General features: G+C 33.2%; 6 protein-coding genes and 1 long non-coding RNA gene across 7 annotated transcripts; 3 read left to right on the top strand and 4 right to left on the bottom strand.

Moving 5' to 3' along the window:
* Positions 1 to 8,257: 8,257 nt before the first annotated feature.
* Positions 8,258 to 15,874, bottom strand: LOC130641109 (protein Dr1-like). Its single transcript, XM_057447774.1, has 7 exons — positions 15,716 to 15,874; positions 10,982 to 11,068; positions 10,374 to 10,468; positions 10,224 to 10,292; positions 9,990 to 10,022; positions 9,596 to 9,667; positions 8,258 to 8,745 (listed from the first exon to the last, which is right to left on the bottom strand). The coding sequence occupies exons 1-7, from the start codon at positions 15,765 to 15,767 to the stop codon at positions 8,383 to 8,385; spliced, it is 771 nt and encodes a 256-aa protein (XP_057303757.1). The 5' UTR covers positions 15,768 to 15,874; the 3' UTR covers positions 8,258 to 8,382.
* On the top strand, positions 8,846 to 9,224 carry LOC130641110 (uncharacterized). Its single transcript, XR_008982428.1, has 2 exons — positions 8,846 to 8,935; positions 9,037 to 9,224. It is a non-coding gene; the product is annotated as an uncharacterized LOC130641110 (long non-coding RNA).
* Positions 15,875 to 15,900: 26 nt separating the features above from the next.
* On the top strand, positions 15,901 to 32,011 carry LOC130641108 (uncharacterized). Its single transcript, XM_057447773.1, has 8 exons — positions 15,901 to 15,973; positions 27,114 to 27,270; positions 27,667 to 27,797; positions 28,695 to 28,781; positions 29,360 to 29,487; positions 30,174 to 30,412; positions 30,561 to 30,649; positions 30,832 to 32,011. Exons 2-8 carry the CDS (start codon positions 27,166 to 27,168, stop codon positions 31,154 to 31,156), a joined length of 1,104 nt encoding a protein of 367 aa, XP_057303756.1. The 5' UTR covers positions 15,901 to 15,973; positions 27,114 to 27,165; the 3' UTR covers positions 31,157 to 32,011.
* Positions 32,012 to 34,733: 2,722 nt separating this feature from the next.
* On the bottom strand, positions 34,734 to 150,737 carry LOC130641104 (uncharacterized). Its single transcript, XM_057447768.1, has 180 exons — positions 149,930 to 150,737; positions 147,465 to 147,728; positions 146,444 to 146,727; positions 145,818 to 146,166; positions 145,522 to 145,728; positions 145,225 to 145,437; positions 143,496 to 144,065; positions 142,772 to 142,981; positions 142,320 to 142,559; positions 141,766 to 142,086; positions 140,991 to 141,542; positions 140,522 to 140,731; positions 139,747 to 140,100; positions 139,064 to 139,273; positions 138,252 to 138,797; positions 137,664 to 137,870; positions 136,822 to 137,385; positions 135,980 to 136,513; positions 135,538 to 135,744; positions 132,934 to 133,491; positions 132,257 to 132,808; positions 131,900 to 132,106; positions 131,114 to 131,680; positions 130,316 to 130,852; positions 130,007 to 130,216; positions 129,172 to 129,735; positions 128,328 to 128,876; positions 127,950 to 128,162; positions 127,195 to 127,761; positions 126,510 to 127,046; positions 126,090 to 126,296; positions 125,436 to 125,996; positions 124,795 to 125,328; positions 124,382 to 124,588; positions 123,340 to 123,891; positions 122,550 to 123,092; positions 122,069 to 122,275; positions 121,376 to 121,774; positions 120,955 to 121,113; positions 120,615 to 120,835; positions 120,241 to 120,541; positions 119,924 to 120,130; positions 119,277 to 119,843; positions 118,502 to 119,041; positions 118,123 to 118,329; positions 117,477 to 118,034; positions 116,765 to 117,328; positions 116,262 to 116,471; positions 115,636 to 116,160; positions 114,999 to 115,538; positions 114,457 to 114,666; positions 113,656 to 114,273; positions 112,917 to 113,453; positions 112,113 to 112,319; positions 111,036 to 111,602; positions 110,160 to 110,702; positions 109,793 to 109,999; positions 109,100 to 109,672; positions 107,989 to 108,552; positions 107,652 to 107,858; positions 106,982 to 107,533; positions 106,292 to 106,852; positions 105,921 to 106,127; positions 105,267 to 105,827; positions 104,621 to 105,193; positions 104,223 to 104,429; positions 103,522 to 104,115; positions 102,745 to 103,317; positions 102,049 to 102,255; positions 101,352 to 101,915; positions 100,703 to 101,269; positions 100,412 to 100,615; positions 99,577 to 100,134; positions 98,877 to 99,440; positions 98,545 to 98,751; positions 97,858 to 98,385; positions 97,143 to 97,712; positions 96,738 to 96,944; positions 95,910 to 96,467; positions 95,248 to 95,823; positions 94,867 to 95,073; positions 94,191 to 94,751; positions 93,385 to 93,927; positions 92,976 to 93,182; positions 92,304 to 92,864; positions 91,657 to 92,181; positions 91,067 to 91,276; positions 90,381 to 90,941; positions 89,747 to 90,292; positions 89,319 to 89,525; positions 88,705 to 89,232; positions 87,842 to 88,408; positions 87,496 to 87,705; positions 86,822 to 87,382; positions 86,160 to 86,702; positions 85,802 to 86,011; positions 85,149 to 85,706; positions 84,260 to 85,030; positions 83,658 to 84,185; positions 82,898 to 83,440; positions 82,586 to 82,795; positions 81,926 to 82,486; positions 81,060 to 81,602; positions 80,714 to 80,923; positions 79,965 to 80,528; positions 79,281 to 79,838; positions 78,990 to 79,202; positions 78,368 to 78,898; positions 76,973 to 77,524; positions 76,674 to 76,883; positions 75,948 to 76,511; positions 75,303 to 75,833; positions 74,968 to 75,177; positions 74,290 to 74,850; positions 73,602 to 74,159; positions 73,236 to 73,448; positions 72,599 to 73,129; positions 71,916 to 72,467; positions 71,600 to 71,809; positions 70,749 to 71,309; positions 70,117 to 70,653; positions 69,814 to 70,023; positions 69,113 to 69,676; positions 68,360 to 68,917; positions 67,907 to 68,119; positions 67,288 to 67,818; positions 66,651 to 67,202; positions 66,281 to 66,490; positions 65,552 to 66,112; positions 64,925 to 65,467; positions 64,373 to 64,582; positions 63,697 to 64,260; positions 63,059 to 63,616; positions 62,744 to 62,956; positions 62,042 to 62,572; positions 61,385 to 61,918; positions 60,996 to 61,205; positions 60,340 to 60,900; positions 59,618 to 60,157; positions 59,308 to 59,517; positions 58,537 to 59,100; positions 57,737 to 58,294; positions 57,441 to 57,653; positions 56,801 to 57,331; positions 56,024 to 56,569; positions 55,516 to 55,725; positions 54,841 to 55,401; positions 54,213 to 54,755; positions 53,907 to 54,116; positions 53,234 to 53,797; positions 52,588 to 53,145; positions 52,030 to 52,242; positions 51,311 to 51,841; positions 50,629 to 51,174; positions 50,287 to 50,496; positions 49,649 to 50,209; positions 48,995 to 49,531; positions 48,692 to 48,901; positions 47,983 to 48,546; positions 47,151 to 47,702; positions 46,805 to 47,017; positions 46,033 to 46,581; positions 45,219 to 45,773; positions 44,893 to 45,105; positions 44,054 to 44,623; positions 43,359 to 43,922; positions 42,347 to 43,129; positions 41,654 to 42,205; positions 41,065 to 41,271; positions 40,370 to 40,933; positions 40,086 to 40,280; positions 39,176 to 39,661; positions 38,758 to 38,976; positions 38,413 to 38,605; positions 38,034 to 38,249; positions 37,667 to 37,920; positions 37,035 to 37,242; positions 36,170 to 36,388; positions 35,618 to 35,745; positions 34,734 to 35,461 (listed from the first exon to the last, which is right to left on the bottom strand). Exons 1-180 carry the CDS (start codon positions 150,297 to 150,299, stop codon positions 34,911 to 34,913), a joined length of 75,474 nt encoding a protein of 25,157 aa, XP_057303751.1. The 5' UTR covers positions 150,300 to 150,737; the 3' UTR covers positions 34,734 to 34,910.
* Positions 150,738 to 154,033: 3,296 nt separating this feature from the next.
* On the bottom strand, positions 154,034 to 173,235 carry LOC130641107 (pre-mRNA-splicing factor SPF27-like). Its single transcript, XM_057447772.1, has 9 exons — positions 173,124 to 173,235; positions 165,202 to 165,294; positions 159,885 to 159,955; positions 159,501 to 159,602; positions 158,956 to 159,066; positions 157,209 to 157,251; positions 156,228 to 156,265; positions 154,813 to 154,907; positions 154,034 to 154,248 (listed from the first exon to the last, which is right to left on the bottom strand). Exons 1-8 carry the CDS (start codon positions 173,214 to 173,216, stop codon positions 154,814 to 154,816), a joined length of 645 nt encoding a protein of 214 aa, XP_057303755.1. The 5' UTR covers positions 173,217 to 173,235; the 3' UTR covers positions 154,034 to 154,248; position 154,813.
* A 1,988-nt stretch (positions 173,236 to 175,223) lies between these two features.
* LOC130641105 (uncharacterized) lies at positions 175,224 to 188,228 on the top strand. Its single transcript, XM_057447769.1, has 11 exons — positions 175,224 to 175,446; positions 177,231 to 177,407; positions 177,759 to 177,889; positions 178,643 to 178,774; positions 179,541 to 179,739; positions 180,404 to 180,715; positions 181,638 to 181,896; positions 182,308 to 182,553; positions 184,171 to 184,191; positions 184,623 to 184,682; positions 186,576 to 188,228. Exons 1-11 carry the CDS (start codon positions 175,300 to 175,302, stop codon positions 186,827 to 186,829), a joined length of 1,938 nt encoding a protein of 645 aa, XP_057303752.1. The 5' UTR covers positions 175,224 to 175,299; the 3' UTR covers positions 186,830 to 188,228.
* An 8,890-nt stretch (positions 188,229 to 197,118) lies between these two features.
* LOC130641106 (uncharacterized) lies at positions 197,119 to 198,675 on the bottom strand. The gene is made up of 2 exons (XM_057447770.1): positions 198,268 to 198,675; positions 197,119 to 197,932 (listed from the first exon to the last, which is right to left on the bottom strand). Exons 1-2 carry the CDS (start codon positions 198,482 to 198,484, stop codon positions 197,319 to 197,321), a joined length of 831 nt encoding a protein of 276 aa, XP_057303753.1. The 5' UTR covers positions 198,485 to 198,675; the 3' UTR covers positions 197,119 to 197,318.
* Between the last annotated feature and the right edge of the window lie 67,506 nt (positions 198,676 to 266,181).

Genomic DNA, 266,181 nt, shown 5'->3' with positions numbered 1-266,181 from the left:
ATAACAGAAATAATTAATTCTACAACTTGTATACACGGACCATGCAAGACCTTCAATTGCGATGTTGGCGCTCTGGTTTCACTAACATCTGGTCCTTTTTTTATCATAATCTGAACAATGTAAAATTTAGTCCGCAAGTTGGACATATAGTCATCTTTTGACTTAGATTTATAAATTTCATATTTGATCCATCGTAAAATATCATCCTAGTTCGCACGTTATATATCTGCTTTTTATAACACGTTAATCTGTAAATTAGTCATTCTGGTTCTTGTCTGGTCCTTATTTCGTCATATGCTAAAAAACTCTTGTTTTTATACATCACTTTTCCATCATGGTCTTAAAATTGTGCCACTAGACCCTGGAAACGAGGTTGATCGAAGGCAATAAAATATACAAAAACCATAAATAATTACTTTAAAAATTGATTACTTTTTGGCGAAAAAAGTTTGTGGTTTTCTGACTAAAGTCTGACTTAACGTATGACAGGTTTATTCATGGAGAATAAGACCAAATGTGTAATTTGCGGACCGAAATGCGTATTCACGGAACAAATATTTTATTTATTGTTCATAATAAACTGGGAACCCGATGAGTAATTTGTAAATAAAAAGACGTATTTTTTAGATCAGATATTTTATTCATTCTTTTTATATTAAGAATAGCCCAAAATAAAGAACTTTGGAGCCAGAATGTGCATTTTAAATTATTTTTTTTGATTCCTGACTTGATAGGATTGGAGAGAAAAAAACTTTATTTATCAAATTATATTTATATTTATTGTTACATTTCTACAATCCTATGTATAAGCCGGCTCAAACTATATTAAGATTATAATAGAAAGATTTTCAGGCAAGAATTTGCCGTTGTCTAAAGGTGCTTGAAAATTCACCTTCTTCATTACAAGTAAAAAATATTAGAACTAATAATTAAAATTATATCACTTGTCCTTACATATGAGCTTGTACAAATGGCTATTGACGAAAAATTTGTCTAACATGCTATCCTGTTGAAATAGAACAAACTTATCAACGGGGAGGTTAAAAGATGTTATACCTAAATTTTAGTGTGCTTACTCAGTAAAGCACAGCTTAATGCGACGCCAAACTGTTGAGAGAGAAAAAATTATATCTGAACTTTAATCAAATACGGTAATGTGGCATTCTCAACCCCAGAGCTCTCTTAAAGAACTCTGGGGACGAGAATGGTGATGTAACTAAGCATAACTTTTCTTTTCCAGGCTTTTTTTTCATTTCCAATACTTCACATGGCGTATTGGGTAGGGACAGTTCAGCATAATTTTATTGATTTATTGGTGCGCAGCATTTAAATCCAGCAACAGGACATTTCCCTTCAACATGCTGATGCCCAGGTAAACAGTCACTCGCCTCAGCAAAACAATATGACAAATGACCATGGCAAGCCGTGCGACAGCATCTTTTATTTCCTTCTATGCAATGCCCGGAAGGAGCTTCCTCGTGACCAGGGTTACACGATTTTTCGAACGGTCCACAATACGATAAAGCGTTGGTCAGATCACATTCAACCTTCGTACATCCTAAGATGAAGAATATCACCATGGGATTTAACTGACACATCTCTATAATAATAGCCGTCGTCTGTCTCTGTGCGAGTTAGAAAATGATGTTACGGAAACACGAATATCAAATGCGATATATTTTTATCTACTTTGCTGCGACGGGTAATTTTAAAGGACAGGTGAAACCGTGGATTTTTCCACGGCCTAACGACTATTTGTATTATATCATATCTATCTGCTTGTCACGCAAAATGGTACTGCAAGTAGCGAGACGCACGCAATGTAGTGTAAAAAGAACGGGCAAACCCGTGGATTTTTTAGATTGGACTAGTATGTATACATTTTCTATGCACAGACTTTTTATATCTATTTGTATTGCATTTTTTTTCCTCTATGCCAAAATGGCAAGAATCCCTGGGAACGAGGTTGAGACTGAAGATAAAAAACTAGCAAATTGTTTCAAATATTAACTTTGTAATGATAACTTCTTTATGTCTCAGGGAAGTCAACTATCTTACAGTTTCCATCAAAAATTAAACAACAACAACAAAAAACTTGAAAACTGTGAAAAATGCGCCATTTTGAATAATTGCATTTTCAGGGCTTCTTTACGCTTTCAAATAAATGGTTGGCAGACATCTGCAACAAGTACTTTTTTCGTTTTATTTTAATGTTGATAAAAATTTTTTTTCCTTTACTTTCTAAAGTATAACTTTTATGCAATTCGGAAAAAAGCGAGAGATTACTAAAATGAAAATCACTTCTTGAAAAAAAACAAACGAGCAGTTTATAAAAATGGTTATACGTTATCAATCAACCTCGTCCCCAGGGCATCTTGTATCTTTTCTGACCCCGGGACGGCGATACGAACATGGCCCTGGAGGAGGCCTTGTCACGTGACCCTCCAATACACAGTATTTCTGTGTGTAATATTTAATGAGATTTGTCTCAATGTACCAAAGTTTTAATATAACCTTGCAGAGCTAAGCGAGATCGGCCTTTTACGTCACAGATGCGTGCGGCGAGTTTGTTTTGATTCCTCTCATCGCAACACACAAACTTCTCGCATATTGCCCTTGATTGTTTTGTGTAAATGTATAAATATACAATAATGTTATTTAGGCTGCTGTTTACTTGAAGAAATTCAAGCAATTTAGTTATGTGTATTTCACTGAATTGGTTGACTAGCAAGCACTGGGTTGCAAAACTTGTAGCTAGGGGAAACTTGGAAATTAGTAAATGATTTGCCCATCTGAACATAGCACTTCGTTGGTTCTCTAAGGTGCAGATATGGCTACATAATTTTCAAATGTTCGTATCATTCTAGGTGCCCGACTGAAAGTAGCTAGGCAGAAATTTAACCTCATATTAACATTTACATTTTTTATTCATTTTGGCTGAACTTTAGAATTCTCATTTACCGTGAGTTCATATCTGTGTCTGCATTACTGCTTTTATATGATGACAAAGATTTTGCTGTATTTAAACAATACTTAGCTGAAACTGAATTCAACTATGGTGGACTCACTGCTTGCAGTTATATTGGGTGAAAAAGGCTTCAGAAGAGTATTTACTTTAGAAGTATTTTTTTCTTTTACATTTGTGGCCTTAACATTTCCAAAAAGCCACCCATTACTGATAAATTCTGCTTTTTCTTTTCTTAATGACATGTTTTAAAACGCCTTGCAGCTTTTTTATTTTTTACTCAGCAAGCTCACATTTATTTTGTATATACACTTAATTTGCATCTAATTTATACAAAAACAAGGTTTTTTTCTGTTTAAAACATAAATAATTCAAAAATTTTATCAAAAGCATTATGCTGGTTTGAAAATCGAGAACGACAAGTCTGCGTGTGATCTGTTTTCTCGATTTAATGTATCACTGCCTTAATAGTTTAGAAAGAATTGATATACGACTTTACGAACAGCAAAGTATTGCTACCTTGAGAAAAAAATGTTTCGGGAATAATTTTTTGAGGAAATTATTTTGGGGATTTTGGACCAAAATTAGTTTCATAAATTCGCACTTTTTAGAGCTCATCAAAATTCTGCTGCTGTTCAAAAATCGATTTTTATTGATATATACATCTATTTATTGTTATCATTCTGCTTGGAAAATATTTAAAATGCCAAACTAGCTAACCGTGAAGATTAATTCAGTATTCTCATAAGAGCATCCTATCACAAAAAGATGTCAGCAAAGAGACATTCCTTGCAACTAAATTTTTTGTTTACTAGCATAATTTTAGGTTGAATCTTATCTGACATTTCTGAGGTTAGAATAGCTTTTAAAATTTTCTGAATCTGTATCTTGGTCAAAATTGATATGCTGTCAAAACGGCTTATCGGCGTCTTTGAAAAGGGCTAAATTCTGAAACTCAGAATGTATGATGATAATAGAACTATTTTTTGGCTCAATTTCATCAAACCAATCTAAAACCATATCATACCAAATCTCAAGTCAATATTTTAATTTTTACTGAAGTTATGGGACGCTTTATAAACTATATACTCGGTTTAGACTTTTTTTGTGATTTTTTATGTTCACTTCTTTGTAATTTGTATTAAAACTCTTGAGATAATATATCACAGTGGTGAGCTGTTAAATATCTACCACCATCTTCAATACATCCTGGATTTAACCATATGCCTAATTGAGCGCTCAATAAAATTTGATTGAGTTCGATTTTTCTGAAATTTCTTCATAGCGTGTTAAAAAAGGCCTAGCAAGAATCAGTTTAAGAAAATCTTCCTACCTTTTTCTCTTCCTCAAAATGGCTTTTTAAATTTTTCATGCCTGGTGTAATTTTATATTTTATCAGATAGGTTTAAAGGTACTCCTTAACAAGTTTCAAGTCAATAACTTTATTTTTTTACTGAAGCTTTTGCAATTTGAATTTTCTTGAATTAGGCCGGATAAATGTGCATTCAATGATAAAATGGCTCCGACGGTTAACCTATTGGCTTTTTATATCTTTTATAGTAACCAAAGCATATAAGGTAATAAAACATGCCCACTAATAACAACCTGATATAATTTAAAACGTAATGTATATATATTTTGTAAAAAAAAAACATTTTCGATACTTTGTGCAAAATTATTTCGTCTATAAAGGACATGGGCGGCAATTTTATGCAACGTCAGTCTTTGCAAAAAGCTGCAAATCAAACCTGGCCACTTGGAAACAAATTGAGTTTCTTTCTTTTGTTCTTACCTTGATAGTGTGTTAGGTATAGTGTGCTAGCTAACAACTTTTCTAGCTTTATTAAACATTCCCAGCTATTGAAATATTGTCATGTAAGCAGTATTACTTTATGATGTCTTATTTTATACTCTCATTGCTTAGTAATGCTTTTTATTAAATTTTTCACTTTAAAAAAAACTTGATACTGCTGATACACCTTTTTTTTTTGGCCAGAACATTTACATATATTTGCCACAAATAAATAAATAAACTTACAACAACACCAAAATAAAATAAAAAGTTATTAACAATTTATACACCTCCGCCATTTTAAAACGAACAGCTTCCTCCTGTTGGTCACAGACTCGCCGCCTCGCCAAAATGTTTTGTATGACTCAATAATTATTTGACATATCCGCGCCAATCAGGTTTCATATCGGACCAGCCTCCTCCAGGGCCATGTTCGTATCGCCGTCCCGGGGTCAGAAAAGATACAAGATGCCCTGGGGACGAGGTTGGTTATCAATAATCATATCAAAACCATAAAGCTATTTAAGGATTTTAAATGAGTTGCTAAAACCCGCGTTTACTGAAGAATATTCAAGGTTATAGTATAATCTGCAACCTCGATCCCAGGGCTTTTTCCTTTTTCTAATACAAGAGACGCCGTCCCGTTATAAAATAGAGACAATGAGCCCGGGGGTCAAGGTTGGTTTTGTTGTAGTCTTTTTATAAACTAAACTTACTTAAACTGCGATGTAAATGCTTTTCTGTATCGATACGAGCACCGTCTAGAAAGAAGATAAAACTTAAAGCAAAATAATATTTATGTTGGAATATAATTACATGTTTTGTGAGAAATAGTTGACATCCGTAGAAAAATTTAGCGTTTTTAAGTCTCCAGGTTGTCAAAAAATTGTTTCTCCAGCTTACTTCCTTTGTTTTTCGTCACTTCTTTGATAAACTAAACTTTAAAGTATTGGATGAGCATAAAAAGATGGAAAATGTCTTATGACCGGCCACCTTCCCTTTACGTCAAGTGACCCTTTGAAATAAGTAAACAAGAAAAACTTTTTATTAAAGTTTTAAATCATAATACCATATGCCACAAACATGCTTGCTTCTATTATCAAAATATACGTGTTTTTCACTTATGGTTATAAACTTTTATTAATCTCAGTTATGTAGATTTTTGACAACTTTGAACCCTCTTCGGCTTTTATAAGGTATAAATTTTTTTTTGCAGGATAGGATCAATGCTTTTTTTAAAAAATCATCCATTTGAGCCTTAGATGTGTTTTAAGTTCTTATGATACGCCCATGTTAACCTTCTTTCTTTTTTTTATTTAATAAGCTTTCTACCTTTTTGTTTGACTAGGTTACATTTGTTTTTATTTTTATGGCATTCTCCCTTTTTTGAAATCTCGTATCATTTTCTGAAAAGTTTATGTTTTCTACTATTACGCTAGCCATGGTAAGGCTTTGGCATTTCGAGCCTCACGATTTTTTAAAAAAGTGTGTTTTGCAAAATTGTTTATGGCGATATTCACTGCCTTAAAAAATGTTTTAATTGCACAAGTGAGAAAATTCGAAACAGTCACGTACAGGGACTTTCTTTTGTAAGTTTTTGATGTATTTTTAACATTAACTCAAAGGAAAAAACAAATACAGAGGAATCTCTCTATCTCGAACTCGCAAGGGACCAAAAAAATTGTTCGAGATAGAGAAAGTTCGAGATAAAGAAAAGAAAAATACGTTAGGCGGACCACAAATGGACCGAGACTTTAGTTCGAGATAGAGAAAAGTTCAAGATAGGGAGTAGTTGAGATAGAGAGATTCCACTGTGTTAAATAACGATGTGTATTTTCCAGTGGAATCAATGCTAACAAAATTTCGGTGAACTTCCCAGCCCTAAAATTTAAAATTAAAAACTGTCCGAATCTTCCAAGGGATTTTTAAAAAAATCTTCTATTAAGATTATCACCTCGCTTTGTTTTTCTCCAAGTTGTATATGAGCTTTGTTAAATATACTTACCTAAAAATATGAATAACTGTACGAAAACGACCAATGGCAACATGTTGACCTCTTGTAAGGAAGATAATCCTCGTCTTATTTACTCGTAATGGTTCGGTATAGTTGAACGAACGACAATATTCGGCATAGTATTTTGATCTTATTCGGTAAAAATCGGTATGATTTAAGCTGTCGCCCACTGAGCGAGTAGAACGGCTTTTTTCGAAGACGAGCTGGGATGCATGCATCAGCTACCAGGGGTAAGCGAAGTAAATTTCTCTCATAATTCGGACAAAATATGCGGTGATGATAAGTAGGAATTCGAGATGAAGAAAATACTAGTGTGTTGTACAGGGAATTTTGTACAAACATGGGCTTCTACAGTTCGGATTCTAGTAGGACAAAACAAGAATAAACAAGATGAAACTCTGGAACCAATGTTGTAACGAAGCTGTTTTTTTTTGTTCCTCTAGGATACACGAAGCCTATTTCTAATCATCCACGTATTGCAAGCCAATAAAAAACTAAGCCTCGCTTAGGTGATGCTAGACTAATTAACAAAAAATCGTTTTTTTTTTATTACTTACTGAAATAAAACAAGACGTATAATATACGTAAACAACCTCGCGAATAAAGTTTACAAAAACCTGTCTATTAAATTGTGATTTCTGTTACGAAGTTAGACACGACATATTTTGCTATTCAGATGGGCAATAACATTTGTTGTGGACTACGCAGTTATTTTTCGAAATTGATTTGTGAGATCTTCTTGAACGGAAAATTCCTCGAAATTTCAATTTTCGTTGGGTCAGTCTGGGGTAAACTGACTGACAGAAAGAAGAAAGCGAGAACGAAATTCTTTTCGTAGCGAAAAGAATTTCGTTCTCGTAATTATTTATACATGGCGGAGCGTCTTCGTTTCTCTCTTACGTATTGTTGTGGAAATTTTATTTTTCCAGGCATTTGGGGAGACCTTAATTCTGCCTATATTCACTTTTGAAAACTTTGGTGGAAACACCTTTACTTTACCAGTTAGTTAAATAAAGCTTGTGAACACTAAATTTCCATTCTTGTGGGACACATTTGCGTTTTAATACAAGCTCACGAGCTTGTATTAAAATTTTAATGCAAATTTTAAATTGGCTGATTAAACGTTAATTAACTAACCGCGTCCGAGATACGCACATCTTCATTTAAATCCCAGAAGGTCAGGATTTTGTGCGAGCTTTTTCAGCTGAAACTAGGAGCTGTGTGTTCTACAGTTAGTGTATAGTTGACAGAAATTGTCAATTCGGTCGTGAAAATTACGTGAAACTTAATCTTAAATGTTTTGCGCTGAAGGCAGTTTTGTTTGATTTGTTGAATTTTTTAAGTGCATCATACCGAAATATCGCAGGACGGTTGGAAAACTTACAGGGTGGTTTCAAGTTTTCGGAATGTGGTTATTTTAAGGATAATATAACTCTCAGATTTGAAGTTCCTAATACCTGGCTTTATGCGACTAAAAACTCGTACATTCCAAACTCGTTTTTTTTTCTTTGAAAACGTAAATAATGGCTATGAACATGACACAAAAGTTGAAAGAAATACAATATGAAAAAGATTTGTGGTAACTAAAAATATATATACATCCTAACTGTACTACGTGTTTCCCGATTCCCCGGAAGTGTTTTGTTGTATGTTATTAGTGTGCGTAATTGTATTTGCGGCGTTACTTACGCCCCAAGCTGGCGTATTGTTCATAGTGTTTGGTTGTGGCGGTTTAACCTCAAACGATTTTGAATTGATTATATTACTCTGTGCGATTGGCGGTAACGCTCCCTGCGTCGAGACTTGAGATGAAGCGATTGGTTGTGATATAGACGGTTGCTGCATCAGAGCTTGCGGATTTAACGCATGTACGTCAGGTGTAGCAAAACCAGTTGCTATCGGCTGCATACCAGTTGTACCAGGTTGTTGTTGTTGTTGAAGCAAGCCTTGTTGCTGCATATGTAACCATTCCTCCTATGCCAGAAAAAACAAAAAAAAAACAGTGAAATAACGACAATATAACAACTAATGCGATAAAAAGAATTGTTTAGACGACTTTTTGCATGATTTTTTAAATTACTCCTTCCTTTAGAAGTGCCTCAAATAAGCTTGTTCCTTAAATCCATAAAATACTTAAAAAAGGAGAACCAGTGTTTCGCGATAGGTAATTTTTTTAAGAGCGTCGATTTGCGAAAATTTATGTTCGTAAAATCTTATTACTGTTTATTCGCGAAGGTTTATGTTCCTACCAGTGTTTCGCGATAGGTAATTTTTTCAAGAGCGTCGATTTGCGAAAATTTATGTTCGCAAAATCTTATATTACTGCTTATTCGCGAAAGTTTATGTTCCTACCAGTGTTTCGCGATAGGTAATTTTTTCAAGAGCGTCGATTTGTGAAAATTTATGTTCGCAAAATCTTTTATTACTGCTTATTCGCGAAAGTTTATGTTCCTACCAGTGTTTCGCGATAGGTAATTTTTTCAAGAGCGTCGATTTGTGAAAATTTATGTTCGCAAAATCTTTTATTACTGCTTATTCGCGAAAGTTTATGTTCCTGAAATAAAAAAAATTGGCGAATCTTCCCATTCTTGAATGTATCTGCACTTTTCTTTCACAGATTCATTTTCGTGTTGAAAAACCATTTGATTAACGCATTCGTGATTGAACAAATGATAGAAAATTTGGAATCGAAAACAGAGAAGCAATCAATAAACCGTGACCGACAACAGGTCTGAGTTTTAGTACTTATACCTTTTCGCAGGACAGACTTTATTTATTATAAATATACTAAAATAAATGAACAAAGCATATAAAATATACGCACGTGAGCTTGCTCTGCACGAGCTTGTGCAAACAAAGCTTGTTGCTGCCGCAGAAGTTCATCCTCTGATACACCCTATACACAAAAAATCAGATAGATATAACAACGCACACAAACGGTCAGTAGCTGTGTAATCCCAATCTACTACGCTTATTTTACGTGTGAAATGCTGTTGTTGTGGCAACAGTCGTAAAACTAAACATAACATATGCTAAGTACTTCTGTGAGTATGCTTATAATATGCTTATTTTTTTCTGACACTTCCTCCGTTATATGCTTTTAACGTGTAACTACACAAGTGGAATAAAATATTGCGCGAAAAGAGTATGTCGGTTTTGCTTTTTAAAAAACTGTAAAAATATATATGATGAAAAAGGAAGACTGGTGGAATATATACCTGGTTTTTCATTTTATTGTTCTTCTTTCTTGTCTACAAAAAAAAAAAACAATAAAGGTTACACAGTTCGTTCAGTTCGATAAATTAATACTCTTTTACTTTATTTTAACTTGTTAAAGTGAACAGTCAACAAGTTAGAATACAGCATCTTTCATGTTATCCATATTAATAGCATTTCAACCATAGCAACTACACGAGTGAAATAAAATGTTGCGCTGAAAGAGTATGTCTCACTTGGTTTTGCTTTTTAAACTGTTGATAAACATCCTCCACATCTTTAATATAATCTTGAAATCCAAGGCTCTGAAATCAACGAATAGGTATAAGGTTAAAGAGGGAATACTTCAGGTAACACATAAAAGACTTCCTAAGAAATAAATTTACCTCTAAAGCCAAGATGACATGCTCTGGAGAGATGGTCTTCTTTGTTTGTTTGTTGCATATCTCATTTGCTTCTGATGCTATTAAATGAATAAATTCTAGAAAAAAAGAAGGACATTCAATTTAAACAAATACTTTTTTAAAAATCAGATCATCAACACAGGAGCACTACGACGGGCTCAGAACACATAAAACCTACTCAAAGCATTGAGTGCAGTAAATGTTGTCCCTAAGACCTAACTTTATCGCATTCCCCTAAACCATTAAACAAATTTTCAACTTCTGTTTTAGGTTTTATGTGTGAAGAAGACCCCAACTGTAACAAAAAAGAACTAATCTACCATGTCCTGTTTCTTTGTATAAACATGATTACACTAGTCAGTGACCCATGGATAAATGCACTGGCTTGCACGTCCTTTACTTACAACATTTCATGTGTCTTGCTACTTCGGTTACTATTTTGCATGACAGACATATACAGGTATTATAAAATAGATGAGCCCAACACTTAATACTTATGTTAATATAATGATTGGCCTTAATTAAAATAGAATTTTACAAACTAGAGAAGATAAAATGATGTGGCTTATTTAAAGGTGAACATGACTAACCTGTACAACAGTTAAGAACAAGCTCCCTTGCGTCATTAGACACACGGATCATGGGAATCATTTCTTTAATCATCTTATTAACTGCAGCTAAAATAAAAATACACATTAGCAGTTGTTGTCAACACATCAGACTGCACATTATTAAATTCTTTTACCTCTTTTAAGTAGGTTCCTCTATGTTTTTATCATGAAATTTGTAAGTCAGAAATAGACACTTCTTGTTTAATTTGTATACAATTTAAACAAACTTTACCCTATTCCTTCCAGGGTATTTCGAACATATTATGACCTCCCTCCATAACTTTGGACAGGCTTGTTTAAATTGAATCACACTTGGCACACTTATAGTACGTCATGAAAGAAACAAAATGGCAGCAATAAAGTTTTGCTTATATCAGCACTTTTTTGTGACGTCATTAAAAGCTTAAAATTTGTCTAATATACCACTGTGTGCTTAAATTTCACTTACTTTCGTTCTAGAACAATTTTAGACATTCTGTTCAAAGTTTCTGACAGCCAAAGAAATTTTTTTAACATAATTTTTCAGTTTTTATATAGTTTTCATAAATAAAGGTCAAATATTGCCCCAAAAAATGATTTTCCCTGATTTTCGGGTAAAATCCGAAAAATGTGACCAAAATTATCAGAAACACCGGTTTAGCAATTTAGTCAGGTACTTGATTCTTGAACATCCACTGGATCTGCAACTATCCCTTGCTTATGATCAAACCATACTTTACACCAGGACTTGGAATAGAAGGGGAGTGTTTAAGCGCCAATTCACTATGTCAGTCACACAGTTCACTCAAAACTTCTTGTAGTGTGCACGGTTGGTATCGGTCTTACAAACCATAAAGTTGACAAACAAAACGTTTGATGCTTGGAAACAAGTCGACTTTGAATACATCATGTTCACCAATTGCTTTAATTGTTTTAGTGATTCTTTTGAGTTTCTAATTATTTGAAGACTTTCTTTATCCCCTTTCCGTGAAATGCATGGTTATACACTATGGCCAGTGAATGCATGGAGTGCTGAAAGAGCCGAAATGAAATCGTATCCAATTTTGATGACAAAATTTTTGATGTCCAAAACTTTTTGTAACCAATCTGAACAAACATCTTTATGGCAGTCTTGAAGGAGAAGTACAAAGCATAAACAAAGGTATATCTGTATCAACAGTACAGATACAAACAGACGGAATTCCAGATAAAGCAGCATGGTATGAACACAAAAAACTTTAGTGTCAGCCTCTTCTTGATCCGTTTGCAGTGAGTTTTCTTTAGTCAATTGTACTAAACCACCTTTGAAAGTTAATTTGAAAAACGTTGACCCACTGTTGACGTGAAGAATAGTGTCAGAGGAAAACAGGTCTGCATAACATCAAGGATGTGACCATTCGTGAAGAAAATCCACTAGCTCGGTCTTGTTATTGTCATTTTTCATAAAATTAGATCATTGTGTTGGCCGCTTTTGATCTGTCCACTCAATTCTGTTATTATGCATACTGTAGTTTTCCTTCATGTGCGCTCGAATGATTAAATAGACCCATCTTTTTATTAATCGGTGACAAAATATACTTACTTTCATTGCAAAATTCTTTTTAAGATGAACTTTGCCACATCACCGATGTTGTTATTTGCAGTGTTTCAATTTGCTGCATTTGTTTCACTGTAGGGGGCTTCAGCGTAAGAGATTCCGAGTCTGAACTTGTACAGCCAATCAGCTATACGTCTAGAGCCGGTTCGTCGCTTTGTTCATAAAGAAAGCAAAGTATGCTTGGGTCTGATGATACAAAGTTGTTCGATTAGTGATTCACTTGACTCAAGAAGAGAGAACATGTTTTAAAAAAAGTGTTGGTAATTCAGGAACTTGTGTTTTGCATTGGAAAAGTTCTGATGCTGTAGGTGGTCAACTATGGTACGTCTTTGATGAGTTTGTGATTTCATTTTTCCAGCAGCAAACACAATTACCCTTTCATTTTTAATTTTGTAAATAAAGAGACGGGAGTCAATTGTATCGTATAAAAGAATTGTAAAAAAATTATATAGCTGTTTCTTTAAACAATAACAAAGAAATTATACATATAGAGATTTTATAAGATTCATTCTTTTTTAGTTAATTGAATTTCAAAACTAGCAACTGCCTTTTTTTCAAAGGGTCTATAATATACATCCCCTATAAAAATATTCTGTATTTTATAAACGTTTTGTATAAGATTTCAATTGGCTAGAACAAATCTTGTGTTAAAAATAAAGTAATTTCATTAGATGGTAATTTTATTGCATGCTAAATTAAATTTACTGTGATGAGTGCTTTGTTATAAGTTATTGTACAGGCAAAGTCACAGGCAATTACCGTTGTTATTATTGCGGAGCAAAGCGGAGCCCATTTCCTCATTAAATAAGCCAGGATTCTTTTTGCTTTAGGAGTGTAAAAACAGGTTTTAAACTGTGTTTTTATTTTTAAATGTTACAAAAACTTTTCCTCAAAATAAAATTGCTGAATGATTGTTTTAGCTGTGTAGGATAACAACAGGGTGTTTACTGTCTGTTTAGTTGAACCGAAGTTAGGATAGTTTTTCAGAAAGGGGTATTATGTCGAAACGTATATGTGCGCAACAGTATATCTGTACTAATCACTCAGCCTAGTGTTAATGACAAGCTATTACCTGTGTTTCTATTTAACAGAAGTTGTGCTAAAGTTTTTTTAAAAGGGTTTGTTTACCTATACTAATGGCGCACCACAGATTAAAGTACATATATATTTTAAGTTTCACTGGAAACATTTTGTCAAAAATAAGAAAAGGTTTGCTGAGTGTTTTCGCTATGACATGGCACAATATTTAAATTGTGTTTTTATTCCAGCTAAAGTTGAAGGAAATATATTTTCTGAATCTGAAAAATATAATTACACCAGAAAAACCATAAATGTTGTGTGTTTCACTCGATTTAGGATATACTGCACACCTGTACTAAGGTGCTCCACCTGAATGTGTGGCACAGTTTACAATTTGTATTAACTGTTCCACCAAGGGTTTTGCGCCAGGTAACACAGTTATACTTATGGCTTAACCAGCATTTCTCAAAAGGTTAATTAACTAGGATGTGTGGTGTACATTACTAAGTGTATATAATATTCACCTGTACAGTTTTGTATATATATATAATTATGCCCTGCTGGTCTAATGGCTATGACACTCATGCAAATGAGAGATCCAGGTTCAAATCCTGGACAGGGCTAGGAATAACATAATTATCTTGCACCTACAACAACCAGGTTGTTATAAGTATATGATATTAGCTATATTGAGTATTTATAATAGGTAATCTTTGAGATTTGGAGGGGGGAGTTGCATACATTTATCACTTTCATTTATAGAGCCAAAACATGCTTTTTGGAATAGATCTATCACTTTATGGTAAAAAGTTTTGTGTTGATAAACCTGGTAGGCACAAGAAACCAAAAAAGGCGTTTTTTAATAAATGTTTTTGCCTTTCTCGTGGACTTCTCTGATTATTTCACGAGGGTGCCGATAAGCCGCATATGCCGTAAAAAGTGCGGACGTTTTTGGGCGAGTTCAGCGTTTTAAAAAAAAAAGTATTTGCCCGAAAACCCCCGAATAGACCCGAACAATGCTCGAAGAAGAAAAGAAAAACAGACACTAATGATTCCAAAAACTATAAAAATTAAAATAAACTTATGTGGTAGCGAAGTTCTTAAAAGAACTGTTTTTGATAGTTTAAAATAAGATTTACTTGATAAATAACTTATATATAAACTTTATTAACTCCTTTATCTTTAAGCGCTTTCTTCTAACTATCGTCCGCATGGTATGTTTACACGGAATTGCATTTCGGGAATGTTCCGGGCGAGTTCGGGAAAATGCGGGCGGTTTTTCCGGGCGACAACCGCCTATTTAATTCGAAAAGTCGCCCGAACTCGCCCTTATATATGCGGGCGTTTGCGCCCTCTTATTATTTCTATATCTTGACTTTTTAATGTTGTTGTCATTGGAAACAAGTAAATATCAGAAAAATGATATGACATTATGACCGATTGTTTAAATACTTGTATTGGCACATAATTAACATGATTCGCTGTATATTGACCTTGATAAATTTGAGACTTTTTTTTGAGATATTGAATTTGAAATATTTGCACCTCAATATTTTCTATACTTCTGGACTAATATGATACTTATCTCAGATATACTGAATATACGCAATTTTAAGTTGTAGGGGGAGATTTTCTATTAAAGTCAGGCACCCCTGCCTTGCCGTTCCATTGCCTTGCCAGCACTGACCGTGCCTGTGCCTACCCTTCCTATGCCTTTTCTGGTGCCTGCCTACTACGTCCTTGCCTCCCATGCCTTGCCTACCCCTGCCTTCCTGATTCCTCTTTCTGTTTCCTTGCCTGCTTTTGCTGTGCCCTTTCCTTGCTGTGCTTAATGCCTTTGCCTTGGCAACCTCTCCGCAACACTTTCTATATTGATTTGTTTCCATTTCGTTCAAAAGTTTTAATTGATTGTTTGTGTCTTTTAAATGAAATTGACAACAAATCATTTTGTGATAAGAAGCATACAAAACAATTTAAATGCTTTTGAGTGGATTCCTCAACCGGATTTTGTTTAAAATGATTTTTTCAGCGTTCTTAATTTTAAAACTTCAAATTTAGATTAACTGTCATTCGAATTGTTAAAATTAAAACATATGTACAGACAAAATATAATTTACCTCGTGGCAAGCTCAAGTCATCTTCTTGTGACGGTGCAGCATTGTCCGCCATTTTGGTTTTGGGTCGAAGAAATATGTCTCAATTACTACTCGTATTTATAATAAACTACAGGTAAAAACCGGAGATAATCAAGCCCTGGTTAATTCCCTAAATGTTGACGGCTGCCGAAGACGCTCAGTTCACTACGATGTCATTCACTGTACGAAGTTGGGCTTTTTAGATTGTCTTGTGGTCCAGTACACTGTAGGACGTGTCAGGTCGATATTCTTTAATTTCTTTCCTCTTTATTTTTGTTGTCGTGACTTGTCATATTTAAGTTTGTGTTTAGTTGGTTAGCTTGTTCATACCTCAACAACTTTTTAGCCCTTCTTATTCAGTCAGTTAAGGACAACTGCAAATTAGACTATTCCGCATAAATAGGCTATGATAGACAAATTAGGCGAAATTTATCTCCTAACTACTCTATCAACATTAAATTTGCTTATTACAGCCTTCTGGTCCATGGTCGCACCGATCTTTAAGGTTAAATATGATCTAACAAACCTCCCTTTGATGTAGAAGTATTATTTTCCTAAATGTTATGGTGCATTTTGAAGATATTGCTTTTAATTTGTTTTGCTGCTAAGCCGCATGCGCACAGCATTTTTTCTGGCGTGTTTTAAAAAACCACCGAAATAGACTATTTTGATTTAAAAAAAGATGGCACATGGTTAGGCTATGATATCCTACAGTACAATCTGAATGTAATCTACCGCGGATGCGAAACTCGCATGAATAGTTACACAGAACAATAACTTTTGTGTTTTTGAGAAAATAATTGCCTCACTGATAAACAATGACCCCACGCGATCAATTGTTTAATCACAATAGGTTGCAAGATCAATTTTAGCAATCTATTTTGCGCGAACTCTTTTGAAAATTTTAATTGCAGTAATTAAGCGTTTTTTTAGATCGCATTTTAAAAGTTTAAAAACTAATAGCAGCGATAGAAATGTTTTTTTAGATCGCTTTTTAAAACTTTAAAATCGAAAAGCGGCGATAGATATGTTTTATTAGATCACATTTTAAAGTTAAAAAACAAAAAGCAGCATTTAAAAGTTGTGAACAATGCATGTCGTATGTTTCTTAGATTAAACGCACTGGAATTTTTTTAAGTAATTAAATCAACAATACATTCTCGCGCAATGTATTATAAAACTTCGCGAAAGATTTCTATTATTTAATTACTTCACGCTAATACTTAAGGGAATAGCTTATCAATACATTTAAACAATGCATTTTGCTATTAGAAAAAATAAAATTGCTCCAATATTTCTTCCCGAGCGCATTGTTTTTTAACACACAAATATAAACTCGCAAAACGCTCAGGGGATTTAATTATAACAAAAGACAAACGACTGCCGTCCTCCACGCAAAGGTGTGATATTAGCGTGTACGCTGTAGATTACATTCAGACTGTACTGTGATTATGCTATCATAGACAAAATAAGCTACTTGGACAATCTCGCCCCGGGCCTTGTTCTAGTCGATTGAAAACGAGTTTGGTTGGTGGGCATGTTCACATGTAAAACTTTTATATCCGCCATGCAAATTCTATGAAATTTGACCTAAGCAAAGCTGACTAGATCAGCAAGTAGTACAGGAAAAAAAGTAGCGCGACCAACAAAGATTGTGAAGATATCGTTGATTAAAATTTTCCATCTCCTAAATAGACTATTCTTTCCAAGTTAAGCTATTAAAAATCTCCTAATTTAGCTACTAGCGTATTTAATAATAATAATAATAATAATAATAATAATAATAATAATAATAATAATAATAATAATAATAATAATAATAATAATAATAAATATTTAAAGTAGCTAGTTAGTAAGTAGCTAGTTAGTGGATTGTTTCCACTGGGGGCCACTAGAACAAAAAAGAAACAAAAAATGATAAACCTTAGACTGCCTCAGCTCAATCAAACATAGTAACATTTATAATCTGTGAAAATTGAAAAGAAAAAGAATAAAAAACAAAAATTAAAAAGTTAAAAAGTGATCTCCATTAGAATTTGCCAAATACATTAGAGATGGAAGTCTTAAACGAAAGCAGACTTCCATCACAGGTCACTTGGTCTGGAAGATTATTCCACACTTTTGCAGCTCTAAATGGGAAGGCTTTTTTGCCAAATTCCGTGTTGACCAAGGGAAGTGTGAACCTGTTTTTTGAGGCTCCTCTTGTTTGATGATTATGACAGTTTTTTGTCAAAAGGAATTTTGAGCGCATGTAATCAGGAGCAATGTGATTCATGGCTTTGAAAACTAATATGGCATCGTTTTTGATGAGTAAATTATTCATTGAATATTCCCTCTCTTTCCCAAGAAAGGTACGGACACATTTTAATCGTTTTTCTAGTTTTCCCAATCTACCTTGGGTGGCACAAGCCCATGCCGAGGAGCAGTAGTTGAAATATGGCATGACAAGTGCATTAATTAAAAGGTTTTTTGTGTGAGGTATTAAACAGGATGCAATGGTTCTAATTTTAGAATATTTAATTAGTATTTTTCTATTTATGTCATTAATGTGCTTTTCCCATTGCATTTTTTGATCAAATGTTACCCCAAGATATTTAACTTTTTCGCTCCTCTTCAAAGGAATACCCATATAGTTGATAGTTTTGTTCTCAACTTTTTTTAACTGGCTGTGGTTGCCGAAAAAGATTGTTTCAGGTATGTCCGTATTAATAGTCATTTTGTTATTATTCAGCCAGAGGTCGACTTGCGAAAGTTCTAACTCGACCTGGGAGACAAGGGTATCCAAGTTTTTATGAGATGAAATAATTATTGTATATATCATCTGCATATAGATGGTGGTAGTTTGAATTGATGACAGATTTTAAGTCATCAATATACAAAAGAAAGAGCAGGGGCCCCAACACAGATCCCTGCGGCACCCCAAAAGCGTCTTCATGAAGCAGATCTGATCCTGTGTCGTTTACAAGAGTCAGCTGCATTCGGCCCATTAAGTAGGACTCGAACGAGTCAAAGGCAGCATCTCTGATGCCAAAACACCATAGTTTTTTTAACAAAATTTTATGATCAACAGTGTCAAAAGCTTTTTTAAGGTCAATGAGCACAGCACAAACAAAGTTAGGTTTGTCGAGCTCAGTAAGAATAAAATCAGAGACATCGACTACTGCAGTTTCTGTGGAAAAGAGTTTTCGAAATCCGGACTGTCTGTCATTCAGGAAGTTGTGCTCAGAAATAAAATGAGACATTTGCTCATGCACTACCTTTTCAAAAATTTTCATAGGAATTGGCACAATGGAGATAGGCCGATAATTAGTAGGATCTGTTTTATTGCCACTTTTAAAAATAGGCGAGACCCTTTTAGTCTTCCAACATTTAGGTACATAACCAGTAAATAAAGATTTGTTGAAAAGACTTGATAAATAAATACTTAAAACTGACGAACCTGCTTTTAGCAGTCGTGAACCAATTCCGTCCAAGCCTGTAGCTTTATTAAGTTTTAGTGAACTAATTATTTTTTCGACACTTTTGGTCTCGATACGAGCCCACCGAAAATCGTGTCCGCTAACAGGTGGATTAACATTAGTAGTGTCAGAAGAAAATTTAGAGGCTAGTTTGGCACCAACACTGACAAAAAATGAATTGAATGTGTTGGAAATTTCTTTTGGGTGAGAAGTTTCTGTACCATCGTTTTGGACTACTCGTTTTATCGAGGTAGTATTGCCTGACTTATCAGGAACCAGTTTTTTTAGGGTTTTCCAAAGTTGTTTTGGCTGTTTTTGAAAGTCCTGCAAAACGTCATTATAGTACTCGTTTTTAAGTCGATTTTTGAGACCTATTACCTGGTTCCTTTTTTGTTTGAAAGCTTCCCAGTCTATGATGGATTTTGTTTTTGATGCTTTCCGTTTCAAGAAGTCTCTTTCTTTGATGGCTATTATTAATTCATCAGTGACCCATGCCTCAACACGGCCAGAAAATCTATGTGTTTTGAAAGGGGCATGTTTGTCAGCCACTGTTTTAACATTTTTATTCAGTGTCTCACATGCTTCATCAAGGTCATCATAATTATTAAAATATGACCAGTCTAAATTCCTGAGGTCCTTCAGAAAAGCCTCTTCACTGAAGTTCTTGTAGCTACGAACCTTGCATGTTTTAGGTTCAAATTTTGGCCTTTTGAATTTTCTGATCACATAAACTAAATTGTGATCACTGATGCCTAAATCCATGACACCAGTTTTAGAAATACAAGAACTGTTAGAAAGTATCAAGTCTATAAGAGTGCTACTATTTTCAGTAACATGAGTTGGCTCCGTAATATGTTGTTTTAGGAAAAGAGTGGAGCATAATTCCTTTATTTTGTAGGAAAGAGCATATTTTGAAAGCATGTTACAGTTAAAATCTCCCAAGATAAAAACTTCTTTTTCTTTTGGGAGCTTGTTAAAACACTGTTTAAAATGAGTACACAGGTTTTCAGTACTCTGCAAATCACTACCTCCAGGTGGCCTGTAAACCCCACACACGTAAATAGGTTTAGTTTTTTTCAGGCACACTTTCACCCATAGTGATTCAACATTTTCGAAGTAAAGGTGTTTCAAAAGGTGGCTATCCAAGTTTTCATTAACAAAAATTAGAACACCCCCACCTCGTCTATTCTGATCATTCCTATAACAAACATAGCCATCAATTTTAACGTCATTGTCAGTGATGGTGTCATCAATTTTGGTTTCACAGATGGAGAATACATCAAGTTTTGTTTGATGTAGCAGAAGTTTAACATAGTCTAGTTTGGATGACAGACTATTAATGTTGAGATGGGCCATTTTTAAGCCCTTCCCATTTCTGATTGCCTCAAAATCAAAGTTTTCATCAATAGTAATATTGATGTTGTCCGGAATTTCGTCACCAAATGACTCCTCATTAGCAAAGGGCAAATTACGAGAAAGACAGGGACTGCAAACGAAAACAGTTTATCTTCAGGAGTCTTCATAAATTGTTGATATTTTTTATCAGAATTTCGCTCACATTTTTTATGAGCCCATAATCCACACTTGTCACAAGAAAGTGCTTTGTGTGTTTTTGCCACAGGTTTTAAGCATGAAGAACAGGGATACCTAACAGGACCAGGCAGATGTCCCCTGACAAGAGGATTAAAAAATAAAAATACTTGTGCCTGCTTGGCTTAAGTTTTGATAAAGCCATTAATTTTAATTGGAGAGTGAGCTGGCTTTCAGAAACTCTATTGCAGGCATCAAGTGAAGAGATAGTTGTTGTTGGGTGAGCTACTTTTGAACGAAGGTTTTGTATTGCTCAAAAATACAACGAACACAAAAATCAGTTTTAGCGTAAATGTGGGGTTTCCTACCTGAGTAAAGTTATTTTTAAGTCGTAGAGAGATCATTCTACGGTTATGTGCTCTTCCAAAACTATGTTTGAAGGATCTGAGGCAAGCCCATTTCCTTACGATGTTACACAGAAGGAGCAGCAGGAACCCACAACACAGCAAAGCTACCATATTAGATGATAGATGGATAAAAAACTGACTGGGATAAAAACAATTTATTAACATAAACAATAATTTAAAAACTTACAAAACAACAAATTAAAGAAATGAAAAGATATAAATGAAGTAAAGAAAGCAGTACAATATATAATAAATCAAAAAGGACTTAGCTGTCAAAGCAGGAGCTCTTCAAGCTTTAGTCTTCTTTTAGGAGAAATAGTCTAATTTGCAGTTGTCCCTAACTGTCAGTGCGAAACCAGTTATTGTCCACTTTTTCAACTTGTTTAGTTGGTTAGCTCAACAACTTTTTAGCCCTTCTTAGAAAAAATCAGAAAAACAATAGGCAAAAAAATGCAGACCTTAGTCAAGTTATGGTTAAAAACTTTTTTGCTGTGATGCAAGCTTTATTCTAATTTCAAGTACCAAAGACGCCTCTAACTGAAAATGAAGTTTGGAATGGGACTGGTCCACGACTTACCACCTGCATTATTTTGCTTGTCGATTGGCGTAAGAGGTCTGGGGATTATAGACAACATGCGTCACGATGAAAGTCATCTATAGACAACTTTCATCATGACGCAGGTGGAACAGTGCATTTCAAACTTGATTTTTGGTTAGACGTATCTTTTGATCTTAAAATTAGAATATATAGCTTCCATGTAGTTGAGATTTAGATCATATATATATCACTGAAAAGATGCTAGTGGCCACAGTTTTTAACCATAATTTGACTTTCTTTACCTAAGGTCTGCATTATTTTGCCTGTTCGATTTTTCTTATTTTTTCTCGTAAAGTAAATGAAGAAAGTTATCTATTGAAAACATTTCTTGTTGTTGTTTCTGAAGACAGCTTCGCCTCGCTAGCTGTCTTACTTTTTGATTATTTTTCTTTCTTCAAACAGTTGGTCATTTCCTTATGGAGACATTATCAGATCTAGACAATTAGAATACGTAAATTTTAAGAATTTCCCCTTTCATGCTCTAAATTTGATTATCTCCATAGTGCTTCAACTATCTTAAACTATCGCAATGAGCATTCTCCCCTGTTGGGTTTTTTAGCTTATAATATGCAGTAATCCCGGTCATGCTAATAAAAAAAGAATGAGCGTGATAAGCATAATTATCATAATTAATAACCACGAGGCAATGCTGTGATTTTATTGAACTCCATCTCAGAGCTCATTTAAAGTTAAGTTTGTTTACCTACGGTTTCACACGAACATTTTGCAACGGCTCGCTTATTAGACAGGAATAAGAGATCAACAAGATCGTTTAATATGGCGGCTGGAAAACAAAAACAATAAATTTAAGATATTAAAGTACCATTATTTCCATTTCTAGTATGTTTTACATGCTCAATTTTTCAGGAAAGTCATATTTCCGTCTGAACTTTGAAATAAATAGATAAAATGTATATGTTAATTTTTTTGATAAGGGTGATTACGTGCCTTAAAGGATTTTGAAATCCTTATCATAAATATTATTTGTGATAAAATGTGAAGGTGTTATTGAAACTTATTTGTTTGTTTTTTTAATATGAACGTTATTGATGTATTTTTGAAATAAATTTCTGTTGTGAGTTTCAAGTTATTAGGCTAATCGTAATAAAAGTAATTAAATTTTCTTGATTTATATTAAGGATTAAGCTGTGCTAATTCTCAGCACGTCCTTTTTCCATATTCTGGCACCTAACATGGATGAATCGTATTTATGGCATATTGAACATACAACCACGGAATTCTACATGTTGTTTAGCATGCCTGGGCATATGCAGAGGTTGCACTTTTGCACCCTGCAGGCTGCAGATTACTGTTGAGTTAATGGTTTTTGCTAATTTAAAAAAGTGCCCAAAACACTGACCCGGTGTTTTGAGCACCAAAATTTTTTTGCCAATTTTTTTGTCATTTTTTTGCTTACAATTAAAATAAAGTTCAGGGTAAGCGTCCATACTAACTACAAACTTCCATAATTACGAGAAACATCAATTTGACATCTGTAATTAGGTAGGTTTTTAATGCTTACTTCCTACTTTAAAACAAGTTATGAAAGAGCTATAGGAATCTCTTTATATTTTTAAAAATCTTTATTGGTTCTCAAAATTTTAGACTTAAAAGTTCCACTAATTATGTAAAATCATAACATCTCCCTGTTGCTGAAAGGCAATTGATGTTATCAATGATAATTGTAATGATTAAATATTAATATTGATCTCAATCTAAATGTCTGAAAGCATAATGCATTATCATATCTTCATAAAACTGTTAAATACAACACCTCATTTTGGTCCAGGAGATGATGTCATGCATAATTAGTGAAATTTTAAGTCAAATATTTTGAGAACCAATGAAAAATTTTCAAAATGATAAAAGATTCCTAGACAACTTTCCTAACTCTTTCATATGAAATCAATTTGTTTTCAAGTGGGAGGTAAATATTTAATTTGATGTTTTATCTGTAGCAATGGGAGGTAAATATTTAATTTGATGTTTTATCTGTAGCAATTTAATTTTAAGAACTTATTTTAAGATGTTTTCGATGACATCAGCATATAATAAATTACTGCTCCATGCAAAAATCAAAATATAATTTGTTCAATTATATATATAGCTTTCGTTGCATAGAACGTGAAATGCTTATTGTCTTGATCTGATGGAGAAAGTTTAAATTATAACAATTCAGGCAGGCAGACAGTCTTGGTATTTTAGTGTGTGTGTGATGACACACATGCGTCCATACATGCCTGTAACAAAATTGGGTTTGCTGCTTACAGGTCTTAATTGTATGTGTAAAACCAATATCATGCATGCACAAGTTTATTTTCTGTTGACAGACTAATTTAAAAATTAAAAATCTGGTGCCTAGACACCAAACAATTTTGACACCAGCCTTCCATTTATTAAGAAATACAAAGTGATTCAAGAAAAAAATGAAAACATTCCAGTGATAATAGAAAGCAAGTTAACTTTCTTGCGTTGGGTAGCCGAAATATATATTGTTCAATCATTTGATCTGATGCTATAAAACAATATTGAATTGTATTTCGTAAACTAACTGTTTTACCATGAAAAAATAGTAGTTTTAGTTACACATAAACATTAAATCATGCATCTCCCATAGACGGTCAGCAGGTGTAACGCCCACAAAAATATCAAATGTGAAACAATATAGTTATTGCTAGAATCAACTAACTTTTATATGTTTTAATATTGCACTTGTATATCTTGTTTGGGTAGTATTAAATGTACTCGCCCTTTAAAAGGCATGCATCCTTCGTCAATAGGCAGGTTTTGACGTGGTAGCCAAAATTCTCCAAACGTGTTACATATTCAAAGCCATAACCTGGCTGTTCTTGCTAACATAAATCATTATCACACAAGTAAAGGGGATGAAATATGAAGAAATAACTTTCCAGATAGAAAAAAGTCATGTTAGGATAAATAATTTAAAAAGTTTTGACAAAATTTTAGGTGTGTGGCCACCCTATTCCAAATGGATCCACCTCCGCATGATGAATCTTAGGTTTTAAAATGCGTCACTATTGTGTCAACTTGCAATGAATTGTACAAAATAACTGTATGAAGTAACAAAATAACTGTGTTTTATGTACAATTTACTATTTATTAGGCCTGGTTTGGAACTGAATCCCTTCCATCTGTTATCTGCAAAATCACACTAAGATTAAAAAGAGTTATTTTTTTGTGTAGAAAATCAAACATAATAACACCCTCTTTGTAATTTTCATCAGGGATGGATGTGTCAGTAGGTTAAGGTATATGGCCTGTGGAAAATAACAGATTTTAATCCTGCATTGAGAATTTATAGATGTATTTTTATTACCTTATAGGATGGCAGATACAAAGAGTGAGCCAATCAGGAAAGAATCCCCATTTAAGAAATTATACTTAGTTGCATATAACAGTGCTCTGGTTATTGCCTGGAGTTTAGTCCTTTTAAAGTCAGCCATATTCTTATCAGAAAGAAAGGATGTGGGTGGATTATATAATGAAGTTGAATATTGGCTGAAAGTAGCCCAGACGGCTGCAGTTATGGAAATAATTCATGCTTTAGTTGGGCTAGTAAAGTCTTCTGTCTTTACAACTTTTCCCCAAGTACTATCACGTTTGGGTGTGCTGTGGGTTATTCTTGAGAGTATCGTAATGAAGAATCATTCAACCCATGACACCATAGGCTTCCCTTTGTTATTATTTGCATGGACGATAACAGAAATAGTTCGCTACACCTTTTACACCAATACCTTGTTAGACAACCTCAGTTACACTCTGAAATGGTGTCGGTATTCACTGTTTATCGCTTTATATCCAATGGGTGTTGCAGGAGAAATTGTTTGCATCCTTTCAGCAATGTCAGTTGCAAGAAAATCTGGTCAGTTTTCAGTTACATTGCCGAACAAGTTCAATTTTAGTTTTGATTTTGTCACGTCATGTTACTTTGTATTGTTGCTGTACCCACCTGGTTTCTATTTTCTTTATTCACATATGTTACGTCAAAGAAAGAAAGTCCTTGGCACAAAGGATAAGAACTTGTAAGAATTATAGCAGTTATGTTAGTAACACAAATTTAAAAAATAAGGCATGTAAAGAGTTTATATCAAATCTTCATTAAGTATTTTATCTGGGTTAATTCTAATTTGATTTTCGTGTGGTTTCAGCAAAGTAAATTTGATTTTAAAAATTGATTAAAAAACAACATAACTAATGTTCAGACACCAGGAAGTGTGATAAAGATCTTATAACTAGTTTCTTTTAGTAAAAATATGATTAGCTGTTTTGTTTCCAATATTATATACCTTAGATTTTTTCATGTTTTATGTTTCATTTTTATTTTCAGTGTCAACACTGAGTTGTTTTAGTTTTATACTTATTTTTTATATGAACTTTGTTACGATCACTTGATGTAATGTTTTTAATATATTATACACTTGTAACATTCGGCTGTTTCCTGCATGGTGTTATTATCATTGTTATTTTTGGATTTCCAACTAATAAACAACAACAAAAGTTTAAACTTTTTTTTTCTACACTAAAAGTAAATGCTGGTATGTGGTGTCTAATTCTTTCTGAATTTTGTTCCCTTACAATTTTTGTACTTGCAAATATTGTTTTAGGTATATTTTTTATTTGCATTTAGGTAGAAATTGGTGTAATATTTCTCAAATTTTCAGCGTTTTTATATAAGTCCTTTCCTAAAGAGGTTGTTGTTGCTTCATTATAATTTTTTTTTGAATTTCATTAGATGTATGGGTTTACTTAATAACTCATGCTAAAGTCGATATCCATTGTGTTGTTGGTTTTACTGTATTTGAAAACAAAAGTGTAACATCTGAAATTGAGATCGCTAAAAGCATGTTGAGAATAAGTGAGAAAGCACAAAAGCTCCTCTGTACTGCTTATTTACCTTGCAACCAAACAAGACTACGTTTCTTTCACTTTTTGTTGGTATATGTTGCGGGGAAATGATTTTCTTTGTAAATATGTGCTACTACTTTCGAAAACGAATTTGGCAATAAATAAGTTTCCATAACCCATTTAATACAAACATTCCAGGATGTTTTGCTCCTAGTATTAAAAATGATACTTGATACGGCAACTAGATGACATTTTTAGGACATTGTAGTTAATTTGAATTTGTGACCATTTCATGAAAAAAATTGATATCCATGTGGAATTTAAAAATTAGTATGCTAATGATTATTTTCAGTTACCGTGATAATTTTAAAGGTAAAAATAATGTCAGCATTTTTTTTATTTTTTATGAATATTCTAAATGATTGATGAGATGAATTTAATCAAAAGAGATCTAATACGCCGTTATATAAGTTTTCCGAAATGAAGGATGACTGTAAGAATAACCAAATTTTTTCATTTAGACATAAACATGTTCAGTCGTAGTCATATCTATATACACGAAAACTTGTAAGCATGACTTCATCAGAATGGGTGAACCTTATCTTGGACTTTGCACCTGGTATATTTGCAGCTTTATTTTATGGTATTGTATCAGGATCAATGTCATTTATGAATAAGGTATATTATATTTACTTGTGTTAATTTGTATTAGAATATGTATGCCTGTTTCCATCTTATGGTTAACTTGGTTTAGTTAATCTATATTATAATACCCGTATGCGTCTGTCTGTCACGCAAAATGGTACCACAAGTAGCAAGACATACAAATAGTGATGAATACAGGGCGGGTGAAACCGTGGATTTTTCCACAGGCCACCGACTAGTTCATTAGATTTCATTTGTTTCGGAATATTTTAGGGGAATTCTTCCGGACACTTTTACAGAGGTTTCTACTTCTACCACCATGTTGAGTTGAATCCTTAAACAACAAAATATTTTACCTCTTTTTTCTTGCATTAAGAACTAAAATTCGTATATATATTCACATACACTGTACTGTTGTTTGTTTTTTAGACTGTTTTAACAGGTTATAGCTATCACTATCCTGACATTGTAATGCTGTCGCAAATTGTTGCAACATCAATAGCGTTAGAAGTGTGTAGAAGGATTAACATGTGTGATATACAACCATGGACTTTAAAGAGGTGGGTTGTTGACCAAAAGCTTTATAAATCAATGTTCACATTTGTTGTCTTTTTTTGTAGGATACCACTTTATTATAGTTAGAATTTTGTTTTAAAGGCCTTACGAAAAGTCTATCTGCTCCAAAATCATCAATTTTATACTCTTTCTCCGTTGTGCACTTTAATGCAGTTTTGAATTACCCCTCCCATGAGCATATATATATTGTTTACGTCATACCCCACTCAACAACAATTGACTTTATCTTCGTGTAATTTAACAAATACCTTCAAATATTTGTTCAAATATTTTTCCTGCCTTTTTACTTAAAAAAAATTATGAGGAATTAAAGTTTATTAAAAAAGTATTAAAAAAGTAATTTTTTTTCATAAAAGACGTGTAAAAACGCACATAACAATTTTTTTAAAGGTATTCATACGCGCCTTCCTTTCCTGAACCCACCTCCCCTTCGAAGTTCCTCCCTCCCCTTCAATGATCCTCCCTCCGCTTGCATGCTTTATGGTTTTTGGATAGCCCTTACCTTTGTAACCTTTACTATTGGATTATTTATACGTATGACTAAGAGTGTGTTGCTAATATTTGGAGGGAAAACATTTTTCTACACATTAAATTTTTGAAGTTCATCTTGAAGATATCATTTAAGAGTAAACCAGTGTTATAAATGAGAAAAAGTGAAACTTACACTGCTTCACGTCACTTGGTTAACTTTCTCGAAAATAAGCAAAAATTTAAAACTCAATTAAGGCACTCATACTTTTGTAATTGTATTAGATTTTCTACTTTTTATGTCACTGGCTTTTTTAACAATCTTTCCTTCTCTGTGTTTAACTAATGGACTACGGTATTTCAGGTAACTTAATTATAAAGTTGGTTTAGAGGGTGTATTGTTCTTGTTGCAGAGGTAAAGACTTTGCTATCCCGAGTTTCTGTTTCGCTCTGCATACGACCTTAGCACTGGCAGCTCTAGATGACTTGTCCATACCCATGTGAGTATTAACTGATGTTGTATTTCTCAACATGTGTAAGATGTTAGTGAAATCGAAATCGAATGTTTAGAAAACGGATTGATTACAGACCTTAAAGTTTTAAAGGCCTTTTAGACGGTAAACTATATGATAAATCATACATTAAGTTTACTAAAAATAGAATACTTAACAGAATAGTTAATAGTGTATTGTACCGAAACTTACTCAGCATTAGTTCAGCAAATATCAAAGAATACCGACACTCGATAATACATGTGGCTCCAAATTTAGCAACTCTACAGAATCATGAAGTTTCACTTTCGAACAGAATGAGTGAGAATGAATAAAGCTTTGACGTGAAAAAACTCAACAGATAAGAAATATATTTTTAAATAAATTACTATATTATATAATTGTATTTCAATTAATTTATTACAATATTTTTCTGTTACTATATTAAGGCGAATAATTTATCGTCTAAACGGGCCTTAATAGTGAAAAGTATATACTGAATTAAATATTACTAACCAGAGGCAAAACTTGCACTTGATTACTCATACTTTAACACCGAGCATCAATTTTCTTATTATCCTGTTTAGATATAATGTGTTGCGTCGCATGCTTCCTCTCGCCAGCCTAATCATGAGTGTGATTGTGTTGCAGAAATATCCATCCAGAGGAACCGTGGCTTCAGTTTCTCTCATTGTGACTGGAACTTTATTTGCAGGTATTTTAATGTATTATGCTTTTAAAATGCAAAAAGAGTTTTCCATCTTCTTGAATGCAAACTTCGTCACCTTTTTGAGGTCGAAGTTGTTTGTTCATTTGACTGGCCATTAACAGGATTGCAAAGGATTCTGTATGACAACTATAAAGTATTGTTATGCGTATATCTTGTGGTTAATTGAACGTACAGTCATGGAAACATGAAAAACCATCCTGTGAAATATAGATGTCTCCTAAAAGTATTACCAGTGTTTTCAACTCGCTTATCTAAGTTACTAAATTGCATAGCCTGTGGAGGTATTTTCTGTGATTTTAATTTTTGCGCGATTAAATTCCGCGAAATTCAAAGTTTTGTTTATGACGATTTCTGGTACTATATATATACCATGTTTGAAAAATGCCAGAACGATATAAAAATAACGAAAATCATTTCATTGTCTTTCTCTATATATTTATGAAAACTTAAAATCGAGAAATTAATTTCATGAAATTTAAAAAGAGATAGTGTATCGCAAAATTAGATTCTGAAAAAAAAATCTTGAGCGCGAATTTAAATTCCGCGAAAATTGCTTTCCTTAAAGTATCCTTAGATTTTTGTTACAAGAGCTCCTGTAAAATTTCAGAAATTTATCTAAAAATTTTACCCTACAGTGTTGAAGTTGTGTTTGAAGTTTTGTAATTTGTTAGGGATTGGAGATTTAAGTTTTCAAGTTATTGGATACAGCAATGCCATCCTGAGTGTACTGGCACAGAGTGTTTACCTCACGTATGTGCAGAAGACTGGGCTAGAGAAAGGAGGTTCTGCTTTGTCTGTTCTTCATTTAAATAGTATCAACTGCATACCGATGTTGTTGTTGTTCACTGCTTTGAATGGACATTTAGTAAAAGGCTTCCAGTTTCCAGGATTCTCTCAAATCGGATTTCTGGTAAGTTAATGCTGCCATCTTTTGTCATATGTCATATTTGCAAGGATTACAACAGGTCGTTATTGACAAGGTTATTTTTTATTATAGATTTATTATAGACGTGGTCTCCTCACTTTCAAATTTCTGCATATTTCTCAACTTTTTTTAGGTGTACTTCACCCTAAACATATTTCTTGGTTGTATTCTCAATTACTCTTTATTCTTATGTGCTACTAAAAACTCAGCTTTGACTACCAGGTAAGTTTATATAAATACCTTTTAAAAATTAATACTTGGACTGTCCACTCGTGGAAAACGTAGGTACGAAGAAAAGTGATCAATATTTTACCTGATCTCAGGAGAGCTAAATATCATAGAAATATTTGGTCTTGTGAATTTAAATATAGTATGTTATGAATTAATATTGTTTCCCCTTTTAGTTTTGTGGGTGTTATCAAAGGCGTTATCACTACCATCATTGGATTCTTTACCTTCGGTGGTGTCCACTTCACCTTCCTCGCTGTTGGTGGAGTAACGTTAAACGCAATAGGAGGTGTTTTATACACGTATGTGAAATATAAGGAAAAGAAAAGCCAAATTCATCTCCTATTAAACACGCCTTTAAGGTCTCCATTAAGAAGAAGTGATTCGAAAACCGGTGAGACTGCAAACGGTATGATTACAAGACATAGACTTGACTCGGGTTGCGACACTGACGAATCGATGAAACCGAATGGGCACGTAACTATCGATTTCTCTAGGTAGCATTTTGTTAAATTTTTTATTAGGTTGTAGGGGGTTGGTAATTATAAACTTATTGCACCACAATTTATCCTGCATTTTACATACAGCTGGCTGTGCTAGGGTGGTGGGTAAATTACTAAACAAGGTACAGAGCAACGAGGGAACCGTTTATCCGCGAAAATTTCTACCGTAAGTATAGTCACGGGCAGAACCATATTTTGGCCACATATATCTTTGTGCATATGGGGACTACTCATCCGCAAAAAGAATTTCCACAAAGATTTCTTTCGCAAATATTTTGTAACCTTTTTGACCTTCTCGGCTTTGTCTGACAAAGTTGACAATTTTTATCTTAAACATTTACTCAGGTTGATTCTACTATACGCCATTTATTACATCGCATTACTAATTGTACTTTTCTTTTAAAAGAATGACACTAAATAATTTATATTTATTAGATATTTAAATATTACTATTGGATGGGTATATTTTTATGTAGTTTAACATTTTTACTGATATGCCACAGTTTTTAGTGCCCCGAACTTTTCGTTATTTCGAATAAAAAATTGCAAAATGTCTTGTCCATTCGTCTAAGAAAAAGCTGTGGCTTGAGATGTCAAGACTTCTTCAACTGCTTTTACAGCAATCCGGTTTCAGGAATACTGCTGAGAATATGAATTTCTGTAAAAAAAAGATCTGTTGTGATTTCTACGGTTAAGAATTTCTTTTGTCGAGTTTTATTTTCAAATACTTCACTCAGAGATGTGGATAATTTTTATTAATATATTTACTTAATGTATTTTTATATTGTTCGTATTTTTTTTGTTAGTTGCTGCATACTTTTTCTTTCTTCTAATATATAATTCTTTCTTATTCTTTCTGTTGTATGTTTATAGTAACGGCGAAGCATTGAGTATTGATACCCGTAAAATATGCGTTACGAGAAGTGTTTTTGCATGAAGTGCACCGTATGAACATACAGGATATAGTAGAATGGTAAATATTTGAAGATTTGCTATATCATTCCCATCGCAGTCATTTCGCTGCCTCGTGATTTGGTAACTAAAGAAATTTCAGTCGCGCGGTTTAAAATTATAGCATTTAGCTGTCACGTGGTGTGTGTTACCAAGCGGCCAAAAAATTGGACATGCGCCCTTCTCGTCGAAGATTACTATCTACGTTTACTAAACTTTCATGTGTATGAAATCGAAGATAAGTCTGAGAGATAGCGAAACGTTATCTCGTACAGGATATCTTGTCTTTTCTAGTATTCATATTTAAATATTAGCATGATATTTCCACTCCTTCTTGACATTTATCAAGTACCATTCTTTCTCTTTTTTCGCTTCTTTTTGCTGTGTTTTCGTTTGATTCGTTGATACTCGTATCTCATATCAAAATATCGTTCACGTATATCTTCCAACACAATTTCTAAGATGTTGATTCTTTCCTTGTAGTTGAGGGAATTTCTAAATTTCACTTTATATTTGCCGCCCCTAGTCGAGACTAATTTCCAATTATTTTCTGCAAGCAACGTTGATAATGCCGAGTTAAAATTTGTTTCGTCTTCCGTAATAATTTCTGATGTGGTCTGTTTTGTGTCTTGATCTTCATCATGTGTAGTCGATCTCATTAAATGTTTTTGTTTTTTTCTATATTCTTCTATTTTCAGATGAACTTTTTCCATTTTTTTGTATATATTTCTCTTGGCCTTTTTTTAAAACTTTTTTATTTTGCTCGATACAATATATTGAACGAGTCAAGTTACCATGACAATATTTATCACACTTGACCCAACTTTCTTTAAAATATTTTTAGATGTTTTATTACTTTCTGAATGGAAGGGTGAGGGAGATTAGGAACTAAGTTGGATTAATATCTTTATTTTCTGTATGATTTTAGTGGTGTTCACAAACTTTTCACAGATGAGTAGTCTGATCAATAACACTTTGTTAATTCAAAAACTCGAATATGTATAATAACAGTATACATGCTGTTCCTTCTCTGCAAATTTGTTTTATTATTGTTGTGTTCGCTAGACTCTTGTTAAAAGGTAATGGTAGAATAAGTGTTTATTTTTTTATCGCAGGAGGTCATGATTTAACCTAGGTCAAATCATACCAAAGGATTGTAAGACGGATGTTCAGTTATGCGTTTGTTACTAGCGTGCCTTTATAGCTCAAAATGTAGTACTAACACGGTTCAATCCTCTAAATCAATTCGCACCACTTAAATTTGATTTATGTTAGCGATTTAAGGCGATTTTTACCATTCGAAATATGGAAATATAATATAACCTAAAAGGTTTCTGAACGTAATATTTAAATTATACAAGGTTTTAGTTTGACACTTCAATGTTATTATTCATTTAGATTTCAGCCTTAATTGATTAAATTTTCGCGAGTTTTTGTCAATTTCGCGAAAATTATTGAAAAATTCGCTATTCGCGAAATCCGCCTAAAGTAATTCCCGTGAAATTAATATTACTAATTTTATATTTAAGGCCGGTTTCCATACAACTGCATTTTGCGCCCAGTCGTAAAAAGCGCCGTGACTTTTGATCTACGCATGCGCATTATCAGAATAATGCCGCTGACCTCGCGCTTTTGCATGCGCTGGGGCGATTTAAAAAAAGTTGAACAGGCTCTACTTTTTGCGAGCTACATTTTGCGCTTCAGCTTGACAGCCAATCAAAAGGTAGCAATCTACATGAATTACGAAAGAATTTTTAATTAGATCATTTCAAGATGGCTAGCAACATCTCGTTTCTGTGTAAAACTTTTGTCAAAGCCAAATGAATGTAGAGAATCAGAATATATATCAATCAAGTGTAGTAGATGAAAAACAAAATAACATTAATGAGTCTGTGAAGGCACAAAGAAACAACATTGTAAACAAACTTAAAAAGACTACTCGTGATCTGGCGACATTAAATCCATAAGCAAAACGTTGTATAGTCCTTTGATTCTTCTTTCTATGGAAAGTCGTCTCATCCACATGTTTTTCTTACGTATTCTACAACGTTGTTTATTTCTACTCCATAAAAATATTCCTAGGACTACTCTCAAATTTTGCAGCAACAAATATCGTCTGTTTACATCAGCCATGTTTTGCAAAAAAACACGTGAGCAAAAATCGCCAAATGGAAATGGTTCGGTGTGATGTGATAAAAGTCGCGGCGCATTTTACGACTGGGCGCAAAATGTAGCTGTATGGAAACCGGCCTTTAGACTGTCTTTATTTAATGTCTCCTACGCCCTTGAAAAACAATATAAATTGAGAAACAAATTTTTGTGTTAATTTTCGCGAAATATTAGACAACCCAGCTTCACGAAAATTAGTTCCTGCGAAGGAAAATTTCCTTAAGGTAATTCTCCAAATTTCAATCTGGTAAGTTGCTTAGCGGTTTCTTAGTTTTTTAGCCAAATATTAGCTTCCCTTCCTCACCAACGTGGTTGATTATGAGAAACGTGTATACTAAATAACTCCTGTTTTTCTTTCAGAAAGTTCAACCAGATCTAAATTCGTTTCAGAACTGAAATTTTAGATTGTAAGCAGAATTAAAGTTATGAAGGCATCTCCCCCAAAAGACGGCAAAATAGTTTATAGGATATTTGAGACTAAAATTACAAAGAGCTTTCTTAATAAAAACATGTATTAAATCAATTTACAAATACAAAAGATATAAAATAGTCTATCAAAAATTAATATAAAATATTTGTTAAAAAAATGTTTTTCTACTGGTCATATTTTCTAAAGTAAAATAAGTCGAATTTCAACTTGATAATTTGCATAAATTCTTCCGCAGTTCAATCACGTATCCTATAATATCATCGTAGCTTGCTGCAATATAAATGTTCCCATCGCTAGATACGGGGGTCATCTTTCCGAGAGTGACGTCATTTCCAACACCAACAACAAAAACTTTCGACCCACTATCCTCCAACTTTTTCTTGATGACAGAGATCTCCTGACTTTCGGCGAATGTTTGCGGGTCAGCTGCAGTTATTAACACAACATACTTCGACTTTGCTTGAACATTACCAAATTGCGCATGCGCTAGTTTCAGTCCTTCTGACATTCGATGACCTACTTCGTTACGGAACGTCAAAGCGCTCACAAGTGCGCTCATTTCTTCTACGTTGCCAGCACGGTTAAAAGGAATTTGTAGTTTTGCTGTGTTTGCAAAATCGATAACTGAAAATTTTGTTGTGTCGTAATATCGAATGACGGCGTCAACAAATTGTTTGGTTTTGTCAAAACCATCGGAACCGACAAATGAGGATGTATCGATCACAAATGATATAGCAATGTCTTGGTAGCACTCTGAAAAAAAAGTGGTACATAAAAAAATTGTAAAGAAAATTTTTTCTTTTAGGATTTCTTGTGACTGAGATAACTAATTGTTTTTTAAAAAGTTTATGTCTGACAATTTTTTGACAAATTCTCATGACGCCGGATTAATGACGTAAATTTTCTTACCGGCACACGAAGACACGTCAGCACTTTTTAGAAGATATTTATCAGGTTGTCTAAATTTCAGCTCTAAATCATCAACTTGTAGTTTCCTGATACATCCTTTGAATGGTTTGTAGACAGAGGAATGGTGTCTAGGAAAAAAAAGCAACAATAGTTAGGCCATTTCAGTCAATGTTGGACAAAATATTTTTACTTTTATTTTTGAAGTAACAAAAATAAGGACGGGGCTTTTCCACAGAGAAATGTAAAATTGAATTAAAAACCAGTACGAAATAATTGGTCAACGTCTCTAAGTTTTCACAAAACAATTGCAAAGAAATGCTCGTGGAAGCCATCATATTAACATCGTAAAGAAAACACCTATTCGTTACGAAAAAATTAAGTGCAATCTATATCTCGCACGACTTTTTTTGATGTGAAAATATTTTTAAAAAATTGAGTAAACATTTCCCGACATTTTAAGTAGAACATATGGGAATATCGAAGAACGAAAACATCTAACGCCTACCTTGCAATGCACCGTGTTTTAAAACACAAAATATATAAAAAACTTACTTTTTTCCAGTAATCAGTTTATCTGCTTTCCCGATGTACATCACGGTGTGAAGGTTCGAGATTCGACTATCACCGGGGGTAATTCCGTACGCAACACGTCTTTGATTGAAGAAAAGTTCAGTGCGTTTATCATGACGTGAGATTCTTAAATTCGTCCACGAGTCTAACTTGAATCGTTTCTGACTGGTAAGAGTCGTGTTTCCACTTCCCAGGTCAAAACTAAAAGAAATTATATATTAAGCTCTTGGGTTCAAACCCTGGCGGAGTCATGCCAGAGACTATAAAAGTTTGAATCGATCACTTCTGCCTAACGTTCAGCATGAGAATAGGATGGATATCTTAGGCGGTTGTCTAGTTGGGCGGTTGTTGTGCTTAAACCCCTTCCGTGGCTCAAATGGGAGCTTTAAATGCACTAGGTCCCCCTCGCAGGACCCTCGTTGATAACAATTCCTATAGAAACTGAAAAGGCTATCCTGGGTTAATAATAGTAATAATAATAATATTAATAAAATATGTTTAGTTTATTTATATTTTAAAACACATTGCGGCACTTTAAAAGTTGAAAAATGTTAGAATCTGGAATTAATGGCGTAAGAACTTGTTGAACCGCTGTAAGATAATGCTGTTAGAATTACTTTTTTGTAAGGTATAGGATTAAGTAGCAGAGACGTATTTTCTCAAAAAACGTACAACAATTCCTGAGAATATTTATTCCATTTTATATTTACGTCAAAACTAATGCAGAAACCAAACGCAATCCATTCTTAAATCGGTTGTAATTTTTTCAACACTCATTTTCTTTTGTATCAGAGAGATATCAGGAGGCAAAAGAATAAAATAAATATAAACCAAATCGTCCACTAACCTGCAAACGACTCTTCTATTTTGTAAAGACACAGCAAAATAATCTCGTACACCAGCCGGACCTTGAGCGTATAAAAGTAAACCGTCAGCTTGTTCACTTCTGAACTGAATGACGATGTCATGTTTATGTTTAGTATCAAGTAATTGCCGGTAGCCGATGAATGATGACTGGCCATTAAAGTAAGCAGGAATTTGTGGAAGGATGTAAACTAAAACAGGACGAACATAAGAGTATTTAAAACACGAATATTTTAAATAAGAAATTCTGTTTTGATTTAGGGGCTTTGGGTCATGCCAGGTCCTCCCCTTGTATATTTTCGACTCTCAATCTGAGCACCATTTAAACTCTCACAGCTTTGATTGATTTTGTTAATTATTCTCCCCGTTGTACTAAAAATTTTATTTTGACAGTAGAAATTTCGACAGCAGAGAAATATAAATGATCTTATTTTCTCTTCTGAAAGAAATCAAAACAACTTATCAACTATGCAAAAAAGCTTTCAGGAATTTGCAAATTGACAGAGCATATCACATGTTACCGGAAGAGTAACATTTACCGTCCCCCATTTCCCCTCCTCCTGACTACTACAACATTACAATAAAAAGTACATAACACCGTATATTTTAATGTACCTCTTGTTTCACAATGGGTGCCTCTGAAACCAACCGGACAGCGACATTGATAAGATTTTGCACTAGTAGCAAAACAAGATGCACCATTGAAACATGGTTTCTTTACACATGGACTTGTCCCGCAAGATGGTAGCACGTTCATTTGTGCCTTTACGCTCGGCCCAGGGAAGCGAAGATTTACTTCGTTGTTGTTGACAGAAAGCTTTTTAATGCAGCCTTGATATCCCATTGATGATTCAGCGTATTTGATGTCGCTACATGGAGAAGCAATAATTATTGTGGGGGTCAGTAAAGTAATGGAATAATTTTTTTAAAAACTTGTTGAAAGAAATAAAATAAATGTAAAAAATGTGGTATTGTTATTTACCTTTCTCGTGGATTGGGGCCCAAACCTCCAAGGTATCCAATCGTATCAACGTTTAATTGCGTGAGTGGTCCTGGTGAACTTTTACTTTTCGGCGCTCCACCATTGACGATAAGCATTCCATTTTGTCCAGTTCGTGATGCAATTACTGTATTCCATTGGTTGCGAGATAGCCTTTCGTTCGATCGAATATGCGCATGACCTTTACCATTGTCGAATCTGAAAAGATAAAAATAACAAAATAAGAGGATGCACCAATCAAATCTTTCGTCTGTTGACAAACAATACAAGAACCGTCAAATCACGTATCAGATCAACGAATAGTCAAATCACAGAACAGATCAAAGAAAACTCCAATCACAGATCGAAGAAATATACGTACTTAAAGTCGACATATCCATCAGCTAGTGATACAGAAAGGAAATCAAAAGAGCTTGCACGTGATCTGTCCGCACTGTAAAACAGGATGCCGTTGTCATTCTCGGGACGGATAGTAAATTCTAATCGCGTTTGCAACCGGAAATCGGGATTTTGGATGGCTTGATAGGATTTTCCACCAAAGAATAAGTTATATTCTGTAAGAAAAAGAAAGTTGTGTTAACATATAAACAGGTGTGTCACTGAATACACAAACAAACAAACAAACAAACAAACAAACAAACAAACAAACAAAAAACAAACAAACAAACAAACAAACAACCACGGATAACTTCTCATGAAACCTTACCGCATTCTCCGTCGTACGACTTGGTAATTAACCGTTTATTTTCACACGATATTTTTCTCATGAAACATTCATTTCGGTACGTTTGACCATCGTTTCCACAAATACTTTGCTTGGGTACTTTTTCGCAAGCTGATGGGCACACGCACTTGGGAGTACCTCGACCTTTTACTTGACAATCAGCATAAAACTCGCACTTGACAGAAGCACAAGCAGTAGGTTCTAATTGATAAACAGAATAGAATATTTACAAAAAGTTTAAATCAAAATAAAAGTTGTATCTTGTTCTTCCTTGCTACACCGGCGTAAATTAAAAATCAACAAGTACGTTTACAAACGTCTTTGGTCAAACTCTCTAGATCTGTGGATGGCGTAATAAGACTTTAAACTAAAAGAAAATAATTTTGACAATTGGACCTACTTTCTTGACAGGTCTTATCCATCAGGCTGCTTACTTGCTGAGGAGCTAGCGCGCAAGGGTAAAGATAGTACTCGTCCAATCGACCACGTAAATACCGCACACGGTTGGTTGTGTAAAGAAATTTCCCAGTAGTGGTAGCTTCACTCCAGTCTTGACTTAAAATTTCAGACCGTCTTCTATCTACGCGCGTAAATGACGTCACTTCTTTTCCATTTGTATACAAGTGAACTACATCACTTTGCAGGTCGTACGTCGCTGCAATGTGTGTCCAAACTTGTGGTTTAATGACGGGGGTTGTTCGTCTTCCGAATACATTTCTATGCGAAAATTGTATGGCGCCGCCGTCAGCTATGGCGAAATCATAAACAGACTTGTATCGTGGATTTGTCCAACCTGGATCAATGGTGACAAATAGTTGATGAGTAGGCTCATTGATATCTTCTAACCACACCCAAGTTGCGATTGTAAGTCCTTGCGTTGGCTTTCCTGTAAATGACGACACATTTATTCATATAACAGTTGTTTGGTTTAACATTTTAAAATATGATGGAATCAGAAATATATGGTAAAACTTTAAAAATGAGCAATATTGACAATTTTTTACTCGTTAATTGAGGACAATGAAAAAAGACAAAAGAACTATAAAGTCGGGTGATGGAACATCTCTATAATAATAGCCGTCGTCTGTTTGTCTCTGCACGGACCCCCCGCTGAGTTAGAAAATGATGTTACGGAAACACGAATATCAAATGCGATATATTTTTATTCACTTTGTTGCGACGGATAAATATAAAGGACGGGCGAACCGTGGATTTTTACACGGGCAACGACTAGTATATTCAAATAACTTAATGTCTATTGCACCAGTTGAATTAAAATTTAAAAATGGTGTTAGGTAAGCGAGACATACCTTTAAAGTTCTTTCCATCAATTTTTATATGTCCATTTGTGAATTCAGCACCTCTTCCACATTGGAAATTCTCAATTACTCGTACTGCATCTTGCAAACTGCCATGATTCTCTGAACCAGATTCATCCGGTACAAAGCCATTGGACGCGTTAGCAAAGTTGTAATAAAGTGATGGATTGCAAAGACCAGCACGTTCTGCAAAAAAAAACATGTTAAAATATTAAAAAATTTAATGTATTAAGCAAATTTAGATCAACAAAGGGAATGAGAAAACAGCAACATACCTTGCTTAGATACGGCAAGAACTAAAATATTATGAATGAAATCGGGTAGGTAATACCAAGAAATGGCATGGAATAAATTGGACGGTTGCGTGACAATACTTTGCAGTTGTGGCAAATCAACGTCATTCCCAATAGCAACAACAGCAATTTCAACACCATTTGATGTCATTGATTCGGCAGCTTGTTGGAGCATTTGTGAGCCAGCTATATTATTGGGGCCAGTGGTAAAAAGAACGACCACCTTTCCTGCCTTATCATCTCTGCTGTTTGAGGAATCAAACATTTGCTTTTGTACCGCATCTAATGCCATTCCCATCCGTCGTATACCACCAACTGGGTTAACATTGTTCATTGCTGAAAGTAGGTTGTTTTGATACGGTGTCAGTGACTGCGCAATTTTAAAATCACCTCCATATATTGCAAGACCAACTCGAGTTGTTGAAGGGGAAAGATTATATCCCTTTATAGCGGCTGTAGCGTAATGCTGCATTTGATCTAGCATTCTCGAGGTAACTGATCTGGAACCATCGAATAAGAAGACAACGTCCATTGCACCAGAAACATCTGAATCGGAAAACAAAATATAGATAAATAAAACAAAAGAAAAGACAAAAGAAAACAAGATCACCTCATTGTGACATAGATCATCTCACCTGCACCATTCAAGAACATAATTTTTTTTTACTCAAACTTACCACAAGCTTTTTTGTCAACAATCTTAGATGGTGTCCCATGCAAACAGATGTTACTTTCCAATCGACACTTCGACGGGTAGGTCTTCAAATCGTCAGCACAAAGCAGGTCGTAATTATTATCGCATGTTTTGCAAATACATTCTGTTCTTCGGTCTGGCAAATTGATGCATATACTGTATGGTTTACATTGCGTCGTGAGGCACAAATCTGAAGATAAAAGGGAAGTCATATTCATCTAAATATTATGTTTGTAAAAAACAATGAAAGGTTAGAATACAACATAGTTTTTGATTCAAAAATAGTTGGTATTAACATCTCAATAATGCTTGGATTACCTTGAAATTCAATACCTTATTGTAAAAATTGAAAAAGTTCTGCATGGCCATATAAACATAAAACTTCTGATATTTTCATGACATGTAAATAAATTCTTAATATTCCTGACTGTTTCCTGATATATTTTAAAAGTCCTTGACAATTCTTGACTTACATGACTGAGTGGACCACCTTATCAGTTTTATTAACAATTATGTGACTTTTAATTTATCTTATTGCAACGTAAGCAACACAAACAAACTTATTTACTAACCGGGTAGGACAGCCTGAATGACTGGATATATGATTCGATTCATTGATGGTAAATCTTCCGGGAAGAAATAAACATCCACAATATCTTCATAATCAGTTGGATTAACATCTTCACCAGTTCCAATCAACACTATTTTCACTCCTTGTTCTTGCAAAGCTCTAGCTTCCTGCCCCAAATCTACAACATCTCCAGTAATTTTGTTATCCACAAACACAAGCAAAGTTTTTGGTACGTCCTTTCTTGCACCGTTGTCTTCTGAAAACATCGATGTTCTAGCAATTTGGAAAGAACTGTCTAGGTTATTGCCATTAGCAGGATTGTTCAGACCTTTCAACAGCCCAATAAAGTAATTGTATGTTACGGCGTCTCCAAATTTGATAGGTAAGCTGGGGTTATTTCCATTTAATATTGCTCCAACTAAAGTGGATTTTGTTGAGATGGTGTATGATTTTAGCATTTCAGTAATGAAATCAATTTGCTGCATGTAGTTTGTGCTTGCCTTTCGACCAGAAGCACCAATAATAAAACCAAGATCGAGTTTCTCGGGAGTAGCTAAAAAACATTATATATTAAAGGAAGATTAAAATGAAATGGACACAACTTATTACACCTCACTTAGGACATGCCCTTTTCCTGTGCAAAATAATCATAAGCTCTCACAATTTACACTAAATACTTTTACATTCTCTTTACCTTGACTGGTTCCTATATGTTTTTCGAGGTCTCCTAATACTCCTGGTACCATAGTAATCCCATCATCCACAAAGATAACATCCTGAGCACTGGAGCTGATTTTCTTTGCATCGTCTAAGAAAGACTCCTCGCCAATAACAACGGTTATGATTCGTACTTGTTTTGCTTTTAAAGCCTTCGCTGCAGGGTATCTTGAATCTACATCATTGGATTGATTGTCACCAGTTGTGAACAACACAAGGAACGGTTGACCAGAAGTAGTTGAACGTATCGTTGTGAATATATTAGCATTTATGTATTGCAATACAGCATTGATATTTCGGGGGCCACCAATCGGCTGTGCGTTTTGCAATGCATTTTGGAAATTCTCATAACTGATACCATTTTGAAATTCTAGATACCGCTTCACGTTATTGCTAAAAACAATAAGTCCAATTCTTGCTTTGCTTTCACTTAAAGTATAGCTTCGCCCAGACGCTTCAGCGAATGCTTTCAACTTGTTGAATGTATCTGCGGAAACACCGGTTGATCCATCAATAGCAAAAAGGATATCGACCCTCCCATCGACTCCACATGCAGTAGGCTTAGCAATCTTTATATGTCCTTGCTGAAAACAGGAGTCTCGATTCATCCAGCACGTATTCGCATATGTTTTACCATTATCTCCACATATTGGTGAATATGCTGTTTCGTCAGCACATAAGGGACATACACATTTCGTTGTCATTCCACCAGTGTTAAAGCATTTCGAATGGAATAAGCAATTCGTTTTAACACATGCATCTAAAAACAAACCATATGTTTTACAATTCACTACAGCTCCTTTTCAACGAAATATGTTTATCTGGTTTCACATCTTACAAAATTTAAGGTAGGTAGGTAGTTCAAGGCATTTGGGAAAATCTTATATTTTTTAAAGTATCCTGCAGGGAAATAGAAGTTTGTAGTTTGCTTTTTTAAACATTCACAATTCATAAATGAAAAAAAACAAAACAATATATTGTCCCCTAACCTGGTTGAAGTTCTTTTGCTACAAGGTCAAAGAATGGCTTTTCCTTTCCTGGTAAATCGTCTACAAAGAAAAACGAATCATCAGTAGTACTAATTCCTTTTAATTCTTTCTTATCAACGAGTGATCCAATTCCAATGACCGTGATTTTAACTCCTTGTTCTTTCAATCTGTCCAGCTCCCTATTGTAATCATCCGCGAGTGTATCAGTTTTCTCAGTACTGAATATCAACAAAGACTTCGGAACGCCATTCCTAGCACCATATTGTTTACTAAACAGATCGCGTCTGGCTTCAGTTAATGCCATGAGCATGTTGTTTCCAGGAGTTCCAAGACTCAAGTTTTCGATGGCGGATTTAGTTTGTTGCAAGCTTGTAAGATCACCAATTCTGTATTGAAGTTTGGACACTCTTCCGTATTGTATAATACCAGGCAGTGTGTTTTGAGGGGATATGGTGAAACTGTTCAATAACTTCATTACGAATTGTTTTTCTGCATTGTAGATTTCTGCAGGGTTGGAACCAGTCATGGAGAAAATGATACCAAGATCAAGAAGAACTGGTGGCGCTAAAAAAACACAAGGGAAACGTTATTTATTAAAACAACTTTCACTATAAATGCACTCCTTCGAACCCAATGATTAGTTTGTAAGGTACGGAAATAAAGTGCAAATTTAAATGTTAAACGTGGAAACTAACCTATTGCGTCAGATACTGCCTTTTCAACAGTACCAAATGTATTTGGAAGGTCAGATGTTTTACCAAACGGTACTAGGTTCTTGCTATTTCCACTTATCAATTCAAATGTCTTTCTATCAGTATCTGCAAGATTCAACGCAACAACAATGACCTTTACACCTTTAGTGTGCATTGCGTTGGCGAGTGAAGTAATATCATTTACTTTACCAAATGGTTTTCCAGTTGTAAAAAGAACCAGCACTTTTCCAGCATTCGCTCGATGTCCTCCCGCGTTAGTAAATGCAACAGAATCAACATATGTTAAGAAGGTATCTAATTTTCTATTCCCATTAAAACGTGGCAGTGTTTGCAATGCTGACTTTACTTTGACAATATCGTCTCCGTTTCTGAAGTTGAGTTGATTTAAAACGTTATCGCCGAAGCTTAGCAATGATACGTGTACTTGGTTTAATTTGATTGGGTAGCTGTTGAACATTCCAGTTGCGTATGATTTCATTTCTTGGAAATACGGGCCAGTAATGTCATTGGAGGTATCAAATGCAAACGCGATATCAAATACACCTTCAACTCCTAAAAATATTTAACGTAGGGACGATTGATTATCAAGCAACAGAACAATAACAATAATCTTCGAATAAAAAACCCGATGTACTGGTAAAATATTACCTTCATAGTGATGTCTAGTTTCGGTAAATATCCCCCAGAATTCAAAAAAATTATGCACAAGCGATAGTCTGCTTAATTTCATAATATTTAGGAAAGCTATCGCTAGTGGTTCCCACAAAGAGCAAACGAATATAAAGTTGTTTCTAGTTAAATTGAAGTATCGATATATTTACCACAAGCCTTGTTCTTGACAGGTTTCAAGACCTTTTGCAGTTCGCATGAATGTTTTTTCATTCTACATAAGTTAGCATAACTGAAACCATTATCAGCACAGACTGGTTTATATTGCTTCTTATCATCACATATGGGACATGTGCATATGCCCTTGCCAACAGTTCGCGATATGCAGCTGGAGTAATAATTGCATTTGACATCCTCACATGAATCTGAAAATACGGTTGATTAGAGGTTATAATTATTCAGAAGGAAACGCATTTAATAACAATTAGAAAGGTGAATTAGAATCTTTTACAATTGTAATAAGTTTCAAGCCACTTACCTTTCTTCGTACTTTGAACAATAGGTTTGATGATACGATCAATATAACCAAGATCTTCCGGAAAGAAATAAATATCACCAAATGCATCTTTAATAGATTTATCATCGAAATTATCACCCACTCCAATAACAATGATTTTAATACCAGCATCTTTAATTTTTTTAGCCTGAACACCTAAATCAGCTGGATTTCCAGAGAAAGGTTTATCCAAAAAGATTATGGCGCGCTTAGTCACGCCAGCTCTTGCACCATTTGCAACATTAAAAGCAGAATCCTTTAAGAACTTCAGTGCTTTGTTTAGATTGTTACCATCATTGGGATTTCTCAGCCGTGAAAATTCTTGCACAACAACTTGTTTTTTTAGACCAGACTTTAATCGAAGGTCGAGGATAGGATCTTGACCGTATGTTACAATTCCAACGCGTGTTTTATCTTCCGAGATGATATAACTTGGTAGAAGAGCTTTCGCTGATTCGATTTGTTTGGTGAAGAGTTTATCGGCATCGTTTCCGTTGGAACCGAGCAAAAATACAAGATCGAGTGGTTCAGAATCAGCTAAACAAAATGGAGTAAAGCGTTTCAGTAAAATAAATAATTGAACAAAACTCATTAAACATTCTTAGATGTAATTCTAAGAAGGTGCAGGGGTGTCACTGAGTGGACTATTCATTAGGTTTAACTATCCAGTAGATTCTATGCTTCCAGTTCTAGGTATGCAAAAACGTTTTAAATCATAAAAAATATAGTCAGTATCACAAGTTTACCAACTTATCGAGATAGGATTATAAGCAATAATACGATTTAAAGGGCTTACCAACAGCATCACCAGAAAATTGTTCAACATCTGGATAAACTTTGGGAAGTTCTTTGATATCATCAACGAATGTTACTTGATTGTCAATCAGCGTCTTTAACTCATCAGGTAAATTATTTCCAATAGAAACAATTGCAAACTTCACGCCTTTAGATTTAAGAGGCGTCAGTTGAGATGTCATATCTGTCAGTTTGTCACCCCTAATAATTTCTTTCGTGAATATAACTACGAGTCTCTTATTGCTTGCGCTACTGCTGAGGAATATATTACGATCAACAAATTGCAACATTTCTTCTGTATTAGAGTTGCCATTAATATTTGGAACGTAGTCAAAGGCAGATTTAATATCTGATCCCTTTGTATCTTTCAGTTTTAAGACATACTCAGTCTGCTTTCCATAACTTACAATGCCTATTCTCGTCTTTTGTTGTTCTAAGTTATAAAACTGAAGTGTGGCTTTTGCAAATCTGGCCATTCTCTCAATATCTTGAGACGAAACGTTGTCTGATGTATCAAATGCAAATACGATGTCAAGCTTGTCGATTGTTCCTGAGAGTAGAAGAATAATAGGTTTAAAAAATTACCTGAAAATACCTGCTAAGATCGTATAGTAATCACAAAAATTAGTAAAAGTATAAATGCATAAGATAAAGATATCTTAATAAATTTTACTAAGAGACCAAGAGAAAAAAACAAAAAAACAGAGAAAAAAATATTGTGTTTATAATTTCAATGGAAAAAAGACAAAAAAATTGATGATTTTAAACCTTACCACAAGTTCCTTCTTTAGCAAGTTTGATCTCCTTTCTAATTTCACACGATTCTTGAATCATTCTACATTTCGTTGCATATGATCGTCCATCATTTCCGCATACAGGTTTGTATGTTTCATCAAGAGGACAGACTGGACATGTACACTGCGTGGATCTGTCAGGCCGCGTCACACATTTACCATTATAGGGACATGTTACTTTCTCACATGGATCTAGAAAGGTATTAGCAATAAGAGAGGTGATGTGTTGAACGTTGACAGCGTAAAATTGGAAACAAGGATTGTAAAAGATAAAACTAAAAACAGGTAAAAATAGGTACAAAAACAGTGATGTTCCAACGGGTACCTGAGAATAATGAATTAGTGATTGGTTTAATTTTTCTTCTCATATCTTCCAAATCTTCAGGGAAGAACCAAGCATCCACATTTGGCATCACATTCTTTGTTTTATCTTTATCAATTCCTTTTCCTTGCGTGACAACAGTAATTCGAACATTCAAATCTTTAAGTTGCTTCAAAGTATCAAGTAACAAAGGTTTCGATTGTCCATTGATGAAAAGTAGAACAGATTTGGGTACATCTGTTCGAGCACCGTTTTCTTTCTTGAATAAAGTATCCTTAACCTCAAGTAGAGCGTCATTCATGTTGTTACTGGCACCGGGGTTTCTAATACGATTCACTTCTTTAACAGAACCACTTCTAGTTACCAGACTACCTATTTGTGACAGCATTCTAGGGTTGCTGGTCTTAACGACAAAGCCAGGCAAAATAGCGTTAGTACCTATTTCCAGCCTTTTGAATATATCGCTAACAAAGAGTTGTTGATCCTTAAATAATTGCACATAATTTGGTCCTGAAGCTCCAAATATGATACCAAGATCGAGTTCTTCTTTTTCACCTGAAGAAGAAGAAGTGGAGTAAATGTTTAATAGAAAAGATTAAATATATCAATAAATGTTAATGTGAAAGTATTATGGACTGTGCAATTTTGTGGTGTAAAGACAAACGTGAAGCTATGGCCCTGATGTTCTCAATAATCTTAAATCTTCCTTTCCCTTACCTAAACAGGTACTTAAACGCAGTATTACATACGCACATATGTATACATGTCAATCATAGCGTTTGGGGTTGTATGGAATAAATAGAAACATTTTTAATTTTAGAATTCCATCACTCACCAATTGATTTTCCAATCTCCCGCTCGAGTTCACCAATGTTATCAGCCAGATTACCAGGTTTGCTTTTGATCACTTTATCAGGATTACTAACAATATCATTAGCATCTGGATTATCTTCACTTCCAATAGTAACTACAATAACTTTCACTCCTCTTTCTTGTAACTTCTTTGCTGCTTTTGGAAGATCAGCTTTACCAGCAGGATAATTTTGACCAGTTGTGATTAAAATCAAAACTTGAGAAGCATCTTGTCTTGCACCACCACTTGGAACAAACATTTGAGAGTCTACTGTGCGAATAGCCTTTTGCATTTGACGACGACCACCATTTAATGATAAAAGCTTAATGTTTTCGGCAATTCCTGGCTTGTTATTGCCATCCAACAAGGACAATTTAACGCTTGCACCATTTCCATACTGCAACAATCCAACGTGCGTGCCCTTCGGAGAGATTGTGTACATCTCGAGAGAATTTTTAATGAATGATTTCATTTTATCTAAAACGTCTTCTGAAACTTCACTGGATGTATCAACTGCATACACAGCGTCTATCTTTCCAGGTATTCCTACAAATAAGACAATGTCGATGTTATCATATATGCAATAATCTTGAAACATTGACAAATATGGTCACAATGTACACTAAATCAAATAAAAAAGCAAATCTGTCGATCGCATTACGAGAAAGTATATTCAAGATATAATACTTACCACATGCTGCAGACTTTGCGATACTTGATTCTTTCTTTTCTTGACAAGATTTTCGTTTCACTTTACAAGCTGATGAATATGTTTGACCATCAGATCCACAAACAGGTTTAAATTCATCATCATTACACACAGGACAAACACATTCAGTTGATTGGTCACTTAACGATACACATTTGCTGTAGAACTCGCATGATTTACTATCGCAGGCATCTAAATAAGATATTTTAGTTATTAAAAAAAGGACTTGCAAAAGTATTAACATCATCTGTAACATATTTGTAATTAATAGAGTCCAAGATGTACCTGGTAATGTTTTGGCGACAACAGGATCAACCAACTTGTAAACATTGTCAGTATTTTCAAAAACAAACAGTTTGTTTGGGTCATCAACAAATGTTCTGAACGGTTTTCCATCTCCATCAATAGCAACAATAATAAGATTGACACCACGAGCTTTAATTTTGTCTATATCCTCTTTCAGAGTTGATATGTCAGCTTGTTCACCGATAAAGAGTATCAAAGATTTCGGTATACCAACACGAGCTCCATTCGAAATTGAAAACACGCTCTCCAAAATCACATTTATTGCTTTCTTAGGATTCTTGCCAACTCCATTGTTGTTCATCTTATCAAAGTACAGCTTCACAAGTTGTTGCGTCTGCGATTGATCGAACTTAAATGATATTCGAGCATCGTCGCTATAAGTAAGCCCACTCACCAGAGTGTTTTGAGCATCGATTTTGTAATTTTTTATCAGGTTGGTAATAAACGAAATTTGCTTTTTAAACAACTCTACATTCGCTGTGCCACTGACAGCTACAGCTAAGTCAAGTTTGACACCTATAAAATAAAGGGTATTAAATTTATTAGAAAAAAATCATCATTCCGACCATAGACGGCGTTTTATGAGCAAAAGCATACATTATAGCATTAAAAATACACGGAGAAAAAAATTACCTTTTCCTCTTAAGTGTTTTTCTACTTTTCCTAATGTTACAGGTAATTCTTTGAAGTTTTCTATCAAAGTAATGTAATCATCTGGAACTGAAAGCTCGGTAACAACGTCATCATCAACTTTTACACCGACGACGATTATTTTAATGTCTCGTCTTTTTAGCTGTCTGACGCTTGTGACAAAACCAACATCTTTAGTGGGGTTGATTTCATTTCCCGTTACGATAACTAATACTTTCTTCGCGTCTTCTCTGCTACCAGATGTGGAACTGAATAGAGTCTGATCAACGTAATCTAAAGCTTTTTTTAAATCTCTCTGACCACCAAGTTTTATGGCATTTTTGATTTCACTGTTTACTATATCCTTATTAGTGCCACTTGAGAAATCAACAATTTTTTCAGCATTGTTTCCAAAGTTTCCAACGGAGATGTGTGTTTTGGATGGCTGAACATTTAATGTGGAAATGGCTGCAATTACAAACTTCTTAATCTCGTCATAACTCTCTTTAGTAATTGATTTTGAGGAGTCAACAATGAAGGCGACATCCAAGTTCTCTTTTACACCTGGAAGAAAATTACAACAATCAGACCAATGTAATTATGTTACCCTAAAAAATGTATGCTTTAGATATCAAACATACCACAAGCTTTGTCTTTAGCAGCAATAATTTCTATTTTCTTTTTGCAAGCATCTTTCTTCATATAACATTCATTTGCATAGGTATGTCCATTGTCACCACACACTGGAGAATATTCAGTAGACGTGCACACCGGACATACACACTCGGTTTTTCCACTCGATGTTTGGACACATGTGGAATAATAATCACAAGCAGTTGTCTTGCATTTATCTAAATAACATTATTGTTGATAAATCATTAGGTACAATTTATGCTGCAACATATGATAATAATTTCGATAAAATTAAGGTTGGGATGAAACTAAGCAGTAAAGTTAATAGGCTGATTTAAACGTCACATTACCTTCTTCAGCGGCATCAACTGTATCAAGAACTTTAGTGACTAAGAGATCAGGGTTCTTAACATAAATAACATGATCAGGATTTGTGACAGCTGTTTTAGCATCATTTGCGGAAATGTTTGGACCAACAGCAACAAGAATAACTTTCACGTCTTGATTCTCTAGTGTTTTAATCTGGTTAATTACATCATCACTAAGCTGTTCTTTGTTATTTATAAAAACTAGAACAGACTTAGAAGCATCTTTGCGAGCACCGTTTGATGTTGACAATACTTCTTTTTTCACTGTATCCAAGGCTTTGACGATGTTTTGTGAAGATTGATACTTTAGTTTCGCAAATTCTTCTTGAGCATCTTTCTTCGTTTTCATATTTCCAATATATGTTACTGTTTTTGCATCGTATGTAACTAATGCTGGTAACATTCCGTCTTTCGATATTGCATAACTGTCTAGAAGCTTAGCAACAAATTCTTTTTCTTTTCTGAATATAACTTCTGCTGTTTTTCCAATTGCACCAAGTACAAATACAAGATCTAATTTCCTCTTGCCTACGAGTAACAGAAACTTAACATCAAAACTTGCATTGCAGCTTTTTGATATTTTAATATTTCCATTGCCTTATTTACATAGGCAAAATGCCTTGAAATCACTAGATTCCACTAAAAATAGAAAATAAGAAAATACCTATCAATTTTCCAACGCCATCTTCAATCGCATCTAGCTTGTCAGGTAATTTCTCCTGATCGGTCTTGATGATTCTGATATCAAAATTGCTGAATGGTTCACCAAGCTTTCCAATTGATACAACAATGGTTTTCACACTGGGTAATTTCTTTTTAATATCGGCCACTTGCTTTCCATCAATACTGCTTCCTTTTGTGAAAAGTATCAAGATGCTGTTTTCTTTTTCTGGTACATTTCTTAAAACATTTGATTGGATGTATTTGATTACTTTGTCAAAATCCGGATTGCCATTGCTCTTTCCAATATCGCTGATTGCGCCTTTAATTATTTTCAGCGACTGCTCATCTTTAAACTGCCAAATATCTTTAGTATTTTGAGCAAATGAAATCACGCTAACTCTCGTTTTGCTAGGAGATATGTCATAGGACTGCAGGGACGCTTTAGCCAAATCTTTCAACTGTAGTAATTGTTTTGACGATACTTTGTTAGAGGCATCGAACACATAGATAAGACTAGTTTTCTCCTTGATTCCTAATTTTAATGGAAAAAATGTTCATACACTAGTTAACCAACATTCCACACACGTGTATACATAGAAAAGTTATGCATTTTTGTATTTTTTTTCACGTAAACTAGAACTGGAGTATACCGAATACATCGAGAAAGTTATAAAGTTGTACAGGGAATCAGAGAAAAAGCACATATCTTGGATTACTTACCACATGGTCCTTCTTTCGCAGGTGTTATTTCTTTCATCTTCATGCAAGAGTCTAAGTCCATTCTACATTTTGTAGCATAAGTTCTTCCATTACTTCCACAGACAGGAGCATACTTTTCATCTTCTTGACACAAAGTACAAACACATTGAGCTGTTTTATCACTGTGTACAATACAACGTGCATTGTTACTGCATTTCTTTTTTTCGCAAGGACCTACGAAAGAAGGAAACATACCAAAATACAGGTAGCACAAAACTGCATGCAGGCGTTATGTTTATTTACCAGGATAGCTTATTCAGTTTTTATTAGTACTGTCATCAATAAGGGTCCTGTATAGGAAGTCTTTGGAAACCCACAAAAAAGTGCAAATACTTGAACTGTTAAATTGAAATATTGCGTGAAACATCAATCTCATTCTTAATTTACCTAAGTGCAAAACTATCGCGAAAAAATGGAATCGAAATGAAGTAGAACGATAACACATAATCGCTATTTGAATGAACAACTGCGTTTGAAAGACAATTAAAGTTTCTCTAACATCAAAATATTTTTCTATACCTGAAAATAGAGCAGCTATTATTGATGTGGTTTTCTCCTCCATCTCATCTAAGTCGTCCGGGAAAAACCATTTATTTGTTCCGGGCGTAGCCTTCTTGATTTTGTTTTCGTCAATATCTTTTCCTTGAGTTACAACTATCAGTCGGACACCATCATCTCGAAGCTGTTTTACAACTTTATTTAAATCTGCATCAGGTTTCAAATCCTTGTCAACAAACAACAACACAGACTTGGGAACACCCAAACGGGCACCATTTTGTTCTTTGAATAACTCATCTCTGGTAATCTCCAAGGCATCTCTTAAGTTTCCTCTTTCTGTCGCACCGTTTAGATTGTCAACTACACTCATAGCGTTACTTGCGGTCAAAACTCTACCCAGATTTCGAACAATGTTCGGTCTAGTTCCGTGCACAATGAAGCCAGGAAGGACATAGGAACTTCCAATCTGCAAACGTTTTAACATGTTTATCACAAATGTCTTTTGATCGTCAAACGTCTTTTCATAATTTGGACCAGAAGAACCGAAGATTATTCCAAGATCCAGTTTATCTTTTCCGTCTAGAATTAATTAAAATAGATAGTTCAACAGAAGGATAATTTTGACCCGTTTATTTACAGCAAATTACCTAAGAAAATCTAAACTTACCGACAGACATTGCTATCTTCTTCTCCAATTCACCAATTTTATTAACTAGGTCATCAGGATTACCCTTGACAACTCTGTCAGGATTACTAACAATATCATTAGCATCTGGATTATCTTCACTTCCAATAGTAACTACAATAACCTTTACACCTCTTTCTTGTAATTTCTTTGCTGCTTTTGGAAGATCAGCTTTACCAGAAGTATCTTCCTCACCTGTTGTCAATAAAATCAAAACTTGAGAAGCATCTTGTCTTGCACCACCACTCTGAACAAACATTTGAGAGTCTACTGTACGAATAGCCTTTTGCATTTGACGACGACCACCAGTTAATGATAACTGATTAATGTTTTCAATAATGGCTTGCTTTTCGGTACCATCCAGCAAAGACAATTTAATGTTTGCACCATTTCCATATTGCAACAATCCAGCATGTGTATCCTTTGAAGAAATCGTGTACATCTCGAGCGAATTTTTAATGAATGATTTTATTTTCCTAAGCATATTTTTAGAAACTCCACTTGATGTATCAACTGCATACACAACATCTAGCACTTTCGAAATACCTACACGCCAGAAAAACAAACATTATGAACATTATTTGAAACCAACCAACTTTTAACACTAAAACACTATAAATAATATAAATTAATAGGTATTTCTTTAAACACATACCACATGCAGATTCCTTTACAACAGCTAGGTTCTTTTTATTTTCACAAGATGTTTTCATCAGTTTGCAAGTGGTAGGATATGTAGATCCATCAGAACCACAAACTGGTTTAAAGTCACCATCGTTGCACACTGGACATACACATTGGGTTGACTGGTCACTTAACGATACACATTTGCTGTAAGAGTTACACGGACCTTCTTTGCATGGATCTAAACAAGAAGGTAACGGATTTGTGATTAGCCGATCTTAACTAATAGTGTTATTGATCCGGCAAAGAAAACATTTCAAACTAATACTATATTTACCTGGTAAAGTTTTAGCGACAACAGGATCAATCAATTTATCAACATCATCAATATTTTCAAAAACAAACAGTTTGCTTGGGTCATCAACAAAAGCTCTGAAAGATTTACCATCTCCATCAATGGCAACAATAATAAGATTGACACTGTTCTTCTTTATTTTATCAACATTTTCCTTAACGTTTGCCATATTTACATTGCCACTAACAAACAGCACCAAAGTCTTCGGAACATTTTGTCTAGCACCATTATCACTGCTGTAAACATCATTCGCAATAATCTTCAATGTTTGTTGCATACCTGTTGCTGCGCCTGGATTTTTCATTTGCTCAAAGTAAGATTTTAAAATTTGCACGTCTTGTGATGTTGAGAATGGGAAGGATATTTTGGTGGTAGGACCATAGAGGATACCAGTGACCAGTGTTTGCTCGCGATGTATTCTGTAACTCTTTAGCATTTGCGATATAAATGTAACTTGCTTCTTAAACAGTTCATTGTTGCTTCTATCAGTTCCACTTACAGCGAAAGCTAAGTCGAGTTTAACGCCTAGAAGATAATTTATAAAAATAAAAATAACTTTATTCCGAGGTAAACATAACGACATCCGTCCAAAATTATGAAAAATCCTAACCTTTTCCTCTCATATCTTTTTCTACTTGCCCTAACACCTCTGGAAGTTCTTTAAATGATTTTATAACAGTTACTAAGTCTTCAGGGATCGAGAGCTCGGTAACAACATCCTTCTCTATGTTCATGCCCACAACGATAATATTGATGTTTCGGCTTTTTAATTTCCTTGCACTCATGATAAAATTAGCGTCTTTAGTTGGATTGATTTCATTGCCTGTAATAACTACCAACGTTTTTTCAGCTTCTTTTCTGCTCCCAGAAACAGTGGTGAAAAGTTTGTTGTTAACATAGTCTAGAGCCTTTCTTAAATCCCTCTCACCACCAACTTTTACTGTCAAACGCAACTTTTCGAGTACTGTAGGTTCCTGTCTTCCTAAATTGAAATCAACGGCAGTGTTTACATTATTTCCGAAGTTTGCTACAGAAACATGCGTTTTTGTTGGTGCTATTTTAAGTGATGATATTGCAGCTTGCACAAAGTTCTTCATCTCTTTGAAGCTGGCGCCGGTGATAGATTTAGAGGAATCAAGAAGAAACACAACGTCCATGTCATTCTTAATGCCTAAAACATAAAATTGTAACAATATTGAATATCTGAGAGTGAAAGGAAATTCTGTAATATGTCATAGTTTCACAAGAAAGAAAACGTTTATTGTTTCTAAATATTTTGGCTTACCACAAGCTTTAACTTTTGTAACGAGTATAGATTTCTTCTTTTCACAAGCATCTTTCTTCAAGTAACATTCATTTGCATAGGTATGTCCATTATCACCACATACTGGAGAATATGCAGTAGATGTACACACTGAGCAAATGCATTCGGCTTTTCCATCAGATGTTGAGATGCAGGTTGCATGATAAGTACACGATCTCTCCTTGCAAGGATCTAAAAAAAGGAATATTCATAAAATCATATCGTAGTAAAAAAAAGATTCACTAAATATTGTCTGTTTTATTTATACGCAATTGACATTTTCAGGAATTTTTGTTCCACATTTAAATCTAGTAATGAATTGGTGCGCTCAGTAGATTGTCCCTTTTACTTTAACTTTTGTTGAAAAAAAAGTGAGAACGCAGAGAAACAGAAAAAAGCAGAGGTGAAATCAGATGTTTAGATGCCACTGCCATTTCTACTTTCTCTAAGATTATAAACACAACTGATGTAATCAGATCAAAAGAATCACCTTTTATGGAAGCTTTTGTAACTTCAGGAACTTTAGTCGCCAATTCATCAATATTTTGAATATAAATCACGCTTGTTGAATCACTAGCAAGCTGTTTCGTATCACTTTCTGATAAGTTTGGACCGACACCAACAATTACAACCTTGTTGTTTTCTTCAAGAAGCTGAATATTCTTTCTTGTGTTGTCATTTATTTGTTCTTTGTTATCAAGAAATATTACAATAGTTTTTGCAATGCCTTTTCGTGCACCAGATGACACTAACAAAATTTCATTCCTCACAGCCTGCAAAGCGGTGACCACACCTGTTCCAACATTCCCGAATAGAACATTTCCAAATAGATATTTAGCCTCGACATTGTCCTTAACTTCATTAATATAAAGCTTAGTATTAGCTCCGTAGGTTACCAATCCAGGTAGCATGCCTTTCTGACCGATCACATAAGTGTCAAATAATTTAAGCATGAATTCTTGTTGTTCATAGTACTTTTCACGTGCATCTGGACCTGTTGCTCCAACAACGAATACCATGTCTAATTTTGGCTTGGCTAGGTGAAAAAATAAAATGTAACAATAACAAGGTGAATAAAGTTGACCAAATTTCTCAAATATTCAATTGGTCCAATTAAACTTATCGTGATTTCTGCCATAGACAAAGGATACAACAATCTTAGTTAAAAGAACTTCTTAGATGTATGGATTAGACCTTTCAGCACATTGGCAGAATTTTACAGTACACCGTTCTGTTGAAGCACCATAGTAGCAAATTTTATACTTACATGCTAATTTTCCAATCGATTTTTCCAACTTATCAAGTGCGTCTGATAATTTGTCTTCGTCATCTGCAATAATTTTAACATCAAATTCATTAAAGATATCATTAGCATCTCCAACAGATACTACGATAGTCTCGACATTTGGTAGCTTCTTCTTTAATCTGTCTAGTTGATTTCTGTCAATGCTGGATCCTTGTGTGTAAAGTAGTAAAATATTCTTTTCCTTGTTAAAAATATCATACAATATATTTGATTTGACGTGAGTAACCAGCTTATTGAAATCTGCATCACCAGCAATTTTGTTGATATCAAATATAGCACTTTGAATAGCTTTTACATTTTGGTCATCCTTAAACGACCAAATATCTTCTGGTTGGTTTGCAAATGTTACGATACTGACTTTAGTAGCATTGGCTGCAATGTTGTAAGATTCCAAAGATGCTCTTGCTAATTGTTTTAATTCTGCAAGTTTCTTTGTTGTCACACCATCAGAAATATCAAATGCATAGATCAAATTTAAATTTTCCGTGATTCCTAATAAAAACATAAGAGGCTGTGCACTAAAGATTATAAATTTCCATTTAAGAATATCATAATTGATAAGTACTTGATAATATAACGAAAAAAAGTCTTAAATACATACCACAGGGTTTGTTCTTAACGCTGATAATATTAACTTCTTTTTTACATGCTTCTTCAACCATTTTGCATTTTGATGAATATGTCTTTCCGTTACTTGCACATACTGGAGAATAAACATCCAATTTTGAACAAACTGGACACATACACTGAGTGTTTGTGAGACTGATAGCCACACATTTACTTCCATAGTCACACTTTCGTTTCTCACAAGCATCTAGGAAAAGAAAAACAAGTTTGGGTTAGCTACTGACCAATTAGTGTACCTATTGACAAAACCACACTTTCACCGATACCAACCTGAGAACAGAGCGCTAGTAATTGACTTTATATCCTTCTTGGCAGCATCTAAATCATCTGGGAAAAACCAAGCATCTGTATTAGGTGTGTTATTTTTGACTTTGTTTTTATCAATGTCCTTTCCCTGAGTTATAATCACAATTCGGACGCCACCACCTTTAAGTTTATTTAATGCATCAACTAAGTCACTTTTCTTTCCTAGCTCCTCATCCAAGAAGATAAGCAGTGTTTTTCGAACACCAGGGCGAGCACCATTTTGACTTTTAAAGAGTTCATCCCGAGCCTTGCGTAACATATTCACAAAATTTCTGTCTAAACCAGGGTTTACAATCTTTTGAATCGATGTTATAGCGGACTCCCTTGTTAACGCGTTTTCAAATGATAACACGACTTTTGGACTTCTATCATAAACCATAACGCTCGGGAGAACTGATGATGGACCAATATTCAATCTTCTTAGTATGTCATTTACAATTGTCTTTTGATCTTTAAACATCTCTACATAATTAGAACTAGATGCCCCAAGTATGATACCAAGGTCAAGTTTCCGAGCACGACCTATTGAAACAAATTTGTTATTGAAAAGTTCAGGATTTTTTCTAGGCACATTAAAAAAGCTGATATCAAGTAAATGAATTTCATAGAAAACAAAAGTTTAAGAAAACACAGTGGTATTATTATATTTAAGAATCAAATAGAAGAAGCAAGGAAAACAACGCCGATTTGCTACTTAAATAACCTATAAATAACTACACAATCATAAAAAGAAACTTTTACAAGAACAATAGCAAATACTATACCTATAGATTCTACGATTTCTTTTTCCAGTGGACCAATTTTATCAACTAAATCATCAGGATCACTTTTGATCACCTTATCAGGATTACTAACAATATTATTAGCATCTGGATTATCTTCACTTCCAATAGTAACTACAATAACCTTCACACCTCTTTCTTGTAATTTCTTTGATGCTTTTGGAAGTTCAGCTTTACCAGAAGTATCTTCTTCACCCGTTGTTAACAAAACTAAAACTTGAGAAGCATCTTGTCTTGCACCACCACTTAGAGCAAACATTTGAGAGTCTACTGTACGAATAGCTTTTTTCATTTGACGACGACCACCAGTTAATGATAACTGTTTAAGATTTCTTACGATTGTTGATTTGTGATTACCGTATCGTAAAGACAGTTTAACAGTTGCGCCATTTCCATACTGCAATAATCCAACATGAATCTTTTCGGGTGAGATTGTATACACTTCAAGAGATTTCTCAACAAATGACTTTATTTTATCTAGAACGTCTTTAGTCACACTAGCAGATGTATCAACAGCATACACGATGTCTACATTACCAACCACTCCTAAAATAAATCGACAAATTTTACTTGCAAAATAAAGATTCTCATTAAACAAAAATATGGCTAACTGAAAAGCACAAGCTGACATATCCAATCTCGCAAAATCAATAAAATACTTTTATTTCAGTTTTAGGCACAGATATTAGAATCCTTAAAACCTATAAATGTCCACCTGTTACTTAAATGTACATAATATAATTAAAAGACTACCACAAGGTGCATCCTTCACAATTCTTAGTTTCGTCTTCTCAGCACAAGCTTTTTTCTTCAGTTTACAAGTGGAAGGGTATGTGTGACCATCAGTTCCACAAACCGGTTTAAATTCATCGTCTTTACATGTGGGACACACACAGTCAACAGACTGGTCTTTCAATGATACACATTGTCCATAAAATTCACAGGGTTGTTCTTTGCATGCATCTAAATAACACAAAGCAAAATTTAAACACGTCTGTAAGCTGTTACTTAACAGCAGATGTTCAAAACTATCACGATTTTTAAAAAAATAATAAAATGTTACCTGGCAAGCTTTCGGTGACAACAGGATCAACCAGCTTGTCAACATCATCAACATTTTCAAACACAAACAGCTTCTTTGGATCAACAAATGCTCTGAAAGGTTTACCATCGCCATTAATAGCAACAATTATTAAATCAACACCGTTTGCTTTAATTCTATCTATTTCGTCATTCACATTGGTGACATCAGCATTCTTATTCACAAACAGTATTAAGGATTTGGGTGCATTTTTACGCGCATTGTTTTCTGCTGTGAACACAGATTTTAAAACCAGCTGTAATGCTTTCTTTAGGTTAATTCCATCTCCAGGATTTTGCATCCGTTTGAAATTAGATTGAACAATGAGAATGTCTTGTGTGTTTGAAAACGGAAAATTGATTTGCGGATCTGTTCCGTACACAATTCCACTGACAAGTGTAGATTTCGGATGTATTTGATACTTCTTAATCATGTTGAAAATAAAATCTTTTTGTTTCTCAAACAACGCATTATTAGATTTGTCCGTTCCACTCACAACAAAACTAAGATCAAGAGTTCTTCCTGAAAAAAAGACATGTTTGTGTTCAATATTTTATTTAAATACTTAATGAATTTTTATACCATTTTCTTTTTGAAAGCATCTTGCATTTAATTACATTTAAGTATGTGAGCAACATACTAAGTTATTTTAGTACGTTGCTTTATACTGGTTACATAGTAATAAATTATTTTAGCAATGCTACCTTTCCCTCTAATGTGCTTTTCGACTTCACCAAATTTTCGTGGAAGTTTATCAAAACCAGTTAGGGTAGTGATAAGGTTATCTGGATTTGCAAACTCTGTCTGCACATTATTGTCAATATTCACACCAACCACAACAATCTTTGTATTTTGATCCTTCAGTTTTCTTGCACTAGGAACAAAGTTTGTATCCTTGTAAAGGTTAACTTCATTTCCTGTTATGATAACTAAGACTTTATCAGCATCTTTTCTTCCACCTGTTGCACTGTTAAATATCTTTTGATTTACAAACTCTAAAGCTTTCCCCAGATTTCGCTGACCGTTTTCTTTAGTTGTATCACTAAGCTTTCTTGCTAACACCTCTCTATACACACCAGTATCCAAATCAACAATTGCATTGGTTTCTTTTGCAAATGTTACGATAGAAACACGTGTCTTTTTCGGTGAAATTTCAAATGATCTTAACGCTGCTGTAACATAATTTTTTATGTTGGTGAAGCTTGATTGTGTTATAGAGTTAGAAGCATCTAACATGAAGACAACATCCATATTTGGTTTAATACCTGAAATGAAAAATGGGAAATATAGTTGTTACGGGAAGATATTTGTATTGCCGACATGAATGTTGGAATCTTAGATTGTAAAAGCTAACACGAACCGCAAGGTTGATCTTTAGCCATTTTTATATCCTTCTTTTTCTCACAAGCATCTTTCTTCATGTAACATTCATTAGCATAGGTATGTCCATCATCACCACATACTGGAGAATATTGAGTAGAGGTACAAACTGGACATACACATTCAACGTTTCCATTCGTCCTCGAAATGCAGGTTTCAGACTTGGTGCATGGATTTTTCTTACATTTGTCTAAAAGAAAAACGTATAATAAATTTAGCTATTTCTGACGGCAAATAAAACAAAGAAGAAATGACTGAAGCAGTTGTAACACCAATTAAGAAACCGATAACAAGAGAAGACATTAATGACCATCACAATAAACAAACAAACAAAAAAAAAGAAATACACCGAGAAGCAACAATGGATACCTTTTACTAACGAACTTGTTATAGAATCTACATTCTCATTTAAATCAGTTGGTTGAGGTATGTATTTCACATTGTCCGGATCATCAACAATTCCCCTTATATCATTTTCTTTCAAACCAGGGCCAATACCAACCAGTAAAACGTTAAACTTCTTGTCTTTCAGCGCTTTTATTCTGTTAGTTAATTCGTCATTTATCTGAGCTTTGTTGTCCACAAATATCACTACAGATTTCTGAACATTTTCACGTGCGTAAATAATCATTTCGTTCTGAACTTTTCGTAAAGCAATTTCTAAATCGGCGCCAGAGTCCTGGAATCTTAATTTCAAAAATCTCTCTATTGCACTCTTTTTGTTATTGACATCACCAATATTAACGATACTCTTGGCTCCATAAGTAACTACACCAGGTAACATGTCATCGTCAGATATCTTGTAATTGTCAAACGATTTAACGATAAAGTCAATTTCGTTTTTGAAAACAGTTTTGTCGTTTGCACCAACAACAAAAATAAGATCTAGTTTGGGTGATTTGCCTAAAAAATATATTTATCACTATTAAGATAACACAAAGATTGGATGACGATACACGATAAAACAACTATTCCTAAAGGGTAGCAGAATGATGGTACTAAATTTACCGCAAATGTATTACGTACCAATTACTTTTGATACAGCTTCTTCAATGTCTCCTAATGTTTTAGGAAGTTCATTTTCATCGTTTTTAATTATTTTTATATCAAAACCATTAAATATACTATAAGGATCTCCAATAGACACCACAATTGTTTCAAACCCTGGTAGCTTTTTTCCAATATCCACTAGTTGACTGCCATCAATGCTAGACCCTTGAGTAAATAACAACAAAATGTTCTTTTCTTGACCCAAAGCGTTCTCTGTTGTGATTGACTGTATTTGCTTTATAACTTGAGCGAAATCTGCCTTGGTAGTTTCTTTACCAATATCATAGATGGCACTTTGAACTGCTTTTATTGTTTGTGTATCCTTCACCGACCATATATTCTTTGATTTCTTTGCAAATGAAATAACATTCACATTTGTGTCATTGGATGATATGTAATAAGACTGTACAGATGCTTTGGCTAACTCCTTAAGTTGCTTCATTTGTTGGCTTGTTACACCAGAGGATGAATCAATAGCGATAAATAAGTTGAATTTGTCTTTGACACCTATAATCAAGCATATAGAGATGTTTCAGATAAACAGGATAACACAAGAAGTTCAATACCTGAGAGACTAAAGTTTTCAGATACACATAATTATAGTAAAGAGCCAATCCATTTTAAATGTAACATGTGAACATATATGTAATCTGAAAAATAACTGCAAAACAAACATACCGCACGCATTGTCTTTAGCTACATGTATATCTTTCTTTTGATTGCATGATGCTTGTTGTAGTAGACACGGGGTAGCGTATGTTCTTCCATTACTACCGCACACTGGTTTATATATTTCTGTGTAAGGACAAACTGGACACATACACTGAGTTGTTCTGTCATTCATCGTCACACATTTGCCGTAGTTTTTGCACTTCTTGCTGCTGCAGTGATCTAAAGGAAGTATTTGTATCGTAAGAAAACTTTTGTCTCTAATATTTTCACTTTTGTTTTTATTTGCAAAGCGAAAAAGGTTACATAAAATCAAATAGTTACCTTTCAGCAATGCATCAATGATATCATTTACTTTCTTCTTCATTCCATCTAAATTCTTAGTTGGAAAGAGTTTATTCATATTGGGTATAGTATCTTTAACCTTATCTGTATCCACATTTTCACCTTGAGTGACAATCACGAATTTTACACCATCTCGCCTCATGTTCTTCATTACATTAACAATATCACTATTTATTTGCGGATTCTTGTCCAAAAATACTAGAACAGATTTTTCAATGCCTGCACGTGCTCCATTCTTCACATTAAACAGATCGTCCTTCACTTTCTCGAGAGCTTTCAATAAATCAACATTTGGTCCAGGATTACGAATTCTGTTAACTTCAACTTTCGTTTTGTCCGTGTTTGTAATACTTCCTATTGAGATAGCCAAGATAGGTTGTTGGGCACTCAAAACCACTCCTGGAAGTATGCCAGATGAGCCAAGCTTCAGTCTGGAAAGCATGTCAATAACAAATGCTTTCTGATCTTTAAACGTATTCTGATAATCCGCACCTGCTGCCCCAAGTATAATACCAAGGTCAAGTTTATCACTCATTCCTGAAAACATTATAACAGTGACTATTTTAGCAAATAATAAAGTGAAAATATAACATAGCAAGACATTACACAAAACTTACCTATAGATTTCCCTATTTCCGTCTCTAATTCTCCAATTTTATCAACTAAATCATTCGAATCAGTTTTGATAACTTTATCAGGATTACTAACAATATCATTGGCATCTGGATTATCTTCACTTCCAATAGTAACTACAATAACCTTCACACCTCTTTCTTGTAATTTCTTTGCTGCTTTTGGAAGTTCAGCTTTACTAGAAGTATCTTCTTCACCCGTTGTCAATAAAATTAAAACTTGAGAAGCATCTTGCCTAGCACCACCACTTGGAACAAACATTTGAGAGTCTACTGCACGAATAGCCTTTTGCATTTGACGAGGACCACCTGTTAATGATAATTGTTTAACCTTTTGAGTAATCGTTGACTTATCATTACCATCAAGCAAAGACAATTTAACATTTACACCATTGCCATATTGTAACAATCCAACGTGCGTGTCTTTAGCAGAAACAGTGTACACTACAAGTGATTTCTCAACGAAAGATTTCATCTTTCTAAAGATACTATCATCTACTTCACGTGATGTATCAATCGCATAAATAACATCTAACGGTCCAGGAAGGCCTAAAAAAGAATACGATTTATTCATTATTTATTACCAAATCTTCCTCTTGATTTAGATAACATATCAGAAAAAGAACAAATTTGGAGAAAAGCTCAAGTTATTCAAACCTACCACAGGCACTTTTCTTTACAATTAATATCTCCCTTCTCTGTTGACAAGATGTTTTCATTAGTTTGCATGACGATATATAAGTTGTTCCATCAGATCCACAGACTGGATTAAATGCATCATCTTTACATATAGGACATGTGCAGTCACTTGATTGTAGGCTTAGTACTAAGCATTTACTGTAGAATTTACATGATCTCGCTTTGCATGGATCTAAAAAGTCATTTTTTATTACTAAAATAATTATATACAATATAATGCATATACAATAACAATTATACAATAAAAGACTGTAGTCGCAACATTTTGAGCAAGTTAAAAAAATTCTAGGTTTCTTACAGAAACAACCTAAAAAAGCAAAAGCATTTGATTAACATTTCTGTAAATAATTTATATATTTTGTTTTATATTTTTGTTTTATATATGTATGGATAATTTTGCACACTCTTAAATTGCCCACAGACAAAAGCACATGATTACTGATGTTAGCACATTGTTCATATATATAAAAACTGCACAAAGAAAAACAATAGTAAAGAAATAATATAAGCATACCTGGTAAAGTAGCATCTACGACGGGACTAATCAGCTTTTTCGTGTCATATGCATTATTAAATACAAACAGTTTGCTAGGGTCATCAACAAATCTTCTAAAAGGTTTACCATCTCCATCAATAGCAACAATGATCAAATTAACACCATCTTTTCTTAGAATTTCTATATTTTTGTCCAAATTGGATGTATCTGCATCTTTATTTATAAAAAATACTACAGATTTTGGTGCATTGTTTCGAGCTCCATTACTTGTAGTAAATACTTTCCTTTTTAAAAGATCTAGTGCTTTGTCAGGATTTAAGCCTTTGTCCACATTTTGAGTTCTTTTCAATTCTGATTGTACATCTTCCTGGTTTGATGACTGAGAGAATGTAAAGGAAACATCTGCATCATTGCCATATATAACACTACTTACGCGAGTTGAATCTTGACGTATATTGTACTTTTGAGTCATGTCAACAGCAAATAAGATTTGTTTTTGGAATAATTTGCTATTTGGTAAACCAGTACCACTAATGACGAATGCAAGGTCAAGTATTTCACCTAAAAACAATAAAAAAAAGTAATGAAATGCAATAAAATTTGACTGATATTTATATTAGCAATTTTGATAGAAAAGGACAATACCTTTCTCACGGATTTTCTTTTCAACATCTCCAAGGTACTTCGGTAGCTTGATGAAATCGTCAGGAACTGCTATCGTACTGTCTACACCAGAGAGCTTGGAAATCACATCTTCATTCGTATTTACCACTACAAAAACCAATTTTACGTTTTTGTCCTGTAATTTCTTCAAACTAGGCAAAAAATCAGTGTCTTTGTAATCATCCATTTCATTTCCTATGACAACAACTAACACTTTTTCAGCAAGATTTCTGCTCCCCGAGCCGACATTGAAAACGTTATCACCAATGAAGTTCAATGCTTCTCCTAAATGTCTCTGACCACCCAATTTAGTTAGACCAGTCAATTTTCCTTTCGCTTCTTCTGGTGATGTTCCACTCTTAAAATCAAACACACTTTTTACATCTTTTCCAAAATTGTTTACTGCAACATGTGTTTCAGATGGAGAAATATTTAAGGACGAAAATATTGCTTGAATGAAGGTTGATATTTTTTTGAAACCATGGACACTGACTGAATTAGAAGAATCCATCAAGAAAGCGATATCCATTTTCTTTGCTATTCCTATAATTACAGTAAAAATGTCATGGTGGAACTTACATTTCAAGAGTACTTGAGTTCGTCAATGAAGCGATTTACTTAAAGGTTATTATCCCACAAAGCTGCGCGTTAGTCTTATCATATCAAGTAAGTAACACATAGATTGCATGCTCAACAACATAAAATGCTTACCACAAGCTTCATCTTTGGCAAGGGCAATCAACTTTTTCTTTTCACAAGCATCTTTCTTCATGTAACATTCATTTGCATAGGTATGTCCATTATCACCGCATACTGGAGAATAGTTTGTAGATGCACATACTGGGCATGCACATAGCGTTTTTCCATTTGATTTGGGGACACACACTGAATAAAACTCGCATACAGTTCCTTCACATTTATCTAAGTAGGCAATTGTATATAATTATAATGGAAGTTTAGTTACCTACCCAAATCACAGAAAATAGTAATGAAAGACATTTTGTGCTACAAACTTAAATCACATATCACACTTTACAAAACCAATTGGAAATTATTATTAACAGTTTAATAAAATACCAACCTTCAGACAATAGCTTTCCTACTTCAGCAACTTGATCAGTTAACATAGTCGGGCGAGATACATAAATCACGTCAACATTATCAGATGAAAGCTTAGTTGCTGTCTCCGCTGTAATATCTGGACCAGTTGCTACTATTACAACGTTAATGTTCTTGTCTTCAAAATCTTTTATATGATTACGTAAATTATCATTAATCTGATCTTCATTGTCTACAAAGAGCAAAACGAATTTAGGTACGTTCTTGCGGGCTCCTTTTTCTGTAGTAAGTACATCACTAGCAGATCTTTGTAAGGCTACAACTGCATTAGTTCCTGAGTCAATAAAACGAAGTTTTCTAAAGATATCAACAGCATCATTCTTGTTTGAAACGTCGCCAATATTGATAACACTTCTAGCGCTATAGGTAACTAGCCCAGGTAGCATATCTTTGCTTGATATTTTGTACTCATCAAAGAGTTTTGTGACAAATTCCTTTTGTGTCTTAAATGTTTGTTCAGCATTTTGACCTGTTGCACCAAGGATAAATACAACATCCAGTTTAGCTTTCTTTCCTATAAACACAGAAATAATCGGATATTAATTAGACGTACATTTAGTATTCTTATCTTCGTTTATTCAGCATTGATATTTATTTACCTAATAATTTTATAATGTTTTTCTCTAATTCACCCAAGATCTTTGGTATATTGTCTGCATTTTCTTCAACAATTGTGGCATCAAATTTATCACCAAATATATCGTTAGGATCTCCAATAGTTACAACCACTGTTTTAATGTCAGGTAAAGTTGCCTTTAATCTTTCCATATGGTTTGGTTTAATGCTATTACCCTGTGTAAATACAGTTAGTATATTCTGTGAACCTCCTTGTATGCCTCTAACATTTGATTTAATGTAGGAGATCACGTCCTCAAAGTCAGCATGACCATTTCCTTTTATGATTTTTTCGATTGCAAATTGAGCAGATTGGATACTTTGCTCGTCAGAAACTTTTAGGATGTGTTTAGTGCTCTCATCAAAACTTAAGACATCGATCTTTGTACCATTTGAGGATATTTTGTATGATCCCAAGGTTGCTTTTGCGAGATCTTTTAATTTTCGTAAATTCTTTGGTGTCATTTTGTCAGAATTATCAAAAGCATAAATCAAATGTACATTTTCGGAGATACCTATAGTAGCAAAGGTTGATGTAAAATTATAAATGGAATGGTAGAAAAAATAAATAAATAAATATAAATAAATAAATATTTGCCATACCACATGCTCCTTCTTTCGTTGTTTTCACAGTTTGTTTGTGTATGCAAGAGTGGTGAGCCATTCTACATTTTGTTGCGTATGTCCTTCCATCATCACCACATACAGGCGAGTATTCTTCTTCAGGTGAACATTCTGAACATAAGCACTGTGTTTTTAGTTTGGTTGTCACAACACATTTTCCACCTTTTTCGCAAGTTTTTCCCTCACATTGATCTAAAAGTTTCAATAAAGTTGACGATGAGGTGAGAAAACAGCTGCTACAATAATAATGCTTGTAAAGATTGCAGCCCTCTAAAGATTTTGAAATAAAAAAATCTTCTTTATTGCACAAGAAATAAAAATGTCGACTCTGAAAAGCAGAAAAATGTCACAGTAATACAATACGAAGTAGAACTTATAATTTGGTAATGCCTGGTCATCGAAATTAACATAGACTTAAGTTAAGCTACCTACCAGGCAACAACGCAGCAATGATGTCTTTTATAGCATCCACAGCTGCATCAGAATCATCAGGGAAAAACCATTCTTTTGCGTTAGCTGTTGCATTTTTAACCTTTGTCTTGTTTGTGTCCTTACCTTGCATAACAACTACAATTTTAACACCTGCTTCTTTCAGTTCCTTAACAGCATTGGATAGTTCACTACTTTTCTCTGGTTCTTTATTCAGGAAGATTAATAAAGACTTCGGAACACCAGTTCGCGCACTTTTTTGATTTTTAAATAAATCATTTTTAGCCTTGTACAAAGCATTGTATAACAGTTCTTGCGAGCCAGGATTAGTGATCTTAAGAAGTTCTCTAATAGCATCGGATTCTGTTAATACATCACCGATAGAAATAGAGATCCTAGGATTTTCGCCATTGACAATTACGCCTGGTAATACACTCGATGAACCAATATTCAGTCTAGCAAACATATTTTTCACAAATGATTTTTGATCTTTAAATATCTGCAAGTAGTCTGCACCAGATGATCCAAGTATGATGCCAAGATCAAGTTTTTCTTTTTTACCTACAAGAAACAATTGTTAATCTTGGTCAGTCCTATAGAGTTGATGATAAATATCACCAAAAGAACAATGTCTTCAGGCCATTTCTTTAATCCTGACTAATGAAAGAAATCGTTCAGACTTGAACTTTTAAAAATCCTCCAAGTAACTGAGTATACAGTATTACAATATTTAAGAAAAAAGAATACATTCCTTACCAAGATATTTTCCTATTTCTTTTTCCAATTCACCTATTTTATCAAGCAATTTATCTGGATCACTTTCAATAACTTTATCAGGATTTTTGACTATCTGACTTGCATCTGCGTTATCTTCACCTCCAATAGTAACAACTACAACTTTAATACCTCTTCCTTGTAACTTCCTTGCTGCTTTAGGAAGATCAGCTGTACCAGAAGTATCTTCTTCACCAGTTGTCAATAAAATCAAAACTTGAGAAGCATCTTGTCTTGCACCACCACTTGGAACAAACATTTGAGAGTCTACTGTACGAATAGCCTTTTGCATTAGACGAGGACCGCCCTTTAATGATAATTGTTTGATATTCTGAGCAACCAACGACTTCTCAATACCATTTTGCAAGGATAATATAACATTCGCACCATTTCCATATTGCAACAATCCAACATGTGTATCTTTGAAAGAAATATTGTACAATTCAAGCGATCTTTCAATGAAGGTTTTCATTTTTCTCAAGGTATCGTCATTAACATCCCTTGATGAATCAACAGCATAAACAACGTCCAATATTTCTTGGATACCTACATAAATATACTTTGTGTCATTATCACAGTTTAATTTAGAATACTTCAAATAAAAAAATAATAAAAAAATAGAACTAACTAAAACGGCAAAAATGCCAACAACAAAGAAATATAATCAGACTAGAAAACCATACCACAAACAGTACTTTTGACCACTGTTATTTCTTTCTCTTTTTCACAAGAAGTTTTCACTAATTTACAATTTGTAGCATACGTTACACCATCAGATCCACAAACAGGTTTAAATTTATCGCCTCCGCAAACTGGACATACACATTCAGTGGATTGATCACTTAATGGTATACATTTGCTGTTATGCTTGCACGTTTGTTTCTTACAGGGGTCTATATTGAAAAACAAGTAAAGTAAAATGATAACGCAGGGCCACAACTACGAATACCATCTATTAATCCTAAGCTAAGTTACAGTACACATACCTGGTAAGGTTGCTTTAGAAACATCATCAATTGACTTCGTTAGGCCATCAACATTCTCTAGGACAATCAAATTTTTAGGATCATCAACGAATGTGGTGAATGGCTTTCCGTCTCCATTGATAGCAACAATTATTAACTCAATATCTTCTTTTTTGATTTTATCAATATTATCACGAACATCTGATATATCAGCGTCTTTATGAACAAACAAAACAAGAGATTTAGAGACGTTTTCTCGAGCACCGTTAGTGGTCGTGTATACTGATGTTAATACTTCATCCAAAGCCGCTTTTAGATTACGCCCTTTTCTAGGATTATTCATCTTTTCCAGGAATGACTTAATTATTTGTCGACTTTGACCGATTGAAAAACTAAATTCAACTTTTGCATTATTTCCATACACAACGCTACTTATTAGCGTCTGCTTCGGATCAAGTTTGTAATTCTTCAGCATGCCTTTTATGAATTCGATTTCCTTTTTATACAATTTGTCGTCGTCTGTGCCACTTACAATAAACGCCAGATCAAGTGTTGCATCTAAAAGACAATAGAGATTAATAATTTACTATTTTGTCTTTTTGATATCACTTAGAGTACGCTATTTTTATAACCATAAACTAAGATAAAAATACCTTTTCCTCTGATATTTTTCTCCACATCACCCAAAGAATCGGGAAGTTTATTAAAGTTTAGTAAATTTGTAACCAGGTCATCTGGCTTTGACAGTTCCTTTATTACATCTTGATCAATGTTGACTCCAACCACAACGATTTTCACGTTTCGATCTTTTAATTTTTTAACACTATCTACAAAATCTGTATCTTTAAAGGGATTAACTTCATTTCCAGTTATGATAACAAAGACCTTTTTGACATCATTTCTACTACCAGATGCTGTACTGAAAATATTTGTATTGACAAATTTGATTGCTTTCTCAATATCTCGAATATTTCCCTTTTTCTGCGCAGCATTAACTTTCCTTTTAATTACCGTTGTATCTTTTCCAGCTATAAAGTCAACGACTGTCTCAGTTTCATTTCCAAAATTAACAACAGCAACATGTGTCTTAGATGGTCGCACATCTAACGTGGAGATTGCTGCAAGGATATATGCTTTTATCTTTTTAAAGCTTTCGCCAGTTATAGATTTAGATGAATCAATCAAGAAAACGAGATCCATGTCTTTTTTAACACCTAAATGAAAATAAATATTTAAAGGTTTTTCATCATAAACAAAAAGTGTTACCTTAGGTAAAGAATTTTCTGTCACACCTTTTTTTGAGGAATTTCTTTTTGCGATTGTTTAACATATTCAAAATTGCACTGCCTAGTTTTTCCCTTTTTGCATCAAAAACATAATCGCAACATTGTTGCACAGACAATATTATTTCAGGTCTCAAAAATAAGTTCTGCAAAAAGATTTTACCTTAAGATACTTTTAGCAAAAATAAATTTAACAAAATGAAGATTATAAAGTAACTTACCACATGCTTTGTTCTTAGCAACACCGATTGATTTTTTCTTTTCACAAGCATCTTTCTTCATGTAACATTCATTAGCATAGGTATGTCCATTATCACCACATACTGGAGAGTATTCGGTAGATGTACACACTGGACATACACATTTTGTTTTACTATCAGATGTTGAGATACAATTGGCATATGTCGGGCATGATATTTGGCGACATTTATCTGAAACGGAAGTTCTAAGTTGCTGAAGACTAGGCAGTACCAGCAGTGGTATTACAAATAAAAAGTATTTATTAACAATAAAATACAAAGCTATGTTATAAAATACCTTCCTTTACAGCATCAATGACATCCACTAACTTTTTCTCTAAATCACCAGAATTAGGAACAAATACAATTTTTACTGGATCTGATATGACCGTCCTTAAATCGTTCTGTGACAGATTTGGACCAATAGCTACAAAGCTGACATCAACTTTGTTTTTCGTCATCATATCAAGCTTATCCAATATGTCACTATTTATCTCATTTTTGTCATTGATAAAAATTAGAACAGACTTTGGAACACCTTTTCGAGCACCATGCGTTGTTAAAAGAATTTCACTCTGAACCTTTTCCAAAGCCACATTTAAACCCTTTCCTAAATCACTATATCGAAGGTTTGCAAATCGATTTAATGCAGTTGTTTTATCTGACACTTCACCAAGTTTAATAATCGTTTTAGCTCCATACGTTACAACACCAGGCAACAACTCTTGGTCGGATATTTTGTACGTGTTTAGAAGCTTGGAAATGAAGAGTTGTTCTTGCTTAAATATGTTCTCTGCATTCTGTCCATTGGCACCAACCACAAACACAAGGTCTAATTTACTGGCTTTTGCTATTATAAAAAATATATAAGAAATATCTAATATTCATAATTGATCTTAAACTTTATTATTAAAGGCTCTAGACAAACATACAAATGAGCAACATAGTAATTTCAATATATTCACAAATGTGACAGTATACCTGTTAACATTTCAATAGCTTTCTCCAGATCGCCGAAAGACTTTGGTAAATCATTGCCATCTTTTTGAATTATTTTTATATCAAAGTCTCCAAAGACATCAAAAGGATCTCCAATGGAAATAACAATCAGTTTCAGTCCAGATAACTGGTTTTTGAGGTCTTTTAGTTGGCTTGAGTCGATACTTTCACCTTGTGTGAGTAGTATCAACACTTTCTTTGAGGAAACTGTTACATCTTGCAACGTTTTAGTGGTAATATAATTTTGAAGCGATGTAAAATCTGCCTTTCCATCAGCATTTTCAACACTGTCAATTGCAGCATTAACTGATTTGATAGACTGATCCTCGCTGAATTTGAGATTGTCTTTCGGCTGCATAGAAAAGCTAACCACGCTGACTTTGGTATCTTCAGACGATACCTTAAACGATTTTAATGATGCTTTCGCGAATTCTTTTAATTGCCTTAACTGCTTGGATGTTACTCTGTCAGATGTGTCAAAGGCATAAACGATGTTTACGTCAGCTATGGTTCCTAAAAGAAAAGCGCTAAATACGTGAATAGGAAATTAATCGCTTAGCAATGCCGTGCAGATAATTAGTTAAGATTTGAATAAATAATTTCACCAGGAAATACGTACCGCAAGGTTTGTCTTTGACTAACTTTATTTCTCTCTTTACCTTACAAGAATCTTGATGTAAATGACATAGTGAAGCGTACGTTCGACCATTACTTCCACAAACAGGTGCATATTGCTTTTCATTGTTGCATATTGCACAAACACATTGGGTTTTCCTTTCAGCAGTAACTACACAAGTTGCAGAAAAGCCACAAGCAGTACCGTCACACAAATCTAGGGCAACAAAAAATAATAACAGAAATTCAAATAAATCAGCTTTTACATACACTATGGATGAATTAGACACGACATAAGAAACAGTAAAGACAACATATCGTAATAACTAAGACCAGACCAAATGTCTATTTCTAAAAGTTAAATTATTACCAGATAATATGGCATCTCCAACATGCTTTACCATATTTTTGCTATCGTCTTGATCTTTAATGAAGAACCAGTCATCAACGTCTGGAGTAATAATTTTAATTTTGTCCTTGTCAATGTTCTCACCTTGAGTAACAACAATCAATCTCACTCCATTGGTTTTAAAGTTTCTTAAGGCTGCAATTACATTTTTGTCGTATTTTATGTCTTTGTCAATAAACAATAACATGGATTTCGGAACTCCAGTACGAGCACCATTCTCAGCGTTAAAAAGTTCATTCTTTACCATCAACAAAGCATTGTATAAATTATTTCCTACACCTGGATTTTTCAGATTTTCAACTTCTTTTTTTGCCTTTTCAACGGTTAAAATATCTCCTACTGAAACAGCCACGGCAGGTACTTTTCCATTAAGGACAATTCCTGGTAATAAAGCTGATGCTCCAACATCTAATCTGTCCAGCATTTCCTTCACAAAATCTTTCTGCTCTTTAAATAATTCAAGGTAGTTTGGTCCAGAGGCACCGAGTACGATACCAAGATCAAGTTTATCTGGCTTACCTAAAATCAAAAATATATTTTAGGATTAAAAGATTATGAAATAACTTCTTATACCTTCTCCATTTTAGATTTTCATCACTACTAGCTATAATTTTAAAACTAAATATAAAACACACCATTAATTACTTACCAATGGACTTTCCTATTTCCTTTTCCAGTGTGCCAATCTTATCAATTAAATCATCTGAATCGCTTTTGATTACTTTATCAAGATTATCAACAACATTTTCAGCATCTGGATTATCCTTACTGCCAATGTCAACTACAATAACTTTCACACCTGCTGCTTTCAGTTGTTTAGCTGCTTCAGGTATTTGAGACTTACCTGAGATATCGTTCATGCCAGCGGTTAATAATACCAGTACCTTAGATGAATCCTGTCGTGAACCAGTTTTTGTTAAAAATATTTCAGTTGCAGCTTTTAGAGCTTTTTCCATACGTCGGGTACCTCCTCTCAATGACATAAAGTTTATTCCGCGAATAACAGTTGATTTTTCATTTCCCTCATTTAGATATAATTTAACTTCAGCGTTATCACCATAATGCAATAATCCAACATGAGTGCCATTGGGAGAGATTGTGTAAATATCCAGTGATTTCTCAATAAATGATTTCATTTTATTTAACAATTGATTTGTAACTTCGTCAGACGTGTCCAGGGCATAAGCAATGTCAAGTACTTTAGTGATACCTTCAGAAAAAGTAAGGATATGGTTAACATCAGGTAATAAGACATTTTAATATTAAAAAAGTTATTTTTTCTTGTTAATCAAATTAAAACGAGTTAACCAAGAAAATCGATACACACCACAAGCAGTATTTTTGACAACTGTTATTTTCTTTTTCTTTTCGCAAGATGATCTTTCTAACTTGCAAGTAGAAGAATATGTAGCACCATCAGACGCACACACAGGTTTAAATTCATCATCATTACACACAGGACAAACACATTCAGTTGATTGATCACTTAACGATATGCATTTGCTGTAGAACTCACAAAGCTGAACTTTACAAGGATCTAAATTACATGATTGTTTTTTAATAAGAAAGAATGCATTATTAAAGATTTCTTTTTGTTGTTATATGTATTCTAATACATATTCAATTCTGAAAAACAAAGTTTAGTTTAACTAATGATTTTACCTGGCAAGGTAGCATCAGTAACCTTATCAGTCAACTTATCAATATCATCGACACTTTTTAACACAAACAGCTTATTTGGATCGTCAACAAATGTCCTAAAAGGTTTACCATCTCCATCAATTGCAACAATAGTCAGATCTACACCACCATCCCTAATCTGTTTTACGTATTCAGAAACATTTGAAGTATCAGCTTTCTTGCTAGCAAATAATATTAAAGATTTCGGTACATTTTCACGAGCTCCATTTTCCTTTGAAAATGCTTGCTTTAAGACTGTCTCTAAGGCTTTCTTTATGTTTCCTATACCAGGATTGCGCATCTGCTCAATATTTGATTGAACCGTTTGTTGATTCTGTGAATCCGAAAACGGGAAGGAGATTTTAGGTAAGCTGCCATAAAGTACTGCAGTGAAAAGAGTATGTTCTGGATGTATTTTATAATTTTTTACTAAATTTATTGAAAATGAGATTTCTTTCTTGAACAGATCTTCTGTAGCTCCAGCTACGACAATAGCAATATCTAAATTTCCAGCTAAAAAAAACGTTACATCCTTAATGAATTTTAGAGCATAAATTACCAAAAAATATATTATCTCTAAATCTTAATTTCTAAAGAAGCAAATATAAAAACCTTTAGCTTACTTACCCTTTCCCCGTACATCATCTTCTACATTTCCTAGAGATTCTGGAAGATCGTCAATATCAATAACAAGCGCACCATGGCTGTCAGGACCTGATATTTTTTCAATTTCATCTTTGTCTATGTTGACTCCTACAACAACTATTTCGATATTTTGATCTTTGACTGTTTGAACAATGGTTGCCAACTCACCACTATCTGAGTACGCATCGATATCGCCTTGAGTTACAATGATCAGATTCTTCTTGACATTTGGTCTAGCACCCATCGCCGTACCAAAAACTGTTTGTTCTACATAATTTAATGCTTTTTTTAGGTTTCGTTTCCCACCTACTTTAGACGCATCATTTAATCTTAAATTAATGATTTCCTTTTTGTGACCAGTCGCAAAATCAACTATTGTTCTTGTGTTTTCACCAAATTGAGAAACTGCCACATGCGTTTTAGATGGCTGAATGTCATAAGATGATATAGCTGCAGTCACGTAATTCTTTATTTTTTTAAAGTTTACGTCAGATATCGAATTTGATCCATCAATTAGGAAAGCCACATCAATATCCTTTTGAATACCTACACAAAAAACAAGAACCCAATTTATCTATAGGAAATAAAAACACCCTGCCTACTAAATTTTAAATTTGTGTATTTCGTGGCCCAACTATTTGTTAAGCATATTTAGGTCTGAAAAAACTGAAATCAAATATAATAACTTCTCAAATAAATAAAACATACCACATGGACTACTCTTTGCAATTGCAATGTTTTTCTTCTTTTCACAAGAATCTTTCTTCATGTAACATTTATTTGCATACGTACGTCCATTATCACCACATACTGGAGAATAGTCAGTGGACGTACATACTGGGCAAAGACATTGAATGTTTCCATCAGATCTTGTTACACAAGTGGCATGATAGTCACACGAACTCTGTTTACAATTGTCTAAAGAAACATACAATGTTTGGTGCTGCAAAAACGTATTAATGAGAGTAGTAATAGAAGACAAAGAAAATAAATTAAACGTTCTATACCTTTCTTTGCAGATGTCATGGCTTTAATGATCTCTTGTTCTAAATGTTCTTTTGGATCTTTAATGTAAATTATACTGCTAAGGTCAGATATACGAGATTTTAGTGAACTTTCTTTCAATACTGGACCAATGCCAACATAGATTATTTTTATTCCACTCTCCATCTCATTAACAATTCTCATAAAGTCTTCAGTAAACTGGTTTTCAGAGTTGACAAATATTAAAAAGGATTTTGGAACTCCTTTACGAGCCCCATTTTTAGTCAGTAACACATCATCGCGGATTTTTGTAATGGCTGAAGTTAGATCATCTCCAGAGTCTGTGAATTCCAATGCTTGAATTTGCTTTATAGCCTTTTCTTTATTAGTTAATTCTCCAATTCTAATGACAGTTTTAGCTCCGTATGTAACCACTCCAGGTAGCATTCCTTCTCTAGACACAGTATAAGTAGCAAGAAGTTTTTTAACAAAATTCTTCTCCATTGCAAAGATCTCATTTTTATTTAGACCAGTTGCGCCAAGAGCAAAAACCAGATCTAATTTTGCTGGGACTCCTACAAAAGAATAACAAAACACTATTAAGAACTATAATTGCAGACAAAAATAATGTTGGATCTTTATACAATTATAGAAGAATCACTTACAATATAAAAAAATATTCTGTTCCCTGTTGAGTTACGGCAATGCTAAGTCAGTTGTAAGATATACCTTATCCATATTAATTTTTCGTAAAAAGTTTCTTAGTGTTTAATTCAACACAAAATTATGCGCAAAATCTTTTGCACAAGAAATTAATATTCGCGAAAATATACTTTCTGCGAGAAACAAAATCGACAGGGGAATAGTGTTTGAAATAAATTTATATTTTGTCTGTAACCTCTGTTTTTTGTCCTTGTTATTCATGGCGAAAGTTAAACTTGCACTAAAACTATTATGCGTTGAATGCATTTAGATTGTTATAGTACGAAAATTGATACGTCAGAAATAGTTATCTTAAAGATATCTTTAATATAGCATGCTATATCAACATATGCTTTATATTTGCATTTGACATAGAAGATGCACAGACATATAATTTTATAGGCTATGCTGGCTTCCTGTGCAAAGTTGAAAAAATGTCAAAACTGAGTATTGCCATGTCACTTTAATGGAAGAAAACTTTTTAAAGTTAAAAATTTTATTCCTGCAGTTTCTGTGGCAGCAGTATTTAACATATATCCCACCACTAAAAATGTAGTAATAAAGCTCTCAAAAAAGCATTTAAAAATATGCTTGCGGTAGTAAACACAGTATTACACACGGAAACTAAATTTTTCCTTGTGTTACGGCTGGTTGGCTTTGTATTTCTGAGTGGAGTTGCGGTATTAATTGAATGATAGAATTACACAGTGAAATACCTGTTAAAATATCTACTGCTTTCTCCAGTTCATCCAAAGCATCGGGTAAACTACCTCCGTTTTGTTTGATGATCTTTATATCGAAATTGTTAAATATATCCTTAGAATCATCAATTGAAACAACAACAGTTTTAACGCCAGGTAACTGATTCTTTAGATCTACCAATTGTTTGCCATTAATGCTAGTTCCTTTAGTGAAGAGTACCAGCACCTTATTCTGTGTGCTTGGTATATTTCTGAACATGTTAGAAGTTAGATATTTCACTACATTTTTAAAATCAGCTTTACCGTTCCTCTTGTTGATGCTTTTAATGGCAATTGTAAGAGAATGTATGGTTTGATCATCACTAAATAAATGGACAGAATCTGTCTCATTAGAAAACGTGACTATACCAGCATTAGTACCATCCTTTGAGATGTCATATGATAGTAATGAGGCTTTAGCAAAACTTTTGATTTTATCTAAATCTGCTGCTGTTATTCCATCTGATGTATCAAAGGCAAAGACAATATTGACATCTTGATTGACACCTACAAGACAAGAAAGATTACAATTACAACACAAAACAGTAATGCAGTTTCCAATGCATTGCTCAAAATTTTCATCTCAATGTTAACATACCACACGGCTTGTTTTTAACAGGTTTAACTTCCTTGTTCTTTTCACACGATTCTTTGTTTAAATGACAGAGTGTAGCATATGTACGACTATCACTTCCACAAACAGGTTTATATTTATCATCTTCAGAACATACGGAACACATGCATTGTGCTTCTCGGTCACTTAAAACAACACAGGTGCCTGAATAATCACATGTTGTTTCATTGCAGGGATCTAAGAAAAAAGATTGTGTTAGTATATTTTTCAAATCTTACAATCAAACATAATTAAAATTTTCATTTGAACATATACCTGGTAACAAAGAGTCAGCAATTGCTTTCACATCAGTGTTGTTATCTTTTAGGTCTTTCAAAAAGAACCACTCATCTACATCTGATGTAGCATCCTTTACTTTTACTGGATCAACATCTTTACCTTGTCCAATAATAATCATTTTAACTCGTTCAGATCTAAGCTGTTGCATTAAAGCATTCAAATTTCCATCTATCTTAGGATCCTTATCAATAAATATCAACACTGATTTTGGAACACCATTTCGAGCACCATTCTTATTCACCAGTAAGACATCTTTCACCATTTTCAAAGCGTCGTGTAAATTACCATTAGTCCCAGGATTAGAAATCTCCGACATTTTTCGTTTAATGTCGATAATGTTTAAGGCATCTCCTATTTTGATAGGTATTCCTGGATTATTCTTTTTCGTGACAACTCCAGGTAACACAGACAAGGGTCCAATCTTAAATCTATTGAGAAGATGTCCAACAAATGCTTTTTGATCATTGAAAAGCTCCCTGTATTTCAAACCTGATGCTCCCAGTATGATGGCAAGATCAAGTTTTTCTTCTTTTCCTAAAAAATAAAGGTCATTTTTCATTCATAAATAGTATAGTAAAGTTGTTTATTATTGTTGGTCTTAATGTTCATTCACAATTTACCAGGTTAGCTTAAACATTAGTAGTTATTTAAATGCCTTACCAGATAAACTTCCAATTTTTCTTTCAAGCTCCCCAATTTTATCAAAGAGGTCATCAGGACTGGTAGTGATTATTTTGTCTGGATTTTTAGATATGTCTTTTAGATCTTCATTTTCTTCATCATTAATGCTAACAAACACAACTCTTACACCTTGTTCTTCTAAGCGTTTAACTGATTTTAAAAGATCGGATGCTCTAGAGGGGTTATTGGCTCCTGCTGTTAGTAACACAAATACTTGTGATGCATCCTTTCGCACACCAGGATCTGAAGTTAACACATTCGACTCAAATACTTTAACAGCACTTTCCATATCACGTGGACCACCTACACCAGAAAGTGCATTGATATACTGCAGAACAGTTTGATCTTTGTCACCAAGGTGTAACGGCAGGGTAACTGTAGCAGTATCTCCATAATTTATTAATCCAACACGTGTATCTTTAGGAGAGATTTTGTAAACTTTAATTGATTCTTTAATAAATGCCTTCATCTTGCTCAATAAATTATTTGTTATATCTCTAGAAGTGTCAATACCATATACAACATCCAAAACAACAGACACACCTAAATAACAATGTTTTATTTTACTTTTAGCAATATATTAAAGGTGTGTTATGTCAATATGGTATGAAGATTTAAAAGTTTATTGACGAAATAAACAGATAAAAAGGCGAATACACATTGGCTAATTTAAGCATTAGGCATGGCAGGTTAGTATTATTAAAATTGAGCACGATAAAAAGTCTTACCACATGGAGAAGTTTTGACAATAGTAATTTGCTTTTTCCGACGACATGACATCTGTTTTAGTTTACAAACTGAGGAGTATGTGGTACCATCTGATCCACAAACAGGTTTAAGTTCATCAACGGTACATATTGGACACACACACTCTGTCGATTGACCATTCGCAGATAAACATTTCCCATAAAACTCACAGGTGGTCTTTTTACAAGCATCTTAATCAACAAAATAGACCAATAGCTTATCAATTTTTATTACAGATTTTAATTATAAAAGGTCTACCTCTTAATTAACTGAAGGTATTTTAACTGACATCAGAAAAAAGCAAAAGAAGAAGAAAATCACCGTTACCTGGTAAAGTAGCAGCTATAACATCATTGGTCAATTTGTCCATATAGTCACCAGCTTTTTTAAGAACAATAAGTTTCTTCGGATCATCAACAAATGGTCTAAATGACTTGCCATCTCCATCAACATCAATAATAATCAAATCAATACCATTCTTTTTCATCTTTTTGATGCTGTCATCTATATTTGACATATCATTTGGTGATATTGCAAATATTAATGCAACTTTTTGAGCATTTTCACGAGGATTGTTTAACGGATTAAATGCTTCTAGTGCTTTTACTAAAGCTCCTTTAATATTATCTGCCGTTCCGAAATTTCGAATTTGATTAAATTGGTTTTGGACAGTTTTCTCAGTTTGAGTTCTTGAGAATGGGAATGATATTTCTGCATATGACCCATATCCAATACCGCTAAGAAGAGTGGATTTAGGATGGATTCTGTATTTTGATATCAAATTTTTAATGAATGTAATTTGATTTTCAAACAACTCATTCTGTGAAGGTTTTGTTCCACTGATTGCAATAACAACATCAAGTGCATTATCTATGATATATAAGGGATATGATCGCAACACTGGCAAGGAACTGTCTGGAAAAAATAATAAACTCACAACAGCATAGTGAATATACTTTCTACAAAACGGAAGCCTTAAAATTGTGATGGCATGAAAAAGACAAAGACTTTCTCCATTTTACTGTATAAAACACCATAGCAACGTCATAGCAAAAACGTCAATTCCTTAATCTCCAAAAATAAAACTCGAATTAATTTCTTCTTTTACAAAATCTTTTTTGTCATAAAGTAAATTTTTTTTAATTGTTGACTTAGATTTGATTATTATGAAGATAAAAACATATAAATCCTACCAATTTTTCCAATATCCTTCTCAATGTCGCCTAAATATTCTGGAAGTATTGCAAAATCTGTTAAAATGGTAACAGAATCATCAGGTACTAAAAGTGCATTGGTAACAGCTTTGTCTAGATTCAATCCTACAACAACTATATCTATATCTTGATCTTTAAATTTCATTGCACTCCCTGTTATGTCAGTATATTTCACAGGATTGACTTCATTCCCAGTCACAATTACTAGTACCTTCTGAGATTTTTTCCTACTACCAGAAACAGAGCTGAAAACATTTGAATAGACATATTCTAAAGCTTTTTTAAGATCTCTTCTTCCATTTAGTTTATGAGCATTCTCTAAAGCCGGTTTAATGACTTCATTATTTTTACCATCAAGAAAATTGATTACAGTGCTTGGTTTGCTTCCAAACTGAACAATGGAAACACGTGTTTTTAATGGTGAAACATTAAGGGAAGACAGAGATGCCACAATGAAGTTCTTGATATTTCCAAAGCCACTTTTACTTATTGAGTTTGAACTATCCACTAAGAAAGCAACTTCAACGGTTTTTCCAATACCTAAAACGAAAATGTTATATCAAATTTTACTGTCACGTGCAGATATTTTTAACTAATTATAAAATGAGTGCATATTGGGTATAAAAAGTATTTACGTACCACAAGCTTCCTCTTTAAGAACCTTGATTATTTTCTTCTTTTTGCAAGCGTCTTTCTTCATGTAACATTCATTTGCATAAGTATGTCCATTATCACCACATACTGGAGAATACTCAGTAGATGTGCACACTGGACATACACATTCGGCTAAGTGATCACCCATAGTTATACATTTTCCATAAAAGTCACAGATGGTATCTTTACAAGGATCTAGATTATCAACAATAGTACAAATTTATGGTCATATTACATTACTCAATACTGCCCTTCCATTCTACAAAAATGCAAAAGAAACATTTAAAGTTTTCATACTCGGTAAAGTAGCAGCTATAACATCGTCAGTTAACTTCTCAATATTGTCATCAGCATTTTTTAACAGAATGAGTTTGCTTGGGTCAGCAACAAATGGTTTGAAAGACTTGCCATCTCCATCAACATCAATTATTATCAAATCAATACCATTCTTTTTCATCTTTTGGATGTCCTCCCCTATATTTGACATATCGTTTGGTGATATTGCAAAGATTAATGCAACCTTTTGAGCATTTTCACGAGGATTGTTCGAGGAATTAAATGCTTCCAGTGCTCTTACAAAAGCTCCTTTTATATTATATGCTGTTCCAAAGTTTCGAATTTGATTAAATTGGTTTTGAACAGTTTTCTCAGTTTGATTTTTCGAGAATGGAAATATTATTTCTGCATAATAACCATATCCAATACCGCTGAAGAGGGTCGACATAGGCTTGGTTTTGTATTTGGTTACCAGATTTTTAATAAAAGTAATTTGTTTTTCATATAGCTCGTTTTGTAAAGGATCAGTTCCACTGACTGCAATAGCGATGTCAAGAGCAGATTCTAAAATAAATAATCAATATTTTAATAATATATTAATTTGCACAACAATTTTCCAAAAAATTAGCATATTTGCTAAGTCATTATACCCTATCTAAACAAAAAGCTTGATAAAAATCTATTATTAGTTTCAATAGAAAAATAAAAACTCCATATCTTGTTTGGCCCAATGGCCTACAAACAAGACAAAAACAAAATTTGAACTCTACATTTAATTTACCTGTTTTGGAAACACTCTTTTCCAAATCATCTAACGCATCTGGTATATCACGCTTACTATCTTTTACTATTTTATTGTCAAAAGAATCAAATATATCATCATTATCACCAATAGATACAACTGTGGTTTTGATGTTGGGTAATTTTTCCTTAATGTTTTTCAATTGATTTTTGTCAATGCTGTTGCCTTGAGTAAAAAGAATCATCACTTTTTGTGATGAATCTGGCAGATTTTTGAATGTACTTGATGAAACATATTTAGCTAGTTCATCGAAGTCTGCATTGCCATTTATTTGTGCTATATTATTTACTGCTTTCTGAGCAGCTTTGAGGGTTTGGTCACCAGTAAAATGTAATAATGAGACAGGTTGACGTGAAAAGCTCAGCACGCTAACTCTTGTACCACGTGGAGATATGTTGTATGACATTAACGATGCTTTTGCAAAATCTTTCAATGCATCCAATTGTTTCGTTGTCAATTTGTCAGAGGTATCAAATACGTATGCCACATTCATATTTTTAGTGATTCCTAAAACAACAAAGAGTTCAATTACATTACAAATCTTTAAATGAACAATGAAAGAAAATTTTGAACAAACTTACCACAAGATGTCTCTTTGGCTATTCCAATGACTTTCTGTTGTCTGCATGATTCTTTCAGTAGTCTGCATTTTGTAGCATATGTTCGGCCATCATCGCCACATACTGGAGCGTAAACTTTTTCGTTAGAGCATACACTACACATACATGTTGTCGTTCTATCACTCATAGTAACGCATTTTGCAAAATAAGCACAGTTAACTTTGTCACAAGGGTCTGGTAATATGGAATTTGTGACTGATTTTACAATGTTTTTGCCATCTTTAGGATTTTCAATAATGAACCAATCATCCGCATCTGGAATTAAGTCCTTGATTTTTTCCTTATCAATCTTTATTCCTTGTGCAATGATAATAACCTTAATGCCATCTTTTTTTATTCGTTTTAATGCAGCAGAAAAGTCGTTTTTGCTTTCTGGTGCTCTGTTGATAAATACCAAAACTGATTTAGGAACACCAGATCGTGCACCAAATTCTGTTGCAAAAAGTTTGTCTTTTACAAATATCAGAGCATTTTCTAACCTTCCATCAGGTCCAGGGTTTGCAATTTTCGATAGCTTTTCTTTGGCTGAATCTACATTGTTAACTTCTCCCAGTTGTATAGCTGTTTTTGGTGATCTGTTCATAGTCACGATTCCAGGTAACACTGAAGATGAGCTAATATCTAACCTGCTCAACACATCTTTTATGAAGTCTTTTTGTTCTTTAAACAATTGTATGTAGTTAGGAGAAGATGATCCGAGTACAATTCCAAGATCCACCTTTTTCTTTTCACCTTTAAGGAATGCAAAAGATAAAATAAAAACACAACAATTAAAAATAGTTTTTAATGGTGATCACTCAAGCTAACAGAAAAACAATATACATAAACATAAAATAACAATAAAACATACTAAGACTCTTTCCAATTTCTTTCTCAAGTTCGCCAATCTTATCAACTAAATCATTTGAATCAGTTTTGATCACTTTATCAGGGTTATTAACTATATCATCAATATCTGGATTATCTTCACTTCCAATGGTCAAAACAACGATCTTCACACCAGTTTGTTTTAATTCTTCAGCTACTTTAGAAAGTCGTGATTTACCTGAAGGATCATTTTCACCTGTTGTTAATAAAACTAATACTTTTGATGCATTCTTTCTGGAGCTTGATGAAGATAGTTGAGATTTCGCAACTTCCATAGCTTTATCCATGCGACGGGGGTCACTTGTTAATATTAACTGTCTGAGATTTTGAGTAATTGTTGTTTTATCAAAACCCATATGTAGGGGTACTTTAACAGTGACATCTTTTCCGTATTGCAATAATCCAACATTTGTCTGTTTTGAAGTAATAATGTAACTGCCTAGTGATTTTTCCACAAAATTTTTCATTTTTTCTAACAGGTCCTTATTCACTTCTCTCGACGTATCCACTGCATAGACAACATCTAATATCTTCCTCACACCTGTTGAGAAAACAAATAAATATTAAGATATCTTTATTTTTCCATAATAAAGCATTTCAGTACAAGCAGCAGCAACAAATGCAGAAAATAATTACCACAAGGTGCATAATTAGCTATCACAATGTTCTTTCTTTCTTGACAGGATCTCAGTTTCAGGTTGCAAGAAGAAGAATACGTTATACCATCAGATCCGCAAACAGGTTCAAATTCATCATCTTTACATACAGGACATACACATTCAGTTGACTGGTCACTCAGTGAAAGACATTTGCTGTACAATGTGCAAGTTTGTGTTTTACAAGGATCTAGGAAATAAATTAGGGAAAGGTTGATAAGGAGATGCAATAAACGTTGATAAGGAGATGCAATAAAACATATTTCGTAATACTAAAACAACCGTTATTATATTATTATACTATATACTATTGCACTGATATATAACTTTAAGTGTACCTGGCGTAGTAGCATCAATGACACCATCGACTAGCTTAGCAACATCCTCAATATCTTTAAATACAATAAGCTGCTTCGGATTATCAATCAGTGGTTTCAAAGATTTACCGTCTCCATCAATGGCAATAAGTACTACATTTACATCTTGATCTTTCATTTGTTTCATATATTTTTCTAAATCTGTGACATCAGCTTTGCTACTCACAAACAATATCAGAGCTTTAGGAACATTTTTTCGAGCACCATTCAAACGGGAATATGCCACATTCAAAGTGGTGTAAATAGCTTCTGTAACATTATATCCAGTTCCAGGATTCTTCATATTTTTAAATTGGGATCTCACCACCTCTTGGGTTTGCGATTGGAGAAATGGGAAGGTTATCACAGCAGAATTAGCATAATGGCTACCACTGAAAAGTGTATAGTCTGAATGCACTTTATAGTTTTTAATTGCATTTATAATGAATGAAATTTGTTTTTCAAATAAATCAGCCCTGGAATCATCAGTACCTGATATTGCCACCGCAACATCTAACTTTACACCTGCAAAAAAAATATTGACAAAAATCCGTTTTCTATAACTTTTATAGAAAAATGATTAGGTGATAATGATGTAAAAAGTTTTTACATTAACGACAATTTTATATGCATCACAAACCTACCTCTACCCCTGATGTCTTTCTCTATTGTTCCCAAAGATTCTGGAAGTTTATTAAAATCTGGCATTTTTGTAATAAGGTCTTCTGGTTTTGAAAGTTCGTCAGTTACATCTTGGTCAATGTTGACCCCAACCACAACGATTTTTACGTTTCGACTTTTTAATTTTTTAACACTATCTACAAAATGTGTATCCTTGTGAGAATTGATTTCATTTCCAGTCACAAGAACAAGAATCTTTTGAACATTATCTCGATTATCAGTAAAAGGCATGAAGATATTTTCATCGACGTATTTTAGTGCATTTTTTAAATCTCTTTGTCCGTTTAATTTAGTTGCACCCTTTACTTTCGTGGCAATTATACCTTTGTCTGTTCCAGATTGTAAGTCAACAATAGTTTTTGTCTCTTTACCAAAATTGGCAACAGAAACACGGGCTTTGGAAGACTTTGTATCCAGTGTAGAAATGACAGCAGTGATATATTTTTTCATTTTTTCAAAACTGTTACCAGTGATGGAATTAGATGAATCAAGTAAGAAAGCAATGTCTATTTCTTTTGAGACTCCTACAACGGATGTAAAAAATATATACTGCTAAAACATACTGCTGTGTCATTTCAGGTTTCATTAGTATTTAAGAGCAATATTAAATAACAAAACAATAATAAATAACACATACCACATGCTTTGTTCTTAGCAACAATGATTGATCTTTTCTTCTCACAGGCATTTTTCTTCATGTAACATTCATTTGCATAGGTATGTCCATTATCACCACATGCTGGAGAATATTCAGTGGAGGTACACACTGGACAAACACATTCTGTTTTTCCATTAGATGTAGCTATGCAAGTTCCATAAAAGTCACAGGTAATACCTTTACATTTGTCTAAAACAAAAAAACACTTAAAAGAATAATAATGTACAACATAAAAAAAAAGCATGCAAATATTCCTCAACTAATTAAATTTGAAAACAGTAGAAATGACAGCAGATTTTAATAAGATATTTAAAAACTAACTTACCAGTTTTGATACCATGTCCTATAAAATTGATAATATCAGGTAATTCCTTTGGTGTCTTGACTTTTGTAACTGCATTTGGATTAGTTGTGATACCTTTAATATCATCAACAGATATTTTTGGTTCGATGGCAATGATCAAAACCTTTACATCACTTTCTTCAATGAGTTTTATTTCTTTTTTCACTTCATCATTAACTTGATCTTTGTTATCCATAAATATTATTAGTGATTTTCTGGCATCATGGCGAGCACCATTTGAAGTTTTAAAGACATTATTTTGAACCTTTCGCAATGCAATTAGTATGTCATTACTAGGAGAAACATCAACATTTAATGGATTCTTTATTGATAAAATATTAGTTTTTGCATTTTCCAAATCAGTTATATCACCAATGTTGATGACGCTTTCAGCTCTGTATGTGACTACTCCAGGTAACATATCTTCTCTAGATATCTTTTGTTGCTTCAAAAATCTTAGGATAAAATCCTTTTGCTTGTTGAAGGAGCTGTCAATACTTTTTTCAGTGGAGCCAGGTATAAACACAACATCCAGTTTTTCTGTAGATCCTAAAGTTGAGACAGAATTTAAGATAACTTATTTTATGGATTTATAGTTATTCTGGCTATTGCAGATACTTAACATACAACCCTTCACAGATATATTGAGACAAGTTGGCAAAAAGCATAAACTGTCAAACAGATGCGTAAGCTAGGTAAGCAGGATTTAAATTGCGCTAGCCAAATTTCTAATACGTCCACTATACTGAATAATCCACTTCTCCACGAAATTTGCAGTCTTGTGTCAATATATTTTGTGGACTCTTTTAGTTGCACTAATGAGGTAAAAAAATTAACAAATGTACCTATTAAATTTCCTACAGCATCTTCAATATTACCGATATTCTCAATTACTTTGTCTGCATCCTGTTCAATAACTTTAATATCAAAACTATTAAAGATGTCATATGGATCTCCAATAGATACAACAACCGTTTCAACGCCAGGTAGTGTTTTCCTTAAATCTTTCAAATGCCTTTCATCAATGCTACTCCCTTGTGTGAACAACAACAAAACAGTTTTAGACGACTTCTGTGCATTTGGTAGTGTATTAGATTTTACATGTTGGATGACATTTAAAAAATCAGCTTTTCCATTGCCTTTTGCAATATTTCCAATAGCATTCTGAATCAATTTTAAGAACTGTTTATCTGTGAATGAGTACTCTTCTTTAGTTAGTTTGTCAAAACTTAAGACATTGACTCTTGTATATTCAGGAATCTTGTATGATGTCAACGATTCTTTTGCCAGTATTTTTAACTGTTCAAGTTCTTTTGCTGTTAAACCATCCGAGTTATCGACAACATAAATCAAATTTAAATTTTCTTTGATACCTAAATAGAGAAAAAATGCAACAAAATTTTTTTTTGATTTAATACAAAAATAACAACTAGCAATTTAAGGGCTCTTTTTCACTTACCACAAGTCTTAGTCTTTGCAACTATGATCTGCTTCTGTGAAAGGCAAGAATCTCGCTGCAACAGGCATAAGTTAGTGTATGTTCTACCATTAGAACCACAAACAGGTTTCACTTCCTTTGAAGTACACAGTGGGCATATACATTCTGTGTTTGATGGTAATACCGCACACGTTGAATAAAAGAAACATTTCTTGTTGGCACATAAATCTAAACAAAATTACACAATAACTTTTTCGCACCATTTTAACATTAAATATAACACTGAAGCGATTCATTATAGTCATTGTGAAAAATTCATAGAAAATATTACAATCATGTCCACTTTTACGCCATAATTAGATTATAATAACAACCCTTAAAACAGAAGAACATCTGTTTCCAGCTTAGTTAAAAGAATGTTTTATGTTATTGCCAATGTTAAGACATACTTTTCACAGTAGCATTCACTACATCTTTTAGTGAATCGTCTGTATTGTTTTTATTGATAGTAACAACGCTGGTGACTGGGTCCACAAAGATGTCTGTACGATTCGACAGGTTGGCAGTAGTATTCATAACAACAAACACAACTTGAATGTCTCTGTTTCTTAAACGTTTTTCATAAGTTTTCATGTTCGAGTCAGTGGGTAACTTTTCCAGAAACACGAGCAAAGTTTTCTTTGCATCACCCCTGCCTCCATTTGTAGAAGAAAACAACGAACGTTCGGCGTATTCCAAAGCTTTCTTTAAGTTATCACTTGAGGGTTTGTGTGGGAGTTCTTTTAGGGAGTCTGAGATGGTTTTTGTATTGGTTCCATCTTTAAATGACAAAATAACATTAACATTGTCTTCGTTAACAACCCCAGCAAAGTGAGTTGAGTCGGCTGAGATGAGGTACTTGGGTAATAAAGATTGGATAAAGTTGATTTGATCTTTTAAACCTGTTTTCGTTTTTGAACCAAGAATAAATCCAACGTCAAGCGTGTTCTTTTCTCCTAAAACAATATTGATTGCACATAAAATTGCTAATTGTCACTATATTTACTTTCCTCTGTAAAATAAGGAGCAAAAATACGCGCATACCTGTTAATAGTGCCACTAACTTCTCTAAATCACCCAAAGATTCCTCCAACCTTTGCTTTTTAGAGGTAGGTAAAATCTTGTCTGGGTGGTTAGTTGCAATGTCGGTTAAGGTGAAATCTAGTTTCCCAACACCAACAACAATAACTTTAACACCATCACTTCCCATTCTCTCACTAGTTTTTTTTGTTTGCTCTGGATTGGAAACTGTAAACCCTTCACGTGCGAAGACAATAAGAACTTTTTTAGTCTTGGGATCACTACCAGATTTCTCATTAAAAACGTAAGACTGTACAAAGCTTAATGCTGCATTAAAATTGGGCTTTTGATTGACTCTCTTTGACAAATCTAGCTGCTGTTCAATAGATGCTTGTGAGGTACCATCAATTAAGTTAGGATTGGGTCCACCATATGTAACAATTCGAACACGACCATAATTTGGTGAAATTTTGTAAGAGGACATTGCAGCTTTGATGTAGTTTTTAATCTTTTTATACTCCTCTGATGGCATTTCATTTGAGTTATCAAACAGAAATACAATTTCAATACCTTTTGGGGTTATACCTAGAAAACAAAACATAACCATAATACATTTGCAATAATAGTAAAATAACAGAGAAAAGATGAAAAAATGAATCATTTGGTGTAAATGTGAAACAAATAAATAAACAACAAAGGCAATGACATACCACACGCTTCTTGTTTTATGATAGTTATCTCCTTTTTAGATTTACAGTTTTGTTGCATTAAATGACACTCTGATGCATAGGTATGACCATCCGAGCCACACACGGGTTTATATGTAAATGTTTCACATGAAATGCAAACACATTCCGCTGTCTTATCTTGCTTCTTGACACAAATAGATGAATGGGTGCATTTCATCTTATTGCAAGGATCTAATTCAGAAGATGAAGATAAAGGCTATGTTAGACAATCAGATATTCCGTTAACATATTCTAAAAATAGTAATTAAGTCGGGTCTGGGAAATTCAGGTTATGTGACATCAGAAAAATACACAAATGTTTGTGTATTTGTGTACACAAGTGTTAAAAAGAAGAAGAAGGATAGTAATTTTGTGAATAAGATCAACTGATTTTATTTTCATTCGGAATATCTTAAAGTTAGAAGAGAACTGATAGATTATTCACAAAAGTAGTGGCTAGATCTATTGATATTGAAATCAATAAACTGGAAGGGATGCAGCTGTTGTTTCTTATTTCTTACTATTAATGTGTTCAAATATTTAAGATCAATTTTCATGAACATATCAAATACCTGTTTCTATTGAATCGATGACTTTGTCAGTGTCAAGTTTATTTATATCATCCATTATTTTGACAATATCGATGTTGCCATCCTTAATAATATCTGTTATTTTATTATCAATATCTTTGGTTGCAAAAATTAAAACCTGGTAACCATCTCCTTGCATTTCCTTGATCTTGTTTTTTAGAGCATCAGGGTTTGCAATATTACTTGATAGGACAAGCCATATTGTTTTTGTTGCAGATGGTCTTCTACTGGTTAATAAAGATTTTGAACTCTTTAGTGCTTCAGTAATAGTGTTTCCCGGTTGAGATTCCTGGAGATTTTGAATTTCTTTAGAAGCAATTTGAAGATTTGGTAAATCACCGATTTCAAAGAGTGTTTTTACTTCGTTTCCATAGGTAACAATGGCTGGTAGAACTTTTTCCGTCGAAACAGTTAGTTTACTTATAGCAGCAACAATGTTTTTCTTAACAGATTTAATTGAGTTTGATGGCCCAAATACAATGGCTAGATTTGTCATTTCTTTTAAAGCTATAACATAATATTAAAAATAATGAGAAGAAAGGACGACATAAATTAGATAGGCTTTTGAAAAAAACCGAGATCCTACAGAACGCAAATATAATCTAAGAAATTATACATATTATCTTTACCATTAATTTTCCCAATATATTGTTCTAATTCCTTTATGCCACCAGGTATATCTTTATTCTCCTTTGCCAAAAATATATTGTTCTTATCTGGTGATAATGCCAAAATCTCATTGTCATCCAAATCATCTCCAACTGCGACAATAAACATCTGGATGTTGTGTGATTGAAGCTGTTTCGAGGCAAATCTCAATTCTTTCTCCATTGGTTTCGCATTTTTTCCAGCAAGAACTAACAGGAACACCTTTGCAATATTACCTCGATCATTTGAAAATGCTTTGCTGTTGATTGATGTTAGCATATTGGTAAGATTTCTCATGCCACCAATGATTTTACTTTTTCTGATGGCATCTTCAACAATATACATGTTTGTTCCATCAGATGCAGGCAAAGTGACATCAAAGGAGTCACCAAAAGTTGATAATCCAATGCGTGTTTTGTCATTGGAAAAATCATAAAGCTTGAGAGAGCCTTGTACGAATTTCTTTAGATCCATAACAGTTTTGTCAGTCGTATCGCCAGAAGTGTCAAGAGCATAAACTATATCGAGTTTTTTGGAAATACCTAATTACAAACATTCAATATATTAAAAATTTTGCATATAAATTGTCAGAAAATATTAAAACTGTTTTTCTTTTAAGGCATAAAATATTATTATAAAATAAACACAGTTACCACAAGCACTGTTTTTTAAGACTTTTTGATCAATTTCTTTGAGACAAGCTTCGCGTTTCAATCTACATGTTGATGCGTAGGTAACTCCACTCGTTGAACATACTAGATCGTAATCATCCTGACAAACTGGGCATACGCATTCTACATTATTGACTGCATCCATAACACAATTTCCATACAAGGGACACTTTTTGGTAGAACATGTTGCTAAGAAAATATATATATATATTTTGAATAAGATAGCAAAAAAATGGTCGATGCATTCCGTATTTTTGACAAATCACGAAACAAAATATAATTACAAGAAAAATGGCACATCTTAAACAACTATATTCAAAGATAAAAAAAGGAAAATTAAAATTTCAGAATTCTTGTCAGACAAGAAGGACCACTAAATTTATATCCCTACCAGGCTTCTGAGCCTCCTTTAGCACGTTATCCAAAATATCTTGCAGTTCTTTTTCTGTCTTTGGTACAAACACAGATCCGTCCTGACCAACTGTTGATGTTAGAGGCATTGAATCCACCTTATCACCGTAGCCAATAACAATAAGTTTTATTCCATCTTTTTTGAATGGACTAAAATCTGTGCTGTCTGGTAGGTCTTCGGTAGTAAATAACACAACTGTTTTTGGTACTCCCTTCCTTGCTCCATTTTTAACGCTGAAAAATTCTGTCATTGTCACTCTTAACAAAGAAGCCATATCAAATACCTTTCCTTGTCGTTTTAATCCTAATAACGCATTATTTAGTGAAGCTTGTGTTGGCAATTCACCAAGTTTGTAATTTATTGTTGTTTCTTTGCCATATGTTAATATGCCGAACTTGACATCTTTATTTGCAAAACTTACATTCGCTAACAGTTGTTTGATAAAATTACTTTGAAGCTGATGTTGAGTTTTAGTTGCATATGGACCAAATAAGAAAGCTAAATCAACTTTAGAAGGAGTTGCTGTAAAAAATAAACAGAAAGTTTGTTTACACACAAATATAAGACATTCTTGTAATTGTAAGTGATAATATTACAGCGAACGAACCCTAAATTATAATGATTGCTGTGTGTCTATCAGCCAAAGATGGCAGCTGTGAGCAGTGGAGGGTGAATTCGGCTAACTTCTTGGGAAAGGCAAATTACCGTGATTTTTTGCACAGGCTTACGATGATTATAAAAAGAACAGCCACATTCACTTTAGACTACAATGTAAAAAAACTTACTTAGTGCATTTCCCACAATTTCCTCCAACTTCCCAATCACATCTGGAAGACTACCGGAATTATCAATATTCACTATGTTCTTTCCTTTTCCTGTAACATCATCCAATGGATCTTTAACATCATATGTTTTCCCGATACGAAGAACAACAACTTTAATGTTTTTTTTGTTAAATTCACTTCCAAAATGTTTAAGTTGGTCTTCAGCATATTCAGTAGGACTTGCAGGAACCAGGAGCACTAACATTTTGCCATTTCCCAAGTCCTCTTTAAATAAATTGTTATTGATTTCCTTAAGCACTAAAGATATATTTGCTTTTCCATTCTGCTTTAAAAGGTTCTCTAAAACTGTGTTTATAGAATCAGGTTTCTCTATACGTCCAATGTTTTTCACCGAGTCACTATATGATAAAACAGTGACTGATATCTTGCTCGAGTTTAAATCATATCCTTTCAACGACGCCTTAAAAAATTCTTTTAATTTTGATATATCTTGATCTGTTACTCTGTCAGATGCATCGATGGCAATAACAATATCCAAAGGTGTTGATAATTGAGACACTCCTACAAACATAATTAATAGTTAATCAAAAAAGTGTTCAAAATATATATTCTTAGCCAGATCATTTTATTCTTTTTCAGGAATTAAATAACATTAAAGATCATGTAATTAACATACCACATGGTGCTTGCTTTACTGTTTGGATTAATTCTCTGCTTGTACAGGCATAGTTATTCAAATGACATTGACTTGCATATGTTTTACCATTATCTCCACAAACAGGTGCATATGTTTCTTTGCATAAAGGACAGGCACATTTTGCAGACAAGGCTGATGTTCGTACACAGACTGAATCTTCTCCACATATGTTTTCTTTACAAGGATCTGTACAGAAGTAAGACAGTACAAATTATTGTTACATTATGCCACAACACAAAAATATGTCACATATATCAAACTTTATGCACGGTAAATTTACCACAAAAAATCACATTTAAATTAAATAAATTTTTTTGTAATAAAATAAATTCTGTATGCAAAATAGTTTTACTTAAGTACCTGATGTCGTAGTGACGAGAATATCTTTTCCATTAAAATCATCAACAGAATCAGGATTAACTATTCGTTTTGGATCTTTAATAATATTCAATAAAATAGCCCTCTCTTTATTAGATAGTTTTTCAAGAACGACAAATATGGGTGTGAAATCGTTCTTTTCAAATTCTTGTATTTTTTGTTTCGCTTCATTTGTTAACACTGAAACAGCAGCTTTGCCAATAAAAACAAAGAGAGAGTTTGATTTAACTTTTCTTAAAGATTTCTTTCTATTAAACATATCCTCTGTTAAACTCAATGTTTTCATCATCTTGTCATTTTCTTCTTTATTATCGTGATACATCAACGAATCAAGTACAGTGGTGGTATCAGCCTTTGTGTCAGCATTTCCAATGTGTAAGACAATTTCTGGTTCTTTGCCATTGTGTACAATACCAAACAGTGTACTGGCAACTCCAACTTTGTATTTATTGATTAATTTCTTAGCCATACTCTTTTGAGAATTGAAAATCACATTCGATTGATCAGAAGATAAGAAGGCAAGTCCAACGTCACTCGGATATGACTTCGATCTTTGAACTATATATAAGAAAGAAATAACTAAAAAGCACATATTTAAAAAAGTACAGTATTTACATTGACGTGCAGTTTTAGCTTCAACCTACCTGCTTTTTTAATTGCATCAATTACATTAGCATAATACTCTGGAAGATTATCTGATCTGTTAATATCAACAATATCCTCATTCTCCTTTGAAATCTTCTCTATCTGTTTTAAGGTTTCAGCATTGTCATCGAGCACAACAAATGTATATGTAAACTTGTTATTCTTCCTAAAGTTATCCACAGCATACTCAATGATAACTGGATCCTTCACAGGTCCACTAGACACAAACACGATATGTTTGCTAGCTTCAGCGGTATTTAACAACACATTATTTTTTACATAAACCAGTGCATCATACAAGGTACGTTCTCCACCAAACTTAGGCATGTTTTTAATCAAGGCAGAGATGGCTTCTTTATCCAAACTGTCATCATCAAGTGGAATAGTTAAATCTTCCTTTCCATCACCATACGAAACAACTGATGTTCTTATGTTTTTCGGTTTATTTAAAGCAAAAATTGTTGACACCAAATATTTTTTGATATTGTCAAATGCAGCTTCAGAAACATCTTGTGAACTATCAACCACAAACACAATATCAGCTGCCTCTTGCACATCTAGATTAAAATGAAAACAAAATGACAAAATTATTACTGTTTTGTTGTTATTGTACCTACCTTGCAAAATTCAAATTTACACATAATGGCATTGCAAGGGTAAGTAACACAAGAACAGAAATAAGAGTCATTGCTAACAATGACTATTTCAACAATAACATAGATTGAACAAACTTGAGAACACGTAACAATATTGTTGCTTTTAAATAAACACAATAAGCATATAATCATTATAGTACCATAGTATCATTAATATTGGTTTATACTTACCACATGCTTCCCTCGCAACATGTTCAAGTATCAATTTATTTTCACACATATCTTTTTCCATATGACAACGACTTGCGTACAATTTTCCATTACTTGCACAAGCTGGAATATACACATTTGGGCAAACTGGGCAAACACATTTCGGAGCACCATACACTGCCTCGACACATCGGGAAGATGCATCACAGCTATCCTTTTTACATTGATCTAAAAAGGAAAAAAGGTAATAATATCGCAATAAAAACCCACATCATAAAATTTTAAATCATTCAAGTATTAATTCCGGGAAAATCTAAGCTAAACACTATAATCCTAAAAACAGAAGCTGGTCAACATTCAAAGTTTAACTATGCTTTTTATAAAATTCAATTCGCCTTGGTCACTTTCTTGAAAAAGAAAACCTACCAGAAGAAATTTTATCAACTGTTTCTTTAACATCATCTGTAGATACTTTCCCATCTTTAATAAATAACACGGTAACTTCTTGTCCAATTTTTTTTATTAACATATCTTTATCAATCTTGTCCATAAGAGCAACAAAAGTAACCTGTACGCCAGCATCTTGTAGAAGTGAAACTTCTTTGGTGACATCATCTAACAAAGGCTGGTCAATAAAGACAACCAGTGATTTCAAAGCATTTCTGCGTGTACCATATGTGTTTAAATTTGTAGCTTCCTTAAACAAATTTTTTCTGGCAGCTTGCAACGCGATAGTAACATTATTTCCGTTATTGGGATTTCTAATGTTAAATTTTAGCGTCTGTAAAGCAGATGCGATAGTTGTTATCTCTCCAAATTTGTGCTCAACATTTGCAGATTTCCCATACGTAATAAAGCCAATATTTATTTTATCTTTACGATAAGGTAGAGTTTGTATATATTGTGCTGCAAAATCTTTCTCCAAATTAAATGCTTCAGCAGCATTTAAACTATATGAACCCATAATGAATCCAAGATCCAGTTCAACATCACCAACTAAAAACAAGGTCAATATGTAAAAAAGCAAATTGATAATATTGTTTTTTGCAAGGTCAATATGTCATGACACTAATAAGGAATACTTTTAATAAAAATAATTGTTAATACACAAGGTAAAACTATCAAAATTCATGGAGCATACCATTACTAAGGTCATTAATCTTTCTGTCAATGTTGTCAACTACTTCTGGTAATTTGTCGGTATTAGTTGGAACTACATTTTCAATATCAGAAATAGAATCAACAGATGAGCCAGGCTGAAGAACAACTGTAATGATGAAGTTCTTCTTTTCCTCATCGTTCAGTGACTTAATTAAATCCCTTATGTTTTTATCTTGCGCTAAGTTTGTGTTCAGATACAAGATCAAACCATTTGGTTTATCAGTGTTTTTCTTGAAGGTACGTTTGACTTCTTTTAGCATCTTTTCCAAATTGAATCCACTTAGAGGCTTATAGAAGGGAATTTCACTGATAGCAATTTCCTTTTGTCTCTCAAATGTGTTTATTGCGTCTGGAGAATCGGCATATCCAACCAGTTTAACATCATGGGCTTTAGGGTCATACTTTTTAGATACTTGTGTAACAAGTTCAATTACTTTATTTAAAGTGGTACTAGGTACATCGGTAGACATATCAACTGCGTGAATTAAATTGATTGATTTGCTGGGTTCTAGTAAAAACAAAAAGGTATATAAAACCTTTAGACGTAATAGTTGAACCTTCTTACCTCTTTGGTTTTTATATTTCAAAGTCACATATGCCAGCATGACCAAGAGATTAAACAGATAACAAAAATTAGCTAGTAAGATTTAAAAAAAATTCTACGTACCACATCCTGTTTTGTCCACTACAGTGATCATTTTCTTCTCTCTACAAGCTTTTTGCTTTAGCATACATTCACTAGAATAGGTGCTGCCATCAGAGCCACATACAAGTGAATACATGGGTTCACATACAGGACAAACACAATCAGAGGTTTTATCAGGATAGACAACACATGTAGCATAGTATTCGCATACTTTATTATCACAAATGTCTAAAAAAAAAAAAACAGGAAAAAAATTGCATGCATATCTAATTACATGATACTAACAAACAAATTCTTTGGAGTGGGAATGAAAAAGCATCATAATTCCTTTAATTCCTTGATTTTTTAATTACCTGATTTTAAGATTTTATTTATGGTATCTGCAACATTAGCAGTGGTATCGGACTTAGGATCTTTAATCACAATTAACTTGCCATCTTTTCCAATAATATTATCAATGCCTGCATAAGACAATGGATCTCCAGATAGTATCACAATGATCTTTACATTTTTATTTCTTAACTTTTGAAGTTCTTGAGTTGCATTATAATTTTGACCACCACTATCAATAAACAACAGTAACACTTTCCTTGAAGTTTTAACAGAGCCAGAGTTGGAAGAAAACATTTCTTCAGCTGCTGCTTTCAAAGCATTTTTGACAACTCCATCACCTTTAGGCTTTCGAACATTTTTTATGTATGCTTTAAACTCTTCAGAATTACCACCAGAATTAAACCATTTTAGGACTTTCACAGAATCACCATATATGCTCGCACTAAACCGTACATCTACTGTTGACGTGGAATAACTATTGATGAGTTCAATTATAGTGTCCTTCTGCTTCTTAAACCACGAAGAGTCACGTTGTTGATCAAATGTTGACATAAGTATACCCACTTCAAGAACATTGTTTTCTACTGAAGATAAAAACAAGTTTAAGGAGAAACTAATTGTTCCGCTATTAGGGCCTACTAAAAGCAGTATAAACAAAAATATATTTAACATGTTAACATTAACCACAGCATAGTTTAATAAAAAAGAAAAAACAATTACCATCTGTGTTTGAAAGAGCACCTTCAAGTTTTGTAAAGGCAGTTGGCAAATCAGAGGTCTTTCCAATGTATATTGCATCTGCTTTATTGTCAACAATATCTTCAATGTCGCCTTTGTTTACATTTTCACCAATAGCAATAACAATAACCTTTATACCTTTGTCCTTGATTTGTTTTATTGTGTTTTTATCAATTCCCTCCATGTTGTTGCCATGTACAAACAAAATAGCAGTTTTAACAGCCTTACTTCTGGCACCATTTTGGTTAGTAAATACATCGTCGCTTAAAGCAGTAAACATACTGCCCATATTTCTTTTTCCGCCAATAGCCGATATAAAATCGAGAGTATAATCAACAACTCTATATGAACCACCTCCTTTTAACAGTAAAGGAATTTGGGTTTGACGACCATAGTTGACAATTGATATAAAAGTTTCACCATTAAATTTGTATGATGTAGAGAAAGTTTTTATAAAATCTTTCACATCTGACAGCTCGTTCTTTGAAACATCACTAGATGTGTCAATCACAAATGCGACGTCATTTAGATGTCTTATACCTAAAAACCCATGAACATTACACACTTAAAATGGTGAGTTATGAATGTAGCGTTATTTCATTTAAACAAGCAAGAATGACTGTTTTCAGTTTTACTAAAATCTTATTACTATATTTACATGTCGCATAAATTACTGATACAAGTTTGTATATTTTAAATTCACTTAGGAAAAAAGATTGTATGCATGCTAATTTCTACATAATTGATCACAATAAGGTGTTTTATTACAAGATATGTTATAATCTTGCTTAGATTATGCAGCATATTTTTAACTTACCGCATGGTTTGTTTTTCACTACTTTCAAGTGCACATTTTGTTTACATGATGCCAAATGCATCTCACATTTCGATGCATAGGTTTTACCATTATTTCCACAGACAGGATCATAGAGGTAAGGACAATCTTTACAAACACAGCTAGCTTTATTTCCATTTTCCACACATAAGCTGTGATCATGACATTTTGCTTTTAGGCAAGCATCTGTATCGAATAAGAATTAGAATGTGCACACATAATATTAAACTTATCACAAACAAAAATGTAAATGGTATTATAAAAATATATTACCAGGTCTAATCTTTTTGAGAATATCATCTAACTTGTCAAATAACTTATCAGGATTCTCAACAGTTACCAGATTCGTTTTTGGTTTAACAGCATCTGCTAAATCTTTGTTAATAACACTTCCTCCAATTGCTACCACAACAGTTTTGACAGCATTTTCTGAGAGACTCTTTAATTCGTCTACGTACTGAACTGATTTGTTTAATTGCTTGTCATCGCCATGCAATATAACAAGCAGAGATTTAAAAGCATGGTTTCGTCCTCCGTTAGATTTGTCATATAATTCATTCTTTGCTAACTTAAGAGCCTGAGAGACAAAAGTATCCATAGCACCAGAAGCGGCAATTGACAATAGATCTCTCTCGATGTCATCTGCTGTCATTTGCTCGCTTAGCTTTTTTAGGAAGGAAGGTAAACCTTTTGCAGTAGGTTTAATAATACCAACTCGAGTTTTGTCTTGTGTTAACGTATACTTCTCCAAAAACTTTTTAACAAAATTAGCTTTTACAGCATTACCTTCAGGATTATTGCCACTGAATATGATTCCAATATCCATTACCTTAGTTTTATCTAAACAGGAAGAATATTAAGAAAATAGGATATATGCAATCAATCTTTTAAAAACTTTCGTCCTGCATACAAAAATATTTACCAAGAAGTTGTTTTGCATTTTCCTCAACAACTGTGACACAGGTTGGTATGTCTGGGATTCCCTCTGGATAATATATCTCATCTTCAGGGTCAAGAGCTCTTTCCAAGGTATTATTTTTATCCAACAAGCTAACAACAAACACAGATATTCCTTTCAAAATGTGCTCTGATTGGATTTTTTGTATTTCCTTTTTAATGGCCGATTCATCAACAGGGTTGGCATCACCTACTGCGAAAAGGATCAACTGTATTGGTACCTCACGACCACTATTACGTAACACATTTTTGTTGACTGATTTGAGCATATTAACATAATCAACTTTTCCCCCCATTGCAGGTAACGTCATGATGTGTTTTAGGACGTCATTCTCTGAAGTACCATCACCCAAAGAGGTAGAATTAGTTTTGCTTCCAAATGATGTAAAAGCAATATGGGCAAGGTCTGGTGATACTTGGAACTGCGTGGTCATTTCTTTTAACAGTTCTTGGACTTTATTGTAAAGTTCTTTGTCAACAGCATCTGATGTATCGACAGCAAACACTACATCTAACGGCGATGAGACACCTAATAAAAATTTACAAAAGATATATTTTAACTAAAGGTAAAACCATTTCAAATCAATTTTAAAACTATAATCCCCGTAGTTACTTAACAGGTTTCAATACAATAAAAAATTATTGACATTATAGACTCTTACCACATGGACCTTTTTTCACCAGGTTAATGCTGACCTTTTTTTTGCAAGCTTCTCTCTTCATCCAGCATTCGCTAGCATATGTTTTTCCATCAGATGCACAAAGCATGTCATATGTGTCATCACATACGGTACAAACGCATTCTATTTCCTGGTCGGTTTTAGTTACGCAATTTCCATAAAAATCACACGATTTTTCCTGACACTTATCTAAAGTAGCGAGGAGTGTAGTTAACAGATTTAAAAGATACAATACAATATAAAGTGCTAATCTGCAGTGAAGGCAAATCAATAAGAATTTACAAAGAAGTAATCTCAGTATAGACTTGACTGAAATATAGACTGTAAAAGAATGATGCTTAATCTTTAAGAAAAAAATTGAAATTTAATCCTTGTCAATATTTTAAAAAATGAAAATGACTCTAATTTGAACTTAAATTTCCTAACATATCTCTGATATCTAAAAGAAATTACTGATATTTCTAACATTGTCCTGACATTTTGACTATATTTGGAGATGACTGACAATATCTACCTTTACCAAAGAATTATCAACACAATGGGTTTAATGTGCTATCGAATTTGTAGTTTATACTATCTACACTATACTATATACTATATCTTGCTCATGATTTCAAAATACTCGTAAGTCTAACAAGCTAAGAAAACTAACAAAAAAACTAATGAAAGTGATTTTACCAGGGTATGTTTTTCTTGCAAGATCTTTAACTTTATTTTTCTTTTGCTCATCGGGTAGCTCTACATCGATGGTTACAATGCTGTCTTTTTCGCTTAAGATTTTAACAATTTTATTTATATCAGAACCTTTTCCAACAGGTACAGCAACAAGGGTTACTTCATTGTCGTTCTTTAACTTCATAACAGCTGTTTTTATATTGCCTACTTCCTGATCGATTTTATTGAAGAATATAACAATAGTTTTTGGAACGTTCTTTCTTTTATTTGACTGCTTGTCAAATACCTTGTCCTTGACAAATTCTACAGCTTGCGCAATGTCTTTGCTTTCACCTTCATAGTTGATGGTTGATAACTTAGATTGAATATTTTCACTTGTTGCATAAGGTTCAAGTTTAACAGCAATCTTAGGCCCAGTGTTGGCATCAATAATTGCACCTATATTGACAGTATTTGGCGATAATGTGTATTCCTTTGCAAGAAGTTGAGCAATGTATTTTTCCTTTTCGAAGAGAGCTGATGCATTTACACCTGCTGAGCTGAAGACAAAGACAACATCCAATCCAACAGGTGTAGCTAAAAACAAGATGTGTTCATTTACTAATATTAAGAACGAATTTATGGACTTAAACAATGCAAATTTTAAACTCAATAATATCTTAAAACTTATTATGAACATTACAATATTTAATAAAAATGGTCAATGAACTACATGGCCTCTTGTTAATTTTATATTTCTACTAGATAAATGCACTTCTGGCGTTTTTAAAAAGTACATACTGTTTTCATTGATATTATCTGCAACTTCCACAAATTTAGGACCAAATAAAACATTCAACAAGGCATCCTTGGACAATTTTGTTGCCGGTACTAACACAACATCGTTTTCACTAGTAGCAATTTCTGAAAGATATTCCTTGTCATGTTTTCCAACTCCAACTACAGTGATGCTTGCACCATCAGGTGATATTTCCTTAAGACGTTTTGCTGCATCAATAATTTTTTCATTTCTTTCTTCAGGTGAGAATGTAAACAAAACAACATGTTTGTGTACCCCATCACGACCACCATGTTCTGATGTTAACACGTTTGTCTTGACAAATTTTAATGCTTCTTCCATGTTATTTTTCCCGCCCAACTTTTGTATTGCATTAAGAACATTTCCAACAGTCTTTGCTTCAGTTCCTTTTTCCAGTGTTATGAGAATTTCTGGCTTTTCTCCGTAATTAACCAGAGAAATATGGGCATTTTCTTTAGAAATCTTATAATTAGACAACAGATTCTTGATAAAAACTTTAGTTTGTAGTAACACTGTATTTGGAACTTTATTTGATGAGTCAATTACAAATACAAGATCCACCGCCTGTTTGGATTCTAGATAAATAAAGGTAAATTAAAACTATTAATTTTATTCAAGACACACTAAAAACATAAGCTGACAAATTTTGCTTTGAACACATATATGTTGTTTTGTTTCGTACCGCAAGGTGTACTTTTCTGAAGTTTGACATCTATACTATTCCTGCATGAATAGTGTTCCAGCTCACATGGTGATGCGTAATTACGACCATCTGATCCACAGACAGGTTGGTAGTTTCCACTTTCACAAGTCGTGCACAAGCAAGATGCAGTGTTATCTGTTAAGGTCACACATTTTCCGTGCTTGCAGGATTTTTGTGAGCAACCATCTACAAAAAATATAAGTTTCCACTTTATTATTAAAATTAACTTCGTGATAAAACCGTACCTTATATAATAATATGCATATAATAAAACAATACTTTTGCCACAAGTATAAAATAATATTTGAGAAAAAGTGGTCAAAAAGCTTAAAAGGTTATTTAGGTGACCACATAATAAGCAATAAATCATTATTCACCAGGTGCGATATTATTAGCCACTTTTTCAACTAAATCCTTCAATTCCTCAGGTTTATCAGCTCTAAAGAGATCAGCTTTATCAGAAACCAAGTTTCTTAGGACGTCTGATTCTGCTTTCTCACCAACACTGATAAAAATAACCTTTGCACCAGATTCCTTTAACTTGCTAACTTCACTATCGAGAACAGTGTATGAGCCTGTAATTTTAGAATCAACAATGATAAGAGCAGTTTTTGCTGCATCTCTTCTTGCACCGTCATCGGTGCTGTATAACAACTTTCTTGCTAGTTGTATGGATTTACCAAGGTTGTATCCGTTCCCTTTATTCCGTAGGTTCTTAATGTGTGATAATAAATTCAATTTCGAAGACGTTTGGGCAGAATTGAGTTGATTTGTCAACTCTGGCTCATTTCCATTTAATACCACACTCATCAGCATTCCAGTAGAACCAACTTTATATTTGTTGGCAAATGCTTCTAGAAAATCTTTTTGTTCTCCGAAAGATTCCTGTTTATTAAATGCATTTGAACCAATAATAGCAACAATGTCTGTCGCTGTGTCATCAGTTGGCTCTAAAAACGCAACAGTTAGTAGTAGAAATATAAAAAAATGAGAAAAATATAAAGATATTAAATTTTAACATACTGGTCATTTTCTTTATTGCCTTATCAATGGCATCAAACACATTTGTTAAATCTTTGCTGTTCTTTATAGTGTCCACATTTTCTGGCAAGGTTGTAAGATTCTTTAAAGCATCAGGATCTGCATCGCCGATAGAAATAACAGAAATTTTGAAATCTTTCTTTGCTTTCAGGTCATCTAACACATCCTTTGCTGCTGTGATATCGTTTGACACAATGGGGCTTGTTGTGATGAAAAGTAACAGCGTTTTCACACCTTTGCGTAGTGTATTAAAGACATTATCTTGTGAAAATGCAAGGACATTATTTAGATTTAATTTGCCATATCCTTTATTCAGATTGTTCAATTTAGAAAGAACTAGACCTTCTGAAGTACCATCAGAAGACTTTAATACAACACCAGGATTTGCAGATGTAGCAATGATGCCAACATTAACATTATTTTTAGACAGCATGAAATTCTTTACTGAGGCACTAATGTAGTCTTTTATATTTGCAAGATCTTCTGTCGATGTGTATTTGGAGGTATCAATAATGTATATTACATTTAAACCCTTGCTTGTACCTGCAGATTAAACAAAAACATATCATTACGAAATAACTTCTTAGTCAATTTTAATGTTAATTTGTAAAGAATTATGGGAAGAAAGTTGCTTACCACAAGGAGAATCTTTCACCATCAATATTGGCTTCTGCTGTTGACAAGAAGCCTGTTCAAGATGACATTTAGATGCATAAGTTATACCATTATCACCACATACTTGTGCATACAATGCAGGGCAGGTTTTACAGATACATTCAGTTGATCCATCTGTTTTCTCAATGCACTTTCCACTGTATGAGCATTTTACATCAGCACAAGCATCTAATATTACAATGTTTATTAGTAAAATATCATTTTTTTGCAAAACAAGACTTTTTTAGGACAAATGACAACAGTTACAAAGACATGCCAGTAATCCACTACTTTTCATTCATTTTTCTATTGTAGCTTGGGAAGTTGATATTTTGTTATAATATCACATTTACCTGGCTTCAAGACATTCACGATATTATCTACATTGTCCAACAAATCCTTGTCTTTTGTGTCTACAACATTACCATTAACTGCAATCTTTTCTACTTCTTTGGAATCCACATTTTTACCAACTGGGACAACAGTTATCTTAACATTGTTGTTGTCCAATTCACCAACTGCTTCATTAAGTTCTTCGTCATTATTTTTTGATTTATCATTCATGAACAAAATGATTTCTCTGCCAGCACCATCTCTAGCTCCATTTTCCGTTGTAAACACAACTTTGTTTACAAATTTAATGTTTTTAAGAACATTAATCGGGCTTTGCAAGGCTTTGTTTGTTAACTTCAGAATAGCAGAATATAATCTATGTTTGTGGATGTTTGTGAATTTTAAAGCAATGTTAGGAGTTTCGCCAATTTCAACAAGACTAAACAATGCTAACTGTGACGATACATTATACCTTTGAATAACTTCATTTGCAAGTTCTTTTTGTTGATTAAAATCTTTAACTGCATCTTTTCCATGTGCACCAAATAAAATAGCAATGTCTTTATACACTTTAATGGGTCCTTAAAAAGTAATGGAACGTTTGATTCGCAATTAAGATCACGAAAGAAATTTGCATAAAACTTTTAATTAAAATTTGTACAAAACATAATAAATTGGAAGGAATAAAGAAAAAACATCATGAATCTTACCCTGAGAGCCAATCACACTATCAATATCATCAATAACCTTTGGAAGTTTAGCAACACTGTCAATAATGATTACTTGCTTTGTATTTCCAGTTAATTCCTTCATAAAATTTATTGGAGGTCCAGTGGATAAGGCAACTAAAGTTATCTTGATGGATTTAGAACGAAGTATTTCAGCCGCTTTTAATGTTTTTGAGATGTCATTGGGATTTATCTTGCCAAGAACAAAAACAACAAGGTGTTTAGTATTAGGGTCCATCGCGTAAGACATCTCCAAACTGGCCTTTTCAAAGACAGGGCTTAAATTTCTCTCTCCATCAACTTTCTTCAGATCTACTAAAGCTTTCAATAGATTTTCTCTATTGTTCTTTGAAAGGTCCAATTCAGATTTTGTATAGGAACCATAATTCAAAAGTCCTAAATTATTTTCTTTTTGTGTGTTTTTGTATTGTTTGAGAACATTTTTAATAAAATCGGACATCATGGCAATGTCTTTTTGACTTGTTCCACTGGAGCTGTCAATTGCAAACAAGATCTCGACTTCTTTTTCTATCCCTAAATTTAAATCAGAATATAACAGTACAAAATGAGACAAATCTTATGAAAAAGGACATGTGCAAATGTACCCCTGTATAAGTAAACAATCAAAGCATTAATGATTAACATCTCTTACCACAAGCACCATCTTTGACACGTTTAATAACTTTCCTCTGTTCGCAGGCCTCAGCTTCCAACAAACATTTAGAACCGTAGGTTTTTCCATTATCACCACAAACCAAGCCATACTTTAAATCACACACAGGACACATACATTCTACTGTTTTGTCTAGCTTGGATACACATTTCGAAGCAAATGGGCAATCTGCATTTTCGCACGGATCTAAAAAGGTTTGTAAATTTTTGAAATTCAATATTACAGTCTGTTAACATCATTAAATAAGATGGAAGATAAGATTAATAAGATAAAAAATACAATGAAATACGTGATAATTGTTTCTAAATCTACATACCAGTTACTGTTTTATCTAAAACTTCTTTTCCTTTTGGGAACTTTTCGTAATCTTCAACAACTATGACATCACCTGGATTACCAACAATCCCTTTAAGTTCAGATTCATCAACATCTTTACCAAAGCCAACAACAACAAGCTTGATATTATTCGATTTCAGGTCATTGGAATATTTGTACAGGTCTGACACATCACCACTGTTCTTAGAATCAGTAAACAAAATAATAGACTTTTTAGCTGAAACGCGTGCCTTTTCACTCCTCAACATATTCAGTGCTGCTTTTAAAGCCAAATCAAACTTGGCGCCATCTCCAGGATTCTTGAGATTATTAACTTTTATCTTAAGTCCATTAGCATCAAGCATTTCGCTTAGTTCAGTCGATGTTCTCACAGTGTTACCATACGTTAGTATGCCGACACGAGTGCCACTAGGAGATATTTTGTACTCATCAATAATATTTTGAGCATACTTTTTCTGTGCAGCAAATGCTTTATCTTTGTTATTACTTGAGGCTCCCATGGCAAAGACAACATCGATTGGGTCAGCAGTATCATCTGGTGAAGCTACATGGATAGTAATAAAAAGTAGATTTTATATACTTTAATATAAAAAAAATAGTACCCTGAACTACAAAAATAAGAAAGACACAGAATTAAACGGATACTGAACCGTTTTGATGTTATACACTGGGAAATGCAAAGCAAGGAGTTCTGTGATCTTGACTGAGAGCTTTGTATTTTACAGGTAGTACCGATCAGTATACCTGACTGCATCTGGTGTAAAAAATATATTTTCTTATATAAAGAAAATAATTTCTAGTTACTTTTAAGTTGTTATTCCCAAGTCACCAACGAAGAAATAAGCATGCTCGCTTTCAATACTTTTGGAATTTAAGATGTTTCAATTTTAATATTTTATAACTTCACAATTCAAATTTTAATCAGTGTTTATATTAATTGAAAAAAAAGGTTGATTTTAGGTGAGCCTACTTCATACGTTTAAAACGTTTTTATGGGACTATTTTAATAATTGCTTCACAATTTGGCACATGACAATGCGTTATCTTTACAGAGTGACATTTGTTTTCTATATATTATCCACAAACAGTACCTGTATATCGACCAATAATTTCTTCAATATCTCCCAAAATTGTTGGTAACATATTACTACTTCCAACAACAAGGACATCACCACTTGAATCATTTTCATCACCAGTAGACAATAACTTTAATTCTTTGTCATCGATATTCTGGCCAACAGCAATGACAACTGTCTTAAAACCTAACGTCTTCAAATCTCTAATTTCTGTTGCTAAATACTCTTTATCTGCAGGATTGGTATTACCAGTTATAACTAAAAGCAACAGCTTCTTTTGGCTGCCTCCTTTAGGATATGTATCCTTTATGTGCTTTAGAACAGAAGAAATGCTTCTTGCACCACCAAGGAGATTGACAGCTTTCAACTTGTCCTTCAGAAGTAAATCAGTAATGCCACTGTCAAATTTTAGATGTTCCTGAACTTTGTTACCAAATGATAGTAAATTCAAACGAACTGTTGGATTGGATATGTCATAGGTAGACAAACTATTGTAAACAATGTCTTTTATGTTTCTAAATTGTTCTCTATCCACAGATGCTGATGCATCAAAAGCAACAACTAAATCAAGATTTTTTGGTGTGATACCTAAAAGATTAACATCAAAAAAAAGGTATAATCCCTCCTATGCCAATGTTAAATGCTTCAAAAGTAAATAACATAAACATTGAATTATTCACAAATTTTTGAAAATTATAAGATTTATACCACAAGCAGTTTCTTTTGCAACACTGGCTTCATTTCCTTTATTGCAACCCATAGAAGTTAAGTAACATTTGTTTGCATATGTACGACCATCCCTACCACAAACAGGCTTGTATTTTTCATTACAAGGTGGACATTTGCAGGTCGGAGTATTATCAGATTGAACTACGCATTTTGTTGAGCCATGACAAGCAATGATATCACATGGATCTATATAAGGGTGAAAAAATTTATACACTCACACAAGAACTTGTAAACAACATAATTAAAGATATGCAATCATGCCTGCAGTATGCAGCTGAAAGCTAGCATAACAGATATTTTATAAAACACTTGTTTTTATATATTAAAAAATTCAAAATTTTATTACCTGGCTTGACATTGTCAACCAGAGAATCCACTGTGTCCTTAATGTCATGACTTGATTTGGTATTGAGTATATTTCCATCTTTACCTGCTATATCATTAAGTATGCTTTTATCAAGATCTCCTTTAATATCAACAACAGTTATTTTTACACCTTTTTCCCTCATCTGTTTTGCAGTGTCTGCCGGATCTTCATCTGGTTTATCCACAAGAAACAAAACAATAATCTTCTCTACATCACGTTTACTCTTTTCGAGTTCCTCATTGGCGAGTGTAAGTGCAGCGTCGATGTTATAGCCTGTTCTAACTGGCAAAAGTTCATTAAGGCGAGAATTAAACATTTTTGCTTCATTGTATTTTGATAATGGAAGAAACGTTTCAGGCTTCTCTCCAATTGTAATCAAACCAGCATTAACTTGTGAAGGTGATAATTCATATTCTGATAAAATTGATTTTATAAGTTTCTTTTGCAATGAAAGTTTCGGATCAGAGTTAGAATCAGGTGTTGTTCCCACAACAAACATTAAGTCGATACTTTGTGATGGTTCTAGAAAAAAGAAACATTGTTACAGCTATAACAACTGGCAATCAATTCAATGACTGTACACAATGCACCATGCACTACTTACATTAGTGTACACAGTGTGTTACATTTTACTTAAAAACATTAAAAATTTCAATACTCTTGCCAATGATTTTTTGCTAGTTTTAAAATCGTTTAAGTACTGTAATTTTAAAACATTTAAGTCTTAAAAACTCTGGGTGCACTTTATAAAATGATGTTAAGGTTTATATTTCCTATCATATGTCATGTCATACAGCTGGCTAGGTCAGTGATTTTACATGCACTGTTATTTAGCACACTTATATTAAAATTTACCTGATAGCTGTGATAGTATTCCTGAAATGAATGACATGACATTTGGCAAATTGTCATATGGCACAACAATAGATGTGTCATCAAAGCTACCAATATCTTTGATGTCTGTTTTTCGTAAGTCGGTTCCTAATCCAATAACAGTAATAGTTGCACCATTTCCTTTGAGAACTTCAGCATTTTTTTGTATGCTTGATAAACTCTCTGGATCTGATTTGCCAGTCATAAACAAAATAACTAATTTTTTAGCATTAGCTCTAGCACCATTCGCTGTCGTGAGGACTTTTTCATTGACAACCTTTAAAGCATTATCAACCTTTCTAGTTCCCTTTGAAATTGTTAAGCTTCTAACAGCATTAATAGTGCGATCCTTTGAAATACCTTCTTTTAAAGAAAGCACAACTTTGGCAACATCAGCATATTTCACAACAGAAATGTGAACACCTTTGTTGCTAACATTATACCCTTTCAGATCATTGGATATGTACTGTTGAAGATTAGACAACCAAGTTGAAGGAGAATCCTTTGAAGTGTCTATTACATATACCAAGTCTAATGGGGCAGAAAAGCCTAGAGAAAACAATAAAAGATATAGTAAGACAAGTAATAATGATATTGCCTAAAATATCAGAATTCCATCATATTTTACTATGTAAAAGTATATCAAATGTATATAAAAACTTTGCTGTGAGAAATTTAATTTCGTAAACATACTTTATATTTCCCAAAATTTACTGAAGCACTTTATAGCTTTAGTTACCTCATCAAATCCAAATTTAACTATTCATAAAATTTAAAGATAAAGATTTATAGTTTTTATAAATAAATAAAAAATGTATTGATAGAATAAAGGAAAGCTCAGAAAAATATAAAAAAATATAATATCAACATTTGATCAAATTTTCTAGGTTCCATTTTATGAAGTATTAATAGGAATCAACTACATCTAGTTACCATAACTACAACAATCATTTATAAAAATTAAAACATAAGACATGTTGTTTTGAACAGGAACCTGACTAGATAATATTTTTCATATTCTATATAAAATGCTACGGGGGTGTATAACAAGCAACTTACCACATGGTTCATTGCTCACAACTTCAACATCATTTCTTTTATATAAACACCTATATCTGTTCAGATGACATACAGACGCATAAGTTCGTTTATTGCTAGCACAAATTGGAGCATAGTTTGGAGGACATACTTCACAATTACATTCTGTTGTTCCATCCAATCTTTGGAGGCATTTACCAAAATCACACGATGTTGTTTTACATTTGTCTATTGGAAAAAAAAAGAACTGCATGAATAACTATATTAGGAATACAACTCAGGTGACTTATGGCGTGACCACATAAAGTTTGTGTAGAAAATAATGACATCGTCATTGCAGCCTTAGGGTTTGATGTGTTTCGGTTTATATGTTAACAAAGTTGAATAACCCAGAAAAATATAGTTTGTCGCGTTTCATGAATTGCCAAATTGCTAAAATGATAATACCCATAAAAAATTATTTGCAGCCTATATGTTCTATATTAATGTCAAAAATCACTTGTTAATAAAAAACTTTGGTTACTTTATTAAATTGAAATCCATCAACTGTAATAATTATAGTGGACAACAGCATCGCAGAAAAAGTGGAATTTTCACAGCGTTCTGTACGCAGCTGATTTTTTTAATTTTGTACAGGATTATAAGATTTTTACATATAACAGTTCATAAATTCTCATAAAAGAGGTCACACAAAATGGTATCTCAAGTGACAAGACAGGCATAATGAGGTATAAAAAAGACATATAGGATACATTACGGAAATTCGCGAAATGTTTCCATGTGCCACCAACTTCTACTATCAAAACCCATAAACTAACAACACACCTGGATTTAACTTTTCTATAACTTCTGTCACAGTTCCATCGACATCAACAGGACCAGTGGTAACAATATTATTGATGTCATCGACTAACTCTTTAACCTTGTTGCTATCAGGTGGAAGTCCAACCGTGAGAACAATGATTTTAACACCACTATTTTCCAACTTTTGAGCAATGTTTGGATCAATATTTACTTGGTCGGTGACAAATACCAGCAACCTTTTTGCAGCCAACTTTCTTGCTCCGTAATTTGTGCTAAAAAGGTCTGACAAAACCACATTTAGGCCACCATTAAAATTATTTCCAGGAGCACCTGGTTTAATAAATGAAAGTTCGCTCTGTAACCCTTTTTTTATTTTGTGTTTGTTTAGAGGTATCTGTAACATAGCAGATTGTCCGTACGTCACAACACCAACTTGCACAGCGGTAGAGGAAATATCGTAATTAGCAATGACTTCTTTCATTAAATTACGTTGTTGGTTGTACAGTTGAGAATAGGGTCCACCCATTAAAATACCAATGTCTAACATATTATCAGCATCTGGAAAATGAATATAAAAAAGTAATATAGATGCATAAATGGTAACAAATAAAACGATTAAATTGTTGCAGGAAATTTCTCCAAATAAACACAAAATAGCAATAATTTTATTTATTTATTTTATTTTATTTTTTTCACCAGAATGGTGCGAATAAAATAATGAAAATAGCTTTAATATGCAGGATTTTTAAAGTCTTCCTACCTTTTTTGTTGCCAATGGCTTCCTCAAGTACTTTTGATAGCTTCGGTAAAGAATTCTCAAAATCACTGGTAAAGTCTGTTAAAACAATGTTATTAACTGGTGTAGCCTTCTTCAATTCGTCAACATCTGCTTTCTTTTTGTCCACAATAAATAACAGTTGGATTTTTCTCTTTTTCAGATCATTGGCAATGTCTGAGAGAACCAGAGATGAAGCTGGGTCGCTTTCTCCAGCAACGAAAGCAACAATAACTCGATTGGTGCTGTTATCACTTTTTTGGGCCATTTGACGAATTAAAGCGTCTAGTGCAGTGTCAAGTTTTCTGTCTTCTTTAAATTTTATTTCCTTAAACTCCTCCGAATTTATGACTCCCTCTATCAGAGTTTTAATCTTTTTATCATCAGCAAGACCGTTTGTGATCTTGCTGTTACTGTACAAGGGATACTGTAGGTTGCTTGTAGATGATGGGTAAAAGAACACTGAGAATTTGGCATTCTTGGATGGATCTTGGAGAGCATGGGCGTGGTTATTTAATATTTGTAGCATGCTGTTCAGTTTCTCATCATTAACATCTTTGGATATATCAAGTAAATAAAACATCTCGACTGATTGGGATAAACCTTGGATATATAAAAGAATAATAATGCTGTTACAACGTCTACTGTTTATGAATGTTAAAAATAGGATGAAAAAACTTTAAAATACTGAGTATGACAATGTAAATGTGCCTTTTATATTTTATTTAATTTTCAACATTTAATTTTTCTATCTCCTTAAACATTTTAAACAAAAAAATAGCATACCACATGGCTGACTTTTAGCAACTGTAACAGACATCTTCTTTGAGCAAACATAATAATCGAGATGACATTTACTTTGGTATGTTAATCCATTGCTACCACAAACAGGTTTGTTGTTATTTTTATCACAAACTTTGCAGACACATTCATATGACCGGTCAAGCTTAGAAAGACATTTGCTTCCAAAACTACAAGTAACCAATCGGCATGGATCTACAGAAAGTATAATAAAGTTAAATGTTGTATATACTCAAACTAGGTTCTTATGATGTACGATTACTTTAGCCATATCAAGTAAATGTACACATGTTACTGTCATATATAAGAATGTCAAAATTATTTGATTTTGAAGCTGAGATTCCAGTTTGCCAAAACATCAAATTAGAATTTCGCTTCTTACCCCTTTATGTGTTGCATTAATAATCCCTATGTCATCTTTACATATTATATAATTCAAAACTAAAATTATTAATTTTATCTTCAAAAATGGTCTTTAAACAAAATGCACGTCATATTATAACATCAATAAATACCTAAAATTTTACCTGGCAGAAGACTATCAATAATTCTTTTAGAAACGTCGTCATCATCCTTTTCATTTGCAGACGTTGCCACGTCTCCTTTTTCTCCTGCTAAATCAACAAGTTCTGTTGGATTAATATCTTGACCCAGACCAACAACAACAACCTTGTAACCTAGTTGTTCGAGTTTTTGCTTAACAGCAGGATCGGTAGCAGCTTCATATGTTCTAAATATAACTAATGTTTTTGCAGCATCTTTTCGGCCCTTCTCAAATAACATCTTAGCTTGAGTCAATGACGAGTCTATATCGTACCCTTCTCCACGATTTTGTATAGAATCAATAAACTGATACAATCTTTTCTTGTCTGTGTAACTATTTAAATGTGAAACTGTGCGTGGATAGTCCCCATTTAAGACAATTCCAACCAAAGTGTTTTTTGTTCCAATCGAGTAATCCTTCAGGATATTTTTTAACATTTCCTTTTGTCTCTTAAATAATTCCAGGTTTTTACGGACTGCTTTGGTGTCCAGGATAACAACAAGATCAAGAGTTTCACTTTGTGCTAATATGAATATAACATAAATTAGTACAAGATAAATTTGTACAGACAGCACAACAAAGAAAAACAAAATGAAGAACAAATGAAAAACAAAACAAACCTGCAGCTTTTCCTGCATTTTCAGACAAAATAGGTATAAGATTAGAAAGACCACCACCATCAATTTGTATAACTACACCACCTCTGGGTGAAGTTGGAAGTCCCTTAATATCTTGGGTATTCATATCTGTACCAGCACCAACCACTACAACTCTTACACCAGAATTCTTGATATTCTGCAATATACCTTTAATTTTAACTTGGTCCTTATTATCAATCTTTTGATCAAGTATTAGGACCAGCACCTTTCCCATATCTTTATTAGATCCTAAGGCATTATTTTTGACGAATGTGATTGCATCGCTGAGTTTATTGTAGTTGATGATGTTAAGCTTCATGCTTTCAATTTCTCTTTTTTGTTCACCCGATGATGGCGTAATTTGATTGATATAAATTTCTGTTTGTTCAGCGTTGGTATAAGACTTCTGATCATTCTCTGTAAACTCCTTGATGTCTTTTAAGTTTGAAATACTTAACTTTGATGTGTCGTGAACTAAGTACACTACCTTCAAAGGCTTTTGTATTTCTAGACAAAGATAAATTATGTTATAAATATATACCAGAAACATTAGAATAAGGTTAAATTACACATTTATTTTACACAATAACAAATACAGCAGTGCTTACCACAAGGCGAAGTTTTTACAAGAGAGATATACTTTTCATTAATGCAAGCGTATTTCAACAGGTGGCATTTCGTAGCATAAGTTCTCCCATCACTTCCACATACAAGTGAATAACCTTTGCTTTTGCATTCCGGGCAAACACAAGTTGCATTTGATGGAGACACGAGTTGGCAAATAGAATTAAACTGACAATTTGTTTCTTTACATGGATCTTAAATAAAATATAGCAAAATGCAATAACATAAGATTTTTATAATGTTAAAGAATCTTTCCAATAAGACAACTGAGAAGCTCCACTGGACAACTGACCGCATTAGGCCTAGCAACGCTATTCTTATATTTAGTATTATTCTCATTGGTATTCTTGATGTAAAGGCTACCTATACTTAGCCTTATCTCTAAAGTCAGCACTTTCTAAGTTCGAAGGTTAACACTGCATTTCGACCACAAGAGTTCCTATATTGCTACTTACACTACACTATAAGAAAAAGAAGGATATCTTACTAGGTTTGCTTGTGGACCTGATATCTTTGGTAATTTCTTTTAATTTGCTATTATTAACAGGTGGTTCAACAATAATGACTTTTCGGTAATCCGATGTAATCCTTTTTAGTTCATCTTTATCAATATCAGAACCAACACCAATGGTAATGATTTTAATACCATTGCGAGTAAATGATTGTGCAACTGCAGCAGGGTCTTCATCAGATTTTTTGTCAACAAACAACAATATAACTTTACCAACACCAATTCTAGCACCATTTTTAGTTGTGAACAAATCAGTATTTGTTGTTATTAAAGCTTTGTTTACATCAGAACCATCGCCAGGATATTCTAAAGAATCTAGTGCCTTAAGGATAGAGGGTGAATCCTTAGAATCTTTTAAATAGGAAACTACTTCAGCATTTTCACCATATAAAACAATTCCAACTCTTGTTGCTTGTAAAGATACATCATATGACTTTAATGTCTCTTTAATAATAGTCTTCATTGCTTTAAAGTTTTCATCAGAATTTGATGATGACACTCCCAGTACAATACCAAGATCGATTACTACTGGTGAAGCCCCTAATTATAGAAAATATATATCACTTAAAAATCTGTGCTTAGAGACTCGTAAGTTTTCTAAGAACTGGACAGAAGGTAGAAATCATCATAATAAAAATATATGATAATATTTGGTTAAAAGCAAGACTCACAGCTTAAACATATTTACCTGATGAAGTTGAAATAACTCGACTGACAATAGGGAACAGCTTATAAAGCTCATCAGCATTTGATATAATAGCAATGCTATCCATATTGTCAGCAATTTTTACTAGATCTTCTTGTTTGTTTTGCTCACCAAGACCAACTGTTATTATCTTTACATCATCATCTGTTCTCATTTTGTCAAAACTTTGAAGAGAAGAAGACTTTTGTCCGGCTGGTATGCCGTTATTTCTGAAAACAATTAAAACTTTTGCTGGTCTTTTAGGGAAAACTTCTGTATCAAACAAACGCTTCAATGTTATCAAAGCTGCTGGCACGTCTTCTCGGCCCTCTTTTGGAGACAAACCTTTAATCTGATTCAGTAATGTATTTGAAGGTTTTCCAGAAAGAATATCAATATCACCAGGCTTTCCATAACTGATGATAGAAACATGAGTTTTGTCATCATTAAAAGGCAGTGTTTTCACATTATTCTTAACAAAGGTTTTCATTGCATTATAATACAAAGCATTATTTGATGATGCGTCCATCATGTATGCAACGTGCAGATAACTAGAGATACCTAGGGAAAACATATTTAAATTAAACGATTAAAATCATCTATTTTAAAAAGAGTTATGTAACTTATTTAAAACAAAGGTAACACGTACTACAAGCTCCTTGTGAAGTAACCTTTAAGTTTTGGTTGTTCTGACAGGCATAACGTTTCATGTAGCATTCAGATGCATGTGTCTCTTCATTGTCATCACAAACTGGAGCAAATGACTTCTCGCAGGATGGACAAATACATTGTGCTGTTCCATCACTTCTTGGCAAGCACATAGAATAAAACTGGCAGTCTTTTTTTATGCATGGATCTATAAAAAAAGCATGGTGTTAGCTGCAGCCTACTCATGAATAGCACTTGTTGTTTTTGTGAATTTGCATAGATACGCAGAACTGAAAGAAACAAAAAACAAAAGTCAATTTAGGGAAAGTTTGTTTACATCCCTCTTTGTAAAAATTACACAATGTTATCAAGCTTTTTACCTGGTCTGCTAGAATCGGTTATTTTACCAACCACATTGTCAACATCATCGTTGTCTTTAACCACAAACACATTGTCATTTCCAGTCACATCTTTTATGTCATTCTCATCAACTTTTTCCCCAACACCGACAACAATAACTTTAATGTCATCTTTTTCCAAGTCGCCAATAGGATCTTTTGCATAAAATGGAGCTTTAGTAGTAAATAAAATAATTGATTTTCCTGCGTTTTGTCGTGTACTGTATTGCATTTCTGTATTTGCTAGCTGCAAACCTTCCTTTATTCCTTCTGATGAAGGTGACTGTCCATTCAATTTGTCAATTCGTCGTAATAACTGATTTCGATCAGTCAATGAACCAAGTGGTATTTCAGTAATACTGTCTGAGCCATATATTACAACACCAATTAATGTTGCACTGTTCGATATGGTTTCCCTAGCAATCATTTTTTTCACAATTTCTTTTTGCACTTGAAATTCTTTTTGTGATGATCCTTCATCAATTCCCATAACAAAGATCATGTCAAGCAATTTTGAAGAACCTAAAGATAAATACTAAATGTCAAAACTTGTCAGACATATTTCTCAATATTCCGTAAAATCATAATTTAAAGAAACAGCTTTTTAATTCTATTGCTGAACACAGTGACAGGAATGGTTTTAGGTTTACAGCACATTGCCTAAACTTATACTGCCTTAGAAAATATTTAACCTTAACCATGTCTCAATTTTCCATAATACAAAAAATTAAAAAAACAAAATTTGAAAGGGTCTAACCTTTAGCAGCTGATTTTCCTAACCCATCAGCGACAACTGGAAGTGTCTTTAATAAATCATTCTCATTCACAACAATTCCATCATCAGGCGAAGATGAGATTTTATTTACAGTATTATCAGCTACTTTACCTCCAACACCAACCACAGTGATTTGTATGTTTTCACGTTTCAGTTTTTTAAGAATTTCATTAAATTTTGACGATTTTTCTTGGTCATTCGGTCCATTAATAAATAAAAGAATATACTTACCTGCATCTTTACGCACTGAATTTTTATCTAACACTGATTTATTTATGGTGTTAAACACTAATGTTAAATTTCGTTTTCCATTGCCCTTCAGATTGTCGAGGGCTGAAAGCACACGCTGCTTTGTGTTTCCTTCTTTAAGTCTGAGTTTTACGTCTGCTTTATTACTGTACACAAGAATACTGACTCTAGATTTTGTTGTGGAAATTTCAAACGTTTGGATCAATTTCTCAATATAATCTCTAATTTTGTTCATGGTTTTAAAAGTTACATCTTCTGAACCATCAACAGCAATTACAATTTCAGTGGGTTTATCCATTCCTAAAATAATAAAATCCAACATTTTCAGCACTGCAAAATGACTAAAAGCAACGACAGATAATAAAATAGATAAAACTTACCACAAGCTGTATTCTTTAACACACTAAGTCGTGTATGCTGCGTACAAGCTGCGTTATTCATGCATTCAACATTAGCATACGTTTTACCATCACTACCACAAACTGGTTTAAAAGTTTCTTTAATACATAGTGGACATACGCACTCTACTGAGTTGTCGAGTTTCTTTAAACATGTTTTTGGTTCTTTACAGCTATTGCATGAAATGCCTGCAACAAAGATAGGGAACTTTATCGCAAATAAGAAAACAGTTTATTAAAATTGAAATGAATATATAAATAAATGCATAAAAATTAAAAGTTAATTTTAAATGTGTTACCTGTGCTGGTTTTGCCTCTTGCTTCTTTACTAATATCATTAACATTCTTTTCAGTAACAATTAAGACATTATCAACATCACCCGATAAAGGCTTTAAATTCTCTTTTTTAACCTTTGAACCAGCACCAACCACAATAATTCTAAAGTTCTTCTCTCCTAACTTTCTTGCTTGTTCTATATCTGCAGTTGTTGGCAATTTGTCAACAAATAAAACAATTGTTTTAGATGAATTAGGGCGGTAGGTGATTTCAGATTCAGCTTTTCGTAATGATGACAGTAAATTACGAGCATTGATAGGAGTCTATTTAAATATAAATTTTTTTAATAAAAAATAATTAAATATAAAAAGATAAAGAATTTAAATTATTACTTACCCGCAGAGTTATTATGTAGTTTAACAGTCCATTTTTTGATACATATTGTCCCATATCTTTAGCTACCTTGGCAAAAGCTTGTTTATTTAAAATCACAGCAATTGCAGAAGAGGATAAATCATATTCTTCAATCATTTTATATGCCACTTGTGACTGCAAATCAGCATTTCTTTTATTACTAGCTCCCAAAATGAAAGTGATGTCCAACTGTTGAACTTTTCCTAAAAAGGGAATTTGGTAATTTACTTCCTTTACTGTATTACAAATATCATGTTAAATTTTCATATTCCTACATAGCAATGTACTGTCTAGTAATAACGTAGCACCTTAACAAAATTACCTGAAGCTTCAGCTGCAATCTTTGAGATATCTGGTATAGTGTCAACTAGTTCATTGATATCCTTAACAATAACAGGTGACGTTTCTCCACCAATTGCGTTCAATTCATCCTTGTTGATCTTATCTCCTACTCCAATGACTGCAATTTTTACACCAAGACCTAACGTATGCAAATCACAACTTTATTATAAAAATTTAGTTACAGGAAAGACAAATGTTATTTTGAAGCAAATATTCATCTTGTCACTGCCAATCAATGCAGTATTACATTTCCTTATGCTAATTGCAGACACAATTAAGAAAGGTGCTTTGTTGCTTGTTCCTTAACATGTTTTAATTATCTAAGTAACAGTATACAAAAATATCTAAGTCAATCTACAAATAATTTAAGATAGGGATAAAAAAATCTGTAAAAAAATTACCTCTAACAAGTTTTGATGCTGCATTAACATCAATGGCACCATTAATATTATTTCTTCCATATAATACCAATACAACAAGTTTTCCGGCATCTTTTCTAAACTTTCCAAGTTTAACTTCTTCTGCAATTTTTCGGAGTTCAAGATCAATACGTCTATCTCCACCAGATTTTTGCATGTTGTCAATTGAATTACGTACACTTTTTTCTGTGCTGCCTTCACTTAAAGGCAAGTGTTGTCTGTCTTTTCCAAATGTAGCAATTGAAAATCTAGTTTTTACTGGAGATATTTTATACAGCTTAATTGCATTTTTTACATACTTCCTCATTTCATCAAAAACTTTGCGGGGAACAGACGACGAACCATCAATTATGTAAACAACATCCAATGAATTTGTAATACCTAATACAACAACAACCGAATGGTTAATTTGGAAAAACATAGTAGTAAAGGCTCGTAGTAAAGAGTTTCTATCAAGTACACATTATTTTGTCAATGCTGAACCTGAAAACTAATTCAGCTTAAACATAAGTAAAACAACAGATTCAATCTGAAATAATGCTTATCATTGAATAAACTATAGTAAATGCTGAGACGTACATCAGTTTATTACTTTAGAATGTTTTTTTCTATATTTCAATAGGTAATTTAAGAAATAGGCCAATAAGATTTTATAAACTTTTACAACGAACATACCACAGGATTCCGTCTTAGTGACTGTTATTGTTTCCTTATCTAAACAACCTCGTTTCTTCATCAAACACTCATTACCATATGTCTTTCCATCAGAACCGCATACTACTTTCAGTGGCAGGGAGCAAGTAGGGCATAAACATTTCGTTGAGCTATCAGCCTGTGTCACACAGACCCCATTATGATTACATTTCACATTTTTGCAGGCATCTGTTAACAAAATAATATCACAATTAGTCCTCGATAGGTTTGATGACACAGAACATTGTTCTTTGTCATTGTTTTTCTTTGCTTTACATTGCTTAAAATTCCACTTATGTTCTAAAAATTTTTATCGATATCGATGAAGTATAATAGCAAAGTTACCAAGACAAAGAAGATTAAATAAACATAAAATTAAACAATTGGAATGTAAAAGACGGTTGATGATATTACTTCTGTAAGTAAAACCGTAATAAGTACTACAAAAAAACAATAACTTTACCAATTGATAAGGCATCTTTAATATCATCAGAAATATCTTTTATAGCATCAGTAGACTTTGGTGTGATAATCACAGCATCCTTTCCCCCTAGCTTATTCACATCATCCTTTTCTGGCAAACCAAGCACAACTGATACTATCTTTACATCATTAGATGTAAATTTATCAGCCAGTACTATGCTCTTTTCATCTGGCTTACGATCAGTGAATAGAAGAAGTATCTTGTTTGGACAAGCAACAGTACCAGGACTGCAATCTGAAAAGAATTCTTGTTCTGCCTTTTGCAATGCTTTATCTAACCTGAAACCATCTGCAGGATGCCTCAATCTTTTTATCTCCTGCAAAAGATCTGTCTTTTTCACTACTTTGGTAACAGGAAGTTTTAAAATAGGTTCTTTGCCATATAAAATAACTCCAACTGTTTTATTTCCACTTGAGAAATCATATTTTTCCAACATTCTTTCAAGAATTTCTTTAGCCATAACAAACTTGTCGCCAGACTGAGCACCAATTAAAACACCAATGTCAAGTGGGTGGGGATTGCCTAAAAATAAATCACAAATCACAAAATGACCAAAAACAGTTGTAGTTGATATACAGTTAATACAGCAATAGAGATTTCATTTTCATTTTCTCACACAGGCAAGTGAAGACCTCTCAGTTATTTTTATAAAAAGGAAGATTTAAATTTTATCTCACAAGCATCTTGTCATAATCTTTTAATGAAATACAATACATTAAAAATACATAATATTATTGTTGAAATAAAAAGATTTGTGAAAGATATGTACCAGCAGAAGATCCAATTTCTTTTATAACTTTTGAGAAGGTTGATGGTAATTCATCTACTGTGTTTGCATTGACTGTCGTTTCATCTACAACTTTAGGAAAACGCAATTTGGAATCCCCAAATTCAACAAATATAAAGTTGGGCCTATGCATCTCTTTTAATTTCTTTACAGCTTCTGTTAATTCTTTATGTCTTTTGGGGTGTTCTGATCCAGTTGTCAATGCTACTATAACTTTTTTCGAATTTAATCTAAAACTCTTAGAGGCTTCGTTAACTATATGCATCATTCCAATATCTAGGTTACGTGTTCCACCTATTTTGCTGATTTTAGAAATTCCATTACTGATAACATCTTGATTAGTACCAAGATTTAATTCAACAAATTCTTGTGCTGTTTCACCAAACCCAATTAGACCGACTCGGACATCTTCAACCGACAAAGTGAAGGACTTGAGCATGTTTTTAACATAGTCCTTCATGGCACTAAGTTGATAGGTTGTAACATCAGATGAAATGTCAAGTAGAAAGATAATATCCAATTCTTTCTTAATAACTAACAAAAAAGAAATACAATGCGTTTAGGAATCTTTTCTTTTATTTATCTAAATAGCTTAAAAACGTTATTAATAAGACTTATTAAAGGGCATTCAATGCATTCAACTGCTAGTGGTTAATATATATATGTACAATCTGAAAAACTTTTGTAATCAATTTCTTTGTCATTCAGATAAATTCTTTAACTAGTTATAAAGATTGCCACTGATCAAATAACGTTGATTTTCACAGTTTAATAGCTATAGCAAAACAGAAATACAATTCAGATTCTCTTTTACAGCAAAAACATTATGTAAAACAGAAAGAAAAGAAAAATAACGGCCTGTAGCACAACAGGTCGTTTATTGTATTTAGTAATTCTAACAGCGTTCTCAATAAATGTTGGATTCTTAAAATTGTTAGGTGAGATTGATTTCAATTTGATTGATAAAAAAAAGTCAAGGAGTCAGAACAACATCCATCGTAAACAAAAAGAGAAGTACGCATACCACAAGGCTGTGTCTGTAGTAAAGCAACATTTTTATTTTGTTGGCAAGCATATTGCTTCATCCAGCATAAGCTAGCATAGCTGTTTCCATCATTTCCACATACTATGTTGTATTCCATTTTACAAACTGGACAAACACAATCAGTTGTTCTGTCTGGTTTAGCAAGGCACTTACCAAAGAAATCACAGGCTTTTTCTTTGCATGGATCTAACAATAAGAGAAAAAAATAACTTTAATGAGGTGATGAAAATTACTCTAAAGTTACACATCATGTTCCATTTATACTTCTAAATGTGTAAGTACACATGTTTTGTTTCTGTTTAACTACACTACCTTGAAGAAAATAACAATAAAAATCAACTAAATTGCTGACATACTCCATACTGTTATTGTAGAGAACTCATAAACTTTACCTGGTGTCACTGCATCCTTGACTGAATCCACAACATTTTTTATATCTTTGTCACCTTTTACATGCTTTTTGCTCGAATCCGTTATTTGGTTCAAAATATTATCGTTTATATTCTTACCAAATCCAATTGTTATTAATTCTATGCCAGTGTTTTCAAGCTCTCTGATAAGTCCTTTTACATCTGGTTCAGGCCTTTGGTCCAACATTACAATTATCTTTTGTTTAACGCCATCAATTTGTGCATCCTTTAGCATGGTTTTTGCTGATGATAAAGCAAGATCCAGTCTTTTACCATCTCCAGGGTTGCTTACAATTTTGATTGCTTCTTTCAAGTCCCTATTTGTTATAAACTTTCCCATTGAGATAGCTTTGGAAGGGTATCTTCCGTAAGAGAGAACTCCTACTTTGGTTTTCTTACCAATCAACAACTTATCAACAATACTTAACACTGTTTCTTTCTGTAAGTGAAACTGCTTCTGTTGATCAGATGACGATGCACCAACAATGAAGAGCAGTTGAAGTTTTGGTGATGTTGCTATAAAGAACAACATGACAGTACCGTACCAGATTTCTTTCTATTTTCTGTTAATTGCTTGTATTCCAAAAACGGATTCAAGTTAAGCTTGATGAATGAAAATTTACCTGTATTCCTACCTGTATTCTTACCAACGATTTCAAAGACGTCAGGAACAACTTTGGGAAGATCAGTAACATGATTAACAAGAACAACGTTTTTATCTTGAGATGCAATGTAGCCGAAGTCATCTTTTCTTATGTTTTCTCCAAAACCAACAACTGTTATTTTGACACTTCTCTCTTTAAGAGTTGTTAATAATGGAAGTAATCTTTCTTTAACAGATTCGCTATAACTTCCACCAACAAAAAGTATGAGTTGTTTGGTGTTGTTACTTTTTGCTGTATTTGAAAAGATATCGTCTTTAACTAAAGCAAGCACATTGTCAATCCTACGTGAACCACCCAATTTTTGCAATTTTGATAAAACATGAACCAATTTTTGTTGATCAGTATCCAAACTAGCAATAACTTCAGCTTTCGATCCATAGTTTACCAGGGCCATTTTAGACTTACTGCCATGATGATTTATGTCATTACTGATAAATTGAACTATTTGAGCTATATCATTGTAATCTATGTTGTTTGATGTATCAATAGCATAAACAATGTCACTTGCTAAGGTAAGAGCTACAAAAAAGAAAAAAGAAAATGAACAATTTACCAAATAGTTGGTAAATGGAGGGTTAAAATCAAACGCAGTAGTAAACAAGAATTACATACAGCATGGTTTGATTGCTGCAACATTGATCTCTTTATTTGTTTGACAAGCTCTTAATTCAAGATAACATTGGCTGGCATATGATAAGCCGTCACTTCCACAAACAGTTTTATATTTATTTTCACATTGATGACAAACACACTTCGCTGTGTTTGTTTCTGTTCGTGAACATGATGCAAACTGGTGACACACTTTTTCATCGCAAGGATCTAAAAAAAATAAAAAAACACTGATACAATGATTTGGTTTAAAGGAGATAAAGTTCTAAAATATTCTCAAAATAATAAAAAATATTTAATGATAATCTAAATTCAGTTTAAATTTTTTTAAAAGACTATCACATTGGTCAAGTTCTAATTTCCTTATTTTACATCTCCAAAAGCAGTCAAGGAACATTTCTATGATTAAAAGTGATGAGTTACCTTTGCCTGATTTTGAATCAATATTCTCAACAGTCTCCACCAGAGAATCATCATTATCAATAACTAACGGAATTCTGTTTTCTTTTAGGAACTTGTCATTGACAGTTTTTTTGTTCTTTCCCAACGTAACAACGATAACTTTCATTCCATTGTCCTTAATACTTACAAGAGCATTTTTTGCCATGTCATCAAGGTTTTGATCGGTAAATAAAACTATTGATTTAGTTTTCGAGTTTTGATTACTTGCTTTAAACACCCGAATTGCCTCGTTTAATCCATTTGTAACGTCATTGCCACTAAGATTATCATACTCAAGAATTCTTTTAATGAGATATTCCTTGTTAGAAGTTAACTGATCCTTATATATAGCAGGGCTGTATATTATAGTACCTGCATGAACATCATGTTGAGAATATTTATCTTTCTTCAATAGTGCTATGACAAGTTCTTTTTCTCTTTCAAAGTTTCTTGTAGCAGTTTGCTCATTAGACTGACCAGTGCCAAGTATGAAAAGAATTTCCATTGATGATGCAGTTGCTATATTAAAATAAAAAGCTACATAAAGACTCAAAACTCAAAAACAACAATAATTACATTTAAAATAAATATTTTAAAGTTACATTCACATTAACATAATGTAATTAAAAGAACAAAAATAAAATAAAACAACCTAAAAAAGAGCTACCTGTTGATTTTGAAACAGCCCTTTTAATGCTGGAAACATTCTCATCTAACTTTGATGAATCGTCAATCAGTACGACATAGTTTGGCTCAGTTGCAATATTATTTAATTCATCAATATCAACTCGTTTTCCAAGGCCTACAGTAACAATTTTTACACCATCTTGTTTTAATTTAGACACATCAGATAACATTTTGGATGCATCACTGTTTTTGTTATTGCTTGTTGTAATGAGGACCAAAACTGTTGCAGCATCTTTTCTGAACCTATATTGAACGTTTGAGAGTATATACGAAAATGCTTTTTTGAAATCTGCTTCCTTTTTTTCTTTTAGGGTGATGCTGTTGATGTTATTCACATAGTCATCTTTGGTTATATCTTGATCAAGCTTTACAATGGACCGTACACTGTCATCGAATAAAACAATTTCCATTCTAACATTATCTCCAGTGGAAAAATTATAAGAATCTAAATCTTTCTTTATGTAATTCTTTATTGACTCAAGTGTTTCTTCATTTGTTAATTGGGATACATCTAAGAGGTATATTAAGTCCATCTTTTTGTCGAATGCTATATAAATAAAAAATAAATAAAAGGTACAAAAAAAGTATTTGCACAAAATACGGCGATGACAAGAATTGAAATTGAAAGAAATCAACTTGATGAAAACTTCAAAAAACAAGTATATAAAAACAAATGAACATACAAACAAAACAAAAAATTTGGATCTTAACTACATGTGTAAACAAAAAAATTACCACATGGCTTCTTGTTAATTAGGAAGATATTTTCTTTTTGCACGCAAGCTTTCTTCTTGATGTGACATTCACTTGCTTGGGTGCTTCCATCACTGGCACAAACAAAATGTGGTGATTTGACATCACTACATGATGGACATACACAATGCACATCTTTTCCTGATTGACGTACACATGTTTTATCCTTTCCACATGGTGAAGATAAACATGGATCTATTAAAAAAAGGATTTGATTTTTTTAGAATGATGAAGGTCCTTCTGCAATATTGTATTTGGAACTTCCATACAATAATAACATCTTTGAATAAGTTATTGAAAAAATTAAATCATAAGGTCTTTTTTAAATATAATAGTAAAAAACTGTTGAATATTACATACCCGTAAACGAATCCTCTATTGCTTTTTCTAGGACATCATCTATATTTTTAGGATCATTATCTTTGGTAATAAGGATGCCGTTTTTGCCATCACCAGTGATTTTATCAACGGTATCCTGATCAACTTTCCCTCCAACACCAATACTTACAATGTTGACACCTTGGTCACGTAATAACTTCACGGCAGGTTCAACATCTTCCATTGTCTCGCTAACAAATACAACCAATGTTTTTTCTGAATTTGGTCTTCCACCACTAGATTGTAAAAAAAAATTATCTGATGCCACTTGCAAAGCTTCTTTTAAATTACCATCTCCCGATTTAAGGTTAAGCGAATAAAGAAGCCTCTCTACATCATCGGTATTTGTTAATTTTCCCTGCAAAATAGCACTGTTGCCATATGTTATGATTCCAGCCTTCAAATTATCTCTTTTCTTGGATAATGATGTTAAAAGCTCTTTAGAAATATCCAGTTGTTTATCAAAGTCACTTGATGACATTTCTGATGTAAATCCCAGTACAAAACCTACATCCATGATGGGCTTTGGATCTGAAAAAAGGCATGTTTGATTTTATTTCTTAACATAAAAGTACTGGACATAAATATATATATTTTGTTATTATTATGCTGCAGAATATTATTAGCATGACCACACTACATTTTATCAATAGAGTGCAAAGTTAGCATGCATCCAATGTAGTTTATCTTTGAAGCACCTTTGAGATTGAAATAATTTAAATGACGAAGGTGAAAATAACAAAGTTTTCCATGATACTAACTGCAGAATTTCCTTATTTTCTCTAATTTGTTAGCAAATATGTACAGTAAATAAACTGTCACCTACTTTTAAGATCTTGTGCAGTTTCGTAAATATCATCAAACACATTTGGGAAGCTTTTTATGCCAGGTAAGAATTTCACATTATTTCTATTACCAATAATATCTCTGACATTTTCTTTGTTGAATGCTGATCCGAAACCAATAAACAGTACTCTAACATTCTCTTGCTTTGATAACGAGGGTAATGAGTGCGTAATCGAGTCTTCCATATTATTTGGAAAAGGCGCAGATGAAATGAATACAACAACTTTTGGGATGCCTTTCCGTGTTAGCATGGGTGACTTGAGTAATTTTACAGCCTTTAAAAAATCTCTTGTTTCACTTCCTTTGACGACAGGTGCCAGTATGTTTTCCAAAGGCTTCGAATTAACGTCCAAAATAGGTAACACTTTGTTTATTTCGTCTCTCTTGTAACCAGATAAAATAAAGCCAATTCCTGTTTTATTAGTATTTCCAGATGACGTTTTGACTAATTCCTTTATTAATGTTTTGAATGTTTTTATTTCAGATGACTTCACTGCATTTGATATATCCAAAACAAAAATGAAATCAACGCTATCAATAGACGCTAAAAAGCATAATAACAAATATAAAAAAATGTAAATTTAGCATTACACTGAGTATTATTAACAAAGTTTCTTAAAAATTTGTACTAATTTATCACCTCCCTAAATTATTTCTGCACAAGAACAACAAGATTTTACTTCGCAACAGAAAAATGTTTTCATCACATACTGTTACAACAATATATAAGTAAGTGTACCAATGGCTAAAATATTTCTCTACATTCTTAAATTACCAAAATTCATTTACATCAAGTGCAATAAATATATGCTTACCACAAGGTTTTTCAATGGTTGTTGTTATTTTCACATTTCTTTTGCAAGATTCCTCCCTAAGGTAACATTCACTTGCATATGTTTTTCCATTATCCCCACAAACTGGTGCATACGCTTCATCACATGTAGGGCATTGACATAACGGTGTTTGATCAATTTGCCGAACACATGTAGAATATGGCAGGTCACACTTGGTATTGCTACATGGATCTAGATGTAAAAAACACATTAAGACTTTAGTACAAGACTTGTTAAGTAGATACCTACAAATAAGCAAATAACGTTTTTGTGTAATAACATCGCTAATACCTGCTTTTATCACAGCTCCAATCTTTTTGCTTGTATCAGCACTCATATTGTTAATATTTGGAACAAGAACTATGTCGTTTCTATTTCCAGTAAGGTCAATCAAATCTTTGGGACTGACTTCGTTGCCCATACCAATGACAACGACTTTTATCCCTTGATCTTGAATACTTCGAACAAAATCTTTTTCTTTTTTAATAGGCTTTTGATTGACAAATAAAACAAGGACATTGGAAGAGGTTGATGTCAATTGCTTGTATCCTAGGGATAACGGCATAATAATATTCCCTTTATTGGCGTTTGATGAGTAAACACGTAAATTTGCAATTTGTTTTTTAAGTTCGCTTGATTGTGCATACTGTCCGAACGGTATGGCTACATAATTATTTGAGCCATAAATCACAACACCAATATTAATCGGAGGTACAGAGACTAAATCAACCATGTTTAAAACTAATTGTTTTTCTGCAGAAAATATTTCTTGTTCTTTATCACCAGTTGCACCCAGTAGAAACATGATATTATGCTCAACGTTTTTTCCTAAAGAAAGATTTGTAATGGTGTGTAAGAAAGGTCAAATGATTATGCATCTATAGTTTGTGAACATTTATGATTATGTTAGACCTATTATTATCTTTAGGAGCTTTTCTAATAACTCGTTTAGATATCAAAATCTAATTTTAGTTACAAATAATGAATAAAGAAACGTATCTAAGATAACACTCAAACCTCAGAACATAGGAACTTTTATCTGACGTTAAACATTAACACAGCTTTTGTAGTGAAGTGAAAATAACATACCAGTTATTTTACCAATTACATCTGTAATATTTGTTGATGTATCTGGTAATTCATCTGTTTTATCAACAACTAAAATGTTATCAGGATTTGGAACTAAACCTTTTAAGTCTTCTTTTACATTTCCGTCCGTGGTGATAATCAGCAGGTCTATGTCAGCATTTTCAAACTTTTCTTTGAATAATGCTGCATCTGAATCAGTCCAGGAAAGACTTCTTCCATCAACAAGCAATGCCAACAAACGTTTGGAATTTTTTCTCACAAATAGTGGATTTTTCACAATTGCATCAAGTATGTATTGGAATGTGAGTTTAAAGTTTCTTTTTCCATTTATTCTTCCCATTTTGGAAAGAACATTATTTACAATAGTTTCACTGATACCATTTTTAGGTGATAATTGCAAAACAGCATCAGAGGCATAGTTTAGAATACCAACATGGATTTTGCCGCTTTTAAAGTCTTTTGTTTTTACATCTTTGGCAACAAATGATTTAAATGCTTTAAATGTTTCTGTGGAAACACCATCGGAACTGTCAATAAGGTATATCATATCAATATCACTATTAATGGCTAAAACAAAAAATTATTATTAGTCATTTTAATAGTGATTAAATGCAAAAAAGATCTCAGCAAGATATAAGAAAATTGTTCAAGTTTAAGTGATTGGTGAAACGTCGATTTTGAAATGATTTACTGTGCACATTAAAAACCTTAAAAAATTAAAGTTTTAATCCTAAATGCTGAAAAAGTTATAAATATAAAACATACTTAATTTGCAAAAGAACTTACAACACGGTCCTTGTTTAAAAATACCAACAGCAATATTATTCTGACAAGAGTAACGCCTCATGTAACATTCACTAGAATATGTCTTGCCATCTTTTCCACATATTGGTTCGTATATATCTGTACACGATTTACATACACACTCTGCAGAATTATCTGGTTTCCGTATACAATGTGAGTATCTATTGCAAGATATCTTATTGCATGGATCTAAACAAGTTATGAGGTAATAAAAAAGCTAGATAACACAGTAGAAATATACAAAAAGAAGATATTTTTCAAATTAATTTGTTATATAATGATTAAAACATATTGAAACAGTGGTTCAAAAATTTTTCTAATTTGTCAACACCAACACACCTTGTCTAGCATTGTCAATGACATTCTTGATTAGTTCACTTATCTCTTCACCATCTAAGTCTATTTCAGATGGGATATTAAAAATCTTTTCTTTGTTGCTACCGAGGTTTGTTAGATCTTCTTTATCGGCATCAGGGCCCACACTAATTGGTATTATCTTAACATCTGTCAATGCATTTAACTTATCGTTAAATGGTGATAATTTCTTAACAACAAAAGTAACTAAAACTTTTGGCACAGTGGGTCGTGCTCCATTTGATTTAATAAATAATTCATCTGCGACAGTCTTTAAGCCTTTATCAATAGCAGAACCAAATCGAGGATTTTGTAAGTTCTTGATGGCCTTTGACACTGCATTTTCGTTGTCATACTGATTTAACTTAAATGCAAGCCTGCCATCAGTTCCATAAATTACAGACCCTACTTGGGTTGCATCCTTTTCAATTTTGAAAGCATTTAACAATTTGGCAGCTATTACTTGTTCATAACTAAATAATGAAGCATTCTCTGAAGCAGCAAACAGAAAGCCCAAATCCAAGGGTTGTGGTGAAACTAAAACAAAAATAGGAAAATTTTATTTCATGTCACAAAAAGAATCTGTATACGAAATTAATAAAAACATAATGCTCATTTGAATCATTGTTGTATTTAATATCGCTCAAAATAATGCATTTTACCAGTTGCTTGACTGACAGCATATGCCAATTTTTCAAGAAGGTCAGTTAAATCATCTGAAGTAGAAACAATACCACCATTGACAACATTTGTAGTTTCCTTTAAGTCCTTTGAAAGTACATCTTTATTTAATCCAACAATAACAACTTTAGCTCCATTCTTTTTTATCATATTGATTTTCTCTGTAATTGCAGATTCTTTTGTCACACTGGGATGAGAAGCCATAAATATAATGATAGTTTGTGGTATATTATCTCTTGAATTAGGAAGAATATTGTCATTTGCGTATTCTATAGCCTCAACTAGTTGGGGTGGTCCTCCATTTTTCTTTAGTTGCGACAATGCTTTATTTATGGCATTTATATTATCACCAGCAGATAGTGATAATAGAGAGCTAGGTTTCGTTCCATAGGTAACAATGGAAACCCTAGCTAAATCCTTTGAAATTTTGTGTCCTTGGACTTGTGATTTTATGGTTTGAGCAAGAGTTTTTAGTTGTTCTTCTGAGATACCTTCGGAAGTGTCAATTAAATAAACTAGATCAACTGCTTTTTTGGAACCTATAAAAAAAGAAAATGAACATTCTGGCATACAATAACATGATCACAACAAATCTACCTGTCCTGAAGTTTATAATCTTCTTAATATTATACCCTATTGAAGGGGTATTGGTAATTTTTGAGTTGTGAGTTCCGTGAGTTGCTAGTTATGACTTGCCAAATCAGTGAGTTGTCTTATTTTATGATTAATTTGGAGTTGCTTATAAACAATTAAATAAAAATCTAAAGACTTCAGGTAACATTTTTGCTTGGAAACAGATTAAAAATGGGAATTTTTTTTGATTTTCTCCACAAGTGTTTTTAAACTAGGTAAAAACTTTTTTGTCATCACAATAATGCATGATTTGAGAGAAACAAATTGAAAATTTAAATTAAGTCATTCACAGCAACATAAATCAAATTTTTACCCCTTGGGGAATCAATAGAAAAGTCATAAAACTTTTTTTGGTTTTGTGAACCTGAAGAAGAAAAAGGTACCATTTTAAAATCAATAGGGGATTGGTGCATATGAAACGTATGATGCACTTTCTTATGATTAAAGCATACCATACAAACTATTCAGGGTGTGGTAGTTTAGGGTATTTTGAACTTTTTAGGGTATTTAGAACTTTTTAAATAAAAGAGCGGTTTTTAATCAATACTAAAATTTATTATTTATTATAAACAACTTATACAATTTCTTCGTTAAAAAAATGGAGATATTAACTATCAGCTCCAAACATGCTTTTTATTATTTTGGTTAACTTTTTTTACAACTTGCATAACACAATTTCTTTCAAATATATTTAAAAGTGATTAACCTCATTGTAAAATGTTTTGCTTTACCTCTTAGCAGTGAAGGACGAAAAAAGAGATCTTTAGCTCTTTGCCTTGTGTGTGTTCTGATTGTTCGAAAAATGTGGTTCAAGGCATTGTCCTACATTTTGCATAGAAAAAAGCATATAACTCACAGACCAAAAAAACAATAACAAAATGTTTTATGCTCGTTTGTGGGGATGTTACGAATAGAAACATGTCATATAGCTATAAGATGGTAGAAAGATACAATATTTCAAATCATTTTATTAAATTCATAAGTCACAAAAATACTGAGTTTGATTTGCTTTTTAGTACTTGCAGGTTCCTGAGCTTTATGGATTCTGTACATAAGGTCAAATCTACCTCCACCCACCACCAACAATCAGTGGCATGGCAGCGAAGGGGGATTGTAGCCATATTAAATTTCTAAAGTGAAGTGTTTTTGTGTATAATTTAATTAAAATTTATATTGGAATTTGTTATTCAAAGATCCTACAGAAATAACTTTATTGTTTCAAGTTCGTAAAAATGATTCGGTTTAGTAAAAAAGCAACTCGCTGACCTTGGAACTCGCAACTCTCTACTCTGACTAGAAGATTTCCAACCTCTGTTGGGGCATCGCCTTTTTAAGGCAATTAATGTTATAACTTTGTGATGACATCATCATCTTTTCAAAGTTCACCAAATATTTTCTGCAAAACTTTACAGGTTGTATGAGGACAAAAAGTGAGGAAAAACAATAACAGATGTTACATACAAGCAAACATGTTACATACATTAAATTCAAATACAGAAAAAAAAGAAGAAACTTGATTTATTTACAATATTTTTGTTGCTATAACAAAGAAAAGAATTTTTTTGGCAAAATGTGTGTAATCGTATGTACAAAAGTCACCAAATTTCCATACTTACTAACTTGAAATTTATTTAAAAAAATCTAGAGGAAGGATGTTCCAGAAGGCCTCCACCTCTGGCTTGAATAGGGTAACAAATAGGTTTAGAAAACAGTAACAAACACAAACAAATCTTCTTATCGAAAGCATCTTAAGCATTCTAAAGTGTTTACAAAAAAGGCCAACCTACTAAAAAGAATAAGTCTTTCCCTTAATTAATGCCATTCTGTTTTAAGGTTAATTTTTCCCTGCAATTTTTCCCTCCGATAAGTACTGCACACTTAGGTTAATGAGAAAAATTATTAAAACGGTAGTCCTTTTACTGATATGAGGATTTTAACCAAAAAAAACTTACTGCAAGGCTCCTGTTTCACTATCGCTATAGCAGTCTTCTTTATGCAGGAAGAAGCTTTTAAGTGACAAGAACTGGTATAAGTCAAGCCATTACTTCCACAAACAGGTTTGTGTAATGATGGGCACACTGGACAAACACATTCTGTTGTTTGGTCTGGTTTTGTAAGACAAGTGGAATGGTATTCACACTGGATCTTGGTGCAAGCATCTTCAAAAAGAAATAAAAAGACATTATATCAACACATTTTTAATGATGTTTGCCTTCGTGTTCTCATTCATCGCTTCTCTTGAATATACAACTTTTTTCTGCACTTTGTAAATACCAAAGAAAATCTTACAGAAAATAATGTTGACTTTACCAATAAAAATTTAGCACAAAGTTTACCTTCAAATATGTTTATTTATAATTAAACATAGTTCGAAAACTATCTTTTAGGACTAACCTGGAAAAATTAAAGTGTTGATGTTCTCAAGTTCTGGATAGTTTCCATTTTTTTCTGTTAATAAAGTAATGCCATCATCAAGTTCCTTTCTAAGTTCGATGTTATTGATATTTTCTCCCACTCCAAGTAAGATGATTTTGTACTTCTCATTCAAAAAATTGATAAATTTAATTGCATTTTTCTCAGGCATACTATCAATAATAAACACAACAGTGATGTCACTATTGTGGCGGGAAAACTTTAGGTTGAAGTTAACAGAATTAACAAACTTTTGCACATCCTCCGCAGTGTTTGGCTTGGTAATTTGAATCTGCTGAAACTTTTTTAGGATTTCTTTCTTTGTTAAACTATGTGCTTCATTCCAATTAAGCAACTCATTATTATATGTTAGTGCAGCAATATGAGCACCTGTGGGTGAGTGTGGATACTTTGCAACAAAATTTGCACCAACAGACTTCATCAGTGACATTGATCCTTGTGTTGAATAACGAGAGGGCCAAAACACAAGTAATGTATCCCTTTCTAATAATGAAGCTATAAAAAAAAGTTTTATGTCCAAAATTAGTACATTTATTCATATTAACAAACCCTACATATAGATAGTCAAATATAGAATCAATTATTGCTAAATAAATAAAAAAGAAGAAAGTATAATTTAGTAAAAGTAAAATCAAAAACAGATCAACAGAGACATTAGCGAAAAAACCTCTGCTTAAGTAGCCTACTAACTAAAGAGTATTGGTAAGGGAATGCTGTTTCGCCTTTATAAGAATCACAAAATTATGTGAAAGGTTGTGGTCAGAAAATGCATAATTATTTGAAACATCTTTATAAATACAAACCTGCAGCATCTCCTTTGGCTTTTGAAACAATGTCAACAGTTGCTGGGAGTTTACTTGAATCTTTGATAGTTACAACATAATCAACTTTAGTGGATAAAGGATTCAAATCTTCTGACACAATTCCTTTACCAACACCAATTATTGACACTTTAACATTTCTGTTTCGTAAATCATCAACAATCAGCTTTGCAGTTGAGACAGTCTCCTGTTCTATCTTCCCAGCAATAATGACAACCACAACTTGTCCTGCATTAGTTCGGACTTTGTCACTAGCTAAGATTTCAGAAACTTTTTGAAATCCTTGGTCAACGTTTTTGTCACCTCCAATTCGCTTGGCATCATATAAAGCTTTTAATAAAGCTTGTCGACTGATTCCTTCTTTCAGTGGTATCTCGACTTTCGCTGTTTCACCAACATTAACAATGGACACTCTTATTTTATTCGCAGATAAAGGATAATTCACTATGTTTGTTTTGGCATATTTAACAACATCTGACCAAACACCTGAAGAAACTTCATTGGAACTGTCCAACAGAAAAACAACTTCTAAAGGTGTGGATAGACCTGAAGTAAAAAAAGAAATGTGTTATAGAGAATTAAGTTCTAAAAAATCCATAACATAAAAAACAATGTTAAACAGAGTTATGATTAACAGCACAACTACAATTCCATTCCAGTTTAAGGTTTAAAATGCTTAAACAAAATTACGCCAGTTAAATATGTGTCGTCATACATGAGTTTCAACACAAGTTTAAGTCAGACTTGCACCTAATATCAATGCAATGATATTGGTCAAGTATGCATTCCTAATGTTTGTTCTTTCTGGATATGTCTACACTTACCGCAAGGCCCTAATTTGACAACAGACATTTTTTCCTTCTTGTTGCATCCATATCTTTCCATTTCGCATTTACTGCCGTATGTTCTGCCATTGCTAGCACACACAATATCATATAAATCTTTACATAGGGGGCAAGTGCACTGATGGGTACCATCAGCTTTACGTGAACAGGAAGCATGAGGATCGCAAATTGCTGTTAAACAAGGGTCTAAATAAGATTGAAAAGATGCCATCTTAAAGTTAAAAATTTACTTGTGCAAATAAGCAGAAGAAAATGGCACTAGTAAAATTCCATATTAAGACTTCTATGGTTTATCTCTATTTTAATAGCTGTCATCTGAGTGCAACTTTATTTCAAATCTCCTTCAGAGACTTCATGTTAACATGCAAACAAGAATACACAAGATACTGATGCAAGTATACATGTGACAGGGACATTTCTCTGATTTCACAGGCTCATAGCTTATCATCACAAGGTTCATTTTTTTAATTTTTACATAAAAAAGCATTTTTTGGTTAAGAAAAAATAAGATGACTACTTAAATGACGAAAGCCTAGGTGCAACATCATAGTATAAATTACTAAATACCTGGTCTTGCGATATTAACAATACTGTCATTTTTCAAATCTTCCTCTTTAGTTACAACTGCAATCAAATCTTTTTTACCTCCAGTTAGGGGTACAAAATCATGGCTACTGACATCATCTCCAATGCCAATAACAACAATTTTTACGCCTTGATTCAACACTTTTTTAGCAGTAGGCTCAACAATAAATAATGGTTTCTGGTTGGTTAAAAATACAATAACTTTTGGTACGTTTACATGATAACCTGTGCCTAGTTTAAGAATATCTTTAGATATAAATTCAAGTGCTTTTTCTGGTTGATTTCCTACTTCAGGAAGATATACAGATTTTATGTGTGACAACACAGGATCCTTTGATTTGTATTCATCTAGATCAAACAGCTTGTCAGCTTTATTACCATACTTTACTGCAGCTACTGAAACATCTTTATTAAATGTCATTGAGTTTATAATTTTGTTCGCCACAAGTTTGGCAGTTTGTGCATGTTGAGAAGCTAGATCACCACTTAGTCCAAATGATAATACCATGTCGGTTGGTCTTCCACTCACTAAAACAAGAAATTGCAAAATATAAAAATATAAAAATATGTGTTGTACCATGCTTATAATTGAGAAAGATTTTGTAGATATTTGCATTTCTATCCATTAAATGCATTTAAGAATTAGATTAGAACATAACTAACATGTGAAACTATGAAAGATAAAAGGAACAGACTTTTTTTGTTTATAAATAAAAACATCATAAATAAGATAACTCAAACAAGTAGTTATGTTAATAAACAATAATAATTATAATTTATTTATAATATATTACCAGTGGGTTCAACCAATGCTTTTATTAAATCAGTAATAGCAACACCACTATCTTGGTTCTTGTCCGTTATAAATAAATTTCTCTTTACTTTAAACAATTCTTTTAGGTCTTCTAAATTCTTGTCATGCAAGGTTACCATGTATAGTCTTGCTTTCTCTTGTATGTCTTTCATCATATTTTTCATGTTAGCAAGTTCTGTTGCAGACACGCCTACAAAAATAACAAGAAAGTAGTACTATGATCATGAAAAATACAAACAATTACTAACAAAAGCGCAGATATAACTTTATAAGCAGTTTTTTTCTTATTAGATAAATGATTTTGTACCTAGAAGGTAAAAGCTAATCTACATTTTGCAGAAATTGTAAAACTGCTCAATTTTGGACAAATAGTTATAATTTTTTTTATTTGCAAGGTACCTTACCTTTTTATGTATATAAAAATATATATAAATATTATTCTCTATTGGAAGTTTTCTGTATAAATGTACAAATTTATCATAGGGCAACCTAGGACTCGACAAGAACTGACTTATGTAGCAGGCATACAAGTTAAAGCACTACTCTCTAGTGGGTACTTATGAAGGTACTATTACAAAGGATGAAGTACCCACATGACAAATATGATGTTAAACTTTGCGCTAATTTAATATTATTATGGGTTTACACAAAAAACTGCTTTACCTCTTGATAATATCAAAACACTTGCAGGTACATCACGGTCAGCTTGAGATAACCTTGAGACCAGCAATTCTGAGACTTTATTCAAAGCTCGGTCCAGTCGAGGCAAATTATTTTTATCTTGACTAACAGACTCAATCATTTTTTTTAATTCATTCTTATCTACACCATCATTTAGGTTAAGTAATATATCAGGTTGGTTGCTGTAAGTTATTAAAGAGCCATGTGTTTTGTCTACTCCAAATTGATATTCATCAACAATGCCTTTTGCATATATCTTCAATAGGCTGAGAGAATTTTTGTCAACTTGATTGGAATTATCCATAATCACAAACAGATCTATTCGTTCATCAATGCCTAACAAAAGAACATATCCAACAGATTATTATATATATATATAAATATAGTTTAGCTGTCCACTAACAAACACAAATTACATTTCGATGCGTTTTATCATATTCCCAAAGATTGTATCTCGATTTTCAGATTACCCTCAACAGACACTTTTACAAACTCCATAAATTTAAATCCTTCAATGAACATTTGTATTTTTGTATTTCAAAACATAAATCCAAAAACATATCTAAAAACCAATTCAATTTTCTGGTTAAAAAACAAATTGAACTTTTTTCTTTGCTTGTAATTATCAACATGTCTAATTTTCAACAAGATTTGAAATAGATTCACTAAAAATTTCTTTACCTTATATCACAAAAAATTGGTGAAGCTTATCTGATTAAATTGGTATTAGACAGGCTCGTAATGATATCATACTTACCACAAGGTCCTTCTCTTATAACCAAAATTTTCTTTTTTTGAGTGCAACCAGCAATGTTCATAGAACATTCACTCGAATAACTGTTTCCATCATCTGCACAGATTGGAGCATAAATGTTTGGACATGCAGAAGCACAAGTACAGCTAGCAGAATGTTTGTCAATGGCTTTGCAAATTCCATTGTATTCGCATGTTACAAACAAACAAGGGTCTACAAATAATAGAAATAATGGTTATTTATAAAAATTAAGGGGAGATCAAGACTAATTACAATTTGTCTTTTCCCCTATTTTTTAAGACCCAAAGTTTACAATTTTGTTCACAATGACTGAACATAAATTTCAAAATGGAGACCCATGACATTTAATATGCTGAATGTATTGAAAAAGGTTAAGTCTAAAAATAATTTATTGATTTTCACATTAAGTAAAGTGACGCGAGATTCCCGAAATTAAATTGGAATCACTGACCTGATTTAAGTTGTTGAATAATTTTTCCTACAGTATCTTTATTGTCCAATCCCTTTTCTTCATCAACAGGCACCAATGTTAACTTCTTTCTAATGGTCTCAGGTAAAAGTTGCTTGACATATTCCTTACCAGAATGAACAAATACAACCTTTACACCAGAGTCAATTAAACTAGTAAACGACTTTCTGTATTGGGGAAGCTCTAGTAAGACTTTATCATCAGCAAATATAATGGCAACCTTCGGCATGTTAGGTCTAGCTCCATTTTTTGTTGAAAACATATTTTGTAATTCAAGCAAAACATCATTGACATTTGAGCCTGGGGTTGGTTTTCCCGTCCATTTGATAATATTTTGAATTGTTTTAAAATCATCAGTGTTTTTTAAATGTGTGACAACACTAGCTTTTTCCCCATAAACCACTACTCCAATCCTGGTTTCACTTTTTGAGATTTGCAGCTGCTTCAATAATTGTGTAGCAGCTTGTTTTTGTTTCGGAAACTCTGAAGTAAGTTGTTGATTTCCACCAAGTGCAAATATTATGTCTGATTGTTCTAAAGAAAAATCTTACTTGCTTATTCCCATGAGGTTTTATACAAATCCGTAATTTCAAATTAGTAGACATAAGCAAAGGAAAATCTATCAATGTTTTCAAGTACTTTTTGGTTTAAATGTTTTTATCCTAGGGTATTATTAACAGTATTGTTAAATTTATGTTAACATTAAATTTAACAATACCGTTATTAAATTTTAATTGATAAACAAAAAATAGCATACCTGGTAAAGGTTCTGAAGGTGAAATAAAAACAACAAACTTTGTAAAACTTTCTTCATTAGCCTTTGTAATCAAGCTATCGTCACTTCTACCATCAGTAAGCGTCGTGCGCAACCCTTCTAATACCTCCCCAGTAATTCCAAATTTCATGTTAATCTTGTTTTCTGAAAACTTTTTTAATATTTGTTCCAATTGATAACTGCTGGGAACATCAGCACCATTTGTAAACAAAATAATCTCTTTGTCTGCATCTGGCCGTGGTGATTTCAAAAACATTTTTGATAGTAGATCTGAAAGTGCTTTTGGTAAATCTCCTTTTCCTCCTGAATCAGAGAAAAAAAAATGATAAATTTTTAATTATATATCTTAAAGTATTGAGACCAAATTAATCATCAGTATAATTTAGTGATATGCTTGCCAATTTGATTAAATTTTCTTTTTTAACTGTGATCATATGGCAAGAATTGTCTCTGTTTAAAACATATTGAACTTGCAATTGGTAACATAAAAGTTTTGCAACTTAAACTTTTAAAGTCCTGACTATGGATTAATTTACCTTGCTTCCTCATTGTTTTAATTGCCTGATGCACATAATCTTGGTTATCTCCCCTCTCCAAACTTACAATAATCTGAGTCTGCCTTCCAAAAAGAAGTAAGCCAACTCTAACTTTCTCAGGGGAAATTTCATATGCTTTCAAAGCATTTTGCAAGAATGTTTTGAATTGCGCAAAGCTGTCATCTGATGTACTGTCTGAAGCATCAAATGCAAAAACAACATCCATTTTTTTCTCAATACCTACAAATTTAAAATTTTATAAGTAAAATATGAAATATAAAATAAATCAATATAATTGTAGTATATGGTAAAACTACTACTTGTGTAAAGTCCTATTTATGACTTTGCCTAAATGTATGCAGATGTAATTTTATAACTTCTGTGTTTCAAATCTACACCCCTCCCCCCCAAAAAAAAATAATTAAAAGAACAAAAATAATAATTTAACATACGACAATATCCTTGTGATATAACATGAACACCATTCTTCTTGATACAGGCTTCTCTTTTCAGCAAGCAGGAGCTGGCATATGACTTTCCATTGCTTGCACACACTGGCTCATACTCTGAGGTACAACTCTGTGCACATCCACATTTTATGTCATATATATTATCTTTCTGGCAAAGCTCACCCTGTTGACAATCAAGCTGTCGGCATCGTGCTAGAGCAGAAAATATTGCAGCATGATTCAGCACTTAATCTAATTTTTTTACAAATTTGTTACAAGTAAAGTACACATTTAATCTTCTTCTGACAAAAACTTTTGATCTACGAAGTGGATAGTTAATTTAATATCAAGCATTATGTCATGCTTCTTTGATCATATTAGTGCTTGATTTTTAACTTTAATTTGGAAAATCAAGGCAAGTTGTTCACAAAAATAAAGAGCTTTTGTCATAGACTAAAATAGCGATAAGTACTATAATCCACAATGAATTTTACATCATTGGAAATAATGTCAATGCTTACGCCTTGGCACAATAATTAGAAGAAACAACATTGTATAAAAAGCAAGATCATGTCAAGTCCAGAGTTTATAGCAAAAAAACCTAGTGATTAAAACGTGCTGAAATGTAGGCATTTGTATGACCACAGTTATTTAAACATGATTATCAACAAAATTTCCATAAAAATCAAAAGTTAATGGAAAACCAAAAATTAAAATAGAAACATACCTTCAAAAAATTTCTCGATAACGTCAGTGTAGGCAGTCAAAAAGGTTTTTGACGTCAAACCAGTTATGATGTTATTTGGCTTGTTTACCATACCAATCAAATCAACTTTGTTTACTTTATTACCAGCACCTATCATAATGGTGTCCACACCTTGATTCTGCAACTTCGTTCTTGCTAAAGCAACCAGTGTCTTATCTGCAAATCCTGACACATCTGTAAATAGAACTAAGAATTTCAAATTGTTCTTCTGCCCATTTGGGAAAATTGAATCAGCTGCTGCGTCCATTCCACGTTCTATAGCAGCACCATTTTTTGATGGCTTTAAATTGTTTACATATTTTCTAATGTATGGTGTTACAAAGTGTTCTTTAAAATTTTTTACAATAAATGCATTGCGGTCATATGTCAACAATCCAATGTTAACATAACCATTTTCGATTTGATATTGATAAGAATCAAGAAAATGGTTGACAAATTCTTTTTGACGATTAAACAAAACATCAGCATCAGGTCCATATCCACCCAAAGCAAACACAACATCAAATGCAAATGGTTTATTTGGTGCATATCCTAGTAAAAAAATAAGTGTTCAAAATGATGCTCCATAATTCCTACTTTGCTTATTTTAGAAATATGTGCGAAATAACATGTTAGATTTCAAGACTCGCAGATGTTTATGTTTATGTTTTGCATAGAAGATTCTGAACAGTTTTATAACAACATATAAAGATATTTAGGATATCTACAAAAGCTTTTACAACTTTTATAAATATACTGGTCGATAAGGCCCGTGGAAAAATCCACTCAGGCAGGAAAAAAAATTTTGATGACGTCAGCAACCCATCCACTAAAATAAATTTAGAATTTTGTTTTCATGTTGCCTCTTTTGTGGAGAGCTTAAAGCGCTGATCAAGAAAATGTATATGATCATGTGCTTTTGATGAGCGGTTAATGAGATATAAAGGTTTAAAAATTTTGCAGACGTCTGCAATGGCCTCGTCCAAACCGAATTTTTTTTTAGAAATTTGTACACCTGTTGCCTTCAACATATAGATCTTAAAACGCTGATCAAGAAAATGTATAGGATTATATACTTTTTACAAACTGTTGCTGAGATATTAAGGTTTGAAGGTTTTTAGATGACGTCATCAACCGTCCATTCCGAAACGGATTTGGTGACCCAGATTTGGGAAATTTACCCAAATTGGTCCTAAGTGGTTCCTAGTTACCCACGCGGTGAAAAATCATTGACGTCACCACCTCGTTTCCAAGTTATTTAGCCTCAAATTTTTAGTTGCACTGTAATGGCCTCATTAATTTAATATAGGATATTGACGTTAAAGGTGTTATTGACGTCGCGCCATAACGTCAGAAAACTTAGCATATTAGACATGCATTTTTCGGCAACATCAAAGGAAAATGAGCACATCCACTTTGCCTGTTACGGACAGACACAGTCTCCGTATTATTATAAATATATATGCAAATGCTAAGAATTTTTTATGACAAAAATAGCAATTTTTAAAATATGTTCAAAAGCGTTTTAAGAGTTATATAACAAAATACAGTTTACATTATTTTCACAGTTTTCACAATTTTTTGCCTATAAAACAAAACATTTTTCACATCCAAGTGTTAATAACACCTCATCACTATAGTGTTAAGATATTGTCTCATCATAAAATGAAGAACCTATTTTTTAATTATTAACAACAATTGGGATACATACTACAGACGCCTTGGTTTGCCACTGTAATTTTGGCTTGTCTATTGCAAGATTCAGATTTAAGATGGCAATCATTGATATAGGTTCTGTAATTAGACCCACAAACTGGCTTAAACTCTTTGTCACATTGATGAAAACATTTGCATGTAGTTTTTCCACTTGATACATCACAGGTTGCATAATTGTGGCAATTTTTAGTGGCACATGATCCTTTGCCTAAAAGCAAATATTTTTATAGATTTTTATATTAACTTTTACTAACAACTACAAGCTTTATTTATAACAAAAGAAAAAACATACCACATTCTCCCATTGATTGAACTTTAATGTATTTCTTTCGATTGCATGAAGCTTTTTGCATTTCACATTCATTGTTATAGGTTTTCCCATCATCACCACAAACAGGAGAAAATTCTTTGGTGCACACAATTGAACATTGACATTGAAAGCTGTTTCCAACTTCTTCACAACGGCCATAATAAGGACAACTTATACCAGTACACATTTCTACGAAAAATAATACATTATTATGTATGCACAGGGCTGCCTAAAGGACATGTTAACATAGTGCAAAATTGCATGACGCAAAAACTTACCAATATTCATATTGCATCTAACTAATTCAATTCGCAGGCTAGATTTTGGTAAACATTGTCCGCACCAACCACCACATTTAGCAGATATTTGCAAACCTTTATCATTGTTGAATCCACTTATTTTCATGCCAGGTGTTTCAGATTTAACAGTCCATTCAACATTGTCTTTTACCTTTAAACCTGTTCCTGTCAGATCAATCATGAATCCTCCCTTTCTGCATTCTTGATTTAGACTTGCAGAATAGCAATCACCAGCTGTACCAAAAGGTATGGGAGAACCATTTGAATTAGTCTCAGCATATTGGTAATCATCTTGAACAATAGCCATGGAGTTGAAGTTAACTTTAACCTGGACATGTATATAAGAATATTAGGATCATTTTCCCAACTGAGATTTAAAAAAAAGGTACATACTCTTTAAAGGTTTTCTGTACAAAAAAACTTGATATTTCCTTTAAAGAATAACTCCAACAACAACTCCAACAGAAATTTTCAATATATAGGTTCCATGCACTTAGAATTACTGGCTAACAAACTTGATGTAATTGAAAAATAAAAATAAAAAGCATGTTCACTTTCAAAAAAAACAACAAAAAAACAGCTTATTAGGAAATCTAAAAACAAACCTTGTTAAATCGAGTAATACCAGATTTGCTATAGACAATGCTATTCTGAGGGCTGATGCATTCATCTTTATACTTTGAAGCAAATGGCATTCTTTTGTCATAAATGATAGCATAATTGTTAACAGGGCCAGTTGGAAGTGTGATGTAATCTTTTGGATTCTTTGTATTCATACCATGGCAATAAACTTTGATTGGAAAATTGCAGGACTTGACAGGATTGAAAAAATATTCGCCGTCAAGATGAGCATACCCAGAATCACGTAAATCTTTGCAACTGAACACGTCTAAAAAGATTTTAAAAGGGTTATTATATGAAGAAGGTGAAACAATCTGATTGCTTCTAATAATTATAAACCAATATATGGTATTCCTAACTTTTATTGATACATACATGCTTTTTTATCAGCATATAATGCCTATAAGCATATTAAGGCTCAGATACGGGAATTGCTTAAGCATATATGCTATGCATATTGCCCAGTCTTGGTGAATCCTTCTCATGTGTGTTTTTCTCGTGTTATGTGTATTTTAATTTTCTAATCTCTTATACGCAATAAGACTTAATGCACACCACTTTAATGTCTGAACTTGCCTTCTGCAATTATACATTTAATTTTGTCTCTGTTCTTTTACTAAAAGAAAAGGGATCATTTCAACTTTCAAGTTTTTTTCCAATAAATATAATGTAGGAATAGTCTAAGCTTGATTGTGTTTTTCACATAAACATATCTAAGCCTCATTTTGAAATTTCAATTACTTAGAAAACTACAACACGTATTAGAGATATTGATTACAAAATTAGTTTGTTATTATTGTGAAGATAATGATAAAGCTTTAGCAGTGGCATTAGAAAACAGATTCTTTTCTAAAGTAGTAGAAGTTAATTACCAGAATTGATTTTTTTCTGTTAATTTTTAGTAAAATTGTGAATGAGAAATTTTAACAATGTGTTCTAGATTTTAAGGGCAAAGTTTTACATAGACAAACATTTTAGAACCAAAAAAGTTGTTAAAGTACTTACTACAAACTCCGCGATAAGAAATTGTAATTTTTCTTTGTTTGATGCAAGAATTATGCCTCATAACACATTCATTTGGATATGTGTAATCATCATCACCACAAACTGGATCGTATTCTTTTGTGCAAAATATCTTATGACATGAACAGAATGCAAGACCTGTGTATGGATGAATGTCGCAGTGACCACCATAGGAACATTTCTTGGAACATGTGGCTTCTGCAGCTCGTCTTTTACGAGCTGAAACTCCAAAGCCATTGTTGCCATCTAAATATAAGTAAAAAAATACATAAATGTGCATTAACAAAGTCTCTTTACATACATAGTTCTAATCACGTTAAATACCAATTACATTATATTTTTTTAAAAAAAAATTGAAAGCTTGAATAAAATTTTGGTGTAAAATAGTGTAAACCTGAAAAGATTGAGTATAGTAAGATTGAAATAAGACAAAAGCCTGCAGGACTGAATTACACAGTCATTTTATATATATAAAAAATTCTTATCTAATATATATGCTATCTGTGTCTGTCTGTTTGTCTGTCTGATTTTTGCAAAGATTTCATATGCCTTATTTGTTAAACAACAATACCTTTATTGTTACTAATTATTATTACTGAATCTATTGGATTGCAATTTTCAGTTAGATATAAATTAAGAAAAGATAAGAATAAGTGATGTATATTTCTGTACTAATAATAAGGGGAATTCTATCTGTCTGTCTGCTAAAAAATAGTTCTGGCAGACTTACATAGGGAAAATAATGAAATTGATAGATTTATACAGATATAAAGATCCAAAAAGCACTACAATTAATGTTTGTTAGACAGTTCTTTTTTGGAGAAAATGTTTTACCAATATTAGCTAAATGTAAGATTCCACAAAGTTCTTACATATATATTGCTATTAAGATGACTTTAGATTTTTATATTCTTCACTATTTCAGTATTTTCAAGCTTAATTTAAGTCCACTTAATTATCTAGACCAAACCGTAGATATTTTCTCTCTGATCAACTGAAAAAAAAAATTTCCTTGGTGGCAATTTACATTGTCTTGCTTCTCCCTAAAAGAACATGTTCAGCAAAGGCAAAAAAGCACTAAAATCTTAAATAACTTTAATTTACTGGCATCGCATCCCTTGTATCAAGTATGTTAAATCCCAATGTTGAATCAGGATTTGAAATATTTATCAATTATTAAATTAGAGTGTCCTTTTAACAAGTTAAAAATATACTGTCAAATTAATCAATTATGGAAAACCTTATAAATCAGGATCTCTCTCTCATATTTGACATTTCTCTTATTGCACATTTTGATATGCATAAAACTTATATATAGTGTGTTCTTTACAGAAAATTATAATATATAGCTAGCAGTTTTCCTTGACTGACTCAAATTTAAATCTCATTACCAACAACAAGAAAATTTCTTACTCCACTAAGTTTCGTTGTGAATCGCCGATTAGCCCTCTCAGAAAACAATCTGATTGCACATCAAGAAGTCTGCAGCAACCTGCAACACATGTATTCGAATGTTTCGCGCGGTGAACCACATGGATATGTTTACTTTCATTTCTCGGTTTAATTAACCGTTGCCGAAAAACAAACTTAAGATATAAGCCGGCAGACAAAGCAACTTATAAACGAAAGTAAAGTTTCGTCAACCTGGTTCCCAATTCTATCATCAGAATCTTATTTGATGGTTTGCCGCGTTGGATAAAATGGCCTGGAAAAGAATTTCTAAACATGTTTGTGTTTTTAATATGTTTGTTGTCTTTTCTGTGATGATACACTACTATTTTTACATTGTGGTCCTTTGGTTACTATGATGCAGCAAAGATACTACTCGACTGATCTGAAGTACGTCTAACCTCAAAACTCAAACGCGTATGATCTTTTTCCTTCTCTCTAAAGCCTATTTCCTGTCGAAAAAAAAAGTGCTACACGTTTTTTTACAAGGAGCACGATCTTAACTTGAGGAATTGATTATTGGTAATTTAAACCGCTAACTTGCAAAATATTAAGATAATTAAAAAATGTATTGATAGATTGTAAGGTGTATTACTGAAAAGAATTTTAAAGCTATAAAACAGGGAACATACTCCATAAATTTTCGGAAGATTTCATGCAGAGTTTAAAAAACAGTTCCAGGCTTAACGTAGAATTTATGTCTCTAATTAAAAAAGGTGGCGCGCGGTAGCATTTGTGACTCTGGTTTTTCCTAGGCTTTGTTTATGCATTTCCGTCGACTATTTTTCAACTAGGAGAAAAGACGAAACAACATCGTCTTTTTTAATATCTTTTATAAAGAATTTAAAAATAAATAAAATAAAAGAAGGATGTTATTATAAAAATTATGGTATTGAAAATAAGGTGTTAACTTTTTTCAAACACAAAGTAGGAAGGAGAAAAACTAAATATTTCTAGTTTTCACGGGTAATTTTTTTAAAAAAAAATGACAAATATACCTTTGAATGTCAACAAATTGTTTAATGTGCCTAAAAGTTTGTATCCTCTATTTAGATAGAATACCAATCTTTGTCCGGTCTGTAGAATATCACATTTCTCTTGATACTCAGCAGTTATACTAATAGAAATATTCTTCTGGTCTTGAAAGTATTCATTTCCACTTAATACTTCATCAACATTGATATCTGCATACGTGAAATTACGATTTATGTCGCGTATACTTCCACTGATTGTAACATCAGCAATATGTCTAACATCCTTCTTCTCAGGACATATAAGAAAGTTCTTCTTTTCAATAATTTCTGCTCGCGTACAAATTAACACTTGTACAACCAAAAAAATGGAACAAAAAATTCTCCACTTTTCCATTTTTCTTCTTTTACTACTATCTCTACTTCATGCTGTACCCGAATTTGAATACCATATGTAATAATAGAGAAAAAGAAGTTACAATGAAACAAATAATGTTAAATGACTTTTAAATCAAAACTTTGTCTCAATTTTACAAAAATACCACTGTTATCTCGGCCGTTTCAACGAAATCTTGTTTTAACTGAGATCGTAGTATATACAAAAACTGTTTGCACAATATATTTTAAAACGCACTCCAGACAGTGAAGAAGCGTCTCGTAATAATAATTCAGGTCCGAAGATAAATCCAATGTCATAGAATACCGGACACAAGCGTTTGAGTTCCGATATCTCTCCTCCGTTGTGACTGTTTATTTTTAACACTTCATATATTGTGTAACCCTTTAAAAAAATATGTTATAAAAAGCATAGGGAAGTTCAAATCATTTAACATATCCTTGTTAATTTTGTGGAGTTTTTTTAACCATTTACTAATGCTGTTTTAGCTAACAAAAAAGAGTTCGGTGGGCGAACGCTAATTTTTTTCGGCGCGAAATTTGCAGAAATTTTTTGATATCACTTGGTGTCACGTCGTGAACAATATATTTCATTGATATCCTAGGAAACACAGCTCGCTTGTTGACAATCTAAACTGTGATGTTTCTTGGGTGTTTTATTTATCAGAGCTAAATATATTTGACAGTAAAGTAATGTTATCTTTCTACATCTTTGTCAATGTTATTTTTTAACAAAGAAAGCAGTGAGAGCAAACATCACAAAATAACAAGTAAGAAATGACGCTGCCGAGAGCCCTTGTCAAAAAATTGTTTAAACATCACAGCATACCGTATCCTAAAAATCCTTTTTACTGTCTGGTAAAGGCTGTCAAAATTGTTTTAGAGATCTGAAGAAAACAAATTAAAAAACTGGGGTAAAACATTCCCTTTTAATTTGAAAATACTGAAAACTTTTTTATCGGTATATTGTATAGCGTTTTTTTTTTTTATGTCCTAATGTCTTTATTTAATGATGATGTTTTTTTAAAAAAAAATTCTTAACACCTCAAAAAAGACTTTAAGCCTTGTAAATAAAATCCGAAACACGAAATCGTTGTTAGGCGCGTTCAAGTACACACCGCATCAGAAGCTTATAGTAGGGAGAAAACAATTGTATTTCTGTCATGAAATACGTCACACTTTTGCTTGTCAAATATCGTAAGTGACATCAAATAGCGTAAAGGAAGTGCGGCGATACATTCAACCTCAACTGTCTCAGTTTGAAAGAAAACAAAAGATGCAAATTATTGTTTTATTGTCGGCTTTGTTTTGACATTTCACACGAGGATTTGGGAACTAGATTACACGTAATAAACAAATCATCGAACCCAATCTATTTATGTGAGTTGATTATGATGTCAGGAGAACTTTTGAAGATAGAGTGGGTATTGAATTAAACAGTTTAGAAATGTAGGCTTTCTAAGGTGGGAATGTGCAATCGAAATAAATAAAACTTTAACTAAATAAAGAAACGAGAATACCAAATAAGGCATTGCCATGCAAAAAATTAGGAAGTGAAGAAGAGAGAAGGGCACCATTGAAAATGCTCATTTAACTATCCGGAACGTGATACTTGGCTATAAATTTCTCCAATCTCCTCAGTACTCCTTATACTAAGTCCGGTTGTTATTTGAATGTAGAAATAATATGCCTGATTATTAGATAGGTGAACAGTACAATTAGTATTTAGAATCTGGCAGGAATAACAGCAGCTAATTTTATTCATGGTCCCAACGCCTCTTTTCTTTTTCATATGGCTATACGACTCTTTGTTTCAATGACAAGGATGACAGGGTTTGGAAAGGGGATTAAGTACAGTATGGAGGTTCAGCATATTTATCAAGCATCTTATTTGATTATTTAATTATTAAATGCTCTTCGCCTTTAAAAAATAAATTCTGAAAATAAATTCTGTCTCTATGTTTTTGTTTACACGTAAATGAAAGCTTTTCTCTATCCGCTAAATTTTAGAAATTTTCACCACTTTCTTTGTAGATCAGAAAACCACATGAAAATAAAAGAAGGCAATTCCGTGATAAGAACTGTGTCAACCTCAATCCCAGGGGCCGTAGCTTTTTTTATATAAAAAAACGCTGCAAGCCCTGGGTTCGAGGTTGGAACTGTGTCACTTTAGTATCGTAGGAACGTGGTAACAAAGTGGTAAACGCAGGAAAGTAGACAGACAAAGTTTATGTTCATATATAAACCGACTGGTAGCCTTGTGGTAGAGCGTTCGCTTCCAGTGCGGGGGTCTTGGGCTCAAACTCCGACCGAGTCATGCCAGAGACCATAAAATACGAAACCATCCTTTCTTCTTATAGCGTTCAGCATGAGAATAGGATTGATATCTTGGGCGGTTGTCTAGTTAGTGATTGCTGTGCCTGCACGACTTTTGTAGCTCAGATAGGATCTTGAAATGCACTAGGACTCCCTTCGCAGGACCCTTGTTGATAGCAGTACCAATAGGAACTGAAGAGGCTATTCTGTCTTGGTCTTACCGAAATAAAACACTATTTATGAAGTTTGTTGACACAAGGAACTACATAGGCTATATCCTTTTCTTTATTAAATTCACGCACTTTGAGACTTGCATTTTCATAATAGACGTAATAGACGACCAATTTTAGGGGCCTTGGGCCAAAATCTGTTGGTGCCAAATTTTAAAAGAAAGTGATGAATAATGAGGAAATTAGTTTTAGTGATTCACAATAAACGTTCATAGGCATCTCGCTATCAAGTTTTATAGCATGCTTAACTCTGTTATCTTTATATATTTTTGGCTCGTAATCCTGGGGAGAGGAAGTTGTTTACCGCGTGAGACTGGTGAGAGGAAGTTGTTTACCGCGTGAGGCATGGTTTTGGAGTTTCCCAGAACAAACATGTCTGCGGCTAAGAAATATTTGATGACGTTACAAGCATCAGTCAGGATTCCAAAAAAGGAGGGAAAGTCGGCGAGTTGAATTCTTTGCTTCTACGCGCCCGTGAAAGTTCATAAAAGTATTACAAAGATGTAGGGAATAAAAACTTATAGTTCTGGTCTGCAAAATATTCAGTAAAACGTTTACGAAGTTCAATTACAACTTCATATCTCCATTAGAAATAACGAATTGAATTGGTATGTAAAAGCAGTGTATCTGGTCTATAAAATACACAGCAATTCAAAAGTGACATAGCCCCTGAGCAGAAATGACCTCTCCGCACCTGAACACAGCTTCAATAGGCTTATCATTCAAATAAGCTGAAGCTGTCATAGATAAATATTGACAAGAAAAACTTTCTCTGCCATATAAAATCACTTTATTCGTCGTAGTATCTCGTAGAAATCCTGCCCCTTTGTTACACTCTTTAGATACAATTTCAATTTTCAACAATCACCCGAAAATTTTAAACAATCTGGATAGGCAAATAAATAATAGATAATACTCTATGATCTTACCCGGGTAAAAAAAAAGACAAAATGTTGTTTTTCCCTAAGTAGCTAAGCAATGTTTAGTGCGAAAAATAATTTTTTGTATTAAAAGAAAGTTTCACTTTTTTTTAATTTTTCAGATGGATCAAATGGCTGACAGTTGTTAATAACATAACGCGTTTTTTTAAAGGATGTTATAACTAAACAATTAGCTTCATATGACGTCAAACAGGGCGGAGTTGAAGTGGGTCCGTCCTTATTAAACAGTGAGTAATAACACCAATCACTCTATACAAATACTTGTACAACTTCCAAAAAAAACAGTCTACAAGTTACTTCTGTTTATTATGAAAATGTCTCTCCTCCTCTTGCTTTTATATTACTTGGCGAGATCTCAGCTAAGTTTCCATTACTTTGAATTTCATGTTTCTTCTCCACGGAGGTTATTATCAGTTCACGTCCACATTTGCTTTGGACTTGAGGTCAAATAATTCATCGAAAACTACAAAAATAAATATAGCTACATATCTATATTTTATATAAAGTAACAAAGGAAATAATAATAAAATAATTATAATATTAAAATAATACACAACAACCTATTTTAAGCTGACTAAGCAATTTTCAACACTTGTGGTTTTCGCATTCTACTAAAAAATAACCTCTCTCGAAAATAAGGGCTAAACATAAGATTGCTATCGTAAGAAGTTTCCCAACCCGGACTGACAAATAGGTCCCGTGACAAATGTTTGCATCTCGATTAAGTTTTAGTTCTTCAGTAACACATTGATATTTTCGCCCTATATTTATGGACAGAAAGCAACAAGTCTCTGCAACTGAAATAATTTGGTCGAAAAATGCAAAAGCTTGACCAAAGCTATGACTTGTTTTATCGGAATCTAGGTAGCCGGGCCAACTCAATTTGTGTTATAACAAGTTTTGTTCTATGAGAATTTGTTAACGAGGATCTCGGCAAACCGAGCTAGTCTGTTTTACCAGATTGACTTTCCATTATTAAGGGCAGCAGAGTAATGTGACCAAGTTCTACTGGAAATCCATAACATACCTCATTGTACTTCTTGTCTTAACGCTTCGACTTCGCTCTCCGTTTCCACGATAGCTCGTTCAATCTCGTAATTTTTACTAACCAAACCAATCCAACTAAATACAAGTAAAAAGAAGTAAATGATTACACCGATCTCAAAAACAAAACCGCTATTTCAGATATGCATTGAAAACAGAAAGGCCAAGAAAAGAAAAAAGACTAGAATTTATTCCAAACGGCATAAAAGAAAAGTGGAACGTGCTTCGAAGGACCCAGGATTCTAGGGCTCTACAGAGTGGGACCCGGGATACAGGTTACATTTTTTTAATGCATATGAGAAAAATGAGAACATTGTGCTCTATTCAAAATATACATCTGTAGCTATGTCTATGCGGATTGTGACTTCGTACAGCGACATCCCTACTTCGAACAGGTGAAAGTAACATAAATAAATACACGAAAGTATAGGCAAGAGTAGTTTAACAAACAAAACAATAGCCGGGATAGCCAGCGTAATTTTTCTTATCGTTGGAAATCAGACGAATAAGCTGTTCAACTCAATTTAATTTCCTTAGAAAAAGCTTAGTTAATTAGGCTAGCAAGAAAAAGAATAAAACGCCGAAAGAATCGAAAAGAATTCTATGCCCTGCAAGACAAATATGTGGGAAAGTATAAGAATTCATTCAGATTGACTGTTAAATTTAGACAGCTATATTAATCCAGTTTCTTTTCACCAGGTCTGAAACTAGTACAAAAGCTTTAAACTACTTCCGTTTTGCGATGCTAAACATTGTTCCTTCGCTATTTTTACCGTCATGTAAATTTGTTAGCACTCTCGGATCTATAACGTATCTTTTTCTAGAAGAACCAAATCATTGCACAAAACTAAGTCTCTCACTCGCGTTCTCTTTATTCCATATTTCTGTTTGCAGCATTATGGTTTTCGTATTTTTTTAAAATCCAAAACTTGCCCGCTAGCGTCCCTGGATATTGGGTCGCACTTTGCCGTATGCCTATACCGAACAGGGTGGCCACAGACTTTAAATTTCAAAAATTTTAGGACATCTTTAAGAACTTAGGGGGTATTGCAGTCAAATAACTAACAAACGCATTCCGTATTATAGAAGATTTTGCCAAAATTCAGAAGGAAATGAAAAGTTACTAACAATTAAGCCTCTCCTTTTTTGGATAGATCGGCTGTTTATTGAAATTTACAGTACTTATATATAATTTATTAATCCTGTTGCAAGATACACATGTATTCAATCTTTTTTACACAAAAAAACGGAGTATGGGAGCCAACATAAACAATTTTAGGAGGAATTAATATTCTATTTCCAAATTTTAAGTTATTCAGGTCTTAGGAGAGTCTCCATTTTTTTTTAGGTTATTTAGTACATTTGAAAATATCATTCGAGAGAAAAGAAACCTATTACCTTTCCTCTAACCTCTGTAATTCAGATCCAGCTTTTTTCTAAAACAATAAAAAGAAGACCATAGCTTGTGTTAACTGTGGAGTTTGGGAAACAAAACCGATTGATGTAACCAATAAAAACAAATATTATATGTGGGGATATTTTCGCAGCCGGGGGAGGGGGGGGGGGGGGAGGGGATCCTAACAAAACAAATTTCCTGCCAATATTTGTACAGAACATAAATCACCACACTACTGGAGTGCGTTTAGTTGATCTCCTTTCTGAAGGTAATGCACATAATGCAGCGGCACAAAAAAAAACTGATCTGTAATTGTAAAGCTGCGCGTATGTCACAAACGTTTACGTTGGCCAAAGTTGAGAAGATTCTACTTGACTCGTTCGAACTTTAGCAACACAAAATTCGCGGTAATCGTAATTTTTCACAAAAGTTAAAATACGCGAAAAATTTTTTACCTGTTAGCTAAATTTATATCTTTAGGTTCGTAAAAAAATTGTTTTATTTATATACTAAAGTAGTACTTCTATCCCACCTAAATAAACATTTTCTTTTAAAAATATTTAAAATTTTTGATAATTCGCGAATGTTTATGCCAGCCAAATATAAAAAAACGAAATTTTTGTGTTAGTCATGAAGTTTTATCTCTTTTGGAATTCAATCCCAATGTTTGGCTTTTCTTTCTCTTCCAGATGGCTCCAAATAGGCTTACAACATTACTTTTAAAGTGGGGCGGTGTGGAGAATTAAACCTGAATCCTTATGATTACAGGTTGACAGTTCTACCACTACACAATTTACTTTGTTTTACACAAGTCTGTAACCGCAAATTTGAGATTATTATAGCAGACTTCACTTGAGTTTACCAGGTAAAAAACGTAATAAGTAGACTTACAATATCAGTTCTACAAAACAAATTATCAGAGTGTGCAATGTATATGATTTAGAATATGCATTTAGAATTAAAAAATTACGCTTGCAATATACCTGTACAGTTTTTCGATCCCAATTGATTTCTTGGATGTGTCGTCTAGAAAAATACACAAAAAAATAAGAAACAAAAACCAGCAATTGGAACATCTGGTAAAAAAATGTAACCTCAACAAACACAAAATTTACATGTAAAAATTCATGAAAAGACGTTTCAATTAAAGTTAAGAAATTTTTCTATAGTGAACACTTTTTCGCTAAGCCTAAATATTTTGAAACCCTTAACATACAAGAGATATAATATAACAATTTTGGACATTCTACCCCCTCTAACTGTAACTATGTTACACTAACGCCAAAGATATGTAAAGCAATGCTTTAATTTGCTTGCCTACCACACAAATCTGTTTAGTAAGCCGGAGTAAGAACCCGAAACTGAAATTTTATGATTACAGGTTAAATGCATTACCACTATAGCATTTCCGCATCATCTCCAAAAAAAAGAGAATTATGATGTCTGAATTCTGGTTAAATTATGACATTTAAGTGAATTTTTCACATAATTATACATAAATTAGTTGTGTATCCATAGGGATATTTTATGCGTGCTTAGGATAAAGTAGGGATTCGACACATACTTTGAACAAAACACAGCTGCTTTTTTTTATAAAATTAATTTACACTAAGGTGCGTCTAGGTGATTTTTTGAAATGGAGCAACGTTATTTCTATTTTGCGGTAAGAACAGTTTGTAGTTTATCTTTAGTTTATCTTTTTCTAGTATTTCTGACTAGGTTTTTATACATTTTGATTTATGGCAAAAAAATATTAGAGCCATTGTAATTGGCACATTAAAGAAAATTCTAACAACCGCCAAAGTCGCACTGTTTCCTCCGCAAATACTTTCTTTCCAAATTTTTGCGTTCTCAAAAAATTGTGTCAAATAATTCTCTCATAAGCAGTATTTACAGTACATATATCAATATTAATTTTCTCCAAAGAAATGTTTAAGGCCACAAAATATGAGGGGAACGGAGCTTTGTTCACCACAAGGGTAATGGTGGGTAATGGGGGTAATTTTTCATTTCCCCCTAATTTCTTGTTTAGGGCAATGATAGGCTAATGATAAACAAACAACCTAACAACTAAAAATAATGTTAACGAAAGAGAAAAACGATTTCCCGACTTCTCCCATGCAAATTTTTTTTTGAATATTCGCCATTGTAAACACTTGCGAAGATTCGGCAAACTTGCTCCTATTGTGTGCCATTTTATTTCATTGATAAAAACTCAAAGGTTTAATCAACTGCAAGTTCCGGCTACAGTCTGTTAGTCTTGAGGTAAGTATAATAGACATAATAGAACACTTTTGATGTTGGTCATGTAAAATTATCTCAATTACTATTGGCGAGGGAAAATAAAAGCATAACCATGGGGCGCGAGTGAAGTTTTGTGAATTGCATTTTCTATTCTTTACGCAAAAATACGGAGTGTTACAAGCAAACGCTAAAATATATTCATGAAATATTATTACTCTTGGCTATCGAAAAATCGTTCCTGCTATTTAAAAAATAGGGACATGTTATCAGAACAACCGTTACCTATTATTTTTATAACTGATGGCATGCAATGCATGGGAAACTGAGCTGAGTATAGCTGAAGTTGTTGTATATGTACCAACTATGTACCAACACAGAAGTCACATTAATAACAGTTGTTCTTAACACGAAAGTGCCTATCCTGTACAAATATTTGGATAAAAAAATGAAGTAGGGTGCTCAGCGTAATTTGACTCAAATGCTTACTTTATTTCTGCGTGTTTTCTTTGCTGTGCTTCAAACATGCGTTGTAGGACATCGCAATGGCACCTCCAAGAATTCGCTCCATACTGTGACAACAATTCCAAGTTGGCTACCCTAAGAATTAAAAACTCTGGTATTATTATCCAGATAAGAAGATTGAACTGGCTGGGGCACTTGGAAACAATGGAGGAGAATAATTGGGTAAGAAAGTGTAGAGACTTGATAGTTCTGGGGGCAAAGCCCAGAGGCAGACCGAGAAAGACTAGGCAGGAGGTTATAAGGACAGACTTGATACAGAGGAAGTTGAGTTTAGATCTAACACAGTCTAGATCAGATTGGAAGAGGGTCATTAATATACCCCGTCCAATCCATGCTAGCATGGAAAACGGACGTTAAGCCGAGAATGATGATGATATTATAAGTTGACTATTCTGTAAATACTAAACAGTTTTGGCGTTTTACTGTTTAAGAACAATAAAACACTTAAATACATTGACTAAAAAAAGATCTTATTATTTCGTCGCACATCTTTAAAATGGTGACAATACCTTTCAGCTTGATGCTCAAGCTGTGCCATTGAGTTTTTCAAACACTCAGACCATGCAGAAAGATCTGTTTTCTGAGCAGCAGCTGGTTGGGGTAATTCATATCTGCAAGGAGTGAATAACAACAGGTTAAGTAAAATACAAATAAAGTGGCCAAGAATTTATATGAATGGGTAGTACTTAAAGTGCAAAATGCTTTAATATCGCTTTTTTAAAGCAAATGCAAAAAAATCTGTGAAATTTCCTACACGCAAAGTCATGAAATAAAAGTGTGTGTTTACAATCTAACTATTGTACCACATAAAGCAACTCGCAACATCAGAACATCGCTATAAGTCATAACTACAAATCTGCCAAACCTAAATTATAAAAAATTCATATCTTTACCTCTTCATGCTCAGAAGTTCCATGGGCTGTCTGTTGGATATTCTATCAAATTCTTGCTTCATCAACTTTGCCTATCAAAAATCAAAGAAATATCTCTTTTAGCGGTTTGAAACAAAGAGACAGATCGTTCTTGCTTTAACAAAATCTTTTGGATGTTATCTGAAAAATCTCATTTACACATAATTTTTTTGGCTAGTTCAGTAGAAGAGAAAGGGCTAAAGGTAAACACAGCAAAGTCTAAAGTCATGATTAGTAGCATTGCAGCAAAGTGTGACCTTGTAGTTGGAAAGTGGCCTTATGGAGTTTGCAGGAAAGGGGTTTGTAGTAACTCAATTTTTTGTCAGACTTGCAAGCATTGGGTACATAAGAAGTGCAGTAGTATTAGTGGAAGGTTAAGAGCTGACATACATACCTTGTACATTCTAAGATGGCGGAACGTGCGGTCACTGGCTTGTGGCTGGCAGTTTTTATTTTCATAGTTTGGCTTACGGTTTTCCGAGTGAGCAAAAAGAATTTTTGTACAAACGATGGTGTTAGCATTACGATGAATGCAGAGGATATGTATGAGCAGGAGAACTTTGCTTTATCATCTTTATTTACACAGAAGAAAAATTATTCGAAATTCAAACCGAGATCGTTGTTACACATTTTGTTGATCATATGTGGAGATGTGGAGACATGTCCCGGTCCTAATCCATGTATGGAGAATTTGATAAAGAAAAAAGGAATACGCATATTTCATCAAAATATCAGAGGGTTATTACAAAGTTTTGAAAAAATCCAATCGTTTTTTGGTTTGTATAAAAACGTAGATTTATTAACACTATCCGAAACACATATTCATTCTCACAGTTTTAACGATGACGATAGTTTGTATCAAATTCCGGGGTACAAGTTCATTAAAAAGAACAGAACAAATGGTACCCACGGTGGTGTTGCCATGTATATATCAAATAAAATCAGTTGGAAACGAAGAAAAGATCTTGAAAGAGATGAAGTTGAAGGTATCATTATAGAAATATTCCAGAAAAACTCAAAAAGTTTCTTAGTTGGGAGTTTTTACAGACCCCCGGATGGGTCAAATTATCTTCACGCACATTTTAACAACATTTTCGATGATATGTTAACTCTCATTAACAGTACAAATCTTGAGACTATAATCCTTGGGGACTTCAATGTTAACTACGGAAATAGAAATATATGCAGAGAATTAAAAGACTTGATTACTTTGCACGGTTTTGTTCAATTGATAACTAAACCAACTCGAGTGACTGAAGATACGAGTACTATAATTGACATTATTTTAACTAACAACAAAAGTTTAATATCTACGGTTGATGTAGCACCATTAGATTTCAGCGATCATGACATGATAGGATGCGTGCGTAAAATGAATCACGTTAAATACCAATTCAAAACTATTACATGTCGTAATTATTCAAAATACAACAAATCGCATATGTGCCGTGATCTTGAATCGGAAGAGTGGAATGCACTTTATGATATGACTGATGTAAATCGTGCATGGACATTTTTCAAAGATATTTTAACAACGGTATATAACAAGCATGCTCCCAAGATAACCAAACGAGTAAAGGGAATACATTGTCCATGGCTCACACAGGAAGTAAAAGGGCAGATTAATCATAAAGATCAATTGTTACGCAAAGCGCGAAGATCTAAAAATAAAAACGACTGGACTTCATTTAAAATTGCCAGAAACCACTGCAACAATTTAGTTCGAAAAGCAAAAAGAACTTACCATCAAGATTTATTGTACGAAAATCGAAACAATCCTCAAAAATTTTGGAAAGCTTTAAAGTCAGTTTTTCCGTCCAACAATAAAACACCTGAATCGTTAGTAAAACCTGTTGACGACCAAGTCAGTAACCGTTCGAAAGCAAACAAGTTTTGTAATTTCTTTAGTACTGTTGCTCGGGATTTGAAGAATCGTTTTATACCACTCGTCAATTTCGCTTGGAAACGTCAACAACAGAATCGCTCTAGAACTGAGGAAGTCTTTGAGTTTTCGTATGTCAGCAAAGTGTACATCCAAAAAGAACTGAAATCGTTAAAGCGTAGCAAAGCAACTGGATTTGATAATTTACCTCCTAACTTGATAAAAGACAGTGCCGAGATGATTTCAAAACCAATGGCATTCATTGTAAATCTTTCTTTAAAGACCGGAGTTATGCCAACTGAATGGAAAATTGCTTTGATCAAACCTCTTCACAAATCTGGAGAACGAGCAAATCCTGATAATTACCGCCCTATTTCAATACTGCCTGTGCTGTCCAAAATTATGGAAAAAGCTGTCCACAACCAATTGAGTGAATATTTAGAATCCAACAATTTACTGTCAGAGAAGCAATTTGGCTACCGTAAAAAGAGATCGACCGAGCTTGCAACAGCATTATTGTTAGATGATATAAGAAAAGCTGCAGACAAAGGAAAAATTACTGGCGCGATATTCATTGACTTATCGAAAGCTTTCGATACCCTTGGACACGCAACCCTTCTAGCAAAGTTAAAACAATATGGGGTAAGCAATGTCACACTTCAGTGGTTTGAGAGCTATTTGTTTGACAGAAAACAAATTGTTGGTTTTGACGATGTGTTATCCGATCCTTATCCGGTTTTGTGTGGGGTGCCACAAGGTTCTATCCTTGGACCTCTACTGTTTTTAATTTTCTTTAACGATTTTCCGGACATTCTGAAAAAAGCTGACGTTGTGGAATTCGCTGATGATACTGTTATCTACGTTTCTTCAAACAAAATTTCTCAGATAGAAGAATTGTTAAATAATGATTTAAAGAACATCAGCTCATACTTTCGTGAAAATGAACTTGTGATTAATTTAAAACCTGGAAAGACTGAGTGCGTGCTATTTGGGACAGCAAAAAGATTAGCAATGTCAAAAGCTGACTTTGCATTGCTTTTTGACGGAGTACCAATCAATGTGACTACATCTTATAAATATCTTGGTACAGTAATCGATCACAATCTTAATATTGGTCCGCAATTTGATAGTATGTACAAAAAGTCCTCGTCAAAGTTAAGGTTGTTGTGTAAACTCAAGTATTTCTTGAACGAAGAAGCTATCAGACGTGTTTATCGATCTATCATACAATCTGTTATTCGATATAATTGCTTGTCATTTTTAAATTTAACAGCAACACAATCACAAAAATTACGATCGTTGGATAGACGAGCAATAACGATAACAAAAGATGCGAGTATCAACACATCAGACATGATTAAAAAACATGCTGTTAAGTTGGTAAAAAAATGTTTGGATGGTGATTGTTGCTCGAATTTTGATAATTATTTTACTTTAAACTCCCATAATTTTTCAACTAGAAATCAGAATTTTCTTTTAAAAATTCCTAAAATAAAACTTGAGTTTGCTCGGTCGGGTTTCTTCTTTCAAGGAGCTAGGCTTTTCAACTCCTTGCCCAAGGAGATCCGGCGGAGTGGACATGAGTTTAGTAACAAGTTACTAAATTTTGAGTTTAGATAAATTCTTTGAGTATTTTTTATACTTTAAGTTTTCTCGTAATACACCTTTTAGATTGTTCATGGCGACTTGTTCTAAGTTACACTTGCCGAGATAGTTCGTCGAATTTTTAGTTTTTGGTTATATTGATTTATTTGTGTGATTGTGTGTATGTGTAAACTAGTTTTTAATTTCTTTTCGATGGCTACTACTTCTTTCCTGCCACTGTTTCTTTTGGTCGTTACTTTTTCGCACGTTTTGGCTAATTTTGCGTTTCCCATCAGTTTTTGAGATTATATTTTTTTCAGTTTGATACTTTTCTTTGCATTTTTAATATATATTACTAACTAGATTTTAACGTATGCATAAACAGGACGTATATTTATAACAGTATTTTTTACTGACATACTCATCCTGTATATAAATTCGGAAATAAATAAATAAATAAATAAATACAGTTTGTATGCAAGCGTTGCAAAGGTGAGATTATAGAGAATAAAGTATTTCCAGCTTTAATGATGTACAACAGTGGCTCGTTAGAGATAGTTGAGAACTTCTGTTACTTAGGTGATATGTTGGGCAGTGAAGGGGGTGTTGGAAGAAGTGTTACTTGCAGGATAGGTTCTGCTTGGAAAAGTTCAGAGAGTTACTTCCTTTGTTGACTAGCAGAGTCCTGTCAATTGAGGTAAAAGGTAGGTTGTATGAGGCCTGTGTAAGAAGTGTTATGTTGTACGGTAGTGAGACATGGGCAGTGAAGCAGGAAGATCTTGACCGTTTAGAAAGGAATGATATGAGAATGGTTAGGTGGATGTGTAACGCCAGTCTGAGAGACAGAAAGAGTTCAGATGAGCTAAGAAGCAGGCTAAGTCTCCGTAGAATTAGAGATGTTATCCAGATAAGAAGATTGAATTAGCTGGGGCACTTGGAAAGAATGGAGGAGGATAATTGGGTAAGAAAGTGTAGAGACTTGATAGTTCCTGGGGCAAAGCCCAGAGGCAGACCGAGAAAGACTTGGCAGGAGGTTATAAGGACAGACTTAATACAGAGGAAGTTGAGTTTAGATCTAAAACAGTCTAGAGCAGATTGGAAGAGGGTCATTAATATACCCCGTCCAACCCATGCTAGCATGGAAAACGGACGTTAAGCCGAGAATGATGATGATGATGATTCACTCTTGGCTAGTTCAAATTTTAATTGTCCGATTCCCAAAATAAAATCTGTAGACAAAATTAAATGTTAAGTGTTTAGTAATTTCCAGAAATCAACATCAAAGCTTAAATGTACAATACACATTTCACCTCTCCCCCTGCAAAACCCTTGATAGGCTTTTACAAATGGCATCAAACTTAGCACACTTATATAGTATGAACCGCACACACAGTATTATTGAGGCATGCAATTCTTTGCACGCCTACCAAAAATTTTACAACATAGTCTGGTTGTGAGTTTCAAGTTCTAAGGATAATCCTAATGAATTATAAGGATTTTATAGAAATTTAAGGTTTGCTTTCAAGTAATGCCAATATCTAAGACTTTGAGATTTAGCTTGTAGGTGCCTATTAGATAAATTAAAAAACTCAGTTAACTACAATAACCATTAACATACCAAAAAGAATAACAAAAAAAAGGAAGGGGGTTAATATTAAAATTTTAACTTCTTCTTAATGGAAAGTGAATCACTGAAAATAAACTTAATTGATTAGCAAAATATTTTCTAACAAAATGTTTGAAAATGACACAATCTGCAAAACATTCTGCTTGCAGAAATTTCTAACATAACAGAAATTTTTGTGCAATAAATTTCTAATTGCATATCTATACCTCAAACAAACTGTAATTAGGTGTCGGCATAAATTCCAAGTAATTTTTGGTTGGACGATATCTTTTCACTTCTTCCTCTATCAGCTCATTGACCTAAAATATTAAATAATATTGATTTATATATTTTGTTTTTTAATGGATATCAGGTTTTTTCAGGAGAGGCGTGTGATTGTACGCGCACGCCTTGGCACAAGCCTAAATTGTTTAGGCGTGTGATTAATCGCATGCCTCAAAAATGAATATTGAGTTTTAAAAATGAACCTATATAATCCATTTTGTAGCATGCGATGGCAGCCCTTGAAATAATTTCTTGAGATTCGTCAGACAAAATGCTCGATCATCGTGTTTGGGGTTCACGATTTAAAACGTCCCCCACTTTTTTAGCGCAAAATGAATGCGCAACAAAGATCAATTTAGCACGTGCGAATCATCGCACACCTACTCAAATATTCCTGAAAAAGACTGGGATATCAAGAATTTTCTCTACTATAATTATAAATTCCAGACATTTTGATTATCAAAACTTTGAGTTAAATGGTCAGGGTGTAATCCAACAACTTGAAACAATGACTATATTATAATTAGGAATTTCATCAAGCCTCCCATGTAAATACTGTATTCTTTATAGGTATTTTCTCTCTGCTTATTTGACAAGAAATCTTCAGGAAAATTTAGGTGTGGCAATCCCTTTACATAGCTAAAAGGGCTAGATTTTCATTTCTTGCATTGTAGGCAGGCAAAAAAGAATATGGTTATAAAAAAATCGAAACATTATTCTATAGACAGACATCACACAACCAACTACATTTGATTGAATTTCATCAAATTGGAACAGCTTAACTAATAAGACACATAACACATAAAACAAAACACATAAAACAGTGCATAGTTTTGTACGGTGCAAATTAAAAACAATTTTTTTAAAAATATATATATAAATATATTTAGACCAAAATTATTGCTACCATTTTTGTTATTAAAGTGAAAAAAAATTTTTTTTTTATTTTATTTTTTTTATATATAAATATATATTTAACTAGTCGATAAACCCTTGGAAAAATCCACTTAGACAGGATAACAGTAAAAAAGAACCGTTATTTAAATTTTGATGACATCAGCAAGGAACTGTCAAGAGACAAAATATGTGGTTTTGATAAGCGGTTAATGAGATGTTAAGAGTTAAGAGAGAGAGTTAAGAGTTTAAAATTTTTGCTGACGTCAGCAAAGGTCCGTTAAAACCCCCAAATTTTTTTTTCAGAAATTTGTATACCTGTTGCCTTCATCGTATAGATCTTGAAACAGTGATCAAGAAAATGTATAGGATTATGTACTTTTGATAAACGGTTGCAGAGATATTAAGGTTTGAATGTTTTTTGATGACGTCATCAACCCATCCATTCCGAAACGGATTGGGAAACCAGGTTTTGGAAAATTTCCCAAATTGGTCCTAGGTGCTCCCTAGTTACCTATTCGGTGAAAAATCATTGACGTCACCACCTCGTTTCCAAGTTATTTGGCCTCTAAGTTTTAGGTGCACTGTAATGGCTTCATTAATTGAATATAGGATATTGACGTTAAAGTAGTGTTATTGACGTCACGCCGTAACGTCAGAAAATTTAACATATTAGATAGAAGTTTTTCGGCGACATCAAAGGAAAATGACGATATCCACTTTGCCTGTTACAGACACAGACACACAGACACACTCTCTGTATCATTATAAGAGATAGTCGATAAGGCCCATGGAAAAATCCACTTAGGCAAAAGGCGTACGAAAAATAGGTTGCTTTAGATGTTTTTCTGACGTCAGCAGCGCATATAAAAATAAATGTTCTTAAAATCTTACACAAAATGTCAAATATCAAATCGCATTAAATCCTCCACACAAATCTTACGCAAAAAAAAGAACAGCTTGCAAGGTGTAAAATCAAGTTGATAAAAAGTTACAACAACGACACTTGGACCATCGACACTCACAACACCAACCTCACAAAACTGACAGTAAGAACACCGACAGTTACAACACTAACAGTCACAACACCAACAGCCACAACACGGATAATAACAATGGCAGAAAAAACACAACTCAAATATGTACATCTTTTATATGATTATGTTGAAAACCCTTAGTATTTTATTCTAAAATGTCAAAAAGATGGCCTGCAAGAGTTAGCACAAATCAACAAAAATATTTTTTTACACATTTTAAATGTTGTCTTTCCCTTAGAAGCTTATACAAAAATATGAAAAAGCCATAGTTTGCAAAACATCAAATTTAAATCTAGAAAAATCAGTCATTTCTGTTGTATACCATCCTCTCCCACAAAAATTTACACAAAATGTAAAAATCAACCAGTTAAGAACACAAAAATTTTCTCTTTTAGTTCCGTACTACCCTTTACTAACAATTTTAAACCTAAATGTCAAAAAATCAATGAGCAAAGAATAAACTTGAATCAACAAAGGTCATTATGTGTTGAGCTTGAAACAATAATCAAAATAATGTATAGAATCATGTACAACAGCAACAATAATAATAAAGTCAGAAATAACACATCTCAAATATTTTCTTCATTGAAAACTTTTAATAATTCAATCAGAAGTGTCAAAAACATCAAATTTATATCTGGAAAATGATTTCTTTGATTACATACTATCCTGTTCCCAAAAAATATACACAAACTGTAAAAATGAACAGATTAAGAACACAAAAATTTTTTCCTTAGTATGACGATCTGTAGTGACCTTTACCAACCATTTAAAAGTGAATGTCAAAAATGAATAAGGAGTAAATTTGAATCAACAAAGATATTATTTTTGGAAAACAGACTGTATATACGGTCCGTCCTCACAAAAGTAAACAAAAAATGTAAAACAGATCGGTTTTTGAGGAGCACATCCAAATCAACAAAAAATCAGTTCATTTAGCATGTTCTATATTGCCATTGCCCATAAATCTTCCACAAAAAGGTTATGAAACACATCAAATTATAGAAAAATCAGGCATTACATAAAATATAAAAAACAAAAAAGTTTTAGTCAGAACAATTACTAATTTTTTCATCATCACCAAGCACAGTTATTACTACAATTTTAAAATTCTTAACAAAAACGTGAAACCATGGAATTTTCTTCCAGCAAAAATGACATCAAATATATATAGTTTAGTTCTTCCCAACAAAAGTTTATAATACCAACTATGAAAAAGCCATTAGCTTTACACAACAGCCTTTAGTGGAGGCCAATTCCACAAAATTTGTTCTTTCAGTATATTGCGTGTGGTCTTTTCCCCACAAAATTTTACATAAAATTTTAAAAAACAGTAGTTTGCAACACAAACAAAAACACGAACAACCTTACCATCCTCTCATAAATTAAAATAAAGTCATAAACCCACGTAAATTTCCAATCAAATGTCTACAACCCCCTGTTAAAATAACCTGGTATTATATATGTAGGCTGACAAAAGTTTAGCAGGATGTCAGAAACAAAACAATAAAAAATAACACACACGCTTTAAATTCTGAAAAAATTTATTGCACTGGTCATATTGCACGTAGTCTCCTGTGAAAATGTGAAAATAATTTTACTCTTATGGGCATAAAAATATATCCTACTATCCTGCAAAATCTCAAGTCTTTGAAAGATTTTGTAGGTAGCTAGCTAGCTTGTTACATCATAATTCGTGATCATAAAAGAAAAGAAGTTTGGAAACTAAGGTAGCTAGCTATAGATAATTAAAAAAGAGGAATAACAATATAAGTCATAGGTTAGAGCTAGCCATGGGATGAGGAGCAGGCATTGGAGGCTAACATTAGCTAAGAGCCCCAGTTAAATATACTTAAACTGGGAATACTTAGCTAAAACTAAAGCTAGCTATTTATGCTTAGTAAAACACATATAAAGAGAAACAATAGTAGTGTAAAAATAACAAAATTACAGTGATCAGTAAGTTCAACATACCAAAGTTTTCCGTTTGTTAGTCAGCTAATGTAGCATTTTGAATTTTCGGACAAACACATTAGTTACGCGCCAGGGGAGACATTAATTATGCAACAAAAACATAAACAAATATGGTGGCTAGGTTTTTTTTTAAAAAAAAGCGCTAAAATATAAAACTTCAAGAATTTGAGACTTTTCTTGGAAAATGCGAGTCTGCTTGCTCCAGTGACATAAACCTAAACGTCTGAAAACATCAAAGTTCTTACTATTATTGATTTTAAATCCACTTTAAACTCTAGCCTTCATTTTCTACTTCTAACTTTACTACTTTACTTCTAGCTCTAGCTATCAATTCTTACTTCACTCCTTGGACTTTTCTTTCTCTGAATTACCTATTTGCACTTTTTTCCAGACGAAGGGCCGTTCTTTTGTTGTTGTTTTTTTCGGTGTCAAGGGACACCATTTTTGTAAAGAAAGCCGTTAAATTTATTTCAGCAAAACAAGTTGCTCCATTTTGATCACGTGATGTAAACAAAGTAAACCCGCTAGCAAAATGGTATAACTTTTTCGGAGACTTCAAAGGAAATGTCGGCTACATCAAAGGAAAATGAACACATCCACTTTGCCTGTCGCAGACAGACGGACACACTTAGCGCATTATTATATTGATGCATTCTTGAAAAAAATACTATCTCATGAATATGTGATTTTTCATATGAAAATTTTTATAAACACTAAATGAGATATGATTTATACTAAATAAGAACCACCTGAGCCCAAACAAAAGAATTATAACCACTAAGCTACAGGGCCACACATGTTTAAACCCACACAACCCTTGCAATTGCACGTGTAATTCAAGTAACGCGTGCGATGTAAAACGCATGTGCAAAAGATGTTACGCATGCGATACGAGCTCCTTTTTTAGGTCATCACAAGCAAATAGGCAAAAATATGCTTCGCTTGGGTTTCGTTTTTAAAATTGTTTGAATAAAAATAACACTTGAGGTATAAAGAAAAAATTAAATTAAATTCGGACCTGCTATGGTTTTCAATTGTTTTGTCAAATGAAGAAATTATCTACATAATAAAATGTCTGCTCTGCCTGTAAGTGCAGTTTTGCAGACTTGCTATATCCGTGCTCCATGGGCGTTCACCTCCGCATTAGTTTAGTACCGCATGACTGGACTTCTTGTGTAAGACCTGGTTACCAACGACGAAGGGGCCAGGCAAAAGGGATTTATGTCTACGTAGTTTTTTTTACCTACGTCAGGAGTCAGTGAACTTGCTAGGATGGTCTATAGATAGGCTTGCTCATGGATTAAAAGGACCAGGACGATTTAATAATTCTGAGATTTAAAAGTGTCAGACCAAGATGGAAATCTATCAGACGTTTTGTCCAACAAACGTTTAAAACGAACTACGGACATGTCCAACCGAACTAGAAATGTGGCGGACATTTTGTCTGACGAGTCTCCAAAAATTATTTCGAGGGCTGTCATCACACACTACAAAATGGATTTTATACGTTGATTTTCAAAACTCAAAAACTCAAAAAAAACATACGCACATTTTGAGACGATCCCTTAGTAGAATATAATAATTATTGATTTTTGTTATCTTTAAAATTTAAATCATTTTTTAAACTTAAGTTGTTTTAAGATTTAAATCAGTAAACTTAAAATGCCGCAATTTTTTATTTAAAAACTGGTATAAGAACAAACGTTGACAGTTGGGATGTGTAGCCTATCTTTAAACGCCACAGTTTTTTATTCAAATCTTTAAACAAGGTTGCTGGTAAGCCCCATATACCTTAAAAAGTGCGGGCGTTCTTGGGCGAGTTCGGCGGTTTAAAAAAATCCAAGTATTCACACAAAAAAACCTGCATAGACCTGAACAATGCCCGAAAGAAAAACAGACACTAATGATTCAATAAACTATAAAAATTAAAATAAACTTACTTTTGGTAGCAAAATTCTTTAAAAGAACTGCTTTTGATGGTTTTTGATAAAATTTACTTTATAAATAACATATAAATTTTAATTAACTCTTTTCTCTCCCAGCGCCTTCTTTCAAGTATCGTCCTCATGGTATGTTACAAGGAATTACATTTCAGGAATGCTTAGGGAGAGTGTGGGCGGTTTCGGAGGACAACCGCTAATTTAATTCGAAAAGTCACCTAAACTCGCCCTTATATAAGCGGCTTATTCTCTTAACTAAGCTGTATAGCTTAATTTGGAGATCTCCTAAATAAGCTGTATCATACAGCTTAATTAGGTGACATACAGTACTGTGAAAAGGTTTGTTAACATCGTGGTTCGTGTTTATTTCATGTTACGCACGAACCACGATAGTCCACAATGCGTATTTTTTTAACAATTGTGGACCTCACGATCGTGGTTCGTGGGCTACATGAACGAAAATTAAATATTACATTGTGGCTTCCACGATAGATAACTTCTATTGTAAAACAACAAAGACTGTTGTTTATCAATTAAATCAAAAACCGACGGCAAAAAAATAAATTAACAAGTTTTAATTCGTTGTCATAAAGCTAGCTACATAATAGATTTTAATCGTTCGTGAATCAAAATGCGATGTAAAAAAACATTTCTATCGCCGCTTTTCGTCTATAAACTTTTAAAATGCGACCTTAAAAAACATTTCTATCGCCGCTTTTCGTTTATAAACTTTTAAAATGCAATTTAAAAAAACATTTCTATCGCCGCTTTTCGTTTTTAAACTTTTAAAATTCAATCTAAAAAAGCATTTCTATCGGGGCAGACAGATTTAACTTTTCTAGACAAATGACATTATGATAAAACCTGAAACAAACAAATTAACTTCAATAAAAGACTTTTTTGAAAAGAAAAAAAATTAAATTATACTGGTTATAAAATCGTGGAGCTCGCGAAAATAATCGTGGGACACTTGATCCTTCGTGGAGATAATAATATTAGCGTGGTGGCCACGATAGAATGTTTGAATGTTTGTTATACATAAAGACCACGATTTTATCTTGGTTCGTGTGCAGCACGCTCGTTACACGAACACGATGTTAACAAACCTTTTCACAGTACTGTACATCTACATTAGGAGGTAGAAAAATTTTCCTCTGATTTCTCGAAAAATGTAAATTTTAGCAGAATCACCGCTGCAGCTCTTTAATCGTCAGTTTGACCACTATATTATAAAAGAGGAACGGTATTTCCAGCACTCCGGGTTCAAAAGATATGGACTACATATAAACAATGGTTCTTTGTTAGCGATAATCTATTTAAGCTGTACTGCATCTAGTTAGGATGTCACGTCACGTGATACATCCTATTTAGGCGGATATTTTTAAAACTTCAAGTTTAGTGCTACGAAAAAACTAATGTATTGGGGATGTTTATATGCATGTAAATATTGGATTTATTCAGTTAGATAGATGCTAAAATTTAGTTAAATGTGTGTTTTATACGATCAAAGTTTTGTACATCTTAACTAAGCTGTAAAATGTCTAATTAGACTGTATCATACATCCTAATTAAGCTGACATCTAAATTAAGATGTACAGCTTAATTAAGAGGATTTCCCTAACTGTATTATCTTTGAAGGCTGTACATAGGCGTTGATAGCTGGGCTGTCCAGTCTTTCAATGTTCTGACTTAACTTTTGACAGAGCGCCCTGCTTACAAACGAGATGGTGAAGCATTGATAGTTGGGCTGGCATTAAAAGATGGGAAAGAACATCCAGCTCCCTTCTCGTATTTTCTATCGCTAGCTAATCTAGCACGGGTTAAAGGATAGAAAATGCCAATAGTGGGCTGAATGATAGTTTACTCTAATTGGGAAAAGTTTCCCGACTGACAAGGGAGACCTGTAATCAACATTGAGATCATGGTCAGCAGAATACTCTTAACCCATATCAAATCAATTAAAAACATGTAAAACTAAAGTACATAATTTGACAGGAATACACAAAGTCTGCAACGTACCATGTCACGAACACCTGGTTCATCATAACCCTGATCAACATACGGTAAAGCGTCAGGAACGACTTCATGGCTCATATGTGCGTGAGTAGCCATCTTGTTTGCGAATGGCTGTTGTTCGCACAGCCTTTGTGTATACAAGCATCAAACACTAACAGACTTTCGCAACGTGCTTTTCCCCAGGGGTTCTTTTCTACACGACAGACATCCCGTGTCAAATGATCGCAGAGAGGATAAGCACCCCTGCGCCTCCCACCCCTAGGATTTTCTAAAAAACAAAAATTCCTGGGAATGAGAGTGGGAAGATTTTTTTGGGCGTAGGGCCTTCTTTTTAGAGTTAGTGTTTAACGAATCATTCAACAATGAACAAAAATTTATGGGACACTTACTTATGGACTGTCACCAAAAAGAGAAACTATTATTTATCTTCTTTTATACATCAGCTAACTACGAAACTTTAAAAAGAGAACGTGAGTAAAGTACTTGGGAATTTCATGCCCTATGACTGTGACTATGTAGTATTCCCGCCAGGAGGATACGTACCACCTCGTCCCCAGGGGCTTTTGCCTTTTTGACATAAAGACCCGTCAAGTAAGCCCGAGCGTCTTGGACATAAGCAAGAAACCCTGGAGACGAGGATGGGGATACGTATGGCATTGATCTAACATGCTTGCCTGCCACACAAGTCTGTTGCGGCCAGTTGGTCTGAAACCTTATGATTACAAATGCGCTACGACTACACTATCTCCCTTGTTTCGATATAATTCACTATTTTTGTCATGGTATGATTGTGCTCTTTTTCTTGGTTTCAAAAGAAGATGTAAGATAACGCGAAAAATGTTCAAGTTGCAAAAAAAGCACCTAGTGAAAATATAAACAAAACTTCGTTTTCAAATAAAGAGAAACTGTGCGCACAGATATCAATAGAAAATGCTTAATGCACCTTAGTCTCCAGATCCCATAAAAATAATATTCTGCCGTGAAGGGGTGTAGTTCAACGCCTTCTTGTTGCTTCCTTGTGGAAGGAGAAAAAGCTCAAAAATTATAATAATCGCATTTTTGATTTTACTAAATAAGTGACGATAGGCTTATCACCTTTATGTAATCTTGCGTGTTGATTTTCTTTGTTCCTGAAGAGGATAACGAAGTGCCGGGAATATATTTTATGCTAACAACTCTCGAAATTTAAAACAGAACCGAATTTTGCGCTTTATCACAAACAACGACGCTTTAGTACGAGTATTAAAGAAGGAAGTAATTAAGCTCAACGGAGGCGTGCTTCTCGGAAGTTTTTTTAAGCTGTGCAAAGTCTTCCTTTTTTGAAGCTGCAGACAAGACAACGTAAGGATGCAAGCTAGGCAGCTAAATAAGTAGCATTAAACCATAGAGACAATAATAAATATGATCCTATCATTATAGATTGTATTGTTCTAGCTGCATAAAACTGGGAGTATTAGGTTTGTTTTGTGTTCTAATTTGAACACATTTGGACACAAGGGATAGCCTCTTTTTTTTAGCCTTTTAGTCAGGTATAAAATAAGCTACAAACATAGCTATGTTCTGCCCAATCTTGAAACCCGAACGGTCTTAAGACTGGACTGCCCAATCTATGAGAATGTTTGTTGGGTCTTGCAAACAACAGACCCATCTCTTCTTTAAAATCTAAAAGACGTCTGAAGATGTTCCTAACATTGGTCTCCTGCCCAATATCTTGTGACACCCTGTCCAGTCTTAAGACCGGGCGGCATTTTTATGTCTAAAGATTGAGCATTGTCCTAAGATTGAGGAGAACAGCTAGCTACATTTAAGAAACAAAACATTCAGAATTTGGACACTAAGGAAGTTTTACGGCTCAATTGTGAAAATATTTAAGTGACCCTAACTTGAAAAAACTAATTATCATCTAGCTATATACTGTAGAGGATAATTTGCTTATCAAAAAATGCTCACATGTTGTGTGCGCTATCATTATTGGGTTTCTCAATCAATATGTGAGTGACTCAAGTCATATAGGCTGGAACACATTGCACCTTTAAATTTTCTATGAAAAACTGATGTATATACATGGTAAAAACTAAGAATTGAATATAGTGTGCTTCAATGGAAATTTGTTTCTGTATTCCTAAAGACGATGTGTTATTATTTATGAACATTTTTCATTAGGGTATATATAATAAAAATGAAATTATTGCACATTTTGGTGTGTTTGTTTCTGATGGTGTTCACCACAACAAAACAAGATGCTGACAACATAGTAATTGATGACAATGTTATGAAGGTTGGTCAAAAAGTTGATGAAGCTTCTGTTACTCCAAGTACAAAAAAGGTATCTTAACTATTTTTAGTGTTACTTCAAAATACTGTTTTAATATTTATTTTATTTAGACAGGCTTAAAATTCTAGGGTTTCGCTGTAAAAACATCTTTTGAGGAAGCCAGATAAGTTATAATAATAACCTCATTAATATATTCTATTCTAACACACAAGTTATTAACTATTATTTTTCATTCTTAAAATCTTGTTTTGACTGTTTTGTAATGTACAGTGTGCAGCAATGTTTTTGCTTTCCAGCATCCCGTTTTGATAGTTAACGATCTACATTGCTTTTTTTTTAACTTTTACGATTCTATTTTGATGCTTTTTAAACGATTTATGGTGATTTATGGTAAGACAAACAAAAGAGTAGTCATTCTTGATTTGTTCATGGCAAGTAAACTCCTTTCACTCATACTTAATTTGTTTAAATGCTTCCCTAGCAAAATCTCAGCATTTTTTTTTATTATTTGTTGTTTTTTTATATGTGTTTGTGTATTTATATCTGGATGGAGCCTCCTTTCTTTTTGACAACTTCTGCCTTTAAACTAGTAAATTGTTAAATTATCGTGCCTGAATAGGCTACCCTTGATTAAAAGAGGATTTACTTAAAAGAGGATTTACGGCAAAGCTTTATAAAATTATTAAACATAAGAAATAAATTAGGATGCATGTATTAGTTTGTCTGTTCCAGGTTTTATAGCTACAATCCATTTGAATTAGTAGCCCTGTTTAATACAGCCAGTCAGGCTTACATAAATTCATTAAATTGAGCAAATTGAGCAAAAAGTGTGTCAGTTGAAGAAAGTAATAGATGTTTTCCCAGCGATAGTGTATATGACACCAATGAATACCTAAACTTAACCTCTGTATAATTGGATTATAGACACAAATCAAATTTAACCGAATGTTTGCAAAGATTATGTGTGTGCAAAGTATGTCACAGCAATATTACTTCTCTTGAGCAAGAACAATTTAGGGACGCGGAACAATGTTTTCCATATACAAGATGTAAAAATAAAGTTTCAATTCAGAAAGTTTAAAGAAAAAATCTTTTTTGGCTTTACATATTCTTATGCAATTAAGTAAACAAAGTTTTAATAGCAATTTCATGGGACGGGAATGACTTAACGCTTAAATATAAAATTATTCCGTATAGTTAAGTGCATGTGCCATTTATATAAAAAATCATCATTAAAAGTTTTATATTGTACGATAGGGTAGTGAGACATGGGCAGTGAAGCAGGAAGATCTTGACCGTCTAGAAAGGAATGATATGAGAATGGTTAGGTGGGTGTGTAACGCCAGTCTGAGAGACAGAAAGAGTTCAGGTGAGCTAAGAAGCAGGCTAAGTATCTGTAGAATTAAAGATGTTATTCAGATAAGAAGATTGAATTGGCTGGGGCACTTGGAAAGAATGGAGGGGATAATTGGGTAAGAAAGTGTCGAGGCTTGATAGTTCCTGGGGCAAGCCCAGAGGCAGACCGAGAAAGACTTGGCAGGAGGTTATAAGGACAGACTTGATACAGAGGAAGTTAAGTTTAGATCTAACACAGTCTAGATCAGATTGGAAGAGGGTCATTAATATACCCCGTCCCACTCATGCTAGCATGGAAAACGGACGTTAACCTGAGAATGACGATGATGCATTTGAAATAACAAAGACTTGATAACAATTTTTTAAGCTCTACAAAGTCAGTTCAACAACATCTTTTCTTGCCTAAGATTGCTTTTAAATAAATCCTTTGTGTTTATTGATTATGTAATAGATATATACAGTTTGAGCCTTTTTTCCAGAAGTTCAATGTCAGCGAGCATCGATTAATCTACACAAAAACACCAGATGGACGTCCGTACGCTGTGTATGACAACATTATACCATCAAAATATCAAGTTCTTGTAAAAAATTATTTAACGTTTGACAACGAGGGTTGGTTATTCAATAATTATGATTCTGATGATGTAAACAAGCAGGTAATTTTTTTAAATTATTTCAAAATTTTAGGAATTTGGCACAAAATTTGATTGCACTTGCATGAAAAAACGTATAATATTTTTTATAACCTTTTGGAGTTTTCTATAACCTCTTAACCTTTTCTGCAAAACAATCTGCATCTGTTTATTACATATCATTGTATGTCTGTCATTCCAGGTTTCAAAATATTTGGTAATAAATAACTTTTGAATTGCTTGTTAGTTTGACATGTGTTGCTTAAGCAAATCTTTGTCAAGCAGGTTTGGTTGCTGTGTTTTCTACTAGGGTGTTCAAAGCAAAAAATGACTGATTCAGGCATGAATGTATTGAAGCATGTTACAACTCTTTAGAGAACTCATGACAATACACCCTGGATAAATGATCGTGATCCGGTAGCATTTAGTAAAACTAAATTATGTAAAAGGTTATTACGGGCTGTTATTGATGTATCAAAAGACGAAGGACCGTATTATCCTTACAGGTGAGTGTGCAATTCATTATTTGTTGTTTATAAGGATAACTAAAATATTTTCCAAAAAAATCTCTATCCTATGTCAAAAAAAAAACAGTGGTAATAATGTAAAAATGTAATATTCTTTGATGAAGAGATAAAAATTGAGATAAAAAGCAGGCTTAGTTGCTGAGATAAATTTGTTTACTTATAATTACTGACCTTTATGTTCTGTATTCAATAGTTACTTTTAGGAAAAAAAACTTCTGTGAGGTTGCATTTAAATTTTATTCAAAATGAAAATGTTAGGCCCACATTTAAGGATTTATAAGTATACAATGCTGTGTGCAATAAAGCTCACATTTTATGTTCAAAACAGTTAAAAAACCATTTTTGTAAACTTGTGAAAAACAAAGTAATGTTTTGCTGCGTCATCTAGATTTTCATTGAGTGGCATTAATTTCCCCATGAATCAATCGTAGTTACCAGCACCATCTAGGTTGGAGAGCAGATTTCAAAACATTCTCAATTTAAGTGAGAAAAGTACGGTTTTTGAACTTTTTATGTAACTGACTCAAGAAATAAATCAGCAAAAATTATAATCACTTTGACTTTTTGAAATACTACCTACTAGGGGACACAAAGTTGATGATTCACATAAAATAACAAAAAATATTTAATTCATTTCTTTCTGGCTAAGTGCATTAGTTAGAGATTTCTAGAATTATAAACACATAGGTAGAAAGTTGAGAAGGTAATAAAGTTAATCTCATTAATTCTTAGAGTTTTTGGCAAAATTATTCGTCGTGGAGATCATACCAGAGTGTCTGCAGATAGCACAGATGAAGGTGAATTTTCTGTGATGATGTTCGTAAACGAGTTTTGGAAGAAAAATTATTATGGGGAGTTATATTTGTGAGTAATTTGTAGCTTAACCTCCTATTAAGATTTCAGATGTTAAGCTATCTTTACATATTTTAACCAGTCAAGAAAATTGTGAGTTGCCTTAAAAAGATAAAACTTGTAAACATTAAGTTACTATATTATTTCTCAAGGTAAAGTCTTTTTAAATCTCTATTTTTCTTTTTGAGATGGGCGGTAATCAAAATGTGAAAAATTAATTAAATGTTTGAAAGTTTTTGAAGTATAAGACATTTCATTTGTTCTAATCTTTTGAAATTGTCAAAACTGGGGCATTATATTTGTAAACCTTGGTTTATCTTTTATGATTGACTGTACTTTAAGAAATTTTACATGTTGTCATGTCAAAATTAAGAAACTTAGTTGAATCGTGCATACGCTGTTTTAAAAATATTTAAATAGCTTTTGTTTTTTCTCTAGCTGCAACTGCAAATTTTTGATATGCATAAATATAGCAAAATAATATAGCAAATTAACTTTGTCGAATTTTGCATTTATATTATTATTTAATTGTTCCATTCTTCTTAAATCATTGAACCTACAAGGGTGTTTTATTAATTCAAAATTCAGAAAAAAATGCTGATGGTGTTGTTTCACAGTCACAAATTTCATTTTCTCATATTTTTACATGTTATGAATCATCATAGCTGCATCTTCAAAGTATCATCCTTTGGCAGTATTACAATGTCTTCTCCATTGTTAGGTCTCGGCAATTTATGGTTTTCATACTTTTTTATCCTTATATACTTCTTATTTTTAGGTATGATAAAAAACGAGAAATTATTGGCGGAGCTACTCATAAAGGTGGAAGAGTTGTAGTATGGGAAAGTACGATATTTCGGCTCAACAGACCACCAGCTGTTTCATTTTTACAAGGACAAGTTATATTTCAAGTTCAATTCTCAAAAGATAAATCAAAAATGGAAGCTAGTTATACCAAACTTCTGCAGTATAGAAAGGTACTTTATTTAGTAACAACTATGTGTATATTGTGTGTAAACTGATGTGCTTCAGAGTATTATACAGAATATCATTTTAACGAAATTTTACATGCAAACAATAAACTTGCTTATTAATGCAAACAATAAAGTACTGTAAAACTTTACCAACTATGATCCTCTATAATATTGCATATTTTACAGTTTGTTACTGTTAAAGAGATATATGGGATATTACCTGTTGGTCTATATATCGTTGCTTCCCCTTTGGTATAGAATGCACCTCCACAATGTTCTATTGTCTAGAGTACTTTAAGAACCAAGAGAATCACAATATTAAACAATAACAGTTACAACTAGAATTCCTCTCAATTTGTATTAGAAGAATAAATTGTAGTGCTTATTTCCATGGTTATAATGTTTTAAAAATGCTTTTTTTCCTTTAAGGACAGGTTTAGGGTTTTAGTTTTAAAGAACATTAAATTTTTGTGAAGAAACATTTATTAAAGACAAAACGATAAAAAAATTACAATTTAACCCATGCATTTTTTGCATACTTTTTCGAACATCTCTTGTGCAAGCATAAGTAAATGCATGCTAAAAACAACTATAGATTGTCGTTTGGAAGCTCAAAATTATTTTATGGCTCAGCCTTTGACTCATCATTGTACCCTTGTTTTCACAGGACCGTGAATATTCATATAAGAACTGGTATCTACCACAATACAAACTTTCTGAAGATGAGCCGTTCACTGCTCCTGATCCTGCAAAACACAAGGTTCTTGAATACACCACCAAAACTGATGGTCGTAAAATTGTTGTGTTTGATGGTTTATTTTCCAAAGACTTATTGGATCACTTGCGTGGTTTTGTTTTAAAATATGGTACTTATTTCTATGATGATTCGATTGACTCGTCTTCAGACAATGTTCAGTGGATTGCAGGATTTCTTCTAAATCCATATATTCAAAGCCCATACTGGAAAATTATCAGAAAGGTAAACGAATATGATATCTCTTATATTGGCATTCCTTAGAAGCATTTAAATCTGAGGTTTTCCATCATGGAAAATATGATGAAGTAATAGTGTACATCAAATCAAAATATTTTTATGGTTATTTTTTGTATTTTTTATAGTAATGTTCGTTGAGAATATTTGTTTCGCTGTTTGCTTTTTTTTGGATTTTCCTGTTAGCTGTCAAAACAAATTGAACAGCATTTTTTTGTTTCACACAATGTCTTATAATATTTGCAGCATATATTTTTGTGAATAGACCATCTCTAAAAAAGAAGAAATCTCATTCAGACAGACAGTCAGATTAAAAACTGGCTATATGTTGACATTTTACCAATTTACTAAATCTGACGCTTCATATTGGAATAAAACTAACTTTCACAATATAAAATTCGAATATTTTACTAAAAAGCTTTTTTTCTGTATTTCGAAAGAAAAGATTCGAAGATACATACTAAAAGGTTTTTGTAATCTTGAATCTTTAGGTTTCATAAAGAACACGTTTTTTAAAATTAGTTTATAAAAACGTTAAGGATGAGATTTTGTCGAAGATTGAGAACATATTTAGAACGTATTCAGCTTAAATTCCTTCATGGGTTATAGGAACAAAATCATGGAAGCCCAGAATCACTAATCAAACAATGTTTTGGAACTCAAATGACGTCGATATCTATTTCTTCTAATCCTTGTAACAGCTATTCGTCATTGTGACTATATTTTCCTATTTTCATAAGAACACAAATGAGGCTATAAATGTGTAAAACATAAGGAGCTAAAATTTGATGTTCTTTTTAAAAAATTGTAGTGCATATGCATAAATTTTCAACATGCATTGTTTTTGACATAAAAGTGAGTTTCACTTTGTTTTGAACCTTATGTGATGCAATTCTTTTTCATGTTATAGCTCGCATCATACGTAACAGGGAATCCGAACATGTTTCCCTATGATGTGTCGATTAACCTTATACGCAGCTCTGATCACACACGTATCCATGGTGATGTTGGTTACTATGGGGAGGAGGAATTCACAGTTTTGGTGTATCTAAATCCTGAATGGACAAAAAATAATTATGGAGAAACGACGTTTTTTGAGAAGAACAGCGATGACACGGAAATCGTTGCTCAAGTAAGACCTCGTTATGGACGAACTGTGATATTTGATGGTATGCATTTTACTTAGTTATGCACTTAAATAAATACAGATTTATTTAAGAATCTGTGTATTCTCAGTGAAATATAATTTGCTATATGTTTTGAAAGCAACATAATTTTATCAGCGATATAGAATCAGGTGTGCAAAAGCGAATTTAACGAGGTATCTTTTTTCAGTCTGGGATGTTGAATAATAAACAGCTATGTTTGGTTACATCCTTTATGCTTTTGTGTTGTTGATGTATTAGAGAACCTTGCAAACAGTTACTCAATGGATATTTTTAAAGTAATATATCATATTTGCGAAATTGATCAGAACTGAGTTGAAGGGTTTTTTTAATTTTTTTTTACGACGAAACGTTTTAAATGCAAGTTATAAAATCAAATTATTGTCGTCTGTATGAAGATTGATATTTATTTAGGAAATATTCCTCATTCTGCAAGACCACCAAGCTTCAACTATTCAGGAGCTCGTCTCACTTTCGTGACAAAGCTTCACAAGAATGAATACACTGGCCGGAAGAAAAACTTTCAGGAGGAAATGAGACATTACATGGCAGCAGTGCACGGTTTGAGTTATCTAGATGAATTAAAAGGGCGAAGAGGCGAAATCATTGCGAGAAAACAGTTGGATGAAAAAAAGAAAATGATGGAAGCATCGACTTACCGTATGCTTTTTATTGCGTTATAATTTTTTTTGTGGGGGGGGGGGGGGGGGGTTGCCTTGTTTTATTTGTTGATGTCCTTAATAAATGATCTATTGTCATAAAAGAAGATTTAAAAGTTGAGAAATTTTAAGAAGATAATAGTTCTCCGACTTTATCCAGAATTTATGAGTCTAGTGAGACGGTCACTGTACTAGTTTAGTGTAGCAATACGGAAATTTCAATAACTGTTGAGTGTTGTGGGGAAACTACGTTCTTGAAAAAGTTACAGAAACAGCGACTAACATTTATTTATTTACTTTATTTATTTATTTGACGAATATTTGTGTACAGGATCGACACATTAGAAAATAAAAAAATTCTGTTATCATTAGGTGTCCTGTAATTGGTATAATTGGTATTTATTTTTAGCTGTACTTTTAGTGATCTAAATGTGATGTTGTTGTTGAGTTTCAATGAGTACGTTAATAAAAAAAGTAGAAATGAAACTATTTTGAGTATATATTAGGTTTTATGTCCAACTTAAATGTTTCTTTAACAAACTTAAGCTCTATTTTGGTGTGAAAAAAGTCATGAAATTCTTTTTTTCAATTTATTTCCTATACCTACGTCTTTTTACGGCTTAAACGACTAGTTTATAACAATACATACGACTAATACATACGACTAGTTTTTAACAATACATACGACTAATACATACGACTATTTTTTAACAATACATACGACTAGTTAATAACAATACATGCGACTAGTTAATAACAATACGTACAAGTATTTAATAATACATACATACGACTAGTTAGTAACAATACATACGACTAGTTAATAACAATACATACGACTAGTTAATAACAAATCATACGACTAGTTAATAACAATACATACGACTAGTTAGTAACAATACATACTACTAGTTAGTAACAATGCATACGAATAGTTAATAACAAAGCATACGACTAGCTAGTAACAATACATACGACTAGTTAATAACAATACACACGACTAGTTAGTAACAATACATACGACTAGTTAATAACAATACTTACAACTAGTTATTAATACTACATACGACTAGTTGATAATAATGCAAGTGCATTTTTTTACATTGCGTTAAAAATTGGCTTTCTTTAAAATATTCATACTACAAGGTGGTTGTGTTTTTTTTATTTGTGGTGGAAAAGGTTACCTGCTCCTAATGCTATGAAGGTTTACTTTAAAGGTGCTTCTCAACTTCCAAAGTTGTCATAATATCAATGTCAAGAGAAAAAAAACTAAAGCAGGCATGCTTAAATAGTAAACATTGGGAGATGCAGTCAGGAACAGTTACACGTAATTTTAAATTCTAGATAGTATATAATATGCAAATCTGCTGTAGAAATTTCTGCTGGAGAAGCTGTTTTAGTTCGATATTTAAACAGAATTGTCAATTTGCAGGTGAAATTTTGTCGTGACATGTAATCACGAATAGTTGTGGCACGGTAAATATCTTGAGCGTAGCTTTCACACCGTTTCATAAGTCTTGAGTTTTTAGGCGCACCTCTTACTTATCAGCTAATAAAGTTTGCGTGTTCTGTTAAAATTATGTTTAATTATGTTTAAAATTTTTCTATTGATTTTTAGATCCTGAGACTGAAGTGGGAGGTACATAAAATTATTTATTTCAAATGTGTGTTTAAGCTCTGACAGGTTCAAGCGCTCGCATGTTCAAGCGTTTGCAGGTTCAGGCGTTCGCGTGGTTAAGCGTTCGCAGGTTCAAGCGCTCGCAGGTTCAAACGCTCGCAGGTTAAAGTATTCGCAGGCTCAAGCATTCGCAGGTTCAAGCGTTCACAGATTCTATTCAAGACGCAGGTTTAAGCGTTCGCTAGTTCAAGAATTCGCAGGTTCAATTCAAGAATTCGCAGGTTCAATTCAAGATGCAGGTTCAAATCATTACATGATTAATTTGCCGTACACATATAAATTCGTTAAAAGTTGCAGAAAGATGTCTTGAGATATGTTTTTTTATACACAGGTTTAAATAACCTACACTGCGTCAGTCGTATTTACTGCTTACTATTACTACGCTTTTTTAGACGACAGTGATGGCGTAGAAGAAAAAGAGAACGAAGAAGAAGAAGATGAAGACGAGAAAGGTAAAGAGAATGAATTAAATCTTCTTTTCCCAAATATTTTCAGATAAACAAGAAAACATGTGCGGTTTAAACACTCAAACCACACAGGGGACAACCTTGATTCCCGGACCTTTTTCCCTAGGTTTTGCACGTGGGAAATAACTTTCATCAAAATTGTATTGAAAAAGCTAATCATCTTTTACACAAAACGCCACTTCGCCGTGTTCTATCGGGTTGCCTGAAAGATGTGGCTTCAATTGAAATAATTTGTACTGCATGAATCCAACAATGCCTAGGGGTAAACGGTATAGCGGTGTAATATTAGCAATTTTTGATAAAATAATGTTTTGAGGCTGTTTTATTATTGCTCATCCGCGATTATAGTCGTGATATTTTTAGGCCACACGCTAATTTACCTTAATGGTAATAATTTTATCCGTTAAAAATAATTCAAGGCACCATTCGCGAAAATTTACTACTTGCAAAGAACTCTCAATAATTCGTGAGCTTTAACCACGGAGTAAAAATAGCGCAATTTTATTCATAGAGGAGTAGAAATCAAACGCTGACTTTAAGTCAGCATTTGATCTAAAGTGAATTTGGTGAATGTTTTCCAAAAACATTTGATATATAACCTTTTTTCCCTAATTCGCAAGAATTAATACCCAAAAGCAATTATACGCGAAAATTAATATGCGTAAAATTTATATGCGTAAAATTTAATTTTCTCCGACTCGCACACATACCTACTCGCAATTATTAGTACCGCTGATACCCGACGGTAGATTCCATGACCAGGTTTGAGTTGCATTAATACTTTGCATAATAATACACATTAATTAATAATACATCATTAATTGGTCACAAATATTAGTTTCCAACGATGTCGTCTGTTCCACGATACAAAGTCACAAAAAAATCTCCCAAAATTAATTTTTAAAGAAGTTTTTTTGCTTTTTATTCCAATATCTAAAAGTTAGCTAGCTACTCATTATCTATCTATACCATCACTTTTAGCTAGGCTAGCCATATAATACTATTGCAGGTAGCTAAAAGCTAAACATCATGTGTGGGAAAGGATAACCAACGACAAATTGTGTTAGTTACGTGTGTAGCCTTATAAATGTATAAAAATTATAGTACCTCATTACCTCTGCTGGTTTCCACACATGTTAGCTATAGCTAGCTAGCTAACTGAAAACTTTAAAATACATGCATTCGAGATTTTTGTGTTGCCAACAAAATAACTAAAGGGCCCAGCTAACTTCGAAATAAGAAGCGACAAAATTGTAATAAATTTTTCATTTATATCTTTATTGGTAAGTTTTGAAGTGACGCCAATATAGGCGCGCTTTCTAACAAAATGCACACAACGGCGCAGCATTTACCAACTTGAAAAGGTGTGAGTGGATTATTACGTAAACAAATCGTATCTCATTGCCAGATGTTTTTCTTTACATTTCATTGTGCTTAAACGTTTTAATTCAACCCATTTTAATGTCAGAAAAAAATCTGTTTTTTCTCCATCTTATTTTTTATTTTCTCTAAAACTTTTATCTTGCTAATAATGGTTTGGTTATTATTATAAACCTTTTTAAAGGGGAATCTTAATCAGTGATCTGAAACGAACATGATGATAGTTTACAAACTAACTCTATGGAATTATTTTTTTTTTCTTCTTGCACACGTAACTTCATTGTCTCTGGTGGCATTTGCAATAACCCAATCCCAATGCTGCAGTTTAACTGGAGTTCTTGGAGTTTAAAATTAAAAATAAATAAAATAATACACAATTTTGTCAATCCCCTGACACTTCGTGAGAGTGAGTTTTTATCAAAATTACGGTACAACGTTTACCGATGCTGTTGTCCAACTGAAAACTTCATTCAATTTTATTTTCATTCCTTTTCTTAGAACCGTTGAGAGAGCCGCTTAAAATGACAAAAGAGGAGTTGAAGCAGATCCAAAGAGAACAAGAGAATTTGCCGTTTGTAGAAGACAGAGAAGGACTGGACGAAGAAAGTTTAGAATTTGTTACTCCACTCGATGACGTCACTGAGAGTACTGAGGACGCAGTGGAAAAAATCATTACAGCCCATTCGAAAATGAGAACTCGGTATAGTAAATTGATGCAGGAATATGATGAGAAAATCACCGCGTTGATGTGAGATTTGTAATGCGCAATGTAAGCGAAATAGAAAGAAATTTTTTTTAGAAATTAAGTCGAAATTGAAAAGTTTTATTCTGCAATCGTTAATGTTGGGACAAATGTATCCCTTAACATTTCGTAGACTCCTTTCTCTGTCTCAATGTTCAAATACTGTTACAGAGCCCCCTGGGGTTTTCTAAATTGAGAAATGAAGATGGGGAGGGGTGGTTGATCTTTAATTGTTCCGATATATTCTGCACACGAAATGATGCAATGTTGTAGCTAAAAAAAGATTATTGATTATTTTTCTACGATTTTTAAACTTTATTTGTTTATGCATTTGTCTCGCTTTTTATATCTTTGTTTAATTTCTGTGTAGTTATATAGGTCCGTGTCTACGCTCGATTACTTTCGCATTATTAACACAGAGAATTGTTTTCTGACATGGTCGCCAAAGGGGCTTAAACAGGCTTTAAAACCTGATGAAGGAATTGTAAGACTAGATAGCATACCTTTTCCGAAATGGGCTGGAAAAATGCTTTCATAACTTCACCTTTGTAGCTTTGGTTTGCATGCATATTTTTTTTCTCTTATGAAAAAAGATATTTAACCCATATTAAAAGGCTAGCCCTTTTTTGGAGAAGAGTTAGGAAACAATACGCAACCTTTAAAGCTGAAAGAAAGTATACCTGACTGGTTTCTTTCTCGCAAACCTGTTTGCCACACTGTGAATTATTATAATGTAAGAGGTGTTGCTTTCGTGAAAAAATTAATTACTTCGTTTTGTTCTTTTGTATATAACTTTACTTTTTTAAATACACGTGCTCCAGTAAGTTGTGTATAACTTTCTCTTCTAAATTTCCAGGCGTGTTTTTCTACTAAAACTGTATGAAATTCGTGTGACATTACCACTAAGGCTGAAGGGTGTTCAGGGTTAGTGCTTGTGTTTATGCGAGACATCGTTTTCAGCACAGTAATGCCACGTTCTAATTCTTGACCGTTAATTTCTTTTTTATTCGCATAACGCTTTCTAAATTTTGTTTTTTAAGTATCTTTCGAATATTGCAGTTTTCTTTTTAATTCCCTGCTGTATGACTGTGTGTTATTTTTTCTTCCCTTTTTGTATGTAACAAATTTTGATAAAAAAAATGATTGATGTTTTACAAGTGATGTTAGAGCTGATGTTTTATGAATTTTTTTTCTAGAGTATTGGAATCTGAATATTTTTTATAGCTATTTATAGTTCCTGGTATTTAAAAATATTTTTAAAATACATGGTATACACGTGATCAATATATTTTCCTGAACTTTTTTGGTTTACATCTTTTATATTTTGTGTTTTTAGTTTAAATTAGTTGTATTTACCTTGGATTGTTTTTTTTATTATTTAAGACGAAATTATAAATCCGTTTGTTGAATCTCTAAAACATTTTTACTCCACATTCCTAAACCTATTCAGCCATACCTTGTTGATAGCAGTACCAATAGAAATTGAAGAGGCTACCCTGGAATAATAATAATAATAATGCATTTTCTCAATAAAAAACTATTTTTCGCTCAGCCTCTTTATTTGCTTAATTTATCACCTGCTTTTTGGTTCCGTTTTGTTTTACCTCGACTGAATGTTCAGTGTAACCTTATCCTCCTAGAAATAACATATTCAAACAAAAGAAACATGAAAATTATGTGGAAATGAGAAAATTTATGAATGAGAGTTGCATATTATAATTTACCTGAATGAAAATGAGATTTCCTGACTACTACACAATGCAGTATAATGCTGGCCGATGACAGGGGTATATTGTACACAATTACCATAGTTCAAGTTACAGTTAAAGTTCCCACCACCGGACATCTTTTTTTATGTTACTTTAAGGGCAGAAACTTTCGCGGACATTAACTTTCCCGTGTCAAAAAAAAAAAAAAAACGCGACAAAACTTTAGCGTTTGGCGATTTTTGAAACAAATTTCGCGGGAAAAACTTTCTTTTCAAATTCAAAATAAGGTTCATATTCGCCTGAAAATACTTTTGCGAGTTGGCAAAATCCAAGAAAAAAATTATTCGTTAAATCACATCTAAGGTCTTTACCGTAATCAAAAATGTATAAAATATACAAGTTTAGGCTAAGTAAATTTAATCATCTGCCTCTTCCCATTCTGAGCCAGTATCGTCATCACTTTCTTGAATCTAGCTTCCACATAACGCTTCAAATGCCTCCACTGTGACATCACAAATTTCTAAGAGACGGCTATCATCAGATTGCTCAACATCATTACTCAGCATCGGATCAATATCTTGGAAAGGATCAATCGATGGCATTTTGCTTGAACTGAGTTCTAAGGCATCAAAAATACCAGCACTTTTCCATCCACTATCGATAATTTCTTTCCCTTTCGGCGTGCTCATTTGGTTGTAGAATTCCACAATCCAACCGGCGTGAACAGGTTTAAGTTTGAACAACTGTAACCCTACTTGAACGTCATCAATCTCAACACCATTATCTAGCTGCCCTTTCACTTGGTCTGAGTACCATTCGTTAAATTTACGTTTGAGAAATCGTTTGCAGAAACCATTGACCGTCAGATCAAGTGGCTGGTAGAACTTTGTCATATTAGCAGGGACATTGACGATACATATGTTTACTTCTTTAAAAGCGTCGAGTACAGCTGCCGTCTTTTGACCAGTAAAGACGTCCATGATGACGAGTGCTTTCTGATCCGTAGAGCATTTCAGGATCTGTCTTTGTTTGACTACATAAGGCTTGATGACTTCTTTCAAGAACTTAACGATTCATCCGTGTTTGAAAAATGTTTGGGATTTGTGCTGAGGCTGAAATCTTTTGGAAATTCAAACATCGGTAAACTTTTCGTTGTCTTGCCACCATAAATAAGGTGAATAGGAAGAAAGTTTCCATCAAACGAAATGGTAAATGTTCCAGTTATTGAACGCTTATCCACACTTCCTTCAATCGTCACAGAGTGAACTCCCTTTGCTGCCATTGTTTTATTACCTACTGGAACGTACTTTAACGGAGTTTGATCGATATTTAAAAATAAAACAGATGGTATGTTGTACTGTTCTACTTTTGATACAACGTCATGGAGATATAGCAACTCTATCTCTTTTCGAGCCCCATCAGGTATGTTCGACTTTCACGATGTTTTTCTCCGCTTGACAAAATTTATTCGGGAAAACAGGCTTTTTGCCCAACGCGATGAGTCGATGTCAACTTGACCGACAGCATGAGGATACTTACTCATCAGAGCTTTGGCTGTTGCATTTGCTACTGTTGTATTGACTACTCCACCTCTGTTCTTCTGTTCTCTGACTTTGCAAGCTTTGTTGAGAAATTTCATATTCTTGATTGTTTGCCTCTTTTCGCCTCTTAGCTGCATCTTTCTTAAAAACGACATGATGATGGATATTGACAGAGCTCTCTATCAAACACCCTGTAAGTTTGTTTACATAATCCCAGAACTTGTTTTTGAAAGCTCTCTACTCATATCTCCTCCATCGCAGATTAAAATCAAAACATTCCCGTCTGATGCAATCAAAAATAATTATTGTACAATGGAGTGTTTTTTTTTCTTTTTTCGCGACTAATCGAATGTTTTTATTTCGAATCATTCAATCAAATTTTCTTTAGAAATGAATAAAATTAAAAAAAAATCGAACTTATATCCAAAAACAACAGTTTTTTATTGTTTTGAACATAACATCTTTTATCACTGTTACTACAAATCTTTTCATCAATATGGAAAAACATACATTTACTGCCGCTGTAAGAGGATATCATTACTATCGAAGATTTTAGCAACCAAAAGAGAACGAAAAACTTATTTGTCTTCACGAGCCTGGAAACGCCTTCGATAGATTTGCTATAAAGACAGTGAGCGAAAATGAAGAAACTGTTGGACACTTGCCAAAAGAGATTTCAAAAACAACAAAGTATTTCTTAGATCGAGGTACGTCTATGTATTGTACGCTTTCTTCAGAACATTATCGCCGTTCTCCCTTAGTACAAGGAGGACTTGAAATAGAATGTCAAGCTGTGATCGAAACACCAGCCACCATTCTTCAAGCGAAATTAACATCACGTTATTTAGATCTAGTTAAAGATCTCTACACGGAACCAACAGAAGACATAGCGGTTGGAAATCTGTTCAATTTCGTCATGACGTTGCCGCCTACAGTCGTTACACCGCAAGCCCCCGGCAAAAGGAAGAAAAAGTCTGCATCCACAAGCACTGTTTCAAATAATCGGGACATCCGAGAAATGCTCGCAGCTCCAAAGAAGAAAAAAACACCAAGTGTTATTGTAGTTGACGATGATTAAAGTAGAAATAAATCATTACTTTTAAAAACTGCTCCGTTTTTATGATTTTTTTATGGTGAAAAAACTTTCGCGTTTTGAAAAATATCCATGATTTCGCGTGAAAAAACTTTTGCGTTTTGATGATTTAGAATTTCCAAAGGCATAAACTTTCGCGAAAATGATCAAAAAACGCGAAAAACGCGAAAGTTAATGCCCGCGAAAGTTTCTGCCTCTAAAGTAGTTAATCGTGTTATGTCAGGGAAAGAACAACTTTTAAACGTTTTGTCGACTTTTATTCGCACCTGGTTTTTATTTGAAGCCTATTTTTCTTCAAAACTGTGTCTTATGATGCCTATAACCAACCTCGTATCTAGGGTTGTTAGTTGTTTTTTAAACAGCTGAACTTCAACCTCGTTTCCAAGGCATGTTGCCTTGTTGATGAACAACACCCTGGGGACGAGGTTGAGCTGAACTCGTGTAAGTCAAATCATTTTTGGGATTTGTTCGGATTATAAAAGTTTAAGTTTTATCAGCCAAATTTTGAAAAAAAATATACGCAAAGGGTGTTGGTTTTTCACGGTTTTAACAAGCTACCTGGTATTTTTGTAAGAATTATTTATATAGCAATAAACTTTACGTAGAATTACTCTATTAGAAAAAAGTCAGTAATAGAACATTGCTTCGTCCCGTTAAATCTTTTTTTGAATACGTAAAAACATTTGAATCTGAGGAACCAAATTGAGAGAAAATTATACTATTACAATATTCGAATTAGATGAGGAAAAAATACGATCAGGGGAACCTAAAGAATCCGTTCGATTTGTATGATTTTTCGAATTATGGGGGTTTTCTAATTACGTGAGTTCAACTGTATTTCAGTCTTAAAAACAAAAAAATTCTATAAAAATCCATGGGAACAAGGTTGGCTTCTTGCTGTTTACTAAAAAGAACCATGTTCACATGTTGCAGATAGAGGTATACTTTCGTGCGGGATAGTGTGTTTGTCCACACGAAACCGAACTTATCCGATATGCGAAACGCAATTATTTTGTTCCAATGTAAAAAGTGAAATGATTTTGCTCCGAAACGGTAACGGTATCACGTGAACAAAAGCATCTACTCGATGTGTCTAAAACAGTCTTAGTTTTGTTTATGTTTTTTATGTGTAAAGTCTTTGTTTATGTATCTGTTTTAATGTCTATGAGTGTATTGAGTCTTTATGTGTATAAAGGTTTCTGATATCTATTATATCTAGTGGTGTTCCTTAGGAACTATTATGCATTGAGGCATGGATGATGTCATTACCATTATTCTTTACATAATGGTAATGGCCTTAGGCATATCTTAAAGGACATATATTTATTATTAGATACTTTGTATTATATTATTTACTAGTCGTTAGCCCGTGGATTTTTCCACGGACTCGCCCGGCCTTTTTTTACTGCATTGCGTGCGTCTCGCTACCTGCGCAGCTAAGCTACCATTTTGCGTGACAGACAGACGGACGGACAGACGTATACGGGTATTATAATATAGACTATTCGTTTAACCCGTGGAACAACCCACGGAAATTAGCCGACGTAATTATTTCGCGCACCTGTTTGTCTGTGGTAGCCATGGTTCCTGGAAATATACACTTATAGACACGGAAGCAGTGTAAACTACACCTTTTTTTATATAGTATAGATTATCGGAAGTAGTGTTACGCCGCTTTCTCGAAAAATTCATATATTTAACAATAACTGACGCATTTTCACGACCTGATTGAGGTTAAAAAAGAGGCCTTTCTTGCAAATAGCTTTTAAAAAACCAAATTTGACATTTTCTTACACTTTTTGTTCAGTTAAAAACATAATAAGTTTCGGCAAAAAAATTAAGCACATCCAGCTTTATTGTTTCAAAAAAAAAAAAAAATGGTTGAAGATGAAACAAAATTTTACAAAATAATATTCAAATTCATGTTTAGAAGAAACAAAAAATCACTTACTAAATTCTTCTAAAATTTATTGTTCTCCTATTATCAAAAACTTTTTTTTTTTGTTAATTTCCTTTCAAAGGCACGAATAAATAAAGCTTCATTAATGAAATAGAAAACGTAATGTTAATTGTCCGCAACTTTGTTTTTCCGTGTAGTTATTTATAACAAATAAACTGCATCGAAGGAACAATAAAAGTTAATTAACCATGAATTTTGTATAAAAAACTTATTAAATTAAAGTTTTGGACTACGCAAAAGACAAAATAGGAATGAAACTTTAAAATAGCGCAGCGAAAAGATCAGAGAGCTGCGCGCAATTTCGTGCGTGGTTAACACAAGTCGCTTTTGACGCACGAACAGACAGACGGAATACGGCTATTATTATTGAGACTAGTCGTTAACCCGTAGAAAAATCCACGGGGTCGCCCGTCGCGTTCGCTCGTCCTTTAAATTTACCCGTCGCAACAAAGTGGATAAAAGTATATCGCATTTGATATTCGTGCGCATTTTAAAAATTTCGTGTTTCCGTTACAGGACGCCGCTTTCGCGGACACACAGACAGACAACGGCTATTTTTAAAGAGATAGCCGGGAAACCTGGCGTTGAAACGCCGGGGTAAGCCACAGGTCAAGGTGTGATCCGGTGTTAAACACTCTGTGGAGCGCTTAATAAGTGCCGTGAACTGTGCAGCGCTTTAGTACAGGTATACAGTATGTCGTAAATTAAGTGAAGCGCATACACCATTATAGTGTTGCGACTGTCACATATTTTTCAAAAAATAACTTTCCCGCAACAAAAGCTGAAATAAAAACAGAGTTTACAAACCGTTTTTACTCCATCATAACAAAAACATCGGTCAATATTATTTTATTTTGCAGAATAAGTTTCGGCGTAAATTCAAAATTATTTGTGCAACCAGGTTGAACGCCTAGTACAGGCAAACAGCTTTGAACACATCGATGGAACAATTAATAGTAGTCGTAAACTGTTGCACACGATCAGGTAAAGCGCTTTAGTACTGGTATATAGTATGTCGTAAATCAAGTAAAGCGCATACACCATTATAGTGTTGCAACTATTTTTTCAAAAAATAACTTTCCCGCAACGTTAGATGAAATAAAAACAGAGTAAAAACCGTTGTTACCCCGTCATAGCAACAACAGTCGGTCAATTATTCCTGTGAAATTAAAAAGATTAATTGTGACACCGGGCTGACCGCTTAGTGCAGGCGTATTGGGATAATACCCTGTTGAAAAAACTTTATCGCAGAATCTGTTTAAATAAAAACAAACAGGAAACAGCTCACTGTTAAAACCGGGCCGAGCACTTAGTCCGGGTAAACCGTGTTGCACAACCGTACCGGCATGATTACCGAGGAAAATTTAGTGTTTCCGTTACGGGACACGGCTTTCGCGGACACACAGGCAGACAGACGACGGCTATTATTAAAGAGACTATTCGTTAGCCCGTGGAAAAATCCACGGGGTCGCCCGTCCTTTAAATTAACCCGTTGCAACAAAGTGGACAGAAATATATCGCATTTGGTATTGATGCGCATTTTAAAAAGTTCGTGTTTCCGTTACAGGACGCCGCTTTCGCGGACACACAGACAGACAACGGCTATTTTTAAAGAGATAGCCGGGAAACCTGGCGTTGAAACGCCGGGGTAAGCCACAGGTCAAGGTGTGATCCGGTGTTAAACACTCTGTGGAGCGCTTAATAAGTGCCGTGAACTGTGCAGCGCTTTAGTACAGGTATACAGTATGTCGTAAATTAAGTGAAGCGCATACACCATTATAGTGTTGCGACTGTCACATATTTTTCAAAAAATAACTTTCCCGCAACAAAAGCTGAAATAAAAACAGAGTTTACAAACCATTTTTACTCCATCATAACAAAAACATCGGTCAATATTATTTTATTTTGCAGAATAAGTTTCGGCGTAAATTCAAAATTATTTGTGCAACCAGGTTGAACGCCTAGTACAGGCAAACAGCTTTGAACACATCGATGGAATAATTAATAGTAGTCGTAAACTGTTGCACACGATCAGGTAAAGCGCTTTAGTACTGGTATACAGTATGTCGTAAATCAAGTAAAGCGCATACACCATTATAGTGTTGGAACTATTTTTTCAAAAAATAACTTTCCCGCAACGTTAGATGAAATAAAAACAGAGTAAAAACCGTTGTTACCCCGTCATAGCAACAACAGTCGGTCAATTATTCCTGTGAAATTAAAAAGATTAATTGTGACACCGGGCTGACCGCTTAGTGCAGGCGTATTGGGATAATACCCTGTTGAAAAAACTTTATCGCAGAATCTGTTTAAATAAAAACAAACAGGAAACAGTCCACTGTTAAAACCGGGCCGAGCAGTTAGTCCGGGTAAACCGTGTTGCACAACCGTACCGGCATGATTACCGAGGAAAATTTAGTGTTTCCGTTACGGGACACGGCTTTCGCGGACACACAGGCAGACAGACGACGGCTATTATTAAAGAGACTAGTCGTTAGCCCGTGGAAAAATCCACGGGGTCGCCCGTCCTTTAAATTAACCCGTTGCAACAAAGTGGACAGAAATATATCGCATTTGGTATTGATGCGCATTTTAAAAAGTTCGTGTTTCCGTTACGGGACACGGCTTTCGCGGACACATAGACAGACAGACGACGGCTATTATTAAAGAGACTAGTCGTTAACCCGTGGAAAAAACCACGGGGTCGCCCGTCGCGTTCGCTCGTCCTTTAAATTTACCCGTCGCAACAAAGTGGATAAAAATATATCACATTTGGTATTGATGCGCATTTTAAAAATTTCTTGTTTCCGTTACGGGTCACGGCTTTCGCGGACACACAGACAGACAGACGACGGCTATTATTAAAGAGATGAAAGTGCCATTTTGTTGCATTTTCTAGTCACACTTAGGCTATAGTTTGTTTCTTGGTCAGCCATTTTGGGTTGATCAAATTTAGTTGTGGTTTGTGTGACCAGCCCTTTGTTGTTTTCTTTGTGTGCGTGTTCCCACCCTGTTGCTTTTTTGTTTGTTTTTCCTATTGCTTTATTGATTCTTTATATTGGTTAGTTTGTGTATAATTATTTTAGCCGTTGAAAACCTTTGTTTGGAAAAGATACTAGTTATGCTAAATTGTGTCATTTACTTTGACACCAACAGTATCAGGTGCCTGACTTTTTAAGCCAGTTCTTTTGGTTTGCCTTTACAAATTATATTACAGATATATATAATATATTATGGATGGTTACACCATGGAATAATATCGTCTAAGCGTCTAAGAAAGCAGGTATAAATTATATCTGGAAAGTCTCAGTGTTTTGTACATTAGTTTCAGTTCTTCTCTTTCATTATATTGCCACCCATAAATTCTGATTTAACTTTGTATATTGTAAGGCTCTGACTACAACAAGATTGGTTCTCTATTCTAAAAATTATTTTGCTTAAGCCAGGAAAAGTATTGTCTTATGATGGTCAGTTAAAACAATGTCTTTGACTTCTAAAGGGCAGAGTAGATTTGTTTTCGGAAATGTGTTTACTTGTTCCTAGACTAGTTCGTAGATAAATTCTGGAACGATAGCCTTTTGCTAAAATTCATTTCTATCTACTTCAAAGGTAAAACAGGAACGCGCAAGCAGCGTAGGGCAAAATCGTCCCCAGAGCATCTTATATCTTTTCTGACATCGGGGTCGCTGTCGCCATATTAAAAAAAAGAGAGCAGACGCTTGGAACGAGGTTGGTGCGAACATTCTAGATATTTAGTGCATGTCTCCGACGTTCAATCCTATACTCGATTTAAATTAATTAATTACTGAACAAAAAAAAGCGGCTGTGTAAACTTAGCTTTTTATTTCCAGCAAAAACCTTCCAAATAGAAAGAAGGTTTATACCCACCCATTTTCTTTATACCCCGGCTCGCTCCACTGAGAATTTCTCCAATACCCGCATTACGAAGAAATACATACAAGAGCCTGTTATGATCCGAAATGGAGAAGTGTAATTACTAGTATGGGTTAATACATTGAAACTAAATAACCTGAAGGTAGTAAGTCATCGAAAATTCAACCGTTGAAAGTTCATAGTACGTGTAGAAACAGTGTTTTAGTTGGTCTTAGGATGAGTTTCATAGTTTGGCAATCTTTTACAATCTGTATAACATCTGGAAATATAGTTTTAATAGCAGACGGCTATTTCCTATCCTATCAACATTTAGATGTTCCATATGATCTGGTTGCATAAATTTTGGTTATAGTAAAATATGGATAATCATCAAATTCCTCTATCGTGTCAGTTATCGTTTTTTCCTGATAATGATTTGTCTTTATCGTCACGCACAGGGACGGTGGGATGTTGATTGATTTGATGTTAAATTGACATTGACGATTTTCCAGTTCACTATAGATTGAATCACTTGTTTCTCCTTGTTGTAAGCAAATACCCATACCACCCTTCTTGCTACACAGTAACGCCATATCTCCAGGATGTGAATCGATGTCTTCGACTTTCTCGTAATAGATTTTACCTTTTTCTTTCTTCGGATGTTTTTTTTTCATCACACTGGTACCACTCTCAGTAATTTGCATGTAATATTTATCAAAATCTTTGGATACGCATTTTTCTAAACCTTCTACTAGATGTGGACCAAATATAACAATCGGTATCTTTGATGCGTATTTCGGTTTGAGTGTGCCATATTCGACTTTTATTCCTTCTGGAACTAAAATAGAGGATATTCTCTTTTTTTTTCCCCACCGAATTTGATTTATACTTTCAAGGCTGCCATCTTGCTTTGGTATTGTATCGCACCATCCTTCTTCTAAACCGAAATAAACCACATCAAATATGTAAGAAATTCTAGTTGTATGGTTAGTGCCTTTTCCCCTATGCTAGTTAGGGTCATGCTCTTATAAGATCATCATCCTTGAATCTTTTGTACCTTCTATGTACTTAGATTCGGTTCTTCGCAGACCATTTGAGGACAAAAGTGAAAAAAACAATAAGTCTTATATGATTGATACAGAAATTGACCCAGAATTAAAATCTGTTTTTTTTAGAGAGAATTTGACCCTAAATTTTCTCATGAAAATTCAACCATGAAAATATAAGGCGTATCTGCCAGAAAGTCAAAATGAATTGTATTGAATTCCTTACCTCTGCATATGCGAACATAGTTCGAAGCATCAATTGATTTGTCCACATTCATTATTACAGTTAGTTTATTTTTTAACTTTTCTTCACTCGAATAAACAGACATTCCTTTAAAAGGTCCAATGGAAACTTCCCTGTTGGATGTTATCTCATTCCCAGTCATAAAGTTATGTTTGACTTTTCCTGCCAATTTAACTTCTTCTTGAGGTGGAATAAACATTGATTTAAGACGAGTTAGGGAACCCTAAAAAAGGGAATTTTTATTAGACGGATATCAATAATCTTATGTTAGACCTAAGAACGTTGCAACGCAAACACAATATTTTAAGACGAGAGCATTTAATAAATTTAAAAAATTAGTCATGTTAAGATCATTTTTTTTGCCTCAATGGTATGATGCCTCGTTTGAATAAGTTTATTGGCAGTTTTTTAGGGGATAGGGGATAGAAATTAATTTGCCTCTCTGAAAAACGACGAAACACTTACCGCTTTCTGTCCCTTAATGACAGAACATGTTCCCTGTAACCATTCTTCATCGCATGCCAAAATGCTTGGCCTCTCGTACAAACTGAATTCCTTATCCAGTGATTTCAAGTAGTTCACGGTGACAAACCTCTCCGGATGACGATATAATTCTGCAAGTATAACCTGTTGAGATCTTTTTGTGTTTTCAAAGTTATATAAAAACCGTAGAGTATCCTTGTCTTCGTTCCAATATTCCTTTATCTTTTCCTGTATTTTTTTAGAGCCAGATTTATCTGACAAAATGGCCAACATAGTTTGACTCTTTGTATAAGTTGATAACAACTCCAGAAGGGTTATGCATTTTCTAAGATCTACTTTCCTGTTAAAACCACAGTACTCTTTGACTCTTGTGTGTAATTTTATACGGTTGACACTTGTGTCCAAAAGTATTTGGTCAAGAGTTTTAGCAGATACGCGCAATTTCATGGTTTGGATTGAACATAGCACCTCTTCTTGCAACTTCTTTATATCCTCTTCTTGTAGTGCGCTACAGAAAGGGAAAAAATTTAGATTAGGGAATTTTTTATATAGTGCAAGCTGACCTATTTTGCTACTAGGTTAGATGCGATATAATTTGTGTTCATATGGAAATATTTATTCCACTTAACCAAGCTAGAAGCTATACAAGGAAGCATATGCTAAAACATAAAATAATAATAAAAAACCCAGCATCCTTCTGACTATAACCTTTCGAACTGTCATTCTTTTTTGCAAGACTTTTCAATTCTAGAACACACTGTTGTGCTTGAACAATAACTCCGCAATCTTGTTCCCAGGTCCTGTACCATTTTCGCATATGCGGATGAAACCCGTTTCATCCTCATATAAAAAAACGCCACAGGCCCTGGGATCGAGGCTAAATATCTCTGATATTTGTAGTTTTTATTACGCCGACTGTGAGAATAGAAGAGAATGCAAAATTATGTAACGCCATCCCTTGTGAGAGATAAAAATAATGTTGCCAAAAATAGAATGAATTTAAGTTTATTGTGGAGCACGAACAATCTCTCAACCAGCCGTAATTTTGTCAAAATTTGTATATGCTAACTAAAAAGAAAACAAAAAAAACTATGCGCCAATCAAAATCAACTAAAAGCTAGAACCTCCCTCTCAAACTCAGAGGCTTGGAATGCATATGGTTAAATCGCCCATATAAGAAAGGCAACTAGCTTAATGAACCAAAAAAATATATGATTTCTATTCAATTTTTATTGATAACTAAAAATCGATATACGAAATTAGCTACGTTTTGACCGATATAATTAATTAGCCTGGTGAGGAAAAGGCCACATGACAACAAGAGAAAACACCATTATAACAGAACTCCTTATTGATTATGCCTTACCTTTTAAATTTGTCTTCGGCAGGTGCAAGTTCTGCAACGCCAGAAAGGTTCAAAATTGAAAATATTATCTTGACAATAGGTGTTACAAGACCTGGAATTCCAAAAAGCGGTGCGATAAAATCAATTGTTAAGGAAATGCCTAAAAAAAATATGATTTACCTAATCTTGGGCAAAATATTTTGAGACAAGACTGCTAATTTCGAAGTTTGCCACAACAGGTACTTGCGTAAGATATTTCTATATTAGATTTACACATTTTAAACTTGTCAAAGTTCACTTGTGAATGTTCAGAGCGGAATTGGGACTAGAAATCTTAGGTTATTTGATAAAGTTCGAATTCTTAAAATGGGCTATTTTTTTGCTGACATCAGTATGCCCATTGCCTTGCCTCAATGTTTTTGTCCATAATTGTAGTGCAATAGTACTTTTTAAATTCTTATATTTATCAATTTATTGTGGTAAATAAAGGACAAAGGAGTCAAATGGAATCTTTGAAGTTAAATATGTGAAGAACTAAAAAAGGATTTTAAAAATTCCAAAAGATTTGCTGAGCAACTTTTAATCCTTCATAGACATTATTAAATACAGAAATCTTTTTAAATTTATTACTGTGAAGCAGAAAAGTTAGTTATTAGCAAAATAATTTGAAAGTTGGATGAAGTAATTTCTTCTTGTAGGACAACAAAATCATGAACATTCAATTTCCCTCTTTCTACCGTTTTACACACTTTCCATGAAAAATCTGACCAGAATGCGCGTTAAACTATCTCCTACACAGGTAAAAAATTGGATCACAATTTACGTATCATAAAACCTCATCAATGCTTGTAGTCATTAAAAACAGAATAAGTGCTTTTTTTCTACCCCTCCCCGGTTGCTACAGCTTTTAAATGTGAAATTATCTAGCAGTACAGCGAAATAATTCTTTTGCTTGATACCAACCAAGATTTCAGTCACACCATTTAACACATTGTCGACTGTGTCTGCAACATTTACCTTGTTTTTTTCTTCTACCATTTTTACTGCTTTATCTTTTTCTTTTATTAATTCATTGACACTTTTTGCCAATTCTCCATCAAATTTAACTTCATTTCTTAAGTTGTTGTGGCATGTAACGTAGCTGTTGAAAACCAACCAAAAAGCAACACACTCCAATAGAAACATCTCGACATACATATTTTGTCAACCTTTCTGGAATAAACCAGTACAACTGTGATTAATAAATATTTTCAATTTTTAACTTAAAAGAAAACTTCACGAATCATTACACATTCTATAAACAACGAGATCATTGTATTTAACCAGAAGATTGCGAGATGGTTGCTATTCAAAAGGTTACTAGTTTCTATCAGCTCATACCCTTATAAATTAAAAAATATGTCTAACCAGATTGGAAAAAGGTGTATTAGCATTGTGCAAATATTTGTATTTGTTTTTTCACTTTGAGAAAAGCATAAAACAAATATTTACGCTGCTGGTGGAGGTAATTTATAACATTATTCGCGTTTAAATTTTACGCTTTCGAGCGTGACGCTACTCATTCACTGTGAAAACGTGCTTCGCGAAATAATAAATTATTAAAACAATCACTTTTTGTATGATTTCTACTTTTAAGTTTTTAGTAATTGTTCATCAGCTGTTCTTTATGTATCAGGATTTTTAAAAAGCAAAATGCTATTCAGCCTACACTATCTATATTATAATACCCGTATACGTCTGTCTGTCACGCAAAATGGTAGCTTAGCTTTGCGAGTAGCAAGACGCACGCAATGCGGTATAGAAAGGACGGGCAACTCGTGGATTTTCCACGGGCTAACGACTAGTACATATATAATATACCTTAGCGTGCAAGATTTCTCAGGTGCGAATTGTGAAAATTTAGATAATACCTTATAGGTAAAAAAAAGTTGACAAAAAGTGACTAAATTCAAAAATTTATTCAGCAAAAAGTGACTTAATTTTGTCTAAGTTTGTAGAAATTAGGATTGCGTATTGCGCATTACGCATGTTTCTATTTTTTTGTATATAGTATTGTGATTGGTTATATTTGGTCACGTGCTTATATTCTGCATATTAACGCTACCTCGTGTATATTTTTTTCTCTTGCAAATAGCCTTTCCAGAAGGAAGTAGAGTTGTGTCTTTTAATCTCGTTTTTACAAAGTTACTAATACTTTTGCCGAGTTTTTACTTCTGCCGACTAAGAGCCTCTTAAAGTTTTTTATATCGGATCGAAACTCATGTAAAGTAATGCTAAATACCTTAAATTGTCAACGGGACAATTTTTTGCACTTTTCGCCAATTTTTTTTTCAAAATTCGCGAGAATAAATCCACAGAAAATAATTCTCGAAAGTATCCACGCAAAAATTCCTCTTCTCAAGATATCTCTGTTGCCGAGGCTCTAAAATCGTGAAAATAAGTGACTTGCCAATGTTTGCAAAAGTTTACAAACCTTGCACATGCCACATATTCTTGTAAGCAAAAAAAGTTTATTGTTTAATCCATACAGATTTTTGAAAGAACAAGATCCAAAAGCTACTTAAATTACTTTTGAAGCATATATTCTCTTTCTAAAAAAAAGGTTCGTAGAATAACAGATATAATTCGTTTTCAACCCTACTTGGTCCGGGGGAGTCCGCCTTTATGTTATAACTCCTTCACTACACCTGCGTGCCAACTTTTATGTCCAAAAGCTCACAGAGTCATAGATATTAGCCATCACTCAAACCTAACCCTTAAATTTCTATGAAATCCTATAGTATAACGGAATTAGCATAATAAATTTATTAGCTACAGTTTTCGAGTTTCAGACTTTAGGCGCTTCAAAAGAAATAGGAAATGGTTTTCTCAAAAAATGGTAAACTATTTTATGAGAAAACGATTGTTAAATTCATTGTTCCATGCTAAGAAAATTACACAAAAAGGACCAATTATACTAATTTTATAATCACAACGTTATGTTTATGACCAGGTATCAATAAGAATTATTACAACCTCGTTCCCAGGGCATTTTGCTTTGCTGATGAAATTGAACGGCTCAGGGGCCACAATACCCTAGGGACGAGGTTGGGTTAAGCAAAAGAGATAATACGGGCAAAAATATTCTGTTAACAATAAAATTTAAGATATTTACTGCGTAGGCCAGAACTTGGTTTAAGATGACAGTGATTATTTGCCGCGGGAAGGAGAACTGTTGACGATTTTAAAAATTTAAGAATTCGTCTAACTAATCAAAGCTTGGAAAACTCTATTTCAGGCTAATTACTTGTTTCGCCACGGTTGACTAAAATGTAAGAAAAAGAGGTTCCCACAATCCAAGAGCTGAGTTTACTTGACTATACCACAACGAACCATTATTTCTCATTAATGTTTTCGTAGCTAGCCAGCTAGCTACAAAGACAAGCATGTCAGTAAAACAAATCCTACAATCATGAACAATTTAACTGAAACAATAGCAGCTTTTTCGTCCTTTTCCAAACGCAGGTAAAAGCATAAAATAATGAATATTCTGCAGCTGTCAGGCGACAAAGTCACTCCTATTGCTTACACGTAGGTCAGGTGGATAAGTGGCATCAGGTGGATAAGACATCTAGTGCTTCCGCACAACGAAATAATTCCCGTCGGGATCCATAAAAGTCCTTATATTTGGAAAAAAAAGTCGTGTTGACACAATCAACAATTAGCACATTCTAAGGGTATTGATATAACCAAATAATGATAATAAAAAATATGCTTTAAACATTGACAGGTCCGCTATGAAATTGACCAGTAAGCTGTGGATATTGACAAGCAAATTTTAACAAATTCAAAATGCGCGACTCTAATATAGAAACAGCTAATACAGTATTCACTTTATTTTCACTTCGTTTTATTATATTTTCACCATAAAGGCCGTTTCACATTACAGAAATATATTGAATCCAATATATTGGAAATTATTGATAACTATTGAAAAATATTGCCTCAATTAATTGACATAATGTGAAACCAACTTTTGAGACACGTTCGAAAAAACATTACGCAATCGCTTTCAATACTTGTCAAGACTTTTTAATTCAAACACGGTTTGAATTAAAAAATATTGCAAGGGAAATTCTTTTGTTGTGAGAAGACTCAATTGTTCTCCGAACAATAGAAAAATCGAATCAGCAAAGTATTCGAAATTTGTCTGTCTGAAATAAACAGTAAATGAAACATACGATCGAAGATAAAAGATGGAGCAAAATAACATTTATTATTTTGAAAGTCAGCCACACGATTTTGCTACGAATGATCAAATACTATTTCCTCAAGCTACGACGCAACAGCAACATGCCGCACATGTCTTCACTCAGAGCTCACCAAAACCAACCTCGTCAATCTTGAGCCAAAACACACAAATATTCGGTCAGAGCGTGCCACAGCAACTTCAACCTTCACTCAGCCCCGTATTTCAAAATCCAGAAGAATAAAGTTGTAGCAATAATAATCGCAGCAACCGCTTTTCTCTGTTCCTCAGACATTTTGAATTACAACAAAATTTAAATGGACATTTAAAGAGACATTTAAAGAGACAATTTGCAATAATTCGAAATATTTTCCAATATAATGAATTCAATAATTTTCAATTGATATCATTATTCATGAATATATTGCTGTAAATATTTTTCTATATATTGCTGTAATGTGAAACGGCCTTAATACCACAGCTGGTTAGCTAGTACAGTAGACGTCCGTTAATTCGAATGCCGCTTAATTCGAACTTTCCGTTATTTCGAACAAATTGCCAAGTCCCTTGAGATTGGTTTAATAAAGTTTACATTTTGAGTTGCTTTATTCGAACTCTGTTAATTCGAACATTTCGCTAATTCGAACAATTTTTTAGTCCCGTGGCTGCATTTGCTCGTCAATTCGAAATTTTGTGTATCGATAAATAAAATCTAAATATCTATCTAAATAAAAAAAAAATTTTTCATTTTTATTTATTTTTATTGCATCAATGGTGTCAAAATTTCTTTCAATTTATCAATTAAATTGGCATTTCCAATAAAATTAAGTTTACAAGAAATTTGGAGGCCTTGCCCATCGCCAAGCAAACAACGGTAAAAGACTTTTATAAAAAATTGTAGTAAAGTTGTAATAAAGTTATATTAGCATAAAACCTTTAAACGTTTATTAAAATTCTTGTTTTTGCTGAACTTCCGATAATCTGAACATTCGTTAATTCGAACAAATAATTTAGTTCCTTGCGTGTTCGAATTAACGGACGTCTACTGTATACATTTTTTATTTTGCTAACTCAGGTACCCATAAATACAAGTCGTTTGTCCGCGGAACGATCTCGTTACCCGAGAAAAAAACTCTAATCGTTAAAGGCTGTCAATCTGCATTTCAATTGATTAACTATATAAGAAGGTATTCTTAGCGACTTACTTAAAAAGGTAGTAACCAAAGCCTATTTCTCCTGCTTTAGTCTGGATTTTATCAACGAGACTCTCTTTTAAAAATCTATAGGCGACTTTAAAGATTTAACCTAGCGTGGCGAATATAAAAAACAATCGAACAAATGAGACTCAAAATTCGCCATACTATAAATCCATGCTATCTTTTTAATTTCTAGAGTCGACGTAAGTTAAACATTTTTGCGCAAATTTTACGATTAATTTGAACATACTAATAGTAAAATAAATATTATACATTTGAATACATTGCGTCAAAATTCATTGACATTTGCTGTGTATTCATTGAAGAAAAATGCACAATGAAAATGAAAGTCGATATTTATAACTACATGTTTCGAATTTTTTAAAACAAAGTTAGTTAGTAGACCATGAAATGTAAAACATAGAAAAAGAAAAAAAAGTAACCATTTAGTTGTATTAGATATAACGCGATAAATGATGGTCTGGAAGCTTTTATTCTGCGTTTTGTTATTCGCTTTTTGCGAAAGCAAAGTTGACAAAGCCAGCAAAGAAAGTCTTGATAACTCTTTTAAAGAAATCGTAGCAGTGTACAATAGCATGAAATCGGCAAATTTAGGAGTAGGTGCTAATGTGGACGAAATTATTAAGGATATGAAAAATGATGCAAAAAAAATGGAAGAAGGGGCAGAAAAAGAAACGAAAGGTGACAAAGAAGATGCTGGGGAAACTGCATTAGAATATTTTAACAAAGTTGATACTGCGTTTAATGTATTAGCAGACAACATGCCTGATATTGTGAGGGGAATAAGAGCTAAAGACTGGAAAGCAGTGCTAACGGGTAGGTGTACATACTGAATTTCTGTTCTATTTGATCTTTTTTCTCCTTTTTCAAACGTTTAAGCAAGTTCTTTCTAATTGCTAAACATTTACACCTTCGCTTTTCTATTTCTTATTTCTTCCTATTTTGCCTTACTGTGCATATTAAGCAGGGTATGTTACACCAGGATATGTCGCAATTAACGTGAAATGTCGCAATCAACGGTAAATGTCGCAACGTCGCCGGTAAATGTCGCAAATCAACAGATACGATATAAAATCATTTTCTTAGAATAGGTTAAAAATTTCTTTCTCGTCGGTGCAAAGGAAATTACGTATCTTTTGTTGGTATGGTTTTTTTGTTAAATGAAAACGCAAATCTTTTTAAAATGCATTCTATTCTCATTTTAAATTCAGAACTGGCTAATTTCACTTGCCTTCAAGTGAAATTAGCCAGAGTGCCTAATTTGGAAGAAGAGTATATTTAATATTTATATTTAGAAAGCATTCAGATATATTTCCTCTTTAATGAGGCAATTTTTTACATGCTAACTCGCTGCGATATGTGATAAAAATTCGTTGTCGCAGTGTAACAGATAAGCGTTAAAATAGCCTAGGAAGATGGCTACGCATTTTTATTATTTTTTTTTACAAACAAACGAGCCGAGGCCGAGATTTGGATAAAAATTTATGAAGAAGCAAAACAATACAAGTCTTTAAATGAGTGAGTCTTTTTCTTGTAAATTATAAGTTTAAGATCATTTAAATCTTCTAAAATTACACAGCAATTTCGATGCTAAAATAAAAAGGCGAACTGTTTATGAAAAGGACAACGTGTAATTGCTTTGAACGAACAAATGTCATAATGAAATTAGAAAAATTTTAAAAAAAATGTGCAACGCATTTCTTTCGACAATTTTAGGAACTTTGACATTTTCAACTATTTTAGGAAAAGTGTTTCTTCCTTGTTCATCGCATTTGCTGTTGATACGCACGAGTGAATTTAACAATTGTTAAAATCAAAATAGAAAAAAAGAAAAAAAAATCTGTCAAATTTTTTCTAAATATATTTTTACTGCTTGGTCCATTGTGTAGATATCATATCTTCTTTAAACACACGCTTTTCTATAAGCAACACACAATTTTAGCTAAAGCTTGATGCTGCTTTAACTGGTTTGTTTAAGGAACTTAACTGGTTTCTCAGAAGTCTTAAATTTTGTAAGACTAAGTTGTTTTTAATGATAAAAAGGGCTCGAACCGTTAATTAAACAAACGCTGAATCAAGAAGTATTTCTTGAACACAGTTTATGTCTGTTTAAAATGAAAAAAATATCGCTCCACCAATGTATTTTATGCTTATAAGCAAGGTGTACTTGAAAAAATTCAATGAAAGTATTCGTAAATACTACTAGTTCCAGGTCCCTCCTTTTTAATCTTCTCGCCCGAGGCTTACCCGCCGTAACAGTAAAAATAATAGCACCAATATCTCTCTCTTAAATTTTCCCTCTCCTGTACTTTATATTTACACCACTTTGCTTTAATGTAGCGGTCATGAGCAGCTAAAGATTTGTTTATATTTGACTCAACAACCCAAGAAGAAAGAGTCAAAAAGCCCTAGGGGCAAGGATGGGATGCAAGGATGGCAAGGATGTCTGATGACATCAAGAAAAAACATAACTTGCACTCGTTTTTTAGGAGCGTCATCATTGATAACGACAGTTCTCCCTATGTTGGGAACATATGGTGAAATTGCTGCTGGAATATTAAAAACGCTTACCAAGACTCTCTCCTTATTCGGATCAAAACCGGTGGCAAAACCAAGCGAAATCAAAACGTAAGTGAAAAAAAAAGCAATTAATTACCGGCTTTCACACGCAACGCAGTCTGGGAACTAGTAAAGCACTTATTTTAATCAAAATTTTAATTCCAAGGAAAGGTTCTTTAACAGTAAATTGAAAAAACCGATAATTTGAAGTTTACAGTTGAAACCATACTTGTTTTATTATACCAGTCTTATTTATTTTTCGTTTATTTTTTCCTTGTCTAAGTAAATAAACATGATGCTAGCAAACAGAAAGAAAAAACAGAATCAAAGGGATTTTAAATATCTACTAATTCCAACAATCATAATCATCAATTAACTACATTCAACACAAACGTCCTTTATCACAGTTTGTATTGAAAACCGTTTTTTTTAGAGCTTTGGAAGATCAGTTGGTAAAGATAATGAAACTCGAGCTTTCATCAGCACAAAAAGGATTTGATATGATCTTGCAAGACTTTAAACGATTTGACGAAGATAAGGAAGACGAATTGGAACTCACCGAGGAAAAGGCAAAAGAACTTTTGGGAAAGATTGCGTCCTCTATGGAATTGAATTTAAAAATTTATTCATTGATCCCCGGTTATTGTGGCGATGGGACAATATCAAGTGATCCTAATAACGCTCGTAGATGTGTTTCGCTGACTGAGTCCTTAGCTCATTTTTCCATCGCCGGTCAAGCACTTATGATGCAATGTGTTGGGTATGTTGAATCGTCAAATATGTCTGATGAAGATAAAGCAAGTGTAAGAAGTGATTTGAAATTCAAAATCGAATATTACAGAGAAGAAGATCGTAAAGCTCTGATGTTTTACTTTAATCCATTAAATTCAAGGGAACAATGGGAAGTTTTGAGTACGGTGTATGAAAATACACATAGTCACTTGGTTTTGATCCGATATCTGATCTCCATTGACAATGAGTATTACACAGAACACAAAAAGTATCTTTTCGACAGAAATCGGGTGGTCATTTGTGAGAAAAGACATTTGAAAGGAAGTTGCCGAAAAGCTGGAGAGATTGATCTCACAGTAAGTAACCGTTTTTCGATTTTCTCAATTTACTATTAAGATTCAAAGACTGTCTAAACTGGTGCCCTGGTATAATATCTTTTGATAACACGGTGCTAAAATACACGCAGAGGGTTTACTGGTAATTTATTGATCCTTATAGGTAATAATGCCAGCTTCTAGATTGTCACATTCTTTGTTTATTCCACCAACAGTGAAGATAGTCCTAAGTGGCAATAACCAACCAATTCTTGGACCACTTAATGGCTTAGCATTGTATACAAGCAAAAACAAAATCAATTCCTACAGTCGTATAACAATGAAAAGAACAGACCCGAGCTTGGATGCATCTAAGTACGTGAGAATATGTACAGCAAACAAAGGTATTGGGTTTTGTTTGTAACACTTGTTGTTATGTTTTGATATAAATTTTACAAGATAGGTTGTCATCATAACAGGACAAACTAACATCAATTTAACTTATCTCTTTATTGTATTCCCATATCGTATTTGAGTTCTTCCAAAAGTACTTGCAACAAGGTCTATTACAATATTGGTTGCATTTTCACTTAAAAAATACTTTATTTCATCATCATTTACATCAGTTAAAATCTGCTACTATTTAATTTCAGACTATATATAGTTAGCTATATGGGTTCTTAAAGTCGATAATTTCGATTATTTTCATTGGTTTTATAAGATTTCATTTTTTAACATGTTAGATGGACACCGAAACTTTAGCTAATCTTACTAAGATTCAATTCAATTTGTCTGTTCTTGCTTGTTGAATGTCATGAGAAATCCAGTATCTTTTTCTTGCACAAGCTCACATGTTTCTCAATTGAATACAGATAATCATTGGTGTGACACGTTAGAAGGAACCACTTTCGAAGTAGACCTTGGAAACTTTCACGGAATTGATTGGACAGACGGAGACATTGGTTCAATTTATGTTCCAGCCAATCAAATGCTTGAACTAACAACTCAAGGAGGAAGTGGAGAGTTTAAAAGTGAATTGAAAATTTACGGTCCCTATACACTTCGAAATATAGATGCATGTGATGATGGCTGGAAAAGAATGAGGCTAACTAAGTACAAGGCTGGGGTGAAGATGAATGGAAAAAAACTGGCTCCAAGTGCCAAAACGACTGTTACTGAGAAGGAAATTGATCAGATTGTTACCAGCAGTGATGTTATCTTAGCATGCAGTGAGTCTAATTTGGGAGGATTTTGTTTGCAATATGAAAAACCTTTCATTACCAAACGACGTCATTTTCGACCTTACAAAACAGAGGGATATAAATGTGGAAATTTTCAAATCAAATCATTTAAGGTTCCACGTGGCATGGAGTTAGCTATATGTTTTGGTGACCCGTCAGGTACCAAAGGAATTGCAGGCCCGCATCGAGCAACATATGATGCAGAATCTTTTAATTTAAACAAGAAGGATAGTTTGTATGTTAATGTGAAGCAGGTTGGTAAGCCGATAAGAGGTCAAGCAGTTTGCAGGGGCAATAAATAAAATATGAACATGTGACGCAAGATAATACTTATTATTTATTCTTTTATTATTATTATTATTTTATTTATTCCAATCGTTCAGTCTGGAAAATATTTTCAGATTTTTTTCTTTATATTTGGGAGAAAAAAACTTTTTGTTTGTTTGTTTGTTTGTTTGTTTGTTTATTTCCTTCTTTCTTAATTAAATTTTTTAAATTTATTTAAATTATTTATTATTTATTTAATTTTATTTCTTATTTTTTTGTTTAATTTTATTTTTTATTTATTTAAATTTATTTATTATTTATTTATCTAATTTTATTTATTATTTATTTATTTAATTAAATTGATTGTTTATTTAATTTATTTATTTATTTACTTTTTTTTGTTTTGTTTTGTTTTGAGAACTGACTGTTGGGGAGCGGCAACTAAAATTCCGTACTTGTCCACTAATTAAAATTGTAGGAGAATGTTAGGTTTTCAGTTAGTATAAGATAATTTGGTTGATTGTGTAATTTAGAAATTTATAAAACGAAAAATATAAATGTTGATTCGGTAGTAAGTTGTTTTAAAACATATTTCAATGTTTTCCTGGTTGTGCATTTATAAACTTTTTTGTCAAATGGTAAATTAGCTAAGCTTTTTTATATAAATTTTTTTTTTCTAACCTTCTAAGTAAAAACAAAAAGAATATTTCAAGACATTCTTTTCACAGGAGTTATTGCGCTTTTGATATTTACAAAATAAGCTTCAGAAAGCGCTATCATGACTAGCTAAATAAATGACTGCGACGAACTGCTAAGCAAATCGACCTTGCTAAATTTTTTAACTCAGATATCAAAAATCATGAAGTAATATCTAGCCAATATTGCAGCGCTCAGTTTAGATACGCGTTTTAGCAGGTAATACACGTGTTATTTAGAAAATTTCATAATTCCATGTGTTTTTTAAATTAAAGTGCAATGTAGAAGGAAAGAGGACAAAGGGTTGGACACAATGCGTCATCTTATTTTTTGAGTTATTAGCTTCTTAGCTAGTAACATAGCATTTTTCAAAAATATAGCTCTTCGTGTTGTCTCCGCTCCCTCGTCAAAACAAACTTTTGATTTGCTGATATTAAATATTTTACAGACCGTAGGTTATTTTACCGCCAAAAAGAATACTGAAGGAAAATTTTCCTTTTTTTAGAAAAACAAAACAAAAAAATAAAAAATTTAGATCAGTTATAATCAGACAGGCGAGTGGGACTACGAGTAAGACTATGAGTACTACGAGTGACTACGAATAATACTACGAGTAAGGCTATGAGTGACTACAAGTGACTACGAATGGGACTACGAGTGACTACGAGTTACTACGGATGACTACGAGTGACTACGAGTCAAACTACGAGTACAACGAGTAGGACAAGTGACTACGAGATGTATTACGAGTACTGATTGGAAATCAATTCACCAAGAGTAACTATGATGCGTTCTTGTAACATGTATCATGTACATACATGGTTCTTTTGTAATCATTTACAAAACCAAATTTAAAAAAGAGGGTAAATGAAAAAATACCAAATAAAAACATATGTAAAATGCTCTCATTGTTCTCAACATTCCAAAATCTAACGAAAGGGAGAAATAAAAAATTCCCGAAGATATATTGAAATAAATGTACAGAACATGTTCTCAGTTTTGTCAATGTTAATTCCAATAGCTAAATTATGTGTTTCAACGCAACATTCGTAAGCCATCGGAATTTTTACCCTAAGTTACATATTTAAAACGTCAGAAAAGCTGGCCTTCTTACAAGATATATTCACAGCTTATGTAACAGAATTTTTAGTTTTTTAGTACATGATCTACACCTTGAATTTGTATCTCGCCCCTGGACTTACGGAACAATACCAAAAATGTCATCTTGAGTGCTAAAAAAATGACTCTGTTACATCTCTCTGTCATATTAGAGCACTAACTTGCCTGATTATATGTTACATAAAGGTTATTGGTACTATAGGGTATGAATAGATACGTAACTAGGGGAGGTGAGTGGATGGTACTAGATTTGTTACGATGCGTTACAAGGAGTGGAGGTGTGGTAAAAATGGAGAATTTGGGTTTACGTAATTATTGAATGGCCCCTTTCTTAATCCCCAGATCCGGCAACAAAAAGGGGTATCTATTTTTACAGCTATCTAAAGCGTTCTTAAATATTAGCCAGGCCAAGTGACTTTAAAAACTAGGTTCTATAAGAAAAGAGTGTATTTACTTGCAAAATTTTAGAAAAACTAGCCGTTAACTGCGATTATCCAAGAGGACTCTACACCCCTGGATACTCGCAGCGACCATCTTGAGTTTAAAGACAGACAACGCATATTATTAATTCTAGTAGTTACCTCGTGAAAATATCCTAACAAAGCGTCCAAGTTTCTGGCCGAGTGCGAGCAATCATTCCAAGTCTGCAATAATATTATTTCTTGCAGTGGAAAGGCCTCTTTTATCACATTTACTACGCTAAAGTTTACCATCATTTCACTCGCGTCCACGGTCAATCATTCACCATTAAAAGTATAGTAATAACGGGAGATTGTCGTTAAATTCATGTTGGTAAAAATATGTGACGCAGCTATTGTAACACAAACTAACTGGTACGGTTAGAAAGCCAATGAAATGTAGTTTTTGAAACTGTCTTCCCTTTTTGATCGCGTGCTAAGATTCCTACCACAGTGAAAAATGACTAATTCGTCTTAATTTTTAATAAGGCGTTAACACAGCGGCCAAGTTCGCTGCGGAGTTCTAGCAGTCACTCTAAGTCCGCAATATTGTCATTTCCTGCAGTAAACAGGTCTCTTTTATCGTACATTAATTTCACTCGCATCCCACTGCGAATCTTTACACCATCAAAAGCAGAGCAACCTTAGTAATATCGGGAGATTATCGTTAAGTTTATTTTGCTACGAATATGTGTCGCAACTGTTGTGAAACAAACGGTTTGATACCGGTAGAAAGCAAATAAAATGTTGTTTTCGAAATTATATTCAATTCTTCATCGCGCGTTAAAGGTTACGATTGTTACCACAGTGAAGAATGACTTATTCATCTTCATTTTTGAATAAACTGTTAGTTTATCGCCCCATCACCATGCTGAGTACGAGCAGTTATTCCATGTCAGAAAAAATTTTATTTTTCGCAGTTGAAAGATCGCGAGGTTTCCACTATCGCAGAATGCTGGAAACTAAATTTCTTTTCCTATTCTGTACGGCAATGCTGTACGGCGGGTCTGACTGCATGTGCGGAGTGAGTTAGTATTTAAGGCGATTCTTGCAAGGATTCTTTCTGGATCGTCAGTTGATCTTTGCTTCGCAAACATGGACCGTAATATCCAGAAGACTGTCGAAGACTGTCGAAGCAACACTTGCCAAACATTAGGAATCCACTTTAGAAGCCGGAAAAAATTCCTAGAAAAGCACGAGAAGGTAGAATCTACGATAGGAGAACAACGCAGCTTGCAGTCAGCTAACTTGAAGTGGCAAGGTAGTCAAAAAAAAGATGAAATTCTGCACCGAACTTCTTACTACATTAGACAGAGTGCAGAAGAACATCGCTGAAAATAAAGTTAACGCCGCTAAATTGATGATACAGATAATTGGAGCATAGACACAGAGTCATTTCGTTTTATACAAAAAAAGTTTGGAAAATTTACAATAGATCGATTTGCCGACGACCGAAACAAAAAGTGTGATAGGTTCAATTTAAAATATTTTTGTTTCGGATCAGGAAGCGTTAACGCATTTTCTTGCGATTAGTCAGGAGAACTTAATTGCTTTTGTCCACCTATTAGTATGGTTGGTGATACTTTAAAACATGCAAAATTGTGGAGAGCTGATAGCGTATTACTGGTCCCTTTATGGACATCGTCTTATCTTTGGCCATTGTTATCTTCCGACAGGAAGTTGTTAACTGCATTTGTAAAGTCGTTTGTACTGGTGGACCCATTTTACTTTGGTAGCACGGGTTGTAAATCTGCTTTTAACAGATTTGCTAATTTTCTTTCGATTCCTATAGGATATCGTGAACAAACTTAATTATAGCGATTAATTGACTGTTTTCAGTACAACGCCACACAGGGTTTCATGAGTAAAACTTAAAAGAGTAATGTTTGGATACCTCGCCAATACCTCAAAGAATTATTTCGATATCTCGTTGCACAGGGCTTGAGGTGAAAAATGAGAGAATTGTTTATGATTTCTCGCTGCAAAGGGCTTAAGAAGTGAGATTTATATGATATATAGCGAAACAAGGCTCGAGGAATGATTTGTTCTTGTTTGCGACTTGTCGAGCTGAAAAACAAACTTTATTTATTTATTTTTAATTTTGCGATACCCTTTTGAGTGGTTGAGAGGTCGCTTCGCTAATGCAAGATTGGAAAAAGATATGAAGTATCCTATGATATTAAGAGGAAGTGAAAGCACGTCCACAACATTGGCTTACGTACGAGAGAATTTTTAAGTGATACTGGGGAGAAAATCTGTAAAGAGCGTTTTAAATAATTGTGTAATTTGTAAACGATTCCAAGGCAAAGTATTGATACCCAAAGAGACGCCTGATTTATCTGAATTCATAGTATAAAAGATGTTTTAGTAAGGTTGGATGAATTCAGAGTATGGAAGATGTTTCAGTAACGTTGGATTGGACTATGCTGGACCATTGTATGTAAGAGACAGGGACGTAACTTCGAAAGTGTATGTCTTGATTTTTACCTGCGCCACCAGTCATCCTATTTACTTAGAATTAACACTTCAACGTTTTATTTCAAGAAAATGAAAACCTCTTTTGATTGTGCATGACAACGCAAAAACTTTCAAAGCTTGTGATGTTTAACAATTTCTGTCAGATAAAGACATAAAACAACAATTTAAACATCCTACTTCGCCTTGGTGGGGTGGGTTCTGCGAATGTTTAGTGATGAAATCAATTAAATTGGCGTTATAAAAATCATTTGGGAAATCTTTACTTAGCTATGAACAACTGAAAATTGTATTGTGTAATGTTAAAGCTGTAGTCAATATTCGTCCTTTAACGTATGTGTCGGATGTTGATCTAGATGAAGTTTTAACCCTGTTTCATCTCTTTTTTGGTCGTAATGTTTTGCATGGATGCAACGGAATTGCTGATACTAGTTGTGACATTGTAAATAGTTTAAAACGTGTGAAATATTTGAAAACTTTACATAATAGACATTGGAAACAATTTACAGCAGTTTACCTTAACGAACTGCGAAAATCGCATACTTATAGAAAACAAACTAGATTGTCGAAAAAGAAGCTAGTTATTGGAGATATTGTAAGGTTATGTGTGTTACTACGATATAGATGGAGACTTATCATTGGCAGAGATAGAATGATACGAATTGTAAAATTAGTTACATCGTAGACTGGAGAACTTACATCATGTTATCTTCCCATTTAAAAATTGATACTGTTTGAGATAGTAGAAAACGAAGAACCATCAGGTAATATGCACCACTCAGCAAAGGTGATTAAAGCGCGTCCATCTAGGAGAGCGGTTCAAGAAAGACAAATAATGAGGTAATTGAGGGAGAAGTATTATTAAACATCCTATGGTTTAATGGGAGAGTGTGTAACAACTAGTGTTTCTATTTTTATCTTTTGTTATGTTAATTAGTTCGACCGCGTGTCACACAAGCTCTATGTATGTATATCATACTTTACTTGAAGATATATGATTCTTAGTATTTTACAGTTATCACCATATCAATATTCATCCTGACTTTCAGAATTATCTTGGTTCTTCTTCGTTCTACGAAGCAAGACTCTGCCACTTTGTATTTCTGGTTCTCCCGTTTGGACTTGCATCTGCCCCATTTATTTTTACGAAAGTCATGAGGTGCCTAGTAAAGTTCTGGAGGTTTAATAGCATACAAATAGCAGTTTTATTTTGATGATGGATTGGGCGTATCAGATTCTTTATTAAATGCAACACGTCGCTCAACGTTTGTTTGTGCAACAACAATCAACCGTGGCTTCGTAATAAACAGCAAAAAATCAGTGTAGAATTCTTCGCATAACATCCACTGGTTAGGTATATAAGTTGATCTCTAAAGAAGTTGGTCTTCATTTTATTCTCACAAATTTCCATACGTGCTAGTAAGTTTATTAGCTCAACTTTTTTGCAAAATATTGTCTAAATAATTTGTCTTGGGAGATATCGCACAATTAAAAACCAGATATATTTACAAACTAATTGATTCAAGAGTAACTTTGAACAGAAAATTGAATTTGAAATACGAATATGGCATCATAATAAATAACTTTTATTTTAGAGATTTAATATCCCTAAACAACAAATTTCTTATGCAATATCAAATCACCAAGACTGTCGCTTATTCTAACGCCAGTAATAACGCTATTGGAGCTCATGCATGCGTAAACAACATTAAGTAAGAATGCGTGGCAAATCTTTCAGAAATTGAATCCGAAAAAAATTCAACTTGGCGAGAATTATTTGCAGGCACTTATGCCCTTATAGCTTTCAAATCATTACTAACAAAGAAAATGTGTTATTCAGCACACAGATAACTTCGTTGTTTCAATTATTGTAAGTCTGCATCAATTCCAGCTCTGAGATAATATGATGTGTACAGAGAAAACAATATAGAATTTGATATAAAATGGATCGCAAGAGAACAAAATACTGGTACCGATTATTCAAGCAAATTAGTTGGTTACGACGATTGGCAATCTACAAAATCCCTGTCTATACAGCTAAATAGTATTTGGGCACCGTTTACCGTCGATAGATTCGCCAGCAACTTTAGCACACATTTACTGAAATACTGCTGCCCTAGTACCTCAAGGATAAACACACTCTCGATATCATGGTTCGAAAAAACTATTTAGTTCCCCCAGTCCATTTGATTACAAAAAGCATAAAACATATGGCATTATCACAATGTCAAGGAGCTGTTATAGTACCTCATTGGCCTTCTGCAGCTTTTTGGTCCTTGCTAGTGGATGATCAGAACAAATTCCCTCCCATATTAAAGACCATCGAGTGTTTACAAATCCGAGTTTGTGGGTAGTACTTGGTAAGAACAGTCAATCCCTTGTAGGCTCAATTTAATTATCAGCTCTAATATTAACAGTGTGCATTGACTTTACATGTTGTTAAAGTAATTAGAGTTTATTCAATGCTTTAAAACTTTGTACTTTATCAGAAATCACCTGATCACATCATTCCCACGACAAAATAATCTAATAGAATTAGTTGAAGCAATTTCAGAAACGTATGCAAGATGTAGAGAAGTAAACACTCTGAAAAAGTATGAATAATATTGTAAAACTTGGGAAAAATGGACGTTAAAATTAAGGTACAAAAGTTTCCCAGCAGATCCGTTCCATGTTTCGTTATTGTTATTGAATTTAACACAGCAGAATCGTTCCCTACCGCTTATAGAAAGCTGTTTTTATGCCATACAACTGCATGTTTTAATGACCCATGTCAAACAATCATTGTTAAGAACATCTTTGAAGCCGCACAACGCATGACTGATCACAAAGTTAACAAGAAACGGCCAATGACAGTAGACTTTTTATCTAAGTTATACGATCAGTTATCTGTTGTTAATAGCTTACAGAATCTTAGAACTATCTATATTATAATACCCGTATACGTCTGTCCGTCCGTCTGTCTGTCACGCAAAATGGTAGCTTAGCTGCGCAGGTAGCGAGACGCACGCAATGCGGTATAAAAAGGACGGGCGAACCCGTGGATTTTTCCACGGGCTAACGACTAGTGAATATATGTTTCTTCCTCATCTACGTCTTTCTGATTCAATCTTAAAAAAAAATCTAATAGTTTTTATTCAAAAAAGCAAAACAGATATTTATCGTGATGGAGCTTGGGTATTGATCAGTAGAATTAGCACAAAATTATGTCCATTTTCTAAGTTATTTACTTATGTTCCGAAGTTTGAAATAAAAGAAGGCAGTGAGTATATTTTTAGAGCCATGGCATCTTCAAGAAAAAACGAACGATAAAGTCCAAAAAATACGAGCCATTAACGTCCGTGAATGTTTTAAAAAGGCAATAAAATCTTGCAACGTAAATCACAAAAAATCTAGCCTAAATAAGTCTAAGATCAGGTGGGGCAACTGCAACAGAAAATAGAGGAGTACCAGAAAGATTATTCAAAGGACATGGATGGAGGGGATCCGAGAAGGCGAAAGATGGATATGTGCAGGATGACATTAGTATTTTATTGTCTGTTTTTGAAAGTTTAGATCTCTGAAACATCCTTTCGTCCCTATATTTAGAAACATAATTAAAACGAATGCACTACTAACTACCACGTTATCGCTTGAGCATAGCGAATTAGAAAAAAATAAAATCATAATGAGGAAGTAAGTAAATAACCATTATGTTTTAATGTCATGAAAGCTTCTTTTTGTTTTAAAGTTTTTTTTGATGTACATAAAGGTTTTAATTGAAGATAAAGAGCGAACCATCCTTAAGTTAAGTAAGTATCCCTGGCTCATATTTTTGACGCAAACCAAAAACGTAAGAAGAAAGACTGCACACCCTTAACGCAAGCATAAACGAAACATAATTCTGATTCACACTTACTTGCGTCTGCGTTGCGTCTGCGTCAATCTTGCGCACTGTGTGTACATAAATGAAGTAACTGACGCAAGAGCGACGCAACGACACAAGAATATGATTTTTTTTATATATTGCGTCGTTGCGTTGCTTTTGCTTCACTCTTGCGGCATATTTTTATAATGTGAACACAAAAACGCAATGTGGGCAAGACACGCAATGAAATTTCGAGAAAAAGAATTTAAAAAAAAAATCATTTCACTGTAAGAAGTGAATAAGTGAAGCGGTTAGAAAATACCCCGTGTGTCAAATCATTAACAAGACAAAAGTTTTAAAGATAAAAACAAGAAAAAACTTGCTTGGAAGGATGTAGCCGAAGAGGCAAACTTAGTAGATGGTAAGTAAACAATTTTTTTAACATATAAGATTTCTCGAAAAAAATCAATGTTGAATCTACATGATATGAATATACATGAAAAGTACAAAGCATATTCAATGTTGATGTATTTTTTTTAGCCAGTAACGCTGAAAAATCGTTCCGAAACATAAGAAACAGATAGGGAGAGAAAAAAAGTAAATAGTTAAAAAGAATCAGTGCTTCTTCACCATCCATATTGCTGAAGTTTATTGTGTAAGTGTGAACGGCTTGCGTTTTTCCTTGCTTCACTCTTGCGTTCCTCTTAAAGAAACTGCTATTGCGCATGCGTACTTCACGACGCAGACGCAGACGCAAGCAAGTGCGAATCAGGCTATAAATGCAAGCATAACCTCAGCGCAAGGTACCGAAAAGTTTGTTTTTCTTGCTTTATGTTTGCAGCATATTTATTGTAATATTGAACAGGAAACGCAAGGAAACGCAGACGCAACAAAAGCAAAAATTACGAAAACTGTGATGTTTAAAAATCAGAAATACTTTTGAAGTACTTAATACGGATTTGCGGGCAGTAAAGCTCTTGGTAGAAAAGTTGCTTTTAAAATATCCGTTACCATTTTTTAACGTGGTTTTATGCTTCTGTTTATCTTCGATCGCATCTTTACAGTGTGTTAAATTCCATTTCCTCTTTTTTATTTTGGTAATTTCAATAAAGGCAAAGTAAAAAATACATAACAAACCAAAAAACTATATTTTTTCTCATTATTAAATTGTTTCCGTTAACGTCTTTAAAATAGCGCACATATCAGATAGTTTTACACAAATAAGACGGTGGTTTTAATAACAATGTTAATGGCTTGTACTTTGTCACTGAGAGAGCAACAAAAGTTAATAACCCGTGACTTTTGTACAATCAAATTTCTAAGCTAAACAATGGATTTGCCAAAAGAATTTGCCTAGATTAAAAATAAAAGTTTAGCAAATGTGATATTTTAAATGCAGTTATTTCTTAAACTAAAAGAAACACATATACTTTGCCTATCAAAGAAAGAGGAAAAGCATTGGTATATAAGAGTAGTTGATAAGCCCACGAAAAATCCACTTAGGCAGAAGAACAATGGAAAGGGCAGGAGGTTTATAAAAATGTTTTTTTCAAAAACATTTCCCTTTATTGTGAAGAGCTTTAAAGACCGATAAAGAAAAGGTAGCTAAAGGATAATGTTCTTTCAATGCAAAACTAAGAAGATATAAGGATTTAAACATTTTGCTGACGTCAAGAATTTCTTTACCCATTGTGTCTCTATTGCGTAGAGCTTGAAACAAAGTTAAGAAAATGTATAAAATCGTGTACTTTTGACAAACGAAAGATAAGGGTTTAAAACTCAATAACTTGAATAACAAAAAGTGCAGACAGAAAATTAACTTTCAAATTGAACTAACAGGTAAGAATCTCATCATATTTTCGGTAATAAAATGTCTAAAAGAGTTGGGGAAAACTTTAACATACAATTTACAATTTATATAATAAAATAGTGTATTTCATGCAGTTTAACTACATGCCTGGCTAGAAAAATAAATCCCACTCAAAAACTTCATCTATGTGCTAAGATTTTCACTGACATGCTAATCACTTAACAAAGTGCAAAGCCGTATGGTAAGGTATAGGTCTTTGAACTTCAGGGCGATGAACACAAACCTACCAGCATGGTTATAAAGTCTAAAACCTCATACAGGCAGGTCGCTACTGTAATTACACTCTAATGAGCTAGCCAATTTAGAAAACAAATGTAACTTCACAGCCTGGTTAGGAAATGGATATCTTAAAAAAGAAGTCAGAATGATAATGTCTGACTGATAATATGGTGTCAGCTGAAACAAAATTGCATTAACAAACTGGATTTTGTTAGCTTGCTATAATCACTAAAGGCTGCAAATTGATAAATTATGTTCTTGAAAATTATTACAGTATTAATATATGCAAACCAGTAAAAGAATGCGGATAAACAGATAAGCAAGCATGCCGAGCAAAATAGGCCGTTTGTTGACTTTTAGAGTTTTGCCTTGCTTAATAAGAAAAAGCAGTTTCCTTATTAACATTTAGAATTTAAAAGGCCAGTCCTATGAGGCCTCCGTTCTCCTCCTAGGAGCTTATATCAGAAACACACAAATATATGTCAAGTATATACACATGATATAAATGAATAATGAGATCTTTTACTTTTCGAAAACTGTCTAGTGCGGGCAAAAAATCAAAACAAAGCCGGTAAAAAATATGATCCTGTAGTTTTTGAACAAACAGAACAGGTATTAATAAAGAGATAGAGTGAGCTTATTTTTATAAAAAACAATAACATTTTATTTTGTACAGTTGTAAATAGTTGCAGCGCTTTGGAAGCTAGTGCGTATGTTTATATTGTTACATATCTCACTCAGCACCATATTTTCAATAATACTTTAATAATTTTCTCTTCATATATTTTCAGTAGAATTATCAAGTAATGAAGAATTTGTCATATGTTACATTGCATGTGTTCATTTTATATGCGTCAGGTGTTGAAATCACAGCCCTAACCATATTCATGTTTCCTCATTTTGCTGATGATATGGATCCGGGAAAAGCACAAATCAATTTCGCCATTGGAGAATTGATATTTTGGTTGATTTCCCTTGTTGCAGATCCTCTAATAGCCATTATTGTGGACAGGACAGGTAAAGTCAAAGGAATGCTGTTGTTATTAGCCGTTATCAAAGTTTTTGCTCTATTTACTTATTCGGTTACAAGGGACACTTCTCTAACAATGTGTTCTTTGTTTTTACTGGGATTATCGAAGAATTTTCAACCTATTGCACACTTTGAAATTAATAGAGTTACGGAAACCTCGGACAACACAAAGGCAGTGAATTTGTTAACATTTGCGACATTAGCTGGCAGCTTGACGTCTTCCTCATCACAATTAATTCCACCTGGGTTAAATTTTAATATAATTTTATTTCAACTGTCGTCGAGCACTGTGGCAACATTTTATGCATCTATCTTGTTCCTGGTAAGCATTCCATTTACCATTATACTGTATAGACAAGAAGCCATTGTACGCTATGTTAAGAATCAAGGTGCCACGTCAGGAGAAAATGTATCAACAGGTTCAAACAAATTAAAAACTACTGCAATAATTTATTCTAGTTTTGTGACATCACTAACTTGGAAAATCATGAGTTTCTCAGTTGTTGAATATGGCAAAAAGTATCGTTTGTCGGAAAAATTACTCACTTTAATCTTCTTATCGCGATATATCTTATCAGCCGCCAGCAGCATATTCTTGCCATATGTAGTCCAGAAAATTGGTCCGAAAATGTTGCTAGCAATGTCAATTAAAATAAGGTTTATTTCAATTATACTAGCTTGGTGTTCATCAGTTATATCAGATGTTACTATTAGCACAATACTTCTATTTGTATCAATAATTATCTTGTCAGTGGTTTATTTTCTCGATGATGCCGTTTTGATACCAGAATTATGGAGGCTAAATGAGAGCGTGACGCTATTTTCAGCGCTTTTTGCATTGGCTGGTAAAATTGGATTCATGTTGTGTGGATTTGTGTTTCCTTTATTTTTTAACTTTGTAGAATTAGTCTATTCAATGAATTTGTTATTGTTGTCATTGAATTTTGTGTTATTTTATCACACAAAATTGATATAAATGAAAGTCATTGAGGTCAATTTCTGTATTCTTTAAGGAAATTATTTATGTTAGTTCTTCATTCATAATAATTTATTATTTGCATCCATACCGGGGTATAGGAAGAAGTGGGATGTGTGGGGCTGGGTGAATGGGTAAGTGTAGTCACTTAGAGTGAGGCGATATTATCCACATAAATTCCCTCGAGTTGTGTTGTAAGTCACTAACTTGGTTTGTCACATTAAAATAAAAAGTCATTTTCCGGATGATGACTAATAATAACTTACACACTACTATCGCGTTTTGTGTTCAAATTCTCAAAGTTCTATTACTCTGAATACAGTTTTGTCAATATTTGCTAGGAGATACTTTCAGTGACATTTTAACTAATTAATTAGTCATAATTTATTAACTCGTTAAGGCTCCAACATTTTTGATAAAAAAAATTTACATTTGTATTATAATAGTTATCGGTGTTGAGTGAAATATGGCATATAATTTTAGAGTTCTTCAAATTTTGTAGAAAATTATTTTACTAGCCTTAAGTATATTTAACGAGGTATGTGCGATAACTAGTTTATGATTAGCACAAAAAATATTCTTTAAGTGAAACCCTGAAAACCTGTACATATTAAATAAACTTTTGACAATAACTTTTAGCATATGTGGCGTCAGCCTCATATACCTAAAGGGAGTAAATTTTCGCGAGAAATTTTTTTAAAAATAAAATTTAATAATCGTGATGTTAGCGAGTCCTATTTTTGAGCTTTTTATGTAGGAAACATAAAACAAGGCTCCTGAAGTTAAAATTCGCATACACTAGGCAAATCAGAATAAAAATGTTAATGTTCAAATTATCCATCAAGTTTCAACTATTTGGAATAGCATCGAAAAATAGAAAAAATGAGGGGTCCAAACTAATCTAAAGTTATTACACTTTTAAATGAGGAAAACAAGCCTTAGTCCTGAAAACTGTTGTTGGAAGTTATAAAAAAATGCATTTTGAAAAGAGAAAAAGTAGTAATGTTTAGAAATACTCACATAAAATATTTTTTCAACAACCTGAGTTCTAAAAATTGGTAGGTATGTAAAAAAATAGTCTTGTAAGTAATTTATGATAAAATTGGACATGTTCCATGACCAAAACGTGTATTTTCCAGACCGAATTATGGGAATTATAAGAATTATAAAAATGCATTAGCTTCTATTAACTATGACAATAGAAAAATATTTTACACGTTTCGATATGTCACATGATCAAAATGTGTATTTTGCAGACTAAGCAGGATTTTGCAGAGTAGCACATATTTACACAAAAAATGATATGTGAGAACTTGGAAAGTTGAATGAGACTTTAAAAACTATTTAAATGTTTTAGTTATGTCATGTAATGGAAATGTGTATTTTAAAGACAACAACTTCATTTTACATATATAATATATAGAAATTATTAGTTATAAAAATTAACACAAAACAACTTTTAATATGTGTGCATCAAAATATAAAACAACAATTCAACAAAAAGTAAAATAGATCTGACGCAAAGGAGAAATGGACAGTAAACAGTTCAACAGTAATCAATCTGACAACTATAGTTCAGTTACTTGGTCTGTCTGTTTATCATAAAAATAGATTAAAAAGGAGAGTTTTACATCTTAAAACGAACTCAAAATGTCCATAAAATGTTTTCAGTACCACTCAATGATACTCGGTGCGGTACAAGGTAGTTGGTCAATTGAGATAAAGGTATACCTGTAGGAAAATGATTGTTGTTTAATTACCGGTTATCCGATGCAAATATATATATGCAGCAGCCTTAAAAAATCCTGTAAATACGAATAATGCAACTGCTTCCTCCAACCATAAAGTGTTTTGTGTGTCGGGACTGTTGCAGATGGCTCTAACACTCAGGTAGCTAGCTCTAAGCATTTAGATGTAGCTAGCTACATCTAGTTAAAAAAACTTTCCTAACTAGTAGGTAAAACAAATAGAAAAACCACACCGGTCGCAATAATCCCTGAAAAACCTCTTGAAGTAATATTTCTAAAGGAAGGCTATGTAAATATAAAAAAATTCATACAAAACTGAGCCGGGTAAAAACAAAATGGCGGCGTCTTTTTGTCTTTCTTCCCCGAGAAACATTTTTAGCCAAAAGTTGGAAAGGCACACACAAATTGAAAATTCACAGGAAAATAATAGACATATTTGAAAATTTATCCAAAAAAATTTTCTACATATTCTAAAGTTTGAAAATTCAGGCGATAATCTTAGTTTTCGACTGCACATACATCATTTCACAACAGATGAAAGTTTGAAGGCAATTTTTTTCTTTCATTGCGGACCCGTATTCAATATTATTATCCGGATTACACAAATGTCATCATTAAAAAAAGCTATCTGCCCACAAGAAAGTATATTTCTTTTGTTTCACATGAGAATTTAACAATTTATGTTTGGGTAGGTATACGACCGGCTCCTAGTTTGAGCCAGACGCGTTACTTCGTAAATACCGCTAGCGGATTTTGAGATGTTTTGTGGTCACGTGACTTAAGTTTCTTGCATAAATCTTCTTTAAATAGGAAATATTAATCCAAGTTTATTGGGATTTAATTTTTGTGAATATAGCGAATAGCGAAATTTCTAAGATTTTCACAGGAACTAATTTACAAAACTCGCATGAATTAAGTCCTGCGCCTTTTCTAGTCTTCTCTTTATAACAGAGAAATGTGTTTTAATTTAATAGAAAATCCATCATGACAATAACAGAACTATGCAAAGTATTTACTTCAATTTTCCAAAATTAAGGTATTATTTGTCATTTATATCTTGTTCCACTTTTAAACAACTTTTCTAAACAACTTTTTGTACATCCCTGTATATGATAAAAATCTTAGAAGCATAAATTGATAAACGTTTTAAAATTATACACCCAGAACATCTTAAAGCAGACATAACACTTTAATCTTGATCTAAACGTATTGAGACAAGATAACTGGTTTCGAAGTTCGCCACCACAAGTAATTGCATTCAAGCATTTTGAACTTGTTATAGTTCACTTGCCAACGTTCAGTGTGAACTTAGGATTCAAGATCAGAATCTTAGCTTTATTTTGTTGAATCCAAACGCTTGAAAAGTACTAACTGTTGCGGGCTAGCCACAAGTAACTGTGTGATCTGGCGTTGAACGCTCGGTGGTGCGCCTAACACTTAAACTGTGCCACGTTTTCAGGTGGAGCAATTAGTACAGGTATGCAGTATGTCGTCAATCGGGCTAAGTGCAGTAAACATTTTAGCGTTTATTGCATAATATATTTTTCAAAAAATAACTTTTCTGCATATTTAGCCGAAATAAAAAAGCAACTCATTGTTACCCCCGTCAATACAAAAACAAGCGGTAAACATTTTTTATTTTGCAGAATGAGTTTCGTGAAAGTTTCAAAAATTAATAGTGACACCGGACTAAACGCTTAGTACTAGTAAACTATGTTGCACATGCGTATAGGTGTAATGCCCGCTCTAAAGAGAAATTATTGCAACTTAGGTTTTAATAAAAACACAGGAAACAAACAATCCGTCGTTAGCCCATCCAATTAAAAAATCAGTGAGCAATTTTATTTTGCTGAATAAGTTTTTATGAAATTTGCACAATTGTAAGTGTAATTAAGAAAGCATCCTGCATTTAGCTTAAGAAAGATTATTTGAAAATCCTGTTGTAGGTAACTGTATTTAGCTACTTCTACTTTTTAGCCAGAGGTAACTCTGAAGCTGGGATTACAGGTCAAATTGTTTTTTGCGTCTATTTCATTAAACCAGTTTATAACCTACCATACCGCATGCCAAGTCATTATTTCTATATTTACAACAGTTGTAAGACGTTTAACTTGAACCAAAAGTATGTTCTTTTGCTATCAAAACTAAAATTCCCACCGGGGTTAAACGGTTTGGAATCATTTGATAAAAAGTTTTTCGCCTTGAAAAAACAAGTTGAAGCTTATTTATTTAACTCACATTATATATTTTGATATAGGGCTTATCTGAAAGAAGATTTTTGTCATTTGTGTGGTTTGAGGATTGCAGCTCAGTAAGTAAAGCTGTCTTACTTACAAATTACTTACAAGATTTTAAAAAAAATATCTTCCTCCTCCATGTAATATACCGGATAAAGCAAGTGTCCTTAACTTGTCCTAAAAAAATTTTGTATACGTTTTAGATTGTGTGGCTAGCAACATTTCTCATAAACTCCTGACAAGATTAACTTCTGATTTATTTTAAGGCAATGAGGGTGAATATCCTTAACAACAATACAGGACTTCTTCAAACACCTTTATTCGGACGAGATTGATATGGCTATTGATTACCTAGGAGATCGTAAGAACTTTCTGAACACAAAAGCTATAGTATTGTTTTTTATAGCTCGCTATAAGAATAAATGTTTTTAATGACCTTGTCATTTGAAAATAACACGTTTTTGACCAAAATCATTTCAAATTCATATCTCTTTAATAATAGCCGTATTCTGTCTGTCTGTCTCTGCGCAGACCCCTGCTGAGTTAGAAAATGATGTTACAGAAACACGAATATCAAATGCGATATATTTCTACCCACTTTGTTGCGACGGATAATTATAAAGGACGGGTGAACCCGTGGATTTTTCAACGGGCAACGACTAGTCTATATTATAATACTTGTATACGTATGTCCGTCTGTCACACAAAATGGTACCGCAAGTAGCGAGAAGCACGCAATGCGGTCTAAAAAGGACTAAAAAGATCTAAAAATTAGTTCTAATAAACTAAGATATAAAATATAAGTTAAATAAATAAATAAACTAAAAATACACTATAATTTATTTGTTATTAAAAATAATTTTGCTCTGTCTTTAGTCTTTACGATGCACAGTATCAAATTCTCTCCTTGTTGAATGAATTATGTTCTTTAAAAAGTTCAAATTGAGCCATATACGAAGCTCGGCTCCTTTATCCTCTTCTTTGATTTCACAACTTTTTGGTACAACGTCGTGCAAATTGTTTTCGTCAATAACGTAAGACACTTCAGCCATTTCAAACGTCGTTGTGTCTATTTGGCAGGTCTGTAGATTCTAAGATTAAAATAATGAAATAGAAAATAATAAAAAAGTGATAATATCGCTTCAAACTGAAATATGGACTTTTATGCTGCTCAGATTCAACAGAAATTTGGCGCTGATCAACAATATTTTCTGCCTTCTCAGTGTTAATATATTTTTAGGCGTTGTCAACCACGCTACAGTTTTGCTAGTTCTGAATCAGTGAATCATGTTAAAATGAATACGCAAATACCTTTAACATAGCTCTCAATTTGAAGTTATGTTTCTTCAACAACTCGATTCTTGTGTCTCTTCTATTATCTTTGTTTAATTGGGAGAGGTATTTTTCTGAAATGTTGAGGTATATTTGCCATCGATTGACGAACATTCTGTGATCCTAGAGCGAAAATAAGGAATCGATTACATCTTTGTGAGGATGCATATCGTAGGAGAATAACTTGAAAAACAACTAGCTGTACGAGGAGCTACTTGAACGTTTCTTGTAACTAGATTTTTGTTTTTTGATTTTATATTATCTATATTTTATACTATTTTTTCGGTTAAAAACAATTACGTTTATATGCACTATATCCCAAAGTGCGGAAAAAATGTGCAAATTGATCTCCTATTTTAACCTTCCATAATTATTCATGATAATATAATATAAGTTTGTTTTTACACAAAAACATTGTTTCTTCTTCGCGATTGTTAATATGCACAGCATTTTTTTGTTTTTAATAAAATACATTTAATTCTTCATTACAAACACACTTTTATCGCATTTCTCTGCGCGGTTGTTGCCTGCTAAACATGCTAAAATGAATACTATATGTCTGATTACTAAACAATGCTAACATACCAAAGAAATTTAAAAAAAATTGTTCAACTCGGAAAGTATGAAAATCTACATTCTTTTGATTAATAGTATTTAAAATATAATTAAAATAATAAATATAAAATTATTATTTTATTTATTATATTTTATTTTTTTATTTTAAAGTCTTTTCTAAACCACTATGGCAAGGTCACCTTTCAAGCAGTGTTGAATCAAAGGTAAAAATTTGTAAATATTATTCGTGTCAAAAACACAAAAATTAAAAATATTCAACTTTACATACTGTCATTGGCTGTAGTACTTTTCGTTTAAAGTCGTGGTATCGCTTTGGAACGACATTCAGGCATCCCTTTGAAACAGACGATGGTGGTACTTGTGTGTTCTAGAGAAGAATAAATGAATATTATATATAAATATTTTTAGGTTAATCTTGAAGCAGTCACCGCATTCACCTTAAAATTGGTAATTTTGTATGTTACTCTGATGAAACTCTATGCTATATTTCCAAATAACATTACCAATATAATTTTCCCATCATTATCTATTACTTTCCTACTTTTTTTAGCTTTTCGAATCGAATCAACAATTGAACTTTTTGTCTGACAAAAGAAAACAAGAATTTTTTGCTGCAGTTTCATTGACCTGTTGTGCTTTTGAGTCGCTATAAAATATAAACGTCGCAGTCACTTTAAATTTATCTCGATTAGAAATGCTGCTCAAAGGTTCTAAGGATCACCTAATATCCGGACATTCTGTTAGATTCTCTGACATGCATATATCGTGAATTTGAGTAAATATTATTATATCAATCTGAAATCAGAGTTATGTTGCATACACTTTTTTATAGGAACTGTATATTCGTACGCACTTTAATATGACATAAAGTGCGTATTAATAGTGCGTAGCGCTATTCATACGTAGAAAAAAGGAAAAAGAATCCTAACCCTAACCCTAACCCTAAAGCACTTTACGTACGAATAGCAGATGAACATATACATACGCAAAAATGGGCAAAAGTGCGTACGAATATACACTACGTTTTTTATAAGCAACATAAGACTCAATTTCTTCAAAAAATGAAACAACTTGCAAGCAACAGTCAGCTTCAAGTCAGCTTCAAATCATTAAAAACGGACAAATGGCAAGGAGAATATTTACAACAAGAGTAGTTCAGCCTTTCAATAAGACTTTCTATATCATAAAAATCATTAAGTGTCGTGCGATGACAAAGGAAATATAAGGAGAATGTAGATTCGACTAGCGCACCATTTGAACTGGGAAAGCAAACACGTGAGTTTGGTCTTCTAGGTAGAAGGTAGAGGCAGAAGGAAGGTAGTCAACATGCAATAACCTTGGAGCAATAACCAAGCCACAGTTGACGCTAAATTAAGAAACTAAAGCAATGTTGAGCCTCAGCTAAAAAATTTTCCTCACCAGAATATCTAGGACTTCGTTCATGTTTTCCTTCAGGGGAACAATAAAAATGCTTCCTTTCTTTATTTCACATAATTTCGATGAAATATCTTTTAAAGTGTGATTAAAGAAATCGTGCAAATGATCAACACCCACCAACATGTTTATCAACTCGGCATCTTTTCTATGTTTGCATGTTTTAGTCAGAACGTTATGTGTGGGAATGGTAAAGTTCCCTTTGTGACAACCTTTGCGTAAATGTCTCTAAAAATATGCATAAAGTGTGATTAAACTTCCCATTAATAGAATTGAATGCCTAAAAAAGGATTCTTAATAATATGGATACTCTATTTATGATGACATTTTGAGCTTTATGAATGAAAGGCAAATGCAGTCTTAATTTTTTTTTATTATCAATGTAAAAGATTTTTATTTTCTTTGAATCAAATATATATATTCATACATATGTAAAGACTTGTAATATTAGCAAAAGCCTGTACCGTAGATGTTTATTCTTTTCGATTTACGACAGTTACAGATTTCAGATAAGTTTCAAATAAGCAGTGTATTTATAAATATAACTTGAAAGCCCACCACCGTCCACGAACAAAAACTTTGACTAATAAAAAAAAAATGGTCTTAACTTCAACGTGTTGCTAAACTCACATGGCGTTTATTCGTGGAGCGTTTTTAAATAATGTGTGAAATTGAGTAAACTGTGAAAGCCCTTATGATGATTAAATTAAGATTTTTTAGAAACTAGTCGTGCTCCATGCAAAAATCCACAACGCCAGCCGTCGTTTAGGTGTACGCTATTTCAGCCACCTTACTTTCTTGTGCGCACGAGCACACGCAGATAACACGGATTTTATTAATATAGAGATATAATAAATGCAAGTGTACACAATGTCTTACCTTTATTAATTTTTGAATTTTGCTGAACTGGGAGGAAACTTTATGATTAGATGTTTTCATGCTTTGGTTAAATTGCAAAATTAGCTCATTGATTAATTTCAATCGATGATGTATATGATGCGGTTTCTAAATCAATCGTAAATCAACTGTTGAGAAAACACCTTATTGCTTCATTAATCGTGTAAACAAATCACTGAATAAAATTTGGATTGTTTTACAATGCTCTTGATTTATATGAAATAAATTATTGTGTTCTGTGAATTTGTCCGGTATATTATTAAACGCAGATTTAAAAAAGCATTAATTATAACACCTTAATTTATATTTATATTCATTTTTTTCTTTATTTTCCTATTTATTTATCGCGATTTTTCCCCAGAATGGCCTCTGCAGTTAATATTGGTACTGTTATTAACGAGAATCCTGCGAAATCTATTTTATTTTTCAGGTGTTGAACGGTAATCCTCGTTAGTTGATCAATACATTCTTTGGAAACCTTGATTTGAAAGTGACTTCTACAAGTAAAATTACAATCTTGGCACATTTTACGCCATTTTCTAAATGTAACTGAGAATGTTTGCGCCTATGGAGACGTTAAATTTCAAAAAAAGAAAATTCCGACTTCAACAACAATTAATATTTTATTTTTTGCATCTAACCAAGTAACCTAAGATCCTAAAGTGAATGTTGACAAGTTGACAAGTTGAAAATGGCTGCATCTTAAAGAATTATCCTAGACAATTTCTTGTGGTAAAAACATCAAAATATGCAGTTTTGTTCCAATATATTTTAAACTTTCCGTAAGCAATGCTATGAACGCAGATAAAATAATTAGACAACTTGTATTTATTTTGACTAGGAACTAGGAAACATAAAATACTTGATTGCTTAGCTCAAATATCAAATTCTGCAATATATCTGAATTGTCTAATATAAACCGACATGCAGTACAAAATCACCATTATACAAAACAGATTGTATACACGTGCATTGTGTACACGAAAATGTCTAATCCATAAGCGTGTTCACGTCAGAGAAAGTATAAACCAGCCACTTATATACACTTTAAAATAGCATCTTTTCTGACCTTGGTTTTATCAAAGCCTTTTTATGATGAAAGGGCGTGAATTAGTGGGATAAAAAGGTCAAAGTTGATCTTATTAGGAAATTCATCATGGAATAAACATATTTGGTATGCCAAAACAATGCTTCATTACGAAACGATTCTATTTATGTAGAATATCTGCTTTTTGTAAGGTATTTTTATTAGAAACGGGATTATTCATCACAAAAGGCAGCACTGGTAAGTTAATTATTGTAATTCTCTGCAGCAGATACTGATTCAATAACTTTCAAATATCTATTCAACGACTCGTGCTCATATTTGAAATTCGAATAACGGGACGTTGTAAAAATAATTTTCCATTCATGCTCTTAGCAGATAATTTCTACCAATATCATTAGCAGTTGTAATAGAAATAGTCATATAGCTTATACTGGGTAAAATTATTTAACAATACGAGTTGTATAAAGTATTATACGAGAACATATGCTATGACTTAAACGATTGAAAAAAGCTTGCAGAATTCATAAAGTTTTTCGAAATCAAAATAACAACTTCATCTTTATAAAGAAATAGCAACTGAATGACAATAAAAGTCTTAAACCCTGTTATGTATGTTTTTACCAGGCATTTAGTACTTAAATGGCAGTTGGAAACTTAGAATGATTGCATTATTTGTCAAAAAGGACAAGCTAACACATTCATACTTTGCTAACATATTTTGAAGCTACACCTTATTTAATGTAGCTGATATTTTCAATTTTCGTGTTAGTTAGTGGATAGTTATGTAAACTGTGAATGTACTAAAAGTTTTATTAAATACCTGGGAAAAATATTTAAAAAACATTAAAAAAAATAGCTGAAAGAAAAATATACAATGTTAATGCCTTTAAAGACTCATATGAATTAAGAAATTATTTTAAATTTTTTTAATACCTATTGCATTTTGTTGTGCTCATTTTTGATCAATTTGGGTGCTGATTTAAAGTTTATTTATTGTTCTGAATGACACAGTTTTGGTATGATGATAAACTTTTTTACACTTCTAGAAGCCGTCAAGGAGAATACTATTAAAAAATTGTTTTAAATGTATTGGTTAATAAGTCTGTCCAACACAATTCTACAAATTAGCCACCTCAAACATTTGTTATTAATCCCTATTACGTAATTGACCTTTTAAGGACAGTTATATTTTGACCTCGGTACAGTTTTAAAAAACAGATTATTTGCCATTGACTTACTTTTAAAGACATCATGTAAGGCTTGTATGGGTTGACCAAATGTTGTGACTTCTTATCAATACAGTGCTCATAATCTTCAGTTAAAAGCTTCTAAAGTAGCAAGGAATATAATATGAAGTTTTAAGCTAAATGTAGCAAGTAACTAACCGCTTTCAAGTTTTTAGTTAATGAATTAAAATGCAGATGTGCAACTTACAATTTCACTTTTTAAAAGTTGAAAATTTACTTTTTTCATATGGTGTTCTATGTCCTTCATTATTTTGATTACACTTTTACTTGCCGTGCATTTCCATCTTGACTGCACGTGATTAACTGCCAAGATGATAATGATTAATGCTAAAACAAAGATGAAATAATTATGATAATTAATAGCCAACTAAATTTTTCTTCAAAGATTGTTATATTTCCATGCGTTCGAACTAAAATAAACTAACATTCCCAAACACTTTTATTAGCATAGCATTTATTATACTTAAAAATCAATGTATTACCCTTCATTATTTAATAAAAAAATGATGTCAATACGTGTTGTATCGCATTTGCTGTGCGTAAGAACGAGACCGTTCTTTTCGGAAAACTTGAAAACGAGGCAAGTGATAACATTTTGTAAACAAAAGGACGTTCAACAGTAGAACATTTTACTAAGGTTCCACTACAAATCTTTTATGGAAATTATTTATTATTTATGGAAAATATTGTTATTAATTTTCGTGGAACAAGTTCATTTGGTCTGGTTTAATCTTAAATAAACTTATTTTAAATAATATCAAACCTCCAGGCTGGATTAACCCTAAAGTTTATGCCATCTAACTTAATTAACATCTCTTAAAACACCAAAATATCCATGTTTGGCATCTTTGCTTTGTATCAGCACATATGGTGTCAAAGAAACGCTGTGTAATTTTGTGATTAGCTAACCTGATAGCACTGAGATTTGGCTACACTAAACTTACTCAAACTTCATCTATTTCTTGCCATCTTTACTAGCTGTAACTTTTTCTTGGCCCGTGGTTTACTATAATGTGTTAGAGCATTAAGAAGTTTTACATGTCACAGTAGAAAATTGTAAGGCGAATAGAAGGATTCGTATTCTTCAACTCTATTTTTCTCGGAAATAATGGTGTTTTTTTGGAGAGTTAATAATAAAATTTTAGACCATGTTATTATGAAGTAATGCTAGATTAAGCTTTAAACTAAGCACAAAATAATGTATATATGTTATATAAGAGTAGTTGACAAACTTCTTTGCTTGCTTTGTTTAATAGATAAAAAAATAATGTTAAATTTATCATGATTCACCATTGCTATCCGTTTCCCCATGTATCGTATAGAAGGCTAAATTCAAAAAAATATACGTTTTTATTGAACCTACTAAAAGACCTTATATCATGTAACACTACTGGAAAACCTCGCATACATACACTATGTATTCAAAAATGATCTGATTAAAACGAAATTTAACTAGAAGTTTTGAAGTTTGTAACAAAGCAACTTCGGTTAAAAAGAAACTAAAATGAAACGCTAACCGTTGGACTCATTCACGAAAACACAACTTCGAGAAATTTGGCAAAGAAAAAGGTCTTATTTTTATCCATTGTTTTTCTCTTGACTTGCTGGCTCTGTGAGAAAGCCTAATCACTCTAAAGCGAACATTTCAGAATAGAGGTTATAAAACATAAGTGTATGCATATACAAAATAGGTATAATATAAACTATAATTTCACGGTGTAACAGAGAGGTGAATTGTTCATCACACTGCCACCAGTGAAAATTTGCCGATTTGAAGTTACCACATATTGTATGAAGCTTATACAAATTAAAGATGCCATACTTTTTCCCCAATTCATTTTCAAAATCTCTCACGAAAAGAAAACGCAAAAAAAATTCATTTTATAAAAAACTATTTTGATTTATTGATTTCCTTTGAAAAAAAATTATCCAATCAAAATGCATTTTGCGTTTTATTTTTAACGAATATCATAACCACTGAAAAATGCTTAAACGCTTCCGATTGTGGTTCAAAGCATCCCGAAAATCCTATCCGGAAACTTAAACTAGTAGTCCCTCCAAATCGAAATTTTATTCCCGATATATTAAGACTGTTTTGTTCTAATCACATCCAAATGAAATATTTGTGTGTCAGGTTTTTCTGCATGATTTCTCGGTGTTTAATAATTTTTGCCCGTCCAAATTTATAAATTGTAGAAGACAAACATATCTGTAAATACAGACAGCGGTAAAATAAACCACCAAAAAAATGCCTACTTGGACCACATAGTCTTTTTTCTCATGGCTTTGTAAAAGAGTACGAGGAGAAATAAAAATCTGCAACTATCTTTCGTCCTTGAAATATTTTTCGTTCTCACGTTCTTCATCATCGCGCTTAAAAATATTTCTTCTCCAATGAGATGAGAGAATAGCGTAAGTCATTCTCTTTGCTACACCTTGTTCTCGCTTGGTAAAAAATAGGGAAGTTCAACGCAAAAATTATACCAAGTGGTACATTGACAAGTAGATCAACACCTAACATAATGCAGCGGGCAACGCTGGTTATGCAGGTAGTGGAAATTAAAAACTGATAGATTATTCTTTTCTCATTTTGTACTTTTCCTTTCCTCTTCTTCCTTTTTTTAAGGGACGTAAGTTGCTTACCTGCAGCACAGTAAACCGAAATAGATAAAGAAAAAAAATATCCTCTCGAACCACTGTGGCGTTAATTCGTATTAAAGAAATATATTAGACAATAAAACCAAAAACAAATATGAAACAATCACATTAGATAAGATGTGTATTTACTGCTAGATTGACGAACCTGTTAACTTGCTCATAACGAAGTCGTTTGTTGAAAAAGTGAAATGGCATGTCTCAATTTGACTTTATGTACTCACATATTTTGACCTCGTGGGTAGCTCTTCCTTATTTAAAATTCTCTTAAACAAAAGATTGAAGCATCTTTTTTTAGTACCTGCGTGATTTTTTGTTACGCCGTGTTAGTTTAAAAGACATCCCCTGGGATCGAACGTGCTTAAAGCTATCGCAAGCAGGACTTGAACCATGACACGCCAAAAATGCGAAAGCGAAATGTCATTTTTTTTTCCTGTTTCATGACTTGACATCTTGGCAGGTGTTTTTAAAGTTCAAATCCATTTCGCAATGCGATGCAATGTTATGTCTTTTCATGTCAGCAGATTAAAAATATATTTGTTTTGATTTATAGAATATTATACGCGACGACAAATTTTAAAAGGCCACATGTTTTTTTATAAAAATGAAATTTATAAGCATCCGTAGGCTATAATTTGGTCTTTTTTAAGCATATGCTAGCATTATGTGAAGCTTAAGAAAATATTGTAAAGTTTTTAATGTTTTTTGTTTCGCGACCAGTTTTTCTTTTTATTCTTATGTCTGAATTAATTAACCAGTATGAGATTTAACTTGTAATTACTGATGTTCAAAGTACGAATGCAATATTTTTTTTCAAATAAGCATATTTTGAGCCTGATCATGTGTTTTTCATAAGCATATTCCAATAAATCTTTTTGCCATGAAGCATAACCTAAGCATATTTTGAGGCTGAAAAAGTATTTTCAAAAGCATTCTTAAGCCTTATTTTGGAATTTTAAAAAACATGGGGAGAAGAGATTGTAATTTGCCAAAATCGAAAAATCCTGTAAAGAGTACATGTTTTAAATAATCTGTTTTTTTTGTTGCAGTTCTTTATTATTAGCGTGAAAAAACAATAAGTGACGCACGATTACAGGCTTCTTTTTTCCTAACGCGGATCTGTTAATTAAGATAACGAAAAACAAATAGAGTAGGATAATTGAAAGATAATGGAACAATTAAAATTAACCTTGATCACTATGTTTGCTTTGCAAACTCACAGTCGACGTGCTACTGGATTAAAGGTATATTAGCCGAAAGATATAGAGGGAGTGATATCAAACGTTTCTGAAAATAAGCCAGAGAATCTTGATCACCTTTGTTATATTTTCCAAAAATTCTCCCTATGTCTTATTTTAACTATGTAACTAAGCACCTTAACATTTATTTTCCATCATAAAACCTTTTCCACCATACAACCAATTACTGTCATTGTGCTCATGTTTGACATAGTTGAAGTTTATTGACGTGGCAGCGGTTTTGGCAGGATGATCTTATGTTGAAAGGGTTGCTTCAAGCATATGACATAGCGTATGTTTTTACAGAGGAGTAAAGGCAAAAACATGGCATCAGGTTCAACGCTACTCAAAAACCACATGCATTTCGCCTTTTTCTTTGAATTACTTTCGTGGGAGTCAATTATCTGACAAGTGCTTTCTCCGTGCTTAAATACAATAAAACAACTCAAAATTTTGCAACTTGGAAATTTTTCTCTATATTTTAATGATATTGTCAGAGCAACTTTTTCAATGCCATTTGATAAAAAAGATTGTTTTATTAAATTCTTCATCGAAATATTTTTATTTTAAATTTGTGAAATTTCTGTGGAATATAACTCGTCTCGGATTGGAACTCATGTTTGGCATACAAAACATGTACAACTCTCGTCTAACACCGTCCTTTAACGTCATTTATTTTTGCGTCCCTTTGGTACAGTTTGTGGAATACTGAAACATAATTTTTATCAACGGCCCCCACCATCTTTCTATGATTTACAGAAAACTTGAATATAATTCTTTACCCCAATCTTATTGTTCTAGGAAAATGTAAGGCCATACATATAATTTGTTATTGAGACCATAATATTAGAAGGAAAAGAATGATATAAATTTATAGCGTCAGACGAACACGTCACTGACATCGATTGAGATCCAAAAACCAAAATCCTGTAAGTTATAACTTGCATGTGGGTGGTTATCGGAAATTAGTAGCGTGGTAGCAGGGTCATCGTGATCTGCCGTTAAATCGCTTAGCTACTGACTTCCTAGATACAACGTTACTATGCGAAATAGGATCGTTGTTTGAACTTAGTTCAGAAGGGACTGGTATCACATGTACATTCCATTATTTTAATGTTTTTTATTTCATTTTTATATATTGTGGATTATTTAATTTGTTTATAGGAAAATTTTTTGGGCAATGTAGTGTAAAAATGAGCAGTGGCAAGTCACACCACTGGTAATGTTATTATAAAGCAACGAAATTGCGAGGCTGTCATTTTAGCTGATTGACAGCTTTATATCGAAGCTTTGTGTTCAAGATCGAAAAAAATATGATTGATGCAATTCTACAAATGCTGACCACAATACCAGTTATACATAGTCTTTTCCAAAGTGAAGATAGAAAGACTATGTAAGAATTATTAATTTTTGTGTTTCAATGCTTGTCAAAGTGTGTCTGGTTAATAAGAGTAGCTTTTACTAAGATTCTGTTCGTGGCCGCATATGGATTGGTTACCATAGCACACAAAATTTATAAAAAGAAATTAGTTTCTAGCTAGCACCTAACAGTACGCCGTTAGGTAGCTGACACCTTATGTTTCATCTATTTAGTGCAGCCAGATTTAGGAAGGTCGGTAATTCCGTAGTAAAATTAATTGACATCACATACTAAATCACTTTTTTGAAGTTGATCAGAAAAATAGAAAATTCGACAATAACTTAGAATGCATAAAAATCATTATCCGCTTTCTACAGAAAGTCACATTTGTCAACAAATACTTTTAATTAGGAAGGAATCTTAAATGAGATTTATAGGCACCTCCTGTTTGTGTAGGCTGATACATTTTACAATTAGATATGACCCTAGAAAATGCAGGTCAATGATTGAACATGTCAAAAAAGTAGAAATGTTTTTTGTCATACATATTAACGAAATTTTTATGTTGGGGTCAAATGAGTCAAAAGTAATTAATCATATTTTTATACTGGTTTATTGATTAATTTCTTTAAATTATTTAAATTATATACGTCAATGTTATTTGGATCAGAGTTTTTTTTTTAACATTGAATCGTAGTAGGACTACGCCTGTCTTAAAATGTTTGTTCAATTATTTCATTTGTCATGCAGCAGGGCTTTTTTTAGGATTATATTGACAAAAAATTCATCAAACAAATCCAAAGTTAATTATCAAATGGGAAGGAGTTTTAAGTCTTAGTTAATTCTCTAATTTCTAAGATATCTTTTGCCAAAACTCTGTCTAATAAATTCTAAAATGTAAAAAAGACAAATAGATAATAATAATGATAAATAATTGCTAATTTTTCCACCTTTTGATTAACGTTGGTGTTTTTATTTTTGTAAAATATGTATCCATGCAATCCATGTAAAAATAATTTAACTTCTAATTATAAATTGGTGCAAAGAGTTACCCGCTTCAAATAATTTCAAAACAGACAAATTAACTATCTGTTTTTAAAAGGCTTTTTTGCCGTTGCTTTCGATATAGATAAACTTTTATATTCGGATCCCTACAGGTGTTTCTTGGGTGGACAAAAGGAGATAAAAAAAAACTTTATGTAATTCCAACATCAATATATCACTAAGACCTGCCTGCTGTAATCTTTGATTTCCGTAATGATATCCTTTCAAGTGACGCAATCGCATAGGTATCTTTTTTTTTTAGAAATTATATTTTAAATTTATTTATCAGTAATTAGCCAATGCAGGCTAATACCAACAAGGAAGCTTAACAATTTCAATTGTCATTTTTTCTAAGTATCAGACCGAACCTAAAAAACGTTACAACTGTCATATATTTTTGATTTTGGATAGCTCACGATAAGATAAATGTAATTCTACATTATTATTTTTTTTTTGATAAATATACTTATTTTATAAACTACGTTTCGTCCACCGCTAACACGCTGCAATTTTTTTTTATTTGTACCTTGAACATCTTCTTCTTCTTCTTGGTCATATCCGCCGAAATTACCTTAGATGTTATCTTCAAAATGGGTCACTCATCGCAAGTAACCACGCTGCTTAACCACTTAACCATTCGGTTAAGTGGTTAAGCAACGAAATTTTGTTGCATAACCCATACACTCATGCTTTTTATTGTTTTTATTTCGTTAAGCTAAAACCTATGAAAATCAGAGTATTCGTCCTCTATATTTAAAAGTACTTAGAAAATTTAACCCTTTATACACTCTCTATGGGCGACAAGGTTGCTATTAAGCGGAAAGTGACAAGAAAGACACCGTATTGCATACAAAACTTGAATATTTGTTAGATTATAAAATACCATTGAATGCGCCAATCAATCCAAGATAACGTCATCTTATATTTTCCAACCCGAAAAAAGGCTAAAGGGTGGAAGAAAAACTTTAAAAGAAGAAAAGCAGTTGGTTGGAGATTATTATCTCCATAAAAACACTTTTAATTTTTTCCAACGTCAATAAAGAGAATTGAAAACTGTCACATACGCGACTTTGGCTTCTCCTTTACTGTTGATTCTTATTATCCACCTTAATGATATCGCTGGTTTTACAAAGCACATAAAGGGCTTGGATAAAAATTATATATTTGTCACGCAAACTGAAACTAATTCTTGTTCATTTCTATTCCTTTAGATCAAACTTTAAATTCCACTGGTAAATATTCAACTAAGCGTTGTCATAAGTTAATTTGCGTCAAACAAACATTCTCTTGGAACGGTGATTTTAATCTCAAACTTCTGGAAACTATAATTTGAATTTGTGTAAGCAGATTCAGAGTGATGTACTGAAATTTTTTTTTCATTTTCAGAATTTTTTCGTCGATACCATTGCTGCTAGTTCTGGCATCAAAAATGAGCTTGCAATTCGTTTTAGTGCATCTTGTTTAAAGGAAAAGATAAGAACATTCTATTGTTTGATTGCAGTCAGAAATAGCGTGATAGTCGTTGATATTTTCATTATTCGTAAATAAAGAACTTTTTTCAGAATTTTTAGTATATTTTGGCTTCAATTTGACCTTATTAAGGTTTAACATTTAAAAAGCAATTTGAATAACTGCGGCACAAAAAACAAAGAACTTGCGAATTTGAAATTTTTTGATTGATGGTGTTTTTTTTAAGATAATTGGTTTTAACGCAAAAGTGAATGCAGTTGTAAAAGAAATTGAAATTTGGCAGAAAAATAATTCTTTGTTGCCAGTATAGTGATATAATTTGTATAAGATCACAACTGGTCTAACCAGAATTAGCTACTAGCTAGCTAAGCTTACTAGCTAGATATAACTAGGAAATATAACATATCCTAAATTGTACAAAAAAGAAGAAATTAGACACTACGTGAACTATAGATAAACTATATATATATGTAAAAATATGATGATACTTGGCATACATTCTTGGTGATATTTACTTAAATTATTCAAATCTGAAATTATTTTGATACTTCGAGTGTCATTGTAGCTACTCAGACTTAATTCATTATTTCTATACACCTTTTTAATAGGATGTAGCGTTTATTTTGTGCTTTTTCGGTTAGAAAGATGCTTTTTTGATCAAGACAGATGTTAAAACTCTAACATTCCGATATATATTTTTTTTAGAAAATGGATGTTTATTTCTTCATTTTCTGAGCCATGTAGCCTTAAAACATTTTTGTAAAACAATGGTTTCATAATAAACTTCGTTAAAATAGATTTGTAACGAGTGTAAAAAGTAAAATATGATTTGGAATCTCTAAAAATAGCAGTAAATAGGCGTTGTTTGGGAAAAAATTAACGCCCGGAAAATGTGTGCTTGTAGCAGTAATATGTTTGATCTAATTATAATTATTATTATTATTATTATTATTATTATTATTATTATTATTATTCATCTTTATACAGGTTTATCTACGTCAGTATAATATATACAAGATATATGTAAATGTTACTGTTATCAATGAGAGACCTGTGTAAAACAAAAATAACAAAATATAAAATTTTCGAAGTAAGATTTAAACGGAGAGAAATAAAAATTCGCGGATATTGAAAAATTTAAGAGAATAAACATTGAGAACCATATATGAGAAAATTAAAAATATTGTGAAAGACTTTGTGCGAAAAATTTTCAGGCATATCAAGAAACACGATGTAAGAAACGACGGATGACGTCATCACACAATCCATACATTTGGCAGTGAGAGGACGTGGAAATTGTATTGTTTGTGTCGATGGCGTCAACCGTTCCCTCCCACAACGTGGATGAACCAGAAAAGTTTAAAAATCATAATTGTTTATTAGTTTTTTAAATAAATTAAAATTAGTTTCTTTCCTAATACTAACAGGTAGGGAGTTAAAAATAACTGCTCCCTGATAATATGATAATTTCCTCCCAGCTTCAGATTTAATTGATGGGAGCCGAAGCGAACAGTTCTTTCCTCGAGTGTTTATCGAGTGGTTGATCATAACATATTTCCCATCAGTTTCGAAATGTAACGATTTGAAGACGTCAATAACAATTTTTCTTTTCAGTCGTATTGTGAAAGTTGGCCATTTTTTACGATTTTTGACAATGAATTTTGCTTTCAGAAATAACGATTCGAATTTCAATCGCCATGTATCGCTCATGCCACCATAAACAGGGTAGCAGTAGAAAATTAGAGGTTGAATCATTGACGTGAATATCTTCTCAGCAACAATTGGTGAAATGTTATGTCTTACTTTCTTGAGCATTTTGAGCCTTGAACTAACCCGCCTGTACATTCGTTGAAGGTGAGAGCTCAAGTTTAGATGGCTATCCATGATTATCCATGAATGTACGAACTCTAAATAATACCAAGTTAATACCAAGGAACTCAGGAAATTTAAGGTAGACCTGAATGAGCGTGACATACCACCTGATTGAAATTTTTAAAGTTCATTTTTGCTAGTCTTTTTATACCAAAATGACAAAACTTCAGCCAGGTAGATATTTTTGCCCCTCTCCCTGGCATGAATAGGGTTAAAATTTTAAATATTTTTCAATTGTTACATTTTTCTGATTGGCTCTTAAAATTGTGAATTTTATTTCTAGTAACAAGGTTCGAAATTGTAACAATAGATCCCAAAAAATATCCTGCTTGTTGCGAAATAGCTACTAGAGTTTGTGACGGGTTTTCTTGAGCTGATTATTAATAAACCCATTTAATGATGTAACTCTTGTCCTTAATGTGGAGAAACTGAATATAATATACGCCATCAAGCCGTATACTGCAACAAATAAACCCAAAAACCAGGTAAAAATTCTAAATTTACAGCGCACACAGTATTCACTAATTTGCCATTCTGAACTGTTGTGCAGGATCGGAGGTCTTGAAGCCAGTTTAATTCGTTCGTAAAAACATAGCAATAGGTCATCGTTTGCCTCCAGATCATTTTCCTTATAAAATACCTCCCAACCACAAGGTTTCAAAAAACGGGAGATTCAAATTTTATTTACTGACTCTGTGAGACTCCACCTTGATTGGGGTGGAAGAAAAAGTTTTGAGTTTTTGATTCTCTAGTTAAAAATTTTTGTGGGAAAAAAACGCTAAAACATCACCAAACAAATTATGGCAAATGTGGCCGCGATTCGAGTAAAAATGTTATAGAATATATAAGCAATTCACGTGCTAACAAACCGAAATGGGAACCAGACAACGAAGCGAAATAAAATTGAGGGCAAATAAGGGGAAGCTGCAAGTATTGACAAGTTCATTGAAAGTTCATCTTTTATAAATTGATTTGTTTTAAATTTGTGCTGTTAAATGTTGCTTGCACGAAAGATTATACAAATTAACAATACTAGTCGTTAGCCCGTGGAAAATCCACGGGTTCGCCCGTCCTTTTTATACCGCATTGCGTGCTTCTCGCTATTGCGCAGCTAAGCTACCATTTTGCGTGACAGACAGACGGACGGACAGGCGTATACGCGCATTATAATATAGATGAAAATAGGTAAACAAACTTTGTTTTCTATTCCAATGCTGTAAAATATTCATAGAAAATTCAAGTTTTAAACTAATTGTTTCAAGCTTTTGAGAGTACGATGAAATAGATCAATTTTCTGAAAAAACGAAGTATGCTATGAGATATGGAGATTGTTTATATCGCTCAATATAGCAACTAAAAAATAGACTTCCTTAAAAGCTACAAAGGAGCTAACAAAACTCATTCTCCCCTAATGTCTCATATCTTGAGCGAATCAAACAAGGAATAAATAAATCCACTAAACACCACTCTCGACTCATCATTAACTATCTCTTCCAAAAAACAAAGTTCCATGTGTTGTCTTTCCTTTTTTTTAATTTTTGGTCTGTGTAGCACAAAACAAGAATTCCATCTACGTCTATAAAAAAAATAGAAGGGTATTCCCTCGATATTTGTGAGGCAAGACATGTAAAATATATGCACATCTATCTATATATCTCAGTCGTAACACCTGTAGGTGGTATTCTTTTCTGCAGCTAGATTTTATATTCTGAGTTAGCAATTATTGTTTGTAAAATATCCTGCATGTTGAAATGTCATCTGAACATAATGAATGTGTTTTATCTCCGACGAGTCGATAAAACTTCACGTTTATTTAATTCACTGATTATTGTTTTTTTAGAAACTAGCTATGTATAATAATCCTATTCGGTCCGGGTTTTTACTCCTTCACCATATGATCGAGAAAGGTGCAGTAGGAAGCATACCAAACGTTTTAGAAATTCAATTTGTGATGTGACGAGCTGTTCAGAAATGAAACGTTAATGCAAGTTTTAAGTTCTCACTATAACTAAAAAAAATCTTCTAAGATTTCCTCATTATGGTTTCTTCATTTCTAAACAGTGAGTAGTTTTGGCTGCAGGTAACTATCTCATTTCAGAGAAGCCGAGTGTTAGAATAATTAACTAAAAATTCACAATCAAATTTATTTAAAATGTTTTTTGCATTTTTCTACAATGGGAATGCAGCGTGCTTATGTTTTTATTATAGTATACTTCATTGTGTTTTCATACTTCATTGTGTTTTCATACTTCATTGTGTTTTCATACTTCATTGCGTTTTCATACTTCATTGGGTTTTCATACTTCATTGCGTTTTCATACTTCATTGCGTTTTCATACTTCATTGTGTTTTCATGCTTCATTGCGTTTTTTCTTGATTATGTTATGGTAAAGTGGAACATACAAATAGTTAGTAACTTTGAATTCGTAAATTTTATGAATTATGAAATTTAGCAAAAACAGAGTAGTAGGAAATGACACAGTTTCCTAAAAATATAAAATGCTATTTTTTTCTACTTCTTTTAAGGCACTTGCTGTTTTTGGCTATTGGTATAATCTTGTAGAACAATACGTTCGTGTGAATAGGAAATATCCACCGATAATATCCTGGTTAAAAAAGGAATAAACAAGTGACGTCATCAAGTTGGTTAGATACCAGTTTTTTGAAACAGGAAATATAATGAGTAACCGACAAAAAATGATGTCCACCGTCTTGATAAATCAAAATAGAAGTTTTTAATTGTGTGAAATCGGAATGTCTTAAATTAAGGAAGTAGTCTATTTGTGTACATGAGAATATTTTTCTCATTTAGGTGGGTAAGAAAGTTTCAAAAAAATATTACAGGTTACATGAAATATGTCATTCCATGACATTTGTTCTTGCTTTTTGAGGTTCAAAAATAAGCACTTGAAGTTGACAGTATGTGGAGTATTTGAAGATAAAAATTTTAATTTCCTAATCTTTTATTTTCAGAAATGTATTCAAAATAAATTTAAAATAAAAATAAAATATGCTGTTGTAACCCTAACCATCCAATCTTATGTACGTGTTTCGCCTAATTTTTCTTTCTAGAATAGTCTTCTATGACCTATAAGATTTTCTAATGTAAACAAATTATGTGACCTGAAAATTTCTTTATTTTTAAACACGAGAATGCGCTGCTTTCGAGGTTTAATTTTAGGAAATATTGAAGCTACCTTTTACCTAGCTCTGGATGGAATGGACTTTGAAGATTTTTACGTTAACTGAGCATCTAAAAGGCTGAAAGAATTGACAGTGGAATTGAGGAAGAAAATATTGCGTTACAAATTCGTCGCCCTTCATTAGTATTTTTGATAAAACTGGACGTCTCATCTTTTCTATAGACAATGTGTAGTTATCTAGATAAGTTAACTAGCTGTGTTAAAGAAACTAAGGACAGAATATTGACGCTAAATCTGGTTATATCAACAGCCCAATTTAGACATTATTGTTGATTATTTTGAATTTTCTGATTACTGTATTTTAATGATTATACATAAAATAATTATCAACGTTTCTCGAAATATGTTGTTGGTGCTTGTGTACATTATAAGCTACAATTATTCTTGACGACAGCAATACTGGTTCATATCGTCATGTCTTTAAAAGCCCTAAACCAATCAGAATGCCGAATAAAACCCTAATGTCTAATTCTAATAGAACAACACTTTGATCTGCGCATTTGTTATTTCATCGGTGTTTGTTTGAAAATTCACATTTCGAATAACTTTTGCGTAACCTTACAGCTGAAATGAGGTGCGTTTCAGCTGTTAGGTTACGCAACGATTTACATCGGAAGTTAAAACAATTATCATGTGATTAGAGAGGCATTATAAAATCATCTGTATCGTTTTATTTTGATTTGTGGGTTAAAGTGACAAAAATATGTTCATCATAAACTATCGATTGGTTGCTAATATTCTGTTTTTGATCTGTGAGTTACTACGCCTTTGAATAATATCCACACACTAAAATTAATTCAACATTAAATGTGATTCATACTATACTGATTGCATTGACACCCAAGTTGAAATTAATTTCAATGTGTCCACATTCTTCAAAGGCGTAATTTTTCTTCTTCTCTTCTACGTTTTAGATTACAATTTTAGGTTGCCGTTAACTACGTTAACTATTGATTTAAACATGATGATTTTAAGAAGGCTTTACTGAAAATATAAAAATGACTCCAATATTTTGCGTTTTCGCCAAAGTTTCGAAAGCTGTTTTCGTTCTCACTAGGTTTAAAATTTTCTTTCTCATAATTTTGTCGGTAAATTACTTGTAATCGCCTCACGCAAATTATGTAGTTGCTTTTTGAATTTGTTGGTCCGCTTTCAATTAAATTAAAGTTTCTGCAAATGTAACTCTGGCGTAAATACACTGGTCTACCACAAGTAGATCGCCATTAACTTTATTTAACTCCGTAACGTGAAATTTTACATGCGTTTTAGAATTAGATTTTTTTAAAAAAATCTTAAAATTAATCCACGCCATGTTTTGTCCACTTTATAATAATTTAAAAATAGACAAACTGAGTACATTAAGAACTAAAATTTTTGGCGAAAAATGTTTCGATGGAAAAACTTCCGGACGCAATTTTTTATTTCAGCGGAAAAAGATTTATAAAATCAAAAAATGTATGGGTAAGTCTTTTGAATAAATTTTACCGAAATTTAAAAAGTGATGATTACGGGAAATAACACAAAAAGAAGGCTAGAACCATTTATAGTGTATATTCAATCAGGATCTAAAAAGGGAACTTTAAGATCCAACTTTATAGATAGAACCTCAACCAAATGTGAAAATAACTAAAATAATAAAATTAAAAACTGCAGTTTTTTTGATATTTTATTCTGATTACCCTAATATAATTTCTATACACTGTTCCTTTTTTAAAAAATTAGATAAACCAAATTATTCGCACAAAAACACTTTGGGCAGACACAAATTTCGGATAGAAAACTTTTCGGACAAAAAAAAATCCGTTAGTTTTTTCGTCCGATAATTTTCGTTCCTAATGTAGTCATTTCAAAGGAGTGGATTTTTATGTGGCTGTTTTAGATATAGCTGAACGTATTCTGAGCTCTAATAATTTTTTCAAGGGATGTAGTAAGTTTTGTTTAATTCCAACATCAATTTATTACTTTAACAGCCCTACTGTATCCTTTGATTTCTGTAACGATATCCTTGATTAAGTTGTAATTTCTAATAATTACAAATGAAATCAATGGGGGGGGGGGAGTGTAAGTAAACCGGAACAGAAAGTATGGATATGATCTATGAATAAAGGAGATTCCATTAAAACTTTGCACTGCCAATGCATGACAGAAATGTTGGGAGCTTGTAATCATGTAGCAGCTCTTTCATTTCGCATCAAAGCTGCAATATTTTGTAGACTAACTACGCCATCATGCATTGACAACGCTTCAAGCTGGTTATTCAATCGAAAGGAAGCAAAGGTAAAAAGAGCGAAGAATATGAATTTATAGCGTAAAAAGACAGGTAACACCAGGAAATTAGTAGCAACGATTAAGAAAACTACGACTCATTGCCCCACTTTGATAGAAACCTTTGACCTTACAAAATATACCATCTCCATTAGAAATGTATTACTAGATAGCATTTAATTTACTGCCACAATAAGATCACCACAAATAGTATTTACTATTAAGCGTATTGAAGATAACAACATCACAATATGTTACTCAATTAATATCACACTTTGACGATAAAGTTGCAATTTTTTGAAAACTTATCAAAACGATGATGAAAGGGGCATACAAACACTATAATATTACACGAGGTCAAAGTACAAATGAAACATCACAACGCCAAAAGCACAAGAAGCAATAGGAAAGTATCATTGATTGTTGATAACGTCATATTATTTATATGCATGATGACTTACTTTCTTCCACTTAAAGACAAAAATGTTAGTATGAACAATAAAATGTAAAATAAAATGATGCAAAAAATCGTAATTCTAACCATCATATTTTTTTTTTCATAACCTTTTCATCGTCCTGCCAACCTTTTCTTACATCTTTTTAAATTAACGTCCTTTTTTAACGCGATCTTTGACACTGCAAAATATGATAATTGATATCTTATATGTATATTATTATTGTTATTGTTATTATTATTGTTATTGTTATTGTTATTGTTATTGTTATTGTTATTGTTATTGTTATTGTTATTGTTATTGTTATTGTTATTGTTATTGTTATTGTTATTGTTATTGTTATTGTTATTGTTATTGTTATTGTTATTGTTATTGTTATTGTTATTGTTATTGTTATTGTTATTGTTATTGTTATTGTTATTGTTACTATTATTTTGTTGTTGTTGTTGTTGTTGTTGTTGTTATTATTTTTATTATTACTTTTCAAATTGAATTGTATTCAGGGAAATATTCAGGGAAATAAAGATAATACTTTATGTTTTCTTATTACTCCACACTAGGCATATGCAAAAAGACCTGTAACCTCCTAAAAATATTTGCTACTTGAAGAAACAAGAATAAACCAGTTTAAAACGTCCTTCAAACGTCTCAGGAAAGATTTCTGCTAAAAAACTCGTATATAGCAAAGACCTCTTTTAAAAGTCATTTGATATCTTCTCAAACGCATCTTTTTAAAGACGTCAGAAAACAGATTTCAGAATATGCATTTTAGATGTTTGTAAGACATATTTAAGATGACATTGACCTTTTTTAGAAGTGGCCATTCTATAGTTACGTAACACGCAAATTCGCCAATAGTGCTCTAATATGAGAAAAAGATATAACAGGGCCATTTAGCACACGAGATGACGTTTTTTGTTCTTTTGCGTAAGTCCAGAGGCAAGAAACAAATTTAAGATGTAGATCTGTGTCCCAACAAAAGAGCTCTCGTATAAGCTCATAAACTCATGAATAAGGTAGAAAAAATAAAAAAGAGATATTATTTTTTTTCATTTATTTCGTATTTGTCTTTTATACACTTTCTGACTCATCTCTTTCTTATCTGTGGAAATTTGAGTGCGTAGAGGACAGGTCGATCCAAATAGACGACAATGGTATGTCCAACTAATTGCTTTTGTAACGGGATACGTTGATTGACACCAACTCCAATTTTTCTGTTTAAAGGTTTGAAAATTTCAAAAGAAGAGACGCGTAACTGGGTTAAAGTGCTTTTTTAAAAAAAGCGTGGTGCGCTTAAACCATAATGAAATGCCAAATCAACGAACATTGGGAAAATATAATTTTTAATCCCGCAACTCAAGAATCTAGTGAAAAGACCCTCTGTGAAGATACATAGAGCACAACAAACCAAATGTAAAAAGAAAGTTTTAATAAAAAAAACTGTTTTTGTAAACAGAACTACCTGTGTGATGTGTAAACAATAAATCCTTTAAAGAATACGTGCGGAAACAATTCAAAAAACAGCGCGATGAAAACATCGAACAAACAAGTAAGAAGTGAGCTGCTGAGGCAAATGAGAAGGTTGAAACAAACAATCAGCCGTGTTTCCACAAAATGTATCACAACTAACTATGATGTGTCAGAAAACCATCTTGTAGATCTAAAATGGTAAGTAAGTTTGCTGTTCTGCTACACTCCCTTGTGGATAAACAGAGAGTAGATATAACAAAAAATCATAGATACCATCACATATCATGGCCTTTCAAAGCAAATATTGGCAAATATACAAAGCAAATATACCATGAGAAACTGAAAATAATGGCTCGATTATAAATTACATTTTAATTTAATTTCAAAACATTTGTTAAATACAAATTCTCTAATGCTAATGTATATTTTAAAAACGTAAATATTTTGATTAAAATACGCATATGTTTCCCCTTTATCCCCTTATCTTATTTTATCCCCTTTAGTTGGTTTAGGACATTCAACTCAAACAACAAGCAACAAGACGTAGCACAACTATGGGCTGGTAATGTACATTGACGAGTATACAACTTTTTACAATGGATTCAAAGGATCATATAAACTTAGAATAGCACCCTGGATACCTCAAGAGTAGGTCTATTATTCTTAGTCACCAAAATTATTTGAAATATTTGATAACTTATATAATTATTTCAAATTGTATACTTAAATCTTACCTCCAACTTAAAAAAAGTTGGTTATGTATGAAAGAGTTTAAAAAGTCGTCTATGAATCTTTTCAGCTTTTGTTCTTCAGTTTTTCAAATAAGCAAAATCAGACATAGCTCTAAACAGATAATTGCTTTTGTCAATCATAGTTATTTTTACTAATTATAATCTCCCCAAAACGTGTCATTGCTAAAATTTATTAAGTTAAAAAAGGTTGCCACACGGGGGTTTATTTATTGTTTATTTTAAAAGCCATACGGTGTAGTTATGGATAGGATAATTTGATTTTACTCTAGGTTTATTATGTGTGCGCCGTATCTCACAGAACAAGTTGTTTATCAACAGAAAGCGAAGAAGGTTGTCTCTTTTTTAAATTAATCCTGAAAAAATCTATTTCAAACAAGACATGCCAGTGTTTGCTTATCGAGGTTAGCTCAAAGCTTATTTGTTCTTCTATATTTTCCATTTTATGTTTACTAGAACGAAGCCTTACAGTGCTGCTATAGGCTATGGATGGTTGTAGCTATACATTTTTAATTTATTCTCTTTGGGATGAAGCGAACTTTAATAATCGAAGTTAAAAACTTATTGGACTTTTATCCAGAGAACGCTAGCTAGCGACCGACTGGGAGAAGACAAGCAGGTGCGTTGCTTGGAGTATCCGGTACAAAAATGAATTTAGGAGTATAACGATTTTTTAGCCGTTTTTTCCAGAGCTAAACTTTCCCTTAAATATTAAGTTCCATGTAGTGTCCTGGAGTCTGAACATATATTTTTAAGCACTTTTTTATAACAATGTAAAGAAGTTAAGAATATCCTAAGAATATGTCCCACTTTGATTGTTTGTTCTAAATATAAAATTTGCCAATAGCTATACCAACTTATAGCGAGCTTTATTTTATTATATTTTTCAGGCCATAACCATGCTAAGAATATAAGAATAATGAGGATAGGATTTGGAAGTTAAGAATATTGAGGCTGAAATGAAAAAAAAAGCACTATTCCCATAAAATGCATCGTGTATATCATAGAAAAGATCTTATATAAGTTGTAAAAAGAAATTTTTCCGCTGTTACTGTTTTCAACGCTACGAAGTGGGTGATTCAGTGTTGATGTCGTTATAATAAACCTGCATGTAAACAAACTTAAATCGATGTTATCTGTTACGTTACGATCGCTCGAAAAATATTCGATTTTTAAATTCGAAAATGCTGCATTGTTATCATGCCAGGCACATTTGCGCTGTTTTCTTGATACATAAAATAAAAATAATTGGTTTTTTTACTAATGAGTCTGCAAAGCAAACTGATCTTTTATAATTTTGGTTTGGAATAATGCGGTAGATGTTTCTCTTTATGTGTTGTTGTTGACTGTTGATTTCTTATATTTTGAGTAATATTTTGGGAGGGTTGCTGTGTATGCAATGCACTAAATATAGTATGATGCATTACGAACTGTTTATTATGGAGATTCTGTAATAACCTTTTTTGTATGACTTAACGAAGTATGTTGGGTTTTTTTAATGGTATACTACCTTATCGGTAAAAAAAAAGTCGGCAAAAAGTGACCAAATTTTGGCTAGGTGACTAAATTTTTTACCGACCAATTTTTTTACCGACATTTTTTTTTGCCGACCGAAAATTTTTACCGACTTTTTTTTTACCGACTAGTAATATTTGCCGATTTTTTGAATTACTTTTTAACCTCCAATTTTTTAGTTTTTTGACTTTCCAAAGTGATTCCAGGGATTCTAATCAAATTTAGACTTTGTCGTTTTATGAAGCCTCATCCGCAATATTATACGGAGTATACACCAAATAGCGGAGCTCCGCTATATTATGTCTTTGTATACACTAAGTTTGAACCAATTGAACCAATAGCTTTCTCTTAAACCCACGTGAGATGATAAAAGCAAATAATTTGAGAGCCGGGAGATGTCCAAAATATTATTGATAAAATCATTAATAAAGATGTTATTGAAATAGATTAGATTGTTGTAAAATCTTTGTTCTCTTTTAATTCAGCGGTGTCAAAAAAGTCGGCAATAAGTGACCAATATTAAAAAAATTAACCGGTAAAAAGTGACTAATTTTTGCAAAGTGACTAACTTTTTTGCCGACTAAATTTTTTGCCGACTTTTTTTTACACCGACCTTTTTTTTACCGATAAGGTATTTTCCCCGGTGTGTACTCTGGCATGGCAAACCAAGTATGTAGTTTTCGCAGATTTAGCTTTTTACATAACGGTTGTTAGAAATTTCGATTTTGTTAGCATCTTGGATTTTTATTATGTTTTAATTTTTATTTTGTTGTTGCACCTGCTTATATTTTTTAAAATTTTTGTTTTAGCAAGCATAAATATAGAATAATGCAGATTGTGAGCAACCCCAATCCCAGGGCTTTTTGCCGTTCCGTTATAAAATAATTAGGAGCCCGGAGGTTGAATTGTGAGTTTTAAAAATTTAAATTACTGTATGTTTTTGTTTGATATCCCATACATCGATTCAATGGGAGATTTAGTGCATTCTCCCAAGGGAATTCGGCTAGGACGGCAAATATCGAAGAAATAGTTTGTGACGCAAAAAAGAATCCAGAAATTACGATTTATTTATTTTTTTTTTTTTTTTGGTCACCTGTCACCATTGTTATAAAAAGGTCGTTGCCTAAATACGTTTATATAACAAAACTAAATTAACCGCAAACACGTGCTTTTTTTGCTTTCTTTCCAAAAACCTTGGGTTGTACTGTAGATGTTGTGTGTATTTCTTTTCGTGTCATAAGAGTTGGGTATTTTGGATCAGCTATAAAAAGAAAATACAGGATAAAAATAAAAATTAAATAAAAATTATTGGTTATTTCATGGATATCTCCTTTTAGTATACCTACGGTCAAATAAACCGTGTAAATTCAAAGTCATGAGAATGGCTTTAAAATAAGAATCAGAAAAAATAACAATACCGTTCCCAAGCCCCTGAAAGCTGTCCGTTGCGCAGAGTGTATTGAACTTCAATGCTTTTCCAAAAAATTAAAACTTTCCATTTTTTAATATCTCCTCAGAAATGTTTTGCCCTCGAGGAGACAGTAAGTTTAGAACCAAGCCCCCTTACTCTTCCCTCCTAAAATACGACATTGAAATTAGATTGAAATTCGCAAACTTTTCTCCGGTCTTTTTTATAATCTCACTTCTTATTCAATAACTTGCAGAGTAGTTTTTACAAAATTTTTTTTGGACATAAAATGGGCGACGGGGCGGGTCACCATGATCTCCTAAATGTCGACGATCTTTAACCCCGTCCCCAGGGTCTTGTGTCCCCTCTATTATTACGGAGTGGCCAACTTTTCGCTGCTATCAACTTCATCAACAAGGCAAAATGCCCCTGGGAACAAAGATGGAAGATCATGTTTTCTTATATTAATTCTTTCTTAGTATGTGAAATAAAAAGTACCTTGAATATTTTGTGTATTAATATAACTTACCTGGACATTTGCCGATGCGAACCATCCTTGTTGAAAGCGCATATGGTGTGGGACGAGGAATAATCTAAAAAAAAAGTTAAATTTTACTCAACCTCATCCCCAGGCGTGTCCCTTTTAGCTTTTTTATTGGTGACGGCGGCATTCCCAATTTAAGAAAAAACGAAAAGAGCCCTTTAAGACGGGGGCTAAATGTTACTTTGTAAACATCAATAAGGTAGCCAATACAAGCAGAGGGTAAATAAATACTTTTAAAAAAATTAGATAATATATTACCGCTAAATCATAAATTTGACCTTCCACGAAACCTCTCTTCTTTGTAAAAATAAACTGATTTGTGTTGTTCTAGAAAGAAACAAAAGCTCATGTGTAAGCAACGTATGAAACGGATCTTGTGGCCCCTGTCTGGCAAATGTAAGCATGTTTTTCGAAATACTAGTTGGAAGGAAGGCAGTTAGTATACCATTTTTTTTCTCTGTATTTAAAACAACTCACTTTTACTTGGAAACAAATGAAGACGGGCGAACCATAATCAAATGATACTTGATAACCGCTGGCTGGTTTCGTTTTTCCATCTGAACGAAAACAAAAAGCTGATAAAAAGATATATTCTCAATATCATATTCGAGTTAGATGGGCAAAATTATTGTTAATACCAATTGGTTGACCCCATGTGATCAAAAAATAATATCCGCCATATTGATGAGATTTTCTACAGGAACCTGTTATTGTATTTGTCGGGATTTGACCAGGGTATCCATTAGGATTGTTATCAGCACCTACACAGCCTAAAGAGATATGTTCTATATTGTTTAGTGTCACATTGTGGGCATATAACAACCTCGTCCTTAAGGCTTTATTTTTTCTCTTTCTGGGAACGGGATGGGGCGTACGGTTCCATATTTCTTTATTTTGTTTTAAATAAATCTCAAAAAGAATAAGATTTCAGTTCAACTGTTAGTACCAATTTTTTTTTAGTAAGTACAAATTTTAAACTCCAAATATCTTTCAAAAATCTTCAAAAATCTGACGAAATAAACAGCCAATTTAAATCGCATGTCGTGTTTACAGAATAAGTACTTTGATGACAAATGTCATATTGTGAACACTAGGAACAGAAGTGATATTTGGTACAAGATAAAAGAAAGGTTGCCTTACCTTTTGTAATACCGTCATCGAGGTTTTTATGTGAAAGCTAAATAAATATAACAACAAATATAGAAAAATAGAAAATACATCTAGTAGTTTCAGTAAGCAGGTAATTATTTGAAAATAAGGTCATTGAAGCAAGCCCTGGGTTGCATTGAAGCCTTTGTTGATGCATGTCCCTTTTTTATTTACGACCCACTGCTGATAATAATGAGTCGTATTTGCGTGTCATATGAATACCGTATTAAAAATTGGTATGGCGATGACAATTAAAGGGTTAAGCTTGCTTGTTAAGATGGCCCCCATGGCTCATTCCTTTTCCAATTTGAAAACACTTTTCTTCTGCGCTTAAAATTTCTCTGTATGTAGTCTGAAATTTCTTCTCAACTTAATTAAAAAAATTTGGTCCGCAATGCTGCACCCATAGTCTGTATTTTTTCACTTTTTGAAAGTATTATACTTGGCTTATGTCACGTGGCTCAATTTACCAGCAGCTTTGTTGTAGCAGTTTCCAGTAAGCATTTGCATGAATAAAATATAACAGTGGAATCCCGTTAGGACGCACACCCTTCAAAGCGGACATCCCATTAAGAGGGCCAGTGATGCTTGGAACGGAGTTTAGGTTAAACTCCCATAGATTTGGACCAAAATATGTTTTTATGCAATTTTTCACGATATATGTTAACATTTAGGTATTCTGTTAAAAAGAATGGACTAAAAAGCTTTGAGTAGAATCCAGTCTAAAACTAAATTTTCGGCAAAATCTCTATAAAGCGGACATCCCGATTAAGCGGAATTTTTTTTGCATCGATGGTGTCTGCTTTAGAGGGATTCCACTGTATTAATCGTTCGCAAGCTTGGAGGTTTTAGGGCTAGAATTGGGCCTGGTAACTTTGTGAAATTGTGTCTTACACTTAAAAGTGAAGTGCTTCGAACAAAAGAGGGAGAAGTGTTTTGACTAATAAAAGAAGTGCATGGCCAAGGGCCATCATACAATGATTCATATGAGTTTTTAAGTTTTACGTCGAAATTCAGTCGAGTATTACTACCACTAATGTAAGTGTTCAGTCAAATATTTACAGGTGTCGGAAAAAGATTTAAATCAATACTGTGGGATGTGCGTGTTAAAAAGCAAAAGTAAAAGAAAATAAAAATCTTCAAAAAAAAGCAAAAAATGTTAAAAAGTAACATTCTTCCAGCATTCTAGACAAATAACAACAACAATGACATAACAGAAATAAAAAAACAAATACCGTGGCAGTATGCACCACAACGAAGTGTAAACAAGTTAGATAAAATAAGAACAACATCTTCTTTGCAGTTTCTACTTCTTGTAAATACTACAGTTTAGTTTTCAAGAGTGACTTTCACACATTTCTTTTCTTCTTTTATAGTAGTAGCTTTTCATAATGTCAGAATAACAGGATTCGATTTGGTGACGTAATTTGCTAACAATCAATCATCGATTTGTAACCCCGAAAGGTGAAATTTGGAGGGCTTTTTCAACAACAGTTATTTATACTTGACTTTTATTGTGAGATCTTAGGATTTTTTACACCTGTTGCGAGCCTGTACGTATGTAGTCGTTAAAAAATCTGTGAGACGAGTATAAAAAATGCACCTATACACACTCAAAATATAAAAAAGCTATGAAATATTATTCCAATATAAGAAGATATGTATTTAATTTATTAGCTGTCTTTTTGCAATTTACGCCGGAACATAAGTGAGTAAGGATTTTTAAGCGCAAAACCGGAATGGAAAGGAATGGAAATAACACTGCAATCTGATTGGTTGTCCTACAAAATGTTTCCGTTCCGTTCAACAGGGAATTTAAATGCTTTCTATTTTTGATTCGCATCAGAAACAGAAAGAGTAGTCAACAAATGAAGTTTTGGAAATTTTAATTATTGTTCTGTTCCGAAGATTTTGAGATAGCATTTCCTTCTTTCAGCCGTATTTTCCTGTGGTTTTCATTTGCATTCTTGAAAACATTATTCACCAATAGTGCTGGTGTACTCTGGGAAAATACAGCTAACAATAAATGCTCCCAATATGTCGTTAAGCAGACAAAATGGTGGACGTGATAGCTTTTAAACCTTTCTTTTGAGGTTAGAGGGAGGGAGGGGGCTATTAAAAACGTGGGAAAGGGTTGGGTTTTTGGTTAGTTTTCTTCAATTTTCTTTTTTTGTTGGGAGTGTGTGAGTTATCCTTCCTTATTCAAGATTCGTTGTCAGACATTATACGAATATATTACACTTAAATTTCTCACTTCTTTGTCAAAACGTTAGACCATTGCAGGTGCATACTTGTGTTTTTTATGTTTTTAAAGACTCGTTTCACTAGTTTGTAAGACGACTTATTTAATGGATATCGGTTACTGCAGTTTCTTCCAGAGGCTTCCAGCTAGTAAATAATTCTCAGCAAATGTATATAACTAGCTGTATGTCTTCGTAATAAAGCAAATTGTATCTTAGACTAGCTGTATAATATCAAATAGTTTCTATTCAAATGGATGTTAGCATTTGTTATCTAGTTTCGAAAATGACATTCCACAATTGAATTTCTTCATGAAATATGTATCACAGCTATGTCACAATTTAAATCAACTTTTGACATGGCGTGATTTCTAATCTATTATATTATAAAAAAGTGTTAAACGAACTTCACGGAGGATTAATTTAATTTCGGAAGCGAAATTCGGCCTCTTGTGTAGTTCTTATGGAAGTGAAATGAAACTCATTTTGGTGTTGATTTCATTTTGGTCAAAACGAGCGAAATGAGAAAATTATTTTAACTCATAAAATATTCATGTACACACAATTTACCGGAAATGGAATTATTGCGCATGCGTACAAAGCTCTTATGCACGCGTACAAAATTCTGGTACATGTCCACTTTGCAAAACCCGACACAAAACTCCATGTAAATACAAATAAATTTTTTTGCGCGTACACGTAAAGGTTACTTAACATACTTAAAATGCAACACTTATTAGTAACGTCTTTTTTTGTCACGTATCTCAAGATGTCACTTTATGTTCTTCTTCAAATGTTGTTTGTCATACCAAAAAGGTTTTAGTCATACAAAGACATGTCCTACCACCAATGGGCTATCATCTTCTGGTATCCAAGGTGTTTTTTTTTTCTTCATGTATGCAAGTCACTCGCGTGTCCTCGCAGTTTTTTTACGGCCACATATTACTTGGCTTCACCATAAAAAGCTTATTGAAATCAGCAACAACAGTGCCTCCCGCTGTTACGAAAACGTTGATGAAATTTGCGAGAAAATTTTAGGAACCTAGTAACAATTATACAAACAAAGCGATTCATATGCAACATTTAATTGTTGCTGAAGCGTTGCAGCAACATGGTTAAATTCAATTTTAAAATTCTTGAAAATAAAAAGAAAACTTTTCAAACAACCCCTTAGCACTTTTCGAACTATGACGGTTCACCTCTCATATAATAGGGTTAAGGTATGGCCCTGAAATTTTCTAACTTTTTCTAGAATGTATTTAGAATTCTCGTAGGAGTGATCTAAGATATTGTATTACCAACCCGTATTTTGGTTGCTAGGAGGTTACCAAGGTCTAGGAATAAAATACTGATTGGGTTTTAAAAATATGGAACCAGTAAATTCCTGATACGAATGGATTTTTTTTTGCCTTGATCACCCTAACATTCAGTGTTCTGTATCAATTTTAATGACATGAGTATTTCTTTTTTAATAATAGCCCTATTTTGTCTGTGTGTCCGCGAAAGACAAGTCCTGTTACGGAAACACGAAATTTTTAAAATACGCACGAATACCAAATGCGATATATTTTTGCCGACTTTGTTTGACTGCTCGCAAGTAGTACACCAATCACGACGCCTGATTCTTTAAAAACAATTCAAGAATCCGGAGAAAGGCCATTTTGATTTTGAAAGTGGTCGTGTGTGAGGTTTGTAGGCCTGTTTGTAGGCCTTTTAAAAGCTTTATATTTATGTAATATTTGTTTTCTCTTTGATTTCAATGTTAAGATAAATATTTTTCACGTTTTTTAGCCACGTACAGATCTTAAACGCACCAATTTAAGGATTTTCGGCTAGGGACGAAGATTTTGAAGGCTAGCTTCGAAGCCAGGTAGAGCCTTACTTTATACTATTCTGTATAGTATAAGAACTTTTTATCCTAGCCAACATTTATTTTTATGTTGACGCTTTGACTATTTAGCTAGCTCCTTAGTTATATCTGGCTAAAAAGGGAGGGTATAAAAATGCAGTTTGGCTACAACAATATTCGTAAACAATAATCCTTTTGCTAAAGGTAGTTAGCTAGGTAGCTAGCTACATCTTTTTTTATTTTTTTTAAAACTTTCTCCGCAAACAAAATGACTGAGCGATTGTTTTAGCTGGACAGGTAACAACAGGCTGTTTCTTGTGTTTTTTTTAAACAGAAGTTGCAGAGAGGTTTTTTTGAAAAAAGGGTGTTACACCTATACACCTGTTCAACTGTTTAACTAAGCGTATAGCCCATGTTAAAAAAGGGCTGTTCCGATGTTTCAGTTTAACCGCAGTTGCGATAACGCTTTTTTCAGAAAACACTTATATGGATGTGTCACATTGTTTGCCTGCACTAAGCGCTCAGCTCGGAGTAACATTTTTTTTAACTTCTTACCGGGAACGCTCTCCGATAAATTAAAAAGGTTGGCCAGCTCTTTTGCTATGATGGGGTAACAACGAATTGTAATCTACGTTTATCTTGTAGCTTAAGTTTTCAAAAATATATTACGCCGGAAACACTATAAAATTGTGTCAACTTAACTTAATTTACTAAATACTATATATACTATAGTTATATACCTGTAGTAAAGTGCTTTACCTGAATTTGTGGCACAGTTGACGGTTCTTATTATTCACTCATCCGTGTGTCACCGTTAGATATCACAGTTATTTGTGGCTTGACCCGGCGTTTTAACAGAGTGTATCCTGTGTTTTGTAAACCAAAGCTGTAATACAGTTGTTGCGAAAAGCGTAGTAAGCTTAAAAGCATGTGCGACAAGGTTTACCTGTTGTCACGTTTATCTTGTTAATGCTTAATGATCTTATTACAAGCTCGTGAGCTTGTATTAAAACGCAAATGTGTCCTACAAGAATGGAAATTTTTGCCTCTCTGAGCACCGACACGGGAGTAGTCGTGTGTTCGAATCTCATCTTGGTAACTATTTTTACTTTTTTTTTTCTTTTTACTATCTCGCCCGCGAGGACGTGTTTACAGACTACCCTAACGAAAATTGAAATTTCGAGAAATTTTTTATCAATATTATTGCCTATCCGAATAGCAAAATATGTCGTGTCTAACTTCAGCTTTTTATAAACTTTTTGGCGAGGTTGTTTGCGTATATCATACGTCTTGTTTCTTTTATTTAACAAATATTCAAAAGGTTATAATTTACCAAACGATTTTTTCATAAAACAAACAGCGTCTATCGTTTAGCTTAAAAACTACGTAACCACTTTAACTAGCTGGTAGCATAAGTCCGCCCGACATGGTGTATTTCCTTTTCTGCCGTTTTTTACGGCTGGTATTTTTTTGTAGAAAATGTAAATAAACTCGCTCACTATAGTCTAGCAACGGCTGGCTTTTCCTCCCCTGCGACTGTAATTATGTTATATTACTGCCAGAGATACGTATAGCATTGATGTAACTTGCTTACCTGCCACACAACCCGTTACAGTGCACCTAAAAATTTGAGGCTAAATAACTTGAAAACGAGGTGGTGACGTCAGTCATTTTTACCGTGTGGGTAACTAGGGACCGCCTGGAACCAATTTCGGTTAGTTTCCCAAACCTGGGTCCCCGAATCGACCCCTGACGTCATCCAAAAACTTTTAAACATTAATATCTTTGCTACCGTTTGTCAAAAGTACATGATCCTATACATGTTCTTAGTCAGCGTTTCAAGATGTAAACGATGAAAGCAACAGGTATAAAAATGCATTCGCTGACGTCAACAAAACTTTTAGGCGTTCCTCGAAAACATATCTTATACATTATTTTCATTAGCGTTTCAACGTCTACACGTTACAGGTAAAGAATAACCTGAATTTCGCCAATTTTTTTAGATTCGCACTGCTGACGTCAGCAAAACATCAACAACCTATTTTTCCATTGCCCTTCTGCCTAATTGGATTTCCAAACGGGCCTTATCGACTAGTAAGCCAATAGAACAACAGACATAAAGAAGACATCGCAATGTCCAGTACTAAACCATGTTTAGCCCCGTCAACGTGCCAGTTTTACACACACCAAACATGCAACCTCATCTGTTTTATATTTTAAAATTAAACCACAAAATAATATTTCCTGACATTTTAAGGTTGACTAGCTCCAAATTTTCTGTGTTCTTCCGTGCCACCATTTTCTTGCCTCATTACTGTCTCTACTCCAGCTCGCAATTCCGTAAATTATCAGTCTATACCAGGGCCATTACTGAGCTGTACCGGCAGAACGTCATAGTTGTGAAAGAGCCCAGTAGACGAGGAAGTCTAAAACAACCATACAATGATTGTGCTTGACTGTGCACACCTATTTATAATGAAATACATTTTGTGTTGATTGGTGTATTTTCAAAATAAAATGCTGTGCAAGTTTTGCGATTTGTGCTCATTTTATAGAGTGTGCTCATATTTACATGCGAATTGTGTTAGCTACAGAAACTAAATAAGTGCTCTTAAATTCTTTTACCTTTTATATGTTAAAAATACGGTGAAAGTTTTTATAGCGGTCACTTCTAGAGAGCGACTGTGGCTAGCCATTAATAGAAGGTATTAGTTGCGGAGGACGTTAAACAATGCTTATCTCTCCCCAAAATAAGTAAATTATAATTTTATTAAAAAAACGTCTATTTTTAGAATTCAACGATTGTTCTGAATTTATTAATAAAAATTGTTTTCCAAATTGCAACAAGGCTTCTCTTCAATTTTTTTCATTACAACAGATTCACAACATTTATTAAAGGATAACCTCCGTGATTGGTCCTGCAAAAGTTCGGCCATGTTAATTGAAGGGAACTGTTTTAAAGAAGTTTTTGGATAAAGTTTGACTGTATAACATTCGTGACCAAACTTTAATGACTCTTAACTCGATGTGTGTGTTAACGGCAAACCATTTGCAAAAATGTTACTGTTCAATCCTACGGAATTCTGTTTGAGCAAGAGAGGCACAAATGTAATGTGAAACCAATGCAGTATATTGCTTGTTGTAACTCGCGTCCTTGACGTGTACACAAAGATCTTTGTCAGCTATGACTTTAATGTAACTTTTTTTTTGTTCCAACGAAATTAAACATCCAGCCTGAAGTACAGTCTTCGGTGAGTACGAATTTTTCTCTAATGGAATGAACGTTATAGGCATGAACACACAAATCATTGACCATCAATCTTATAAAAGGATTCATTTGAACATATGTGTATTTGGAGGAACAGAAATCAAGCCTTAATGACGAATCTTCATGCGAGATGCAAAGTCCTATGCCATGTGTTAACTGTAATTGAAAATTCTTCTTTAAGTAAGAATAAAACATGTAACCAGGAGCATATTCCAATTTGTATTTGTGCCATGTTTGTGGTATCAAGCTGCAGTTAAACGTGTTGTTGTTGAAATGATGAAGAATGTTTGTAGAAACACAACCTGGTGTGGCAATACAATCCCAAAAGCAACTTGTTAAACGCTGAACATGAGTTGTAGACAAGATTGCAGAGTTTAGTACTTTTGCATCATCAGTAACATGTTGAAAAGTAAGTTCCCAGTAGCTTGCAAGTGCTGTAGATATATGTGCGATAAAGTTAAACACTTTCCACATTCTTTAATTTTCTGTGTTTTGAAAACTCCGTTCCGTTTCTGTAAAAAACATGGACAACAACGTAATCATTTAACTAAAAAGAAACTTAAAATAGACATGAAAAATTAAGGAAGGCTATACATTTAGGTTATGCATTGATTCGCCTTATATTTTGCCCTTCATCGCAGGAATACTTAATTTTCTCTTTGTAGCATCTAAGGCTAGAAAAAATTGAATTGGTTTGTTGTTGGGGAAGGGGATAAAAAAATTATTGAAAATTAATAATCAGGGAGGACTGATGTAAAATGGGCGAGAGGAATAGGGTTGGAAAAAAATTGTGGTTGTTGCTTTCAGTTATTTGAATTATCATGACAGTGCAATATTATTCTTGACTTGTTTCTCCCTGTGTTCAGATATACTGATTCAATATGATTTCGAGTAAAATTTAAGTAAGAATATAAGTCAACTACTTTTCTCTTCTATAAATCAATGGAAAAGGGGAGGCGGTTGGAAGTAAAAAAGAATCCAAAATTATAACAATATAGCCACATTTTTAAAAAGATATCGCGTTAATTTTATCTTGTATTAGGGACCGTGTTATCCAACGTGTAGTAGGATATAGTTTCAGCATTGTTTAAAGCATAAATATACTAAAAGGAGATTAAAGTGAACATTTGAAAACCTAAACTTAGCTGTATTTGCCTATAGCTACATAAAAAGTGCATGATCCTACATTTTCTTGGTCAGCGTTTGAAGCTCTACGCGATAGAGGCAAGGGTGAAACAAAGCTCTTAACGACTATTTTTGGTACATTCGTGAGACGTTGCTGACGTCATCCAAATTGCAAGTGATGGTTCTCATTTTCATTGGTACCTTGCCTGAGTGGATTTTTCCACGGGCCTTATCGACTAGTAACATATTTACAAACATTTTGTTCTTTAAATTGATCATGCTATTGTCGTCTTGTCTTATATAATTTACTCTCTATTGATTTTTTGATTTTAAAGATGTACCCAGTCCAACCCTCCCCGCCCCTATCCCCTTTCTACTACTGAATACGAAACTTAAGCCTAATACCCGAACATGTGCGATTTTTTAGGTTAATTTTTTTTACACTTGGACGAATCGAAATGTGCATAAAACCAATGGTGCCGATTAGAAAATCACATTAAACCAAACTTTTATTTGGCTACCAGAAACTTTAAACGAAATGTTAAAATTCGTTCTAGAACTAAAAGAAATTAAATTTCAGACAGACAATGGTATTTTTTTATAAGAAACCCGTTTATAAGAAACTAAATGCTGGAGCGTGAAAATAATTTAGGTACTTTCGGTAATAAACTTTTCTACCTTAAAAAATTAAGAAACTTGTACTATTACTTATGTTAATAAAAACATCCCAAAAACTTTATGTTACCGTGGCTGATTTGGACGAACCGAATTCTAGTTCAAAAATCGCGGTAAAAATCGCTGGAAAACTCGCAGCAAAACTCGCGGCCGCGACTTATAACTAACGGCCGTAACTCACAACTAGCGGCCACGTGTTACAAATGTAACGACTTATATTTGTAACACGCAGCCGCTAGTTGTAAGTTACGGCCGCTAGTTATAAGTCGCGGCCACCTGTTTCACCGCCATAAGCAGTGTGGATCTGGTCTGTGGAATGTGAATGTCATGTAGTGACTCAGCAAATTGTTAAAACGCGATCTCGACTTATAACTCGCTGCCGCGACTTATGAGCTATTAACTGCGGTCATGACTGTTTGAGTATATTGCTCGCGGCCAAGAATTATAATACACGGCTGCATGTTATAAGTTGCTATAAGCGGCCGCCCACATGTAGCTGCGATCTCAAAATAGCGGCCGCTACTATATTTTACCAGATCGGCTTTGTATACCATGTTTCCGGTGTGCCTGGCTGTCGTGTGGGTTCGCAGAAGAACATAAACCAATATGACAGCCAATGTTGTGATAGTCAACCAAGGAATTTGTCTATTTTTTTTTCCAATTAGGTATCTTCAAATTTTCATAACTTTGGAACGAAAAATGTTAGAAGGGTGAGTGACCCCTCGTTGAAAAGCACAAGAATAGATT

The sequence above is a fragment of the Hydractinia symbiolongicarpus genome, chromosome 4 (genome assembly GCF_029227915.1).
Source record: "Hydractinia symbiolongicarpus strain clone_291-10 chromosome 4, HSymV2.1, whole genome shotgun sequence".
NCBI classification, from domain to species: Eukaryota; Metazoa; Cnidaria; class Hydrozoa; order Anthoathecata; family Hydractiniidae; genus Hydractinia; species Hydractinia symbiolongicarpus.
The sequence above is the reverse complement of the archived record's forward strand: the minus strand, read 5'-3'. Positions and strand labels throughout refer to the sequence as shown.

What these genes read in the sequence shown, in the direction of transcription:
- LOC130641107 (XM_057447772.1), bottom strand. Translation starts at nt 173,216, where the DNA reads ATGGCTACTCACGCACATATGAGCCATGAAGTCGTTCCTGACGCTTTA. An exon ending in CTAATTACAGTTTGTTTGAG is followed by an intron (nt 159,956 to 165,201) that starts GTATAGATATGC and finishes GATTTTTGATAG; the next exon opens with GCAAAGTTGATGAAGCAAGA. An exon ending in CTTGAGCATCAAGCTGAAAG is followed by an intron (nt 159,067 to 159,500) that starts GTATTGTCACCA and finishes TTTAATTCTTAG; the next exon opens with GGTAGCCAACTTGGAATTGT.
- LOC130641106 (XM_057447770.1), bottom strand. Translation starts at nt 198,484, where the DNA reads ATGTTTATTCCACCTCAAGAAGAAGTTAAATTGGCAGGAAAAGTCAAA. An exon ending in CTATGTTCGCATATGCAGAG is followed by an intron (nt 197,933 to 198,267) that starts GTAAGGAATTCA and finishes ATTTCGGTTTAG; the next exon opens with AAGAAGGATGGTGCGATACA.
- LOC130641109 (XM_057447774.1), bottom strand. Translation starts at nt 15,767, where the DNA reads ATGGCGGACAATGCTGCACCGTCACAAGAAGATGACTTGAGCTTGCCA. An exon ending in AGTTTAAAAAGCAAAACCAA is followed by an intron (nt 10,023 to 10,223) that starts GTGAGACATACT and finishes TTTTTTTTGTAG; the next exon opens with ACAAGAAAGAAGAACAATAA. An exon ending in CTCGTGCAGAGCAAGCTCAC is followed by an intron (nt 8,746 to 9,595) that starts GTGCGTATATTT and finishes TTTCTGGCATAG; the next exon opens with GAGGAATGGTTACATATGCA.
- LOC130641108 (XM_057447773.1), top strand. Translation starts at nt 27,166, where the DNA reads ATGACTTCATCAGAATGGGTGAACCTTATCTTGGACTTTGCACCTGGT. An exon ending in TCTCTCAAATCGGATTTCTG is followed by an intron (nt 30,413 to 30,560) that starts GTAAGTTAATGC and finishes AACTTTTTTTAG; the next exon opens with GTGTACTTCACCCTAAACAT. An exon ending in AACTCAGCTTTGACTACCAG is followed by an intron (nt 30,650 to 30,831) that starts GTAAGTTTATAT and finishes TTCCCCTTTTAG; the next exon opens with TTTTGTGGGTGTTATCAAAG.
- LOC130641105 (XM_057447769.1), top strand. Translation starts at nt 175,300, where the DNA reads ATGAAATTATTGCACATTTTGGTGTGTTTGTTTCTGATGGTGTTCACC. An exon ending in TTACTCCAAGTACAAAAAAG is followed by an intron (nt 175,447 to 177,230) that starts GTATCTTAACTA and finishes CCTTTTTTCCAG; the next exon opens with AAGTTCAATGTCAGCGAGCA. An exon ending in AACTTCTGCAGTATAGAAAG is followed by an intron (nt 179,740 to 180,403) that starts GTACTTTATTTA and finishes TTGTTTTCACAG; the next exon opens with GACCGTGAATATTCATATAA.
- LOC130641104 (XM_057447768.1), bottom strand. Translation starts at nt 150,299, where the DNA reads ATGGAAAAGTGGAGAATTTTTTGTTCCATTTTTTTGGTTGTACAAGTG. An exon ending in TGTTAAAAACAAGCCGTGTG is followed by an intron (nt 78,899 to 78,989) that starts GTATGTTAACAT and finishes CTTGTCTTGTAG; the next exon opens with GTGTCAATCAAGATGTCAAT. An exon ending in GATGGATATGTCGACTTTAA is followed by an intron (nt 38,250 to 38,412) that starts GTACGTATATTT and finishes TTATCTTTTCAG; the next exon opens with ATTCGACAATGGTAAAGGTC.